This window comes from Pan troglodytes, chromosome 10 (assembly GCF_028858775.2).
Source record: "Pan troglodytes isolate AG18354 chromosome 10, NHGRI_mPanTro3-v2.0_pri, whole genome shotgun sequence".
Lineage (NCBI taxonomy): Eukaryota > Metazoa > Chordata > Mammalia > Primates > Hominidae > Pan > Pan troglodytes.
This window is the reverse complement of record NC_072408.2, coordinates 14,479,395-14,767,752: the sequence shown is the minus strand read 5'-3', so window position 1 is coordinate 14,767,752 and position 288,358 is coordinate 14,479,395. Positions and strand designations below refer to the sequence as shown.

General features: G+C 37.9%; 3 protein-coding genes, 1 long non-coding RNA gene and 3 pseudogenes across 24 annotated transcripts in view; 3 read left to right on the top strand and 4 right to left on the bottom strand.

The window, feature by feature from the left end:
* CD163 (CD163 molecule) overlaps positions 1-119,446 on the top strand; it is a 145,316-nt gene extending 25,870 nt beyond the window's left edge. For 2 of the 12 annotated variants that reach the window (XM_063786270.1, XM_063786269.1), the window contains exons 3-21: positions 9,796-9,924; positions 62,655-62,755; positions 72,449-72,557; positions 88,047-88,133; positions 89,167-89,490; positions 91,431-91,751; positions 93,496-93,816; positions 95,226-95,546; positions 102,546-102,860; positions 102,960-103,274; positions 103,647-103,739; positions 103,820-104,134; positions 105,218-105,538; positions 106,958-107,266; positions 107,622-107,660; positions 107,864-107,983; positions 109,370-109,465; positions 110,712-110,765; positions 119,220-119,446. In XM_063786270.1, the coding sequence (XP_063642340.1) occupies positions 62,672-62,755; positions 72,449-72,557; positions 88,047-88,133; positions 89,167-89,490; positions 91,431-91,751; positions 93,496-93,816; positions 95,226-95,546; positions 102,546-102,860; positions 102,960-103,274; positions 103,647-103,739; positions 103,820-104,134; positions 105,218-105,538; positions 106,958-107,266; positions 107,622-107,660; positions 107,864-107,983; positions 109,370-109,465; positions 110,712-110,734 (3,513 nt within the window). In that variant the 5' untranslated portion in view covers positions 9,796-9,924; positions 62,655-62,671 and the 3' untranslated portion in view covers positions 110,735-110,765; positions 119,220-119,446. Of the gene's footprint in view, positions 1-9,795; positions 9,925-62,654; positions 62,756-72,448; positions 72,558-86,750; positions 86,967-88,046; positions 88,134-89,166; positions 89,491-91,430; positions 91,752-93,495; positions 93,817-95,225; positions 95,547-102,545; positions 103,275-103,646; positions 103,740-103,819; positions 104,135-105,217; positions 105,539-106,957; positions 107,267-107,621; positions 107,661-107,863; positions 107,984-109,369; positions 109,709-110,628; positions 110,766-119,219 lie in introns of those variants that run through there. The other 10 variants (XM_063786266.1, XM_063786265.1, XM_063786267.1 and 7 more) reach the window with 9 other exon arrangements.
* Positions 17,131-18,111, bottom strand: LOC100610586 (glyceraldehyde-3-phosphate dehydrogenase-like; annotated as a pseudogene).
* Positions 42,008-44,131, bottom strand: LOC104001066 (tyrosine-protein phosphatase non-receptor type 11 pseudogene; annotated as a pseudogene).
* A 26,960-nt stretch (positions 119,447-146,406) lies between the features above and the next one.
* Positions 146,407-258,218, top strand: CD163L1 (CD163 molecule like 1). Of its 9 annotated transcripts, none has more exons than XR_010148254.1 (21): positions 146,407-146,554; positions 149,411-149,503; positions 157,049-157,399; positions 158,009-158,329; positions 183,497-183,817; positions 186,449-186,769; positions 191,198-191,518; positions 193,374-193,694; positions 205,058-205,378; positions 208,325-208,639; positions 208,744-209,058; positions 209,416-209,508; positions 209,583-209,897; positions 210,699-210,821; positions 210,953-211,019; positions 214,672-214,980; positions 215,370-215,402; positions 216,149-216,259; positions 217,015-217,110; positions 226,836-226,942; positions 229,192-229,362. XR_010148254.1 is itself a non-coding variant. In XM_063786262.1 (21 exons), the coding sequence occupies exons 1-20, from the start codon at positions 146,524-146,526 to the stop codon at positions 226,916-226,918; spliced, it is 4,266 nt and encodes a 1,421-aa protein (XP_063642332.1). In that variant the 5' UTR covers positions 146,411-146,523; the 3' UTR covers positions 226,919-226,942; positions 229,192-229,362. The 9 variants fall into 9 exon arrangements, 7 of the variants coding, with proteins under 7 accessions (XP_063642332.1, XP_016778374.4, XP_016778376.4 ...); XR_001707814.4 differs by lacking the exon at positions 229,192-229,362 and adding exons at positions 237,196-237,315; positions 257,383-258,218 and having other exon boundaries at positions 146,411-146,554; positions 210,699-211,019; XM_063786262.1 differs by having other exon boundaries at positions 146,411-146,554; positions 210,699-210,826.
* Positions 150,693-152,807, top strand: LOC104001444 (M-phase phosphoprotein 8-like; annotated as a pseudogene).
* Positions 224,041-245,530, bottom strand: LOC134807544 (uncharacterized). Of its 2 annotated transcripts, XR_010148256.1 has the most exons (7): positions 245,326-245,511; positions 244,855-244,944; positions 242,430-242,669; positions 241,547-241,694; positions 234,664-234,812; positions 224,609-224,721; positions 224,041-224,147 (listed from the first exon to the last, which is right to left on the bottom strand). It is a non-coding gene; the product is annotated as an uncharacterized LOC134807544 (long non-coding RNA). The 2 variants fall into 2 exon arrangements; XR_010148255.1 differs by lacking the exons at positions 224,041-224,147; positions 224,609-224,721; positions 234,664-234,812; positions 241,547-241,694 and having other exon boundaries at positions 242,401-242,669; positions 245,326-245,530.
* ACSM4 (acyl-CoA synthetase medium chain family member 4) lies at positions 255,596-284,729 on the bottom strand. The gene is made up of 14 exons (XM_508984.6): positions 284,558-284,729; positions 279,786-280,035; positions 277,575-277,785; positions 273,566-273,773; positions 267,045-267,188; positions 266,144-266,300; positions 263,538-263,617; positions 261,801-261,924; positions 261,028-261,108; positions 260,782-260,883; positions 259,939-260,066; positions 259,741-259,840; positions 257,220-257,339; positions 255,596-256,028 (listed from the first exon to the last, which is right to left on the bottom strand). Exons 2-14 carry the CDS (start codon positions 279,984-279,986, stop codon positions 255,942-255,944), a joined length of 1,743 nt encoding a protein of 580 aa, XP_508984.2. The 5' UTR covers positions 279,987-280,035; positions 284,558-284,729; the 3' UTR covers positions 255,596-255,941.
* Positions 284,730-288,358: the final 3,629 nt, after the last annotated feature.

Below are 288,358 nucleotides of genomic sequence, written 5' to 3'. Positions count from 1 at the left end.
CCCCTACTGCTTCGTTGTTCCGTTTTGGCTAGGGTTGGACTGCACAGTCTAAGCTAATTCTGAATGGCTATTTTAAAGAGAGCAGGGGTATGAGCCAGAGTGGCAAGGTGAGTAGTTTGGCAGGAAGGATGCTTACAGAACAGGTGACTCAGGATGACTCAGGTCAGAGCAGGTGACCAGGGGTGACTCAGGATGGAGCAGGTGACCAGGGGTGACTCAGGATGGAGCAGGTGACCAGGGGTGACTTAGGATGGAGCAGGTGACCAGAGGTGACTCAGGATGGAGCAGGTGATAGAGGATAGGAGGGTGTTGTTTACTGAAACTAGGGGCAAGGAGATGAAGAGAATGAGGAACTTAAACTTTAAAATGCGGATCAAAGAACAGGGGAGCTGAACATACTGATACATTGGTTCTTTGGAGAGGATCTCAGAACTAATTGTACTTAACAATTGACAGGCTAAAACATTTGAAGAGGAATTTATTATATGCTACAGTTGATAGGTCATTCTGGCCATGGGGCTCCCTTGGGGAGAGGTCTGATCAGGAAATAGGCCACACCTTTACTAGACCAGCCCTGTGGAGGGAGACACAGCTAGGTCCCATGCCAGCCCACAAACCTGTTAAACTCAGCCTTCACAGTTTTCTGAGAGTCTGGGCTTCTCCCCTGTTTAAGTGCTGACCACAGATCCCAGCTTGGCATTACTGAGCTGCAGGCTGCTGTTCTGGGATACCAGGACCTGATGGTGCTCCCTCCTCCAGATGCTGGGGGGTGGGTTCTGGCGCGTTGTGGGAGCTGAAGCGCTCCTAGGCTGAAAGAATGCACTTAGGTGGAGCAAAGCACTCAGGCTGGGCAGCAGAGGCTGTACTGTGTACACACTCCTACAGGACAGCCAGGCAAGTGGGCAAGTAGGCCTGCAGGATAGATGTGCCCCAGTTCCGCAGAGAAGCAGTCCCTGCTTTTCCTCTAGCAGTTAGGTGGGGCCAGGGCCTCTCAAAGGGAGGGAGACAGGCAGCCCTGCGGGGTGAGTGCTTATGGCCAGGCTCCCTTGGAGCTGATGCATGGTCAAAGTTCCCAGGATCTATGCCTGCTTCATCTCTCTCTGTGTAATCTCTGGGGAGATTGTCCTGCCAGCTGCCATGTCCATGGTAGAGTGAAGTCACCTGAAGGTAGGATCCTAGAGGTCCACAGCAAGAGTGAGCAGTCCTCCAGCCCCTTTATTTACTCACCCCTTTGACAGGTCCTGTTTAGAAACCAGCCACAGCATTTGGGCACTCCACATGGGATTCGCAGCTTTCCCCCTCTTCAGACTCAGCAACTGTGTCTTTTCCCCATCCACATTTGGTGTTTTCTCATCAAAGATCTGTTCAAATTATGTTGGTGTAGTCAAAATTTTGGTTTCTCTCTGTGAGGACAGCACTTCCCAGCTGCATCTAGTCAGCCATCTTTGATAAAGTCCCTCATTTTATTTCTTAATAGCCATCTAAAGATTCCCACTCTGCTGAGATGAGTCCCATCATTTTTGCTTTTCGTTTTCCTCTCAGTTTCATCTCACCAAGGTTTTTAAAATTCCCCTATTTCTTAATAACCATTTAAACATTTCCACTTTCCTGCAATGAGTCTTTAAACTCTACTCTTCACCAATCTTTTGTTAATCTATTATTTTTATTAGCATTTGTCAGACTCATGAGAAGAAGCTGAGATAGCAAATTTGATAAGGTTTCTCTGACTGTAACTTGATTTTGCAGTGGTACATTTACATTAATGCCCATGCAGAAAGGACACTCCCCCCCACCCTTTTTAAAAACATGACCTGGGTAATGGGCATGTAGAATGTGAATGTCTCAGTTCCGGTTCTCATAAAGACAGTCCCACATGGATTGCATATGAAGCTGCTTCATCTGGGCTGTTCCACTTGACATTTATAGATGGAGTTGAACAGTCTCCCTTCTCAGGGTAAGCAGACCTTATAGTGGTTTTATCTAGTCCACCAGGCTGGCTGTTCCCTTGAGAATAACCTTTTGTATGTCAAGATCACATATAGCCATCTGTGATTGTTCAATAGTGAGCTGTGTGTCCTGCATCAACCCAAACATGTTCTCCCACTGTGCATTTAAAATGAAAGACACTTCTCCTATACAAGTTACCCTTACAATGCATTTTAGTAAAAGTTCCTCAGGGAGCTGATAAGATCAATAGTTTTAATAGTTTCTTGGTTGTTTTCTTCTCCCACATTGATAAACTTCATAGTAACCACAGATCTCAAGTTGTGTTGTCCCCCAAATATTTTGCCCACATGGGGCAGCTTTGAGGCTAGTGATGAAGCTCAAACTCACTGAAATCTAAACTTGATGTAGCATCAAGGTCAAACCCAGCATATCATTTCATTTCATGTTAGCTGTTATAGATAACAATAACCAAATGATTGGATATTTTGCTTTTTTCTTATTTGTTTGCATTTCTTTATGTGTCTAGTGAACCAACTCCCTGTGAGTTGGATTTATCTCTAAATTCCACTGGTAACTTTTACCTTAAGTCATCTTCTACCCTCCCATTCTTTTCATGAGCCAGGGCCATTCTAGCAATTCCCACTTTTGACACCAATTGTGTGTAAAAAAAACAAAAAATAAAAATGAAACCTCAAACTGTGTTTTTCTTCTGCTTTCACACCACAGTGATCAACACAGAAGACTTCTGTGACCAAATGTGGGAGGGGTTTTCCCCACCAACTAGCAAGCAATCAATTGTGCAGCAGACACCCACTCAGTGTCCTCCAATTTAATTCTGATGTTATCTACCTAAAACTAGTGTCAGATTCCACATGTTGAGGCTAAGTGTCCAAGACTGCTCCTTCCAATTTCAGATGTGAGTTGCAAGTTTGGGCCTCCAGAACATCTGATCAACCAGTGATAAATCAACGTTCTCAAGACCGCCCCCCAACCCTTGAGTTCAGTTAATTTGCTAGAGCTGCTGACAGAACTCAGGGGAAACACTTACTTACATTTATCAGTTATTTACAAAGGATATTTTTAAAGAGATGAATAAACATCCAGATTAAAAGATACATTGGGTGAAGTCTGGAAGGATCCTTAGTGCAAGAGCTTCTGCCCCTGTGGAACTGGAGTGCTCTACCTCCTGACACATGGATGAGTTTTTGTTCACCTTCCTATAAGCCTCCACATGTTCAGCTTTTTGAAAGCTCTCCAAACTCTGTCTTTTGAGGTTTCCATGGAGGCTTCGTTAGGTAAACATGACTAATTAAACCTTGGCCAGTAGTGATGAACCTAACCTTCAGCCTTTCTCCTATCCCCAGAGGTTGGGGGTAGGACTAAAAGACACAACCTTCTAATCCTGCCTTGATCTTTCTGATAACCTGTCCCATCCTGCAGCTACCTAGGGGCTGCCAGCCATCAGTCAATGATTAGCACACAAAAATACATCACTTTGGAAATTGTAAGGATTTAAAAGATTGTGTGTCAGGAAATAAGGTCAAAGACCAAACATATTTTATGATATCACAGGGCCATATTTCTCTCTTCTTTGTATTATACATTTTTTTCCCTAGGATTTGGGTATTTGTAAAAACAGCTATCTCTTTCAGTCATTGTGTACTACATTTTTGCAAAGGACAATTTTCACCAATCACCCCAGCTGGAGGTTCTAGGACCTCTCTAATCTTTTCTGGTCTCTGTTCACTCTGGTGTCTGCTTATAGAACTGCAGTTCTAAAATGTTGCTGTCCTGTGTTCAGCAGCTTCTAAACTCTGCTGTTGTTCCTGTCTGTGCTCTTAGGTGAAATAGGAACTAATCCTTGGGAAACCCCTAGATAAGCCAGAAAGTTTGAGGCACAGTCCACTCTTTTTTTTTTTTTTTTTTTTGAGATGGAGTCTTGCTCTGCCACCCAGGCCGGAGTGCAGTGGCATGATCTCGGCTCACTGCAAGCTCCACCTCCTGGGTTCATGCCATTCTCCTGCCTCCACCTACTGAGTAACTGGGACTACAGGCGCCCGCCACCACGCCTGGCTAATTTTTTGTATTTTTAGTAGAGACAGGGTTTCACTGTGTTATCCAGGATGGTCTCGATCTCCTGACCTCATGATCTGCCCGCCTTGGCCTCCCAAAGTGCTGGGATTACATGTGTGAGCCACCATGCCCGGCAGTCCACTCTTGCTCCAATCCCAGAGATGAGTGATACTTCTCCTACCTGCACATCTGTCTATAGGCTTTCTGTGAGAAGAAAAATATGGCTCTATCCTGCCCAAGCCCACAGGCAGTTAGACCTTATGGTTATCTTCCCTTGTTCCCTGAAAATCGCTGTTATTCTGTTCTTTTTCAGGGTGCGCTGATTTCATATTGTTCAAACACACATGTTTTACAATTAATTTGCACAATAGTGGTCCTGAGGTGATGTACATTCTCAGCTTATGAAGATAACAGGATTAAGAGATTAAAGTAAAGATAGGAATAAGAAATTATAAGAGTATTATTAGGGAAGTGGTAAATGTCCATGAAATCTTCACAATTTATGTTCAGAAATTGAAGTAAAGACAGGCGTAAGAAATTATAAAAGTATTAATTTTGGGAACCGATAAGTGTCCATGAAATCTTCACAATTTATGTTCTTCTGCCTTGGCTCCAGCCAGTCCCTCCGTTCAGGGTCCCTGACTTCTTGCAACATTATATAATGATAAAATGATTAATTCAACAAAAATATATAACAATTATAAATATATATGAACTGAACTCTAGAGCTTTAAGATTCATAAAGCAATTACTACTAGAACTAAGAAAAGAGATAGAAAACAACAAAATAATAATGAGGGAATTCAACACTCTATTGACAGCACTAGACAGATCATCAAGGCAGAAAGTCTACAAAGAAAGACTGGATTTAAGCTGCACTCTAGAACAAATGAGCCTAAACAAATGGGCCTAACAGATATTTACAGAACATTCTACTCAACGACTGCAGAATATTCATTATTCTCATCAGCACATGGAACATTCTCCAAGATAGGCCATATAATAGACCATAAAACAAGTCTCAATACATTTTTAAAAATCAAAGTCATATTAAGTATCTTCTCAGATCATGGTGGAAAATAAACCTAGAAATCAATTCCAGAAGAAACCCCTAAAACTATACAAATATGTAGAAATTAAACAGTCTGGTATACATCTGCTATAGATGATATGGTTTGGCTATGTCCCCACCCAAATCTCATCTTGAATTGTAGCTCCCATATTTCCTATGTTTTATTGGGGGACCTGGTGGGAGATAATTGAATCATGGGGGTGGTTTCCCCATACTGTTCTCATGGTAGTGAATAAGTTTCACAAGACCTGATGATTTTATAAGGGGTTTCCCCTTTTGCATGGCTCTTGTTCTCTCTTGCTTGCCACCTTGTAAGATGTGCCTTTTGCTTTCTGCCATGATTGTGAGGCCTCCCCAGCCATGTGAAACTGTGAGTCCATTAAACCTCTTTTTCTTTATAAATTACCAGTCTTAGGTATGTCTTTATCAGCAGTGTGAAAACAAACTAATACAATGGAATACTGCTCAGCCATAAAAAAGAATAAAATAATGTATTTTGCAGCAATTTGGATGCAGCTGGAGACCATTACTCTAATTGAAGTTACTTGGGAATCAAAAACCACATACCACATTTTCTTGCTTACATGTGGGAGCTAAGCCATGGATATGCAAAGGCATACAGAGTGGCATAATAAACATTGGAGACACAGAACAGAGTAGGTTGGGAAGGGGGTGAGGGATGAAAAACTAACTATTGGGAACAATGTACACTACTCAGGTGATTGGGGCACTAAAATCCTAGAGTTCACCACTATACAATTCATTCATGTGATAAAAGACCACATGTAGTCCTAAATTTCTGACAGTTTAAAAAAAATAAAATATAAGTATATGTAGTAAATATTCTTCCAATATTTCTTTGAATGAACTTAGCTTCTGGCAGAACTGTCACATAGGTTTAATGACCTGTGGAATAAGAGCAGTTATGGAAGAAAAAGTTAAGTGAAAACGATTAATCTACATCTGTCGCTCAGCACCCCACTCTCAGAGATAGCTAATCAGATGTAATTTCACCTTTCTGGGGAGAATTTCAGATATTAGTGTGACCATTAAAGGTTTTAAAAATAAAAGGGTGGTGGTCCCTTTCATATTTTCATTTTTTATTCATTTTGTTTTTAAACAGTTTTATTGAGATGTAATTCACATAACACAAACTTTACCCATTTAACCCTGATACCAAAGCCAAAGACACTGCAAGAAAAGGGAACTACAACTCAATACTCCTGATGAACATGAATGCAAAAATTCTGAACAAAATACTAGCAAATTGAATCCAACAGCACATTAAGAAGAACATGCACCATGACCCAGTGTTACTTATTCTTTATTGGTGGATGACATCAATTATTTATTTTATGTCTGATCCTCTTTTGTCTTTTTGAGCAGTCAGATTTCTACAAGTATAATTAAAATGTATCATAAAGCATTTACATTGAAAAAGTATATAAAATAAATGTGAAAATTTCCTCTTTCATTATGGCTTATAGCATCCAGGTGTAGTACCTTAAAAATTTGATATACGAAATTCAATGTGGTGTACTAGACAAGAAATAAACAATTATTCAGAATGAGAATTAGAGAAGCCTTTTGTAGGTGGTGGGTAACAAAACTTTAAAAGCAAGAGGCGGAAGGTCACTTGGCAAATGGTGTATTAAATTTATTTACTCATTTAAAGTGTACAATTCAATATTTTTAGTATATTCCCAGTCATTCAATGATGACCTCAAAATAATTTTAGAAATCTTTTTCATCCTCTAAAAAATTCCATTTCCTTTTGCAATCATTTTGAATTACCTCCTCTACCCTAGCCCTATGAAAACTCCAGTTTACTTTTATTCTCCATAGACTTGCCAACTCTGTGCATTCATATAAATGCAGTCATATCATGTAGCAGTTGTCCATATTTCATTTATTTAGCTGAATATTGTATATACATCATTTTATTCATTCATTTACTAGTTATTGAAATATAGGTTGTTTTCACTTGTTTGATTTTCTGAATAATGCTACTATGAACATGCATACAAGTTTTTGTTGAGCAGAATATGCATTTTGCTGTTGTTGAATGGTGTGTTATATAGATACCTGTTAAGACTAGTTGATTCACTTGGCTAAGTCTTCCATTTTTCTTTACTTTTCTACTTAGTTGTTCTATTTATTATTGCATACAGGATAATGAAATTATTGAATGTTTATTTCTGTCTTTGTATTTGTCAATTTTTGCTATATTTTGAAATGTTGTTAGGTGTATACATGCTTGAATTGTTATATTTTCTTAATCAGTTGACTCTTGTGTCACTATGAGATATATATTTTTCTATGTAAAAATTGTTTTTTGTTTGAAAATCTGTTTTGTCTTAATGTAGACATGTGAGCTCTTTTATGGTTGATGTCTTCCTGGAATCTCCTTTTCTATCTTTTTATTTTCAATCTCTTTGCATCTTTGAATTTAAAGTAGGTCTCCTGTAGACACCATACACTTGGGTCTTGCTTTTTAAAATTTTAACTGACCATCTCTACATTTTGATTAAATTGATTAATTCATTCCCATTTAATGTTATTATTAACGTGGTTAGATTTCCATCTGCCTTTTTGTGTTTTGTTTTACATATATATCCTACTTTTTTTTGTTTCTTTGCTTCTTCTTTACTGCTTTTTTGTATTACTGGATATTTTCTAGTGTAAGTCCCTTAATATTTTGAAAATAATTTGAGTTATTTTTAAAATAATTGTTCTATGACTTACAATGTGTTTATTAATTTATCAAAATCCACTTCTGATTTATCCTAACTTAATTTCAGTGAAATACAGACAATTTACTCCTATAAAGATTCAGTCTTTCCACCATTTTGGGGTTTATTATTTTTGTGCATATTACATCTCTATATATTACATACTCAAAAATTCACTCTAAATAATTACTATCACATAGTATTATTTACTGTAGCTTTGTAATAGGTCTGGAAGTTGAGTAATGTCTGTCCTCCAACTTTGTCGTTCTTCTTTGATATTGTGTTGGCTACTCTGGTTTTTCTGCCTTTTCATATAAACTTTACAGTCAGTTAGTCAATATCTACAAAACAACTTACTAGGATGACATTTGGGATTGGATTAAATTTATAATTGATTTTTGTTTTATCCATTTTATTATTTTATCTCTTTGCATTTCTGTTTTCAAAGTTTCTACTGACATATCTTCAAGCTCAATGATTCTTTCCTTGGCCATGTCTAGTCTACCAATGAGTTCATCAAAGGCACTCTTCATTTCTGTTACAGTGTTTTTGAATTTTAATTGTTCTTTTAAATTTTTTCTTAAAGTCTCCATCTCTATTCTTACATTACCCATCTTTTCTTGCATATTATTTACTTTTTCATTATAGCCCTCAGCATATTATTTATCATTATTTTAAATTCTCAGTCGAATAATTCCAAAATTTGTGTCATAGCTAAGTCTGGTTTAATGCCTGTTTTGTCTCTTAGAGTGCTTTTGCCTTTCATCATGCCTTATAATTTTCTTGTTGCTGTTGAAAGCTGGACATAATGCAGCAAGTAAAAGGAACTGAAGTAAATAGGCCTTAAATGTGAAGATTCACATTTTTCTGGCTAGGAATTAGCCTGTTTAGTATGTGTTGTAATGTAGTGTCAGAGCTAAGATTTTTCTCTTTATGGCCATATTATTGACTCCTTATTTTCTTTAGATTTTCTTAGAGACTCTCCAAATAGGATGTGAGCCTTGTAGCATTTTTTAGCTGTAATTCACAATGTTTATAGAGGAGCCCTATTGATGTGATGGTAAGGTGTCAGAGAAGGGAAATAATTTTATAGATTGTCTTAGTCTTTTAATGAGCTTGAGTTGGTATTTCTCTTCCCACACATCAAGGGCTAGATAGGGCTGGAGTTGTGTGGTAAAATTGTTTCCCTTGAAGAGCAGACCTTAAGGAGAACAGAGAGCTCAGTGCCTATTTCAAAATGCTTACTGTTCTCCTCCCGCTACTGGATGCATAGCAGGGTTTTTCTCTGGTCCTGAGCATGAGAACCTAAAACTCAAGAAAGCATTCCCTCACCCCCTGCCAATCCCCACTCATCCCCCCCAACCCCCACCATCAAGACTGACTTCCTCAGACGTCTTAACTGTCAAGTGAATCTACACTGAGCTTCCAGCATTTCATCAATTACAGTTTAAAGTATTTCTACCAATATTGGCTCCAGCTGCTAGTTTTGTTCTGGACTTTTCTGCTCCTGATAAGTTGTGATTCTCAGTGTTTGCCCTCCAGCCTCTAGTTTTAGGGCAGCAATTTTTCCTGTGACCTCAATCCTCTGATGGCTCTAAGAAGAGATGTTTGTCAGATTTTTTTCTTGTTCTGAGGACCGGAGTCATGATTTCTCAACCTTTTACATATTCGACCGGAAAGTGGAAGTCTCACACAATGTATTTTTGAAAAATAAATATGAAATTCTGATGTACAATTTACATGTTATAGGTCATGAAAGAATTCATACTTATATCTTACCTGTTTGACATAGTTTTTATAACTTACATTAAACATTTTGTATGATTCATTCTATAATTGTTTGCTACCTACTATTGCTAGATACTGAGGATATAATAATGAGGAAATGGAAGCAATGTGGTCTATATTTTTGTGGATCCTCTATAGTTATGGTCTCTCTCTCTCTTTTTCTCTCTCTCTCTCTTTTTTTAGACGGAGCCTCGCCCTTCACTCTGTCGCCCAGGCTGGAGTGCAATGGTGTGATCTCAGCTCACTGCAACCTCTGCCTCCCGGGTTCAAGCGATTGTCCTACCTCAGCTTCCTGAGTAGCTGGGACTACAGGTGTGTGCCACCAAGCACGGCTAATTTTTGTATTTTTAGTAGAGATGGGGTTTCACCGTGTTAGCCAGGATGGTCTCAATCTCCTGACCTCGTGATCCTCCTGCCTCAGCCTCCCAAAGTGTTGAGATTACAGGTGTGAGCCACCGCACCCGGTCCTCTCTCTCTCAATCTTTTTTTGTTTTTAAAGTAATGAGGAGATTTAACTTTTACGTATAACAGGAGGAACTTTAGAAGTGAGAAAGTCAAGAATTATGTAGTGACTCAGTGATTTCATGGCACTTTACTTGTGTCTCTGCCAAGTCCTCATGGTTGCAAGAAGGTTGCCAGTGCTCCTAGTCAAGGAGAGATCCCAAAGAAGGAAAAGGGAAGTGGGTGAAGCAATACCTTTATATTAATTATTTTCCTTCACACTTAAACACAGATCCAAGTGGTTTAATAGCAATGAATATCCAGTTGAAGCTACAGATTTATCATTTTCGGCACAATTAATGTGTGTGTTGTCTTAACTGTAATTTTATGAGACCTATACACATTGACAGTATCATCAATTTTTTTCTGTTTGGACTCATGTAAATACAATAAAAGAAAATTGCTGAAAAATATTTAAATAAATGTAGCAACAAAGGTATATATCTGAAGCTAGTGGCATTGACTGTGGTACTTACTAGGATGTATAATCATGAAATATTTCAATTATTGATTTACATATAAAAATATATTTGATATATGAGTAAGAGAACATGATGACTTTATATAAAGTATAAGTATTGTGTGAAAAAGCTGAATAATTAAAAACTGAACTGAAAGGTATACTTGGGTCAACCAAATACTAAAGTAAAAAAGAAGCATACAAATCTAGAAAAAAATTATCCAAGGTTTGAAGGTGTACAATAAAACCAGTTAAGCATGGGCGTTAAATCTAAATTAATTAACCTAACAGACTTACAAAACAGTATGAATGTAATAACTAATCCTTAAAAAAGAAATTGAAAACCTAGAGAAAATTAGTGATTATAACAGCAATAATAATAACAGTGTGATTCAGAGATCTTTATTTTAGAAACCAAAAATGCAATAGGGTGAGGAGGTAAGAAAGGAAGTAAAATAGGTAAATTTCTTAAATTTTCAGGATGTATACTTTTTAATTATTGATGTTGCAAAAGTTAGTTTTGAATCATTTCTCTGTGAATTCAGCGTTATTCTTTTTTGTAGTTTGACCATAAATCCTGTTTTATATACAGTGTATAAAGGGTATATAAAACAAAACTAGGAGAGTATCAATGGCATATAACACTTATATTTTCCTCAATATCTCCAATATCACTCTTAAAATGTAGTTAAGATTACAGTTTAATGCTTGTCTAATATGTCTTAGAGAACGTAGTAAGCATTTTATAAATATTGCCTCATTTAATCTTAAGAGACTTTCAATAAAGCAGGAATGATACAGAGAAGCACCAGTATAGGACAAGGTCAATTTATTAATATCTCTCTCATTTAGACATAGATATGGAAAAGGAGGCAGAAAACAAGTTACCTTCACTGGTAAGTCAAATTTTTGTAGGTCTAAGAGAGTGAAGTAAGGGGTAAACAAGCCTGTATAGAATAAATCCAAGATACACAGAAAATAACAGGAGTATGACCTGTTTGAGAAGTGAAGAAGGTGAAAGGTGCAAAAGAGGGCAGAATACATCAACTGGGAAGCATAAGAGAGTGTGGGTAAAGAATAAGGAAATTCTGGAGAGAGAGGAAAGTTATGAAGCAGCCATAGATGTTGGGAGCTACACCAATAGGAAGCTACACCAGTAAGAATCAAGGAAGAGATGGACACATGGATACACACACAAACACACACACACACAGGTGTTTGACAAGATAAGACCCAGAAGCTACAACATCAGTGAAAGCTTATCTAATAGAAAGACAAAGAATGTCTAATTATGGCATTCAAAGGCAATCGGGGAAACTTTTCATATTTTAAATAACAATAAACCATTGAAGGAGTAGTTGTTGGGACATAATCTAGAATCTTTTAAAATGTTTTTATTTTTAATTTGTATGGGTACATAGTAGGTGTATATATTTATGGGTTACATGAGGTGTTTTGATACAGGCATGCAATGTGAAATAAGTACACCGTGGAAAATATGGTATCCACCCCCTCAAGCATTTATCCTTTGTGTTACAAACAAATCAATTCCATGCTTTTAGTTATTTTAAAATGTACAACTGTTATTATTGACTATAGTCACCCTGTTTTGCTATCAAATAGTATGTCTTATTCAAAGTATTTTTTTTACCCATTGACCATCCTCACCTCCACCCCAGTCCCTCACTACCCTTCCCAGCTTCTGATAACCATCCTTCTACAGTGTATGTTCATCAGTTTGATCGTTTTCATTTTTAGATCCCACAAATAAGTAAGAATGTGTGATGTTTGTCTTTCTGTGCCTGACTTATTTCACTTAACATAATGATCTCCAGTTTCATCCATGTTATTGCAAATGACAGGATCTCATTCCCTTTTTATGGCTATATAGTACTCCATTGTGTGTAGGTACCACATTTTAAATCTAGAATCTTCTTGGACTTCCTTATTCATATTGGAATGCTTAATTATTTTTAATTACTTATATGGAAGAGCACCATAAGGTGTTCAGGGCTTGAAAGACCCTGAAGGTTTTAATCTGTCTCTCATACAACTCTAGCTATCATTTCTTTTTTATCCCCCATGTCTGTGTAAGGATCACTAGCATTCAAGTAAGGTCAAACAAATATTAAACATCATGGTCACAAAGGCAAAAACTGACACAGAAAATTAATGGTCCTTTAACCCAAAGTCATAGCCTTCTGAATCATATGAACTTTCCTGAACACACTGAAATCCTCATTTTCATTGTTGTACTTCAGAATTTACTTCCTTGCCCTGTTTAGGAAAAGGTCATAGGCCTCACAGTGACTACATTTCTTCATTCCTTCTAAACTTACTTCCTCTTCATGCTTACTTTCTCCTTCCCTTGCTAGCCCTAGAGACAGTAGCCAGGGAAGGAGGGCTGGGGAAGGAAGAAGAACATGGCAAGAGGGAAAAAATGCAACCTCAGATTCTCCTAAATAATAAACTCAGCATTTCCTCTCACACTGTTTTGCTGATTCCAAAGGGACTTGCCTGGTACGTCCTGCTGACACACATTTTCTTTCACTCCTGTTGCTTTCCTCCCTGTTCTGCTTTCCCATATCTTTCTTAGTCACTTATGTTTTTGTCTTTCTGAAGTAATTTTGGACACTGTGTGCAAGTGCACATTTTCTAAAACATTACAAATCTAAAATGTCCTACCATCCTCACACATGACAGATGGGTTGGTTGATAACTATTGGGTCATAAACATTTTCTTACAATAATCCATTACTCTATATTCATTGTCACCTGTTGCGGAAAATAAGTCTCAGGCCAGTATAATTTTGTTCCTTTACATTATAGTTTACCTATTTTTAAAATTTATGATGTTTTTCCTCAGATTTTTTTCTTGTGTACTTAAAATGTTGCCAAATAATATGAATGAGTCTCTTTTCATTATTTATTTCCCAAAATACAATGATCCTTTTAAATCTACATGTTTAATTTATCTTTCTCCTTTTAGAAAACTTTTGTTATTCCAATCAAATTCTTGATTATTTGTTTTATCCCATTTACTGTGATTCATACTTAAGGAAGAGCTCTATTCCTTTGGTTGTATTATTCATATCTGCCCCCTATAGATTATTTCTGTCTTACTCCTCAATAGTCTAATGGAGTTTCTCAGTTTTATCTTCCTGTTATAAATTTATTTTTCTGGACTGTCAATTATCTTTGCTTGTTCTAATACAGATTTTAATTATAGTATTACATTTTTAATGTTCCACAAGGCTTTTTAACTTCACCAAGCCCCCATTCCAACTCTTACCCTTTATATTATCTTGCTCCCTTCCCGTGTGTGTTTGTTTATGTCTCATAAAGGTCACAACATTTGTATACCTACTGAGGATGACAAAATATCTAACGATTGTTCTGCCTCCTTCCTTTCCTCAGGTGTTGCTTGCCCTTCATGTTGACAGTCCTCATCTTACCTATTACTTTTTAGTAAATATAATGCTGACTTTGTTTTTGTTTCTTCAGTAGGTAAAGTATGCACATACAGGTTTTCCTTATGTTTACTTCCTCATAACTACAGCGGGAGGACAGTTTGATGGGCACTGCTTCCTATGCAGTTCCAATTTCTGGAGGATATTACTTTACTTTAGCCCAGCTGGACTTAAGTACATTGCCATTCAATGCTTACTGTCTGGTTTTCACATGTTCAATTTATGGAATATTTTGAAAATTAAAACTCATTCCCATTATTCATACAAGATGTGGACATATTTCAGTTCATTTTCTACCACCTATCAGTAATTTTGGTATCATAGTTTTCAAAAGGGTATCATAATGGTTTCCTTCAAAACCAGAGAAAATAGAATGGTGGCTTCCCAGTTTTTTCAGGTAAATATAGGTACAGACTTTGTATTCTTGAGGCAGAAATAGAGAGTAGGAAAAGGATGAGAGATTAGTGAGACAATTATAAACATAATCATAAAATAGAAGATTGTTGTTGTGTCAAACATGATTTCACCCACCCAATACTAGAACGTATAATTAGCTAGAGTCCACATAACAAAACTTTAGGTAATTTAATTGTCTTCATCATAGCAACTAACATTATTTGAGCTGAAGTACAGGTCTGAGCAGTGGATCTTGACCCTTTGGTGTACTATTCAAAATTTTCACAATCTCCTCCAAATTCTCAGTTAATGTTACCTCCAATTACCAGGAAAAATAACAGAAATACTATTCAGAGAAAAGGGAGGAAACTAATTATGTCACTCTTACACAACTAAGACATTTGTTCTTAGATATATTATTTTATTCTAGTAGTTTTCTGATAACTGGTGGGACAGAAAATGTAATTTCAAACACTGGATAGATCTGGACAGTCCTGATTTTTAAATTGCATATATTTAAAGTATTACAACATGAAGTATTGATATACATATACAAGTGAAATGATTAGTACAGTCAAGCAAATTAACATATCCATCATCTCATATTTCATTTTTTTGTGGCTAAAGTAGCTAAAATCTTAGTAAATTTCCAGTATTCAATACTGTATTATTAACTACAGTCTACATGCCGCACACTAGAGCTCTAGGTTTATTTATCCTACATAACCGAAACGTTGTATCCTTTGACTTCCATCTCCTCATTTTCCCCACCGTCACCTGTGGCCCCGGTAACCATCTTTCTACTCTCTGTTTCTATGTATTTGAGTTTTGTAATTAAAAAATAATCTTCCACATGTAAGTGAGTTCACATGGTATATTTTTCCTGTGTTTGGCTTTTTTTCACTTAGCATGATGTCCTCTGGGTTCACCTATATTCTTGAAAGTGGCAGGATCTTTTTCTTTTTTAAAGCTGAAGAATATTCCTCTCTGTGTATGTGTGTGTGTGTGTCCTACAATTTTTTTATCCATTCTTCCATCGACAGACAGGTTGTTTCTACCTCTTGGCTACTGTGAATAATGCTGTGGTGAACACAAGAGCACAGTGTCTTTACAAGGTGCTGATGGCATTTCCCTTGGGTATATGCCCAGAAGAGGGATTGCTGGGTTACACGGTGGCTTTTTTAAAAAATTCCATTAGAAACCTCCAAATTTTTTTTCCATAATGGCGGCACCAATCTACGTTTCCACCAACAGCGTACAAGTGTTCCGTTTTCTGCGCATCCTCACCAACACTGTTTTATCTCTTGTCTTTTTGATAGTAGCCATCCTAATAGATGTGAGGTGACAGCTCATTGTGGTTTTTATTTCCATTTCCTTCATGTTTCATGATGTTGAGCACCTTTTGCTACACTTGTTGGCCATTTTTACTTCTTCTTTGGAGAAATATCTGGTCAGGTTATTTGCCTACATTTTAATAGGATTATTTGTATCTTTTGCTATAGAATTGTTTGAGTTCCTTATGTATTTTGGATCTCAACTCTTTTTCTGATATATGCTTCATAGATATTTTCTCCCAGTCCATTGGCTGTCAGTTTTGATCATTTTCTTTGCTGTGTAGAGCGTTTTAGTTTGACATGTTTCCACCTGTTTCTTTCATTCTTATTACCTGTTCTTTTTGGCGAGATATCAAAAAAACCCTTGTCAAGGCCAATATTGAGATTTTCCTGTTTTCCTCTAGGAATTTAATGGTTTCAGGTCTTTAATATCCTTCTAGTTTATTTTTGTGTGCAGTGTAAGACAAGGGTCCAGTTTCATCCTTTTTGCATGTGGATATCGGGTTTTCCAAACACCATGTATTGAAGAGACTATCTGTTCCTCATTGTGTCTTCTTGGTGGCTTTGTCAAAAATTAATTGACTGTACATGCTTAGATTTATTTATGGGTTCTCTATTCTGTTCCATTGGTCCATATCTCTGTATCTCTGTTTTTGTTTGTTTGTTTGTTTGTTGTTTTTTTGAGACGGTGTCTCACTCTGTCACCCAGGCTGGAGTGCAGTGGCACAATCTCGGCTCACTGCAACCTCCGCCTCCCAGGTTCAAGAGATTCTCCTGACTCAGCCTCCCGAGTAGCTGGGATTACAGGTGCCTGCCACCATGCCCGGCTAATTTTTGTATTTTTAGTAGATAGAGATGGGGTTTCACCATGCTGGCCAGGCTGGTCTTGAACTCCTGACTTCAGGTGATCCACCTACCTTGGCCTCCCAAAGTGCTGGGATTACTGGATGAGCCATCATGCCTGGCCTATATGTCTGTTTTTATGTCTGTTTTCATACTGCTTCATTATGCCTCATTTGTGATATAATTTGAGATTAAGAAGTGTGATGCCTTCAACTTTGTTTTCCTCAACACTGTTTTGATTACTTGAAGTATGTTGTGGTTTCACACAAATTTTAGAATGGTTTTTTCTATTTCTATGAAAAATATCTTTTTTTTTTTGGCTGAGTACAGGGGACTTTATTGATGGTAAATGACATGGTGGGGCTCCCTAGGTCTCTCCTTCTTCAGAGGATCTGGAAACTGTGAGGAGAGAAGATTCTGTGTGGTCGGGGACTGAGTGCAGCAGGGAATCCCCAGCAGCTAAGGGTCCCTCTCTTCTTCCTGCGCTCTCCCTGGGGTTAGTGATTGGGGGATTTTACTCCTCAGAGGCCATGTGTACCATGAGTCCATCACCTTGTTACTGTAGGCAAATTCATTGCCATACCAGGAAATGAGCTTGACAAAGTGGTCATTGACGGCAATGCCAGCCCCAGCTTCAAAGGTGGAAGGGCGGGTATTGCTTTTAAATTCCAAAGGGACAAGCTGGTGCTCAGTATAGCCCAGGATGCCCTTGAGGGGTCCTTGGGTGCCTGCCTTACCACCTTTTTGATGTCTGAAGAAACCTGTCTAGCAGGTTTCTCCAGACAAGAGGTCAGTTCCACAACCGACACAGTGGTGCTGGGAACACAGAAGACCATGCCAGTGAGCTTCCCATTAAGCTTAGGAATGACCTTGCCCTCTCATTGCACATTTACTTGGCAGCACCAGTAGATGCAGGAATGGTGTTCTGGAAAGCCCCATGGCTGTCATGCCAGAGTTTCCTGGAGGGGCCATCCACAGTCTTCTGGGTGGCAATGATGCTGTGGACTGTGGTCATGAGTCCCTGCCTGATGCCAAAGTTGTCATGAATGACCTTGGCCAGGGGATCTAAGCAGTTGGTGGTACAGAAGGCATTGTTGATGACTGTGAGGTTGTTTTCATGCTTATGGTTCATGCCCATCACAAACATGGGGACATCTGCAGAGGGGATGGAGATGATGAACCTTTTGGTTCCCCTCTCCAGGTGAGCCCCAGCCTTTGCCAAGGTAGTGAAGATGCCATTGGACTCCGTGACATAATTAGCACCAGCATTATCTCATTTGGTTTTGGTGAGCTTTCACTCCTGGAAGATAGTGACGGGATTTCCATTGATGACAAGCTTCCCATTCTCAGCCTTGATGGTACCATGGAACTTGCTATGGGTGGGATCATAATGGAACATGTAGACCATGTAGTTGAGGTCAATGAAAGGGCCATTGGTGGTAACAATATCCACTTTGCCAGGATTAAAAGCAGCTCTCATGAACAGGCACCTAATATGGCCAAATCCATTTACTCCTGCCTTCACTTTCACTCTGGTGTCTCAGGAAGAGGGCTGATGCTGCATAAGAAAATTGGATATTTGTCCAATGGGAGAAGCAGGGAGGTCGCTGGAATTTTGATGGGGTTGCACTGAAAATGCTTATCATTTTAGGTGGTATAAACAGTCCTAATATCTTGAGACCAAAGATGTCAGGTATTTATAACTGTTCTTTCCAGTTCCTTCTAGATACCCTCAGCTAAGACAACTAAAAAACATGCACAAGCCTTATATATGAAATAAGGAAAGTATAAAATGCTGATGTTACAATTACAATTGTTAAAAAGCTGGTGATAATTCTTTTCAGAGATACAACATACCTACTGTTGACACACACTTAAAGTATTTAACCTGGAAACAAATTACTTGCTGGGGCTATAATGCTATCACATGAGATAGGAGCCCAACTTAATATACTACTATTATTAGCTCATATATCCCATCTCCCAATCTTTTCTAAAAATTATTTTACTTTAAGTTCCCAGATACATGTGCAGAATGTGCAGGTTGGTTACTTTGGTATATGTGTGCCTTGGTGGTTTTCTGCACTATTGACCCATCCTCTAGGTTCCCTCCCCTCACCCACAAACCCTCAACAAGCCCTGGTGTGTGTTGTTTCCCTCCCTATGTCCACGTGTTCTCATTGTTCAACTTCCACTTATGAGTGAGAACATGCAGTATTTGGTTTTCTGTTCCTGTGTTAGTTTGCTGAAGATGATGGCTTCCAGCTTCATCCATGTTCCTGCAAAGGACATGATCTCATTCCTTTTTATGGCTGCATGGTATTCCACAGTGTAGATGTACCACATTTTCTTTTCCAGTCTGCCATTGATGCATATATTCTCTTTAAATTGATTCCAACAGAAGTTGTGTTTCCTTTTTTTTAACCTAGAAGAATAAGCTTGGATAAAAGTTATGTTTTTCTTAATAAAGAGACATATTTCTTTTTTTCTTTTTTTTAAATTATACTTTAAGTTCTAGGGTGCATGTGCACAACGTGCAGGTTTGTTACATATGTATATATGTGCCATGTTGGTGTGCTGCACCCATTAACTCATCATTTACAGTAGGTATTTCTCCTAATGCTATCCTTCCCCCCTCCCCCCACCCCACAACAGGCCCCGGTGTGTGATGCTCCCCATCCTCTGTCCAAGTGTTCTTGTTGTTCAATTCCCACCTATGAGTGAGAACATGTAGTGTTTGGTTTTCTGTTCTTGCGATAGTTTGCTCAGAATGATAGCTTCCAGCTTCATCCATGTCCCTGCAAAGGACATGAATTCATCTTATTTTATGGCTGCATAGTATTCCATAGTGTATATGTGCCACATTTTCTTAATCCAGTCTATCATTGATGGACATTTGGGTTGGTTCCAAGTCTTTGCTATTGTGAATAGTGCCGCAATAAACATACGTGTGCATGTGTCTTTATAGCAGCATGATTTATAATCCTTTGGGTATATACCTAGTAATGGGATGGCTGGGTCAAATGGTATTTCTAGTTCTGGATCCTTGTGGAATTGCCACACTGTCTTCCACAATGGTTGAACTGGTTTACAGTCCCACCAACAGTGTAAAAGTGTTCCTATTTCTCCACATCCTGTACAGCACCTGTTGTTTCTTGACATTTTAATGATTGCCATTCTAACTGGTGTGAGATGATATCTCATTGTGGTTTTGATTTGCATTTCTCTGATGGCCAGTGATGATGAGCATTTTTTCATGTGTCTGTTGGCTGCATAAATGTCTTCTTTTGAGAAGTGTCTGTTCATATCCTTTGCCCACTTTTTGATGGGCTTGTTTGTTTTTTTCTTGTAAATTTGTTTAAGTTCTTTGTAGATTCTGGATATTAGCCCTTTGTCAGATGGGTAGATTGTAAAAATTTTCTCCCATTCTGTAGGTTGCCTGTTCACTCTGATGGTAGTTTCTTTTGCTGTGCAGAAGCTCTTTAGTTTAATTAGATCCCATTTGTCTATTTTGGCTTTTGTTGCCATTGCTTTTGGTGTTTTAGTCATGAAGTCCTTGCCCATGCCTATGTCCTGAATGGTATTGCCTAGGTTTTCTTCTAGGGTTTTTATGGCTTTAGGTCTAACATGTAAGTCTTTAATCCATCTTGAATTAATTTTTGTATAAGGTGTAAGGAAGGGATCCAGTTTCAGCTTTCTACATATGGCTAGCCAGTTTTCCCATCACCACTTATTAAATAGGGAATCCTTTCCCCATTTCTTGTTTTTGTCAGGTTTGTCAAAGATCAGATGGTTGTAGACGTGTGGTATTATTTCTGAGGGCTCTGTTCTGTTCCATTGGGCGATATCTCTGTTTTGGTACCAGTAGCATGCTGTTTTGGTTACCGTAGCCTTGTAGTATAGTTTGAAGTCAGGTAGCGTGATGCCTCCAGCTTTGTTCTTTTGGCTTAGGGTTGTCTTGGCAATGCGGGCTCTTTTTTGGTTCCATATGAACTTTAAAGTAGTTTTTTCCAATTCTGTGAAGAAAGTCATTGGTAGCTTGATGGGGATAGCATTGAATCTATAAATTACCTTGGGCAGTATGGCCATTTTCACGATATTGATTTTTCCTATCCATGAGCATGGAATGTTATTCCATTTGTTTGTGTCCTCTTTTATTTCATTGAGCAGTGGTTTGTAGTTCTCCTTGAAGAGGTCCTTCACATCCCTTGTAAGATGTATTCCTAGGTATTTTATTCTCTTTGAAGCAATTGTGAATGGGAGTTCACTCATGATTTGGCTGTTTGTTATTGGTGTATAGGAATGCTTGTGATTTTTGCACACTGATTTTGTATCCTGAGACTTTGCTGAAGTTGCTTATCAGCTTAAGGAGATTTTGGGCTAAGACAATAGGGTTTTCTAAATATACAATCCTGTCATCTGCAAACAGCGACAATTTGACTTCTTGTTTTCCTAATCGAACACCCTTTATTTCTTTCTTCTGCCTGATTGCCCTGGCCAGAACTTCCAACACTATGTTGAATAGGAGTGGTGAGAGACGGCATCCGTGTCTTGTGCCAGTTTTCAAAGGGAATTCTTCCAGTTTTTGCCCATTCAGTATGATATTGGCTGTGGGTTTGCCATAAATAGCTCTTATTATTTTGAGATACGTCCCATCAATACCTAGTTTATTGAGAGTTTTTAACATGAAAGGCTGTTGAATTTTGTCAAAGGCCTTTTCTGCATCTATTGAGATAATCATGTGGTTTTTGTCTCTGGTTCTGTTTATGTGATGGATGATGTTTATTGATTTGTGTATGTTGAACCAGCCTTGCATCCCAGGGATGAAGCCCACCTGATCATGGTGGATAAGCCTTTTGATGTGCTGCTGGATTCCGTTTGCCAGTATTTTATTGAGGATTTTTGCATCGATGTTCATCAGGGATATTGGTCTAAAATTCTCTTTTTTTGTTGTGTCTCTGCCAGGCTTTGGTATCAGGATGATGCTGGCTTCACAAAATGAGTTAGGGATAGTTTCAGAAGTAATGATACCAGCTCCTCTTTGTATCTCTGGTAGAATTCGGCTGTGAATCTGTCTGATCCTGGACTTTTTTTGGTTGGTAGGCTATTAATTATTGCCTCAATTTCAGAGCCTGTTATTGGTCTGTTCCAGGATTCAACTTCTTCCTAGTTTAAGTCTTGGGAGTGTGTTATGTGTTCAGGAATTTATCCATTTCTTCTAGATTTTCTAGTTCATCTGCATAGAGGTGTTTATAGTATTCTCTGATGGTAGTTTGTGTTTCTGTGGGATCAGTGGTGATAGCCCCTTTATCATTTTTTATTGTATCTATATGATTCTTCTCTCTTTTCTTCTTTATTCATCTTGCTAGTGGCCTATTTTGTTAATCTTTTAAAAAAAACCAGCTCTGGGATTCATTGATTTTTTGAAGGGTTTTTTGTGTCTCTATCTCCTTCAGTTCTGCTCTGATCTTAATTATTTCTTGCCTTCTCCTAGCTTTTGAATATGTTTTCTCTTGCTTCTCTATTCTTTTAATTGTGATGTTAGGGTGTCAATTTTAGATCTTTCCTGCTTTCTCTTGTGGGCATTTAGTACTATAAATTTCCCTCTACACACTGCTTTAAATGTGTCCCAGAGATTCTGGTATGTTGTGTCTTTGTTCTCATTGGTTTCAAAGAACATCTTTATTTCTGCCTTCATTTTGTTATGTACCCAGTATTCATTCAGGAGCAGGTTGTTCAGTTTCCATGTAGTTGAGCAGTTCTGAGTGAGTTTCTTAATCCTGAGTTCTAGTTTGATTGCACTGTGGTCTGAGAGACAGTTTGCTATGATTTCTGTTCTTTTACATTTGCTGAGGAGTGCTTTACTTCCAACTATGTGGTCAATTTTGGAATAAGTGCAATGTGGTGCTGAGAAGAATGTATATTCTGTTGATTTGGGGTGGAGAGTTCTGTAGATGTCTATTAGGTCTGCTTGGTGCAGAGTTGAGTTCAAGACCTGGATATCCTTGTTAACTTTTTGTCTCATTGATCGGTCTAATGTTGACAGTGAGGTGTTAAAGTCTCTCATCATTATTGTGTGGGAGTCTAAGTCTCTTTGTAGTTCTCTAAAGACTTTCTTTATGAATCTGGGTGCTCCTGTATTGGGTGCATATATATTTAGGATAGTTAGCTCTTCTTGTTGAATTGATCTCTTTACCATTATGTAATGGCCTTCTTTGTCTGTTTTGATCTTTGTTGGTTTAAAGTCTGTTTTATCAGAGAGTAGGATTGCAACCCCTGCTTTTTTTTGTTTTCCATTTGCTTGGTAGATCTTCCTCCATCCCTTTATTTTGAGCCTATGTGTGTCTCTGCACGTGAGATGGAGCTCCTGAAAGCAGCACACTGATGGGTCTTGACTGTTTATCTAATTTGCCAGTCTGTGTCTTTTAATTGGGGCATTTAGCCTATTTACTTTTAAGGTTAATATTGTTATGTGTGAATTTGATCCTGTCATTATGATGTTAGCTGGTTATTTTGCTCGTTAGTTGATGCAGTTTCTTCCTAGAATTGATGTTGTTTACAATTTGTCATGTTTTTGCAGTGGCTGGTACTTGTTGTTCCTGTCCATTTTTAGTGTTTTCTCCAGGAGCTCTTGTAAGGTAGGCATGATGGTGACAAAATCTCTCAGCATTTGCTTGTCTGTAAAAGATTTTATTTCTCCTTCACTTGTGAAACTTTCTTTGGCCGAATATGAAATTCTGGGTTGAAAATTCTTTCTTTAAGAATGTTGAATATTGGCCCCCACTCTCTTCTGGCTTGTAGGGTTTCTGCAGAAAGATCTGCTCTTAGTCTGATGGGCTTCCCTTTGCAGGTAACCTGACCTTTCTCTCTGGCTGCCCTTAACATTTTTCGCATTAGCCAGGTGGCTATTTGGGGAACAATATTCAAGGAAAAGGGAACAGCCAGTGCAAAAGCCCTAAATCAGGACTAAAATTGGGGTGCTTGAGAACAGCAAGATGGCCAGTGTGGGTGGATATTAATAGATAGGGAAATAGTCAAAGAAGATTCAGAGAGGTGAGGAGAGTGGTGGTAGTCGTGGGGTGAGCTGGTTACTTCCCTATAGACTGGCCATTTTAAGTAACAGCTTTTATTCTGAATGAGATAGGGACCCTTTGAAGGGTTTTGAATTAACCAGTAACATGATCTGACATAAAATTTAAAAAGTTTACCCTAGTTATCTTGATGAGAATAGATACTTAGGAAAGGCAAAAGTAGTTAGGAGGCTGGAGTGGGATTCCAGGCAGGGGATGATGGTGACCCTGATCAGGATGATGTCAATGGATGTAGATGTATTTTGGAAGTGGTGCAAATGGGATTTCCTGAAGAATTGGATATGGAACATGGAAGTAAGAGAGGGATCAAGGATGACCCCGAGAATTTTGCCCTGATCACTGAAAATTGGTGGTGTTGCCATCAACATCCTTTTCATGTATGTGACAGTGAAACCCTAGGATCTATATTGGTAATACATGGATTTTACCCATTTATATCTTGTAATGTCTAATTATACTTAGATTAACAAAGTTCTTCCCAGAGATTTTACTTTCTGTTTCAGGTTGCCTTTTTAATTTTGTTTATGGAGTGGAGAAAGGATTAAAGCTGAGCTCCAATCTGAATTAGAATCAGTCCCCAGAAATACCCCATTCAGACTTACATAGCCATCCATCTTGGCATATTTCTTGAATTGTTGCTCATACTGGCTCTCTAACAATTTTTCTCCCAGCATCTAAGTCACATTCTTGATTTGGTGGTCAAAATGATAGATGTCATTTGTCCTGTTCATAAAAACTGTCACAGAATAATAAGCCACTTTTCCTCAATAACAAATGTCTTTTTAACTTACCTGCCACATTTTTCCTTTTTATCAACTGACTTTTGTCATTATTGTTGGGCACTCGTTTTTCTGCCTACTTGTATGTCGAATTTATTGGTAAGACATGAAATGTATGAATGATTCTTCTCTTTTCTTATCCATTCTCTGAAGATTTTTACTTTCTTTTTTCAGTGCCTCCCCATAATGCCAGACACCTGAGGATTAGCTTTTTCAGAATAATCTCAAATTCATATTGAACTCTAAAACACTTGTGTACCCAAAAACTTGTGTACCAGTATTTGTAACCACATTGAAGATCCCTCTGATCTTCTCCAACCTATTTGCTTGGCAGAAAATCTGGAAGTCATCTACACCACTCCATTAGTGCCTGCATCCATTAACCAAATTTATTTACTTCTTTATTCTAATATCTTCTCTTAATGTGCCCTTGCGTTAATTCAGGCCCTTATCATTTTTCTTGAATTACTCCTGTACCACATACCACAAAAAATTACTGATTTGTAAGCTGTTCCTAGTTACTTCAACATTTAGGAATTGCAGAAGACATGTTTAGAGGCTCTTTTGTTTGGGAGAACTCCTCAATTACCCTCGATTATGCCAGGTGTTAAAACACTTAGCCAAAACTAGGAGGAAAAGCTCTGCAAAATAAAGCAAAATGATTATTTTTATTGGTGTTGAGGTTACTATATATTAAATAATGACATTATTATATTTTTACTTGTAGGGGCCGTGGTAAATATGTAATAACAGAGAGACCTCTGCTTTGAGTAGAAGCAAGTCCCAGAAACATGAGAAGGTTGGGGCTAAAAAGGGAGTTGTCGGTTCTCCACTAAAGAACCTCTATAACAGGGCAGTGTTAATGGTCACAGGGCAGGGATTATCTGATATTCACTTTTAAGTTTTCTGCTTTCTCTTGCTTTCCTAATGAATTCTTTAAATCTTCATGAAAGGTTATTAGCAGCAATATTAGGAAGAAAAATGTATAAGAGAACAGAGGTGATCCTAGAGAAGGGAGAAGGGATACTTTGAGAAGTGACCAAATCATGTAAACATCCACGGGAGAGTTTTGGAGATTCTAGGCACAAGGACTGAGTTCTCTGCAGGACCACAGGATAAGGACTCAAATTACAGATAATTTACTATTAAACTGAAGACTTTTGTTGTTGTTGTTTTGGTTTGTTGTTGTGTTATTGTTGGTGGTGGGGTTTTTTTTTTTTTTTTTTGAGACAGGCTCTTGCTCTGTCACTTAGGCTGGAGTGCAGTGGCACAATTATGATTCACTGCAGCCTTGAACTCCTGGGTTCAAGCAATCTTCCCACCTCAGCTGCCTAAATAGCTAGGACTACAGGCACACAGCACCACACATGGCTAATTTTTCTATATTTTGTAGAGATGGGGTCTCACTGTATTGGCCAGGCTGATCTCAAACTTCTGGCCTCAGCAATCCTCCTGCCTTGGCCTCCCAAAATGCTGGGATTACAGTGAGCCACTGTGCCCAGCTAAACTAAAGATTAACTTTAGATATCGGGAGATTTCATAACCACTTGGAATACACATTTTGCTTTTCATTTTATTTTTTATTCTCCTTCTGGTTATCTTTCTGTGTTTCAAACGTAACCATATTCCCCTGATAAATTACACATAGGGAGCCATATGCTATTTTAAAAAGTTATTTCTTTACTTTTAATATAAAATAAAATATATAGTACAGGTCAGTCAGAAATAAGTAAAGTATAATTGAATTTTTATCATTTCAGACCTTTTAATATATATATAGATATATGTAAAAATATAAATATGTGTAGGTACTTGTAAAATGTAATTATATATTTTAATGTTCTGCAACCTTCCTTTCTAACTTATAAAATAATACTGATTTTCTATATCAGCACCTAGAGTGACATTATCATTTTTAATAGCTGCATAATAGTCTGTTGAATTGATGTCCTAAATTTTATTGAAAATTTTATTCTCTTATTGGATACACATTTATTTCAAAATTTTCACTACTATAAATAACTCTGCATATGTATCTTGTTCACTTGCTTCCTTAGGATCGATGCCTATTAATAAATTCTTAAATATTTTTGACTTAAGGATTTAATAATAATCACATGGGGAAAATCTATGCTTTGTACATTTTGTACTCAATTTTTATTGTGGATGTAAAAGGCTGAGGTTTTCAGCAAGTAACTGTATGTACTGTTTCTGGGTTTTGCAAGCAGCTGCTTTTAAAAAAGGGAAGCACATTACGCTCTTCCTTTAAAAATCCGTTTATGAAAACACTCATCTCTATGCTCATAAGCTTTAAAGAAACTTAACGAGGATGACCATAAATCTCACATACCACTTTTGGAATTTAATAGAAAGAATAAATTTGGTTGTTATCTGACTTATTACTCCTTTTTTTTTTCTACAGAGAATAGGAGAAAAGATTCTATACTATAAATAAGTGGTAACATTCTTCCATCTGGAGCATTGACAATAAAGAAATGATACAAATATTTCTGAAGCCCACTACATTCTCTTTGCCCATTTGTACTGGCACTTTTACTATGGATTTAAGTTTTGCTTAGAGTTTACATTTTTTTTCTTCAGACTAAATGAAAGTTTCTGGTCTCTGGGATTGTGTTCTTCATGATGAAAATTCATTGTGCAATTTGCTTTTCTTTGCCGTAAAGTTTTCTGGGATCTTTTTATAAAGAGTTTTCTAATCCTATCAGAATATGTTTAAATGGAAAGGAAAATGGGCATGGAGTCAAAGTGTCACTGTTTCAATCCTTGTTCTTCTACATAATACAATGTTGAGTAAAGCATTTAACTTATTTAAGCCTCAGTTTTCTTATCTGCAAGATGCAGAAATTATTAATGATTTTATAAAGTGCCTGGCAAGATGAAAGGAGGCCATGTGCCTGAAAATGCACAGCACATGCCCTGGGTAAAGAATGGGTCCTCTGCGATTGTTAGTAGACAGGATTGGCTTGACTTCTGCAAAGGCCTTAGTTTTCTTCATTTTGTTCTTTTATATGTTAGAATTTGGTATTTGTGCTTCTTTGCTCCTGAAGCTATATTTTCCTTTTTCATGTTTAATATCTTCTTATTATTATTATTTTGACAGAGTCTCACTCTGTCGCCCAGGCTGGAGTGCAGTGGCGTGATCTCAGCTCACTGCAACCTCCGCTTCCAGGGTTCAAGCTGTTCTCCTGCCTCAGCCTCCGGAGTAGCTGGGATTTACAGGCATGCGCCATCACACTCGGCTAATTTTTGTATTTTTAGTAGAGACGGGGTTTCAACATGTTGGCCAGGCTGGTCTCAAACTCCTGACCTCAGGCGATCCACCCACCTTGGCCTCCCAAAGTGCTGAAATTATAGGCGTGAGCCACCGCGCCCAGCCCTAATATCTGATTTTTAAAGTGACTTCTTAATTTTTAAAGGTCTAATTTTTTATAACTTTGATACATACTTTCTAGACTTTATGATTTTGAAGAAGTAAAAAGACTTCTGCAATTCCCGTTTTCTCTCCTGAATATTCTTTCACTTTTGCCATTATTGAAATTACAAACTTATGGTGGCAATCCTGCTTTCTTATACAAGCATAGCACCAGCATTTTGATGAACCAAGAGATGTGACATTTTGTCCTATATTTTTGCCTGATCACTATAACTGGGCTCCACTCCTGCCTCATATCCTGTTTCTATTTTTAACACTAAAGGAAACATTCTCATGTCCTAAGCAGTCTCTGTAATCTGATCAGTCTGTGCTTTCCCCCGACTTCAGTCATTCTAATTTCGTCACTGTTTACTGGACCTACTTTTTAAATAGTCTTTATATCCTGCTTTTTTGTTCTTTTAACTTTAAATTCTTGGATTTAAAGTGCATTGAAGATTGAACTTCTTATTGTGTGCCACTTGGACCATGAAATAATTCAGTTACTAAAGCCAAAAAAAACCCCAAAGCAACAACAAAAAAAACCCACCATGGTTTAGAAGACACTTTTGGAAATGCAGTGAAACCACCATTTGAGAGGGACTCTGAGGGCAATTTATAATGTAATACTATCCCCTGCTTAAATACCTACAGGTTTTTTTTTTTCTGTATCACTTATTTACTTATATAAGTATTTAAAATAAGACTATCTGACATTATTGAACTGGAATTTGTTTTGAACCTTCAATTAGAGTACCAAGAGCAGAGTTAATAGGTTCTTTTTTATATATATTCATAATATCATTCTTTGTGTAAATCTCATAACATCATTTGTAATTGCCTAGTCTCCAAATAAGATAGTAAATTCTTTTTTTATTTTTTATTTTTCTTTTTTTAAATTTCATTATTATTATACTTTAAGTTTTAGGGTACATGTGCACAACGTGCAGGTTTGTTACATAGGTATACATGTGCCATGCTGGTGTGCTGCACCCATTAACTCGTCATTTAGCATTAGGTATATCTCCTAATGCTATCCCTCCCCCCTTCCCCCACCCCACAACAGTCCCCGGTGTGTGATGTTCCCCTTCCTGTGTCCATGTGTTCTCATTGTTCAATTCCCACCTATGAGTGAGAACATGTGGTGTTTGGTTTTTTGTCTTTGAGATAGTTTGCTGAGAATGATGGTTTCCTGTTTCATCCATGTCCCTGCAAAGGACATGAACTCATCATTTTTTATGGCTGCATAGTATTCCATGGTATATATGTGCCACATTTTCTTAATCCAGTCTATCATTGTTGGACATTTAGGTTGGTTCCAAGTCTTTGCTATTGTGAATAGTGCCACTATAAACATACGTGTGCATGTGTCTTTATAGCAGCATGATTTATAATCCTTTGGGCATATATCCAGTAATGGGATGGCTGGGTCAAATGGTATTTCTAATTCTAGATCCCTGAGGAATTGCCACACTGACTTCCACAATGGTTGAACTAGTTTACAGTCCCACCAACAGTGTAAAAGTGTTCCTATTTCTCCACATCCTCTCCAGCACCTGTTGTTTCCTGACTTTTTAATGATCACCATTCTAACTGGTGTGAGATGGTATCTCCTTGTGGTTTTGATTTGCATTTCTCTGATGGCCAGTGATGATGAGCATTTTTTCATGTGTTTTTTGGCTGCATAAATGTCTTCTTTTGAGAAGTGTCTGTTCATATCCTTTGCCCACTTTTTGATGGGGTTGTTTTTTTCTTGTAAATTTGTTTGAGTTCATTGTAGATTCCGGATATTAGCCCTTTGTCAGATGAGTAGGTTGCAAAAATTTTCTCCCATTCTGTAGGTTACCTGTTCACTCTGATGGTAGTTTCTTTTGCTGTGCAGAAGCTCTTTAGTTTAATTAGATCCCATTTGTCTATTTTGGCTTTTGTTGCCATTGCTTTTGGTGTTTTAGACATGAAGTCCTTGCCCATGCCTATGTCCTGAATGGTATTGCCTAGGTTTTCTTCTAGGGTTTTTATGGTTTTAGGTCTAACATGTAAGTCTTTAATCCATCTTGAATTAATTTTTGTATAAGATGTAAGGAAGGGATCCAGTTTCAGCTTTCTACATATGGCTAGCCAGTTTTCCCAGCACCATTTATTAAATAGGGAATCCTTTCCCCATTTCTTGTTTTTGTCAGGTTTGTTAAAGATCAGATAGTTGTAGATATGCCGCATTATTTCTGAGGGCTCTGTTCTGTTCCATTGGTCTATATCTCTGTTTTGGTACCAGTAGCATGCTGTTTTTGTTACTGTTGCCTTGTAGTATAGTTTGAAGTCAGGTAGCATGATGCCTCCAGCTTTGTTCTTTTGGCTTAGGATTGACTTGGGGATGCGGGCTCTTTTTTGGTTCCATATGAACTTTAAAGTAGTTTTTTCCAATTCTGTGAAGAAAGTCATTGGTAGCTTGATGGGGATGGCATTGAATCTATAAATTACCTTGGGCAGTATGGCCATTTTCATGATATTGATTCTTCCTACCCATGAGCATGGAATGTTCTTCCATTTGTTGGTATCCTCTTTTATTTCATTGAGCAGTGGTTTGTAGTTCTCCTTGAAGAGGTCCTTCACATCCCTTGTAAGTTGGATTCCTAGGTATTTTGTTCTCTTTGAAGCAATTGTGAATGGGAGTTCACTCATGATTTGGCTCTCTGTTTGTCTGTTATTGGTGTATAAGAATGCTTGTGATTTTTGTACGTTGATTTTGTATTCTGAGACTTTGCTGAAGTTGCTTATCAGCTTGAGGAGATTTTGGGCTGAGATGATGGGGTTTTCTAGATATACAATCATGTCATCTGCAAACAGGGACAATTTGACTTCCTCTTTTCCTAATTGAATACCCTTTATTTCCTTCTCCTGCCTGATTGCCCTGGCCAGAACTTCTAACACTATGTTGAATAGGAGTGGTGAGAGAGGGCATCCCTGTCTTGTGCCAGTTTTCAAAGGGAATGCTTCCAGTTTTTCCCATTCAGCATGATATTGGCTGTGGGTTTGTCATAGATAGCTCTTATTATTTTGAGATACGTCCCATCAATAATTTATTGAGAGTTTTTAGCATGAAGCGTTGTTGAATTTTGTCAAAGGCCTTTCCTGCATCTATTGAGATAATCATGTGGTTTTTGTCTTTGGTTCTGTTTATATGCTGGATTACATTTATTGATTTGGGTATGTTGAACTAGTCTTGCATCCCAGGGATGAAGCCCACTTGATCATGGTGGATAAGCTTTTTGATGTGCTGCTGGATTCGGTTTGCAAGTATTTTATTGAGGATTTTTGCATCAATGTTCATCAAGGATATTGGTCTAAAATTCTCTTTTTTTGTTGTGTCTCTGCCAGGCCTTGGTATGAGGATGATGCTGGCCTCATAAAATGAGTTAGGGAGGATTCCCTCTTTTTCTATTGATTGGAATAGTTTCAGAAGTAATGGTACCAGCTCCTCTTTGTACCTCTGGTAGAATTCGGCTGTGAATCCATCTGGTCCTGGACTTTTTTTGGTTGGTAAGCTATTGATTATTGCCTCAATTTCAGAGCCTGTTATTGGTCTATTCAGAGATTCAACTTCTTCCTGGTTTAGTCTTGGGTGGATGTATGTGTCGAGGAATTTATCCATTTCTTCTAGATTTTCTAGTTTATTTGCATAGAGGTGTTTATAGTATTCTCTGATGGTAGTTTGTATTTCTGTGGGATCGTTCGTGATATCCCCTTTATCATTTTTTATCGCATCTATTTGATTCTTCTCTCTTTTCTTCTTTATTAGTCTTGCTAGTGGTCTATCAATTTTGTTGATCTTTTCAAAAAACCAGCTCCTGGATTCATTAATTTTTTGAAGGGTTTTTTTTGTGTCTGTATTTCCTTCAGTTCTTCTCTGATCTTAGTTATTTCTTGCCTTCTGCTAGCTTTTGAATGTGTTTGCTCTTGCTTTTCTAGTTCTTTTAATTGTGATGTTAGGGTGTCAATTTTAGATCTTTCCTGCTTTCTCTTGTGGGCATTTAGTGCTATAAATTTCCCTCTACACACTGCTTTGAATGTGTCCTAGAGATTCTGGTATGTTGTGTCTTTGTTCTCATTGGTTTCAAAGAACATCTTTATTTCTGTCTTCATTTCATTATTTACCCAGTAGTCATTCAGGAGCAGGTTGTTCAGTTTCCATGTGGTTGAGTGGTTTTGAGTGAGTTTTTTTAATCCTGAGTTCTAGTTTGATTGCACTGTGGTCTGAGAGACAGTTTGTTATAATTTTTGTTCTTTTACATTTGCTGAGGAGTGCTTTACTTCCAACTATGTGGTCAATTTTGGAGTAGGTGTGGTGTGGTGCTGAAAAGAATGTATATTCTGTTGATCTGGGGTGGAGAGTTCTGTAGATGTCTATTAGGTCTGCTTGATGCACGGCTGAGTTCAGTTCCTGGGTATCCTTGTTAACTGTCTGTCTCATTGATCTGTCTAATGTTGACAGTGGGGTGTTAAATTCTCCCATTATTATTGTGTGGGAGTCTAAGTTTCTTTGTAGGTCACTAAGGACTTGCTTTATGAATCTGGGTGCTCCTGTATTGGGTGCATATATATTTAGGATAATTAGCTCTTCTTGTTGAATTGATCCCTTTACCATTATGTAATGGCCTTCTTTGTCTGTTTTGATCTTTGTTGGTTTAAAGTCTGTTTTATCAGAGACTAGGATTGCAACCTCTGCCTTTTTGTGTTTTCCATTTGCTTGGTAGATCTTCCTCCATCCCTTTATTTTGAGCCTATGTGTGTCTCTGCACATGAGATGGGTCTCCTGAAAGCAGCACACTGATGGGTCTTGACTCTTTATCCAATTTGCCAGTCTGTGTCTTTTAATTGGAGCATTTAGCCCATTTACATTTAAAGTTAATATTGTTATATGTGAATTTGATCTTGTCATTATGATGTTAGCTGGTTATTTTGCTCATTAGTTGATGCAGTTTCTTCCTAGAATTGATGTTCTTTACAATTTGGCACATTTTTGCAGTGGCTGGTACCACTTGTTCCTTTCCATGTTTAGTGGCTCCTTCAGGAGCTCTTTTAGGGCAGGCCTGGTGGTGACAAAATCTCTCAGCATTTGCTTGTCTGTAAAGTATTTTATTTCTCCTTCACTTATGAAGCTTAGTTTGGCTGGATATGAAATTCTGGGTTGAAAATTCTTTTCTTTCAGAATGTTCAATATTGGTCACCACTCTCTTCTGGCTTATAGAGTTTCTGCTGAGAGATCAGCTGTTAGTCTGATGGGCTTCCCTTTGTGGGTAACCCGACCTTTCTCTCTGGCTGCCTTTAACATTTTTTCCTTCATTTCAACTTTGGTGAATCTGACAATTATGTGTCTTGGAGTTGCTCTTCTCGAGGAGTATCTTCTAAACTATAAGGTTTCCTACATTCTCAGGACTAAGATTTAGTGCTTTGGGGAGTTAATGATAATATAAGCCTCAAATATAATTGGAGATTTAAAAGGTGTTTTCTTTTTTTCTTTCTTTTTAAAAGAAAAAGAGTTTATTTGGCTCACAATTCTCATGGTGGCCAGAAACCTTGAGCATCTTCATCTGATGACAGCCTCAAGCTACTTCTGCTCATGGGGGAAGGCTAAGGAGAGCAGTGTGAAGAGACCACATGGTGAGAGAGGAAGAAAACAGGCAGGCAGGTTCAGCTTCTTTTTTTTTTTAATTTTTACTTTCTGTGGGTACATAGTATGTGTATATATTTATGGGGTGCATGAGATATTTTGATACAGCCATACAATGCATGATAAACATAACAAGATATATGGAATATCCATCACCTCAAGCATTTACCATTTCTTTTTTTTTTTTTTTTTTTACTTTTTATATGGACTTTTTTACTTAGTAATATGCACTTAAAGTTTCTCTATGTTTTCCATAACTTGGTAACACATTTCTTTTAAGTGCTGATAAAATTCCAGTGATTGAATATATCCAAGTCCCTTTATTCATTCACCTACTAATACAATTCCATTGATTGAATGTACCCAAGTTCATTTATACATTCATCTAGGACCTTTTGTATGCCTCTAAATTTTGGCAATGATGACTAGAGCTGCTATAAACATCCATGTGCAGGTTTTGCATAGACTTAAATTTTCTTGTTTTCTTTCTTTTTTAATACTTTAAGTTCTAGGGTACATGTGCACAATGTGCAGGTTTGTTACATAGGTATACATGTGCCATGTTGGTTTGCTGCATCCATCAACTCATCATTTACATTAGGTATTTCTCCTAATGCTATCCCTCCCCCAGCCCCCCAACCCCTGACAGGCCCTGGTGTGTGATGTTTCCTGCCCTGTGTCCAAGTGATCTCATTGTTCAACTCCCACATATGAGTGAGAACATGTGGTGTTTGGTTTTCTGTCCTTGTGATGTTTGCTGAGAATGATGGTTTCCAGCTTCATCCATGTCCCTGCAAAGGACATGAAACCATCCTTTTTTACAGCTGCATAGTATTCCATGGTGTATATATGCCACATTTTCTTAATCCAGTCTATCATTGATGAACATTTGGGTTGGTTCCAAGTCTTTGCTATTGTGAATAGTGCTGCAATAAACATATGTGTGCATGTGTCTTTGTAGTATCATGATTTATAATCCTTTGGGTATATACACAGTAATGGGATCACTGGGTCAAACGGTATTTCTAGTTCTAGATCCTTGAGGAATCACCACACTATTTTCTACAATGGTTGAACTAATTTACACTCCCACCAAAAGTGTAAAAGTGTTCCTATTTCTCTACATCCTGTGCAGCACCTGTTGTTTCCTGACTTTTTACTGATTGTCATTCTAACTGGCATGAGAGGGTATCTCATCGTGGTTTTGATTTGCATTTCTCTGATGACGAGTGATGAGGAGTATTTTTTCATATGCCTGCTGGCTGCATAAATGTCTTCTTTTGAGAAGTGTCTGTTCATATCCTTTGCCCACTTTTTGATGGGGTTGTTTGTTTTTTTCTTGTAAATTTGTTCAAGTTTCTTGTAGATTCTGGATACCCACTTTGTCAGATGGGTACATTGAAAGATTTTCTCTCATTCTGTACATTGCCTGTTCACTCTGATGGTAGTTTCTTTTGCTGTGCAGAAGCTCTTTAATTAGATTCCATTTGTCAATTTTGGCTTTTGTTGCCATTGCTTTTGGTGTTTTAGTCATGAAGCCTTTGTCCATGCCTATGTCCTGAATGGTATTACTTAGATTTTCTTCTATGGTTTTTATGATTTTAGGTCTTACATTTAAGTCTTTAGTCCATCTTGAGTTAATTTTTTTGTATGGTATAAGGAAAGGATCCAGTTTCAGCTTTCTACATGTGGCTAGCCAGTTTTCCCAGCATCACTTATTAAATAGGGAATCCTTTCCCCATTGCTTGTTTTTGTCAGGTTTGTCAAGGATCTGATGGTTGTAGATGTGTGGTGTTATTTCTGAGGCCTCTGTTCTGTTCCATTGGTCTATATATCCGTTTTGGTACCAGTACAATGCTCTTTTCGTTACTGTAGCCTTGTAGTGTAGTTTGAAGTCAAGTAGCATGATGCCTCCAGCTTTGTTCTTTTTGCTTGGGGTTGTCTTGGCTATGCGGGCTTTTTTTTGATTCCATACGAACTTTAAAGTAGTTTTTTTTTTTTAATTTTATGAAGAAAGTCAGTGGTAGCTTGATGGGGATAGGATTGAATCTATAAATTACCTTGGGCTGTATGGCCATTTTCACGATATTGATTTTTCGTATCCATGAGCATGGAATGTTCTTCCATTTGTTTTTGTCCTCTTTTATTTCATTGAGCAGTGGTTTGCAGTTCTCCTTGAAGAGGTCCTTCACATCCCTTGTAAGTTGGATTCCTAGGTATTTTATTCTCTTTGTAGTAATTGAGAGAATGGGAGTTCACTCATGATTTGGCTCTGTTTGTCTGTTGTTGGTGTATAGGAATGCTTGTGATTTTTGCACATTGATTTTGTATTCTGAGACTTTGCTGAAGTTGCTTATCAGCTTAAGGAGATTTTGGGCTGAGACAGTGGGGTTTTCTCAATATACAATCTTGTCATCTGCAAACAGAGACAATTTGATTTCCTGTTTTCCTAATTGAAAACCCTTTATTTCTTTCTCTTGCCTGATTGTTCTCGCCAGAACTTCCAACACTATGTTGAATAGAAGTGGTGAGAGAGGGCATCCTTGTTTTGTGCTAGTTTTCAAAGGGAATGCTTCCTGTTTCTGCCCATTCAGTATGATATTGACTGTGGGTTTGTCATAAATAGCTCTTATTATTTTGAGATATGTTCCATCAATACCTAGTGTTTTGAGAGTTTTTAGCATGAAAGGTTGTTGATTTATATTGAAGAACTTTTCTGCATCTATTGAGATAATCATGTGGTTTTTGTCATTGGTTCTGTTTATGTGATGGATTACGTTTATTGATTTGCGTATGTTGAACCAACCTTGCATCCCAAGGATGAAGCCGACTTGATTGTGGTGGATAAGATTTTTGATATGCTGCTGGATTCGGTTTGCCAGTATTTTATTCAGGATTTTCGCTTTGATGTTTATCAGGGATATTGGCCTACAATTCTCTTTTTTTTGTGTGTCTCTACCAGGCTTTGGTATCAGAATGATGCTAGCCTCATAAAATGAGTTAGGAAGGATTCCCTCTTTTTCTATTGATTGAAATACTTTCAGAAGGAATGGTACCAGCTTCTCTTTGTACCTCTGGTAGAATTCGGCTGTGAATTCATCTGGAGCTGGACTGTTATTGGTTGGTGGGCTATTAATTATTGCTTCCATTTCAGAGCCTGTTATTGGTCTATTTAGAGATCCAACTTCTTCCTTGTTTAGTCTTGGGAGGGGCATGTGTCCAGGAATTTATCCATTTCTTCTAGATTTTCTAGTTTATTTAAGTAGAGGTGTTCATAGTATTTTCTGATGATAGTTTGTATTTCTGTGGGATTGGTGATGATATCCACTTTATCATTTTTTATTGCATCTATTTGATTCTTCTCTTTTCTTCTTTATTAGTCTTGCTAGTGGTATATTTTGTTGATCCTTTCAAAAAACCAGCTCCTGGAATCATTTATTTTTTTGAAGGGTTTTTCATGTCTCTATTTCCTTCAGTTCTGCTCTGATCTTAGTTATTTCTTGCCTTCTGCTAATTTTGGAATTTGTTTGCTCTTGCTTCTCTCGTTCTTTTTTTTTTTTTGTGAGATGGAGTTTTGCTCTTTCACCCAGGCTGAAGTGTGGTGGCATGATCTGGGCTTACTGCAACCTCTACCTTCTGTTTCAAGTGATTCTCCTGCCTCAGCCTCCCAAGTAGCTGGGATTACATGTGCCCACAACCATGGCCAGCTAATTTTTGTATTTTTAGGACAGACGTGGTTTCACCATGTTGGCCAGGCTGGTCTTGAACTCCTGACCTCGTGATCTGCCCACCTCGGCCTCCCAAAGTGCTGGGATTACAGACGTGAGCCACCGTGCCTGGCCTCTCTAGTTCTTTTAATTGCAATGTTAGGGTGTCGATTTTAGATCTTCCTTGCTTTCTCTTGTGTGCATTTAGTGCTATAAATTTCCCTCTACACACTGCTTTAAATGTTTTCCAGAGATTCTGGTACATTCTGTCTTTGTTCTCATTGGTTTCAAAGAACATCTTTATTTCTGCCTTCATTTTGTTATTTACCCAGTATTCATTCAGGAGCAGGTTGTTCAGTTTCCATGTAGTTGTGCAGTTTTGAGTGAGTTTCTTAATCCTGAGTTCTAATCTGATTGCACTGTGGTCTGAGAGACAGTTTGTTGTGATTTCTTTTCTTTTACATTTGCTGAGGAGTGTTTTACTGCTAATTATTCGGTCAATTTTAGAATAAGTGTGATGTGGTGCTGAGAAGAATGTATATTCTATTGATTTGTGGTGGAGAGTTCTGTAGATGTCTACTAGGTCTGCTTGGTGCAGAGCTGAGTTCAAGTCCTGGATATCTTTTTTAACCTTCTGTCTCGTTGATCTGTCTACTATTCATAGTGGGGTGGTAAAGTCTCCCATTATTATTGTGTGGGAGTCTAAGTCTCTTTGTATGTCTCTAAGGACTTGCTGTATGAATCTGGGTGCTCCTGTATTGGGTGCATATATATTTAGGATAGTTAGCTCTTCTTGTTGAATTGATCCCTTTACCATTATCTAGTCGTCTTCTTTGTCTTTTTTGATCTTTGTTGGTTTAAAGTCTGTTTTATCAGAGACGAGGATTGCAACCCTTTTTTTTTTTTTTTTTTTTTTTTTTGGTTTTCATTTTCTGGGTGGATCTTCCTCCATCCCTTTATTTTGAGTCTATGTGCATCTCTGCATGTGAGATGGGTCTCCTGAATACAGCACACAGATGGGTTTTGACTCTTTATCTAATTTGGCAGTCTGTGTTTTTTAATTGGGGCATTTAGTCCATTTACATTTAAGGTTAATAGTGTTATATTTGTATTTGATCCTGTCGTTATGATGTTAGCTGGTTATTTTGCCTGTTAATTGATGCAGTTTCTTCATAGCATCAATGGTCTTTACCATTTGGCATGTTTTTGCAGTGGCTGGTACTGGTTGTTCCTTTCCATGTTTTTTTTTTTTTTTTTTTCCTTTTCCCATTAGCTTTTATTAATAAAAGAATCACAATTAGGTCATAAATAAACAGGCAAATTATTAATTACATGATTTGAGGCTTAGGATGAAAACTTGTCAAAATTAGTTTGATATACAGCAAAGTTATACAACACACTAAAACCAACTGTTCAATAGTTTTTGCCTTGTGTGAACTGCCCATAGTGAAAAAGGAACAAATTTTTAGTGATGAAAGATACAATAAACTATATTTTGGAACTTTTCAAGAGGAAGAAGGAAAAAAGATTTCAACAAAATTAAGGGCAAATACAGATCCTAACAAAGGCATCCTGACATCAGGGAGGCCATGTGCTTGCTATGTGTGAAAGTTGATCCCCCAACAACATACAGAAAACAAAAGCTGCACTGGCTTTGTAGTTATGTCTATAGTCTAAGTTTCCCTTATGGATACTAAGCTACAACAAAACACTTGACAATTGCAAACCTTTCCACATCCCCCTGAATTAAAAATAACTCAAGATGTTATTAGTTCTTAAAATCCCCAATAAAATAACCTCTAAAAATAATCTTGACCATTTTCCTGGCTGTTTCCCCGAAGCAACTTGGCTCTTTAAAGAATGCACACACACCAAGAAAGTCCCACCCGTGTCTTCTCATCCCCATTTAGCCACATTTGAAAAGACCTTGGTTTCAGTGGGAGAGATGACCATAAGTTTCAGAAGGGCCACACACTGGACATGAAGCGCGTTTTAGTTTTTTTTAAAAAAAGTTATTAAGACTGTGAAATTTGGCTTTTTTTTAAACTCCAATACCATGTGCCAGATAACTCTTTCACCCCAAAATATAAAATCCTATGCTTATAATTTTAAAATCCTCAGTGAGCTATGGAATATTGTGCATATTTAATACCCACCAGCAACCTAGAAGTAGATGGCATCCATGTGTCTGTCACACCGACTTTCCAAACAACCTCATTCACCCATTACTGACTGCTCTGGCCCTGGGCGCTCTGACTTCCTCAGAAACCACCTCTTTGGAACTTTCCTTTCCACAACTTTTTTTTAAAACTTCACCTCGAGCTTTCTCCATCATCCCAGCCTCTCTGCCTGATTCCATCTCATGTAAAGTAAACTCGTCTGAGAACCTGCGATCACCTTTTACCAAGCACATGATAAGCCGTAGCAACCTAGGGACTATGATAACTCTGGCCTTGGCCTAAGTTTACATAAGAACATGATAGTTTGCTGACCTCGTGGAGGGAAATCTAAATGAAATCAATATCTTATAACAAAACTAGCCAAGATCAGGTATTTCCATTCTGAGTATAAAAGCAACTGATCTTAAGCAACAGGCAGAGATGTTAATGCAGAAGATATATTTGTACAATCAAACTCTTGTGTGCTGGTGAAAGACTTTACCCCCAAAGTCAAGTCAAGTCAAGACAAAACCAAAGCAAAATGGAGAATGAGTCGATGTAACAATGCGATAAAAAGAACAGGATTCAAGCTTCTTGCTGCAAATACTGAACTGGAATCTTTTTCTTTACAAGTTTGACTAGAAGACAGCAGTGACACTTCCCTAATAAGGGAATACCTTCAGGCCACACCTGTGTTCTGAAGCAATTCAAAGTTCAAGGAATATTGGGGGGTGGAGGTGGGGGCTGATATACATTTTGTCAGTGAGAATGGCAGCCAAACTACCCCAAAGTCTCAAGGGACTGAGAGACCTCAGAAAGGAACTACCACCAGGGCTGGATCTAGGCCTTCCTTTCAGAAGCCAAAGTCAGAAGAATCCAAGGAGGCCACAACTTCACGGCAAAGATGCCATAGCATTATTACCATCACAAAAGTCAACCAATGATATTGTCATTGAAATATCCGCACTGGATGATTCAACATATGAGGCAAAGAGGGATGTCTTTGGAGAAGGCACTTAAGGTAGAACGTTAGCAAATCTTACTGGTTGGCTACAACAAAAATGAGCTCATCCAACCTGGCTGGAGGCCTGTTAGGGCTGTTCCTTCTCACTGTGGCCTGACTAAAACCCAGTGGCATTAAGAAAGAGTCACGTTTCCCAAGTCTGGGGATGCCCCAGTGGGGTGGTGCTGCTCTCAAAAGCCCTGTGTCCCTAAACACATCCATGCTCACAAGATCAGTTTCCCCAAGTGCTGGTTCCAAAAATAGGCTCAGGGCTAGCAGAAATCATTCAGGAAGCTTCTTGAAGGCCCTCTCTTTATTTCTTAATCTGACTTTCAGCTTGTCCCAGCTACTGTAAGCAGCTTCGGCTTCCCAAGGTCACTAGCAACTTCTACTTTTGCTAATATCCTTGGTTTTCCATGGCACTGGTTGTGACCATCTGTTAGACTAGTGGCCCCCCACTTAACTGCACCTCTACTTCACACCCTTTTCTTGAATCTGAGCTGGGCTTGTGACTTGTTTAGTAAGTAGAGGGCATACCCCAGCTTTCTTCTGATTAGAAAAAATCATCATCATCATCATCATCATCATCATCAATAGAGGGAAGTAGAAGGGACACTGTGACAATTCTGGACTTAAGTTTTCAGAAGGCCTGGCCATTTCTGCTTTTGAGCTCTTGGGAGCTCTGAGCTGCATGTGAGAGGTCTAGCTACCCTGCCAGCCAGGCCACTGAAAGAGACTACACGAAGAAGGAGAGACTCAGGACTGCAGGCAGAGAGAGAAGCCCAGCCATCCCAGTCTCTCCGCCGACCTGCTGACCACATGAGTGGCCACCTGCAGGCTGGCAGAAGAACAGCCCAGCTGAGCCCAGCTCAGATTGACGAACAGTTGGGGGCAGGTTTTTTTAAGCCACTAAAGTTTTGGGATAAGTTTGTCAGCAACATTTGACGACCAAAAACACTGGTCATTCATAGATGCCTTTTTTCTAAGTACAAGACAATTACTCAAATGCAAAGAAAATATGGCAAACGTTTTCCCACCACAAACTTCTCAGTCAACAGCTGAACTATAATTGGTCAACGGCTGGAAAAAAGAAAAAAAAAAGCCACACCTCTTACCTTAATTCATAAATATCCATGATTCTTTTTCTATGACTCTTTAATGCCAGTGCAAAGGTCAACTTCTGACAGTCTCAGGCACTGGCTTAATTCTCATTTGGCCAAAAATAGAAGCCATCAAAATGAATTATCCACTACTGGATACATGATGGTAAATGAGATTGTTCTCACTTTTCTAGGTCGTTGTTACTTAATTTTCCCAAATCATTTCTTCTCATCATCCCCAACAATGAGGAAAAAAAAATTAAACTGGTTAAGGGTATAAAAATAAAAATAAAAAAGCCTATTACTAGAATTTGAATCCCCATAATCTGCAAAATACAGCGCACAATTTTAACTGCTTCCTCAATTTCAAACAAATTCTATAAAATATAATGTTGTCTACGTTGTAGAGATGATTTCTTCTTATCTGAGGAAATGAGTAATTGGGAAGCAGGTATTGTTGAGTTAAAATACAGTGGTCTTTAAATGGTTTCAAATTTTGCTTATCAAAAGGTAGTCAACCACAATGCAAGCCTTCCAAATCCAAATTCTGTCTTCACATAAACTTTCTTGCGTCTGTTCTTGATCTTTTTAGGGAGAGGGTGAAAGTCCACATCTATTTCTGTGCTGAAGTTTTGGCAGGTTTTCTCATCTGAAACTTTTCTGCTGTTGCATCAGGCCCACGTTTTCATAGACTCTAGCACTGTCTTCTCTCATTTCTGCACAGGGTGGCGTTGGAGTACAAGGCGGGAGGGGGCTCTGATCTCCACTCGTCTGGTCCGCTAGAGAATACTTAATATTTGTATATTCGTGCCCTTTCCTCTTGCTTTTCTGCTCTTCTTCAATCCTGTGCTGTAGTGTTTCAATATAATGCTGGACCGCCATATAGATAAATCGGTACTGTGCTTCTGTCTGGACCATCCCTGACCTCTGAGACCGCACCATCTGGATGGTTTTGGGAACGTCAATATCGCAGTCAACACCTTTCTCTCTGATGATGTCAATAAGAATATCAATCACAATGAACGTCCCTGTCCGGCCAATTCCAGCACTGCAGTGCACCACGACCGGCCCTGCATCCATGATGCTCTCCTGCTTATGGTGCACCTCCTCCAGGAAGTCCAGCACGCCCCCGGGGTCGCTGGGTACGCCGTGGTCCGGCCAGGTCCGAAAGTGGTATTGCCAGACCGTTCTCTCCGTATTCCCTTGTCCAGCCTTTGAAAGTTTAAGTTCTCTTAGCGTATAGTCATGAGCGGCGCTTTCTTTGACGTTCCTAACACGCATGACGCCATATTCTTTTAGAGCATACTCATCAGGCCAGTATTTGACACATTTACTCTTTCCTCTCTCCACTTCTTTCGTTGTCATGACAATCACTCGGGAGTTTTCTTGGAACACCATCCGCCAAAAGTCATTCACCGTGTTTTGCAGGCAGCCTTGTGTGGCAATGTAACTCTTTTTGGGCTTTGAATTGTTGCACTTGGTTTCAAATTCAGGCATGATGATATTTGCATTGATGTAATCTGAAACAGGCTCATTGGGATCACCATCGTGTAGGACAACCCTGGTATGATCAAAGGGCAGGATGTTTTTATATCTATTTTTGTTTTTGTTTTCTTGCCTTTGACCCTCTTTTCGGCTGTAGAGAAGTTTGCACTCCTGTTGTTGTAGTGTCTCAAATTCTTCCCAAAAGCCTTGTTTGACTTTATCTGTGGTCTCAGCTAATTTGCTTAGTTCTCGAACTCTGCTTTCTATTTCAGCAGCATTTATACGAGTCGTGTTAAGGGGCTGCTTGAGTTGTAGTACTGTACCCAATGTTTCCACCATAGGATTCTTCTTATAATGTTCCACAAGATCTGTCAAAGAATCAAACCGTTCTCCTCCACCAACGTCGTATTTCAGTTCCTGACAGCGAATCATAACATGGGTCACTTTAGACTTGCCGTCATTGCTCTCCCCTTTGTCATCACCAGTGCGCACAGAAAGAACAAAATCTCCAGGGTGGCTCTGGCTCTCTCGTACAAGAAAACTACCATGTTTTCCTTTTTCAGTTAATAATTTCTCTGCTTCTTTCCCAGAGAGGTGTCCATGAAACCACCTTTCAGAGGTAGGATCTGCACAGTTCAGAGGATATTTAAGCTCAATGACATCTCCATTCTTCTCTTTTAATTGCCCGTGATGTTCCATGTAATACTGGACCAACTCAGCCAAAGTGGCAAATTTCTCCCCTCCATACAGGTCATAGTAATCACCAGTGTTCTGAATCTTGATGTGGGTGACAGCTCCATTTCTTCTAACGGAAAGTGTGAAGTCTCCAGGGTTACTTTTACTAGGCCTTGCCAAAAAACTGCCATCAACTCCTCTTGTCAACAGTAGGTTTTCTGCCTCCACACCAGTGATATTTGGGTGAAACCATCTCCGCGATGTCATGTTCCTCCCGCCCTCCGGCTCCGCGACGGACCCGCTCCTTGCTCAGGCTCCGCTGGGCTCGGTCACATCGGGCTGGCCCAAGGGAGGCCCGCTCGGGACCGGACGCGGGGCAGAGCCAGCCGGCCGCGCACAGACCCCCCTCCAGGCCTGGGGATCCCGGAGAGACTGTGCAGCTGCCCCCCGGCCCGGCTCGCTCCTCCCTCCTTTCCATGTTTAGTCCTTCCTTCAGGAGCTCTTGTAAAGCAGGCCTGGTGGTGACAAAATCTCACAGCACTTGTTTGTCTGTAAAGGATTTTATTTCACCTTCACTTATGAAGCTTAGTTTGGCTGGATATGATATTCTGGGTTGAAAATTCTTTTCTTTAAGAATGTTGAATATCGGCCCCCACTCTCTTCTGGCTTGTAGGGTTTGTTTAGAGAGATCCACTGTTAGTCTGATGGGCTTCCCTTTGTGGGTAACCCGACCTTTCTCCCTGGCTGCCCTTACCATTTTTTCCTTTGTTTCAACCTTGGTGAATCTGATAATTATGTGTCTTGGGTTGCTCTTCTCAAGGAGTATCTCTGTGGTGTTCTCTTTATTTCCTGAATTTGAATTTTGGCCTGTCTTTCTAGGTTGGGGAAGTTCTCTTGGATAATATCCTGAAGAGTTGGATATTAACTAACTTGGTTCCATTCTCACCGTCACTTTCAGGTGCACCAGTCAAACGTGTATTTGGTCTTTTCACATAGTCTCATATTTCTTGGAGGCTTTTTTCATTTGTTTTTACTCTTTTTTCTCTAATCTTGTCTTCTCACTAATTTGATCTTCAATCACTGATATCCTTTCTTTCACTTCATCAAATCAGCTACTGAAGCTTATGCATGCATCATGAAGTTCTCATGCCATGGTTTTCAGCTCCATCAGGTCATTTAAGGTTTTCTCTACACTGTTTATTCTAGTTAGCCATTTGTCTAACCTTTTTTCAAGGTTTTTGGCTTTTTTGCGATGGGTTAGAATATGCTCCTTTAGCTCAGAGAAGTTCATTATTACCGGCCTTCTGAAGCCTACTTCTGTCAACTCATCAAACTCATTCTCTGTCCAGTTTTGTTCCTTTGCTGGCGAGGAGCTGCGATACTTTGGAGGAGAAGAGGCACTCTATTTTTTTGAAGTTTCAGCTCCTCTTCCCTGGTTTCTCCTCATCTTTGTGGTTTTATCTACCTTTGGTCTTTGATGTTGATGACCTACAGATGGGTCTTTGGTGTAGATGTCATTTTTGTTGATGTTGATGCTATTCCTTTCTGTTTGTTAGTTTTCCTTCTAACAGTCAGATCCCTCAGCTTCAGGACTGTTAGAGTTTGCTGGAGGTCCACTCCAGACCCTGTTTCCTGAGTATCACCAGCAGAGGCTGCAGAACAGCAAATATTGCTGCCTGATCCTTCCTCTGGAAGCTTCATCCCAGAGGGGTACCCATCTGTTTGGGGTGTCTGTTGGCCCCTATTGGGAGGTGTTTGCTAGTCAGGCTACACGGGGGTCAGGGACCCACTTAAGGAGGCAGTCTGTCCATTCTTGGAGCTAGAACGCTGTGCTGAGAGAACCACTGGTCTCTTTAGAGCTTTCAGATGGGGACGGTTAAGTCTGCAGAAGCTGCTGCCTTTTGTTCTACTATGCCCTGCCTGCAGAGGTGGAATCTATAGAGGCAGTAGGCCTTGTTGAGCTGAGGTGGGATCCACCCAGTTCGTGCTTCCTGGCCTCTTTGTTTACACTGTGACCTACTCAAGCCTCAGCGATGGCAGGCACCCCTCCCCACATCAAGCTGCTGCATCGCAGGTGAATCTCAGCCTGCTGTGCTAGCAGTGAGCAAGGGTCCATGGGTGTGGCACCCATTGAGCCAAGCACAGGAGGGTATCTCCTGGTCTGCTGGTTGCTAAGACTGTGGGAAAAGTGCAGTATTTCATCAGGAGTGTACTGTTTCTCCAGGTACAGTCTGTCACTGCTTCCCTTGGCTAGGAAAGGAAATCCCTTGACCCCTTGCAGTTCCCAGGTGAGGCGATGTCCTGCCCTGCTTCAGCTCACCCTCCATGAGCTGCACCCACTGTCCAACCAGTCCCAGTGAGATGAACCAGGTACCTCAGTTGGAAATGCAGAAATCACCCGTCTTTTGTGTCGATCTCACTGGGAGCTGCAGACCAGAGCTGTTCCTATTTGGCCATCTTGGAAGTGCTCTCCAAGATGTTTTCTTGAGATGCAAATAATTTGAATGCCCTTTCAAACACTGTGACAGAACAGCAAGGCCCACACTTTTCCTTCTTCCACTTTATCAGTTCAACTTAGCAGGGCCAGAATTCAAACTCATGTTCATAGAGATTTCATTTAATTTTCAGCAAAGAGCATTGTGTAAATCAATACATTCTTTCTTGTTTTTCACTGCCCCTTTGGAACTGTATACAGGTGTGCTATGATTATGGAGGACTGAAATTAGCACACGATGTAGGAACTCTTGTTGGTCTGCACTGCTGTTTTTCTCTGTTTGCTTTTCTGATGGTAGATTATGTTAATGTTATCTTTCTTGTCTTTAATTTCTGAGTTGACACAAAGTAAACAATCTGACATTCCTTTAAGAAACAAACTATTCCTCTTTCTGAAAACACTGACATTTGCCTTTCATTTTAGGCAAATTTTTACTGTCTCTGCTTTTGGGAACTGCAGTAAATGGTTAAGAGTACCAGAAGAACTTGTCATCTATAGCATTCCTGTTAGAACATTTCACAGGGACTAGAAATCTTTTTAGACAGTAGAGTGGAACAGAAAGAATGGGAAGTAGCTCTTTCTTGGCAGGGTTGCAGTATACTTTTTTCTGGAATTAGTAAGAATGATGAACTGTTACACAATGATGGGGAAGTTGTGAGTGGGTGACCCAGAGAGACATGATAGCTAAATTTCACTGGGATCCTGTTTCTCAATTCTGTTTTCCTCCTTTGGCTGTGATCACTGCTGGGTAAAACAACATAGCTGAGCAGATAGAAAACACTTTAAATCACTCTCCCTATCCTCACCTGGCCTTCAGTTCTGTCATTAAGCTCACTCACAATCTGTACTACATCGTTTATTCATATTTCACAAAAAATAAAAATAACTTCACTGAAACTCTTCTCACCAAGTTCATTATTGACCTGCACTCTACAAATCCAGAAGAATCTTTACAATCTTTATTTTGTCTGATGTGTTAATATGATTTGACACATGGACAATTGTCTTGTAGCAGGATGAGCCATGGACAAAACCCCTCAGACACCGAGATAGTGAAGGGAGTGGCTTTAATCAGCTGGGAGCGTCGGCAGGCTAGCGTCTTAAAATCTGAGCTCATCAGGTGCTCAATTTTTGTCCCTTTTAAGAGCTCACAACTCTAAGAGGGTCCACGTGAGAGGGTCTTGATCGATTGAGCAAGCCAGGGGGTACGTGACAGGGGCTGCAAGCACCGGTGGTTAGAGTGAAACAGAACAGAGCGGGAGGTTTCACAGTGTCCTTCCGTACAATGTCTGGAATCTATAGACAACAACAGTTGCTAGGTCAGGGGTCGAATTTTAACTACCAGGCTTAGGTCAGGCAGGCCCTGGCCTGATTTCAGGTCTGGTTCCTTGGTTTCGGGTCTGGTTCCCAGGCGCCAGGCTACCTGCCTTTAGTTTCACTTCTCTTTCCTTTTCTGAGTATAAAACAATATAAAACAATATGAGAGGGTCTCTCTCTTCCCTCAGTTTCTGTTTTGAATATTTCTTTTTTTTGGCTATGGGGTCTCACCTCCTGCTGGATTTTCTTACATAGATCTGGCCATTCCTTCTATGTTTCTTTTGAAAAGAAAGATCCTGGTAGGTGATCTCTTTGACATCTTTGATTTTCAACTGCCATTGAAGACCAGCTGTTGTGATTTTCCTCGAGTTTTTGTTCCAGAAGAGGTTGCAGTGGGTGTTTACAGTGTGTCTTTCGTGGGACACTTTTTTTTATCCTGGAAGACAACTCAGTGCCTAAGTGTCTGCCGCTTCACCAGGTGTTCCTCTCACAGGAAACTTTATTAAGCTAGCAGATGTTCTTGCACTCTTCTCTGACCTGTGTCCAGTTTATTCCTACCAAGATAGCCACTCTCTAAGAGAGCCCTGCCTGGGAGGAGTGTTCAGTTCAGGTGTATTGGTCAGGTGAGAAACAGAGGAGCCAACATAGCAAAACACATGAAATAACAGAAGCACTGTATTAATTACAGATCCCAGAGAGAAGGGAGCAGCAAGAGAAATTCTGAGGTCAAGTGTTCACTGTTTGAATTCTCTCAAAAAACAAAACAAAACAAACAAACAAACCCTACAACTATGGAGCAAACATGTAAAGCTTTCTAAGTTTTGTGTCTGTCTCTACTTTTTTTCCTGCCTACTTTGAATCTGATAACTCTTCTATTGGTGTTGAGATAAAATGGATGGCTTATGGCGCTCCAGCCAAGACTTTTTAAAAAGTCTTAAAAAGCTTTCAACTGAATGGCTTTACAAATTACAACAGCTTCATTATAACCAACAATCTAAACACCTTTTGAAAATGTACATATTTAGTTAGGCTTGTCTTACCAATGTATGCTCAGGGTGATGGAACAATTAGTTGAATAATTAATATTCTAAAAAAAAAAGAACTAGACAAACGTTTATAAAAAGTTAAGCTCTCAGATTAAACAGATCAAAATCTTGAGCTCAGAGAAATAATGTAAACTGTATCTGCCACAAAAATTGCTCTGTCTGCCACACAGGGACCAACAGACAAAGCAAAACAAACAAACAAACATAACTTCTAAAGCGCTTCACCATCTGCATTGACTAGTCAACCAAACAAAAAGTACCTCCTTGCATATGATTTGCAGGAATGCATCACTGCCTTTTGCTCTTTTTCTTTCTCCCCTTGAAAAGGTGTTTGTTTGTTTGTTTTGATTAGTTGGGGTGATAAGTCTCCCCTTCAACTTTTTTGTCAGCTCCCATAACTATTTTTCTCCAGTTCTAACTCTGCTATTATGGCCTGATGCTAAAATGTTTGTCTTTATATGAGCACTCATTTACCTAAGACAATCTGAGTAAAATTTCTTAAGAGATTTCTGGCTGACTATATCAGATTTTACCATGTAAACACAATATATGACATAATACATGTACACATGGATAAACACACCTAAACACACATACATTCACACAAATGTATTATAGCTTTTGTTTTAGAATTTTAGCCATGAGACAGTAAAACAAACTTACTGGTTTACAAAAGGCAGCTGGATTAAAAAACTGGTTATAGTGGCTCATGCATGTAGTCTCAGCTTCTGAGGAAGCTGAGATTAGCGTCTCCCTTGAGCCCAGTAGTTTGACTCCAGTCTGGCCAACATAGTGAGATCCTTTCTCAAAAAAAAAAAAAAAAAGCAGTTGGATCCAAATTATATTTTTGACAAAATGAGGCCTGTTCACATGGCTGAACATCACTTGTCCTAATTAAGTTAATGGGCCAAAATTGGGGGTAAAGCAGATTCCATAGCAGTTTGATTTTTAGCAGTCTACTTTTATGCTTTTTTTCAATTTTAAATAACTGTAGGGTTACATTTTTAATGTTTACATTTTAGCCAGAACTGGCTGAATTGTGTAAGAAAGCCAATATCTCAAAGTTTTTCCCCAATTTGATTCCATACTAGTGGTTTTTTTAATGTGTCTAAATTATTCCATGTATCCAGGATACTTCCCATACTGTCCTGAAAAACCATGTATTCCCCTGCTCAAAATAATAGTTTTCTTGTTTACATTCCTCTATAATATGTGGTACACTCATAGCTTTGGACATCATTATTCCCACATCTGATTAAAATCAAGTGCCTTCTTCATCAGACTCAACCTCAAGGATATCTAAATGGGCTTCCCATAAGGAGAAGCAATCACAGTGAAGGAGTTTTTGTTTTAGTTTAAAAATTTTTTTTTTAATTTTTTTAACTTTTTTGGTACCCAGCCTAATAAACAAAAAAGAATTTACATTTTATCAAGATAATTTTCCAATGTCATCTTTATCAGTTTTTTAAATTAGGAAAGCAGAACTTTGAGAGGTTAAAGTTTTTAAAATCCATGTAACTTTCTTTAATGCTTTTGAAGTCTTTATTTTCACTATGGTTTAATAAATGACTGCTATTTCAAAGTGACCTATTATTCTGTTTTGATCAAGTGTTTTGAACCTTTTGATATCTTTGACAGGCTTTCCAAGGACCAGAATTCTAAATGAAGTCTTTTTGAACTAAAATTAACTTTGAAATTTTCAAGCTAAGCCCCTAGAGAGACTCAAAGAACACATCTCTCATCCTGCAGATTTTAAATGATTAGGCTTATTTGGTAAATGATATAAAAAGCATAGTCAAATGATAAGTGATACTAGATCTTCTTTTAGTTGTACTTATGGATAAATTATTGAGATGAATATTTCAAAAATTATATAAATTTATAAAAATCTAATATGTTAGTCATAATTTTGGTTGTTAGGTTAAATCTTCTTTTAAGTTATATTTTTATGGATGTTATTGGTCTAAGTATTCTAAAGATTAAGTGAAATCTATGAAAGTCTGGTGGACCTGTTATGAGCTCACAATCATGATTCTGGTTGTTATCTTAAAATGTTGTAAAGAAATGACAAGAAAACTTAATTTTCTTTTCAGCTGTGAACTTTCATCATATTTTAACCATAGCTATTCTAAGTCTTTGTTATCCATAGTTATTATTTTTATTTTTCTCTATAATTATTTATAATTGGCTATAGTCCAAAATTGCTTTTCATAAAAAAGACTCTAACAAGTACTCTTAAACTCATAGTTCTAATAATTTTAAAATTAATAGACTAAATAAAAATTTCCGGAATTCTGATGAAGAAACTGATGGGCTAAGGAAATTGCTAATCAAGGTCAAGCAAACAAAATTTTAATTACATGAGATTTAATAATTGATGAAAATATTACTTTTATAACTTTTATTTAAAACATTATGAGAGGGAGAAAGCAAGGGAAGAGAACAAGAATCTCTGCCTAGTAATTTAGATAATTCTCACAGATCTTGTCCAAGACCATCAGTGTGACACATCTACAAGTTTGCAAGAACCACAGTATTACTGGGCTTGAGGTGCCCCTAAAGCAAATACAGCTTAGATCACAACACCCAAGCCCTGTGGAATATCTGGAAAGCTTTCTCAAGAAGGATGGGAACAAACAAGCCAAGACAGTGAAGACTACAGTAAATGCCTAACTCTTCCATGCCCACAAACCAAAGAATGTCTATGAGCATCAACACCATCCAGTAAAACAGGACCTCACCAAGTGAACTAAATAAGACACCAGGGACCAATCCTGGAGAAACAGAGATATATGACCTTTGAGACAGAGAATTCAAAATAGCTGTGTTGAGAAAACTCAAAGAAATTCAAGATAACACTGAGAAGGAATTCAGATTTCTGTCAGATAAATTTAACAAAGAAATTGAAATAATTAAAAAGAATCAAGCAGAAATTCTGGAGCAAAAAAATTGCAGTTGTCATACTGAAGAACACAACATAATCTTTTAATAGCATAATTGATCAAGCAAAAGAAAGAATTAGTGTTGGCCAGGTGTGGTGGCTCATGCCTGTAATCCCAGCACTTTGGGAGGCTGAGGTGAGCAGATTACCTGAGGTCGGGAGTTCGAGACCAGCCTGACTAACATGGAGAAACCCTGTCTCTACTAAAAATACAAAATTAGCTGGACATGGCGGTGCATGCCTGTAATTCCAGCTACTCAGGAGGCTGAGGCTGGAGAATTGCTTGAACCTGGGAGGCGGAGGTTGCAGTGAGCCGAGATCATGCCATTGCACTCCAGCTTGGGTAACAAGAGTGAAACTCCATCTAAAAAAACAAACAGACAGACAAAAACAGTGAAGTATGCCTACAGAATCTAGAAAATAGACTCAAAGGGATAATTCTAAGAGTTATTGGCCTTAAAGAGGAAGGAGAGAAAAATATAGGAATAGAAAGTTTATTTAAGGGCTAATAACAGAGAACTTCCTTATTGGAAGGGATAAGAACAGAGAACTTCTCTTCACAACCTAGAGGAAGATATCAATATTTGAGTTCAAGAAGGTTATACAACAAGTAGATTTAACTCAAAGAAGACTACTTCAGGCATTTAATAATCAAACTTCCAAAGTTCAAGGATAAAGAAAGGATCCTAAAAGCAGCAAGAGAAAAGAAGCAAATAACAAACAAGGGATCTCCAATACATCTGGCAGCAGACTTTTCAGTGGAAATCTTACAGGCCAGGACAGAGTGGCATTACATATTTAAAGTGCTGAAGGAAACAACAACAACAACAACAAACAACAACTTTTACTCTAGAATAGTAAATCTCGTGAAAATATCCTTCAAACATGAAGGAGGAATAAACACTTTCCCAAACGAGCAAAACTTGAGAGACTTTATCAACGGTAGACCTGTCTTATAAGAAATGCTAAAGACAGTACTTCAATCAGAAAGAAAAAAACATAATGAGAAATAAGTAATCATATGAAGGTACAAAACTCACTGGTAGTAGTAAATACACAGAAAAACACAGAATATTATAACACTGCAAGTGTATTTTGTAAACTACTCTTATCCTAATTAGAAAGACTAAACAATGAACCAATCAAAAATAATACCTATAACAACTTTTCAAGACATAGTCAAGACAAAAAAAATTAATAGAAACAAGAAAAGGTTAAAAAGTTGGGGGATGAAGTTAAGGCATAGAATTCTTTTTATTTTTGCTTCTTTGTTTATGCAAACAGTGGTAAGTTATTATCAGGTGAAAATAATGGGTTATAAGAGAGTATTTGCAAGCCTCATGGTAACTTCAAACAAGAAAACACACAGCAATACCAAAAAAAAAAAAGAAAAAAAAAAGAAAAGCAAGAGACTAAATCCTATCACCAGAGACAATTACCTTCACTAAAGGAAAGAAAGAAAAGGCCACAAATAATCAGAAAACAACAAAATGGCAGGAGTAAGTTCTTACTTGTTAATAATACCATTGAATGTAAATAGACTAAACTCTCCAATTGAAAGACATAGACTGGTTGAATAGATGAAAAAACAAGACCTATTGATCTGTTGTCTACAAGAAATGCACTTCACCTGTAAAGACACCAGAGGACTGAAAATAAAGAAATGGAGAATGATATTTCATGCCATTGGAAACCAGAAAGGAGCAGGAGTAGCTATCCTTATACCAGACAAAATAGATTTCAAGGCAAAAACTGTATGAAGAGAAAAAGAAGGTCACTATATGATGACAAAGTGGTCAATTCAGCAAGAGGATGTAACAATTTTAAATATATATGCACCCAACATGGGAGTACTCAGATATATAAAGTAAATATTATTAGCACTAAAAGGAGAGATAAGTTCCAATACAATCATAGCTGGAGACTTCAACATCCCACTTTCAGCATTGGACAGATCATCCAGACAGAAAATCAACAAAGAAACATTAGACTTAATCTGCACTATAGACCAAATGGATCTAAAATATATTTACAGAACATTTCATCCAACACAAGAATTTAAAAATTTTTAAAAATTGAAATAATACTAAGCATCTTCTCTGACCATAATGGAATAAAACCAGAAATCAATAATGAAGAATTTTGGAAACTATATAAATACATGGAAATTAAGCCATGTGTTCCTTAATGACTAGTGGGTCAATGGAAAAATTAAGAAAATGTAAAATTTTCTTGAAACATATGATAATGGAAACACAACACAGCAAAACCTATGGGATACAGCAAAATAAGTACTATGAGGGAAGTTTATAACTATAAGTGTGTACATTAAAAAAAGAGGAAACTTCAGATAGACAAGCTAATGGTGCATCATAAAGAACTAGAAAAGCAAGGGCAAACCAACCTCAAAATTAGTAGAAAAAAGGTAATAAAAGGGGATGGAGCCAAATAAAGACAGATCTGCTCTGAAGCTCCCACTGAGAAGGATGGTGTATTAGTCTGTTTTTATGCTGCCGATAAAGACATACTCGAGACTGGGAAGAAAAAGAGGTTTAATTGGACGTACAGTTCACATGGCGGGGGAGACCTCAGAATCATGGCAGGAGGGAAAACCTACTTCTTACATGGCAGTGTCAAGAGAAAAATGAGGAAAAAGCAACAGCAGAAACCCCTGATAAACCCTTCAGATCTAATGAGACTTATTGACCATCACAAGAATAGCACAGGAAACACTGGCCTCCATGATACAATTACCTCTCCCTGGGTTCCTCCCACAACACTTGGGAATTCTGGGAGATACAATTCAAGTTGAGATTTGGGTGGGGACACAGCCAAATCATATCATCCCACCTCTGGCCCTTCCAAATCTCATGTCCTCATATTTCAAAACCAATCATGCCTTCCCAACAGTCCCCCAAAGTCTTAACTCATTTCAGCATTAACCCAAAAGTCCACAGTCCAAAGTCTCACCTAAAACAAGGCAAGTCCCTTCTGCCGATAAGCCTGCAAAATCAAAAGCAAGCTAGTTCTTCCTAGATGCAATGGGGGTACAGGTATTGTCCTTAAAGAGGAAGGAGAGAAAAATATAGGAATAGCAAGTTTATTTAAGGGCTAATAACAGAACTTCCAGCAATTCCAAATGAGAGAAATTGGCCAAAACAAAGGGGTTACGGGGCCCACGCAAGTCCAAAATCCAGTGGGGCAGTCAAATTTTAAAGCTCTAAAATAATCTCTGTTGACTCTGGGTCTCATATCCAGGTCATGCTGATGCAAGAGGTGGGTTTCTTTGGTCTTGGGCAGCTCTGCTTCTTTGGCTTTGCAGGGTATAGCCTCCCTCCTGGCTGCTTTCATGAGCTGGCATTGACTGTCTGTGGATTTTTCAGGTATACAGTGCAAGCTGTCAGTGGATCTACCATTCTGGGGTCTGGAGGATGGTGGCTCTCTTCTCACCGCTTTACCAGGTGGTACCCCAGTAGGGACTCTGTGTGGGAGTTCCAACCCCACATTTCCCTTCCACACTGCCCCAGCAGAGGTTCTGCATGAGGGCCCCACCCCTGCAGCAAACTTTTACCTGGGCATCCAGGCATTTCCATAAATCTTCTGAAATCTAGGCAGAAATTCCCAAACCTCAATTCTTGACTTCTCTGCACCCACTGGCTCAACACCACATAGAAGACACTAAGGCTTGGGGCTTGCATCCTCTGAAGCCACAGCCTGAGCTCTACATTGGCCACTTTCAGCCATGGCTGGAGTGGCTGGGACACAGGGCACCAAGTCCCTAGACTGCACACAGCATGGAGACCCTGTGCCTGGCCCACAAAACTACTTTTTCCTCTTGGGCTTCCAGGCCTGTGATGGAGGGTCTGCCATAAAGGTCTCTGACATGGCCTGGAGACATTTTCCCCAAAGTCTTCAGGATTAGTATTAGGCTCCATGCTACATATGCAAATTTCTGCAGCTGGCTTGAATATCTTCTCCAAAAATTGGTTTTTCTTTTCTATCACATGGTCAGGTTGCAAATTTTTCAAACTTTTATGCTCTGCTTTCTTTATAAAACTGAATGCCTTTAACAGTACCCAGGTCACCTCTTGAATGCTCTGCTGCTTAGAATATTTTTTTTGTTGTTATTATACTTTAAGTTCTAGGGTACATGTGCACGACGTGCAGGTTTGTTACATATGTATACATGTGCCATGTTGGTATGCTGCACACATTAACTCTTCATTTACATTAGGTATTTCTCCTAATGCTATCCCTCCCCGCTCCCTCCACCCCATGACAGGCCCCAGTGTGTGATGTTCCCCACCCCATGTCCAGTGTTCTCATTGTTCAATTCCCACCTGTGAGTGAGAACATGCGGTGTTTGGTTTTTTGTCCTTGCGATAGTTTGCTGAGAATGATGGTTTCCAGCTTCATCCATGTCCCTACAAAGGACATGAACTCATCCTTTTTTATGGCTGCATAGTATTCCACATATGTGCCACATTTTCTTAATCCAGTCTATCATTCATGGACATTTGGGTTGGTTCCAAGTCTTTGCTATTGTGAATAGTGCTGCAGTAAACATACGTGTGCATGTGTCTTTATAGCAGCATGATTTATAATCCTTTGGGTATATATCCAGTAATGGGATGGCTGGGTCAAATGGTATTTCTAGTTCTGGATCCTTGAGGAATTGCCACATTGTCTTCCACAATGGTTGAACTAGTTTACAGTCCCACCAACAGTGTAAAAGTGTTCCTATTTCTCCACATCCTGTCCAGCACCTGCTGTTTCCTGACTTTTTAATGATCGCTATTCTAACTGGTGTGAGATGGTATCTCCTTGTGGTTTTGATTTGCATTTCTCTGATGGCCAGTGATGATGAGCATTTTTTCATGTGTCTGTTGGCTGCATAAATGTCTTCTTTTGAGAAGTGCCTGTTCATATCCTTTGCCCACTTTTTGATGGAGTTGTTTGATTTTTTTCTTGTAAATTTTTTTGTAGATTCTGGATATTAGCCCTTTGTCAGATGGGTAGATTGTAAAAATTTTCTCCCATTCTGTAGGTTGCCTGTTCACACTGATGGTAGTTTCTTTTGCTGTGCAGAAGCTCTTTAGTTTAATTAGATTCCATTTGTTAATTTTGGCTATGTTGCCATTGCTTTTGGTGTTTCAGTCATGAAGTACTTGCCCATGCCTGTGTCCTGAATGGTATTGCCTAGGTTTTCTTCTAGGGTTTTTATGGTTTTAGGTCTAACATGTAAGTCTTTAATCCATTTTGAATTAATTTTTATATAAGGTGTAAGGAACGGATCCAGTTTCAGCTTTCTACATGTGGCTAGCCAGTTTTCCCAGCATCATTTATTAAATAGGGAAATCCTTTTCCCATTTCTTGTTTTTGTCAGGTTTGTCAAAGATCAGATGATTGTAGATGTATGGTATTATTTCTGAGGGCTCTGTTCTATTCCATTGGTCTATATCTCTGTTTTGGTACCAGTACCATGCTGTTTTGGTCACTGTAGCCTTGTAGTATAGTTTGAAGTCAAGTAGCATGATGCCTCCAGCTTTGTTCTTTTGGCTTAGGATTGTCTTGGCAATGCAGGCTCTTCTTTGATTCCATATGAACTTCAAAGTAGTTTTTTCCAATTCTGTGAAGAAAGTCATTGGTAGCTTGATGGGGATGGCATTGAATCTAAAAATTACCTTAGGCAGTATGGCCATTTTCACGATATTGATTCTTCCTATCCATGATCATGGAATGTTCTTTCATTTGATTGTGTCCTCTTTTATTTCATTGAGCTGTGGTTTGTAGTTCTCCTTGAAGAGGTTCTTCACATCCCTTGTAAGTTGAATTCCTAGGTATTTTATTCTCTTTGAAGCAATTGTGAATGGGAGTTCACTCATGATTTGGCTCTCTGTTTGTCTGTTATTGGTGTGTAGGAATGCTTGTGATTTTTGGACATTTATTTTGTATCCTAAGACTTTGCGAAGGTGCCTATCAGCTTAAGTAGATTTTGGGCTGAGACAATGGGGTTTTTCTAAATATACAATCATGTCATCTGCAAAGAGGGATAATTTGACTTCCTGTTTTCCTCATTGAATACCCTTTATTTCTTTCTGCTGCCTGATTGCCCTGGCCAGAACTTCCAACACTATATTGAATAGGAGTGGTGAGAGAGGGCATCCTTGTCTTATGCCAGTTTTCAGAGGGAATGCTTCCAGTTTTTGCCCATTCAGTATGATATTGGCTGTGGGTTTGTCATAAAAAGCTCTGATTATTTTGAGATATTTCCCATCAATACCTAGTTTATTGAGAGTTTTTAGCATGAAGAGCTGTTGAATTTTGTCAAAGGCCTTTTCTGCATCTGCATCTATTGAGATAATCATGTGGTTTTTGTCTTTGGTTCTGTTTATATGTTTATTGATTCATGTACGTTGAACCAGGCTTGCATCCCAGGGATGAAGCCAACTTGATCGTGGTGGATAAACTTTTTGATGTGCTGCTGGATTCAGTTTGCCAGTACTTTATTGAGGGTTTTTCCATTGATATTCTTCAGGGATATTGGTCTAAAATTCTCTTTTTTGTTGTTGTGTCTCTGCCAGGCTTTGGTATCAGGATGATGCTGGCCTCATAAAATGAGTTAGGGAGGATTCCTTTTTTTTTTTATTGATTGGAATAGTTTCAGAAGGAATGGTACCAGCTCCTCTTTGTACCTCTGGTAGAATTCGGCTGTGAATCCATCTGTTCCTGGACTTTTTTTGGTTGTCAGGCTATTAATTATTGCCTGAATTTCAGAACCTGTTTTTGGTCTATTCAGGATTCAACTTCTTCCTGGTTTGGTTTTGGAAGGGTGTATGTGTCGAGGAATTTATCCCTTTCTTCTAGATTTTCTAGTTTATTTGCATAGAGGTGTTTACAGTATTCTCTGATGGTAGTTTGTATTTCTGTGGGATCTGTGGTGATATCCCCTTTATCATTTTTTATTACGTCTATATGATTCTTCTTTCTTTTCTTCTTTATTAGTCTTGCTGGCAGTCTATCAATTTGTTGATGTTTTCAAAAAATCAACTCCTGGATTCATTGATTTTTTGAAGGGTTTTTGTGTCTCTATCTCCTTCAGTTCTGCTCTGATCTTAGTTATTTCTTGCCTTCTCCTAGCTTTTGAATGTGTTTTCTCTTGCTTCTCTAGTTCTTTCAATTGTGATGTTAGGGTGTCAATTTTAGAACTTTCCTGCTTTCTCTTGTGGGCATTTAGTGCTATAAATTTCCCTCTACGCACTGCCTTAAATGTGTCCCAGAGATTCTGGTATGTTATGTCTTTGTTCTCGTTGGTTTCAAAGAACATCTTTATTTCTGCCTTCATTTCATTATGTACCCAGTAGTCATTCAGGAGCAGGTTGTTCAGTTTCCATGTAGCTGAGCAGTTTTGAGTGATTTTCTTAATTCTGAGTTCTAGTTTGATAGCTCTGTGGTCTGAGAGACAGTTTGTTATAATTTCTGTTCTTTTACATTTGCTGAGGAGTGCTTTACTTCTAACTATATGGCCAATTTTGGAATAAGTGCGATGTGGTGCTGAGAAGAATGTATATTCTGTTGATTTGGGGTGGAGAGTTCTGTAGATGTCTATTAGGCCTGCTTGGTGCAGAGCTGAGTTCAATTCCTGGATATCCTTGTTAACTTTCTGTCTCATTGATCGGTCTAATGTTGACAGTAGGGTGTTAAAGTCTCCCATTATTATTGTGTGGGAGTCTAAGTCTCTTTGTAGTTCTGTAAGGACTTCCTTTATGAGTCTGGGTGCTCTTGTATTGGGTACATATATATTTAGGATAGTTAGCTCTTCTTGTTGAACTGATCCCTTTACCATTATGTAATGGCCTTCTTTGTCTCTTTTGATCTCTGTTGGTTTAATGTCTGTTTTATCAGAGACTAGTATTGCAACCCCTGCTTTTTTTTTGTTTTCCCTTTGCTTGGTAGATCTTCCTCCATCCCTTTATTTTGAGCCCATGTGTGTCTCTGCACATGAGATGGGTCTCCCGAATACAGCACACTGATGGGTCTTGACTCTTTATCCAATTTGCCAGTCTGTGTCTTTTAATTGGAACATTTAGCCCATTTACATTTAAGGTTAATATCATTATGATGTTAGCTGGTTATTTTGCTCATTAGTTGATGCAGTTTCTTCCTAGCATCGATGGTCTTTACAATTTGTCATGTTTTTGCAGTGGCTGGTACTGGTTGTTCCTTTCCATGTTTAGTGTTTCCTTCAGTAGCTCTTGTAAGGCAGGCATGGTGGTGACAAAATCTCTCAGCATTTGTTTGTCTGTAAAGGATTTTATTTCACCTTCACTTATGAAGCTTAGTTTGGCTGGATATGAAATTCTGGGTTGAAAATTCTTTTCTTTAAGAATGTTGAATATTGGCCCCCACTCTTTTCTGGCTTGTAGAGTTTCTTTAGAGAGATCCACTGTTAGTCTGATGGGCTTCCCTTTGTGGGTAACTCAACCTTTCTCCCTGGCTGCCCTTACCATTTTTTCCTTCATTTCAACCTTGGTGAATCTGACAATTATGTGTCTTGGGTTGCTCTTCTCAGGGAGTATCTCTGTGGTGTTCTCTTTATTTCCTGAATTTGAATGTTGGCCGCCTTGCTAGGTTGGGGAAGTTCTCCTGGATAATATCCTGAAGAGTGTTTTCAAACTTGGTTCCATTCTCCTCATCACTTTCAGGTACACCAGTCAGACATAGATTTGTTCTTTTCACATAGTCCCATATTTCTTGGAGGCTTTGTTCATTTCTTTTTACTCTTTTTTCTCTAAACTTCTCTTCTCACTTCATTTCATTCATTTGATCTTCAATCACTGATACCCTTTCTTCCACTTGATCAATTGGCTACTAAACCTTGTGCATGCATCACATAGTTCTCGTGCTATGGTTTTCAGCTCCATCAGGTCATTTAAGGTCTTCTCTACACTGTTTATTCTAGGTAGTCGTTCGACTAATCTTTTTTCAAAGTTTTTAGCTTCTTTGTGATGGGTTCAAACATCCTCCTTTAGATATTTTTTATTATGGATCATCTGAAGCCTTCTTCTCTCAACTTGTCCAAAGTCATTCTCTGTCCAGCTTTGCTCCATTACTGGTGAGGAGCTGCATTCCTCTGGAGGAGAAGAGGCACTCTGATTTTTAGAATTTTCAGCTTTTCTGCTCTGGTTTCTCCCATCTTTGTGGTTTGTCTACCTTTGATCTTTGATGATGGTGACGTACAGATGGGGTTTTGGTGTGGATGTCCTTTCTGTTTGTTAGTTTTCCTTCTAACCATCAGGACCTTCAGCTGCAGGTCTGTTGAAGTTTGCTGGAGGTCCACTCCAGACCCTGTTTGCCTGGGTATCACCAGTGGAGGCTGCAGAACAGCAAATATTGCAGCACAGCAAATGTTGCTGCCTGATCGTTCCTCTGAGAGCTTCGTCTCAGAGGGGTGCCCAGATCTATGAGGTGTCAGTCGGCCCCTACTGGTAGGTGTCTCCCAGTTAGAGTACTCAGTGGTCAGGGACCCACTTGAAAAGGCAGTCTGTCCGTTCTCATATCTCAAACTCCATGCTGGGAGAACCACTACTCTCTTCAAAGCTCTCAGACAGGGACGTTTAAGTCTGCAGAAGTTTCTGCTGCCTTTTGCTCAGCTATGCCCTGCTCAAGAGGTGGAGTCTACAGAGGTAAGCAGGCCTCCTTGAGCTGCGGTGGGCTCCACCCAGTTTGAGCTTCCCGGCCACATTGTTTACCTACTCAAGCCTCAGCAATGGTGGACGCCCCTCCCCCAGCCTCGCTGCCACCTTGCAGTTCGATCTCAGACTGCTGTGCTAGCAGTGAGCAAGGCTTTGTGGGCATTGGACCCTTCGAGCCAGGTGCAGGATATAATCTCCTGATATGCCATTTGCTAAGACTGTTGGAAAAGTGCAGTATTAGGGTGGGAATGTCCCAGTTTTCCAGGTACCATCTGTCTTGGCTTCCCTTGGCTAGGAAAGGGAATTCCCTGACCCCTTGTGCTTCCTGGGTGAGGTGATGCCCCGCCCTGCTTTGGTTCACAGTCTGTGGGCTGCACCCACTGTCCGACAAGCCCCAGTGAGATGAACCCACTACCTCAGTTGGAAATGCAGAAATCACCCATCTTCTGCATCACTCAAGCTGGGAGCTGTAGACTGGAGCTGTTCCTATTCAGCCATCTTGGAACTGGAACCCCGCTGCTTAGAAATTTCTTTCACCAGGTACCCTAAATCATCTCTCAAGTTCAAAGTTCCACAAATCTCTAGGGCAGGGGCAAAATGCCTCCAGTTTCTTTGCTAAAACATAACAAGAATTACCTTTACTCCAATTCCAACAAGTTCCTCATCTCCATCCGAGACCTCAGCATGGACCTTATTGTCCATATTGCTATCAGCATTTTGGGAAAAGCCATTCAAAATGTCTCTAGGAGTTTCCAAACTTTCCCACATTTTTCTCTCTTCTTCTGAGCACTCCAAACAGTTTCAACCTCTGCTATTACCCAGTTCCAAACTCACTTCTACGTTTTTGGGTATCTTCTAAGCAATGCCCCACTCCACTGGCAGAAATTTACTATATTAGTCTGTTTTCATGCTGCTGTTAAACGTATACCTGAGACTGGGAAGAAAAAGAGGTTTAATTGGACTTACAATTCCACATGGCTAGAGAAGCCTCAGAATCATGGTGGGAGGCAAAAGGCACTTCTTACATGGCAGTGGCAAGAGAAAAATGGGAAAAAGAAAAAGCAGAACCCCCGATAAACCTATCAGATCTCGTGAAACTTATTCACTATCATGAGAATAGCATGGGAATGACTGGTCCCCATGATTCAATTACCTCCCCCTGGGTCGGTCCCATAACACGTGGGAATTCTGGAAGATACAATTCAAGTTGAGATTTGGGTGGGGACATAGCCAAACCATATAAGATGGAAACTGTGAGTGAACTCTGCATCTTGAATTGAGGTATTAAAGTTCTCTTATTGGGACTGGCTGGGTGGAGAGCAAGCAACAACAGGGTGAAGCAAGGTCCAACCCAGAAGCTGCACATGCAAAAGTAGTTCCCTCCCCCAGCCAAAGGAGACAGTGAGGGACTGTGCTTTCCCTTACTGAAAATGAAGTTTTTCCTACAGATCCTTGCAACTCGCAGATGAGGAAGTCCTCTCCTGAGCACATGCTACCAAAGCCTTGGATCCTAAGCACAAAGCTATGCAGAATCATGGCAGTTGCTCAGGTGGGTGGCCACTTTGAACAGGCACTGAGACACAGGAGTGTTAGCATACTCCAGCTCTCAGAAATCCCATGAGGAAGATATCTGTCCACTTTCATAAGGAGGGGGCTGAAGCCAGGGAGCCAAGTGGCCTTGCTTCCATAGAACTCCACAAGCCAAAACCCACTAGCTTGGAATCCTCCCCCAGCCAGCACTACCAGCTAGAAACTGCCTTAGAAGACTGAGTTCCCCAGGGAGAGTGGCAGCTGCCACCATTGTGGCTCCAGTCAGCCACTTTCCCTTGCCACTGGCACCAGTGAGATGGGGAAGGACTCAGATCCACTCCTCCTCACTGGGTGGGGCCTCCCTGTGGGAACCTCAGCATCCCCAGCCAGTGATTTATGGACGGAACACTGGCAATTCTGAGGGGAGCCCCTAGGAAGAGGAGCAGCTGCAGTATTGTGGATCAATGATCTTAGTCTTTTCTGCTTGCTGGGTCTGGAGAGTCAGGGCAGCCCAGACAAGGGTGATTTCCCCAAGTTCAATACACCCATCCTGTCAAGGGTCAGACACACTGCTTATTTAAGTGGATCTCTGACCCTGCTTTTCCTCTTTGAGTGAGACCTCCCAACAGGAGTCTCCAGAACACCTTGTACAGGAGCGTTCTGGCCTGCATCAGGCCAGTGCCCCCCTGGGAAAGAGCTCCCACAAGAAGGAGCAGGCTGACATCTTCACTGGTCTGTAGCCTTCACTGGCAATATCTCCAGGGACAGGAAGGACCCAGGTGAATAGGGGCTAGAGTAGATCGTGAGAAAACTGCAGCAGCTCTACAGAAGAGAGGCCTGACTGCTAAAGGAAAAACAAACAAAATGCAACAACATCAACAAAAAGACACCACAAAAACCCCTTCCAAAAATCAGCAACTTCAAAGATCAAAGGTAGGTAAACCCACAATGATGAAAAAGAATCATTGCAAAAATGATGAGAACTCAAAAAGCCAGAGTGCCTCTTCTCCTCCAAAAGGTAGTAACATGTCTCCAGCAAGAGTACAGAACTGGCTGAGGCTGAGATGGATGAATTGACAGAAGTAGGATACAGAAGATGGGTAATAATGAACTTTGCTGAGCTAAAGGATTATGTTCTAATGCACTGCAAAGAAGCTAAGAACTGTGATAAACATTACAGGAGCTGTTAACCAGAATAACCAGTTTGGAGAGGAACATAAATCACCCAATGGAGCTGAAAAACACAACACGAGAACTTCATAATGCAAATACAAGTATCAATAGCTGAATAGACCAAGTGAAAGAAAGATATAAGAGCTTGAATACTGTCTTCCTGAAATAAGGCAGACAGACAAGATTAGAGAAAAAAGAAGGAAAAGGAATGAGCAAAACCTCTGAGAACTATGGAACTATGTTAAAAGACTGAACGTACAAATGATAGGGGTATGTGAAAGAGATGGGGAGAATGGAACCAAGTTGGAAAACACACTTCAGGATATCATCCAGAAGAAATTCCCTAACCTAGCAACACAGGCTATCAATCAGATTCAGGAAATCCAGAGAAACTCAGTAAAATACTCCATGAGATCAACCCCGAGACACATAATCATCAGATTCTCCAAGAATGAAATGAAGGAAAAAATGTTAAGGCCAGCCAGAGAGAAGGGCCAGGTCACCTATAAAGGGAAGCTCATCAGACTAACAGCAAACCTCTCAGCAGAAACCCTACAAGCCAGAAGAGATTGGGGGCCAATTTTAACATTCTTAAAGAAAGAATTTTCCACCTAGAATTTAATACCCTGCCAAACTAAGCTTCATAAATGAAACAGATATAAAATATTTTTCAGACAAGCAAATGCTGAGGGAATTTTTCACCACCAGGCCTGCTTTGCAAGCATTCCTGAAGGAAGCATTAAATATGGAAAAGAAACACTGTTATCAGCCACTACAGAAAACACACTGAAATATACAGATCAGTGACACTATGAAGCAAACACATAAACAAATCTGCAAAATAACCAACTAGCATCATGATGTCAAAATCAAATTTACACATAACAATATTAGCCTTAAATGTAAAATAGCTAAATGCCCAAATTAAAAGACACAGAGTAGAAAGCTAAATAGAGTCAAAATCCATTGGTGTGCTGTATTCAAGAGACCCATTGCAAATGCAAGGACACATATAGACTCAAAATAAAAGGATGGAGGAAAATTTACCAAGCAAATGGAAAACAGAAAAAAGCAGGGGTTGCAATCCTACTTTCTGACAAAATAGACTTTAAACCCACAAAGATCAAAAAAGACAAAAAAGGGCATTACATATTGGTAAAGGGGTCAATTCAACAAGAAAAGCTAACTATCCTAAATGTATATGCACCCAATACAGGAGCACCCAGATTCATAAAGCAAGTTCTTAGTGACCTACAAAGAGACCTAGACTCCTACACAATAATGGTGGAAGACTTTAACACCACACTGTCAATATTAGACAGATTTTTGAGTCAGAAAATTAACAAAGATATTCAGGACTTGAATTCAGCTCTGGACCACGTTGACCTGATAGATATCTACAGATCTTCCCACACCAAAACAACAGAATACATTTTCTTCTTTGTGTCACTCACTCTAAAATTAATCACATAATTGGAAGCAAATCACTCCTCAGCAAATGCAAAATAACTGAAATCATAACAAACAGTCTCTCAGACCACAGTGCAATCAAATTAAACTCAAGAGTAAGAAGCTCACTCAAAATTATACAACTACATGGAAATTGAACAACCTTCCTGAATGACTCCTGGGTAAATCATGAAATTAAGACAGAAATTAAGAAGTTCTTTGAAACCAACGAAAACAAAGAGAAAATGTACCAGAATCTCTGGGATGTAGCTAAAGCAGTGTTAAAAGAGAAATTTATAGCACTAAATGCTCACATCAAAAAACTAGAAAGATCTCAAATTGACACCCTAGCATCACAACTAAAAGTACTAGAGAACCAAGAGCAAGCAAAACTCAAAGCTAGCAGAAGACAAGAAATAACCAAGATCAGAGAGGAGCTGAAGGAGACTGACAAAAAAAACCAATGAATCCAGAAGATGATTTTTTGGAAAAAATTAATAAAATAGACTGCTAGCTAGACTAAGAAAGAAGAAAGGAGAGAAGAATCAAATAGACACAATAAAAAATGATAAAAGGGATATCACTGCTCACCCCACAGAAATACAACAACCATCAGAGAATATTTTAAACAGCTCTATGCAAATAAACTAGAAAATCTAGAACAAATGGGTATATTCCTGTACATATACACCCTCCCAAGACTGAACCAGGAAGAATTTGAATCCCTGGATAGACCAATAACAAGTTCCAAAATTGAGGCAGTAACAAATAGCCTACCAACAACACAACAAAAAGCCCAGGACCAGAAGGATTTACAGCTGAATTCTACCAGAAATACAAAGAGGAGCTGATACCATTTCTTCTGAAACTATTCCAAGCAATTGGAAATGAGGAATTCCTCCATAACTCATTCTATGAGGCCAGAATCATCCTGATAACAAAATCAGGCAGAGGTACAACAAAAAAGGAAAACTTCAGGCCAATATTCCTGATGAACACTGATGGAAAAATTTTCAATAAAATACTGCGAATTGAATCCAGCAGCACATCAAAAAGCTTATCCACCACAATCAAGTAGGCTTCATTTCCAGAATGAAAGGCTGGTTCAACATACATAAATCAATAAACGTGATTTGTCACATAAACAGACCTAAAGACAAAAAACACATGATTATCTCAATAGTCACAGAATAAGCCTTTGATAAAATTCAACATACTTTCATGTTAAAAACTCTCAACAAACTAGGTATCGAAGGAACATACCTCAAAATAATAAGAGCCGCTTATGGCAGATCCACAGCCAATATCATACTGAATGGGCAAAAGCTGGAAGGGTTCCCCTTGAAAACCAGCACAGACAAGGATGCCCTCTCTCACCACACCTATTCAATATAGTTTTGGAAGTTCTGGCCAGGGCAATCAGGCAAGAGAAAGAAATAAAGAGTATTCAGATAGGAAGGGAGGAAGTCAAAATTTCTTTGTTTGCGGATGACATGATTGCATATCTAGAAAACCCCACTGTCTCAGCCCAAAAGCTTCCTAAGCTGATAAACAACTTCAGCAAAATCTCAGGATACAAAATCATTGTGCAGAAGTCACAAGCATTCCTATACACCAACAACAGGCAAGCAGAAAGCCAAATTATGAGTGAACTCCCATTCACAGTTGCTACAAAGATAACAAAATACCTAGGAATACAGGTAACAAGGGAAATGAAGGATCTTTTCAAGGAGAACTACAAATCTCTGCTCAAGGAAACCAGAGAGGACACAAACAAATGGAAAAATATTCCATGCTCATGGATAGGAAGAATCAGTATTGTGAAAATGGCCATACTGCCCAAAGTAATTTATCAATTCAATGCTATTCCCACTAAAGTACCATTGATATTCTTCACAGAATTAGAAAAAACTACTTTAAATTTCCTATGGAACTGAAAAAGAGCCTGTGTAGCCAAGACAATTCTAAGCAAAAAGAACAAAGCTGGAGGCATCACCATACAGGACTTCAAACTATACTATAAGGCTACAATAACCAAAACAGCATGGTACTGGTACAAAAACAGACACATAGACCAATGGAACAGAATAGAGAACTCAGAAATAAGATCGCCCATCTACAACCACTTAATCTTTGACAAACCTGACCAAAACAAGCAATGGGGAAAGGATTCCCTATTTAACAAATGGTGCTGGGAAAACTGGCTATCCATCTGCATAAAATTGAAACTGGACCCCTTCTTCACACCTTATACAAAAATTAACTTAAGATGGATTAAAGACTTAAATGTAAAACCCAAAACTGTAAAAACCCTAGAAGAAAATCTAGGCAATACAATTCAGGACATAAGCATGAGCAAAGATTTCATGATGAAATCACCAAAAGCAATTGCAACAAAAGCAAAAATTGACAAATGGGATCTAACTAAACTAAAGAACTTCTGTAGAGCAAGACAGATTATCATCAGAGTGAACAGGCAACCTACAGAGTGGGAGAAATCTGCAATTTAGCCATCTGATAAAGGTCTAATATCCAGAATCTACAAGGAACTCAAACAAATTTACAAGAAAGAAAAACCATTAAAAAGTGGGGAAAGGACATGAACAGACACTTCTCAAAAGAAGACATTCATGCAGCCAACAAACATATGAAAAAAAGCTCAACATCACTATCATTAGACAAATGCAAATCAAAACCACAATGAGATACTGTCTCATGCCAGTCAGAATGGCCATTATTAGAAAGTCAAGAAACAACAGATGCTGGTGAGGTTGTGGAGTAATAGGAACACTTTTACACTGTTGGTGGGAATGCAAATTAGTTCAACCATTGTGGAAGATGGTGTGGTGATTCCTCAAAGATCTAGAACCAGAAATACCATTTGACCCAGCAATCCCATTACTGATTATATACCTAAAGGAATATAAATTATTCTTTTACAAAGATACATGCACATGTATGTTCATTGCAACACTATTCACAATAATAACATGGAATCAACCCAAATGCCCATTAACGATAGATTGGATAAATAAAGTGTGGTACATATACACCATGGAATACTATACAGCCCTAAAAAGGAAAGAGATCATGTCCTTTGCAGGGACATGGATGAAGCTGGAAGCCATTATCTTCAGCAAACTAATGCAAGAACAGAAAACCAAACATCGCATGTTCTCATTTATAAGTGGGAGCTGAACAGTGAGATCACATGGACACAGGGATGGGAGCAACATACACTGGGGCCTGTCAGGCAGTGGGGTGGGGGCAGGGAGAGTATTAGGAAAAACAGCTAATGCATGCTGGGCTTAATACCTAGGTAATGGGTTGACAGGTGTGCAAACCACTATGGCATATGTCTACTTATGTAACAAACCTGTACATCCTGCACATATACCCCAGAACAAAAAATAAAAATTTGAGGTAAAAAAGGAAAGTGATAATGAAGATTAGAGCAAGAATAAATGAAATTGAAATAAAGAAAACAATATAAAAGATTAATGAAACAAAAAGTTGCTGTTTTGTTCTCACTCAGAGGTGGGAATTGAACAATGAGAACACTTGGACACAGGAAGGGGAACATCACACACCGGGGCCTGTTGTGGGATGGGGGGAGGGGGGAGGGATAGCATTAGGAGATATACCTAATGTAAATGACGAGTTAATGGGTGCAGCACACCAACATGGCGCATGTATACATATGTAACTAACCTGCGCGTTGTGCACATGTACCCTAGAACTCAAAGTAAAATAAAAACAAAAACCAGAAAGAAAATTTAAACACAATTCATAAACCTTTAAACAGACTAAGGAAAAAAGAAAGAACATCAAAATAAAATAAGAAATGAAAAAGCAGACATTACAACCAATACTGCAGGAATTCAAAGTATCATTAGTGGCTACTGTAAGCAACCAAATGCAAAGGGATGGAAAATCTAGAAGAAAGGGACAAATTCCTACACACATACAATCTAGCAATATTATACCAGGAAGGAATCCAAAATCTGAAAAGTCCAATAACAAGTAATGGGATTGAAGCCATAATAAACAGTCTTCCCCTAAAGAGAAGCCCAGAATCTGATGGCTTCACTGCTGAATTGTACCAAACATTTGAAGAACTAATACCAATTCTACTCAAACTATTCTGAAAAATAGAGGAGGAGAGAATACTTCCAAACTAATTATATGAGGCCAGTATTACCCTGATACAAAAACCAGACAAAGGCACATCAAAAAAAGAAAGCTACAGGCCAATATCACTAATGAATATTGATGGAACAATTCTCAGCAAAATACTAGCAAATGGAATTTAATAATATGTTAGAAAGACCATTCATCATGACCACGTGGGTTTTATCTCTTGAATGAAAGGGTGGTTAGGCATATGCAAATCAATGTGATACACCATATCAACAGAATAAAGGATAAAAACCATATGACCATTTCAATTGATGCTGAAAAAGCATTCGATAAAATTCAACATCCCTTATGACAAAAACTCTCAAAAAACTGGTTACAGAAGAACCATATCTCAACATAATGAAAGCCATATTTGACAGACCCACAGCTAGTATCATACTGAATGGTGAAAAACTGAAAGCCTTTCATCTGTAATCTGGAAGACGACAAGGATGCCCACTGTCACCACTATTATTTGACATAGTACGGGAAGTCCTAGCTAGAGCAATCAAACAAGAGAAAGATACAAAGGGTATCCAAATTGGAAAGAGGAAGTCAAATCATTCTTGTTTGCAGGTGATATAGTCTTATATTTGGAAATACCTATAGACTCCACCAAAAATATTAGAACTGATAAACAAATTCAGTAAAGTTGCAGGATATGAAATCAACATATAAAAATCAGTAACATTTCTATATGCCAACCGTAAACAATCCAAAAAAGAAATAAAAAAGTAATCTCATTTACAGTAGCCACAAATAAAATTAAATACCTAGGAACTAACTTAACCAAAGGAGTGAAAGATCTTTATAATGAAAACTATAAAACAGTGATGAAAGAAATTGAAAAGAACACCAAAAAATTGGAAGATATTTCAGGTTCATGGATGGGAAGAATCAATATTGCTAAAATTCCACACTACCCAAAGCAATCTATATATTCAATGCAATCCACATCAAGATAACAATGGCATTCTTTACAGAAATAGAAACATATTCTAAAATTTATATGGAACTACAAAAGAGCCAGAATAGCCAAAGCTATCCTAAGCAAAAAGAATAAAACTGGAGGAATCACATTACCTGACTTCAAATTATATTACAGAGCTGTAGTAACCAAAACAGCATCACACTGGCATGAAAACAAACACAAAGACCAATGGAACAGAAAAGAGAACCCAGAAGCAAATCCAAACACCTATAGTGAACTCATTTTTGACAAAGGTACCAAGAACATACACTAGGGAAAACTGTCCCTTCAATAAATGGTGCTAAGAAAGCTGGATATTCATATCCAGAAGAATGAAACTAGCCCCCCATCTCCCACCGTATACAAAAATTAAATCAAAAAGTACTAAAGACTTAAATCTAAGACCTCAAACTATAAAACTGCCATAAGAAAACATTAGGGAAAATCTTCAGGACATTGGTCTGGGCAAAACTTTATTGAGCAATACCCCACAAGCACAGTCAACCAAAGGATAAATAGACAAATGGGATCACATCAAGTTAAAAAGCTTCTGCACAGTAAAGAAAACAGTCAACAAAGTGAAGAGAAAACCCACAAAATGGGAGAATATATTTACTACTTATCTGACAGGGGATTAATTACCAGAATATATAAGGAGTTTAAACAGCTGTAGGAAAAAATCTAATAATCTGATCAAAAAATGGGCAAAAGATTTGTAGACATTTTTCAGGAAACATACACAAGGCAAATAGGCACATGAAAAGGTGTTCAACATCATTGATCATAAGAGAAAGCAAATCAAAACTACAATGAGATATCATCTCACACCAGTTAAAAAGGCTTACATAAAAAAAAACAGGCAATAAATGCTGATGAGAAAGTGGAGAAAAGGGAACACTCCTACATTGTTGGTGGGAATGTACATTAGTACAACCACTATGGAGAACAGTTTGGAGGTTTCTCACAAAATGAAAAATTGCGCTACCATATGATCCAGCAATCCCACTGCTTTTGGGCACACATCCAAAAGAAAGAAAATCAGCATATCGAAGAGGTATTTGCACTCCCATGTTTGTTGCAGTACTGTCCACAATAGCTAAGATTTGAAAGCAACTTAAGTGGCCCTCAGCAGATTAATGGATAGAGAAAATTTGGTACATATACATAATGGAGTAGTATTCTGCCATGATTCTGTACTTTGCAACAACATGGATGGAACTGAAGATCATTATGCTAAGTGAAATAACCCAGGCACAGAAAAGCAAACATGTTCTCACTTATTTGTGGGAACTAAGAGTCAAAACAATTGAAATCATGGATATAGAGGGTAGAAGGATGGTTACCAGAGGCTGAGAAGAGTAGTGGGGAGCTGGGGGTAAGGTGGGGATGGTTAATAGGTACGAAAAAAGTTAGAAAGAATGAATAAGACATACTATTTGATAGCACGAGAGGGTGCTGATAGTCAATAATAACTTAATTGTACATTTTAAAATAACTAAAAGTGTGTAATTGGATTGCTTGTAATACAAAATATAAATGTTTGAGGGGATGAATACTCCATTCTCCATGATGTGATTATTACACATTGCATGCCTGTATCAAAACATGCCATGTGCCTCACAAACATATATGCCTACTATGCACCCACAAAAATTTAAAAAAAATTTAAAAAGATCTTATATAAAATTAAAAAATAAAGCATTGATTATTTGCTTAAATATTTTGTTTTCCATATTTAAGGAAATTTTCTCTTTTAAGCTATGTATAGTTTACAATATAAACAAAGCAATTTGGTAAAGTATACTTTTATGAACAAAGATAAAAGCATTTGCTTTTTCTCCCTACCTGATCTCTCTAAAATTTGGAAACTATTCATAAGTGTTTTTATTTTTATAACAATTAGTTGAATAAGTCCAATAATAATCTGCCTTCTCTTTATAGCAGGATACAGTTGGAAACATTGATTATATTACCAAGGATTTGACTAAAATATCATATTTGAAAATGTGCATAGAATGCCTGACTTCAATGATTCTCAGCCTTACAGTGAGTGAGTAAAAATGGTCACTTCCTGGAAGGGCCAGGAACCTTAAAATTGTAGGCAAAATGTAAACTCAGCCTTGGTTTACCTTCCTAGCCTAAAGAGTTATTTAAATCTGAGATTCCTATATGGTATTAGGGAAAGTTATGTTTCTAAAGAAAAGCTATAATATACTTATTATTAGATTGTATCTCTGTGCATTGTTTTTGAGTTCTTGTTGTTTAACTATGGACTAGACTAGATTCTGAATTCTTTTAGATTCCTCCAATCCAGCCTTCTTTTTCTGTTTTCTTTTCTTTTCTTCTTTCTTTCTTTCTTTCTTTCTTTCTTTCTTTCTTTCTTTCTTTCTTTCTTTCTTTCTTCTTTCTTTCTCTTTCTTTCTTTTTTTTTTTTTTGAGACAGAGTTTTGCTCTTTTTGCCTTGGCTGGAGTGCAATGGCACCATATCAGCTCACTGCAATCTCTGCCTCCCAGGTTCAAGCCATTCTCCTGCCTCAGCCTCCAAAGTAGCTGGTATTACAGGCATGTGCCACCACCCAGCTAATTTTGTGTTTTTAGTAGAGACAGGGTTTCACCATGTTGGTCAGACTGGTCTTGAACTCCTGACCTCAAGTGATCCACCTGCCTCCGCCTCCCAAGGTGCTGGGATCACAGATATGAGCTGCCACATCCAGCCCAATCCAGCTTTCTTCCATGGAATTGCTAAAAAACAAGAACTGCTCTCTTCCTGAACTCCTATAAGCTGAAACTAGATGAATTTTAAGGAATAAGTCTCATGCTTGATGCTTTGGTCACAAGAAAGTTACCAAACCACCCAATTCCATAATTCCACCTACAAACCAGGATGAGAAGTTGATGTTTCCATGCTGTAGATAGCTTTTCTGAAGGTTTCACAATAAGACTGTATGTCATAATGAGACTCTTACCGCTCTTAATGCCCACTTTTTTACTTGCAAAGATAATGGTTAGTTGTTATACAATTCTTTGTTCTTAGCCTGGGTTCATGGCTCAAAACCATCATGCAAACTTGGATTGTCATATTAGTATGAATTTTACTTTGTATTTTCCCTTTTAAAACTTCTTATCTGTTACTTGTTAATTTTTTTTCAGAAGTACAATTCCTGGCAAAATAATACTGGCCTAACACTTCGAGATGATAACAAAAAACTATGGAATAGACAAAATTAAACTATGTAATGAACACCATCCAGGTAGACAGCCTGAGAGTCGCTTTCTTCAAAACTCCCTTCTTGCTCTAATGTTACTAAAAGGGTTTTGAAACTGTTAGCCTCCATTTACTCCCTCCAGTGTGAGATTAGACCAGCAACCTAGAACAGGTTCATCCTAGCACTGAGGGACGTCAAAACCTAACTATAAGATGATTGATCAATTATGCTTTTGGAGAAAGATCTTTTTATTTTATTTTATTTTATTATTATTATACTTTATGTTTTAGGGTACATGTGCACAATGTGCACGTTAGTTACATATGTATACATGTGCCATGCTGGTGTGCTGCACCCATTAACTTGTCATTTAGCATTAGGTATATCTCCTAAAGCTATCCCTCCCCACTCCCCCCACCCCACAACAGTCCCCAGAGTGTGATGTTCCCCTTCCTGTGTCCATGTGTTCTCATTGTTCAATTCCCACCTATGAGTGAGAATATGTGGTGTTTGGTTTTTTGTTCTTGTGATAGTTTACTGAGAATGATGATTTCCAGTTTCATCCATGTCCCTACAAAGGACATGAACTCATCATTTTTTATGGCTGCATAGTATTCCATGGTGTATATGTGCCACATTTTCTTAATCCAGACACCCTCCCAAGACTAAACCAGGAAGAAGTTGAATCTCTGAATAGACCAATAACAAGCTCTGAAATTGTGGCAATAATCAATAGCTTACCAACCAAAAAGAGTCCAGGACCAGATGGATTCACAGCCGAATTCTTCCAGAGGTACAAGGAGGAACTGGTACCATTCCTTCTGAAACTATTCCAATCAATAGAAAAAGAGGGAATCCTCCCTAACTCATTTTATGAGGCCAGCATCATCCTGATACCAAAGCCGGGCAGAGACACAACCAAAAAAGAGAATTTTAGACCAATATCCTTGATGAACATTGATGCAAAAATCCTCAATAAAATACTTGCAAACCGAATCCAGCAGCACATCAAAAAGCGTATCCACCATGATCAAGTGGGCTTCATCCCTGGGAGAAAGATCTTGATCAAAAGGGGAAAATGAGAAAGTTCTCAGAATCCAAATGGAGTCGCTAGTGTTTTGTTTGTTTGTTTGTTTCTTCAAAAAAAAAAAAAAAAAACGAAAACCAAACCAAAACAGAACAAACCCTGACAAATAGAGCTGGGAAGGCTGTGAAGAGAGGGTTCTCATGCATAAATGCCTGATAACAAAAATTATCACAAAAAACTTCAAAAAACACAAGGCCATCACATCCATACACACAAAAAAATACTTCTGCAAGGACATCTGTCCAGCCATTTCCTGTCTAACCTTGAATTGGTATCACCCCTGTTATTGATCTTTGTAGCCAAGAATAATTATATCAAAATAATCAGGTAATCCTCCTCATTTTTTCTTTAAAAACCTTCGTCTTTCTTCCCTGAACATGCACAAGTTTACGATGGCACGTGTATTCTCATTGCAATGCCCTATTCCTGAATAAATATCGTTTTCTTCTAGAAAGCCTCTGTTTGTTATTTAGGTTGACACACATATGCATTTATTTTTTGTTTCTTCTACTTTTGGATTTCAAGTGGACACAATTGAATCAATGATAAGCCTTGGGAAATGGAATATTATTATTGGTACATGTATATACTTTATTTGGCTAGTTAGGCAGTCATTTATTCCAGTAATAATTAAACACTGGTGAGTCCACCTCTACATCCCATCATTTCTACCAAATCTCAGTGTCACTAAACACTATATGACCCTTCTATAAGGCATTATTACATATACTTTTGCCCTTTTGTGAACTCTCTTTTATACCGTAGTCGGAGTCATCGTTGAAAACAGAAATTCGATTATATCACTACTCTGCTTGCCACCCTTCAGGGTCTTCCTTATTACTCTATGTTCTATTTCCATAAATATTTTTGGGAAAGCAAGACTCCCAGTCATAAATCACCCATTCATCTGTAGAGATAGTCAAGGCAGCAAGTAAAGCATAAGTAGATCAAATAAAACAAACTCCTGGAATGGAACTTGACACAAACTTTGTCACAAGGCACAAACAAAACAGAAATCCAATTACTAGAACCAGGCAAAAAAAATCCGAATATGATGAAATCAAAACTATTAGTCAATAAGCAGCCCACAATGAACGAATTATATGCAATACGCATATGCCATATTATGCCAATGTGCGCATTTTGTATGTTCCTTGTAAATGACTGAGTTTCCAAATGCATAGCTTAAGTTTGTATTCAACATACTAGAATAGTAAGGGGGAAATAATCTGAGATAAGAACAAAATTGAGTTAATTAAAGAGTAAGAGGAGTCAGGGCTGGGCGCGGTGGCTCACGCCTGTAATCCCCGAACTTTGGGAGGCCGAGGCAAGCAGATCACTTGAGGTCAGGAGTTTGAGACCCGCCTGGCCAACATGGTGAAACCTCCTCTCTACTAAAAATACAAAAGTTAGCTGGGCGTTGTGGCACACGCCTGTAATCCCACCTACTCAGAGGCTGAGGCAAGAGAATCACTTGAACCGGGAGGCAGAGGTTGCAGTGAGCCAAGATCATGCCACTGCACTCCACCCTGGGCGACAGAGAGAGACTGTGTCTCAAATAATAATAATAAAAATAAAATAAAGAAATGCAGCCTTAAAAAATGTTTTTTGTATCCTGCAAATTTACCGAGTTCATTTATTAGTTCTAACAGCTTTTTTTTTTTTTTTTTTTTTGGTAAACTCTCTAGACTTTACTGTATATAAGAAAAAAAGAAAATAATAATAATGTTATTCAGTGATTGGTTGAACCTAAGGAAAAAAGGTTGAACTTCAGTTTGCTCAGCATTCTAAAGAGGCTATATATTGGACAAATTAAGAAGAGAGCACACATTCTGTCTTGTTGGGTGGTAGAAAACTGAGTAAGAAAAAGGCATGGGCTTGTCCCAGAATTTACATAATAATACCATACACCTGCAATTTATATGTAGAGATTTTCAACACAGCAATACAGAAACTTATTTCACTATTAAAAACCTATCTGACTTTGACAAAATTAGTGACTTTATTCCGAAAAGGGACACAATGAGATTACTAACAAGCCTCAAATCTATTCCAAAATTCAGAACAAGTTTCAAAATCTGATACCATTCCCTTTATTTATTCCTCTTCTTTTTCTCATTCCCCATGAATATGCCCACATAAAAATGTCACAGATTTCTGAGTAAATCATCTGCTAACCTACAGGTCTACTCAACATTTTTGTGTCTTCAGCTTCCCCCAGGCCTGGCCCTTTTTGGAGGGTTTGACTTCACAATTGTTGTAAACCTTAAAGATCGAGCTGCTGGTGGACTTCTCTCTTTCTTTTGTCCTCCACCAATAATAGCTCACAAAGATTTTTAAAAACATCTTTATTGGAGCATAGTTAATATACAATAAGCTGCACGTATTTAAAGTGTTCAATTAGTTTAGTTTTGACGTATGTGTATACCTGTGAAATTATCAACACAATCAAGACAATGAACATATCAATTACTCCAAAAAACTTCATCATGATTACCCCTCATTGTGATTCTTTCCTTGCACTCCTTCCCATCCATCTCTAAGCAACCACTGCATCTAGTTACAGTCGATTAATTTTCACTTTCCAGAATTCTATATAAATAGAATCACGTGGTATAAGATTTGTAAGAATATACTGTCCAACACTGCTATTGAAATTAACCTATTTTCTGTTTTTACAACACCAATAACAATTAGCTTTTAAACTTTATCTTTTGCCATTATCTAGACTTGCACACTTAATCACAACATTTTACAAGAGTAAAATTTCACAGTCTCTTTCACTGTGTCATAAAATACCGTAAGAAGGAATCAATTTGGCTTCCCCAATACCAAATCTGTATTAGTCAGGGTCCTTCAGAGAGGCGGATCCAGTAAGACATATATATATATAGACATTGAGAAAGAATTTATTAGGGGAATTGGCTTGCATAATTTTCGTGGCTGAGAAGTCCCATGATAGGCTTTCTGTAAACTGAAGACCATGGGATGACTGTAGCATGACTCAGCCCAAGTCCAAAGGCCTGAGCACCAGGGGAGCCCATGGTGTAACTCTCAGTCTGAGACCAAAAGTCTTAGCATTCTGGAGCCACTCCAGATGTAAGTGCTGAAGTCGAAAGGCCAGTGAGCCTGCAGTTCTGCTGTCCAAAGTAGCACAAGAAAAGTCTGTCCCAGCTCTCAAAGAGAGACCAATTTTCCTTCTGTATTTGTTCTCTCTGGATCCTTGATGCAGGCCAGCGCTGAGGGAAGATCTTCCCCACCTAGTCCACTCAGACTCACACACTAATCTTATCCATTATTTTGGATGTGTCTGGAAGCACTCTTACAGACATACGAAAAATAATGCTTTATCAAGTGTCTAGAATCCTTAATCCAATCAAGTTGACACCTAAAATTATGTCTATAAATCCACCCCTTGTCAACTTCGCACCCATACTTAATTGCATCTCCTTAAACTATATTTAATTTCCAAATAAAGACAATACCAAGGGAATAGTTCCGCCTAACGTGTTGTAATCAACAGAATGCAACTATCCTGTATGCAACCAAAAATGTACTGATGTGTTCCCCAGAATTCAACTTTCAGAATTTCAACATTCTGAATTGTAGTTTTTGCAATTTTTGATGTTAGGAATTTTTAGATTTCAGAGATGTTGATCTTTAGGGATTTTGAACTTTGGGATTTTAACATTTAGGATTATGGCATTTGTAATTGCATGTTTTGAGATTATAATCAGCACTCTCCCCAACTCCCCAAAAAAGAAACTACACAACATAGACTCCGAGTTTTATAAACAGCAATTTATTTCTTTGTTTTGGAGGCTGGAAGTTCAAGATCAAGATGCTGTCAGATTCAGTGTCTGGTGAGAGTCCACTTCCAGGGTTATAGATTAACATTTTTTAGCTGTACTTCACACGGCAAAAGGGATCAGTTGTCTCTCAGGGATCTCTTTCATGAGGGCAATAACCCCATTCATGAAGGCAGAGCCCTCATGACCTAATTATCTCCCAAAGGCCCTACCTACTAATACCTTGGAGGTTAGGATTTCAACATATGAATTTTGAGGAGACACAAAACATTTAGACCATAGCACTAAGTAATATTTTGTTTAATTCCAGACATTGTAAACTAAACTTCGCTGAGTTTTAAATTATTTTTATTGCTTTACATATTCTAACGTTTAGTCTAGAATGCTGTTATATTCTTGGAAACAATTTGATTCTTTGGGTCTTGTCTTTAAAATTTGTTAGGTGGGATCTAATCAGCAAGTAGCTAGGGCTAATTATTTCCCACCACTGTGGTAAGACTCATCTGTGAACTGTACCCAATACCCCATGAATTGTGAGTTTTCCATGTGAACAGTCACTTTTCCTGGCCCTGTGTGTAACTCTAATCCTTTCATTATTCTTTCCCCAGGCTCAAGTGATTTGCTCACATGCATGCACTTAACAATACTCAGCTGAATACTCAAAGGGGACTCTACAGATATTCAGCTCTCTCTCCTTGCCTCCTCCCTACTCTCTCTCTTTCTCTCCCTCTCTCTTTCTTCTTGCAAGTTTCTCCTCTGTGGGACTATTTGCTGTGAATTCTAGCCACCTTAGTCTCCCAGATTCTCAGCTGCTTCTCCCCAACTCTGAGACTCCTCTGATCATTCTCTGGGTTTCCTATTCCATGGTAGCCTGGAAACTATCTCAAGGCAGTAAACTCAGCTTAGCTTCTCATCTCTCATGGATCACTATCTTTGAGATCCAGGCAACAACTCTTCTTGTTGCCTCATTTTCAGTGTCTTGAAAATCATTGTTACACATGTTTGATTTTGTTTTTAGTTGTTTCTGGTGGGACAGTAAACACACTTCCTGTTTCTTCATTTTGAATAAAAGCGAAAATGTCTTGTTCACCTAGCTTTTTAATTTTGCACCAATCTATTTCTTCCATTTTTCTACTATATCTTTTCAATCGGGTTCTTATTCTATTAGATTTTTGCTATAATATTCACTTTCACTGCATTTAATCTTGCTCTTATTTCCATTTTTACCCTGGCCACCAATCATCCTCAAAGTTGCTACCAAGATGAGATATGTAAAAGACAAAGCAATTTAATACTCATGTTTCAAACTATTTAATGTCATTACTTGCCTACAGCATAAAATTATAATTCTTTAACATGGTATATAAAACTCCTCTTCATGTAGTCCTTGTTTACCTCAGCAATAATAACAACATTGTCAACAACAACAACAAAATAGGTAATATTGAGCCTAGCATCTGGCAGGGACTGGTAGATATCTTTTTGAAAAAAACACAGTTCCTATCCTGGTATCTTAAGGCTAGCAAGTAAGATAAACAATAAATATAAAAATATAATTGGGAGGGGTGGAGCCAAGATGGCCAAATAGGAACAGCTCCGGTCTACAGCTCCCAGCATGAACAACGCAGAAGACGTGTGATTTCTGCATTTCCATCTGAGGTACCGGGTTCATCTCACTAGGGAGTGCCAGACAGTGGGTGCAGGACAGTGGGTGCAGCGCACTGTGCACGAACCAAAGCAGGGCGAGGCATTACCTCACTAGAGAAGCGCAAGAGGTCAGGTTGTTCCCTTTCCCAGTCAAAGAAAGGGGTGACAGAGGGCACCTGGAAAATCAGGTCACTCCCACCCTAATACTGCACTTTTCCAACGGGCTTAAAAAACAGCACATCAGGAGATTATATCCCGCACATGGCTCGGAGGGTCCTACACCCATGGAGTCTCGCTGATTGCTAGCACAGCAGTCTGAGATCAAACTGCAAGGTGGCAGCGAGGCTGGGGGAGGGGCGCCTGCCATTGCCCAGGCTCGATTAGGTAAACAAAGCAGCCCGGAACCTCTAACTGGGTGGAGCCCACCACAGCTCAAGGAGGCCTGCCTGCCTCTGTAGGCTCCACCTCTGGGGGCAGGGCACAGACAAACAAAAAGACAGCAGTAACCTCTGCAGACTTAAATGTCCCTGTCTGACAGCTTTGAAGAGAGTAGTGGTTCTCCCAGCATGCAGCTGGAGATCTGAGAATGTGCAGACTGCCTCCTAAAGTGGGTCTGTGACCCCTGAGCAGCCTAACTGGGAGGCATCCCCCAGTAGGGGCAGACTGACACCTCACACGGCCGGGTGCTCCTCTGAGACAAAACTTCCAGAGGAACAATCAGGCAGCAGCATTTGCAGTTCACCAAGATCCGCTGTTCTACAGCCACCGCTGTTCTGCAGCCACCGCTGCTGATACACAGGCAATCAGGGTCTGGAGTGGACCTCTAGCAAACTCCAACAGACCTGCAGCTGAGGGTCCTGTTAGAAGGAAAACTAACAAACAGAAAGGACATCCGCACCAAAAACCCTTCTGTACATCACCATCATCAAAGACCAAAAGTAGATAAAACCACAAAGATGGGGAAAAAACAGAGCAGAAAAACTGGAAACTCTAAAAAGCAGAGTGCCTCTCCTACTCCAAAGGAATGCAGCTCCTCAGCAGCAATGGAACAAAGCTGGACAGAGAATGACTTTGATGAGCTGAGAGAAGAAGTCTTCAGATGATCAAAATACTCTGAGCTACAGGAGGAAATTCAAATCAATGGCAAAGAAGTTAAAAACTGTGAAAAAAAAATAGATGAATGGATAACTAGAATAACCAATGCAGAGAAGTCCTTAAAGGAGCTGATGGAGCTGAAAGCCAAGGCTCGAGAACTACGTGAAGAATGCAGAAGCCTCAGGAGCTGATGTGATCAACTGGAAGAAAGGTTATCAGTGATAGAAGACAAAATGAATGAAATGAAGCGAGAAGGGAAGTTTAGAGAAAAAAGAATAAAAAGAAACAAACAAAGCCTCCAAGAAATATGGGACTATGTGAAAAGACCAAATCTACGTCTGGTGTACCTGAAAGTGATGGGGAGAATGGAACCAAGTTGGAAAACACTCTGCAGGGTACTATCCAGGAGAACTTCCCCAATCTAGCAAGGCAGGCCAACATTCAGATTCAGGAAATACAGAGAACACCACAAAGATACTCCTCGAGAAGAGCAACTCCAAGACACATAATTGTCAGATTCACCAAAGTTGAAATGAAGGAAAAAATGTTAAGGGCAGCCAGAGAGAAAGATCGGGTTACCCACAAAGGGAAGCCCATCAGACTAACAGCGGATCTCTCGGCAGAAACTCTACAAGCCAGAAGAGAGTGGGGGCCAATATTCAACATTCTTAAAGAAAAGAATTTTCAACCCAGAATTTCATATCCAGCCAAACTAAGCTTCGTAAGTGAAGGAGAAATAAAATCCTTTACAGACAAGCAAATGCTGAGAGATTTTGTCACCACCAGGACTGCCCTAAAAGAGCTCCTGAAGGAAGCACTAAACATTGAAAGGAACAACTGGTACCAGCCACTGCCAAAAAATGACAAAATGTAAAGACCGTCAAGGCTAGGAAGAAACTGCATCAACAGAAATCATAGCAAACTGTCTCTCAGACCACAGTGCAATCAAACTAGAACTCAGGATTAAGAAACTCACTCAAAACTGCTCAACCACGTGGAAACTGAACAACCTGCTCCTGAATGACTACTGGGTACATAATGAAATGAAGGCAGAAATAAAGATGTTCTTTGAAACCAACGAGAACAAAGACACAACATACCAGAATCTCTGGGACACATTCAAAGCAGTGTGTAGAGGGAAATTTATAGCACTAAATACCCACAAGAGAAAGCAGGAAAGATCCAAAATTGACACCATAATGTCACAATTAAAAGAACTAGAAAAGCAAGAGCAAACACATTCAAAAGCTAGCAGAAGGCAAGAAATAACTAAAATCAGAGCAGAACTGAAGGAAATAGAGACACAAAAAACCTTTCAAAAAATTAATGAATCCAGGAGCTGGTTTTTTGAAAACGTCAACAAAATCGATAGACCGCTAGCAAGACTAATAAAGAAGAAAACAGAGAAGAATCAAATAGATGCAATAAAAATTGATAAAGGGGATATCACCACCAATCCCACAGAAATACAAACTACCATCAGAGAATACTACAAACACCTCTACGCAAATAAACTAGAAAATCTAGAAGAAATGGATAAATTCCTCAACACATACACCCTCCCAAGACTAAATGAGGAAGAAGTTCAATCTCTGAATAGACCAATAACAGGCTCTGAAATTGTGGTAATAATCAATAGCTTACCAACCAAAAAAAGTCCAGGAGCAGGTGGATTCACAGCCACATTCTACCAGAGGTACAAGGAGGAGTTGGTACCATTCCTTCTGAAACTATTCCAATCAATAGAAAAAGAGGGAATCCTCCCTAACTCATTATTTTATGAGGCCAGCATCATCCTGATACCAAAGCCTGGCAGAGACACAACAAAAAAAGAGAATTTTAGACCAATATCCTTGATGAACATTGATGCAAAAATCCTCAATAGAATACTGGCAAACCAAATCCAGCAGCACATCAAAAAGCTTATCCACCATGATCAAGTGGGCTTCATCGCTGGGATGCAAGGCTGGTTCAACATACTCAAATCGATAAATGTAATCCAGCATATAAACAGAACCAAAGACAAAAACCACATGATTATCTCAATAGATGTAGAAAAGGCCTTTGACAAAATTCAACAACGCTTCATGCTAAAAACTCTCAATAAATTATTGATGGGACGTATCTCAAAATAATAAGAGCTATCTATGACAAACCCACAGCCAATATCATACTGAATGGGCAAAAACTGGAAGCATTCCCTTTGAAAACTGGCACAAGACTGGGATGCCCTCTCTCACCACTCCTATTCAAGATAGTGTTAGAAGTTCTGGCCAGGGCAATTAGGCAGGAGAAGGAAATAAAGGGTATTCAATTAGGAAAAGAGGAAGTCAAATTGTCCCTGTTTGCAGATGACATGATTGTATACCTAGGAAACCCCCTTCATCTCAGCCCAAAATCTCCTTAAGCTGATAAGCAACTTCAGCCAAGTCTCAGGATACAAAATCAATGTACAAAAATCACAGGCATTCTTATACACCAATAACAGACAAACAGAGAGCCAAATCATGAGTGAACTCCCATTCACAATTGCTTCAAAGAGAACAAAATACCTAGGAATCCAACTTACAAGGGATGTGAAGGACCTCTTCAAGGAGAACTACAAACCACTGCTCAATGTAATAAAAGAGGATACAAACAAATGGAAGAACATTCCATGCTCATGGGTAGGAAGAATCAATATCGTGAAAATGGCCATACTGCCCAAGGTAATTTATAGATTCAATGCCATCCCCATCAAGCTACCAATGACTTTCTTCACAGAATTGGAAAAAACTACTTTAAAGTTCATATGGAACCAAAAAAGAGCCCGCATCCCCAAGTCAATCCTAAGCCAAAAGAACAAAGCTGGAGGCATCACGCTACCTGACTTCAAACTATACTACAAAGCTGCAGTAACCAAAACAGCATGGTACTGGTACCAAAACAGAGATATAGATCAATGGAACAGAACAGAGCCCTCAGAAATAATGTCGCATATCTACAACCAACTGATCTTTGGCAAACCTGACAAAAACAAGCAATGGGGAAAGGATTCCCTATTTAATAAATGTTGCTGGGAAAACTGGCTAGCCATATGTAGAAAGCTGAAACTGGATCCCTTCCTTACACCTTATACAAAAATTAATTCAAGATGGATTAAAGACTTACATGTTAGACCTAAAACCATAAAAACCCTAGAAGAAAACCTAGGCAATACCATTCAGGACATAGGCATGGGCAAGGACTTCATATCTAAAACACCAAAAGCAATGGCAACAAAAGGCAAAATAGACAAATGGGATCTAATTAAACTAAAGAGCTTCTGCACAGCAAAAGAAACTACCATCAGAGTGAACAGGCAATCTACAAAATGGGAGAAAATTTTCGCAACCTACTAATCTGACAAAGGGTTAATATCCAGAATCTGCAATGACCTCAAACAAATTTACAAGAAAAAAACAAACAACCCCATCAAAAATTGGCGAAGGATATGAACAGACACTTCTCAAAAGAAGACATTTATGCAGCCAAAAAACACATGAAAAAATGCTCATCATCACTGGCCATCAGAGAAATGCAAACCAAAACCACAACGAGATACCATCTCACACCAGTTAGAATGGTGATCATTAAAAAGTCAGGAAACAATAGGTGCTGGAGAGGATGTGGAGAAATAGGCACGCTTTTACACTGTTGGTGGGACTGTAAACTAATTCAACCATTGTGGAAGTCAGAGTGGCAATTCCTCAGGGATCTAGAACTAGAAATACCATTTGACCCAGCCATCCCATTACTGGGTATATACCCAAAGGATTATAAATCATGCTGCTATAAAGACACATGCACACGTACGTTTATAGCGGCACTATTCACAGTAGCAAAGACTTGGAACCAACCCAAATGTCCATCAATGATAGACTGGATTAAGAAAATGTGGCACATATATACCATGGAATACTATGCAGCCATAAAAAATGATGAGTTCATGTCCTTTGTAGGGACATGGATGAAACTGGAAACCATCATTCTCAGCAAACCATCGCAAGGACAAAAAACCAAACACCGCATGTTCTCACTCATAGGTGGGAATTGAGCAATGAGAACACATGGACACAGGAAGGGGAACATCCCACTCCAGGGACTGTTGTGGGGTCGGGGGATGGGGGAGGGATAGCATTAGGAGTTATACCTAATGCTAAATGACGAGTTAATGGGTACAGCACACCAGCATTGCACATGTATACATACGTAACAAACCTGCATGTTGTGCACATGTATCCTAAAACTTAAAGTATAATAATAATTAAAAAAAAAGGAAAAATATATATATATAATTGACAACCCTCATAAGTACAGGCTATCATGAGTGCATATTTTCTGGGGTCTTTCAGCGTTAGAGTTATTTCTCCTAGTGAAGGGAGGTTTAACTGAGAAATAAAGTATACGTGAGTGAGAGTTATCTTAGAGAAAGGTACGGGTAGGGAGGCAGTAAACACAGAAGGAACAATATGTATGACATACCATGAGGCAGGGAGAGATTTGGCATGCCCGAGAAGTGGAAGAAAACCGGGGTGCCTTTGTTGACTGGGTTCTAGTGAATGTCTCTCTGGAAGGCTGGAGTTGCTCTTTAATTCCCCATTTCAGGCCCATCACTAACACCTGACAATATGTATGCCATGATGAACTATTAGTAGTTCTTTTGAGCTTATATGTTTTTATATACAAATATTCATTTGTATGTGCTATTTTTTATGCCTTAAACTCCTTTATCATTTGTCCCTTTGGCAATGTTTTTCTCATCTTTTAGGACACAATTTAAGCCTCTCCTCAGAGAAAATAGTTTTCTGACTGTTCATTCCTTTCTCTCAATAGATAGGACTACTTTGTCCATTATTTTTAACACTGCACTTTAGCTTTATGTTCATTGTTGTTATCATATGTGTTTCTCTTACTTGAAACTGAGTTATATAGAGCTAAAATCATGTGTTGCTAATTTTTGTTTCACCATTTGTAATATCAGTAATAGTCACGGCTAATTCTCTTGGTGTACTTCATCCCATTAGAAAAGAAATGACAAATGCTGTGTCTCAACAACTTACACAAAATTACTCATTAGACACATTTGATTATGGAAATAAAATTAAAAGTGCATATGATAAAATGTCATTTAATTATATTTTGCCTGTTTTGCTTTAGTTTTTTACATAATTTTTCTACATGACAATTAGTAATTTTTTGTGTGTCTTATATATTTGTCCAAAATGAAGTTCAAAAATGTGAAATATTTAATTCAGCAACAGCAGCATATGAGTTAGTATTTCCTCTAATTTTTCGAAATCTGTGGGAAGTGTTTCCCAATTTCCTTTGGTTGTTTCATGTGCTATATTGAAGAAAACATGAGTATGAAATGGAACCTCAGCTCTTTCAATGACTTCCCTTTTTGAGTTGACTCCGCCTCCATATGTAGCCTTTTCATTTTCATGAAAGTGAAGTGATTTTTAGAATTCTTAGTCGTTTTCTTTAGAAGAACATTTCTAGGGAATAATACAAGAAGATTTAGGAATCATTGAAGTTATAAATCTTTGGAATGAGCAAACTCAGAATGGTGCTACTTGAAGACTCTGGATCTGCTGGTAAAAGCTTCTCATTTATTCTACATTTCCCCTTTAATGGGGTATGTAATTATTATGACAGTCAATGGATGTGATTTAAAAGTGATTGGCATCAGGAGAGTAAGGAGTGGAAAAAGGACATAGGCTTATATGGCAGCACCTTTGATCTGCCATAGATTCAAAATTGAAGATGTGATATGGGAATCAGAGTTGGCATTAATTTTGTAAAACTGCTGAGGTGAAATTAAGTCAGGAACTAAAGTTAATTGAAATGTGCTGAGTATGAAAAAATAGTTGTTAGAAAAGATAGAATATGCAGAAAGGAATATTGATAGAGAGTTAATTACATAAAGAAGGTTATCTACTCTCATAAGTGAGTTATCTATTTTAAGACTTATTTGGACATGTTAAAATCATTTAGCATTTTTAGTTTTAAATTAGTGTTGGGTTAGAGTAACGAGAAGATATGAGAGTAATAACAGCATTAAAGAGTGTATTATGTGATAATGATACAGGTAGAGATGACAAGATTTAATATTTGAGTTTTTCAGATATGAATATCATCACTTAGGTATTGTTCTGCTAGCTACTATTTGGCAAGCATCAAGCCAGGTACTGGTGAAATTATGGAGAACATGATAGATATAATTCGTTTACTCATGGAACTTATCCTCTATCAGTGCGGCTAGGTAGTCTTAAAGATGGGGGCATCCATAATTGAATATCAAGGTGGTTAGGGAATAGAGAAATCTCAGGATACCTTCCCTGTGCCTGCTGGGAGAATTGTCCACTACTAAGTTTCATTGATGTTGTTTCCATTTTCCAGGTTTTAAGGGTTGCCCTTGCAATTCTCGTTTCCACCACCAACCTTCTTCTAATCCGTCACCTCTAGGTTGCCTATAAACATGAACATTTTCAAAGCTATTTCACTGAAACTATATGAGCCTGGGTATGAATGTTTCCTGCCCGCCTTGCAATTTAGAAGGAAGAGTTTTCTGTCTTGGTTTGAGCTTCTTTGCTAATTAACCTCTGAAACCATCTATCTTCTCCAAAGTCTCTTTTTGGAAAGATGCTACTTTTGCCCTCTTTTCTTTTTCACAGACTTCAGAAGACATTTTGTCAACTTGAGTCCCTTCACCATTACTGTGGTCTTACTTCTCAGTGCCTGTTTTGTCACCAGTTCTCTTGGTGAGTACTTTGTCAAATTTACTTACAGCCTTAGCCCACTCTGACAAGAACAGTTAAAAGGCAAACAATTTTTCTGAAGGCCGAGTAGCATCTAAAAACTAGGTGACATTCTCCATGTATTCAAAGGATCAGATATTATTAAAAGCACACAATAAAAATCTAACCATGCAACACCAAAATATTAGCATGGTTCCTCACCAAATGAAATAAACTCACAGGAGATAAATGAATTTTACTTAAAGATTAGAAATAATGTTGAACTGAAAAATAGGAAAGAATACAAAGGAGGAGAAACTTCAGAATCATTAGAACAAAAGTGAATTTGGGAAACACATTAGTAAATTCAAATGCCAAAATTTATCTAAAAATGTATTGAGAGATGCCAGGTTGGTGGGACCAGATTCCTAAATAAAGCTAAAATAATGCCAAGGAGGCAACTGAGATCATCTATCATCTGGGGGTGGGAAGAGAGTACAAAGAGGTTTATTTTATGGTAGAAAATAGTAGAAAATATCTCCATCTTAATTTTTATTTAAGTAGATAAGTTTCAGTCTAACGTTTTTAAGATTTATGCTATTTTACATATACATATGAAATAAGAGTTAAATTTCTTACAACTAGTCTTTTCATCTTCATAAATTCTCTATCAGCCTTCTTTCTATCGACCTTAGGATTTTGGAGAAATGTAAAAAGTTCATCCCCATAACGTTTTGTAGCATCTTATTTAACTCGAAAATGCTTCACGGAAATTATATAAATTGCCACTATTAAGGCTATCCAGCCATAAAATAAAGCTATTAAACACTATTGTGTTACTTACCTTTACTGGTTATATAGCACTGCTTAATTTGAAACCAGTGATACTGATACTTATATTTGAATGACTGTGAAATAACATTCTTCTGTTTTACCATGGATAGGACTAGGATGGTTCTCAAATCTGAGTTTGAAGGATAAATAAGTAATGTAAAAAATAATTTTCTACTTGCTCTTTGCGACCTTGGCCAATTACTGTCTTAATCCATTGTTGCAGGAGGAACAGACAAGGAGCTGAGGCTAGTGGATGGTGAAAACAAGTGTAGTGGGAGAGTGGAAGTGAAAGTCCAGGAGGAGTGGGGAACAGTGTGTAATAATGGCTGGAGCATGGAAGCGGTCTCTGTGATTTGTAACCAGCTGGGATGTCCAACTGCTATCAAAGCCACTGGATGGGCTAATTCCAGTGCAGGTTCTGGACGCATTTGGATGGATCATGTTTCTTGTCGTGGGAATGAGTCAGCTCTTTGGGATTGCAAACATGATGGATGGGGAAAGCATAGTAACTGTACTCACCAACAAGATGCTGGAGTGACCTGCTCAGGTAAGACTTGCATTAGTCAAAGCCTCAACACAAAATCCTTGGTGGGAAAAAAATATGTAGATGGGTTAAAACCTAGAATAAGCCACTTTCCTGTAAGCAATCTAGTTCATGTATAAAAGTACTCCATCCATTGCTAGACAACCACAAAACACAAGGTCATTTTTTTTAATAAAAAAAAATTCTGAACACTGTGATTAATGAGGAGGTGACTGGCTTCAATTTTATACATGATCTTAGCCAAAAAGCCAAGAAGTGGTGGTTTAAATTTGATATTCAGTAAGCTTACTGTTCCTATATCATAAAAATATCATGACATCTAAGTTATCTCCTTGTTCTTTCCCAGTGACTTGTTTTGATATGTTGACCCACAAATTATTACCATTTTGTCCATTAACTGATAATCAACTTAGTGAATCAAAAAACAACTATTTCTAGCATTAATACATCATTTCTTGTTGTAGGAAGGATTCTTTGAAAGTATAATTGCTTGACCAGTGTGCAATGCTAGTCATTTCATTTACATTGTGCTTTTAATTTACAAAACATCTCCATATGTTTTATTGCAATTGACCCCACAATAACTGAGAAAGTCATGTGTCAGGGCTTTCTGCTGACAAATCCCAAGAGCACATTTCTGATCCAACTCAGATTCCTGGGATCCCCATTTCTCTTTGTTTGTTTCATTCCTTTTTTTTTTTTTTTTTTTTTTTGCCGAATTGTCGCTCTTGTCCCCCAGGCTGGAGTGCGATGGCGCTATCTCGGCTCACTGCAACCTCCACCTCCCGGGTTCAAGCAATTCTCCTGCCTCAGCCTCCCGAGTAGCTGGGATTATAGGCACCTGCCACCACACCTGGATGATTTTTATATTTTTAGTAGAGACAGGGTTTCACCATATTGGCCAGGCTGATCTCGAACTCCTGAGCTCAGGTGATCCACCTGCCTCGGCCTCCCAAAATCCTGGGATTACAGGTGTGAGCCACCATGACTGGCCTGTTTCATTAATTTTTATACAATCCTCTCACCTCCCAGCCTTTCTCTCTCCCATTGGACTGACTATAGAAAGGACTTATCTCTGTCCAGGCATCATGATGTGATAAGAGAAACACACAGTAGCATCTAGAAAAATGCTGAAAGAAATTTTCACATAGCTAATATCCTGTGATTTTGTGCAAGTTGTCAAATCTCTCTAAACTTCAGTTTCTGAGGACTCAATGATATAATACATGTAAAACTACTGGTACACTGTTTGGTATGTAACAGGTGCTGAAGATCCTCATGGCTCAGTTCTCTTGGTGACTCAGTTCTCTTTCTTCTTTCTCTGCTTCCTCTTCCTCTTCCTTCTCCTCCTTCTCCTCCTTCTTTCCTCTTATTTTTAACCACTATGGGAGGTGTGAAATGGGGAATAACAAAAGTAACATCTACTGCAAAGTTTAAAATTATCATAAATTTTAGCAGGCTCTTATCATAATTATTGCTGTATATAGAACTGGCTGTTTAGCTAAAACAGTATAGTACTTTTAGCTCTTTTTTTCTGTTGTTTTATAACTACCAGTGGAGTTAATCAATTTGCTTTTTGAAATTTATACACTTAAAGCTTTAACCTGAGTCAAATTTAAATAACTTGATTCGAATTTATCTATTTCTGTATAAAAAGAGTATTTACATCTGTCCTAGTAATAGATGGAAACAAAACAAAACAGAAAGTTTAAAAACTTTAACCTGTAAACATTTTCCTTTGTAAGTAGATATAGATAAAAATCCTAATTGCTTCCTAGATTTTAACATATTAAAATTCTCTACTGTGTGGAGCTGGGCAACATCCAAAATCAGGCACCATTTTAAGGACAACATAAAATCCCAAGTGTCCAGAGGAAACTTCTTTTCTAAAATCACTTCTAAATGAATGTAACTTCTGAACTCTGGTCTTTTCTTTGCTCCAGATGGATCCAATTTGGAAATGAGGCTGACGAATGGAGGGAATATGTGTTCTGGAAGAATAGAGATCAAATTCCAAGGACGGTGGGGAACAGTGTGTGATGATAACTTCAACATAGATCATGCATCTGTCATTTGTAGACAACTTGAATGTGGAAGTGCTGTCAGTTTCTCTGGTTCATCTAATTTTGGAGAAGGCTCTGGACCAATCTGGTTTGATGATCTTATATGCAACGGAAATGAGTCAGCTCTCTGGAACTGCAAACATCAAGGATGGGGAAAGCATAACTGTGATCATGCTGAGGATGCTGGAGTGATTTGCTCAAGTAAGGACTGATCTTGGCTCATTCTATTCTCCAGGAGAGGAGAAAAGAAAGGGGTAATAAATCTCAAGAGCCTGAACTCTTAAGAACATAATGAAGTCTGCTTCTTTTGTCACCGCGTTTTAACCTAACTTCAGGTTCCAGTTCTGATACCTGTGGACTTTTTACCTTAACTGAAATTAGGAGAAATAGGTTAGGGAAGAAGGGTGCATAGTGAAACTGAGATCCAGGTCATAAGAAAAGATGAAAGTGTTTAGGAAAAGCCCATAAAGAAAGGGAGAGACCGAAAAGAAAAAGAGGGGAAAAAGGAAAGAAGGAAGGGCTTTACTAGGAAATTTTGCACTATGAAGTTCTACGACCAAACCACTCCAGTTATCATCTAATCCACAAAAGCCTCCTCATTAGCCTCATTAACCCACTCCTTCCCAAATCATTTTTCAAGTTCACAGAATCGAATTACTTGTTAAAAATCAATATTGGTTTCCCATTAAAACTTTATTTATACTAGATATGCATTGTATCTGTCTAGAGACTTTCACGTTGTATACTCAGACTGGGGGCAGGGAAAATGGTTTGTGTGTGCAGAGATACCACTCTTCATTTTTCTGTTGAATTCTTAGTATAAAAGGAGATTGAGTGTGTCTTGAACCCCAGAGAACACTTAGGAAAATAAGAGTAAAAAATCCCTATCTTCACCAGGTCCCTTTCTCTCTCTCTCTCTCTCTCTCTCTCTGTGTGTGTGTGTGTGTGTGTGTGTGTGTGTGTAAATAAAGGAACTTCCATTCAAACTTGTTTAAAAAGAAGAGAATACTGGCTCACAAAACTGGGAAATCCAGAGGGTATAGTTAGCCTCATGCATGGTTGGATTCAGGTTCTTGAACAATGTCATCTGGGTTCTATCTCTTTCTGCATGTCTTGAACAGGCTTTTTCTTGTTGAACAATGTGATCAGCTATAGCCTGAACCACAATGAATGGAACTCCTACAAGAAAGACAGATTTTGTTAGCTTAAGAATGTGAAGAATTTGGAGTAGAAAAAACACAGACTGTACCTTCCATTCTCTTTTACCATCAAAATTTCTCTAGGCCCCCAGTTAGCACATGCTGAGGAATCACAATCAATAACATTGTGGGAATGAAAACGGAAACTGCCAGAGGAAAAAACCAGTTTAATTTATTACAGAATATTCTTCAGAATCAACGTCTGTTCTTTGAAGAATATTGATTTGGGGAAGGTGAAAATTGTAGTACTGAAGCCTCCTTTCTCTTTGCTCTGCTTTTAAACTAAGGAAGTGGTCACAACAGGTTCAGGTGTACAACACAGGCTAGGTAGTATCAATGGAGAATGCAGTCAGACGCAAAAGGGATTGCTAAGTATGGAGGCAAACTGAAGGATGAGGGAGTCACCTAAACACATGCAAATATATTTTAAACAGAAAAAGTAAACAGTTCTAACAAGAACTCTGTGGTGGTCAAATAGCAGGTCTCTAGATGAAATTCAGTCCCTGTATCTCCTGTTAGAAACACTTCCTGTAGTATATGCTGTCTATACTGAGATGTCCCATCTTCTTGCCTGATCCACTCCTCCTTCCATCTTGAATGATTTCCAGTGGTAGTACAGTACATCACAGTTTTCTCTGTCTCCACTTATATCTCTCCCCTTTTCCTTAACTCATCTCAGGTATAGCTATTTATAGTCTCATGTTCTTGCTTCCTTATCGCAGACCTGTTGTGTGTCTCTGTTACAGAGGGAGCAGATCTGAGCCTGAGACTGGTAGATGGAGTCACTGAATGTTCAGGAAGATTAGAAGTGAGATTCCAAGGAGAATGGGGGACAATATGTGATGACGGCTGGGACAGTTATGATGCTGCTGTGGCATGCAAGCAACTGGGATGTCCAACTGCCATCACAGCCATTGGTCGAGTTAACGCCAGTGAGGGATTTGGACACATCTGGCTTGACAGCGTTTCTTGCCAGGGACATGAACCTGCTGTCTGGCAATGTAAACACCATGAATGGGGAAAGCATTATTGCAATCACAATGAAGATGCTGGCGTGACATGTTCTGGTAAGTTAAAACCAAACCAAAACCAAAACACTAAACAAAAAGAAAAGCAGAAACAGAAAGTCCTGTGCTCCTTAAGAGTAGGAACGTGCTCCTTAAGAAGTAGAAATGCCTAGTAAATTCCTTGCTGGGAATTCCTTTATACCTGTAATCTTTGACACATTCTTTATTCAACTAGTTTGGAAGGTTGTCTGACGGCATTCTCTGTAATAATTACTCAGACTGCTTTTATGGAGCACACTTCAAACTCAGAATCTACCTGGAGCTCAGAGAGACAAAATTTCCTAGGAATCTGTTTTTAAATTTTTTAAATTTACTTATTTTTTTACTTTAAGTTCTGGGATAGATGTGTTGAATGTGCAGGTTTGTTACATGGGTAAACATGTTCCATGGTGGTCTGCTTTACGTATCAACCTGTCATCTAGGTTTTAACCCCCCATGCATTAGGTATTTGTCCTAATGCTCTCCCTCCCCTTTCCCCCCACCCATTGACAGGCCCCAGTGTGTGATGTTCCCCTCCCTGTGTCCGTGTGTTCTCATTGTTCAACTCCCAGTTATGAGTGAGAACATGCAGTGTTTGGTTTTCTGTTCTTGTGTTAGTTTGCTGAGGATGATGGTTTCTAGCTTCATCTGTGTCCCTTCAAAGGACATAAACTCATTCTTTTTTATGGCTGCATAGTATTCCATGGTGTATATGTACCACATTTTCTTTATCCAGTCTATTATTGATGGGCATTTGGGTTGGTTCCAAGTCTTTGTTATTGTAAATAGTGCTGCAATAAACATACATGTGCATGTGTCTTTATAGTAGAATGATTTATAATCCTTTGGGTATATACCCAGTAATGGGATCGCTGGGTCAAATGGTATTTCTAGTTCTAGATCCTTGAGGAATCACCACACTGTCTTCCATAATGGTTGAACTAATTTACACTCCCACCAACAGTGTAAAAGCTTTCCTATTTCTCTACACCCTTGCCAACATCTGTTGTTTCCAGACTTTTTAATGATCGCCATTCTAACTGGGATGAGATGGTATCTCATTGTGGTTTTGATTTGCATTTCTCTAATGACCATTGTTGATAAGCTATTTTTCATATGTTTGTTGTCCGTATAAATGCCTTCTTTTCAGAAGTGTCTGTTCATACCCTTCACCCACTTTTTGAGGAATCTCTTTTAAAGCTGAATTGCTGATATCTTTCTGCCATTGACAATTTTTATCAACCCTTGAAACTACAGTCCCATTTCTAACAAAAATTTATGGTCTATATTATTGTTTCTTAAAAAGTCAGGAAATAAGTTAGCTATAATTTCCAATGCATCAGTATCAGAGAAGAAAAAAGACCAAAAAAAATCCTCTGGAAGCTAACCTCCATATGTATCGATGGTTTAAGTTTATGTTTCTTTTGCAGATGGATCAGATCTGGAGCTAAGACTTAGAGGTGGAGGCAGCCGCTGTGCTGGGACAGTTGAGGTGGAGATTCAGAGACTGTTAGGGAAGGTGTGTGACAGAGGCTGGGGACTGAAAGAAGCTGATGTGGTTTGCAGGCAGCTGGGATGTGGATCTGCACTCAAAACATCTTATCAAGTGTACTCCAAAATCCAGGCAACAAACACATGGCTGTTTCTAAGTAGCTGTAACGGAAATGAAACTTCTCTTTGGGACTGCAAGAACTGGCAATGGGGTGGACTTACCTGTGATCACTATGAAGAAGCCAAAATTACCTGCTCAGGTATGACTTTCAATCAACTTGTTAAGAAGAAGGGTGTAAATTTCCAGTACTACCTTTGAAATTGAAAAGAAACATTGGTCCTTATGACTAGATCACTCTCAAGAAACCAGAAAATATCTACACAAATTCCACTGGGAGAGTCAGATAAGTTTACAATTCATGTTGCACTTTAGATAGAAGTGTTTGGGTTTTGCTCACTTTGGTTTTTGAGTAATTTTTAGATCAATAGAGGTATAAGATTAAGGACGATTAAAATTTTAAAAATAGAATTCAATATTTCTTTCACAGGATGTCACCAAAAGATTTAAAAAATAACCATGTTAGATAAACTAACATAACCTTCAGCTCCCTCTATTGTACTGTGAAAGAATTTTCTTTTTTTTTGGAAAACCTGTGAATATTTCACTGCAACCTCTTTAAAAAGCTCAAAAATGAGTTGTAAACTGGTTAGGTTTGTGGATAATCTTTAGTATTTTATGCTAATTATATTTATACAAATGCTAACTTTGTTGAAAAGTGATGCTTTTTAAATAACTCTAAAGTAAATGTAACTTTTACTCATGCAACAAAAAGGCTTTAGAAAACACAGTGTACAAGAAAACCATTAAACATGTAGAGACCTCACAGAATGGAAACTTGTACGTGCTGCATGTCCTCTAACCAACAATATGGCTCCAGATACCTCCCAACCTAGGCATGCAGTGAGGGGCATTTCCCTGATGTTACAAATGGTGCTTACCTCTAGTTAAGTGGAAATTATCCTCCGATTGAAAAAAGGCAATCATTTAAGATATAAATTTGAATTTCTATATTACTTTTTAAAAAATATTCTGGACCAGGCAATATAATCACATGATTTAAACTTCAAAATAAAAAAGTGTAAACTCTTCCCCCACTACTATCCAATTCTTTTCCTCACAGACAACTTATGTGGTTGGAATATTTATATATTATTTGAGATATTTCATGTAAATACAAGAAAATACAAACAAATCTATATATAGCTATCATTTGCTTTCATTATCCAAATGGTGGCATGTTGTATAAATTGTTTTGTACCTTAAGTATTCACTTAGTAAAATTTCTTGATCGAATTTCACATCAGTATTTAAAGAGCTGTCTGAAATTTCTTCCATATCTATAACATTTCTTATAATTTATTACCATGTGTATTCATTTATTCTTTTAATTTTTTACCTGACAAGATTAGCCATTCTTTTACCTAAATTTTTTTTAAAAAACCATTATTTGGATTTTAAAAAATTAATGTTACTTTTATTTCCTTTCTAATTCATTAAAATTTACTTTTCTTTCTAATAATTCTCTTCAGATTTCCTAAAGTTTGATTTCTTTTTGGCCCCCAACTTCTTGAGTTGAATCTTAAGTATTATTTCTTCTGATTTACTAATATAAATATTTTAGATTATAGACTTTCCTTCTAAATTTATAATGGTTTGTATATTTTCTTATTAATTGTATTTTACATTGATTAGCATTAAGTTCTGCTGTATCTAAAAGAGAAACAAATAATAGTGACTGAAAAAAGGCAGTGTTCACTTTTTCTCATTTAAAATTAGTCAAATAGATAAGCAGTTTAAGGCTGTTTTGGTGTCTCTGTTGTCACCAAGAAACATCCAGAATAGATTTGCTGCAGTAAGTATCAAATCCTACCAGGCAGGAAGGATAAGCCACCCCGCAGCTCAGTGAGTTCCTTGGAAAGCCAATCTGGTAGACGAAGTGCTGGCCTCTGAGAAGGTGTCTTCTGTCCGCTGTCCTTCATGGGCCCCAGTGTTGCTCTCGGGGCAGTTCTTCCTGGCACATTATTCTTCACAGTTACATCCAAGTTTGGTTTGGAGAGTATCTCTATCTAAGGACAGCACACCTTTCACAACCCACTTTCTGCTAATATTGGTTTAGGGACCTTTGGATTAAAGATTGACTAATCAAGGGCTGATGTCAGCTGCCCTCAAATTCAACCAAAAAGTTCTTTCCAAGGTTACTAAGCTTCTAGTCTACTTGCTTTATAACCCAATGCCATCTGAAAGTAACTATAGTCCAAGAGCATATAAATATACTTTGATCTATGCTGTGACCAGCCCTTCTCTTTAATTATTGACCACTGCCTTAAGGCCGTTTGAAACTGTGGGTTTGGGAGGAAGGACAAGACCTAAATTCCGTCTTTGCCGGTAGACTCATTGCCTTTGTATCTGGAGTATCAATTTTATCTTCTGACAAGGCTACAGTTTTACCACCACCTCAATTTGGGGGGACAGGATACTTAGAGTTTTTCTTCAATTCTTCAATTCCAAATTATAGGACTCTTGATTAACAATATACAACACCTGCAGGCAGACCATACCCCCTTATAAAATTGATATTTCTCCTCCCATTTCTGCTTGCATTCTGACTGCTCATAGTCTGAATTCATCTTTCTTGTAAATGCTGAAAGTGGCAAGGAGAATCCACGTCATGCAAATATTCTGATTTTTTGTAGTTTTGTTTCTTGTACTTTTCCCAATAAATTCTGCATTTTTTAAGCATCAGTGAGCACATGGTTTTCTTTTCAAAGTGACGCTTACCCAAATATTTTACCATGTGTAAGACTCATTAGGTTTTTAGCCTCTCACACCTGAGTCATTAATGCATTCTGCCCATCAACTTCATTCAACCACACCCATATTTTAGGTTGCATTACTAGAATACCTTACTTATGGTAACATGTTCTAAATTATTCAGGATTCTATTCAGATGTGTATAATAGAAATCATGAATAACATAAATTTGCAACTTAAGATGGGCTCCGTACTTCACAGAGCTGTATTTTTGTTTGCTATTTGCCATGTGCACTTTTTGTTTCCTTTTACAAACTCTTTTGTTATATTGCTGTAGGTTTTGGAAGTTCTTCTACTTATGTTGGGGGCCTTGGTTTTTAGCTTTTTACATGTTTTATTAGTAATATAGTTTGTACTTTTGTTTCTTGATTTACTTGATACTTTCAATGATGACATACTGTCTCTGTCAATGATGATATGCTGTCTCTGTGCCTGCCAAATTCAAGCTACGAATTTGATCATCTGTTTAAATTGTTTAACTTTTATATAGCACAGGGCTATACAGCTGAAAAGAACCAGAAGAATTCAACTAAGCAGGAGAATTGGAAACAATTTAAGATAAATTGTTGACAGAAAAAGGTCTAGGAAATTTTGGCCACAAAATTACTTTGAATCTCAGACATTTTGTTTGTGATGTCTGTGTATGTACTGTAGAGGACATCTGACCTTAAGAAACAGTTCATTTGAGCTATGCTGTATTTTAACTTAGAATGGAGAAATAATTCTGAGATTATGATGATCTATACTTCTTCAGAGTCTGAAAAGCATTAAATGTTGAAAATACATTAATGCTTCTTTAAATCATAATTGTATATTTTATTTATCACTAAACAAAAGGAAGTAATTCTAGTTAATTGTGTCTCTAATTATGTTAAAGCTCTTTGTAGATCTATTCATTTTTCTAGAGAAAGAAAGAAAAACAGATTCAGTTACTTATGCCAGGGGAAAACTGTAGTTGTTGATCAATGGTGCTAAATCCAGGTGCAAAAATTTACTTAATGGTTTTTATGTAAAAACACAGTCAGAGACTTAGCAGAAAAAAATCCGTTAAAGGGATACATTTCCAATATTCTATCCATGTCTAAAGAGTAATGATATAAGCAAAGCGACCCACAGGATAGATTAACATGTTACTAGCAGATTCACGAAATAAAGGCTGAGGATGGAGTCTCCAAGTCACTTTCTGAGTGGGAGAATTTGTCCTCTGCCTTGACTCAAATATGTTAGGACAAAGAAAACAAGAGGATACTTATAGAAGGGACTTTTTCTCAATTGCTTAATGAGTTTTCACAATGGAAAAGAAAATATTTTTGTTTGTTTGTTTGTTTGTTTGTTTGTTTTTCACTGGTTTTCTTTTGGTTTATTTTGTTCAAGATGGGTCCAAATGAAAGAGTAAGAAGTTACAAGAAACCAGAATTTGGCTTGATCTAGGAGACTGCCTTTACTTAAAGATTTAGGGCTGTCCAAAAGAGGTTGGGATCATATGAATACTAGTTAATGATATCTTAGAGAAATTTCATGCTTGAATAAAGATTCCAAAAGAAGAAATGAAAGACCATCCCACTCAAGGGTCATTAATTATTTGTATTGTAGAGGTGTTATTTGCTTTAAACTCTGAGCTATGTTTAGAAAGCAACGTGTTTTTCATTTCAAATTTGGACAGGAATTTGCTTTGCGCAGATTTAATGGATAATGGGTGAAAATTTGACATGTTGAGGTATTCTATATTGCTGTAGTACAGAATATGGTCATATTCGAAACATTTTCTAAGACATTTGAGTATCAGGTGAAAGGTTTATGAGAGATGAAAGGAAATCAGAGTATGTAGATTGGCAAGGGCTGATGGTGTATCTATATCATCGTGATAGTAACATCAAGAGATTACAAAAATTGTTGATATTTGATAGCAGATATCTATAAAGGACTTAAGACCTTCAGAAGGTCTAATTTTCAACTGCATTTTCTTTATTTCTCTTAAAGAACAAGTTAAAAGAAATAGTTTGTATCTCTTAAGTACTTTATATTGCCTCTGAGTATTTTCAAAGAAACTCACTTATCTTGATGATTTGTTTCTTAACTTGACAAAGAGCATCTTCATAATATAAATTCCATTTATTATTTCTGGTGTGTCTTTTCTTTATATTTTAAATTTCAGCTACAGTAAGTTACTTATAATTCTTCAATGACACCATGCATTTCATGACCATATTCCTTAAAGATTGTTTCACACACTGTGTATTTGGCAAACTCCTCATCTTTTTTCAAGATCCAGTTTAGATCTATGGTATTCTCTCCCCCATAGTCTAAAACAGAGTGAATGACTCCTTTATTTGTTAGTTTTATGTCTAATACATATTTCTATTTTTGGGTTCATCACTATTAAAATATGTATATCTTGTAGTGAACTGTGTTCATGGAGGAGAAGGCTATTAGTGAGAAATAGAACAGCCTTGAAAAGAAGTAGCCTTTTCCTAGGTATATAAGGTAGGGAAATAAATTTTAAGTAGAGAGAAAAGTTTCTACAGAGGCACAGAAGCATGAAAATTATGGCATGCCCAAGCATCTTTAGGCTGGAGCATCAAATTAGGTTGATAAAGTAATAGATATTAAAGCTTTTAAGGTAACAGCATACTATTTTAAAGTGTACTAAAGAATTAGTGTTTATCACCTCTCCTTAATTTTAATAGCTGGACGAAATTAGGGAATCTATGAAAACTGTTTGTGCTGCAGTTTGCTCAGAAGAAAAATGGGAGTGGTAATAGGGCCTACCTCACAGGAATTACACAGTGAGCTATAAATGCATGTTAGCTAATATGATTATGATTATTATTTTTAGTATTATCTATCTTCACTGACAGACTGAATTCTGTGGCGGCCTTTTTAACCCACCCATCATCAAATGCCTAAAATAGAGTCAGAGAACATTACAGGTTGTTACATTATAGGTCATTACATTGATACTTTTGGATTAATTATTGCATACATGATTATTACAGAAATTATAAGAAATTATGTAAGGGATCATTGCATACATTTTAAGGAAACGTTAAGTTATCTAAAGGAAAAACATCACATGAAAATATTTGAAATTTATTAATATATTTATAATCATGGCATAAATTTCTTGGAAAAAAGACTTTGAAGCAAGGAAACAATTTACGAAGCTATTGTAGAGGTCTGCATGACAGATGATGACAAATCACTTTATGGCAATAGCAACAAATATGCAGAAGAAGAAATATGCTGGAGGACCAGCAGATATGGTGGTTTTCTACATGTTCAATGTATCATGAAAGTCAACATTCTAGGCTCTGGAATATACTGTCTGGCTTCAAATTCTGTTCTCTTACTAATTCTGTAGTAATTTCTTGTGTGACCTTAGCAAATTACTACACCTCACCTCTCTATGTTTCAGATTCCCTGTCTGTAAAATCAGAATGATATTAACAATTATCTCCTAAGGCAATTTTAAGGATTGAATGAAATAATGTTTGTTAAATGCTTATTGGAATGCCATATATGTAATATAATAGACGCTCACTTAATATTCACTGCTATCATTATTACCATTATTTGTGGTGAGATAAAGTGGGTCAATTTTAGGTGATTCTAATTTGGCCTGTTTATCATTAATTAAGTAAAGAATATAGTGGGCTTGTCATACAATAATTCATTCAACTTTGAATACTTTAAGCTCCACATGTCTAAGCAGATACGTTTGTGGACCTAAAATTAAAGAAAAAAGTATGGATGAAAATATATTTATTAGCAGTTGAGACATGTCCATTGAGCAGATGAGAAGGTTACGGACAGAACCTTGACTCAAGGAATACATGAAATGTTTTGATAAAGCACTGTCAGAAAGAATGGAGGAGAAAATGGGACAAAGAAGGGTCACGTATACCAAACGTAACAGACGTCAGAAGGAAGAAGTCTGATGTTCATTCTGAAAATTAGAAGTATATTGAAAAGCTTTACATAGAACAATTCAAAAAGGTTGAGCAGACCCCAGATTGCAGTACATGGAGGAATGAGTGCAAGACTAAGAGATAGCGATAGTAGATACACATTGTTTGTGGTCTCTAATGTTATTATGAATAAAGTAAGCAAAATGTTGGAAGAACAGAGTTATCATTGCCTTTGGGGATGGTTGGCTGCACAAGGTGAAGTCCCAGAATTCTCTCAGATGGATGAGTTCAGCTAGGAATGGGGAGGTCTAGATTTATCCATACCCAACTCGAGGCAGAAAAGCCAAGACAAACAAGTGTAGGAAATCACTGAGCACCCTGGTCTCCATTTCCCACTCCACACCACCTTCTTCACCCTCATCATGAATGGAAATCTGGAAATCATATTACCTCTCACTGAAATAATATTTATTTTTCAGCCCACAGGGAACCCAGACTGGTTGGAGGGGACATTCCCTGTTCTGGACGTGTTGAAGTGAAGCATGGTGACATGTGGGGCTCCGTCTGTGATTCGGACTTCTCTCTGGAAGCTGCCAGCGTTCTATGCAGGGAATTACAGTGTGGCACAGTTGTCTCTCTCCTGGGGGGAGCTCACTTTGGAGAGGGAAATGGACAGATCTGGGCTGAAGAATTCCAGTGTGAGGGACATGAGTCCCATCTTTCACTCTGCCCAGTAGCACCCCGCCCAGAAGGAACTTGTAGCCACAGCAGGGATGTTGGAGTAGTCTGCTCAAGTAAGACCCAGAAAACATCTTTAATTGGTTCTCATACTGTGAAAGGGACAGGGTTAGGGAGTCATAGCTGTCTTTTTCTAAAGCCCTGTCTCCTTCCAGGATACACGGAAATTCGCTTGGTGAATGGCAAGACCCCGTGTGAAGGCAGAGTGGAGCTCAAAACGCTTGGTGCCTGGGGATCCCTCTGTAACTCTCACTGGGACATAGAAGATGCCCATGTTCTTTGCCAGCAGCTTAAATGTGGAGTTGCCCTTTCTACCCCAGGAGGAGCACGTTTTGGAAAAGGAAATGGTCAGGTCTGGAGGCATATGTTTCACTGCACTGGGACTGAGCAGCACATGGGAGATTGTCCTGTAACTGCTCTAGGTGCTTCATTATGTCCTTCAGAGCAAGTGGCCTCTGTAATCTGCTCAGGTAAGAGGATGAGGGGCAGCCAGTGATGGGTCTTAAGAGAAGGTGTACATAGGGATGAAGAACAAAAGTGAAACGCAGTGATCCATTTTGAAGGGTCATGAGAAGAATGAATACTAATTCATGCTTCAGAATATTAACCTCATTTGTCTTTTCAGAGGGTGAGCAAACCTAATTTTGATGGACTTCTTAGTTATCCAGTGCTTACTATGTGCCAAGCCCATCTCAAAGCACCTGATTTATTTCAAACTTGTTGACCATCCACCTTCCCCTCTCTCTCTAAGCTATGTTTGTCCTCAACTCATCCATATAACATTTCATCTGACTCCCCTAACCTTTTGTGTCTTGTATGACTGAGTACCTTGGTGTTTGCAGGAAACCAGTCCCAAACACTGTCCTCGTGCAATTCATCGTCTTTGGGCCCAACAAGGCCTACCATTCCAGAAGAAAGTGCTGTGGCCTGCATAGGTAAGACTCTGCGACAAATCTATGAAAATATTAATAACAAGTGGAATGCTCATTATTAATAGTTTCATTTCTCTTTGCAGAGAGTGGTCAACTTCGCCTGGTAAATGGAGGAGGTCGCTGTGCTGGGAGAGTAGAGATCTATCATGAGGGCTCCTGGGGCACCATCTGTGATGACAGCTGGGACCTGAGTGATGCTCACGTGGTTTGCAGACAGCTGGGCTGTGGAGAGGCCATTAATGCCACTGGTTCTGCTTATTTTGGGGAAGGAACAGGGCCCATCTGGCTGGATGAGATGAAATGCAATGGAAAAGAATCCCGCATTTGGCAGTGCCATTCACACGGCTGGGGGCAGCAAAATTGCAGGCACAAGGAGGATGCGGGAGTTATCTGCTCAGGTAAATTATGCATATGACCTCTGGTCATAATTACATAGAGAAAGGACTGAGGAAGGGTAGTGAGGGGTATTAATCTTAAAGATTTTCCTGAAAAGTTGATCCAAAAGGGACTATTGTGGGAGTCAGGACAACAGAAGTCTGGGTTTGATGTGCTAGTGGTACTTCATGAGCAAGGTAGTGCAACATTGTAAAGAGAAAAGACCAGAAATGGTCTTGTATATCATGAAAATGACAACAAAGTTAATAATGAAGGTTTTTAATAAATATATTTGGGGCCGGATATTAGATAGCGATCCAATAGCAACACTTGATAATTACAGTATTAGTAAAGAAGTAGATTTAAAGGGACAAGAAGAAATATATATGTTGCATCATTCTACAGAAAAAAAGATAATTACTATGCCCAAGCAATTTTTCATGGCAGATAAATGAGACTTACTTGTCATAGAAACAAAAAGTAGCATGAGGTTACTGCCCTCATACTGCTTTGTATACATGGTGAGTTTTAGAAAACATTCTGAAATTTAAAAATGTACTATTTCATATATATTATGGGGAACAGAACTATGATTCAGTAACTTAAGGAAGTGAAAAACTCTGTATCTCAGAAGTGATTTATTCCTATTTTAATGACATAAATCTGGTAGAAGACATGCACTGCAAAACTGTGAAGTGTCAGCAAATGAACTGTCATTTTAAGAGATGTACACAAAACATTGATTTTAGTGCCTGAGTGTCTAACAATTTTAACTATCAAAGACAGTTGCAAAAAAAAAGAGAATATTTTTGGGAAAAAATCCGAACTATGTAACTGAAAAAAGCCTATTAGAATGATTGAGGGTAATCTAAAGAGGACTCTGAGTCCAAAACCAAAGACCAAAAAACTATAATGTATTTATAGAATAAATAAAATATTTTAATAATATCTATGAAATCATCCAGAAGTTACTAACGAATTATTAGTAACTGACATATTGTACTATTGTACCTATTTTTAAAGCCATTCTTACATCAAGGTAAAGGGAAGGAGTCTCTGAATCTTCAGAAAAGATGCAAAACTACTAATTCTATGTTTTGCTGCAGAGTTCATGTCTCTGAGACTGACCAGTGAAGCCAGCAGAGAGGCCTGTGCAGGGCGTCTGGAAGTTTTTTACAATGGAGCTTGGGGCACTGTTGGCAAGAGTAGCATGTCTGAAACCACTGTGGGTGTGGTGTGCAGGCAGCTGGGCTGTGCAGACAAAGGGAAAATCAACTCTGCATCTTTAGACAAGGCCATGTCCATTCCCATGTGGGTGGACAATGTTCAGTGTCCAAAAGGACCTGACACGCTGTGGCAGTGCCCATCATCTCCATGGGAGAAGAGACTGGCCAGCCCCTCAGAGGAGACCTGGATCACATGTGACAGTGAGTATCGATCGACCTATATGAAAATTCCGTTCTGCAGCCCCGCTATCATCTTCTGATAATGGACACTGGATTTTATTTTCCTATTCTCACACTGGCTTAAATTGTTAGATTGAATTAAGCAAGAATGGGTAACTTGTGGGTAATATCTATTTTACCTGGATGGTGTAATTGGTTTTATTTAATTTGGCCTGTAGATATTCAGGATCAGCTATTATTATTCTAAAGAATATCATACTCCCCATGGTCTGCTTGAAAGATTTATTCAATTGCTTTCTCTGAGGAGGAGAGAATATGTGGTTTAATATTTGACTGTTGAATGGTCTACCTTACCTTCCCATTTTTCTTTCAAATATTATCTTGTTACACTCATATAAGGAGAAAAGCAGTCAGAAATCAGAAAGATAAATTCTGAAGTATTTCCACATTCTACAGGTTTTTTTTTTTTTTTTTTTTTTTTTTTTTGAGACAGAGTTTTGCTCTTGTTCCCCAGGCTGGAGTGCAATGGCGTGATCTTGGCTCACTGCAACCTCTGCCTTCTTGATTCAAGCAATTCTCCTGCTCCAGCCTCCTGAGTAGCTGGGATTACAGGCATAAGCCACCATGCCCAGCTAATTTTGTATTTTTAGTTGAGATGGGGTTTCCCCATGTTGGTCAGGCTGGTCTTGAACTTCTGACCTCAGGTGATCCACCCGCCTTGGCCTCCCAAATTGCTGGGATTACAGGTGTGAGCCACTGTGCCTGGCCTCTACATCTTCTTAAACTGTGAGATTTGTGACAACCTGCCAGTTTCCCAAGATCTTGCCTATTTGAAAGAATTTGACATCACATATTTATAATGTTAACTTTAATCATTTAACATTTACTGGGTCACATTATGTATCTTATGTGCAGGATGGAATGTACCTAGTTGGCTGTAATGACAAGTCCTCTTATAAAAGATAAATTTTGTAAAAATATAAATTTTATGCCAGGCACGGTGGCTCACGCCTGTAATCGGACTTTGGGAGTCCGAGGCGGGCGGATCACGAGGTCAGGAGATCGAGACCATCCTGGCTAACATGGTGAAACCCTGTCTCTACTAAAAATACAAAAAATTAGCCGGGTGTGGTGGTGGGCGCCTGTAGTCCCAGCTACTTGGGAGGCTGAGGCAGGAGAATGGTGTGAACCTGGGAGGTGGAGCTTGCAGTGAGCCGAGATTGTGCCACTGCACTCCAGCCTGGGTGACAGAGCGAGACTCTGTCTCAAAAAAAAAAAAAAAAAAAAAATATATATATATATATATATATTTTAATATGCACATTCAGTAAAATTTTAAATAGTTTTTTTTTTTTAAGTTTCAAATCTCTCTTTTCACCTGTGAACTCCTGGAAATTTTTAGAAGTCTTAGAAATAGGCTACATGTCTCTGATTTTTCAGACAAGATAAGACTTCAGGAAGGACCCACTTCCTGTTCTGGACGTGTGGAGATCTGGCATGGAGGTTCCTGGGGGACAGTGTGTGATGACTCTTGGGACTTGGACGATGCTCAGGTGGTGTGTCAACAACTTGGCTGTGGTCCAGCTTTGAAAGCATTCAAAGAAGCAGAGTTTGGTCAGGGGACTGGACCGATATGGCTCAATGAAGTGAAGTGCAAAGGGAATGAGTCTTCCTTGTGGGATTGTCCTGCCAGACGCTGGGGCCATAGTGAGTGTGGGCACAAGGAAGATGCTGCAGTGAATTGCACAGGTAAGTGCCAGAAGCCTGGATTGAGCTTGGAATCTCTGGCAGCAAAGAGGGGTTGGGCAGTGATGTGTGTTGTGTAAAAACCGGATTTATCAGCACAGGGATCTGGTGGGGATTCTCAGAGAATCATAATGTCTCTACTGAAAGAATGATGAAAACAATTGTTATACAACAGCCTTCACCAAGGAGACACATACAACCTATATTCCCTGTGCAGAGAAAGAAAGACTAGAGGATTCTAGTTTTAGGTGGGAAAGAGTCATATACTTGGTTGAGAGGTAAGGGGTCAGACAAGGAAATCAGAAGGTTTGTTCTATATATCATGCAAAGAATTAACCCTCTCTCTTTTCTCCTGCAGATATTTCAGTGCAGAAAACCCCACAAAAAGCCACAACAGGTATATCATGGAGTTTATGATGATGAGACCAATTATCTGCATACATAGAATTTTTCTTGTTTAGAAATTTTAGGTCAGACGTTCTGAGGATTTGATATTTACCTCAGGGATCATGTATTTGACCTAAGAGAGAATCAGTAACTAGGGACCTTGATCTTTTCGATAAGACGTGATCGTATCTCTTGATATTTACTTTTACTTAGGTCGCTCATCCCGTCAGTCATCCTTTATTGCAGTCGGGATCCTTGGGGTTGTTCTGTTGGCCATTTTCGTCGCATTATTCTTCTTGACTAAAAAGCGAAGACAGAGACAGCGGCTTGCAGGTTTGAGCCAAATTTGGTTTATCTAATATGTCTACAGGATAAGGGGGTTCTTGTAAGAAGAAAATATTAGACTCAAGTCTAATGGCCAGAAAGATGGACTCTAAAAGAGGTTTGAGCAGTTTCTCAAAACAGAGGGAAGGGCCAGGCACAGTGGCTCACACTTGTAATCCCTACACTTTGGGAGGCTGAGGCAGGAGAATCGCTTGAGTCCAGGAGTTCAAGACCAGCCTGGGCCACACAGGGAGCTCCCATTTCTACAGATTTTTTTCATTTTTTAAATAGAGGGAATAAGATTTCAGAGGAGAAAAGGGGTTTAGGTTGCATTGATGATTCCTGTGTTCTATCTACATGCTTAACTGGAACATTACAGAATTGAAAGTTCAGAATGAATATGTTAGATATTGTTTAGGATGACTTTTTACCTAAACATTTATTTTCTCTTACTATAATCAATCTCCTCATTACAAATTTTACTGTTCTGTTGAGCAATGTATTAGGCTCTGAAGATACAGACATGGACAATAAATCTTGGTGGAACTTCAAGTCTAGTGGAAGAGATATATATGTAAACAAATACACTACAATGTAGCCATTTTACATTAATAGGAAAAAGGAACAAAAGTGGCACAGAGAAGGGAGTAATTAACTGAAAGGGGAGGGGGATTACTGGAGGCTTCAAAGAGGCTTGGGGACAAATTTCGAACATAGAGGCTCAGAGAATTGGGTGAGGAACATTCTAGAGAAGAATATGTACAAGTCTAGAGAAGCCTAAAGGATGAAGCATTTCTTGTTTTTTTCCTGAGGGGCGGGGGGAGAAAAGTTGAGTGTGAGGAGAGAGGCTGCTAAGTCTGAAGAAGAGAAAAGGCACAAATTATGAAGTTCTTATGTTTCACATAAGATTCATAGTCATTAAAGAGTATCATGTAGGGGAGTGAAATGGTCAAGATATCTTTTAGGAAGAACTTTTGGCAATAGGATCTAGGAGGATTGAAGGAGGACCACTTGACTGACAGGAATGGCATTTTGTAACAGTTGAGGTGAAAAATGAAAAGTACTATAACATATATAGTGAGAATGGAGGGGAGAGGAAAGACTTTTAGAGATACTTAAGAAAAGCTCCAGTGAGTTATGGAAGACTGCTGGCTTCCTTGGGTAAAAACAGTGGGTTGTTTATATTAATACAATGGCAGTGGGGAAGATTTAGCCTTGTGCCTATTTCATTTGAGTGTGCGGCATTGTAAGGGAAGAGCTTGGTAGTAGAATGGGATAGAAACAATAGCAGGGATAAAGACGAGGTATGTTTGCAGCGCTTGGAAAAAGCACACTTACAGCAAGGGAAATTTTATTATGATAGCTGATCCCTAACCTAGGGATCTCTGTTTTCAGTTTCCTCAAGAGGAGAGAACTTAGTCCACCAAATTCAATACCGGGAGATGAATTCTTGCCTGAATGCAGATGATCTGGACCTAATGAATTCCTCAGGTCTGTGGGTTCTTGGAGGGTCTATTGCCCAGGGGTTCAGATCAGTGGCTGCAATTGAGGCACAGACATTCTACTTTGATAAACAGTTAAAAAAGTCTAAAAATGTAATAGGAAGCTTAGATGCATATAATGGACAAGAATGACTGAAAATTATCCTTGGAGAATATCAAAATTGCAATCATAGGGAGGCCTTTAGCTTAAGAGGCCTGTGATTATTCCTGATAGAGGTATGTAAAGAACCATGCAGAGGAATATTATGACTTGGACCTCATTTTATTAAAACAGAAATTAATCTTACAAAAGATTGTCATAAGTGACAGTTTAACTTTTTTCTTTAAATTTTGTTGTGTATATTTAAGGTATACAACATGATTTTATGGGATGTATATAGATAGTAAAAAGCTTACTAAAGCAAAGCAAATGAACACACCCATCATCTGACATAGTTACCCTTTTTTGTGTTGTTCTTGTGGCAAGAGCAGCTAAAACCTACTCACTTAGCATGAATCCTACATACAGCACAATGTTATTACCTATAATCCTCATGTTGTACATTAGACCTCTAGACTGGTTCATTCTACGTATCTGCTACTTTGTATCCTCTGACCTACATACGTCTTTCACAGTTTCTTCCATTCCCATTTCCTGTCATTTTTTTCTCTAGCTTGATATTTATTATATTTTTCCCTAAAAGTCTAAAACCTTAAACTTCCAATATCTTTATTGCATGAGAAGCCATACAAATCCACAGAACTAGCCTTATTTCTCATCACATCATGCTGTTTTATCCTTGAACTTCTATTTAGCACCAGTGCACTAATTCTGCATCTGGGCAGGATGACTTTACTGGGTCGGAAGAAATATCCCAAAACCCATTGTCTTTACTCCATGAAGGGTCCCTGACCTTCTGAGAGGGGCCTGCCTCACTTCTTCCATCCAAAGAATTATGCATCTGCTACTGTGTCAGGGAACATATTTAAGGAACATGTACTGTTACTGTGTCAGGAAACATATTTAAGAAATAGGAAAGACTTTCTCTGCCCCTTAAATCACACATGCTTTTCTTCCTAGTTATGGGTGGTGTTTTTAGTTGCTCAAAGAGCCTCACAGTTACGTGAGGAGAGGTCTGGTTTATTTCCCAGTAATTATTTTCTTCCTTTCAGAAAATTCCCATGAGTCAGCTAATTTCAGTGCTGCTGAACTAATTTCTGTGTCTAAATTTCTTCCTATTTCTGGAATGGAAAAGGAGGCCATTCTGAGCCACACTGAAAAGGAAAATGGGAATTTATAACCCAGTGAGGTGAGTGATGAGAATTTATTAGTCATTGTTCAAAACAGCTGCATTCCTTTTGAGGACTGAGAGCTCTTCTGGCATTAAAAGGAAAGAATGTATATAAACATATTTTATTTGCTTATGTGCATATGTTTGTATATGTATATATCTATATTGAGAATATATAAAAGCTTATAAATATAACTGATTCATCTCTTAATTATACACGCAAATAGTAATAACACATCCATGGCGCTAAGGAGAAACTGAGTAAACAAATACAAATTAATCTTTTGAAGACATTACAGGTATCATTTCAGGAAAAAGATAAGACATATTATACATCTACATCGTATAATACATGCTATGGTAAAGACTGTACAAGACACTACAGAAAGTTTGCCTAAGAAACTTTGGGGTTGTTGTAAGGTGATGTGATATTTAAGGTAAACTTTAAAAATGACTGAAAAATAGACAGTTCCAAAGAAAGGACACAGTATGTGCAAACTAGAGGCAGAAAAAAGAACCATGCCTTTAGGGAACTATAAGAAGTTTTTTATTCAAAAACATATATTGAACGTATTTATGGTAACAAGTGGTACCGTGAGCACTGAAGATAGAGATAAAATCTACTATTGGCAAAGACATGATTGTTTAATAAAAGATATCATAGTCTATAGGTGGTAATATGAAGAGGCCATGTGGAGAGAAGAGAGGTGGTTAGAATCTAAGCTGAAAAGGCTGCATAGAGCCCTGTAATGAATGGTCTTACCTGCTATACTTTATGTTCTCTTTCATTGGGGGTCTGTTGAAGAGGTGATGATGAGCTTTGAAAGTTTCAGATGAGACAAGATGATTAGAATTGCATTTTACAACTTGCTTTCATGAGAAAAACATAAAAAATAATTCAAATGTGAACAAGACGTATAGTTAAGCTATACATCAAGAGAAAAAGATGTGAAATGAGTTACTAGATACATTTTCTGTTTTTAAAATAATAATTTGGGGAAGACTACATCTAGAAATGAAATGTAGAAAAAGTATTTTTTATAGAAATATTATATATTCCTATAATTCATCTACATATCATATATCTACATTGTATAATACATGCTATGGTAAAGACTGTACAAGACACTATAGAATATTTGTATATACGAAATATAGATTAAGACAAAGGATAAGAGTTGGAACTCTTAAAGTACATGAAATATAAATTGTGAATATCTATAAAATGCAGAGCTAATTTTACATACTATATATATATACACACATAGTTACATAGAGTTCTTATAAACTGTACAGAGCACAAAAGGGTTAATATATGTGAATGTAAATTGTATGTATGTGTATGTGTAACATCTAATAGATAATTGGGCAAAGCTATGGAAAGACAATTGACACAAAATGAATTTCAAATGACAGACATTTTTAAATGTCTGGAGGATTGAAATTATAATTAACAATGAGCTATCACTTTATACAAATCAGACTAACAAAAATTTGAAATACCATCAATATTTATTACTGGCGGGAATACAGAGAAAAAGGCCATTTCAAACACTGCTTTTGGAAGTGTGAGATATGGTAGGTAGCCTTTGGAGAAAGCAATCTGTCAGCTTCTATTAAAAATTATTTTCAAAGATTCACAGACCCTTTGACCCAATAATTCTATCCCTGAGAATTTCTTCATACCAATAAAGTCACTAGTATGTAATGACAAATATACAAAGATTCCTTTCTGCCATGTTGTTGAAAGTGGCAAAAGCTAGAAACAAAGTGAATGCCAATTGATGGAGTAATGACTGGAAAAATGACGGTTTAGGAAACTAAAAAAGAAAAAATCATTATAAAATATAATAATATTCCATTTATGTATTGGCTATAATTAAATACAATGCTTACATCTATAAAATTATGCATTCATATGTGCATAAAGAAGCTAAAAATTATAGTGTTGTAAACTGAGAACCATGAATAATATTTGATTTATAATCTGAAGCATATGAATGTTTTCTGATGTGATAAATGATAATTGAACTACTTTTCCCTGAAAGAGTAATCACTGCTGAATAACTGCTTCAGAATCACATGAGGGTGCTTTTAAAAAATGATGATTCTTTTTTTGTTTTTAATCTTTAAGTTCTGGGATACATGTGTTGAATGTGCAGGTTTGTTACATAGGTATACACGTGTCATGGTGGTTTGTTGTGCCTATCAACCCGCCATCTAGGTTTTAAGCCCTGCATGCATTAGGAGCTTAAATTTGTCTTAATGCTCTCCTTCCCCTTGCCCCCACCCCCCAGCAGGCCCCATGTGTGATGTTCCCCTCCCTGTGTCCATGTGTTCTCATTGTTCAACTCCAACTTATGAGTGAGAACATGCGGTGTTTGGTTTTCTGTTCCTGTGTTAGTTTGCTGAGAATGATGGTTTCCAGCTTCATCCATATCCCTGCAAAGGACATGAACTCATTCTTTTTTATGGCTCTATAGTATTCCATGGTGTATATGTGCCACATTTTCTTTATCCAGTCTATCATTGATGGGCATTTAAGTTGGTTCCATGTCTTTGCTATTGTGAATAGTGCTGCAATAAACATGTGTGCCTGTGTCTTTATAGTAGAATGATTTATAATCCTTTGGGTGTATACCCAGTAATGGGATTGGTGGGTCAAATGGTATTTCTGGTTCTAGATCCTTGAGGAATTGCTACATTGTCTTCCACAATGGTTGAACTAATTTACACTCCCACCAACACTGTAAAAGCATTTCTATTTCTCCACATCCTCTCCAGCATCCGTTGTTTCCTGACTTTTTAATGATCGCCATTCTAACTGGTGTGAGATGGTATCTCATTGTGGTTTTGATTTGCATTTCTCAGATGACCAATGATGATGAGTCTTTCTTCACATGTTTATTGGCCACATAAATGTCTTCTTTTGAGAAGTGTCTGTTCATATCCTTTGCCCACTTTTTGATGGGGTTGTTTGTGTTTCTCTTGTAGATTTGTTAAAGTTCCTTGTAGATTCTGGATATTAGCTCTTTGTCAGATGCCTAGATTGCAAAAATTTTCTCCCATTCTGTAGGTTGCCTGTTCACCCTGATGATAGTTTCTTTTGCTGTGTAGAAGCTATTTAGTTTAATTAGATCCCATTTGTCAATTTTTGGCTTTTGTTGCCATTGCTTTTGGTGTTTTAGTTATGAAGTCTTTGCCCATGCCTATGTACTGAATGGTACTGCCTAGGTTTTTCTAGGGTTTTTATGGTTTTAGGTCTTATGTTTAAGTCTTTAATCCATCTTGAGTTAATTTTTGTATAAGGTGTAAGGAAGTGGTCCAGTTTCTGTTTTCTGCATATGGTTAGCCAATTTTCCCAGCACCATTTATTGAATAGGGAATCCTTTCCTCATTGCTTGTTTTTGGCAGGTTTGTTGAAGATCAGATGGTTGTAGAGGTGTGGTGTTACTTCTGAGGCCTCTGTCCTGTGCCATTGGTCTATATATCTGTTTTGGTACCAGTACCATGCTGTTTTGATAACTGTAGACTTGCAGTAAGTTTGAAGTCAGATAGCGTGATGCTTCCAGCTTTGTTCTTTTTGCTTAGGATTGTCTTGGCTATACAGGCTCTATTTTTGTTCCATATCAAATTTAAAGTAGATTTTTCCAATTCTGTAAAGAAAGTCGATGGTAGCTTGATGAGAATAGCATTGAATCTATAAATAACTTTGGGCAGTATGGCCATTTTCACAATATTGATTCTTCCTATCTATGAGCATGGAATGTTTTTCCATTTGTTTGTGTCCTCTTTTCTTTCCTTGAGCACTGGTTGGTAGTTCTCCTTTAAGAGGTCCTTCACATCCCTTGTAAGTTGTATTCCTAGGTATTTTATTCTCTTTGTAGGAATTGTGAATAGGAGTTCACTAATGATTTGGCTCTCTGCTTGTCTATTATTGGTGTATAGGAATGCTTGTGATTTTTGCACATTGATTTTGTATCCTGAGACTTTGCTGAAGTTGCTTATCTGCTTAAGGAGTTTTTCGGCTGAGACAGTGGGGTTTTCTAAATATACAATTATGTCATCTGCAACAAGAGATAATTTGAGTTCCTATTCCTGTTTGAATGCCCTTTATTTCTTTCTCATGCCTGATTTCCCTGGCCAGAACTTCCAATACTTTGTTGAATAGGAGTGGTGAGAGAAGACATCCTTGTCTTGTGCTGGTTTTCAAAAGGAATGCTTCTAGGTTTTGCCCATTCAATATTATATTGGCTGTGGGTTTGTCATAAATAGCTCTTATTATTTTGAGGTATGTTTCATCAATATCTAGTTTATTGAGAGTTTTTAGCATGAAGCACTGTTGAATTTTATCGAAGGCGTTTTCTGCATCTGTTGAGATAATCATTTGGTTTTTGTGATTTGTTCTGTTTATATGATGGATTACGTTTATTGATTTACATATGTTGAACCAGCCTTACATCCAGGGATGATGCCAACTTGATTGTGGTGGATAAGCTTTTTAATGTACTGCTGGATTTGGTTTGCCAGTATTTTATTGAGGATTTTCGCATCAATGTTCATCAGGGATATTGGCCTGGAATTTTCTTTTCTTTGTTGTGTCTCTGCCAGGTTTTGGTGTCAGAATGATGCTGACCTCATAAAATGAGTTAGGGAGGAGTCTCTCTTTTTCTATTGTTTGGGATAGTTTCAGAAGGAATGGTATTTGCTCTTCTTTGTACCTCTGGTAGAATTTGGCTGTGAATTCATCTGGTCATGGTTTTTTTTTTTTTTTGGTTGGTAGGCTATTACTTACTGCCTCAATTTCATAACTTGTTATTGGTCTAGTCAGAAATTCGACTTCTTCCTCGTTTAGTCTTGGGAGGATGTATGTGTCCAGGAATTATCCATTTCTTTTAGATTTTCTAGTTTATTTGTGTAGAGGTGTTTATAGCATTCTCTGATGGTAGTTTGCATTTCTGTGGGATCAGCGGTGATATCCCCTCTATCACTTTTTATTATATCTATTTGATTCTTCTCTCTTTTCTTCTTTATTAGTCTGGCTAGTGGTCTGTCGATTCTGTTTATCTTTTCAAAAAAACCAGCTCCTGGGTTGATTGATTTTTGAAGGGTTTTTCATGTCTCCATCTCCTTTGGTTTTGCTCTGATCTTAGTTATTTCTTGTCTTCTGCTAGCTTTTGAATTTGTTTGCTCTTACTTCTCTAGTTCTTTTAATTGTGATGTTAGGGTGTTGATTCTAAATATTTCCCACTTTCTGATGTGGGCATTTAGTGCTATACATTTCCCTCTTAACACTGCTTTAGCTGTGTCCCAGAGATTTTTGTATGTTGTGTCTTTATTCTCATTGGTTTCAAAGAACTTCATTATTTCTGCCATAATTTTGTTACTTATTCAGTAGTCATTCTGGAGCAGGTTGTTCAGTTTCCACGTAGTTGTGAGGTTTCGAGTGAGTTTCTTAATCTTGAGTTCTAATTTGATTGCACTGTGGTTTGAGAGACTGTTATGATTTCTGTTCTTTTGCATTTGCTGAGGAGTGTTTTATTTCCAGTTATGAGGTCCATTTTAGAATAAATGCTATGTGGTGCTGAGAAGAATGTATATTCTGTTGATTTGGAGTGGAGAGTTCTGTAGATGTCTATTAGGTCCATTTGGTCCAGAGCTGTGTTCAGGTCCTGAATATCCTTGTTAATTTTCTGTCTCATTGATCTGTCTAATATTGACAATGGGGTTTTAAAGTCTCCCACTACTATTGTGTGGGAGTCTAAGTCTATTTGTAGGTCTCTAAGAACTTGCTTTATGAATCTGGGTGCTCCTGTATTGGGTGCATATGTATTTAGTATAGTTAGCTCTTCTTGTTGCATTGATTCCTTTACCATTATGTAATGCCCTTCTGTGTCTTTTTTTAATCTTTATTGGCTTAAGGTCTGTTTTATCATAGACTAGAATTGCAACCCCTGTTTTCTTTTTTTTGTTTTCCATTTGCTTGTTATGTTTTCCTCCATCCTTTTATTTTGAGCCTATGTGTGTCTTGAACATGAGGTGGGTCTCCTGAACACAGCACGCCGATGGATCTTGACTCTTTATCCAATTTGCCAGTCTGTGTCTTTTAATTGGGGGCATTTCACCCATTTACATTTAAGGTTAATATTGTTGTGTGTGAATTTGATCCTGTCATCATGATGCTAACTGGTTATTTTGCACATTAGTTGATGTGGTTTCTTCATAGTATCATTGGTCTTTATATTTTGGTGTGTTTTTGCAGTGGCTGGTACTAGTTTTTCGTTTCCATATTTAGTGCTTCCTTCAGGAGCTCTTGTAAGGCAGGCCTGATGGTGACAAAATCCCTCAGCATTTGCTTTTCTGTAAAGGATCTTATTTATCCTTCACTCATGAAGCTTAGCTTGGCTGAATATGAAATTCTGGGTTGAAAATTGTTTCCTTTATGAATATTAAATATTGGCCCCCACTCTCTTCTGGCTTGTATGGTGTCTGGAGAAAGTTCCGCTGTTAGTCAGATGGGCTGCCCTTTGTAGGTAACCTGACGTTTCTCTCTGGTGCCCTTAACATTTTTTCATTCATTTCAGCCTTGGAGAAACGGATGATTATGTGTCTTCGGGTTGCTCTTCTTGGGGAGGATCTTAGTGGTGTTCCCTGTATTTCCTGAATTTGAATGTTGGCTTGTCTTGCTAGGTTGCGGAAGTTCTCCTGGATAATATCCTGAAGAGTGTTTTCCAACTTGGTTCCATTCTCCCCATCACTTTCAGGTACACCAATCAATCATAGGTTTGTTCTTTTCACATAGTCCCATATTTCTTGGAGGCTTTGTTTGTTCCTTTTCATTCTTTTTTCTCCGATCTTGTCTTCTTTCCTTTTTTCAGTAAGTTGATCTTCAATTACTGTTATCCTTTCTTCCACTTGATCGATTTGGCTATTGATACTTGTGTATACTTCACGAAGTTCTCATGCTGTGTTTTTCAGCTCCATCAGGTCATTTGTGTTCTTCTCTAAACTGGTTATTCTAGTTAGCAGTTCCTGTAACCTTTAATCAGGTTCTTAGCCTCCTTGCATTGGGTTAGAACATGCTCCTTTAGCTCAGACAAGTTTGTTAGTATCCACCTTCTGAAGCCCACTTCTGTCAATTCATCAACCTCATTATCTGTCCAGTTTTGTGCCCTTGCTGGAGAGGAGTTGTGATCAATTAAAGGAGAAGAGCCATTCTGGTTTTTGGAATTTTCAGCATTTATGCACTGGTTTTTCCTCATCTTCATCGATTTATCTACCTTTAATATTTGAGGCTGATGACCTTTGTTGGGGTTTTTGTGTAGGGGTCCTTTTTGTTGATGTTAATATTATTGATTTCTGTTTGTTAGTTTTTCTTATAACAGTCAGGCCCCTCTTCTGTAATTCTGCTGCAGTTTGCTGGAGGTCCACTCCAGACCCTATTTGCCTGGGTATTACCAGCGAAGGCTGCAGAACAGCAAAGATTGCTGCCTTCTCCTTCCTCTGGAAGTTTCGTCCCAGAGGGGTACTGGCCTGATGCCAGCCAGAGCTCTCTTGCATGAGGTGTCTGTTGACCCCTGCTTGGAGGTCTCTCCTAGTCACTAGGCATGGGGGTCAGGGACCCACTTGAGGAGGCAGTCTGTCCCTTAGCAGAGCTCGAGCGCTGTGCTGGGAGATTCTCCTTGTCAGGATCTGCTGCTCTCTTCAGAGCCAGAAGACAGGAATGTTTAAGTGCGCTGAAGCTGCACCCACAGCCGCCCCATTCCCCCAGGTGCTCTGTCCCAGGGAGATGGGAGTTTTATCTATAAGCCCCTGAGGGGGGCTGCTGCCTTTCTTTCAGAGATGCCCTGCCCAGAGAGGAGGAATCTAGAGAGGCAATCTGGCCAACGGCCTCCTTGGCCTCCTTAGCGCTGTCACGGGAAAACCGCCTACTCAAGTCTCAGTGATGGCAGATGTCCCTCCCCCGACCAAGCTTGATTGTCCGAGTTCGACTTCAGACTGCAGTGCTAGCATCGAGAATTTCAAGTCAGTAGTTCATGACTTGCTGCGCTTTGTGGGAGTGGGACCCGCTGAGTGAGACCACTTGGCTCCCTTGCTTCAGCCCCCTTTCCAGGGGAGTGAAAGGTTCTGTCTCCCTGGGGTTCTAGGCGCCACTCAGTTGGAAATGCAGAAATGACTCAGTTGGAAATGCAGAGACTTCTGCGTTGGTCTCACTGGGAGCTGCAGACTGGAGCTGTTCCTATTCAGCCATCTTGCCAGCTCCTATAAATGGCATTTCTTAATCTTACTGTATTTCCATGGAATAAAAGTAATTCTTATGCACACTGAAGTTAAAAAAAATAGCATTTAAAATTTCTGCTCAGGAAAGTAGTATAATTTTTAACATAAGTGAGTTTCTCTTTGTGTTATAATGTAATGAATTCTTATACGCATATGGAGAGGAAAATGACATTTTTCTATTTATGGTTTTAGTTCAGCCTTTAAGATACCTTGATGAAGACCTGGACTATTGAATGGAGCAGAAATTCACCTCTCTCACTGACTATTACAGTTGCATTTTTATGGAGTTCTTCTTCTCCTAGGATTCCTAAGACTGTTGCTGAATTTATAAAAATTAAGTTTGTGAATGTGACTACTTAGTGGTGTATATAAGACTTTCAAGGGAATTAAATAAATAAATAAGAATGTTATTGATTTGAGTTTGCTTTAATTACTTGTCCTTAATTCTATTAATTTCTAAATGGGCTTCCTAATTTTTTGTAGAGTTTCCTAGATGTATTATAATGTGTTTTATTTGACAGTGTTTCAATTTGCATATACAGTACTGTATATTTTTTCTTATTTGGTTTGAATAATTTTCCTATTACCAAATAAAAATAAATTTATTTTTACTTTAGTTTTTCTAAGACAGGAAAAGTTAATGATATTGAAGGGTCTGTAAATAATATATGGTTAACTTTATAAGGCATGACTCACAACGATTCTTTAACTGCTTTTTGTTACTGTAATTCTGTTCACTAGAATAAAATGCAGAGCCACACCTGGTGAGGGCACAAAGACTCAGTGGTTTCGTTTCTCATTCCTCAGGACATTATAAGTAAAGCTTAAATACATACATAAACTATGTCTTTTCTATATAAATATAATGGTTATAAAGTAAGTTTATATATTACTAAAAGTTACTTATGATACATATTCACATAAAGAAAAGATAGCATTTAAAGTAGTACAACACTAAATTTAGGGTCTACTAACTTGCTAAATATCCTAGTTTTCTATGCAATTGATTATTTTTTAATTTTAGTGGGTCCACTGTAAGTGTATATATATATGGGGTATATGAGATATTTTGATAAAGGCACGCAATGTGTAATCATCACATCAGGGTAAATTAGGTATTCATCACCTCAAGCATTTATCCTTTCTTTGTGTTATTTATTTTTTAAATGACAAAATTTTACTTATTTATCATGTTCAATATGATATTTTGAAATATGTATACATTGTGGAATGGCTAGATCAAGCTAATTGACATATGCATTACCTAACATACTTACTTTTTTCTGGTGAGAACACTTAAAACCTCCTCTGAGTGATTTTCGAGAATACAATACCTTGTTATTAACTGTAGTCACCATGTTGTACAATAGATCTCTTGAACTTTCTCCTCCTACCCAATGGAAATTTTGTATCCTTTGACCAACATCCTCCAGACACCTTCCTCCAGCTACTGGTAACCACCACTCTACTCTCTGTTTCTATAAGTTCAACTTTTTCACATTCCACTTATAAATGAGGTAATATGGCATTTGTCTTTCTGTGCCTGGCTTATTTCACTTAACATAATGTCCTCTAGGATCATTTGTTTTGTTGCAAAGGACAGGATTTCCCTCTTTTTAAAGGCTAAATAGTATTCCATTGTGTATATGTACCACATTTTCTTCATTCATCCATCAGCGGACACTTAGGTTGATTCCATATGTGGGTTATTGTGACTAGTGCTGCAATAAACATGAGCATGCAGATGTCTCTTCAACATGCTGATTTCCTTTACTTTGGAAATATACACAGAAGTGGAATTGCTGAATCATATGGTAATTCTATTTTTAATTTTTAAGGCTGTCCTAATTTGCATTCTCACCACTAGTTTACAAGGGATCCCTTTTCCCCACAACCTCATCAATCCTCATCTTTCATGTTTTTGATTATAGCTATCTAATAGGTATAAGGTGAGGTGATACTGTGGTTTTAATTTGCCTTTTCCTGATGATTAGTGATGTTAAGGATTTTTTTTCATATACCTGTTTGACAGTTGTATGTTTTCCTTTGACAAATATCTGTTGTTCTGCCCATTTTTAATGAGGTTGTTTTCTCAATATTGGGTTGTTTGAGTTCTCTCTATATTTTGGATATTAACCCATTATCAGTATGATGTAAACTCATTTGTTTATGTTCATCTTTGTTGTCTGTGTTTTATTTCCAAAGAATCATTGTCATGAAATTTCCCGTGCCCCACCCTTTATTATTATTATTGTTGTGCTTTAAGTTCTGGGATACATGTGCAGAACATGCAGTTTTGTTACATAGGTATACATGTGCCATGGTAGTTTGCTGCACCTATCAACCCATCATCCAGGTTTTAAGCCCTGCAGGTTTTAAGGTATTTGTCCTAATGCTCTCCCTCTCCTTGCACCCAACTCCCCGACAGGCCCCAGTGTGTGATGTTGCTCTCCCTGTGTCCATGTGTTCTCATTGTTCAACTCCCACTTATAAGTGAGAACATGCGGTGTTTGGTTTTCTGTTCCTGTGTTAGTTTGCTAATGATGGTTTCCAGCTTCATCCATGTCCCTGCCAAGAACATAAACTCATTCTTTTTTATGGCTGCATAGTATTCCATGGTGTACATGTGCCACATTTTCTTTATCCAGTCTATCACTGATGGACATTTGGGTTGGTTCCAAGTCTTTGCTATTGTGAATAGTGCTGCAATAAATATACGTGTGCATGTGTGTTTATAGTGGAATGATTTATAATCGTTTGGGTATATACCCAGTAATGGGATTACTGGGTCAAATGGTATTTCTAGTTCTAGATCCTTGAGGAATCGCCACACTGTCTTCCACAATGGTTGAACTAATTTACACTTATACAATGAGTTTGGAAGTATTCACTCCTCCTTTATTTTTTGGAATAGTTTGAGTAAGATTGGTATTAGTTCTCTTCTTTAAATGCTTGGCAGAATCAGCATTGAACCCATTGGATCCCAGAATTTTTATTTTTTAATGGGAGATTTTTTACTATGGCTTCAATCTTATTATTGTTATTGATCTGTTCAGGTTTTGGATTTCTTTATTGTTCAATCTTCGTAGGTTGTATGTGTCTAGGAGTTTGTCCATGTCTTTAGATTTTCCAATTTATTAGCTTATAGTTAGTCATAGTTGCCACTAATGATCCTTCGAATTTCTGCAGTAACAATTTTCATGTCTTCTTTTTCATCTCTGACTTTATTTATTCGGATTCTCCCTCTTTTTCTTAGTCTAGCTTACTAAACTAAAGGTTTGTTAATTTTGTTTAATTTTCAAAAAACCAACTGTTTGATTTGTTGATCTTTTGTATTGTTTTCTTCATTTTAATTTTATTTATTTCTGCTCTGATTTTTATTATTTTGTTTCATCTTCTAATTTCGGCTTTGATTTGCTCTTGTTTTTGCTCTAGTTTTTTAAGATGCATGATTAGGTTGCTTATTTGAAGTCTTTCTACCTTTTTGATGGATGTGTTTATTGATATATATTTTCTTCTTAATATTGCTTTTGATGTATCCAATAAGTTTTGGTATGTTTTGTTTCCATTTTCATTTGTTCACAAAATTTTTAAATTTTATTTTTAATTTCTTCATTGACCAATGTTCATTCAAGAGCATATTTTTTAATATCTGTGTATTTATAGTTTCCAATGTTACTTTTGTTACTGATTTCTAGTTTTTTTCTACTGTGGTCAGAAAAAAAAATTGATATGATCCCAATTTCTTTTGAACTTCTTGAGGCTTGTTTTGTCCTCTAACATGTGGTCTATCTTGAAGAATATTCTAAGTGCTGAGAAGAATGTGTATTCTGAAGCTCCTGAATGAAATGTTCTATAAATGTCTCTTAAGTCTATTTAGTCTATAGTGCAGATTAACTCTGATGTTTCTTTGTTGATTTTCTGTTGTGATGATCTATCCAGTGCTGAAAGTGGAATATTGAAGTTCCCAACTTCAATTGTATTGGGTTTATTTCTCTTTAACTTAATAACATTTAATAACATTTGCTTTATGTATTTGGGGGCTCCAGTACTGGGTGCATATATATTTACAATTGTTATATCCTCTTGCTAAGTCGACTCCTTTATTATTATATAATGATCTTCCTTGTTTCTTTTTATAGATTTGTCCTGAAATCTATTTTGTCTGATATAAGAGTGACTATTCCCTTTTCTTTTTTGGTTTAAATTTGCATGGAATATCTTTTCTATCCTTTCATTTTTAGTCTATGTGTGTTTATATAGGCAAAGTGAATTTCTTGTAGGAAGCATGCAGTTGGGTCTTTTTGTTATTATTCATTCAGCCACTCTATGTGTTCTAATTGGAGAATTTAGTCCATTAACCGTCAATGTATTATTGACAGGAAAGGACTTACTACTGCCATTTTGTTATTTGTTTTCTAGTTGTTTCATTGGTCCTGTCTTCATTTCTTACTGTCTTCCTTTGTGTATAAGTGATTTTCTCTGGTAGTATGTTTTAGTTTTTTGCTTTCTAGTTTTTATGTATCTATTTTAGTTTTTCTTCTCATGGTTACCATGAGGCTTGTAAATAACATCTTATAACAGATTTTTTTAAGCTGATGAAAACTTAATTATACTTATAATAAAAAAGGAAACAAGCAAAGAGAAAACTAAAAAATCTACACTTTAACTTTATTCTCCCCTTATCATTTTTTGAGTTGTTATCTATATATCTTTTTATATTGCCTGTATTTAACAAATCATTGTAGTTGTTATTATTCTTGATAGGCTTGTCTTTTAGTCTTCATACTAAATATATGCATGGTTTACACACTGCAATTACAGTGTCAGAGTGTTCTATATTTGTTTGTGTACTTACTTTTACTGGTGAGTTTTATACTTTCAGGTGATTTCTTGTTGTTTGTTAGCACCTTATCTTTCAGACTGAAAAATTCCCTTCAGCAAATTTTTGCAAAGCAGGGCTGATGTTAATGAAATCCCTTAGTTTTTGTTTGTCTTGGAAAGTCTTTATTTCTCCTTCATGTTTGAAGGATAATTTTGCTGGATATAACATTCTAAGTTGAAGAGGTTTTTTTCTTCACTACTTTGAATATATTATCCCCATCCCACTTGGCCTGTAAGGTTTCCACTAAAAAGTCAACTGCCAGATGTATCAGAGTTCCTTTACATGTTATTTGCTTCTTTTCTCTTGCTGCTTTTAGGATACTTTGTCCTTGAACTTTGAGAGTTTGATTATTTTGTGTCTTGAGGTAGTCTCATTTGAATTGAATCTCCTTGGTCTTCTTTGAGCTTTATGTACCTGGGTATTCAAATCTTCCTCTAGGTTTGAAAAGTTGCTGTTTCTTTGAATAAAACTTCTTCACTGATCTCTTATTTTACATCCTTTTTAAGGCCAATAACTCTTAGATTTGTCCTTTTGAGGGTATTTTCTAGAACTTGTAGGTGTTTTCACTCCTTTTAACTCTTTTTTTCTCCTTGGACTCTGTCTTTTTAATATAGCTATTTTCAAGCTCACTAATTCTTTTTTTTCTTTACGTCTTCTAAAAAAATGGGATACATGGGCAGAATGTGCAGGTTGGTTACATAGGTATATGTGTGCCATGGTGGTTTGCTGTCCCTATTGACCCATCCTCTAAGTTCCCTCCCCTCACTCCCCACCTCCCAATAGGCTCTGATGTGTGTTGTTCCCCTCTCTGTGTCCATGTGTTCTCAATGTTCAACTGCAACTTATGAGTGAGAACATGTATTGTTTGGTTTACTGTTCCTGTGTTAGTTTGCTGAGGATGATGGCTTCCAGCTTCATCCATGTCCCTGCAAAGGACATGAACTCATTCCTTTTTATGGCTTCATAGTATTCAATGGGGTAAATGTGCCACATTTTCTTTATCCAGTGTATCATTGATGAGCATTTGGGTTGGCTCCAAGTCTTTGCTATTGCAAATAGTGCTGCAATAAACATACCTGTGCATGTGTCCTTATAGTAGAATGATTTATATTCGTTTGGGTATATATCCAGTAATGGGATTGCCGGGTCAAATGGTATTTCTGGTTCTAGATCCTTGAAGAATCACCATACTGTCTTCCACAATGGTTGAACTAATTTACATTCCCACCAACAGTGTAAAAGTGTCCCTCACCAGCATCTATTATTTCCTGACTTTTTAATAATTGCCATTCTGACTGGCATGAGATGGTATCTTATTGTGGTTTTGATTTGCATTTTTCTGATGAACAGTGATGTTGAGCTTTTTTTATGTTTGTTGGCAGTGTAAATGTCTTCTTTTGTAAGCTCATTAATTCTTTATTCTGCTTGATCAATACTGCTGAGTGACACTGTTGTATTTTCCAGTTTGTCAATTGAATTTTTCTGCTCCAGAATATCTGCTTTGTTTTTTAAATTATTGAATATCTTTGTTAAATTTCTCTGATAGAATTCTGTACTTCTTTTCTGTGTTATCTTGAAGTTTGTTGAGCTTCTGAAAGACAGCTATTTTTAATTCCATGTCTGAGAGGTTGCATGTCTCCATCATTCTAGAATTAATCACTGGTGCCTTATTTAATCTACTTAATGAAATCACATTTTCCTCAATGTTCCTGATGCTTGCAAACATTCATTAATGTCTAGACATTGCAGAGTCGATTGTTTATTTCAATCTTCACAATCTGGGCTTGTTTTTATTCATCCTTTTTGAAAGGGCTTTTAAATAATTCAAATTAGAAATTAAGACTGAGAAATTCACCCAAAGCCATACAGTTACATGGAAATTGAATAACATGATCCTGAATGGCTTTTGGGTAATGAAATTAAGGCAGAAATCAAGAAGTTCTTTGAAACTAATGAGAACAAAGATAAATATACCAGAATCTCTGGGACACGGCTAAAGCAGTGTTAAGAGGGAAACTCATAAGACTAAATTCCCATATCAAAAACTTAGACCGATCTCGTTAACAACCTAATATCACAACTAAAAGAACTAGAGAACCAAATGCAAACAAACTCCAAAAGTAGCAGAACACAAGAAATTACCAGTCAGAGCTGAACTGAAAAAACTAGAGACATGAAAGAACATCCAAAAAATCCAGAAATTCAAGGGTTGGCGTTTTGAAAAAATTAATAAAATAGACCACTAGCTAGACTAATAAAGAAGAAAAGAGAGAGGATTCAAACATACACAGTCAGAAATGATAAGGGGGATATTACCACTGACCCCACAGAAATACAAACAACCATCAGAGAATATTATGAACACCTCTATGCACATAAACTAGAAAATCTAGAAGAAATGGATAAATTCCTGAACACACAACACCATCCCAAGACTGAACCAGGAAGAAATTGATTTCCTAAGCAGACCAATAATGAGCTCTGAAATTAAGGTAGTAATAAATAGCCTACCAAACAACAACAACAAAAAAAAGCCCAGCACCAGAGGGATAGAGGGATTCACAGCTGAATTCTACCAGCTGTGCAAAGAAAAGATGGTACTATTTATATTGAAACTATTACAAAAAATTGAGGAGAAGGAACTCCTTCCTAACTCATTCTATGAAGTTAGCATCATCCTGATACCAAAAACTGGCAGAGATACAACAAAAAGAGAAAACTTCAGGCCAATATCCTTGATGAACATCGATGCAAAAATCCTCAACAAGATACTGGCAAACTGAATCCAGCAGCACATCAAAAAGCTTATCCACTACGATCAAGTAGGCCTCATCCTTGTGATGCAAGATTGCTTCAACATATGCAAATCAATAAATGTGATTCATCACATACACAGAATTAAAGACAAAAACCACATGATTATATCAATAGGTGCAGAAAGGACTTTCAATAAAATTCATCATCGATTTATGCTAAAAACTGTCAATAAACTAGTTATTGAAGGAACATACCTCAAAATAATAAGAGCCATCTATGACAAACCCACAGCCAACATCATACTGAATATGCAAAAGCTAGAAGCATTCACCTTGAAAGCCAGCACAAGACAAGGATGCCCTCTCTCACACTCCTATTCAACATAGTATTGGAAGTTCTGGCCAGGCCAATCAGGCAAGAGAAAGAAATAAAGGGCATCCAAACAGGAAGAGAGGAAGCTGAACTATCTCTGTTTGCAGGCGACATAATCCTATATCTACAAAACCCCATAGTCTCAGCCCAAAAGCTTCTTACACTCATAAATATCTTCAGCAAAGTCTCAGGATACAAAATGTGCAAACATCATTAGCATTCTTATACACCAACAACAGTCAAGCAGAGAGCAAAATCAGGAACACAATTATCATTCAGAATTGCCACAAAAAGAATATAATGCCTAGGAATTCAGCTAACCAGGGAGGCGAAAGATCTCTACAAGGAGAACTACAAACCACTGCTTAAAGAAATCAGAGATGAAAGAAACAAATTGAAAAACATTCCATGCTCATGGATAGAAAGAATCAATATTATTAAAATGGCTATAGTGCCTGACATGGTTTGACTCTCTGTCCCCACCCAAATCTCACCTTGGATTGTAATAATCCCCACGTGTCAAGGGTGGGACCAGGTGGAGATAATTGAATCATGGGGGCAGTTTCCACCATGCCGTTCTGATAATGAGTGAGTCTCTTGAGAGCTGATGGTTTTATAAGAAGCTTCCCCCTTCACTCTGCTCTCATTCTCTCCTGCCATCCTGTGAAGACGGACGTATTTGCTTCCCCTTCCACCATGATTGTAAGTTTCCTGAGGCCTCCCCAGCCATGCAGAACTGTGAGTCAATTAAACCTCTTTTCTTTATAACTTACCCAGTCTTGGGCAGTTCTTTATAGCAGTGTGAGAACGAACTAAAACAATGCCCAAAGCAATTTACAGATTCAATGCTATTTCTGTTGAACTACCATTGACATTCTTCACAGAACTAGAAAAAAACTATTTTGAAATTCATATGGAACCAAAAAGGAGTCTGAATAGCCAAAGCAATCCTAAGTAAAAAGAATGAAGCTGGAGTTATCACGCTACTTGGCTTTAAATTATACTACAGGGATACAGTAACCAAAACAGCATGATACTGGTATGAGAACAGACACATAGACTGATGAAACAGAATAGAGAACCCAGAAATAAGACCACACACCTACAACTATCTGATCTTTGACAAACCTGATAAAAACAGGCAGTGGAGAAAGGATTCCCTATTCAATAAATGGTGCTGTGGCCAGGTGTGGTGGCTCAGGCTTCTAATCCCAGCACTTTGGGAGACCAAGGTGGGTGGATCACTTGAGGTCAGGAATTTGAGGCCAGCCTGGCCAATATGGCGAAACCTTGTCTCTACAAAAGATACAAAAATTAGCCAGGTATGGTGGTGGGTGCCTGTAATCCCAGCTGCTTGGGAGGCTGAGGCAAGATAATCGCTTGAACCCAGGAGGCGGACGTTGCAGTGAGCCAAGATCGCACTACTGCACTCCAACCTGGGCAACAGAGTGAATCTCTGTCTCAAAAAAAAAAAAAAAAAAAAAAGGTGCTGGGATGACTGGCTAGTCTATGCAGAAGATTGAAACTAGACTCCTTCCTTACACTATACACGAAAATTAACACAAGGTGGATTAAAGATTTAAATGCAAAACCCAAAACTGTAAAAACCCTGAAAGACAACCTAGGCAATACAGTTCAGCACATGGGCAGGGCAAAGATTTCACGATGAAGATGCCAAAAGCAATTGCAACAAAAACAAAAACAGACAAATTGAATCTAATTAAAGAGCTTCTGCACAGCAAAATAAACTATCAAGAGAGTAAACAGACAAGCTACAGAATGGGAGAAAAATTTTGCAAACTATGCATCCAACAAAGGTCTAATATCCAGCATCTATAAGGAACTTAAATTTACAAGAAGAAAACAGTCCCATTAAAAAGTGGGCAAAGGACATGAACAGAGACTTCTTAGTAGAAGACGTACATGCAGCCAACAGGCATATGAAAAAAGCTTGATATCACTGATCATTAGAGAAATGCAAATTAAAGCCACAATGAGATACCATCTCACACCAGTCAGAATGACTGTTATTAAAAAGTCAAAAAATAACGGATGCTGGCAAGGTTGTGGAAGGAAAAGAATGCTGTTGGTGAGGGTGTAAATTAGTTTAGCCATTATGGAAGACAGTGTGGCGATTCCTCAAAGACCTTAAAGACGGAAATACCATTTGACTCAGCAATGCCATTACTTCGTATATACCCAAGGAATATAAGTCATTCTGTTATAAAGACACATTCACGTGTATGTTCACTGCAACATATTCACAATGGCAAAGACACGTAATCAACCTAAATGCTCATCAATGGAAGACTGGATAAAGAAAATGTGATACGTATACACCAAGGAATTCTATGCAGTGAGACTAAGTCCTTTGCAGGGACATTATTCTTGGCAAACTAAGTCAGGAACAGAAAACCAAATGCCACGCGTTCTCACTTATAAGTTGGAGCTAAATGATGAAAACACATGAACACATAAAGGGGAGCCACACACACTGGGTTTTTCGGAAGGTAGAAGGTGGGAAGAGGGAGAGGATCAGGAAAAATAACTAATGGGTACTAGGCTTAATACCTGGGTGTTAAGGGTAGGCTATTGGGTGATAAAATAAGCTGTACAACAAGCCCCCATGACACAGCTTTATCTATGTAACAAACCTGCACATGAACCCCTGAACTTAAAACAAAAGTTAAACAAAAAAAAGAGACAGAGAATTCAAATGGGTTTGAGTATTGTTACCTAAGCCTGTGGTCATGGCAGCCTCTCAGCACTAGGGGGCACCCTAAGCCTCAGAATGCTACAATTTTTGCAGACTCAGATACACAGCCTTGGTGGACTTGGGGAAGATTAAAGAGAGTTCCCTGGGTTCCCAGGTGGATTCTCTTGCTCTCTTCCTTCAGTGTTCCCCAAGCAGGAGCCTCTTTCTATGCTGGGCTGTCTGGAGCTGTGAAAGGCATGATTCAGGCACTCTCATGGCCACCACAGCTGGCACCACACTGAGTCACACCTGAGGCCAATGGCCTTCCAGACCGACACAGTACTTGGGCTTACCCAAAGTCTGCGGACACTACTACCTGGCTACCACTGATGTTTATTTAAGACCCACCGCTACCTTTAGTCAGCAGCTGGGGAATTCTGCTAGGGCTGGGTCTGTCCCACCAGAACAGTGGATTCCCTTTTGGCCTGGGGTGGGCCTAGAAATGCTATTCAGGAGGAAAGTCTTGGGACTGAGATCGTCAAGAATCTGCCTGGTGCTTTATTTTACTGTGGCTCAACAGGTACCTGAGTTGCCAAAGTCCTCCATATTCCTCCATCTTCTTCCCCGAAGTGGAAGGAGTCTCTCCACATACTGCACTGTCTGGAGTTGAGGGAGAGGTGATGCAGGCACTCCCATGGCCACCACAGCTGGTGTCACACTGTCATATTCCAAGCCCACTGCCTCCAAGACCAGTACAGCACCAAGGCTTGCCCAAAGACTGCCGTCACTGTGGCCTGACTGCCGTCACTGTGGCCTGACTGCCACTTGAATTTATTAGTGGTCCCAGGCCATTGTAGTCAGCCAGTGGTGAAGCTGGCTGGGACTCAGTTTTCTTCCATTGGGATGAAGGATTCCCCTCTGGCCCAGTGCTGGTCCAAATGGGCACTGGCAGAATGCTGCCTGGTGTTGAGTTCCACTGTGAGAGGGTGGCACTGAGCTGCAATGCAAAGTCTCACACTCACTTCACTCTTCTTCCCCTAAGCACACAGATTTTCCCTCCATGCTGTGTTGCCTGAGGCTGGGGTTGGGTAGTGTAGACAACGCAGGACTGTCCTTTCTACCTTCTTCAGTGTCTCTTTCCTTGTTATTATGTTAAAACCAGGTACCATGACCTCTCACCTGTTTGTTCTGTTTTGTTTGTTCTTATAAATGTGCTTTCTTGCTTGGATATTTGTTCAATTTAGTGTTCCTGCAGGGGCACAATTGCTAGAGGGTTCTGTTTGGCCATATCTCCACCTCCAACCATTAAAGTCTTTAATCCATTTTGAGTTTATTTTTGTATATGGTGTTAGGTAAGGGTCACATTTCATGATTCTTGTGGATATCCAGGTTCCCCAAAACTATTTAATACAGAGACTATTCTTTCTCCATTGTGTGTTCTTGGCACCTTTATAAAAAGTAAATTGACCATATTTCTTGGCTCTCTGTCCTGTTCCTCTGACCAACGTGTCTGTTTTTATGCCAGAGCCACTCTGCTTTAATTACTATAGCTTTGTGATCAATTTTGATGTTAGGTACTATGATGCCTTTAGCTTTTTTATTTTTGCTCATGATTGCTTTGGCTATTGGAGGTCTTTTGTGGTTCCATTCAAATTTTAGAATTGTTTCTATTTCTATGAAATTTTGATGGGATCACATTGAGTCTGAAGATTGCTCTGGGTAATATGGATACTTTAACGATATTAGTTCTTCCAACCTATGAACACTTGATAACTCTGCATTTATTTAAGTTGTCTACAATTTTTCATTAATGTTATTGTTTTCCATATATAGATTTTTCACATCCTTGATTAAAGTTACTCTTCATTATTTTGTTTATGGCATTGTGAATGGGGTTGGTTTCTTAATTTCTTTTTCTTTCTTTCTTTTTTTTTTTTTTGAGACAGAGTCTCATTCTGTTGCCCAGGCTGGAGTGCAGTGGCGTGATCTTGGCTTACTGCAACCCTCGCCTCCCAGGTTCAATCAGTTCTCTTGCCTCAGCCTCCTGAGTAGCTGGGATTACAGCTACACGCCACTACGCCCGGCTAATTTTTGTATTTTTAGTAGAGATGGGGTTTCGCCATGTTGGTCAGGCTAGTCTCAAACTCCTGACCTCGTGATCCGCCCGCCTCAGCCTCCCAAAGTGCTGGGATTACAGGCGTGAGCCACCACACCCGGCTGATTTCTTTTTCAAATAGTTTGTTGCTTGTGCTGAGAAATGTTACTGATTTTTGCATACTAATTTTGTAATCTACAAGTTGACTGAATTTATCAATTTGAATAGTTTTTGGTGGATTTTTGTTTTTTTTTGAGATAGAGTCTCACTCTGTTGCCCCGGTTGGAGTGCAGTGGTGAGATCTCAGCTCACTGCAACCTCCGCCTCACAGGCTCAAGCGATTCTCATGCCTCAGCCACTGGAGTAGCTGGGATTACAGGCATGCGCCACCACACCCAGCTAATTTTTGTAATTTTAGCTGAGACAGGGTTTCACCATGTTGCCCAGGCTAGTTTTGAACTCCTGGCCTCAAGCAATCCTCCCATCTCGGCTTCCCAAAGTGCTGAGATTACAGCGTGAGCCACTGCACCTGGCCCTTTTTAGGATGTTCTATATGTAAGATAATGTCATTGGCAAACAGAAACAGTTTTACTTTTTTTCTATTTGGATGCTATTTATTTCTCTTGTCTCATTGCTCTGGCTAGACTTCCATAACTATCTTGAATAAATGTGGTGAGAGTGAACATCCTTGTATTCCTGATCTTAGAGGAAAAACTTTCAACTTTTTACCATTGAAAACACGATGATGTTATATGTAGGGTTTTCATATGTGGCCTTTATTGTGTTGAAGTACATTTTTTAATATCTAATTTACTAATAGTTCTTCTCATGAAAAAATATTGTTTGTCAAATGATTTTACTGCATCTATTGAGGTGATCATATAGTTTTTGTCTTTCATTCTGTTATTATCATGTATCACATTTGTTGACATGATATGTTAACCATCCTTGCATCCCAGGGATAAACCCCATTTAATCATCGTGAATGATCCTATTAATGTGTTGTATTCAGTGTGCTAGTATTTTGTTGAGGATATTTGCATCTATGTTCATCAGAGATATTGGCCTGTAATTTTCTTTTCTTACAGGGTTTTGTTTTTTGTTTTTTGTTTTTTGTTTTGCTTTGCATCAGGGTAATGGCTGACATTGTAAAATGGGTTTGAAAAATTTTCCTCCACTTCCACTTTTTGGAAGAGTCTGAAGAGAAGCGGTGTTAGTTTTCTTCTTCTTTAAATGTTTGGCAGTATTTCACCATGAAGCCCTCTGGTTCTGGAATTTTCATTGATAGAAGATATTTTATTATTAATTCAATTTTCTTACTCATTATTAGTCTGTTCAGTTTTTCTATTTCTTCTTGATTCAGCCTTGATTGGGTTGTACATATCTAGGAATGCATTCATTTCTTCTAGGTTGTCCAATTTTTTGGTATGTAATTGGTTATAGTAGTCTCTTGTGGTCCTTAGTATTTATGGGACATCAGTTGTAATGTTTCCTTTTTCATACCTGATTTTATTTATTTGAGTGTTCTCTCTTTTCTTCTTAGTCTAGGTAAATGTTTGTCAAATTTGTCTATCTTTTTAAAAACCAACTTAGTTTTTTCAGTCTTTTGTTTTGCTTTTCTAGTCTGTTTGGTTTACTTCTGCTCTGTTATTTATTCTTTCCTTTTTGTACTTAGCTTTAGGGTTAGTTTGTTTTTCTTTTTCTAGTTCCTTGAGTTATAGCATTAGGTTGCTTATTGGAGATTTTTTTTTATGTAAATGTTTAATGCTGTAAACTTCCCTCGTAGAACTACATTTGTTGCATCCTATAAGCTTTGATATGTTATTTCCATTTTCATTTGTCTCTAAATACTTTTTGATTTACCTTTTAATTTCTTCTTTGACCCATTTGTTGTTCAGAAACATTCGATTTGTGAATTTTTTCAATGTTTTTGTTACTGATTTCTATTTAATAGTATTATGTTTGGAAAAGAGACTTGATGTAATTTTAGTCTTGCTAAATTTGTTTAGACTTGTTTTGTGACGTAACATGTGATCAATACTGGAGAATGTTCCATGTGTGCTTGATAAAAATATTTATTCTGCTGCTGTTAGATAGAATGCTTTGTATATGTCTATTAAGTGTAGTTTAATCTGATGTTCCCTTATTGATTTTCTGTTTGAATAATTTGACAATTGCTGAAAGTTGAATACTTAAGTCCCCTACTATTTACTGTATTATATTCTATCTCTCCCTTCAGATCTATTAATATTTACTTTATATGTTTAGGTTCTCCTATGTCAGATGCATATAGATTTACAATTGTTATATCCTCTTGATGAATTGACCCCTTTAGCATTATATAATGATCTTCTTTTTTTTTTTCCTTTTAAAGTTTCTTTTTCCTTTTCCTTTTTTTTTTTTTTTTTTTTTTTTTGAACCAGAGTCTGGCTCTGTCGCAGGCTGGAGTGCAGTGGCACAATCTCCACTCACTGCAACTTCTGCCTCCTGGGTTCAAGCGATTATCCTGCCTCAGCCTCCCTAGTAGCTGGGATTACAAGTGCCCACCACTGCGCCTGGCTAATTTTTGTATTTTTAGTAGAGACGGAATTTTGCCATGTTGACCAGGCTGGCCTCAAACTCCTGACCTGAGATGATCCACCCACCTCGGCCTCCCAAAGTGTTAGGATTATGGGCATGAGCCACCGCGCCTGCCCCTTTTACAGTTTTTAATTTAAAGTTTATTTTGTCTGATATAAGTATAGCTACCTCTGCCCTGTTTTAGTTTCCATTTGCATGGATTAACTTTTCCCAGCATTTCACTCTCATTCTATGTGTGTCCTTAATTTTAAAGTGAGTTGCTCATAGTCAGTGTATAGCTGAGTCCTGTTTTTTAATCTATTCAGCCTGTCTTTTGATTACAGAATTTAATCCATTTACATTCAAAGTAATTATTAATAAGTAAGGTCTTACTACTGCCATTTTGTTAATTATTTGCTGGTTGTTTTGTAGCTCTTTTGTTACTTTCTTGCTTGCTGTCTTCGTTTGTCATTAGATGATTGTCTCCAGCAGTATGCTTTGATTTACTCTTTTTAAAAATAGAGAGGGGGTCTCACTATGTTGCCCAGGCTGGAGTGCAGTAGCTATTTACAGGCGTGATTATAGTACACTACAGCCTCAAGCTTCTAGACTCAAGTGACCCTCCTGCCTTGGCCTCCCAGGTAATTGGAACTACAGTCATGTACCACTGCATTGGTTCTGATTTGTTACTTTTTTGGGGGGTATCTACTATGGGTTTTTGCTTTGTAATTACCATGAGGCTTATATAAAATACCTAATAGTTATAATAGGATATTTTTAAGCTGACAACAATGTAACTTTGATTGCATAAAAAACAAGATTTTCTGCTGCTCAATACATTTTATGTTTTTGATGTCATAGTTTACATCTTTTTACATTGTGTACCTCTTAACAAATTATTGGAGCTATTATTATTTTATTCATTTTGTCTTTCAACTATCACACTAAAGATATAAAAAATTTACGGCCGGGCGCAGTGGCTCACGCCTGTAATCCCAGCACTTTGGGAGGCCGAGGCGGGCGGATCACAAGGTCAGGAGATCGAGACCATCCTGGCTAACATGGTGAAACCCCGTCTCTACTAAAAATACAAAAAATTAGCCGGGCGCGGTGGTGGGCGCCTGTAGTCCCAGCTACTCAGGAGGATGAGGCAGGAGAATGGCATGAACCCGGGAGGCGGAGCTTGCAGTGAGCCGAGATAGAGCCACTGCACTCCAGCCTGGGTGAAAGACCAAGACTCCGTCTCAAAAAAAAAAAAAAAAAAAAAAAGTACTAAATATATAAAAGATATAAAAATTTCATCATTGTTGCAGTATTAGAGTATTCTGAATTTGACTATGTACTTACTTTTTATTAGTAAGTTTTACGCTTTCATGTCTTCATGTTGCTAATTAGCTTCCCTTTTTTTCAGCTTGAAGAACTTCCATTAGTATTTTTTTAAGACAAGTATAGTGGTCATGAGCTCCCTTAGCTTTTCATTTTCTGGAAAAGTCTACCTCTTTTTCATTTTCAAAAGACAGATTTTCTGGGTAAAATATTCTTGTTTGTTTCTTTCCTTTGGCACTTTGAATATATCATCTCACACACTCCTGCTTTGTACATTTTCTTCTGAGAAGTCCACTGCTCTTCTTATTGGATCTCCCTTGCATTTGGTATGCTCCTTTTCTCTTTCTGCTTTTAGGATTCTCTCTTTGTCTTTGACTTTTGACAGTGTGATTATAATAATATGTCTTCTTGGAGTCTTGTTTGCATTAAATCTGATTGGAGACCTTTGTCTTCCCTATACCTGGATATTTATTTTCTAAAATATGTTTTCTGGCCTTTTGTCTCTTTCTTCTCCTTTTTGTAATCATTTAATTTGTATATTTACTCATTCGATACTATCTCATAAATTTCATAAGTTTTTGTCATTTCTTTTTATTTCTTTTTCTCCTCTGACTGGTTTTGAGTTCACATATATTATACTTTCTTCTGCTGGATCAATTCTGTGGTAGAGGCTCTCTATTGCATTTTTATTTCTTCATTGTATTTATTAGGTCCAGAATTTTTATTAGATTTTTTCTTTTTTAGAATTTTAACCTTTCTGTTAATTTTTTTTTATTTTGGTAATTAATTGTTTTCCGAATTATATTGAATTGCTTCTCCGTATTATCTTGTTCACCAAGCTTCTTTAAAACAATTGTTTAGAATTCACTGTTAGACAGTTCATATATTCATTTCTTTACAGTTGGTGTCTTAAGTCTGTTTTGTGTTGCTATAAAGATATACCTGAGACTGAGTAATTTATAAAGATAAACATTTGTTTGGCTAACAATTCTCGTGTCTGGAGAACCCAACAGTGAGCATCTTGTAAGGGCCTCAGGTTGCTTTCACTCATGGCAGAAAGAGAAGGGGATGCCAATGTGTGCCAAGAAAACTTGACAAGATGGAAAGCAAGAGATAGGGTCGAGGTGTCAGGTTCTTTTTAACAACTAGCTCTCACAGGAACTCATAGAGTAAGAACTTACTTAACCATTACCCCAGGGAGAGCATTCATCTATTCAAGAGGGATCTGCTGCCGTAACCCAGACACTTCCTATTAGGCTGCAGCCCCAACACTGGGGATCAAATGCCAACATGAGACTTGGTGGAGACAAACAACCATATCCAAACTATATTAGTTTTTACTGGTGCTTTATGTTGTTTCTTGGCGATGCCGTGTTTGCCTGATCCTCGTGGCTGTGTTGGCGTCTGTGCATTTAAAGAGGTAGGGACTTATTGCAATCTTTGGAGATATGCTTTGTATTGGAAAGCCCTCTATCACTCAGCCCATCCAGAAATTATGGACAGCCCATTTGGCATGGTTCACAGAAAAGCATGCTACTGAAGTCTTCATGCAGGTAGGCCTGGGACCTTGGCCAGAAGGTGGGTGAGCCTGGTGTCAGGGTCCATGGGGTTGGGCCTGGAGTCTCAATCTACTTGGGTGTACCTTCTGATTGGGTCCATGGGAGTAAGCATAGATCCTGGGGCCATAGGCATTGGCTTGATGCTAGATGGGCCTCAATCCTGTAACTGCAGCTGTCAATCTGGAGACTTGGTCCATGGATGCTAGCTTGATGTCTAGGGCTGCATGAAAAGGCTGGGAGTCTGAGTCTTTGGGGAATGGCCTGGCACTGGGGTATATCTGAAGCCCAGGACTGCTGGGGTCAGCCTGGTACCAAGGCAGTCTGGAGCCTGAGGCCATTGGAGTAGGTCTGGTGGTATGGCAGGACCCAAGACTGAGTCCAACAAGCATGGTTGGAGCCTAGAGCTGTAGGATCTGGCCTGGCACCATTGTGGGCCTGGAACCCAGCCCATGGTTGCTACCCTGGAGTCTGGGGCCTTGGGCCTGCCCAGTGTTGGGTTTTGCTGGGGCAGGCTCAGTGTTGAAGTTCTAGGCAAAATCTGATGCTTACTTCCCTTTCCTTCCCTCACAGGGAGGGTATCTGTCTTCACATCATGCTTTCTGGGGTTGGGGCAGAGGATGTTGGTAATGTAAAACTGTCCTTCCTCTCCAATACATCTTTTCTTATTGCTGTGCTACACTATGTTCTATAATCTGTCACCTGGTTTTCTTAGCTTTTGTGAGTGTATTTTTGTGCATGAATAGTTATTCAAATGTTTCTATAGGGAGCCAGCGTTGGAAAGCTCTATTGTGCCGTCTTGCTGACATCCAGATGAAAGGTGACAATTGATTTTTAATCCTTTCTTAGTATCCAGGTATTACAAACACGCTTCTCTGACATTTAAGTCTACAAAGCAACTCTCTTGTGGAAACATGCCATTTGGCACACTTTCTGTATTTTTGCACTTCTTCTCAATTTCAAATATATATTTGACATAAATTGACTAAATTACTTAGTCATTTATTCAACAAAACTTTTTGAGCACCTACTATTTGTCAGGTATTATGTATTAAATACCCAATTGTATTCCATACACTATGCATCCAATCATATGCCAGGTACTATATATATGTGTGTGCAAATATGAACATATGTATACATCTTTTTAGAGTATATATACTGAGGAACTCTGCCTATATACTAATTAATATAAATCTTTATGTACATGCTTCAAAGTAATATTTAATATAGAGTCTTTACCTATATTTTAGATTTATTTTTACCAAAATTATATATCAGACATTAATTGTTAAAATAGTTCCTATTAATACATTCCTGGATGGTTAAAAAATATTGTTGTGGTGCTTTCAGAATTTCCACTATTGTCTGACAGAATATTAGTAGTAACGTTCTCTCCCCTTCTTTTGTTGCTCAATATTTCCTCTTTATGGTGAAATCTCCACTCCATATAATAAGAGTTAACATTTACACGGTGCCCACTATGTGCTAGGGACTGTTTCAATGCTTTATATGAATTAAAAACTTAATACCCACAATAACTTTATGAGGTAGGTACTTTTTTTTACCCATTTTAGATTTGGGGAAGCTAAAATACAGGGAGGTTAAATGACTTGCTTAAAAGCACGCAGCTAGTAATGACAGAGCTGAAATTTGAACCCAGGTGCTCTGGCTCAAGCAGCCACGTTCCTCACCATCATGTTATATTGCTTTTCAAAACAAAATACAGTTTATATGGAGCCAAGACATTTCAATTTTCATTGTCTTATACCCACTTAAGCATAAATTTGTGAAACTGTTAGTCTTTGTAGGTAACCTGTTTACTTTGAGGAAACAAGGGCAAGCCTAGAATAAGGGCCACCTCCATACAGATAGGAAACAAATCTATATTAGCAAAATTGTCCTCTCAAGGTTTGCCTTTGTCTCTGTCTAGTCTCAATTTTTCTTATTTTTAATGTCTATATCACTTGGCCACTTCAGTCACCTAGTTAAAAAAATCATGTTCTTTGGAAAATGATGTACTTTAGAAATAAAAATGTTTATCTTTGCCACCTTAATAATTATTAGATTACTTTTCTTAATGACTCCTTTACAGAATTCTCTCCTTCTGTTGTCAACCCAATACAATTCATTCATTATTAATAATCTCTCTCTCTCTATTGTACGTTGCAATATAAAAGTCCTAACATTTCTTGTTTAATTGGCTCCTAAGTAAGTTTGTGCATTTGTTATCATTATAAATGTATCTTTTTTCTTCCAATTTTAAACCGGATTATTACTAATGTAATGCAGATTTCTGTTTCTCTTGAAAATCAGGAGGTCTGAAAACATTGGGCCATCATTTGAACATGACAACGGTGAATTGGAGGTGAGTAACCTCTTCTTCCTTTCAACAGGACGTGCACCTGCCATTTTACCACATTCTGATCTCAACCCACTTCGTGCATTTACATTAGTTGCCTCGTCACTCTGGGCAAATGCATTTATTTAGGATTGGGTGAGTCATAGATACAGGTGTTGGCATTACTTTGATGACACAGTATCATGTCTTCTGCTTGGTGCTGCTGTTGACTCTGTGACCTCACCAGCTCAATCTGTAAATATAAGCTCTCCTTCTTGGCCCGTGGGGCTTTCTGGGTTCTTATAGCTCTGTCTGTTTTCTGTAATCTGCCACTGTCCTCTCAGACCAAAAGCAAATGCTATGTCCTCCTACCTAGTCATACCCTTCACGGTCTTGCCCTTCCTGCCTAGCATGATCTCATGGTTATCTGACAAATAGGTAGCCCTAGAGTGGTTGTAAATATTTTTTGTCATCTAAAACCTTGTTTGCATCTGTGTTCTAGTTTTCTCTAAAGGTTTTCTAGTTAGAAAGAAAAGTTTTAAAGCCAAAATTTTAAAAAATATTTCTGGCCCTAGAATTCCTCACTTTTTCCTTACCATATTATTGCTTCTCCTGAATTTCTGCTACAGTATCTATAAGGAGACCACATAATCTATAGGGAAGAAAAAAGGAATTTGTCACTCACCACTGCAATTTATTATTTTTGGGATCATAGTGGACTATAAAAACTCCTAATAAATAAATCTAAAGAAAGACTATATTATAATTTAAGAAACTTATATACATATATTTATAAATATATAGCTGTGATTTATAATAACATCATAAATTATACAGATAGATTATGTTTGCATTTGAAGATGTAGGGTAGCTTGCTCATGTTCCTTCTTTCACCATATTTCCTCAAATATTTTATAAGCATACTTTTAAAGGATACACTTCTCACTTCTCTTTTAAATAAACTTTTTATATTGGAATAATTTAGATTTACAGAAAAGTTGTGAAGATAATAAACAGAGTTTCCATTTACTGCTCATCCATTTTCAATTTCCCCTAATCTAATAATTGTCATCTACTATCATCATGGAACATTTGTCAAAACTATGAAACCAGCATTGGTACATTATTGTTGTGGATTGAATTGTGTCCCCACAGAAGATATGTTCAGGTCCTAATCCCTCGTATCTATGAATGTGGCCTCAATCCAAAATAGGGTCTCTGCAAATATAATCAGTTAAAACGAGGCTATATTGGATTAGAGTAAGCCCTAATCCAACGATGTGTCCTTACGAAAAGAGGAAAATTTGGACTTAGAAACACACAGGAAGGATGCTATGTGATGGTGGAGGCAGAGACTGGAGTGATGAATCTTCAAACCAAGGAATGCTCATGATTGCCAGCAACAAGCAAAAGCTAGGAAGAGGCAAGGAAGGATCCTCCCTTAGAATCTTTGTAGGGACGTGGCCTGCTGACATCTTGATTTCATTCTTGTCATTTCCAGAACTGTAAAAAAAAATAAATTGCTGTTGTTTTAAGCCACCCAGTTAGTGGTACTGTGCTATGGCAGCCCTGGAAAACAAATCCAATTACTGTTAAATAAACTCCAGATTTTTAAAAGTGTCACCAGGATTTTTTTAAATTAATGTCTCTTTTCTGTTTCAGGATCCAATCCAGGATATCACATTGCATTTTGTTGTCCTGTCTTTGTAGTGTCCTCTGGTCTATGCCAGTTTCTCAGTCTTTTCTTATTTCTTATGACCTTGACAGTTTTGAAGAGTACTGGTCAGGTGTTTTTTAGCACGTCCCTCACCTTGGGTTTGCCTCATGTTTTACTCATGAATAGACTGGAGTAATGGGGTTTGGGATAGAACACCACAGCAGTGCCCTACTCATCACACAATATCAGGGCATACATGATATACACGTTATCTCTGGGGATGTGACTGTTGATCATTTGTTTGAAGTGGTATTTGCTAGATTTCTCTGCTGTAAAGTTATTTACCATCTTCCATACTCCATGCTTTGGAAGTAAATCACTAAGCCTAATATAGGTCTGCTAGTAATGATGTCTCTCAAGCTTTGTTTAAGGGGTTTTTAAATTTCTCCTTCAGTTTTGAAATATATAGTCACTGTGCAGAGTATTCTTGATTGACAGGTTATTTTCTTTCTTTTAGCACTTAGTAGATATCATCTTCATTGTCTTCATGCATGCACGATTTTGACAAGAGGTCGTCTGTAATTTTTTTCTCTCTCTCTATATGTATATACGTAATGTGCTTTTTTTCCTTTGGCTGCCTCTCTCTCTCTCTGTCTCTCTGTCTCTTTCTCTCTTTCTCTCTGTATCTCTCTCTCTCTCTCTCTCATGCCTGTGCAGGTTTAAATATGTTATACCTAGGTAGAGAGTATGTGAGTGTGTGTGTTATTCTTTTCTTACTTGGTGTTCTTTAAGTACATTGTACTGTGGTTTGGTGTCTGTCATTATTCCTAACCATTATTTCTCTGAGTCTTTCTTCTGCCCCATTCTGTCATCATTTTTCTCCTAGCATTCCAATTATAAGTCTGCTGCATATTGTCCTATAGCTTTTGGTTTCTCTGGGCTATTTTTTGTTCACTTCTTGTAGATTTCTTCCAAAATTGTTCCAAATTATGGCTGCCTTCATGTATTCACGTCCAGTGTAATCTGCTCCCCTTGTGTGTGGGCTGGATCTAGTAACTTGCTTCTAATGAATAGAATATGGCAAGAGTGCTGAGATATCAATTTCAAGATTAGGTTAGAAAGGACTGTGACTCCATATTTCTCTCTCTTTCTCTCTCTCTCTCTGCAAGATTTTACACACTTTCTGTTCTATGAGTGATGTCCTCCTGGTAAGAAACTCAGGGCAGCCTCAGTCCAATTTGGCAAGAAACTGAGCCCCTCAGTACAACATTCTGCCAGCAACCATATTAGGGACTGTATTAGTCTGCTCTGGCTGTCATAACAAAATGCCACAGACTGGGTGGCTTCAGCTACAGAAATTTATTCTCTCACAGTTCTGGAGGCTAGAAGTCCATGTTCAAGGTGCCAGCAAATTTGGTTTCTGGTGAGGGCTCTCTTTCTGGCTTGCAAACAGCCACCTTCTCTCTGTGTCCTCACATGGCCTTTCCTCTTTGCATGTGTGAAGAGAGTTCTCTGTGTCTTGTTTTGTTCTTATAAGGATAGTAATCCTGGATTAGTACTTCACTCTTATAACTTTATGTAATGTTAATTACTTCCCTAAAGGCCCTATCTTCAAATATAGTCACATTAGGGCTTCAACCTGTGGATTTTGTGGGGTACAAAATTCATTCCGTAACATTCTACCCTCCACTCCCAAATTCATGTTATTCTCACATGATAAATATATTAATCCCATTCCAACAACACATAAAGTCTTAACCCTTTCCAGCATCAATTCTAAAGTCTAAAGTGCAAAGTCTCATTTAAATCAGGTATGGGTGAGACTCAAGTTATGATTCATCCTGAGGCAAAATTCCTTTCCAGTTGTGAACCTGTGAAGCCAGACAAGTTATGTGCATCCAAAAAACAGTAGTGGGACAGGCATAAGACAGACATTCTCATTCCAAAAAGGAGAAGTGGCAAATTCCATTAGATCTTAAGATTCAACAATAATTATCTTTGGCTGAATCCTCTGCCCTCCAGGCCCACTGGGGTGGCACTGTCACCACCACAGCTGTAAGTAGCAGACTGTTAAAACTTTTTGTGGCTGCTCCACTCCTCAGGCACTGGATGGAGGCAGCCTGGTCTACTGAAACTGAGGAGATGGTCCCATCCTCTGAAACTGAGGACAAAACAGCCTTTCCTCTGGGCCTATAGTGGGAGTTACAGCACTGATGACCTCTGAATCACCTTCAAGGTCATTTATCCCTTTCCTTGAAGGATAAAGCATATTCACAGCTGAATATCTCTATTATTTCATCCTACGGAATCTCAGAAGTCAGAAAGCTTTCCATGATTTATTTCAACCCATTTCTATTCTCTTTGGTCCAAACTGGGAGGGTCTCTGCTGATATAATCCCATCTCTATTCATGGCTCCTGCTAAGGTGGATGAAAAAGTCATGGTTAATTTCTCTATGGAGTGATTGAGGCGCCACACCATTGATGTTCTCTCCAGAACATATTTTATCTTTTTTTTGCTATATAAATAGGCCGAGATTTTTCCAAATCTTCAATTTCTGGGTTGCTTTTGTTTTTGTTTTTTGCTTAACAATGCTGTCAATTTATCTTTCCCCTCTAGCCTTTTACCATGAGCAATTAGGAAAACCTAGGCTGTACTTTTAACACTTTGCTTATATATCTTCCCTTTTAAAAATCCAAAGTTGTAATTCACAAGTCCTACACTTTACGACAAAACACTAAGACACAATTCAGACAAGTTCTTTGCCACTTTAAAACAAAAATCATCTTTTCTGCAGTTTCCAATAACATGTTCCTCACTTCCATGGAAGACTTCATCAGAATTGCTTTTAGCATTCATGTTTTTATTAACAGTCCCTTCAAGGCAATTTAGGCTTTCTCAGGCATGCACCTGAAAACTTTTCTAGCCTCTATTCACTACCCAGTTCCAAAGGCACTTCCACATTTTTAGGTTATCTGTTACAGAAGCATCTCACTTCTCAATACCAACATCTGCATTTGTCTGCTTGGATCAACATAACAAAGTACTGTAGACTGAGTCACTTAAAAATGACAGAAATTTATTTTTCACATTTCTGGAGGCTAGAAGTTCATTATCAAGGTACGAGGAAATTTGGTTTCTAGTGAGGGCTCTCTTGCTGGCTTTTAGACATCCACTTTTTGTCTGTGTCCTCACATGGCCTTTCTTCTGCACATTTGTGGAAACAGAACAAGCTCTGGTGTCCCTTCTTGTAAGGACATCACTCCTATTAGATTAGGGCCTCACCCTTATAATCTCAAGTAACCTTAATTACCTCCTTAAAGGCCCTGTCTTGAAACATAGTCACACTGGGGGGTTATTGCTTTAATCTACAAATTTTGAGGAGACACAATTCAGTCCATGGAATAGCAGTGGCCATGGGAGCAGATCCTTCCTCAGTCAAGCTTCCAGGTGAGACCACAGCCCCAGTTTACAATGTGATTACAGCCCTGTGTGAGATCTTGAAGCAGAATATCCAGCTATTTCCCCAAAGAGATAGTTATCACATCCCTTATGCTTTTTTATTGTAAAGGCAAGAAAGGGACTCATTTAGATTAGAACCTGCTACAAAATATTTGAGAGTGAGAGAACTTGGGGGTCTAGAAATGGGAGAAACTCAAAACAGTAGCAAAGATATTGTGGAGACATTTATTCTATCAAAGAATAGCAATAATCAGGTTTTCATTGTTTTCTATTTTCAGTTCCCACTTCTGCGAGATCATTTTATCAGCAGTTAGTTTGCTATGGATTCTGTTAGCATGAAAGCGTTTCCGGTCATACTGTATTTTAAAATTTTCAGGAAATTTTTCTCAGCATGGCTGAGAAATAATATACTAAAACAAGTTTCAGCATCCTCTTTTTGTGTCTTCCATTCTTCCATCATGTGACTTATCCTAGTTAGTGAATTACATTTCCCCAAAGACATTTCATCTCAAGCTTTCCAAGAAAAAATTCTCCCTGTTTTCCTCCTGATTTCTTCTGACTTTGGGCACCTAAGAAGTAAGAAAGAGACTATATTTTGAGAATGGCACTTTATCATTTCAGAGGCACATCTCGCTCATATCTAGCAAGCTCCAATGTTTAATTGGACTTCAAAATACATTTGGCATTAATTGCAGCAGAATTTTATTTAGCCTCTGTTATATAAAGGCTTGTCAGGTATCTAAGTTGAAAAGGGACAAGAAAAAATAAAGTTCTTGAATTTATCAATGGAGATTTATAAGGACTTATTTATCTAAAGTATTTAGATATTTTATATCTCATTTTAATTTCTGTATATATTAGCTTCTTTTTTACTAATAGGCCTACTCGACATGGAAGTATAGGACGAAAAATCCTGGCAAACACTGTGATGGGCTCACTTGGGTCATTGGCTTTTCCTTGAACTTGTCACTGTAATCGGGGAGACGTGGGCGTGTGAAAAGATGTGATCTACCATTCTTAACATATCAAGGAAGGGAAAAAGCAATTTTCCCAAAGAAGCAGGGCAGGACATACAGGCCCATCCGAACACAGAACAATCACTATGAGCTCAGAAGCCATTCATGGTTTTCTGCCTAATGGATGAAATCATTTAAATGAATGTTTTCCAAACTCATTTGATGACTAAGCTTTATTTTCTTTCACATAATCATTAACAATAAAAAACTAATTTTAAAGGACTCCATTTTGTTAAACATTTTTATAGACATGAAATTTTTTCAAATATGTTTATCTGTGCTCATGTTTCATCAGCAAAGCTTTCGTAGACTAGCCAGTTTTCAGCAATGTAACCTCTTCTGATCCTTTTAGCATAACTGGTTGAAATATGTATGCTAAAGTAAACAAACCTGATGATATATTTTATCTTTTAGATAAATATCTATAAAACTGTGCTGACAAGATCACATTTATGGAAGAAAAATTTTTTAATGTGAAACATGAGTCTTTTTGAAAATTTAGAGTGGCAATTTACAGTTCCCTTTATTCTGTGAGACTTTCCAGGCATATTATTTAACTTCCTTTGTTTTCCATATCCTAACGTGATAAGGAAGTAGCAAAGAAAAAACAACCTCAGCTTTTATAATGACTTCCCCTTTGGAGAACTATGAACTCAATTTTACAGTATTGTCATTTCCAAATAGCAGATCTGTTTTCACCTCATGAGTACAGTTCTGAGATTATATATAAGAGGACCCAGGAGTTAAATCAGGACTCAGGAAGAGATAGACCCATAATGATGCTGCCTCAAAACTCGTGGCATATTGGTAAGGGTTTGCTTTTATTTTGCTCTGCCATTTGGGAGATGGTGGGTATACTAAGAATATGTGTAACAACAGACAGATATAAATATTATGTAGTAAGGTAAAAAGAAAACAGGACATGAGAAATATAAAAAAATTGAAAGTTTTGTGGAACTTAGAGTAGCAGCAATATTGGAGGCAAAATTGAAATCCAAGAAAGGAGGAAAACATTAATAAAGTAAACAGAAAATGTATTATAAAGACTGGAGATTAGAAGTCACACAAGGATATGAAGTTGTGGAAATAGAAAGAAGGGATAAATTAGAAACTTATTGTTATCAAGTGCCAGGTACTACAGTAAATGCTTTAGGTCATCTCAATTTAATTCACACATGTAACCTATTTTATAGATATTATTGTCTCCATTGGTAGATGGAAAATGAAGACTTATAAGGACTAACTGACTTATGTAAGGTCATACAGTAGAATCTCAAGTGTAATTTAAATTCAGGACCAGCTAAGTCTGAGCCCTTGATCTTTCTGCTATAAATTTTAATAAAGCAAATAAATAAGAAGACATTATGATAAAAAACAAAGAACAAGTCTTTGATGGACCCTAAAGAGTAAGGACTAAGAAAGGAATACATGGCTAAGAAGTCTTTCACAGCACATCTGAAATTAGTAGTAACCTTTCCACTTGCACTTCATAGACATTTTGTGGAAATAAAGAATCACGAAGGGAGGTTTTTGCTGTATTTGGGACTTATAACTCCTAAATAGGATTGAGGCTTTTGAAAATGCAGTGCTACTTCTGTTGGCATTGTGTCTCTGTGCCATTCCTCAGTGCAATTACTACAAGTCAACTTAATATTTTGTAACTATTTTGCTTATGACTAAAGACCAGCACATTTCTAGAAAACCAGCAGAAGTTCTGACATTTTTCAAAGCCTCCTTTTTGAAAAAGGGTTTCTACAGTTTGAGAAGCTTGGCTGCCTTCTATCTAGCAAGGCTCATCTTAATGAATTACAGTTCTTCATAATTCATGTGTGTTACTTAAAAGGTAATATTATTTAACTTTCAACATGCTGTCTGCCATGTATCTAATTAGAAAAGGAATGGGAAAGATGAAGGTCTTGAATTGGTGAGATGGTATTAGATATATAGAGGGTCACAAGTTCTGGCAATTATACTTTAATAGTTCTCCTTCTCAAGACTTTCCTACTGCACTATTTGTTCACGTTCATCAGATCTTGATTGTGTTGGTGTCAGAGCTTACTATTCTTTTTTCTTTATAGTTCATCTTTAGCTCTAACCATTCTTACAAATGGGCACTCAGAGTTTCCTGGAAGGATTTAGGAAGATGAAATGGCCTCCTAGGATAATCCTACACATGAGGTTTGATGGAACTAAATATTCTTATTAGGAACAAAAGAAATAAGAGAAAAAAGAAGACCAACTTAAAGTGTTTTGGACAAGGTGGAAAAGAAGGAAATTGGGACACTAATTGCCCATTCCACACTTATTTCTCCCTGTTTGGTTCTATAGGGAGGGTTTTCTCTTGATTTGGGTACATTTTCCAAGAATGATGGATGTGACTGATGATAATTGTAATAATAAAGTCTCCTCTATGGTTATTACTGACTGTTGCCAAACTCACTTGGGATTACTTCTTCATAGAGAAGTGCCCGGGATCCATTTTAGTTTCAAAGCATCATTTGAAAAACTAAAGATGTCCACCAAAGCAGGTTGCGCCTTCTGTCTCTGCTTTTGCGTAGCCCAAGCAGCATGGGCCTTTCCCCGATGGGTACTGTTCCTTCTGTCCTCTTAGGGTTTTTGTTTTTTGTTGTCTGGGATTACACATGCTCAGTTTAACTCTGACTTCATCTTTTCCATAAGATACTAATGAAAATACTATTTAAGATAGTTCTCTAACAGTTACAGCTGTTACATACCCCTCAAGTAAACAGGATGATAAATATTATTTTAAAGTATTTCTTATACATTTATTTACCCCTATGAATTAATCATCCCATCTGCCTTTAAAATAATCTTTCTATAATGTAAATTTTATTTATTACACTGATTCAATTCTTTATAGTCTCCAAATAACTCTCAGAATAAATTCTCAACTCCTTCGCTTGTGTATTGCTCCTGCCTATCTCAGTTCATTCTTTCCCCACAAGTGTAGCATAAACTTTATTAGATGCAGAACTGAGCATGACTGAAAAGATAGGGAGAAGTGAGGAAGTGGCAAGATTCTGTAGGAATAATAGAATAGTGACCCTGAAGAAAAGTGGATAGCTTTGGTAAATAATCATGAGCTCAATCAGCAGTTATTATAGTGACCTCCAAATGTTGATTTGCTTGTACATTCCAGTCACAAGCCACTGAGTGGAATGCAGGCAAGAACACTTATTCATTCCTCTATTCCCATAACGAAGCACAAAATCGGGTACATATGTCATACTCAATAAAGGAGCAAATGAATGAACAAAGTAAGGGGATAACGTTAGGAGGAAAAACAGTAAAAATGAGGAGAGGGTCAAAGAGTTGAGAAGTAAAAATTACTCAATAACCCAAAATGCTAATCAATTACCCCAAACAGCCACAAAATATATTTGGACACAGAATGCAGTTTTTCAATGAATCACGTGCTAAAATATCTGCCCTGTTACAAACCATTTGGTGCCTTTCCATCACAAACAGGAGCTAGTCCTGTGGCTTTTCCTGGGAAAAGGACTTTCTTGTGCGGTATCCTTGACAGGTGGAAGAATAATTCATCTTACTCCTTCTATTTTATTTTGGATTTAAGTCATTGAGGTCATCTAACATTTCTTAGAAAGACATGAAATTCTACCCTGCTATATTTTGTTTCTCCAGATTTTGGAAGATGCTGCTGTCATCAGAACCTTTTCTCTGCTGTGGTAACTTGCATCCTGCTCCTGAATTCCTGCTTTCTCATCAGCAGTTTTAGTGAGTTCTGATGGATGATAACTTTTGGGCTTACAATCCTCTATTCTACCTTTCCCCTACTCACTACCCTAAGTGCATATTTTGAGGGAAATAGAACATGTAAAAATAATGTTGGACCTTCAATAGCTATACCCTGTAAATAAAGGTGTCCAAATTATTTTTATGCATTTCATATTAAATTTTTCGTTGACATTTTTCTCCTTCAGATAAAGAGAATTTCCAAATCCGGCCGGGCACAGTGGCTCAGGCCTGTAATCTCAGCCCTTTGGGAGGCCAAGGTGGGGAGATCACCTGAGGTCAGGAGTTCGAGACCAGCCTGGCCAACACAGTGAAACCACATCTCTATTAAAAATACAAAAATTAGCCGGGTGTGGTGGTGTGCACCTGTAACCCCAGCTACTTGGGGGGCTGAAGTGGAAGAATTGCTTGAACCCAGGAGGTGGAGGTTGTAGTGAGCCGAGATTGTGCCCCTACACTCCAGCCTGGGCGACAGAGCAAGACTCCATCTCAAAAAAAAAAGAAAAAAGATAAAGATAGTTTCCAAACGTAAAATGTCTCATTGAAAAAATATGGATATTGTATTTTTGCAAATAGAAAAATCGGTTAATAAAAACTTACAAGATACAGACATCAAAGAATTAAATACAATTAAAAATATATATGTGTTACACACCATGGAATACTATGCAGCCATAAAAAAGGTTGAGTTCAGGGGCTGGGCTGGGCGCGGGAGCTGGCGGGGCCGGGCTGGGCGCGGGAGCTGGCCGGGCTGGGCGCGCCGCGGTCCCGCGCCCACTTCCGCTTCCCGTGCGGGGGTGGGGGGATGGCGGCAGGGCCGATGGGCGGCGGCGGCTCCAGGTCCCTGCCCGGGCGCGGCACTGCGCAGTCCGCCCTCCCGGTCGCAGGGGCGCTCCTGAGCTTCGCGGGGCCGCCTCCAGGGCTGCCTGCGCGGAGGGCCGGCCGCGGCCGACGTGGGTGTTAAGTGTCCGCCCCGGTCGGCTACCCGGAGCCAAGAGCAGGCGGCGGAGCCTGAGCGGGACGTGGCCACGCTGGCGCGGCGGGTCCAAGCCCGCCATTGGTCGGCTTCCGTTACGCCGCTGTTGTGGAGTAGGGCGGACCGCGGAACCCGAGGAGCTGCTGGGGTGTGTGTCGCAGCGGGTTTTCCTCGGCGGTTTGCGGAACTGCTAGGATGCAGCAGGTTGCGGAGGGAGCGAGTGTGACCGCAGCCCCTCTGTCAGCTGCCGACAGCACTGAGGAGTTGGCCGAAGTCGAAGGAGTTGGAGTAGTGGGCGGGGATAATGACGCAGCCGCGAGAGGAGCGGAGGCCTTTGGCGACAGTGAGGAGGACGGAGAGGATGTGTTCGAGGTGGAGAAGATCCTGGACATAAAGACCGAGGGGGGTAAAATTCTTTACAAAGTTCGCTGGAAAGGCTATACATCCGATGACGCTACCTGGGAGCCCGAGACTCACCTGGAGGACTGTAAAGAAGTGCTTCTTGAATTTAGGAAGAAAATTGCAGAGAACAAAGCCAAAGCAGTCAGGAAGGATATTCAGAGACTATCCTTAAATAACGACATATTTGAGGCGAACTCTGATAGCGGTCAGCAAAGTAAGACAAAAGAAGATACTTCCCCAAAGAAGAAAAAGAAAAAATTAAGGCAGAGAGAGGAGAAAAGCCCAGATGATCTGAAAAAGAAAAAAGCAAAGGCCGGGAAGCTAAAAGGCAAGTCCAAACCAGACCTGGAGAGCTCCTTGGAAAGTTTAGTTTTTGATTTAAGGACAAAGAAAAGAATTTCTGAAGCCAAAGAAGAACTAAAGGAGCCCAAAAAGCCCAAAAAAGATGAAGTAAAAGAAACAAAAGAATTAAAGTTAAAAAGGGTGAAATAAGAGATTTAAAGACGAAAACAAGAGAAGATCCCAAAGAAAATAGAAAAACAAAAAAAATTTGTCGACTCCCAGGTGGAATCTGAATCAAGTGTACTTAATGATTCCCCCTTTCCGGAGGATGACAGTGAAGGGCTACATTCCGACAGCAGAGAAGAGAAACAAAACACTAAAAGTGCAAGAGAGAGAGCAGGGCAGGACACGGGGCTGGAGCATGGCTTTGAGAAGCCCCTAGACAGTGCCATGAGTGCTGAGGAGGATACCGATGTCAGAGGCAGGAGGAAAAAGAAGACCCCGAGAAAGGTTGAGGACACTAGAGAGAGCAGGAAGCTAGAGAACAAGAACGCTTTCTTAGAGAAGAAAACTGTGCCTAAAAAGCAGAGGAATCAAGACAGAGGCAAAAGTGCTGCAGAGTTAGAGAAGCTGATGCTTATATCTGTCCAAACGCCAAAGGGCTGGAGGTTGAGCGGGGAAGAGAGAGGCCTCTGGTCCATGGACTCAGCCGAGGAGGTAAGGGCCACGGGAGGCAGCAGAAAACCCGTCTTGAGTGGCCAAGACATTTCACAAGCAAGGAAAGGGAAACAGTCAAGCTATAAGAAAGTGTTTATGACCATGGGCGGTCATAAATGAAGATCCTCCAGCTTTTGGACACTGCAGCTTATCTCTTAGTCTCTGGTTTGTTTCTCTTAGAATGATTTTGACTAGAAAATTAGAGGCTAATTTGTGAGCAAAAATCAGGATGGTTTTTAGAGGTACTCAGATGATATATGGAGCATTGTATACTCAGGTTTATAGCTTCAGCTTATTTTATTAGCTTTTCACATCCTGCTTGGTCATTTCCCCTGTTGTCTTGAGTATACCACTATTAAATAATAGGACACAAACTACATTAACCAGTATTTTAATGCTTATAAAAATGTATTTAATAGAGAATTTGTCCCATTATAAAAATTATTTTTATATGGCTTTGCAAAATGGATATATTTTCCAAATTATGAGAGTATTTATATATGCAATATTTATCAAGGGCTATAAAAAACATCATTTTTTTCATCCGTTATTTCCAGTTTTGGGAATTTATTTTAAGGAAATCATTTTAAAGAAGGAAAAGCTGTGCATACATAGTTATTTATGGCAGTATTATCTTCGTTAGTGCTACAGCAAAATAGAACAACTTAGAAAATGCAGTGGAGAAGAAAAACCCTACATAAATGTGAACACAGTCATGTAAAAATATGTGCGTAATGTAAGCAAAAATGAATTTTAAAAAAGATTATGCATGTAAAAGTACAAGGACCAGAAGGGGGAACATGGAGAAGTAAAGTAGTCATGGTTGGTTAAGACTATGGGTGGAAAACTTTCTTAGAATTTTCTTTTTTTTTTTTTTAATAATAAAATTCCTAAAAGAGGGTTGGAAAACTGGTGTTGGGTTTTGAATTTGATATTTTGTGAATTATTATATGGTTGACTGAGGAAGCAAAATTCTTTTGTGTGAAGAGGATTTAATGATCAGTGATCATGTACCACAGTATACAAGGGTGATTCCCTGAAGCCACAAACCTGTATTTTCCGGTTTTCAAATAAATATACAGTGTCAAAAAAAAAAAAAAAAAAGGATGAGTTCATGCCCTTTGTAGGGACATGGATGAAGCTGGAAACCATCATTCTGAGCAGACTATCACAAGCCAGAAAACCAAACACCACGTGTTCTCACTCATAGGTGGGAATTGAACAATGAGATCACTTGGACACAAGGTGGGGAACATCACACATCAGGGCCTGTCATGGGGTGGGGGGAGCGGGGAGGGATAGCATTAGGAGAAATACCTAATGTAAATGATAAGTTAATGGGTGCAACACACCAACACGGCACATGTATACATATGTAACAAACTTGCACATTGTGCACATGTACCCTAGAACTTAATAAATATAAAAGTATATTAATAAAAAAATAAAAGTAATATTCATTAATAAAATAAAAGTAATACTATTAAAATAAAAATAAAAAGTAATACTTTTAAATACTATTTAAATACTATTTAATATTTATTTAAATACTATTTAGTATTTAAAAGTAAATACTTTTAAATACTATTTAGTATTTAAAAGTAAATACTTTTAAATACTATTAAAATAAAAAAGTAATACTATTAAAAATAAAAGTAATACTATTAAATACTTAATAAAAATAAAAGTATAATAAATAGTAATAAATAAAATAAATAAAAATATATATTTGTTAATATATTAACATCCAGAGAAAAACACTATTGTTTAAAATACCAATTTGTGGCATTTTTTATAATAATGTTTCTAGAAAATTATTTCATTACATTTTATATATTGGTTATTACCTATATAGTTCTTTAACATTTTTATTTTATCACATATCACTTATGATACCTTGTTTTATTGGCTGTGTAGTTTTCTGTCATTTGGATATCCCCAAATAGATTTTAATAAGACCTTATGAGTGATTATTGAAGTTATTTAATTGCTTTGTATTTCAATAATTTTTCAAATATATTACATTTCATAGATCTGACACAGAAATTGTCATTTTTAAGGTTTTTCATTATTTTCTATATTTTTCATTAGTGCCAAATTTGTAGTTTAAATAAAATTTTATTGTTATTAAAGTGGATTCTTTTTTTTAAAGAGACGGAGTTTCACTCTGTCAGCCAGGCTGGAGTGCAGCTACAGATGTGTGCCACTATACCCAGCTAATTAAAAAAATTTTTTTACAGGTAGGGTCTCACTATGTTGTCCAGGCCGATCTGGAACTCCTGGCCTCAAGCAGTCCTCCCACCTCTGCCTTTCAAAGTGCTGAAATTACAGACATGAGCCATGGCATCTGGGCTAAATTAACATTTTAAATGCTGTTGAGATTTAATCATGGTATTGAAATGATTATTTTAATTGAATGCTTACTTTATTTGTGCAACTTTCTTATTTCTGTTTAATCATAGATAATATTACTATATCTTTGTATACTCCAAAATAGTATTGGTTCTTGTCCAGTTACAAATATTTTTGATTAATGTATTTGCTTTTTAAAATGCTTTAAATTTCTGGCTGTTTAATGTTATATTTGATTAGACAAAAATGGTCATTTTATAACATATATACAAATCATTAAGCATAATGTAATGGCACACATAAATCCATCCCTCAACCAGGAAACTGGATTTTTATCAACCATTTTTTTCTACGTATGTTTTCCTTTTCTCTTCCACCTACCTTCCAACCCCACCAGAGATAATGTCTATCCTGAATTGTGCATTTCTCACTACCTTACTTTTTAATAATACAATACTTTCTAATAATATGATAGATATAGATGCAGAAATAATGTATTGTTTAGTTTTGCTTATTTTAAGCTTTATAACATATCAAACTGCATTTAGTGTTCTGGGACTTGCTTTTATCTTTCAATATTATATTTCTAAGCTTCATCTCTGCTGTTGCAATGGCTATAATTATTTAAGTTTTCGTTAAGTAAAATATATTATCTTGTATAAATAAATATTCCCAGTGAATTTGTCTATTATCCTGTCAATAGTTATTTGGATTTTTCATTACTATTGTCAAATGTTCTGCTATAAATATGTCTCTGGTGCAGATTCATGGGAGTTTACTACGGTCTATAGGTAGGAGTAGAATTAGCAGGTTCTGGGATGTGCATGTTTTCAACTTTACCAGATAGGATGAATTCTGCTAGCAATGTATATATATTTTCAAATATATGTATGAGGATATGACTCATATCCTCACTCATATTTTAAATATTTAGAGTTCTAAATTTTTGCCAATCAAGAGAGTATAAAGCTATATCTTTTTATCTTAATTTTCAGTTTCCTAAAGACTAATAAGTTTAGGCATTTCTCCATGTATTTAATGGTCATGCCTTTTGTTTTATTCTGTGAAATATCTGTTCAACTCATTTGCCCATTTTGCTTATTTTTCTAAATATATATATTTAAAAAATATAATCTAGATACTAGTCCATAGTCATAATATATGTTGCTAATATATTCTTCACATTTGTGACTTTTCACTTTTTATAGAGTGTATTTTGAAGAATAGAAGTTCTTAATTTATCAAGTTTTCTTTAATAATTTTTATCACACCTTGGTAGAAATTTGGTATGTCTAAAAATTAGTAGAAATTCTAATGTACACGTTGAAAAAAACACCTTAATCAGTATATTAGAATATATCTCTGTGTGTGTGTGTGTGTGTGTGTGTGTGTGTGTGTGTGTATCAACTACATTTTTAAGAGCTTTCATTAGACTTAAGAGTTATATGATATGAGCACAGGCATTAGAATGCCCCTCACACACATTTCAACTAAAAAGAAAAATGTTCATATAGAAAGAAATAGGAAACAGTAGCAGCACTAGGAACTGAGAAAGAGAAATATAAGGAAACCAAAATTTCTAGTTATGAGTATAGTATGGGCAAGACCACACTGAATGAAGACTTGTGGTTAACTCACAATCCACTTTCAGAAAGAATATTGTTATCTTTTGTGAAAAGTGTATTCTCACTGAGCCATTGTGTACTGAAACTCAGAACTGGGAAGCCTTTTCTATTGTACTCTCTCTCCCTGTTTCTCTCTCTGTCTCTGTCTCTCTCTCTCTCTTTCTGTCTCTTCCTCTCTCCTTCTTTTTCTTTCTCTTTTTTCATCTTTTTCTTCCTCCTTATTGCTTCTCTTTGTCCCTTTGGCTCACTTGCTCTTCTTACTAACACACCCTCTCATCATCATCATATGCACAGAATTCACCATAAAGTTTCACGTTGAAAAGTCATGGTTGCTTTAAAATTTTCTCCCTTCACATTGGTTTCCCATTTAAATTTTTATTGTCTGTTCCTCAAAATTTTGGCTTACAAGTAGATTTGGGTTAATATTAACTTCACTTGTTTTAAGTTGATTTTTTCACCTAGGATTTTTTAAAATCCATTTTACTTATTTCAAATTTTTAAGATGGGAATATGAGTAGTCAATGGTCATCTGAAGGACTGACCTTTTCTGAAGTGGTTGTCTACCTGTGATCCACATAGCTGTTGATTAGAGAAGGTGGAATAGCATATTACAATCATGGACGACTAGGTCTTCTCCTCCTGCAAGGCCTATTGTAGAATGTATTTAAAACATCTGAGGATATAAATACTCAAAAGTATTTAATGCTGTAGATTTTATTGAGTAGAAAATTATTATGTCAACCTTACAAGATGTTTTCGATTATTAAGTATATAAAACATCTCCTTCAAAAATGTGAGGTGGACTCCTCAGATACAGATTATTTTGAAACTGACTGGCCAAGGGACTTTCTTTCATTCTGCCTGCACAACAGCAAACCTTACCTTTTCTGTGGTTTATATTGGTGGGAATTGCATAGAAAGGAAAAATTCTTTCCCTTCTTTTAATTTTCACATTACAATGCAAAGCAGAACTATGCTGCAATGTGGTCTCTAGTTCCCTATCATGAAAAATTAAAGCTTCTCACTTCAAATTTTCTCATTTTTATTTTCTCTCTACTATAAGTTCTAATAACAACATTTAAGCTAAATGATCATCATCCATCTCACCTACTTATATTATTTCTGCCTTCTAATCTTTGCCATCTCTAATGTATGTTTCTGTCTTTCTTGCAGATGGAACAGATTTGGAGTTGAGGCTGGTCAATGGAGACGGTCCCTGCTCTGGGACAGTGGAGGTGAAATTCCAGGGACAGTGGGGAACTGTGTGTGATGATGGGTGGAACACTACTGCCTCAACTGTCGTGTGCAAACAGCTTGGATGTCCATTTTCTTTCGTCATGTTTCGTTTTGGACAAGCCGTGACTAGACATGGAAAAATTTGGCTTGATGATGTTTCCTGTTATGGAAATGAGTCAGCTCTCTGGGAATGTCAACACCGGGAATGGGGAAGCCATAACTGTTATCATGGAGAAGATGTTGGTGTGAACTGTTATGGTAAGAGTCTAACTAGAGTAGGAAGGCAAGGTAAGACCTACCCTCAGGAATCATCTGCTGGAAGGTAGGGGTTTCTATTATGACTTTAATAGTGTCCCTCTGGGAGGTGTAGGAAATATGTTATATATTCTACCCTTCCCTTATTTCCAAAGTAATGTCTAATTGCTTTTCTTTTTATAACTATAACTGAGTTTAGAAAGAAATGGAGAGAGAAAGAGAGAGACAGAGAGAGAATGCATTACAGTTACCAATGTAATATCTTTATCATAACTATAATTGAGTTTAGAAAGAAATGAAGAAGTTTGAGAGCAGGGATAGCTTTGATTTAAGTGCCTTTTTTCATGTACCAGGTACACTAACAGAACAAATATTTTCTGAAAAATGAGGTATAAAATTAAAGCAAAATGATAAAGAATATCATGCTAATGATTGATTTTTTCACCTAGGATTTTTTTTTTGTTTGTGTATTTGTGTTTAGAAAAAAGCCTCACATACTCCTCCTATAAGTATTTTCAGTTATTTTTTTTTTATTTTTGGTAACTTCATTCATAACAGGGCTATCTTCTATGTATCCTTTTGATTTTATTTCAGGCTCAAAGTTGAATCAGTTTTTCATATGTCTGCTTGTCTTTCTCGTAGGTGAAGCCAATCTGGGTTTGAGGCTAGTGGATGGAAACAACTCCTGTTCAGGGAGAGTGGAGGTGAAATTCCAAGAAAGGTGGGGGACTATATGTGATGATGGGTGGAACTTGAATACTGCTGCCGTGGTGTGCAGGCAACTAGGATGTCCATCTTCTTTTATTTCTTCTGGAGTTGTTAATAGCCCTGCTGTATTGCGCCCCATTTGGCTGGATGACATTTTATGCCAGGGGAATGAGTTGGCACTCTGGAATTGCAGACATCGTGGATGGGGAAATCATGACTGCAGTCACAATGAGGATGTCACATTAACTTGTTATGGTGAGAACCCAAGACATCATGTAGAAGAAAGGAACAATTTGTTTAGAAACAGTATGTATGGAAAGAAAAAGGTCAATCATTCTCTGGAGAAGAATTTTCTCTGGTTATAACACATTTTTGTTACCCTGAAATTGCTCCATTCTGGAGTTTTCCTAAACACTCTTCCTAAAACTGCTCTTCCTAACAAATCTAAAGCACATTTTGAGTTTTAATATTTCTGATCACTCAGCAGTATTCCATAGGCCGATCAAATCTTTTTTCTAAAAACCTTTTTCAAATAACTTCTTGACACAATATCAAATTTTTCCCTTCTTTCTCTGAGGTCACTCATTCTTAGTCTAGTTTTCCCACTTTACTAATTCTTTCCAGCTACCAAAACTTAGATTTCATCAGGACTAAGTCCCTAATCTCATGCTGCCCTCTTTCCTTTGGCAATTTACTTTCCTAGCTTCAACTAAAATTCCACACCAGACACCTCCTAAGAGCTCTAGATACATATATCCGTGTGCTACGAAGGGTCCAAAATGTACCTGAACCTTAATGTTTCCAAAAGTAAGCTTATTATCCCTGTTTACTCATCATCTAATCTTCCTAAGCTCGGTAAATAGCATTATTACCCACTTCATTATTCAAGTCAGAAATAAGGGATCACTTTTTTTTTTATACTTTAAGTTCTAGGGTACAAGTGCACAACATGCAGGTTTGTTACATAGCTATACATGTGCCATGTTGGTTTGCTGCACCCATCAACTCGTCATATGCATAGGTATTTCTCCTAATGTTTTCCCTCCCCCAGCCCCCCACCCCCCAACGGGCCCTGGTGTGTGATGTTCCCTGCCCTGTGTCTATGCGTTCTCGTTGTTCAACTAGGGGATCACTTTTAAGTCCTTCATTTCTCTGTTAGCACACTATATTCATTACATCACCAGATGGAAATGATTATACTATTTAAATATTTTAAAATGTGCCTTCTTCATCTTTTTTTTTTGGATGGAGTCTCATTCTGTCACCCAGGCTGTTGCCCAGGCTGGAGTGTAGTGGCATGATCTCAGCTCACTGCAACCTCCACCTCCTGGGTTCGAGCTATTCTTCTGCCTCAGCCTCCTGAGTATCTGGAACTGCAGGCACCCGCGACCACGCCCAGCTCAAGTATTTTTAATAGAGGTGGTGTTTCACCATATTGGCCAGGCTGGTCTTGATCTCCTGATCTTGTGATCTGCCCACCTCAGCCTCCCAAAGTGCAGGGATTACAGCCATGAGCCACCGCACCCGGCTGAAGAATGTGGCTTCTTTTCACCATTTTCATTACTATCAATATAAACCAAGCAACAATCACTTACCACCTCTAAGAAGTCACTACGGAAAGCAACGACCTCTCCCCAGTGGCCTCTCTGCAGTCATTTCAAACACCTTCAAATCCATTTTCCACACTGCAGCTGAAGTGATGTTTTTTGCAGCACGTTTAGTTGACTTTAAAGTAATATAGGAAATTTCTTATTATCTACGAGATGTTGCTACTCTCTCCTCTTTTCTGCTTGATCTCTGCTGCGTTCTTTCATGTACGTGATATTTTCCAACCCACCTCAGAACATTGAGACATTGTGTTCCTCTAGGTAGAAAAAAACTCTTCCTCCTTCGTTTCTCTTAGCTAAATTTGGTTATCCATTAACATCATCTTAAAGAGCATTTCCTCAGGGAAGCCTTCCCCAAATATAAACATATCCTATTCATATGCTACGATGGCACTCTGTCCTCATTCTTCATGTGTTAATAACATTTTAGTTATTTAATTTCCCGCCTTCTCTCAAATATGCTAATACCAGAGGGATGGGAATTATTTTAAACTTATGTATTCCTAACAATTAGCACAGTTTTCAGCAATTTTAGGTGATCTGTACATGTTTATGTTTTAACTGGTTAATTTATTAGAAACTCAGAGAGGTGGAAGAGGCATAGAAAATATGATAAATCTTTGTTCTTATTCTTAAAATCCAATTCCTATAATTTTTTTATGTTTGGAATTTGAGGAAGATACAAAGTTCTTTAATTTCTAAGTGATCTGTCTCTTACTGGCTGACAGAGTTCTTACAACAAGTGAATAATAATCTGAAAGAACTTAAAGTCTTGGAGTAGTTCAAAGTCATGAAGAGTACTTAGAACCTTCTGTAAAGTCTTCTAATTTCTTCTATTTTTTCTTCTACAAACATCTACAGGTTTGTAAACTCCAATAAATGTTTTGAAATAAAGGATACAAATTAGTATCAGATTATTTAATAGGATAACTCACTTAATGTAAGTCTTTAGAATTGGCTTTACTGAAATCTGAGGTGTTAAAAGCAGTTTTTCAATAAACAGTATTTCAAAAGGAGAAACCCAATTCTCCTGAAGTAAGAAAGGACTTGGTGGCCTCCAAGGGTAGAGAAAACACTGGAGTAGCTATAACTTAATGAGGAAGGTTGAGTGATAGTTGATGAAGCTGAGGGCTGGTACTCAGGGGAGCTATGGCAAGAGTTTTAGACTTTATTTTAATCGGCAAGGGTATTCTTTGAAGGGTTTTATGCAGATAATTACCATGATAAAATTTGATTATTAAAATATCATGTGGACTAACTGAATGAAGAATAGCTTTTGAGAGCGAAGCTTGGATGCAGAGACAGAAGTTAAGAAGACCCTGAAGGAGGTCAGGTAAGACATGATAGTGGTTTGACTAGGGCTAAAATAGTTAAGATAGAGATAAGTGGATGGATTGGAGTTATATTTACACAGCAGCTTTGATAGTACCAAGAGAAGTGAAAAAAGAGGTGAGAAAGAAAGGGTAAGAATTTTTCCCAAATTTCTTATGGGTACAGCCTTGTAGCTAGCAGTACCATTTAAAAGAAAGATGCTAAGAGTGTTAGAACATTTTTGAGGGACTTGGAAGATATGTAGGTGGATATTCCCACTGGAAATTCTCAGAAGAAATGTATGAATTAGAGATATAAATTTAGTATCAGCATATCAGTAGTGCTTGAGGCCTTTGCAATTGATAAAATCTTGGGAGATTTTAGAGGAATCTGGACAGATATGTTTTTGTGGTTTACAAATTTTCTATAAAGACAAATCCAAGGAAATTCTTAAAACATTTTTGATTATTTCCAGTAATGCCTACTGAGGTGGACATTTTATTTTTATTTTTAAATGTCATAATAGCCCCTAAGAATTCTATTATTTAACCTAAAATATGTTTTAATTGTTACATGGTTTGATAAACTTTATGATGAAATGGGGAAGATAAAAGTATTCAGTTACAATTTCAAATTTGAGATAATACCCTTTATTTTACATAATTTTTTCTTGTTTATTAAACTTTGCTACACATATCTTCTGATTATGTTCAACAATTTTGGCACATAACACAATATTGTATATATAATTACATTTTTAAAAGTCAGTTTTTGTAGAAGAAACTCGGATTAAATAATTTGTTATTTATATTTTTACTTTGGTATTGATGCCTATAGACTAGTTTGATTGGATTACTTAAATCTGCAAACGTAATTTATTTATTTCTTCCAGCTACCTGGGATCTGTGAAAGGAACATCAGCAGCAGAATTAGCAAAAGTTAGTTTTATATTTTCACTATGTTTAAGTAACCACAAATGTCCCCAAAAGTGCAAAATAGAGTATCAAATTCTTGCCAAAATTACAGCCAGTTGAAAGCAAGTAGTAATGATGAGCATGGTTTATAGGTATAGAAACAAAAGAGAACAAAGGGAAGTCAAGTCTAGGTTTGATACAGTACAGCTGAATGGGAGAATGAAGAAGTGAGGAACGGGGCTTTAGTCCAGAAGCTGGTAAATCGTATCAAAATACTGGCTTACAGTGGGAATACGAGTGGAGAAAGGAACTAAAGAAATAAGTGATAAGTGACAAAGAGATGATTTTTCTAGGGCTTTTTCTTGTTGTGTACTAGACACAATGACTGATTCTGTGAAAAATAAGAAAAAGGTATGTGTTACATATTTTATCCTCAAGGAACTAATAATCTACTGGGCAAACGATATGAATACATGCCATCTAAAGAACACTGAAAGTGAATGTATATTTCATACTAAATAGATTCCATTGACTTTAAAAAATTTTTTTTATCAGTACAATTGACTATGTTATGTAGCTAAATAAAATATATTCTCTAATTTTACTCCGTATTTTAGTTTCTGGACGATAGTTAAAACCATAAAGGGGATATCTTGGCAATCAAAACAGCTAGGATTTTATAGTTTTATTTAAAGTTGTTTGGCTTCAGTTACAGATTTTTCAGTTATAGAAACCCAGTTTTGCCAAGGGCAACCAGAAATTATCTGATTCAGCAGGATTTATCTGTTACTAAATTTATAATAGAATGACATATAAACAAAGCTTCAAATTATTGTTTTGCAATTAGCAATATAACTACCAAGTAGGCCAGAATGTTTTTGAAAATTGGTCAGAATATACACTCTTCATAGGAAATTTATTATATAATTGTATAATGTGTTTGATGAGACTTAACTAAGAGCAAAAGAAGCAAGGGAAGTACGTTATAATTAATCATTGACCAGTACCATTAAATACAGACAATCTGAAACCTCTATAACTTGGAAGGATACCTACATGAGGGGAATGGATTGTTAGGTTCACTGAACAAGAATCACATTTGCAAGTATGACATTGTCAAATTCTTGCTATCTGACCTGACTTTATCATTTTATTAAAGCCCTTAAATGAGTTTGTTGGACATGTAAAAAGCTGTACATATTTAATATACACAACCTGATGAGTTTAAGAAAAACTGTAAACCCATGAGCCCATCGCCACCATCAAGGCCATAAGAATATGCATCACCTCCCAAAGTTTCTTCCCACTCATTTTATTATTAATTTTTTGATGGTAAGAACATTTAACATAGTATCTACCTTCGTAGCTGCTTTTAAGCATGCAATACAGTATCTGTAGGTCTTTTGAGGTAGAATGAACATTTTAACAATATTAATTATTTTAATCCGTAAACATGGGATATCTTTCCATGATTTTTATCAATGACTTCTGGTTTTCAGAATCTACTGGGCAAACGATATGAAGACATGCCATCTAAAGAACATTGAAAGTGAATATATATTTGATGCCCTTTAAAAGAAGCTATATTCTACTACTTTAGATGGAATGTTACATATATGTCTGTTAGGTTCCTTTAGTCTATAGTGTTGTTCAAGTCCGCTATTTCCTTATTGATTTTCTGTTTGAATTATCTGTCCATTTTTGAAAGTGGAGTATTAAAATCCCTACTATTATGTATTACTATTTCTCCCTTTCAATCTCTTAATATTTGCTTTATATGTTTAGGTGCTTTGACAGGGGCTCATATATATTTTTTCTTGTTATATCCTCTTGATGAATTAACCCCTTTATCATTATATAATGGACTTCTTTGTCTCTTTTTACAATTTTGGACTTAAATCTGTTTTTTCAGATATAAGCATAGGTGCTCTGGCTCACTTTTGGTAGCCATTTACATGAAATATATTTTTCCATCTCTATTTTCAGCCTATGTGTGTCCTAAAACTAAAGAAGTGAGTCCCTTGTAAGCAGCATATATTTGGACCATGTTTTTTCTTAATCCATTCAACCACTCTATTTATTTATTTATTTATTTATTTATTTTTTACTTTAAGTTCTGGTATACATGTACAGAACGTGCAAGTTTGTTACATGGGTATACATGTGCCAGGGCGGTTTGCTGCACCTATCAACCTGGTTTTGGGGGAACAGGTGGTATTTGGTTACATGAATAAGTTCTTTAGTAGTGATTTCTCAGATTTTGGTGCACCCATCACCTGAGCAGTGTACACTGTATCCAATGTGTAGGTTTTATCCCTTACCCACCTCCCACCCTTTCTCCCAAGTCCCCAAAATCCTTTTTATTATTTATTTATTTATTTATTTTTACTTTAAGTTCTGGGATATATGTGCTGAACATGCAGATTTGTTACATAGATATACATGTGCCATGGTGATTGGCTGACCTATCAACCTGTCATCTAGGTTTTAAGCCCCACATGCATTAGGTATTTGTCCTAATGCTCTCCCTCCCCTTGCCCCCCATTCCCAGACACGCCCAAGTGTCTGATGTTCCCCTCTGCGCGTTCATCTGTTCTCATTGTTCAACTCCCACTTATGAGTGAGAACATGTGGTTTGATTTTCTGTTCTTGTGTTAATTTGCTGAGAATGATGGTTTCCAGCTTCATCCATGTCCCTGCAAAGAACATGAACTCATTCTTTTTTATGGCTGCATAGTATTCCATGGTGTGTATGTGCCACATTTCCTTTATCCAGTCTATCATTGATGGGCATTTGGGTTGGTTCCAAGTCTTTGCTTTTGTAAATAGTACTGCAATAAACATATGTGTGCATATGTTTTTATAATAGAATGATTTATAATCTTTGGGTATTTACCCAGTAATGGGATTGATGGGTCAAATGGTATTTCTAGTTCTAAACCCTTGAGGAATCACCACAGTCTTCCACAATGGTTGAACTAATTTACATCTCCACATCCTCGCCAGCATCTGTTGTTTCCAGAGTTTTTAATGATCGCCATTCTAACTGGTGTGAGATGTATCTCATTGTGGTTTTGGTTTGCATTTCTCTAATGACCAGTGATGATTAGCTTTTTTTCAAATGTTTGTTGAAGACATTTATGTGGCCAACATAATGTCTGTTCACATCCTTTGCCCACTTTTTGATGGGGTTGTTTTTTTTCTTGTAAACTTGTTTAAGTTCCTTATAGATTCTGGATATTAGCCCTTTGTCAGATGGACAGATTGCAAAAATTTTCTCCCATTCTGTAGGTTGCCTGTTCACTCTGTTCACTTCTTTTGCAGAGCAGAACCTCTGTAGTTTAATTAAATCCTATTTGTCAATTTTGGCTTTTGTTGCATTGCTTTTGGTGTTTTAGTCATAAAGTCTTTGCCCGTGCCTATATCCTGAATGGTATTGCCTAGGTTTTCGTCTAGGGTTTGTATGATTTTAGGTCTTACATTTAAGTCTTTAATCCATCTTGAGTTAATTTTTGTATAAAGTGTAAGGAAGGGTTCCAGTTTCAGTTTTCTGCATATAGCTAGCCAGTTTTCCCAGCATCATTTGTTAAACAGGAAATCCTTTCCCCATTGCTTGTTTTTGTCATGTTTATCAAGGATCAGATGGTTGTAGGTGTGTGGTGTTCTTTCTGAGCCCTCTGTTCTGTTCCATTGGTCTATATTTCTGTTTTGGCACCAGTACCATGCTGGTTTGTTTACTACCTTGTAGTGTAGTTTTGAAGTTAGGTAGCATGATGCCTTCAGCTTTGTTCTTTTTGCTTAGAATTGTCTTGGCTATATGGGCTCTTTTTTGGTTCCATATGAATTTTAAAGTAGTTTTTTCTAGTTCTGTAAAGAAAGTCAATGGTAGCTTGATAGGAATGGCATTGAATCTATAAATTACTTTGGGCAGTATGGCCATTTTCACAGTATTGAATCTTTTTATCCATGAGCATTGAATGTTTTTCCATTTGTTTGTGTCCTGTCTGATTTCTTTGAGCAGCAGTTTGTAGTTCTCCTTGAAGAGGTCCTTCATGTCCCTTGTAAGTTGTATTCCTAGGTATTTTATTATTTTTGTAGCAATTGTGAATGGGAGTTCACTCATGATTTGGCTCTCTGTTTGTCTATTATTGGTGTATAGGAATGCTTGTGATTTTTGCACATTGATTTTGTATCCTGAGACTGCTAAAGTTGCTTATCAGCTTCAGGAGTTTTTGGACTGATACGATGGGGTTTTCTAAATATACAATCATGTCATCTGCAAACAAAGACCATTTGACTTCCTCTCTTCCTATTTGAATACCCTTTATTTCTTTCTCTTGCCTGATTGCCCTGGCCAGAACTTCCAACACTATGTTGAACAGGAGTGGTGAGAGAGGGCATCTTTGTCTTGTGCTGGTTTTCAAAGGGGATGCTTCCAGCTTTTGCCCATTCAGTACGATATTGGCTATGGGTTTGTCATAAATAGCTCTTATTATTTTGAGATGTCTTCCATCAATACCTAGTTTATTGAGAGTTTTTTTTTTTTTACCATGAAGGGATGTTGAATTTTATTGAAGACCTTTTCTGCATCTATTGAGATACTAATGTGGTTTCTGTCACTGGTTCTGTTTATGTGATGGATTACGTTTATTGATTTGTGTATGTTGAACCAGCCTGGCATCCCAGGGATGAAGCCGATTTGATCGTGGTGGATAAGCTTTGATGTGCTGCTGGATTCAGTTTGCCAGTATTTTATTGAGGATTTTTGCATTGATGTTCATCAGGGATATTGACCTGAAATTTCCTTTTTTGTCATGTCTCTCCCAGGTTTTGGAATCAGGATAAGGCTGGCCTCATAAAATTGAGTTAGGGAGGAGTCCCTTTTTTTCTATTGTTTGTAATAGTTTCAGAAGGAATGGTACCAAATCCTCTTTGTACCTCTGGCAGAGTTCGGCTGTGAATCCATCGGGTCCTGGGCTTTTTTGGGTTGGTAAGCTATTAATTAGGGCCTCATTTTCAGAACTTGTTATTGGTCTATTCAGGAATTCAACTTCTTCCTGGTTTAGTCTTGGGAGGGGGTATGTGTCCAGGAATTTACCCAAATATTTTAGGTTTTCTAGCTTATTTGTGTAGAGGTGGATATACTGTTCTCTGATGGTAGTTTGTATTTCTGTGGGATCAGTGGTGATATCCCCTTTATCATTTTTTATTGTGTCTATTTGATTCTTCTCTCTTTTCTTTCTTATTAGTCTGGCTAGTGGTTTATCTATTTTGTTAATCTTTTCAAAAAACCAGCTCCTGGGTTGATTGTTTTTTTGAAGGTTTTTTTCTGTCTCTATCTCTTTCAGTTTTGCTCTTATCTTAGTTATTTCTTGACTTTTGCTAGCTTCTAAATTTGTATGCTCTCCTTCTCTAGTTCTTTTAATTGTGATGTTAGGGTGTCAATTTTAGGTCTTCCCTGCTTTCTGATGTGGGCATTTAATGCTATAAATTTCCCTCTTACCACTGTGTTAGCTGTGTCCCAGAGATTGTGGTACATTGTCTCTTTGTTCTCATTGGTTTCAATGAACTTCATTATTTCTGCCTTAGTTTTGTTATTTACTTAGTAGTCATTCAGAAGCAAGTTGTTCAGCTTCCATGTAGTTGTGTGGTTTTGAGTGTGCTTCTTAATTCTGGGGTTCTAATTTGATTGCACAGTGGCCTGAGAGACTGTTTGTTATGATTTCTGTTCTTTTGCATTTGCTGAGGAGTGTTTATTTCCAATTATGAGGTCGAGCTTAGAATAAGTGCTATGTGGTGCTAAGAAAAATGTATATTCTGTTGATTTGCTGTGGAGAGTTTTGTAGATATCTATTAGGTTTGCTTGGTCCAGAGCTGAGTTGAACTCTTGAATATCCTTGTTAAATTTCTGTCTCGTTGATCTTTCTAATATTGGAAGTGGGGTGTTAAAGTCTCCCACTATTATTGTGTCAAAGTCCAAGTCTGTTTGTAGGTCTTAAAGAACTGGTTTTATGAATCTGGTGCTCCTGTATTGGGTGCACCTGTGTGTGTATATATATATATATATATACACACACATACACACACACACACACACGTATATATATTTATATATTCATATACATATATACATATATACATGTATATATATGAATATGAGATAGTTATATGATATGAGATATATATGAATATATATGAGATATATATATGAAATAACCTTTTTTCATATATATATGAAAAGCATATTATGTTCTTCTCTAAACTGATTATTCTACTTAGTAGTTCTTTAACCTTTTTTCAAGGTTCTTAGCTTCCTTGCATTGGGTTAGAACATGTTCCTTTAGCTCAGAGGAGTTTCTTATTACCCACCTTCTGAAGCCTCCTTCTGTCAGTTCATCAAACTCATTCTCTCTAGTTTTGTGCCCTTGCTGGAGAGGAGTTGCGATCATTTGGAAGAAAAGAGATATTCTGGTTTTGGGAATTTTCAGCATTTATGCGCTGGTTTTTCCTCATCTTCGTGGGTTTATCTACCTTAGATCTTTGTGGCTGAAGACCTTTGCATGGGGTTTCTGTGTGGACATTCTTTTGTTGATGTTGATGCTATTGCTTTTTGTTTGTTAGTTTTTCTTCTATCAGTCATGCCCCTCTTCTCCAGGTCTGCTGCAGTTTGCTTGGGCTCCACTCCAGACCCTATTTGCCTGGTTATCACCAGCGGAGTGTGTGCAACAGCAAATATTGCTGCCTGCTCTTTCCTCTAGAAGCTTTGTCCCAGAGGGCACCGGCCTGATGCCAGCCAGAGCTCTCCTGCATGAGGTGTCTGTCAATCCCTGTTAGGAGTTCTCTCCCAGTCAGGAGTCATGGAGTTCAGGGACCCACTTGAGGAGGCAGTTTTTCCCTTAGCAGAGCTCGAGCACTGTGGTAGTAGAACCCTCCTTGTCAGGATCTGCTGCTCTGGTCTCCATTATATCATTCTTATGCCTTTGCATCTTCATAGCTTAGCTCCCACTTATGAGTGAGAACATATGGTGTTTGGTTTTCCATTCCTGAGTTACTTAGAAAATATATATATACACACACACACACATATATACATATATACGTATATACGTGTGTATATACATATATATGTATATATACATATATGTATATGTGTATATATGTATATATATATTTGGAAGATATATATGTATATATATATATATCTTCCAAATATATATATACATATACACACATATATATCTTCCAAATATATATATACATATATACACATATATATACCCATATATATACATATATACACATATATATACATATATATACACATATATGTATATATACACATATATACTTATATATACACGTATATATACGTATATACGTGTATATATATATGTATATATATACCACAATTTCTTTACCCAGTCATTGATTGATGGGCATTTGGGCTGTTGCCGTGTTTGTGCAATTGCAAATTGTGCTGCTATAAACATGCATGTGCAAATACCTTTTTCAGATAATGACTTCTTTTCCTCTCGGTAGAGACCCAGTAGTGGGATTGTTGGGTCTAATGATAGTTTTACTTTTAGTTCTTTAAGGAATTTCCACACTGTTTTTCATAGAGGTTGTACTAGTTTATATTCTCACCAGCAGTGTAAAAGTTTTCCCTTTTCACCACATTGAAACCATCTATTATTTTTTGATTATGGCCATTCTTGCAGGAGTAAGATGGTATTGCATTGTGGCTTTTACTTGCATTTCTCTGATCATGAGTGATGTTGAGAGTTTTTTCATCTTTGTTGGTCATTTGTATTTTTTCTTTTGAGAATTGTCTATTTGTGTCCTTAGCCCACTTTTTGATAGTATTGTTTGTTTTATTTCTTGCTAATTTGTTTGAGTTCCTTGTAGATCCTGTATATTAGTCTTTTGTCGATGTGTAGATTGTGAAGATTTTCTTCAACTCTGTGGGTTTTCTGTTTGCTCTACTGATTGTTTCTTTTGCTGTGCAGAAGCTTTTTTATTTAATTAAGTCTCATCTATTTATCTTTTTTTATGTTGCATCTGCTTTTGTGTTCTTGGTCATGAAGTCTTTGCCTAAGCCAACATCTAGAAGGGTTTTTCCGATGTTATCTTTTAGAATTTTTACGGTTTTGGGTCTTAGATTTAAGTCTTTGATCCATCTTGAATTGATTTTTGTATAGAGTGAGAGATGAGGATCCGTTTTCATTCTTTTACATGTGGCTTGCCAATTATCCCAGTACCATTTGTTGAATACGGTGTCCTTTCCCCACTTTATGTTTTTGTTTACTTTGTTAAAGATCAGTTGGCTGTAAATATTTGGCTTTATTTCTGGGTACTCTTTTCCATTCCACTGATCTATGTGCCTATTTTTATACTAGTACCATGCTGTCTTGGTGACTATTGCCTTATAGTTTGAAGTGAGGTTATGTGATACCTCCAGATTTGTTCTTTTTGCTTAGTCTTGCTTTGGCTATACATGCTCTTTTTTGGTTCCATATGATTTCTAGGATTGTTTTTTCTAGTTCTGTGAAGAATGATGAAGATATTTTGGTGGGAATTTCATTGAATTTTTAGATTGCCTTTGGCAGTATAATAAATTTTTTTTTTGCAGCTATTGTAAAAACAGTTGAGTTCTTGATTTGATTCTCAACTTGGTCACTGCTGTTGTATGCAGAGCTACTGATTTGTATACATTAATTTTGTATCCTGTAACTTTGCTGAATTCTTTTATCAGTTCTAGGAGCTTTTTGGTGGAGGTCTTTAGGGTTTTCTAGGTATATGATCATATCAGCAAGCAACAACAGCTTGACTTTCTCTTTACTAATTTGGATGCTCTGTATTTCTTTCTCTTGTCTAATTTCTCTGGCTAAGGCTTTCAGTACTATGTTCAATAGAAGTGGTGAAAGTGGGCATCCTTTTCTTGTTCCAGTTCTCAGGGGGGAATGCTTTCAATGTTTCCCCAATTCAGTAGAATGTTGGCTGTGGGTTTGCCATAGATGGCTTTTATTACCTTAAGTTATATCCCTTCTATGCTGATTTTGCTGATGGTTTTAATCACAAAGTGATGCTGGATTTTGTCAAATGCTTTTTCTACATCTGTTGATCATGTGATTTTCGCTTTTAATTCTGTTTATGTGGTGTACCACATTTATTGACTTGTGTTTGTTTAACCATCCCTCATCCCTGGTATGAAACCCACTTGATCATGGTGGATTATCTTTCTGATATGTTGTTGGATTCAATTAGCTAGTGTTTTGTTAAGGATTTTTGCATCTAGATTTATCAGGCAATTTTCTTTTATTGTTATGTCCTTTCCTGGTTTTGGTGTTAGGGTGATACTGGCTTCACAGGATGATTTATGGAGGATTCTCTCTCAATCTTGTGGAATAGTGTCAATAGGATTGGTATCAATTCTTCTTTGAATATCTGATAGATTTCAGCTGTGAATCCATCTGGTTCTGGACTTTTTTTGTTCTCATTTTTAAAAATTACCATTTCAATAACACTGCTTGCTATTGGTCTGTTCAGAGTTTCTATTTCTTCCTGGTTTAATCTAGAAGAATTGTATATTTCCAGAAATTTACCTATCTCCTATTGGTTTTCTAGTTTATGCATTTAAGGATGTTCATGGTAGCCTTGAATGATTGTTTGTATTTCTGTGATATTGGTTGTAATATTTCTTATTTTGTTTCTATTTGAGCTTATTTGGATCTTCTCTTTTATCTTGGTTAATCTCACTAATTGTTTATCAATTTTATTTATCTTTTCAAAGACCCAGCTTTTTGTTTCATTCATCTTTTTTGTTGTTGTTTTTCAATTTCATTTAGTTTTGCTCTGATCTTTGGTATAATTTTCTTCTGCGGGATTTGGGTTTGGTTTGTTATTGTTTCTCTAGTTCTTTTAGGTGTGCCCTTAGATTGTCTATTTATACTCTTTCAGACCTTCTGATGCAGGCATTTAAGGCTATGAACTTTGCTCTTAGCACCACCTTTGTTGTATTCCAGAGGTTTTTATAGGTTGTGTGACTATTATCATTCAGTTCAAAGAATTTTTAAATTTCCATCATGATTTCATTGTTGACCCAATGCTCATTCAGGAGCAGATTATGTAATTTCCATGTATTTGCATTGTTTTGAGGGTTTCTTTTGGGGTTGATTTCCAATTTTCTTCCATTGTGGTGTGAGAGTGTACTTGATATAATTTTGGTTTTCTTAAATGTGTGGAGACTTGTTTTGTGGCATAACATATAGTCTATTTTAGAGAATATTCCATGTGCTGATGAATAGAATGCATATTCTGCAGTTGTTGGGTAAAATTTTCTGTAAAAGTGTGTTAAGTCCACTTGTTCTGCCTCTTATTTGCCATTTTTTACCTCTACACTCTGTTTTTTCATTAGAGAATTTAATCAATTTACATTTAAAGCAGTTATTGATAGGTAAGGACCTATTGATGCTATTTTGTTAATTATCTTACACTGTTTTGAGACACAATAACAACAAAAAACTGCAGGCCAATATCCCTGATGAACATCGATGCGAAAATCCTCAATAAAATACCGGCAAACTAAATCCAGCAGCACATCAAAAAGCTTATCCACCATGATCAAGTCGTCTTCATCCCTAGGATGCAAGGCTGATTCAACATATGCAAATCAATAAATGTAATCCATCACATAAACAGAACCAGTGACAAAAACCACATGATTATCTCAATAGATGCAGAAAAGACCTTCAACAAAATTCAACATCCCTTCATGGTAAAAACTCTCAATAAACTAGGTATTGATGGAATGTATCTCAAAATAATAAGAGCTATTTATGACAAACCCATAGCCAAAATCTTACTGAATGGGCAAAAGCTGGAAGCATCCCCTTTGAAAACCAGCACAAGACAAGGATGCCCTGTCTCACCACTCCTATTCAACATAATGTTGGAAGTTCTGGCCAGGGCAATCAGGCAAGAGAAAGAAATAAAGGTATTCAAATAGAAGGAGAGGAAGTCAAATAGTCTCTGTTTGCACATGACATGATTGTATAGTTAGAAAACCCCATCGTCTCAGCCCAAAATCTCCTTAAGCTGATAAGCAACTTCAGCAAAGTCTCAGGATAGGAAATCAATGTGCAAAAATCACAAGCATTCCTATACACCAATAATAGACAAACAGAGAGCCAAATCATGAGTGAACTCCCATTCACAATTGCTACTAAGAGAATAAAATACCTAGGAATACAACTTACAAGGGACGCGAAGGACCTCTTCAAGGAGAACTACAAACCACTGCTCAAGGAAATAAGAGAGGACACAAACATGGAAAAACATTCCATGCTCATAAATAGGGAGGATCAATATCATGAAAATGGCCACACTGCCCAAAGTAATTTATAGATTCAATGCTATCCCCATCAAGCTACCATTGCCTTTCTTCACAGTACTAGAAAAAAACTACTTCAAATTGCATATGGAACCAAAAAAGAGCCTGTTTGGCCAAGACAGTCCTAAGCAAAAAGAACAAAGCTGGAGGCATCATGCTATCTGACTTTAAACTATACTTCAAGGCTACAGTAACCGAAACAGCATGGTACTCATACCAAAACAGATATATAGACCAATGGAACAGAACAGAGGCCTCAGAAATAATCCCACACACCTACAACCATCTGATCCTTGACAAACCTGACAAAAACAAGCAATGGGGAAAGGATTCCTCATTTAATAAATGGCATTGGGAAACTGGATAGCCATATGCAGAAAACTGAAACTGGAACCCTTCCTTACACCTTATACAAAAATTAACTCAAGATGGATTAAAGACTTAAACATAAGACCTAAAACCATAAAAACCCTAGAAGAAAACCTAGGCAATACCATTCAGGACAAAGGCATGGGCAAAGACTTCATGACTAAAACGCCAAAAGCAATGGCAACAAAAGCCAAAATTGACAAATGGGATCTAATTAAACTAGGGAGCTTCTGCACAGCAAAAGAAAACTATCATCAGAGTGAATAGTCAACCTACAAAATGAAAGTTTTTGCAACCTATCCTTCTGACAAAGGGCTAATATCCAGAATCTACAAGGAAGTCAAGCAAATCAAAAGCAAACCAGCCCATCAAAAAGTGGGTGAAGGATATGAACAGACACTTCTCAAAAGAAGACATTTATGTGGCCAACAAACATATGAAAAAAAGCTCATCATCACTGGTCGTCTGAGAAATGCAAACCAAAATCACAATGAGATACATTTCACGCTAGTTAGAATGTTGATCATTAAAAAGTCAGGAAACAACAGATCCTGGAGGCAATGTGGAGAAATAGGAATGCTTTTACACTGTTGATGGGAGTGTAAATTAGTTCAACCATTGTGGAAGACAGTGTAGCATTTCCTCAAGGATCTAGAACCATAAATACCATTTTACCCAACAATCCCATTACTGGGTATATACCCAAAGGATTATAAATCATTCTACTATAAAGATACATGCACTTGCATGTTTATTGTGGCACTGTTCACAATAGCAAAGACTTGGAACCAACTTAAATGCCCATCAATGATAGACTGGATAAAGAAAACATGGCACGTATACACCATGGAATACTATGTAGCCAAAAAAAGGGTGAGTTTATGTCCTTTGCAGGGACATGGATGAAGCTGGAAACCATCATTCTCAGCAAGCTAACACAAGAACAGAAAACCAAACACCGCATGTTCTCACTTATAAGTTGGAGTCAAACAGCGAGAACACATGGACACTGGGAGGGAAACATCACACACCAGGGCCTGTTGGGGGTTGGAGGGGTAGGGGAGTGATAGCGTTAGAAGAAATACTTTATGTAGATGACTGGTTGATGGGTGCCCCAAACCACCATGGCACATGTATTTCTGTGTAACAAACCTGCATGTTCTGCACATGTATCCCAGAACTTAAAGTATAATAAAAAATATTATTTTACACTGTTTTATAGTCTTTCTATTTTTCCCCCTCTTAAAGTCTTCTTTTGTGATGTGATTATTCTTTTGTAGTAGTATTCTTTGATTCCTTTCTCTTTATCTTTGGTGTGTCTACTAGTTTTTTTCTTTTATGTTTACCACAAAGCTTACATGACGCATATTAGAGTTATAACTATTTTTAAGTTGATAACAACTTAACTCCCATGAAATGCAGATCTCTTATATTTTATTTTATTGATTAGGTTGTTCATGTCAGAATATACATATCTTTATATTTTTTGTCCAGTAACAAATTACTGTAACTGTAGTTGCTTAATGCTTTTAAGTTTTACAATTATGTTAAAAGTTGTTTACACATCATCATTACAGTGTTACAGTATTCTGAATTTGGCTATTTTTTACTAGCTTTATACTTACATATTTTTCATATTGCTAATTAGCGATCTTTTATTTCAATTGAAATTACGTTATTTAGCACTTCTTTTAAGGAAGATGTGGTGATAAACTTTCTCAGTTTTTGTTTGTTTAGGAAGATCTTTATCTCTCCATTTCTGAAATTTAGCTTTACCAAGTATAATATTCTTGATTGGCAGGGTTCTTTTTTTGTGCCAGTACATTCACTATTTCATCCCACTCTCTCTTAGGTTGCAAGGTTCTGTTGAGAAAATTCATTGATAGCACTATGGGAATTTCTTTGCATGTGGCTAGTTTTCTCTTGCTGCTTTCAACATTTTCTCTTTGTCATTGACTTTTGACAATTTGCTTATTATGTATAACAGTGAAGCTCTCTTTATGTTCCATCTATTTGGAGTTCCTTGGGATTATTGGTTTGGGATGCTCATTGTCCTACTAAGATTTGAGAAATTTTTAGTTATTATTTTTTAAATTTCTGTTGTTTTTCTTTTTCTCTTCTCTGTAATTTCTATAATGCATATATTGGTTCATTTGATAGTGTCATATAGGTCTTGTAGGCTTACTTCACTATTTCTCCTTCTTTTTGTTCTTCTGACTGATTAATTTCAAGTTATCTGTCTTTCAGTTCATTGGTTCTTCTGCTTGATCAGGTAATTTGCTGAAGCTCTGTATTGAATTTTTCAGGTGTCATTGTATTTTTTTTACTCCAAAATTTCTGTTTCATTGTTTTCAATTGTTTCTATCTCTTCACTGAACTTCTCATTTTGTTCATACATTATTTTCCTGATTTTATTTAGTTGCCTATCTATGTTCTCTTGTAGTCCATTGAGTTTCTTTAAGAAGATCATTCTTAATTCTTTCTCAGGCTGTTTTTAGATCTTACTTTCTTTGGGGTCAGCCACTGGAACTTTATTTTGTTCCTTTGGTAGTGCCATATTTCCTTCATTCATTGTGTTTTTTGAAGACTTGGTGTTTCTGTTTTTCCATTTGAATAAGTCATTTTCTCTAGTCTTTACTGATGCTTTGGAAAAAATGAACCTTCACCACTCAGCCTGGCTAGAGATTCTAGGGGGTCTCTCAGACCTTTTTTATGGGTGTACTTAATCCACTCCTTTTGTTCCCTGCTAGTGTGGAAATCTGGGGACTGTGTATCTTCTCTCAATCCTGCAAAGCCAGGCTGAGTACTGAGAGATTTCCATTTATTTTTCTTAGGCAAGTGCCCAGAAGTGTTCAAGGTTGTACACCTCCTCCCTATTCAGCAGAATCAAGTCAGCTGCTGACATCTGTGTGCTGTCTGCAAAAGATACACACACCGTCTGAGGATCTTGCATGTGCTGCTTGCAGAGGCTCACATGCACCATCTGGGGAAGACCACACAAGTCATCTCTGGAACCTCACACACATTCTGTGGGGAAATGTGGGGCACTGCCCAGGGGCGAGATGCATAGATTGATGGGGGTAAATATTAGCTAGCGGAGGGATCCACAGGTGAGGCATCCTACATGGCATGTGAGCAGGTTTCTTGGTAGAGATAATGAGCTGGTTGGTAGGATGTGTGTCTAATTACTAGCATCCACTGGTTGCTGTAAGCCTTCACTCATTTTCTTTTCTCCTGATGGTCCCCAGATTATTCCGCTGTGCTAATCTTTTCAGTGTTCTAGGTGAGATGAGACAGAAATGGGCCTCTTGGGAAATGTTCCATAAGGCTAGGAAAGCCAGGCACTCACTTCATTTCCACCTTCTCCCATGGGAGAAATCATGTACTAAGGGAGTCTCTCTTGGCCATAGCTGTGCCACTTAGAAGAGTGATACAGGGAAAGTGAAACTGTCCTTCTTACCCTCTTTAATGTGTCTATTTTCATTTATATTTTGCTCCACCAAGGTGCTTGAACCTCTTTTTTTTTTTTTTTTTTTTTGAGATGGAGTCTCACTCTGTCGCTCAGGAGTGCAGTGGCATGATCTCGGCTCACTGCAACCTCCACCCTCCAAGTTCAAGCGATTCTCCTGCCTCAGCCTCCTGAGTGGCTGGGATTATAGGCACCTGCCACCATGCCTGGCTAATTTTTTGTATTTTTAGTAGAGATGCGGTTTCACCATCTTGGCCAGGCTGGTCTTGAACTCCTGACCTCATGATCTACCCGCCTCGGCCTCCCAAAGTGCTTGGATTACAGGTGTGAGCCACTGCGCCCGGCCAGGTGCTTGGACTTCTTATGTGTGCTTCCAGGATCCCATAAAAATATTTTCACTCATAAATGGTTGTTAAAATTCTTTCTGTGGGAGATATGAGGTCTTTCTGCCATCTGGCTTATGTTCTTTTGGCTTGCCTCTGTGTTGACATCTTACTGGTAATACACATTTTTTTTTTCCTGTGATCTTCCTCTTTTTATACTCTCCAGATAGTGTGCAATATTTTTTAACTATGATTTATCCTCTCCTTTAAGATTACAACCATATCGTTGTGATTAGAATTTGCATGTTTCTAAAATGTTTTTGTTATGCATATACAAATTGTCAACTTTTATTCCATGGAAATTTTATGTTCCATTTCAAATGGTTCTTTATGGGAAGATTATTTCAATTCTATTTTTCTCTTTTGACCAAGGATTGTATTATGGAAGATTCTTTAATTGCTTATGTAATTTTGGTGTCCTGCATAATACAGCATATGAGAGTGTCCCACAGATACATCTTCAAACCCATTTCCTGGGGGTCTGTTTTCCTCTAATATACAACAAATCTTTAAAGTTTCAGCCAAAAGATTTATGTGGCCTTAAGTGAGGGAATACATCATATATTGAATTCCTTTTGTTCTAGAAATGAACAATTGTTCCTAGTAAAATGAATTGTGAGGACAATATTTTAGCATTAAAGCCATGAGTCTGTTGATTCAAAAAGGAATGTCCTATAGAAATAAGTAGATAAATGATGTTTTCAAATCCAGGAAGACTTTTTCTCCTTGGTCTCACTTATGACCCAGACTTTTGTCTATTTTGAAGATAGAAAGGAATTGTTAAAGATAGTGAATGGAAGTAACCAATGTGAAGAAGTGGGAAATGTCAATGTCCAGGATCAGTGGGGAACTGTGTGTCATCAGAACTGGGATGCTAATAGTTGTTTGTAATTAACTGGGTTAACACTTTATAGTCAAAACAAATTTTCATCCTAATGTTAGTGCTTAATCCAAGAATATATAGATGTTTCATACATCCTGCTTTGGAGATAAATCAGCTCTATGGGTATGCAAACACTATGGTTGGGGGATGTGTTAGTCCATTTGCATTGCTATGAAGGAATACCGGAGACTGGATAATTTATAAAGAAAAGTGGTTTGTTTGGTTCATGGTTCTGCAGGCTGTACATGAATCATGGAACCAGCAACTGCTTCTGGTGAGGGGCTCAGAAACCTTACAATCATGGCAGAAGGCCAAGGGGAAGTCAGCATATCACATGGAAAGAGGAAGCAAGAGAGAAGGGAGCAAGGTGGTGGGGGAGGTGCCAGGTGCCAGGTTCTCTAAACAACCAGCTCCCCTATGAACTCATTACTGCAGGGAGGGCACAAAGCCATTCATGAGAGATCCTCCTCCATGACCAAAACACCTCCCACAGGCCCCACCTTGAATACTGGGGAATCACATTTCAACCTCAGATTCGGAGGGGACAAAACATCCAAACCATATCAGGGGAATAATAATGGTAATCATAATTTGGGTACTGGAGTTATTTTTTTTAGTAAGACTTTGAACAAATGGAAATTTTAAAAAGAAAATCTATGTTCAAATTTGTCATAATTATTTATTCTTTAAAAAGGAAACTAGCAATATCATCTTTAAGCATTATCAGAATTTTAGGCTATTCTGTTTTCCTTTTAATGTCTGGAAAGTGTTGTTCCATGTTTTATGACTTTCCCTTTTCTCTTGAAAAGGGAGAATTGTTGTTTTTATTTAATTTTCTCTGAAGGACATCCACCTTAGTCTCTGTGTGCTTTTAAAGTTTTGTTTTCTTTTTTCTCTCTTTAGTTTCCAGCTATTTTACCATTATGTGCTTAGATGTCATTTTCTTTGTGTTCCTGCACTTGTAGTTTATGGCGATGCTCGAATTTTGGCTATATTTGAAGAGTCTCAATTTTTGGCAAATTCTTAACTATTTTTTATTATATATTTTTTTTTATTTTTATTTTTATTTTTTATTTTTTTGAGACGGAGTCTCGCTCTGTCGCCTAGGCTGGAGTGCAGTGGTGTGATCTCGGCTCACTGCAACCTCTGCCTCCTGGGTTCAAGCGATTCTCCTGCCTCAGCCTCCCGAGTAGCTGGGACTACAGGCACGTGCCATCATGCCCAGCTAATTTTTGTATTTTTAGTGGAGACGGGGTTTCACCGTATTAGCCAGGATGGTCTCGTCGCTCTCCTGACCTCGTGATCCTCCCGCCTCAGCCTCCCAAAGTGCTGGGATGACAGACGTGAGCCACCACGCCTGGCCTTTTTTTTTTTTTTTTTTTTTGGATATGGACTCTTGCTCTGTCACCCAGGCTGGAGTGCGGTGGTGTGATCTCGGCTCACTGCAACCTCTGGCTCCTGGATTCAAGCAATCCTCCTGCCTCAGCCTCCTGAGTAGCTGGGTTTAGGTGCACACCACCATGCCCAGCTAATTTTTGTATTTTTAATAGAGATAGGGTTTCACCATGTTGGCCAGGCTGGTCTCGAACTCCTGACCTCAACTGATCTGCCCGCCTTGGTCTCCCAAAGTGCTGAGATTACAGGCGTGAGCCACTGCGCCTGGCCTTTAACTATTATATTTTCAAATATTTCTTCTGCTGAATTCTCTATCTTTTTACTCTCTGGAACTCCAATTACACAAATATTTGTCTTCTTATTCCCTACTTTGTTCCTCTTGAAACCTTTTTTTCCTGCATTTCCTGTGATTTTGTCTTTTTCTGCTTGTATTTTACAGTATGCTAATACTTTTTTCTTTGATGAATTTTGTTAATCTATTGTGTTATTAATTTAATTACTGTATTTTTCAGTTCTAGAACCTTCATTTGGTTTATTTTTATAGTTTTTATATTTATTTTTCTGCCAAAATTTTCAGTCTTGCCTTTTATTTTGTCGTACATATATTAAGGATGGTAATTTACAGTCTATTTCTGGTAATTCACACCTCCTGTTGATTGTGTCTTTTTTTCCTCTTGGCTTTTAATCATGTTATCTTCTCCATACTTTTTTTATTTCTGAGAGAGTAAGATGCACAATTCATGAAAAATTATAAAGCCAATTGGAGGTGTAGGACAATCTTATGTTTTTGGCAGAAGGCAATCTCAGATAACCTTAATTCAGTCACAGTTAGAGATTAAATCTTGGCTTCAGTTTCTACAAAGGCTAGTCTTTTCTAGTCCTTATTTCTCGAAATGTACCCTTTACGACAGGGGTCTCCAACCCCCGGGCTGTAAACTGGTACCGGTCACGGTATGTTAGGAATTGGGCCACGCAGTGGGCGGTGAGAGGCGGGCAAGAGAGCATTACTGATAGAGCTCCACCTCCTCTCAGATCAGGGCTGGCATTAGATTCTCACAGGAGCGCAAACCCTATTGTGAACTGTGCATTTGGGGGATCTAGGTTGCTCACTCCCTATGAGAATCTAATGCCTGATTATCTGAGGCAGAACAGTTTCATCCTGAAACCATCGCTGTCCCCTCCATTCCCCCCGACCCCTGTGGAAAAATTTTCTTCCACAAAAGCAGTCTTCGGTGCCAAAAAGGTTGGGAACTGCTGTTATTGAGGGTCTCCTTTGGTGGGTTCTGAACTTTGTGTGCTACATTTAGGCAGATTTTACATAAATTAGTATACAAAAATAAAACTTACTTTATGAGGAGATTTTGAATACACTTAAATATATTTACAAATGACACATGGCTTCCTTTCTTATGCTTACTTAAAAAAACACATTTTGAATTAATATTCAAAATTAATATTCCTATTGACTGTCTCTTTTAAAATACATAACACTGTGATAATCTCTTCTTGGAAAAATGCTAATTCCATCTGTAGGTTTATAAACTTACTGTATGGCCTCAATGATCTCACCTTCCATAGAAGTCATATACACATGCAATAGCAATGAGAAGTATGATTCTTCTTTATTTCTTCTTTTTTTCCCTTGGATGACTGGTTGGATGTTGGGCACCAAGGAGAGAAAAAGGAAAACAAACCATTTTGGGCGTCGGCTATCTCCCTTTTTATCCTATGCTCTTTCCTAGACATAGTAGTCAAAAAAGTACAAGTACAAAACTGAAGCAGGGAAAGGCTTTTGCAAAGAACAGAATCTCAGCTCAAAATAACAAAAGCAGAGGCAGTGTTTTGACTCAAAGAGCTGGCGTGCCCAATTGTGAATCACTTGGAGTATGCCTAGATCCAAGGTTCCACATTATTTCTGGGAATCTATTTCCTGAATCAATTATTAGATTAAGAAAAGAACATCTAAATAGTTAGAAGAGAAAATTTGGAGTGTTCTTGCCACAAATAAAATACAAATTTTTGAGGTGATGGATATCCAAATTACTCTAATTTGAATATTTCACACTGTATATAGGTATCAGAATATCACATGTATCCCCAAAATACATACAACTGATATGTATCAATAAAAATACAAAAGTGGAAATAGTTTAAAAATATTGCTAATGTACCATTCTATTTCTTGAATCTAGCAATATATTAAAATAATAATACACTGTGACTAACTGTCTTTCAGTGAGTGAATGGGGTAACAAAGTTCTATATTCTCACTGTGGTAATAGTTACACAAATTAATACCTGTATTACAACTCAACGAACTGTACACACACAAATGCATACAAAACCAGTAATTTTACTTTGTTAATTTATTAAATAAAGGTAAATAATCTGTAAAAAAAAATCTCATTCATTTAACTGAGAGATACGGGGACAAAACAAGCAATTGGAGAGAGAGAGACAGACAATGTATTCTTGGATTCTTGGAAGACCTAGGCATATATATGAGAGAGATATATATATGTAGTGGTCAGTTTTGCTAAGTGTAAAAATATATATGTACACACACAGTTGGCTTTTAGAATCTGTGGGTTTCATATCCATGGAGTCAACCAACCGCTGATTGAAACTTTGCATTTAGTTGAATCTGTGGGTGTGAAACCAGCAGATATAGAAGGCCAACTAAGGGACTTGAGCATCTGCAGATTTTAATATCCATGGGAGTCTGGGAACCACACCCCTGTGGATATGGTGAGGTGATTTTGTGTGTGTGTGTGTGTGTATGGATGTGCGTGTGTATATATACACATATCTTCAAATTCTCAGGCTTTCCTTATTTCCATATTTCTTTATATCACTTAGCAAAATTGATCACTATATATATGTGTGTATATATATATGTGTGTGTATATATATATATATATATATCCAAATTCTCAGCTTTTCCTTATTTCCTTATTTCTTTATATCACTTAGTAAAATTGACCACTACATATGATACATATACGTAGTGGTCAATTTTGCTAAGTGATGTAAAGAAATAAGGAAATAAGGAAAGGCTGAGACTTTGAATTAAATCAACAGAGCATTTTAATAATATAACAAGCCCATAATTTATGGCTGGTCACACTTGCTTTCACCTTTAGAAGTTTTATTTTTCATTTGTTCCATTTCATTCAAGAGTAAATTCCTGTAAGATGAATAATTGGAAGTTATATTGCAAGAAGTTGGAGTTAAATGTTCATTTAAAGGAAGAAAAATTTTTGAAATAGGAAAAAGAGGATGATCACAGTGATGACAATGATATCTTATTGCCACTGCTTATACACAGTTATAAGTTCTAAAATGTTTGCTGGCTAGACTCAGAGCCAGCAACGGCTCATGTTTTGACAATAAATTTACATGCATTCTTGACCTTTGATTGATTTATTGTGATTCACAATCAGAAAGGGCATTTCTACTCTCTGTTGTGCTTTATTCCCCAAATGCCAGAGATTCTGGTGGATTGTCAACATCATAGTATGATCCTTTCCTGGGATAGATTCTATTACATTAAACTTGTACAAGAATTTTAAAAAGCAAGAGTTAGACATTCATTGAATCTCAATTTATTATATATTTGTGTTCATTTGGATAGCAGGATCTGGAATCTGAAGTTTCTGATCAAAACTTCACCTGGGCTTTGTGTTTATATCTCTGTTTCAGATAGTAGTGATCTTGAACTAAGGCTTGTAGGTGGAACTAACCGCTGTATGGGGAGAGTAGAGCTGAAAATCCAAGGAAGGTGGGGGACCGTATGCCACCATAAGTGGAACAATGCTGCAGCCGATGTCGTATGCAAGCAGTTGGGATGTGGAACCGCACTTCACTTCGCTGGCTTGCCTCATTTGCAGTCAGGGTCTGATGTTGTATGGCTTGATGGTGTCTCCTGCTCCGGTAATGAATCTTTTCTTTGGGACTGCAGACATTCCGGAACCGTCAATTTTGACTGTCTTCATCAAAACGATGTGTCTGTGATCTGCTCAGGTAAGACTTACATCCACATGATTACATCAGATAAAATTTCTTTTTTGGAGAACTAGGACCAAACCCTGAAAAAGTTACAACCAATTGTGATGTGTAAGAATTGTGAAGAAGTTACAACCAATTGTGATGTGTAAGAATTGACACTTTCAATGTTTCCTTAGGGAACATGTCTGCATTTTATGCAGCATATTACATTGTAAGCCTCATGGGAATAAGGTTTTTACCCGCCCCCAACACACCATTTTACTTAATTCTAATTGGTGCAACAAAATGTCCAATCTAGTCAAAATTGCTATTAATCTATACAAGTGTATGGCTTATATTAATATTCAGTATAATTTTAAAATGTGTAATCACTTTGCATATTCATAGACACAACTATATTTTTCTAGGTTATAACTGAGTTTGTTTTAGCACTTCCTTTCATTAAAATAAACTATTTCCAAAGAGTACCTCTAAAAATTTATGACTTTGCTAATTACTTTGTACCTTATACTAGTAAAATTTTTGTCTGCAGCCATTTGTTTTCTAGTTTGCAACTTTCAACTACAAGCAAGTTACCCCTCGCTGTTTATTTATAGTTTTGTATATCAGGGATTAAAATATCCTTCATATTTCTCTCACAGTGGTATTTTATGTTCAAAGATGTAATGAAACCTGTTCACTCTCTTAATGAGATTAAACCCACACCTTCTAATATTCTTACGAAAGGAGAATCCCTAGATGTAGAGCCAATTGTTTTCCTCTGAGAGTCAGTTTGTCTTGATGGAAGAGGCTTCTTTCGTAAATTATTACTGACCTTACGTTACCAGCCTTACACAGGATGCCTTAATCTTATTTCCTATAGAATTTGAGATCAGGTCACATCTTTTAAGAAGAGTTTTTCTTAAGTCTAGAGTATGCCGCAGGGAACGATATACATAGAAAACATATGTAGACAAAGAGGTTTATGGGTTTAGCTGTACCTTAGCCACGGGATTTATGCCATCCTCATAGGACTTTTGGGAAAGATAATATATTCAGAACATCTTTTAATCCTTTTCTTTCTGTTTATACTAGTTTGCTTGCAAGTTTTATCTGGGGACCAACCAGTTTCACCATTCAAAAGAGTTTCCCATGGTATATTTAATCAATCCATCATTTTATAAGAAAAATTTTTCTCCACATAACAGAAAAGAGAGGTAGAGGAAAGTTAGGAGAGAAAAGAGAGAGACATGAGAAGATGAGAGAGATGAGAGAAGGGGGCAGGAAACAGAGAGAATCTTAATCATTTTGATAAATTTTCTTACAATGAAGTGAATTCATAACTGTGTACTTCTGACTTGATATAACATCCTTAACTGTCAGACCAGTTGCTATTCAAACTCTGGAACTTCTGGAACTATTTGCCTCTGGAAGAGTAAGGAAGGGCCATGAAGAATGATGCAGATGTGAAAATAAGGTTGGAAAACCGTCCCAACAGTGAAAACAGATGTGTATGGCCAACCCACAGGAAAATGGGTAGTTAGATACATTGGCCTTCTCTTCAGCCCTGTAGTCAGAGGATTTTTTTTCCCCCAAACAAAAACAGTTCACAGTTTCACAGTTTAAAATCTGTCACTTGATAATTATGTGACCCTGTACAAATCAATCTCCAAGTTGCAGATTTCTTATATCATGACTAGGATAACAGCATTAAATAAAATAGTGCAGGGAAAATACCTAAAATGTGCCTGGCAACCAGGAAGTTCTCAATAGGTATAGGTATGATTATTATCATCATGACCTACATTATTTATAGGAAAATAAACCTCCAAATCTCCGAAGACTAACCTATTCAATGTGAACCAGATTTCTCACTAGATAGCAAATTATATTTTTGTAATGATGTCTGAAAAGCTTGAATAATGGGAGGAGATGAGACATAGAAATTATATCTCCTTTCCTCAATTATTTCAAGAAAAGTTCTCCACATTTTTACTTTCTTGGTGTTATTTAATATATTTATTTGTATGCATGAAAAAGCAGAGTCACAGGAACACAAAGAAGTAACGTGATGTATATGCTGATGGAGCAAAAACACACAGTTTCTTCAAAAATTACCACTGAACAAATTTCATTTCCTATGACAAATATGTTTAATAAGCAAAGGCTTGCTTCTTCGTAGAAAACAGTATGAGAAAGAACATATTTCTATTTAAATCCAAGAGAGACTTTTTCCTAATTGCGCATTCTTTTTGTCCCTTTTCTTTCTGAAGTTACTGAAATGCAAGTATTTCCCAACACTTTATTTTATTTTATGGTGTTAAAAATAACCACTCTAATATTTTGAAAATTAATGTAATTAATGATATATAGGATTATACGACTTTTTATTGCAATGTTTAGTTTCTTAAATTTTAGTAAGGCTAAAGCAAGGTTCTTAGGATTATAATTTCAATTTTCATATTTAAAAGAAGATTGTTTTCATAAAGACTGACAAGTCTTTATGAAACAATCTTTAAAATTTTAAAACAAAATGATTTCCAGTCTTTACTTTTCTCAGTATGTGAAGGATACATCTAATCTTCACATTGGGGGGGTTGGAGGAGAGGGACGCTGATGATATTGTCCCAAACCCAATTAGGACGTTTCTCTGTGACTTCATCCTAGATGGAGCAGATTTGGAACTGCGACTAGCAGATGGAAGTAACAATTGTTCAGGGAGAGTAGAGGTGAGAATCCATGAACAGTGGTGGACAATATGTGACCAGAACTGGAAGAATGAACAAGCCCTTGTGGTTTGTAAGCAGCTAGGATGTCCGTTCAGCGTCTTTGGCAGTCGTCGTGCTAAACCTAGTAATGAAGCTAGAGACATTTGGATAAACAGCATATCTTGCACTGGGAATGAGTCAGCTCTCTGGGACTGCACATATGATGGAAAAGCAAAGCGAACATGCTTCCGAAGATCAGATGCTGGAGTAATTTGTTCTGGTAAGGTTCAAAGATCATGAGAGTGTACACATTTGAATTTTTAGAAATAATTTGTTGGGAGGTTAGAAACAATAGCTTGAAGAAAAGGTTTTCTGGACCTTAAAAAAAAACCCAAAATACTCTTAAGCTGCACAAAGAACTTTTCAAATGCACATTGTAAAAAGAGAGTTTCTTCTCACTAGCAGTCTCCCCTGAAATCAGATGCAGCTGCTACCACTGCATGAGTATAGTCTGTATCTCTAAAATAACTGGGCAACCTCTCTTCATAGAAAACTAATGAGTTGTACTAATTTACAGTTTTCTTAACAGCTTTTCTGCTGCTTTTTAACTTTTTTATTTAATAATATACATTGTTTATTTCTGATTATAAATTAAGGCTTATTATAGAGAATTAGGAATATATACAAATCCAAATAGCTGATATAGATATATTTATATGCATATGTTGATACGATGTATAATTCTGTAAGCATCTAGAATGTCATTAGTAGAATTGAAAACAAAGAAAATCTATGTGTATAATACTTATGAAATATTTTAAGTATAAAACATTTCCAAGACCTTTTAAACAGAAAAAACAGGTTAGATATTTAAAAAACAAAGCTAGGTACAGTGGCTCACACCTGTAACCCCAACACTTTGGGAGACTACCACAGGAAGATCACTTGAGGCCAAGATTCACAATCAACTTGGGTAATATAGCAAGACTCCCTCTGCAAAAAATTTAAAAATTAGCTGGGTGTGGTGGTGCATACTTGTGGTCCTAGCTACTCAGTAGACTAAGGCGGGAGGATTGCTTGATCCCAGAAATTCGAGGCTGCAGTGAGCCGTGATTGGGTCACTGCACTCCAGCCTGGGCAACAGAGTGAGACCTCATCTTGTTAAAAAAAAAAAATGAAATAAATAAATAAAATTGAGACAGCATTATTCTCTGTGGCACTTTATGAAGGGTAAAAAAGGAATATCTAGAGAGTCCTAAGTGGGAGGGCGCACAGGTGTCCGGGGAGTATTGTGAGCCTACATAACCATTTCCAACGATGCTATTTACATGAGGGTATACCTGATAGTCTTGTTATTTATTGATATTCTAAAAGCCTGATAGATGATAGGTATAGGATAAATGAAGAATGATGTTCTTGTAAATGAAACACACACACACACACAAATACCTTATATGTGGATGGAAAGATAGAAATATAAATAATGCAACTCCTTATTTTGTATCTTGTTTCTCACTTGCTATAACATTTGCATTTTCCCACACCCTTAAACTAATTACTTAAAAATTAAAATTAAAAAACCTTATGTTATTCTATCATATGTGTACAGTAAATTTAGCCTGATCTCTATTCTTGGTGTTTAGGCTGTTGGATAATTTTTCACTATTAATATTATACTAACCTGACATTCTTGAATGTACACCTTACATATATCTTATATTCAAGAATGTCAGGTTAGTATAATATATAATGGTATCCAGAAATTGCAGAGTGGAATTTGTTTTATGAATCTATTTATCTATCTATTCTGTTCACATTTAGTGTGATCAATTTGGTAGACAAAGTTAACTATCAATTCTTTTGTACACTTTAATTTTATTTTACTTTTCTCTTTCTTATAGATCGATATAAAACATTATGAAAATTACTTTTTGCTTTTTGGAAACTACTTTTTCAAATTATAAACCCAGTGAAAAGGTCAAAATACAAAAAAAAATAATTTTTAAAATCCACATGCAACGCTACCTTTCATTCAAATCTTTTGTGATTTTTTTGTTGTTTATGTTTCTGGATTGTGTGTGTGTATGTGTGTACCCTTTGTGCTGAACAATATACCACAGACATATTCCACATGGCCATTACTAATCTATCTTAATGTTAAAGGCTACTTACTATATTGCATAAATGTACTATAATTTATTTAACTATCTCATAATGTTAAGTTTTAAAAGGTTTTCAAATTTTTACTGTTAAAAATATGATTTTATTTGATATACTGAGAAATACGTTTTTCACACTTGATTATATAGTTTGCCAAATACTTAAAAATGAAATTGTCATGTAAAACCATATGCATCTTTTTTTAAAGTCTTGGATACATATTAACAAATTACCATCTATAAATTGTGTTTTTTTTCTTCTATTCAATTTCAGTTCCCTATTATTCCACTATATCATATTAACACTGAATATTTTCATATTTTAGAATAACTGTTAATCTGATTTTTAAAACATAATAATATTAATTAACATTTATTGAATATTTATGGTGTGCCAGGCAGTGTTCTATTAGTTTACATATATGGGTTCATGGGATCTTCATGGAATCCCAAGAAGGGGGTTACTATTCTATCTCTATTTTACAGTGAGGAAATAGAGGTACTGAGGGAAAGTAGCTCACCCAGGTCACTCAGCTATCAGAGCAGTAGTGAAGCTGGAGTTCAGATATGAACTGATTTAACTCCAAAGTCAATGTTCGAAAATCTTACTTCCTTGATAACAAATGAGAGCTTTTTCCTAATTCTTTATTAGCAACTTATTTGTATTTGTTTATGTGTTAGCATTTCTGCTTCTTTGGCCATTTTTCTGCTGTGTGATGTCTTTGTCTTCATAATGTGTAAGAACTCTGTGTATTTTATAGAGTCCCTTTATAAAATACATAATCCCCCTCTTCTATTTCTAGAACCATCACATTTTAACTACTGTAGCTTTCTATAGGCTAATACCTACTGAGATATATATTCCCTAAGTATTCTTATTTTTCATAAAATTCCTTGCTACTTTTTCCTTTTTGTTCTTCTAAATATGGATTGAAATTTGAATTGTTTTTAAGGTAATATTAAACCTATGAATTGGTTGGGCATGGTGGCACATGCCTGTTGTCCCAGCAACTCAGGAGGCTGAGGCAGGAATATCACTTGAGCCCAGGAGATAGAGACTGTAAGGTGCTATGATTGCACCTGTAAATAGCCACTCCACTCCAGCCTGGGCAACATAGCAAAACCCAGTCTATTAAAATACAATATAAATATAAATTGGTTTGATTTGTGCAGAAATTATATCATTATACTATCCAGTTATCCTATACTAGAACAGGATACACTACTTCATTTATATATTTGTTTGCATCAGGAATTAAAAGTTTTTCTTTGCTTTGTTTCTATGAATTTTTATTTAGTATATCTGGAAATGATACATATTATATATACATACATCATATATCTTTTCATACCCCCACACATTTAACCTACATTGAATACCTTGGTTTCCATTATATTGTGGAAGCACTTGGTGACATACTCAAAACTTTATGTGTAAGGATGTCCGTAGCAGTGTAATTTGTGAAAATGAAAAATTAACCATAACATAGGTAACCAAGAATTGTGTCTTGATTAAATAACTTACAGAATCTCTATATCTCTATATGATGGTATCCTATGCAATCATTAAATGTTATGTTTTAAAATACACACACACACATACTAGGTTGAATAGAATGTAAGATTATTATATACACATGGAAGAGTTGTCATACTGGATAGCAAGTAAAGAAATTGGAAGGCTTTTAGAATTTTTAAAGTGACCCATTATAAAATATTATACCTTTCCTATATCATAATAGTACCTGCATAGTAAAATATTTCTTGACTGGGCAGGGTGGCTGACGCCTGTAACCCTGGCACTTTGGGAGGCTGAAAGGAGGTCAGGGGTTCTAGACCAGCCTGGGCAACATGGTGAAACCCTGTCTATACTAAAAATACAAAAAAATAGCTGGCTGTGGTGGTGTGAGCCTGTAATCCCAGCTACTCGGGAGGCTGAGGTGGGAGGATCACTTAAACCCTGAAGGCAGAGGTTGTAGTGAACCAAGATTGTGCCACAGCACTCCAGCCTGGGTGACAGAGCAAGACGCTGGACAGAAAAGAAAGAAAGGAAAGAAAAGGAAAGAAAAAGAAAGAAAGAGAGAGAGAGAAAGAAAGAAAGGAAAGAAAGAAAGAAAGAGAGGGAGGGAGGGAGGGAAAGGGAGGAAGAGGAAGAAGAAGGAAGGAAGGAAAGAAGGGAAAGGGAGGAAGAGGAAGAGGAAGAAGAAGAATGGGGGAGGGGAAGGAAGGAAGGAAAAGAAAGAAAGAAAAAGAAAGAAGTCAGAGAAAGAAAGAGAAAGAAGAGAGAATGAAAGAAGAGAGAGAAGAAAGAAAAAGAAAGAGAAAGAGAGAAAGAAAAGAAGGAAAGAAGAAAAAGGAAGAAAGAGAGGAAAGAAGAGAGAGAAAGAAGAATGAAAGAAGACAGAGAAAGGAAGAAAAAAGAAGAAAGAGAAAGAAGAAAAGGAAAAGAAAAGAGGGAGGGCCTTATAGTCATGAATTTAGAGTCTTTTCAGTCTTCTGAAAAGACTATCTCATTTGATCTCAAATATGTGGTTTTGTCTTGCTTGCAGATAAGGCAGATCTGGACCTAAGGCTTGTCGGGGCTCATAGCCCCTGTTATGGGAGATTGGAAGTGAAATACCAAGGAGAGTGGGGGACTGTGTGTCATGACAGATGGAGCACAAGGAATGCAGCTGTTGTGTGTAAACAATTGGGATGTGGAAAGCCTATGCATGTGTTTGGTATGACCTATTTTAAAGAAGCATCAGGACCTATTTGGCTGGATGACGTTTCTTGCATTGGAAATGAGTCAAATATCTGGGACTGTGAACACAGTGGATGGGGAAAGCATAATTGTGTACACAGAGAGGATGTGATTGTAACCTGCTCAGGTAAGACTTGTTCTTGTTTATTATTTCCTGATAAGAGAAATAGTATTCTTCATAGGAAGGGCTTCTGGGTCTATAAACTGGCTTACATGTGGGAATTGATTGAGGGGCCATGACTCTTGTCTTTAAATTAGACTTCAGTTCACTTCACCTGGAACTCTTCCACTTATACAGGTAAAGTAAGAAATTAGTAGACAACCCTGACTATGACCCTTTGGATCCCTTCCCCTACCATATACAGAAGCGGTTTGGCCTTTCAACTTCATTAAGTGTAGGCCACCTTTGGATACATGTTTCACCCAACCAGTCCAACAAACTATTAGAGCCTTTCTAACCCTTAGCTGCATCATTAAATCTAGAATCTCTGCTTAGGGCTCATATCAGTAAATTCACCCCGACCCACCTTTATGTTCCTTCCAGCATTATCTCACATCCTTAATATTCATTCCCACATATATTCTGATTTCTGTCTGTGTAAATTAGAAAAATCATGGTTGTTTGTGTGCACTTCCACATAAGACACTTTGTACCTCACATTTTGGAGCCTGCTGGGACTTGAGTCGAGATGTAAAGAGGGCTGATGGGATGGGTGCTGAGGAGAATCAGGAGTGCCTTTCAAGGCAGTTATCTCAGGAGAGATTCAATTTCTTCAAGCAAAGTAGGATTAATATTCTCATACACAGGTGGATGGTTGTCTCTACTGTTAAAGGAGAAACAATAGAATTTAGGGTTTCAATGTTTGCAACCTCATCAGGTCTTCCCCTATGGCCCCATCCTAATTTTCAGAATTCTATTCCATCCCAATTAAATCCCTCACTTAGACAGCAGACATCTTGTGAGGTTGAGAATTCAGTACCTTACCAGGTGAAGGTCTTCAGTAATCTCAGTTCTGTGGCTATAAGAGACACGAGTTTCTTTCCGGGAAGACATCAAAACTTGCAGGTCATATTGCAGTTCAGCTGGGAATTTGAATCTCTAAGCTCATCCTTTTCTTTTCCCACTTTGTCCAGTGCAATGGGGAGCAGCCAGCCAATCTAATTTGCTTGTAAGTTTGACAAAAATGTCCTAGGTTATCAAATATATGTTCACTCAGAACTTTGCCTACTGTAAGTATTTGATTAGGAATATGTAATGATGAGATTTTGTATATATCTATTGCCACATCATGCCATGGATTATCAGTGCCCTCTTTACTACTGGATATAGAATCATTAGTGTCATTAAATTTTTATCAGATTAGAGAACCAATTCATGAATTACAGCATCAATTCATAAAACTCATCCTTAAGATTTTGTTCCTCTAGAACCACTATCAGTACCAAAATCTGCGTTATTCAGGGTTCTCCAGGAAAACAAAACCAATAGAACGTGAGCCTCTCTTCTCTCTCTCTCTCTGTGTGTGTGTGTGTGTGTGTGTGTGTGTGTGCATATGTATGTATGTAGAGAGAGAGAGACAGAGATTTATTTTAAGGAATTGGTTCATCAATTTTATAAGTAATTATGGGGGCTTGCAAGTCCAAAATCTGAAGAGGAGGCCAGCAGACTGCAGAGAAGAGCTGATGTTGCAGTCATGAATCTCAAGAAAGTGCGGAGGTAGAATTCCTTCTTTCTTGGGGGACTTCAGTCTTTTCTTTTAAGGTCTTCAACTGATTGGATGAGGCCCACCCACGTTATGGAGGATAATTGGCTATACTCAAAGTCTGCTAATTTAAAGGTTAATCACATCTGAAAAAATACCTTCACAGCACCATCTAGACTGGTGTTTGACCAAATAACTGGGTATCATAGCCCAGCCAAGTTGACATATAAAATAAACCATCACACCCATTAACTACTTGCTTCATTGTTCTTGGTGCAGGTAATGCAACATGGGGCCTGAGGCTGGTGGGCGGCAGCAATCGCTGCTCGGGAAGACTGGAGGTGTACTTTCAAGGACGGTGGGGCACAGTGTGTGATGACGGCTGGAACAGTAAAGCTGCAGCTGTGGTGTGTAGCCAGCTGGACTGCCCATCTTCTATCATTGGCATGGGTCTGGGAAACGCTTCTACAGGATATGGAAAAATTTGGCTCGATGATGTTTCCTGTGATGGAGATGAGTCAGATCTCTGGTCATGCAGGAACAGTGGGTGGGGAAATAATGACTGCAGTCACAGTGAAGATGTTGGAGTGATCTGTTCTGGTAAGATACCCAAACCAGGGCTTCCTTAAAAGAAACTGCCTGGGTTCTCTAACATACCTTCTTTTTTCTTAATCAGTACATTTATGACCGAGTGCTCACTTCTCACTTTTTTAGAGCTAACCATACCTCATATTCTCATTCATTTTTAATATCTTTCTATGGGATCAAAACTGTTTTCTCAAGAAATGAAACTTCATTTTCTGATATCTACCCAAATTTTCCCAAAGTTAGTTTCATCAAACCACTAGTCAATACAATTCTACAAAAAGACATTATCCATAGTCAAATAGTTTAGGAAAAAATAATGAGAATTCAGTTATTTATTTAAATAAATAAACCCTTGTGTTGAATCACCCATTCTCTCAAAAATTGGTACCCAAGATGACTCAAATACTCATTGTTACCTGAAAGACTTATTTATGTAAGATAAATCCAATAGCATTAGAACAAATAAACTTCATCCAGAGGTCTGGGTTTATGGTTTATATAATTTTTTTTATTATTATACTTTAAGTTCTAGGGTACATGTGCACAACATGCAGGTTTGTTACATAGGTATACATGTGCCATGTTGGTTTGCTGCACCCATCAACTTGTCATTTACATTAGGTACTTCTCCTAATGCTATCCCTCCCCTAGTCCCCCACCAACCGACAGGCCCCAGTGGGTGATGTTCCCCGCCCTGTGTCCAAGTGTTCTCATTGTTCAGTTCCCACCTATGAGTGAGAACATGGGGTGTTTGGTTTTCTGTCCTTGTGACAGTTTGCTCAGAATGATGGTTTCCAGCTTCATGCATGTCCCTGCAAAGGGCATGAACTCATCCTTTTTTATGGCTGCATAGTAATCCATGGTGTATATGTGCCACATTTTCTTAATCCAGTCTATCATTGATGGACATCTGGGTTGGTTCCAAGTCTTTGCTATTGTGAATAGTGCCACAATAAACATATGTGTACATGTATCTTTATAGCAGCATGATTTATAATCTTTTGGGTATATACCCAGTAATGGGATTGCTGGGTCAAATGGTATTTCTAGTTCTAGATCCTTGAGGATTTGCCACACTGTCTTCCACAATGGTTGAACTAATTTACACTCCAACCAACAGTGTAAAAACGTTCCTATTTCTCCACATCCTCTCCAGCATCCGCTGTTTCCTGACTTTTTAATGATTGACATTCTAACTGGCGTGAGATGGTATCTCATTGTGGTTTTGATTTGCATTTCTCGGATGGCCAGTGATGATGAGCATTTTCTCATGTGTCTGTTGGATGCATAGATGGCTTCTTTTGAGAAGTGTCTGTTCATATCCTTTGCCTACTTTTTGATGGGGTTGTTTGTTTTTTTCTTGTAAATTTGTTTAAGTTCTTTGTAGATTCTGGATATTAGCCCTTTGTCAGATGGGTAGATTGTAAAAATTTTCTCCCATTCTGTAGGTTGCCTGTTGACTCTGATGATAGTTTCTTTTGCTGTGCAGAAGCTCTTTAGTTTAATTAGATCCCATTTGTCAATTTTGGCTTTTGTTGCCATTGCTTTTGGTGTTTTAGTCATGAAGTCCTTGCCCATGCTTATGTCCTGAATGGTATTGCCTAGGTTTTCTTCTAGGGTTTTTATGCTTTTAGGTCTAACATTGACGTCTTTAATTCATCTTGAATTAATTTTTGTGTAAGGTGTAAGGAAGGGATCCAGTTTCAGCTTTCTACATATGGCTAGCCAGTTTCCCCAGCACCATTTATTAAATAGGGAATCCTTTCCCCATTTCTTGTTTTTGTCAGGTTTGTCAAAGATCAGATAGTTGTAGCTATGTGGCATTATTTCTGAGGGCTCTGTTCTGTTCCATTTGTCTATATCTCTGTTTTGGTACTGGTACCATGCTGTTTTGGTTACTATAGCCTTGTAGTATAGTTTGAAGTCAGGTAGCATGATGCCTCTAGCTTTGTTCTTTTTACTTAGGATTGTCTTGGCTATGTGATTTTTTTTTTGTTTTTTTGTTTTTTGTTTTTTGTTTTTGGTTCCATACGAACTTTAAAGTAGTTTTTTCCAATTCTGTGAAGAAAGTCATTGGTAGCTTGATGGGGAAGGCACTGAATCTATAAATTACCTTGGGCAGTATGGCCATTTTCACGATATTGATTCTTCCTATCCATGAGCATGGAATGTTCTTCCATTTGTTTGTGTCCTCTTTTATTTTGTTGAGCAGTGGTTTGTAGTTCTCCTTGAAGAAGTCCTTCACATCCCTTGTAAGTTGGATTCCTATGTATTTTATTCTCTTTGTAGCAAATGTGAATGGGAGTTCACTCATGATTTGGCTCTGTTTGTCTGTTATTTGTGTATAGGAATGCTTGTGGTTTTTGAACATTGATTTTGTATCCTGAGACTTTGCTGAAGTTGCTTATCAGCTTAAGGAGATTTTGGGCTGAGACGATGGGGTTTTCTAAATATACAATCATGTCATCTGCAAACAGGGACAATTTGACTTCTCTTTTCCTAACTGAATACCCTTTATTTCTTTCTCTTGCCTGATTGCCCTGGCCAGAACTTCCAACACTATGTTGAATAGGAGTGGTAAGAGAGGGCATTCTTGTCTTGTGCCAGTTTTCAAAGGGAATTCTTCCAGCTTTTGCCCATTCAGTATGATATTGGCTGTGGGTTTGTCATAAATAGCTCTTATTATTTTGAGATATGTTCCATCAATACCTAGTTTATTGAGAGTTTTTAGCATGAAGTAGTGTTAAATTTTGTCTAAGGCCTTTTCTGCATCTATTGAGATAATCATGTGGTTTTTGTCATTGGTTCTGTTTATGTAATGGATTATGTTTGTTGATTTGCATATGTTGAACCAGCCTGGCATCCCAGGGATGAAGCCAACTTGACCGTGGTGGATAGGCTTTTTGATGTGCTGCTGGATTCGGTTTGCCAGTATTTTATTGAGGATTTTTGCATCGATGTTCATTAGGGTTATTGGTTTAAAATTCCCTTTTTTTGTTTTGTCTCTGCCAAGCTTTGGTATCAGGATGATGTTGGCCTCATAAAATGAGTTAGGGAGGATTCCTTTTTTTTCTGTTGATTAGATTAGTTTCGGAAAGAATGGTACCAGCCCCTCTTTTTACCTCTGGTAGAATTCGGCTCTGAATCCATCTGGTCCTGGACTTTTTTTGGTTGTTAGGCTATTAATTATTGGCTCAATTTCAGAGCCAGTTATTGGTCTATTCAGAGATTCAACTTCTTCCTGGTTTATGTCTTGGGAGTGTGTATGTGTCCAGGAATTTATCCACTTCTTCTAGATTTTCTAGCTTATTTGCGTAGAGGTGTTTATAGTGTTCTCTGATGGTAGTTTGTATTTCTGTGGGATTGGTGGTGATATCCCCTTTGTCGTTTTCTATTGCATCTGTTTGATTCTTCTCTCCTTCTTTATTAGTTTTGCTAGTGGTCTATCAATTTTGTTGATGGTTTTGAAAAACCAGCTTCTGGATTCATTGATTTTTTGAAGGTTTTTTTGTGTCTCTGTCTCCTTCAGTTCTGCTCTGATCTTGGTTATTTCTTGCCTTCTGCTAGCTTTTGAATTTGTTTGCTCTTGCTTCTCTAGTTCTTTTAACTGTGATATTAGGGTGTTGATTTTAGATCTTTCCTGCTTTCTCTTGTGGGCATTTAGTGCTATAAATTTCCCTCTACACACTGCTTTAAATGTGTCCCAGAGATTCTGGCATGTTGTGTCTTTGTTCTCGTTGGTTTCAAAGAACATCTTTATTTCTGCCTTCATTTCGTTATTTATCCAGTAATCATTCAGAAGCAGGTTGTTCAGTTTCCATGTAGTTGTGTGGTTTTGTGTGAGTTTCTTAATTTTGAGTTCTAATTTGATTGCGCTGTGGTCTGAGAGACTGTTTGTTGTGATTTCTGTTCTTTTACATTTGCTGAGGAGTGCTTTACTTCCAATTATGTGGTCAATTTTAGAATAAGTGTGATCTAATGCTGAGAAGAATATATATTCTGTTGATTTGCTGTGGAGAGTTCTGCAGATGTCTATTAGGTCCTCTTGGTGCAGAGTTGAGTTCAAGTCCTGGATATCCTTGTTAACTTTCTGTCTCATTGATCTGTCTAATATTCACAGTGGGGTGTTAAAGTCTCCCATTAATATTGTGTGGGAGTGTAAGTCTCTTTGTAGGTCTCTAAGGACTTGCTTTTTGAATCTGAGTGCTCCTGTATTGGGTGCATATACATTTAGGATAGTTAGCTCTTCTTGTTGAATTGATCCCTTTACCATTATGTAATGGCCTTCTTTGTCTCTTTTGATCTTCATTGGTTTAAAGTCTGTTTTATCAGAGACTAGGATTACAATCCCTCCTCTTTTTTGTATTCCAATTGTTTGATAGATCTTCCTCCATCCCTTTATTTTGAGCCTATGTGTGTCCCTGAAGGTGATGGGTCTCCTGAATACAGCACACTGACGGGTCTTGAGTCTTTATCCAAGTCTTCAATCACTGATATCCTTTCTTCCACTTAATTGAATTGGCTACTGAAGCTTGTGCATGTATCACAATGTTCTCGTGCCATGGTTTTCAGCTCCATCAGGTTATTTAAGGTCTTCTCTGCCCTGTTTATTCTAGTTAGCCATTCGTCTAACCTTTTTTCAAGGTTTTTAAGCTTTCTTGCCATGGGTTAGAACATGCCCCTTTAGCTCGGAGAAGTTTGTTATTACAGACCTTCTGAAGCCTACTTCTGTCAGCTCATCAAAGTCATTCTCTGTCCAGCTTTGTTCCGTTGCTGGTGGGGAGGTGCAATCCTTTGGAGGAGAAGAGGCACTCTGGTTTTTAGAATTTTCTACTTTGCTGCTCCGGTTTCTCCCCACCTTTGCAGTTTTATCTGCCTTTGGTCTTCGATGTTGGTGACCTACAGATGAGGTTTTGGTGTGGTTATCCTTTTTGTTGATGTTGATACTATTCCTTTCTGTTTGTTAGTTTTCCTTCTAACAGTCAGGTCCCTCAGCTACAGGAACATATTTAATTTCCATGTATTTTTACAGTTTCCAAAATTTATCTTGTCATTGATTTCCAATTTTATTCCACTGTGGTCTGATAAGATACTTTATATAATTTTAATTTTTAAAAATTTGTTGAGACTCGTTTTGTGGCCTTGAATATGGTCTATTCTGGAAAACGTTTTATGTGCTGATTTAAAGAATGTATATTCTACAGCTGTTGAGTGAAATAGTCTGTAAATGTCCATTAGGTATATTTGGTCTAAAGTCTAGTTTCTATCTGATGTTTCTTTATTGGTTTTCTGTCTAGATGATATGTTCAATATTGAGATGAATAGTTGAAGTGCCAACTATTATTGTAATTGAGTCACTCTCTCCCTTCAGGTCTAATAATATTTGCTTTATATGTCTGAGTGCTTCATTGTTGGGTGTATATGTATTTAGAATTGTTATAGCCTCTTAATAAATTGATCAATTTATCTTTATATGATGATTGTCTTTTTTTTTTACAGTTTTTAACTGAAAGTTCACTTTATCTGATATAAATATAGCTATTTCTACTTTTCTACTTGCTGTTGGTTTTCATTTACATGGAATATCTTTTTCCATCCCTTCACTTTCAGTCTATGTCTATTTTCACAGTTGAAGTCAGTTTCTTCTAGGAAGCATATATTTGGGTCATTGTTTTTTTTAATCCATTCAGCCAATCTATATCTTTTAAGTGGACAATTTAATTCATTTACATTCAAGGTTATTGTTGATAGGTAAGGACTTATTTCTGTCATTATATTCACTGTTTTTTGTTGTTTTATATATCCTTTATTTTCTTCTCTCATTATTTATTATTGCTGTTTAGTGGTTTTCTATGGTGGTAACATTTGGGTCCTTTTTTTCTCATTTGTCTGCTTAGTGAGATTTATACTTTCATGTGCTTTCATGATGATATACACTTCCAGATATAGGTTTCCTTAAGTGTTTCTTGTATGACCAATCTAGTGGTGATGAATTTCCTCATTTTTTGCTTATCTGGGAAAGACCTTATATCTCCTTCATTTTTGAAGGGTAACTTTGCTGGGTATTATATTTTAGGCTGGCATTTTTTTCTTTTAGCACTTTGAATACACCATACCTTTCTTTCCTGGCCTGTAAGATTTCTGCTGGGAAATCCCCATTCATCTGATCTGGGTTTCCTTGCACACATGAGTGGCCATCTTTTTCTTGTATTTAAAATTATTTTTTTATCTTGGGCTTTTCACAGTTTGAGTATAATGTGCCTTGGAGAATACATTTTGTGGGAGGAGGTGTATCAATTTGGAGATCTTTCAGCTTCTTGTATCTGGATATCTAAGTATCTTTTAAAACCTGGAAAGTTTCAGCTATTATTTTATTAAATAAGTTTTCTATGCCATTATCCATCTCTTCTCCTTCTGGAACACCCAGAATCCAAGTATTTGGTCACCTTATGGTGTCCCATGTGTTGCAAAGGTTTTTTAATTGAAAAAAATTTCTTTCTTTTTTTTTTACTAGGTTATTTCAAAGATTTATCTTCAAGTTCTGCAATTCTTTCTTCTGCTTTATTTGATTGTATTTTTTTATGTTTTTCATTGAATTATTTAGTTCCATGATTTGTTTGTTTCTTTTTTATGATTTCTCTTTGTTGAATTTCTCATTAATATCCTAAATTGTTTTTCTAATTTATTTGTATTATTTATCTGTGTTTTTTTGTGTGTTTCACTGAAATTCTTTAATAACATTATTTAAAATTATTTTCAGGCAGTTCATCCATTTTCTTTTTGCTGAAATGTGTTGCTGGAGAAATTATTGTGTTCCTTTGAAGGTGTCATGTTTCCTTGCCTTTTTATGTTTCTTGTGTCCTTACATTGATATCTGTGCATCTGGTATAAAATCGTTGCTTTCATGTTTTGGGGTTGGCTTTCATAGAGGAAAACTTTTTGTTGTAGATATAGCTATAGTGTTGGTTGGGTAGGGCAGTTTATCTTTGATCCTGGGTGCATGCTATAGTGTAATCTCCATGACTTCTTCAGTGATAATCAGTGTGAAGAGTGTCTGGGATTTCCTCTTTGGCTTAGACTGTGGCTATTAGTTAAGGCTGTTGTGAAGCTTTGCTAGGAATAAGGACACCAGACAAGCCAGTCCTTGAGCCTCAGTGGTGGTGGTAGCAGCAGGCTGACCATGCCTGTCCATGGGACCCTAGGTGGCATATGCAAGCACCAATGTGAGTTGATCTAGGTGGGTCAATTCTTGGGCTTCCAGGTGGCTTGCTTATCTACCAGCAGTGGCAGCATTGGGTTAGGCAGGTGGGAAAGTTCTCAGGCCCCTAGGTAACATGCATGGTGTCACCAATGGCAGTAGTGGTGTCAGGCCAACTGTCAGGTTCCCAGCTGGTATACACTGGTGCTAGCAGTGCTGGGCAGGCAATTCTCCAGGCCCCCAGGTGGCACGTGTAGGTGGGTGCTGGAGGTAGTGGTGGCACCCAGCAGTGCAGGTCTGTCCTCAAGGCTACTGATGTTGCACACAGGGACAGACTATGGTGAGTGGAATAGGGCAATTTCCAGGCCCTTGTGTGGCATGCTTAGGTGGTAGCAGGTGGGGCAAACCTCCATGTAGGTCCTTGTATGGCATCCTGGCAAGCCATTTTCAGGTTCACTGAAGGCTCATGAAAGTGCACAGTGTCCCTGCTGCTGCGAGGAAGTGGGGTTGCTATCAGTGATAGTGACCCCAGACAGGTGGCTCTCAGGCTCTGGGGAGATGCTTCAGCTCTCTTTATCATGGGGGAACACTCCTCTGTGAACTGTCCATTTCCCAGTACATCAGACACTGTGTGGAATAGATGGCTGGGGACCTAGACACACTGCCAGTCCAGCCAGCATGGCACCACTGCAGCCCTCCAGATGGATAAGGGAGGTTATCAGTGGGGCTCTAGACATGTAGAGATGTAGGGCTTACTGGGGCCCAGGACAGGATGCAATCTTGTGGGAGCTGGACTCTCAAAATGGTGCCATGCTGGAGTTACTTGGGTCTTGGGGTTGGGGATTGGGATGTAGGACCCAGCACAAACTCCCCCTCTGGAACAACGCTATTGTGCAAACTCTAGGCAGCTCCCTGTACTAGTCTCAGAGCCCTCAGAAGCTGAGGGGCTCTCCCATGGCTAGGATTGCAAGGGCCCACAGTGGGAATGTGGACTGCTAGGAATCTCTCATTTATTCTTTTTCTACAGTGGGGATCCATACCAGGCTTCCAGTCAATCCTAGCCAGACAATTGCTTCACTTCTTTCTCTCTCTGTGCCTCAGAAGGATCTGTTCCCTATCACTTCCCTGCTGGATTCCAGTGTTCTATCTTAGACACTATTCGTTGTGAAATTATCTACTTGCTGTTTTGATCGTTTTTGGTGGTGAGTGTTGGGTGCCTCTAGTAGCCATCTTGAAGCCTCCCCCTTGAGCTATTCTCTTTTAAGGGAAAGTTCTTCTCTCCATAATCATGAATATCAGTGTGTCTTTCAATAAGAGAGTTGAGGGTTCCTGAACACGGGACCCAACTCCAATCCATAGAAACTACCCACACCTTTCTTCTCTGTGCTTGTATCTGTATTGTAAACTACAGACTTTCTTATTGGTAATAATTGTTTTACATATTGAGAATTATATATATATGTGTGTGTGTGTGTGTATATATATATTTAAAATAATTATATATAAAACAATTATATATAAACAATTCTATATAAAACCATTATATATAAATATATAATTATGTATATAAAACAATTACATATAAATATATATTTTTTAATTCAGAAAAGCCTAAAAGTCAATATGATGTCACCTTTTTATGCTGAATCACCTACAGCAACTGTTTTTCCACCTAAGACTCTCTCTCAGAGTGGAATATGTTGCTACAAAGCAGTGAAATATGTTTTTCCCTTATATTTAGAGTAGTTCATTTAATGAAGAAAGTTCATCTGTTTCTAGACACCTTTTCAGGGAATCTCAATTTTGATAGAGATTCCTACAAGATATATGTGTTTATTCTCCCCACCCTCCCCACCACCACACACAAAATTATAGCTCTCTAAACGTCAGTATCTAAAATAAGCCCCATTTAAAAAAATTTCTTTTTACTTTTATGGTAAAGTTGCTAAGACTGATCTACCACCCTCACATGATTATTGTTTTGAAACTCCTGCCAATTACAAACAGATCTTGATTCATGTTTCACAAACCCTGTCACTGAGCTCCAAAGACACAGAGTAACAAATAGGCTTAAAATGGAAATACATTGCAACTCTATTTTTCTGCTGAATGGGAGTTTTATTTAGAGAATCATCTCATATCTACACAAGATTATATCAAAATAACCAATGTAGTAAAATTTCATTCAGCTGTTTTATAAGTGGCAGGAAGTGGGACTGAAGTGATAGGAAAGGACAGACATTCCAGGTCCTCTAGACCACGTTAATTATATTTTTCTTCTTCTCAAGGCCAATAGGAAGTAACTTGGTCAGGTTTGATCTGGTCAGACAAAGTCAGAGTTGATTTTCTGACATGTCAGATCTGTCAACATTAGGCAGTTAATAAACCTATTAATATAATTTAGTATATAAAGTAGAAAAATAGTATGATATCACATAGACATTTAATAATGTGGATTTTTATTTTTAACTAAAACAATAGAAAAGAAGCTGATACCATTTATAGTTTTTAATTAGATAAAGAAGTATTACATTGTTATATAATTAGATATATTCTCAAATTAGTAGGCAATATTATTTGTGTTTCACAGAGTATGCCACAGCACACTCAAAGCTACCAAACTGCCCTAAAAAGATAAAGTAACCTTTCTAGAATGAGATTCATTTCATTTTACGTCAATACTGCTAAAAATTTCCTTCAAAAGCTGGCTCTCAATTAGGCTCAGAATTAATTTCTGATTTAATTCTTCATTTCCTCTTTTTTAAAAAGTTTTTTATTTCCATAGGTTTTTAGGGAACAGATGGTAATAGTTACATGAGTAAGTTCTTTAGTTTTGATTTGTGAGATTTTGATGCACTCATCACCCAAGCAGTATACACTGAACCCAATTTGTAGTCTTTTCTTCCTCAGACCCCTCGTACCCTTTCCCCTGAGTCCTCAAAGTCCATTGTATTATTCTTATGTCTTTGCATCGTCATAGCTTAGCCCCCCACTTATGCGTGAGAACATACAATATTTGGTTTTCCATTCCTGAGTTACTTCACTTAGAATAATAGTCTTCAATTCCATCCATGTTGCTGTGAACGCCATTAATTCATTCCTCTTTATGGCTGAGTAGTATTCATTCATGTGTATATATATACACACATATATGTATGTATATGTGTATATACACACACACACACACACACACACACACACCACAGTTTCTTTATCCACTTGTTGATTGATGGGCATTTGGGCTGGTTCCATATTTTTGCAATTGCGATTTATGCTGCTATAAACATGCGTGTGCAAGTATCTTTTTCAGATAATGACTTATTTTCCTCTGGGTAGATACCTAGTAGTGGGATTGCTGGATCAAATGGTAGCTCTGCTTTTAGTTCTTTAAAGAATCTCCACTGTTTTTCATAGCGGTTGTACTAGTTACATTCCCACCAGCAGTGTAGAAGTGTTCCCTTTCCACTGCATCCATGAAAACATCTATTCTTTTTTGATTTTTTGGTTATGGCCATTCTTGCAGGAGTAAGGTGGTATTGCATTGTGGTTTTGATTTGCATTTTCCTGATCATTAGTGATGATGAGCATTTTTCATTAAAAAAAAAAAACTTACCTACTCCTCTTCTCACATACAGTGAATTTTGTGTTTTCTTTTCCCGAGCTCCAATTTCTTTTTAGAATTACTTCATTTGGCATCACTAATAGGCAAGTTTCTCCATTTTTCTGGATTTGGTAATATCACAGCCCTATGCAGTTTTTCCTTGACTTTTCATTAAATTATATCACCTCTTCCTAACATTCTCTTTAGTATCTAACATGTAATATGTAATTCTTCAAATATTCAGGCAAGAATTAGGGCCATTAAGTAACACTATTTTTTATCCTAAGTCTCTGATAAGATTTTGTAAGTAAAACTATATCCTTGCTTTATAAGCCAGAAATGTTCATGGATTGAAACATACCTTGGTGTACTTTTGTTATTTTATTTTTTATCCAATAAAAAGGAAAATTAAGTTTGAAGGAAAGTAAAAAATAAAATTAAACACTGGTGAAGCCGGGACCTAAACAATCTCTCAACTTTTGGCCACTGGTCTATGTTAGTGTACATGAATGGATAAGAATCTTTAATGTCTAACATAGAGTGCTTCTCTAAAATCATTGTGGTATTTGGTTTCAGATGCATCGGATATGGAGCTGAGGCTTGTGGGTGGAAGCAGCAGGTGTGCTGGAAAAGTTGAGGTGAAAGTCCAGGGTGCCGTGGGAATTCTGTGTGCTAATGGCTGGGGAATGAACATTGCTGAAGTTGTTTGCAGGCAACTTGAATGTGGGTCTGCAATCAGGGTCTCCAGAGAGCCTCATTTCACAGAAAGAACATTACACATCTTAATGTCGAATTCTGGCTGCACTGGAGGGGAAGCCTCTCTCTGGGATTGTATACGATGGGAGTGGAAACAGACTGCGTGTCATTTAAATATGGAAGCAAGTTTGATCTGCTCAGGTAATTTCTGGACAAAGATAAACACATTTATTTAATTATTTATTTTTGCACTTATTTACTATGTGTTTATGAAGTGGCTATTTAACAGTATTAGGTCAAAAGTAAATGAACTAGATAAAAGTAATCCTACCCTCTATCTAGAAGACAGGTATATAATAAAAATATATAATTAAATAACTGTTTATTTAAAATTGTGTGAAGTAGAAGCACAAGATGAAATGCGAAGGCATAATTAGAAGATATTACCTATTTGCAGAGTCGGAGAATATTTCTGTGAAGTGATAGTTAAGGAAAGATGTGAAGGACAGGTAAGATTTAATCATATGAAGAAGTGTTGGGAAGATTAACTTAAACAGTAGTATTTTATTCGAGTAACACACCTGGGAATAAGCTTGTGTTATTCCAGGAACTAAAAGATGGTTGAAAGAAGAGGTATTAGATCCAAGTGAACAAGGGGGAAAACTTATAATAAAGTCTTGATATGTAGGCAAGGGAAAGGTTATTTATGGAATAGGAATTCTGAACTTTATTCTAAAGTGAATGATAAATCATTGAAGGTTGTAAGCATGATACAACTTGCATTTCAAAGACAGCACTGTGGCTGCAGTGTGGGGGGTGTGTGTGTGTGTGTTTGTGTGTGTGTCTGTGTGTGCATTGGAGAGAGGAGGCTATTGGATGCCGGGAGTCATGTTGTTGAATAATTCTAGGGAAGATATGGAATTTTGATTAGGATGCTCACTGTGGAGCTGGTGAAAAGCTTCCAAATTTCAGAAATATTTAGTAGCTGAAACCAGCAGAACTGAATACACTGAATGTGGAAATAAAGATAAAGGTTTCTAGACTAAGCAGATGGGTGCACTGCAGTGTCATCATCTGGAAAGATAATCTTGGAAGAGGAGCAGTTTAGAGAGGGTGGGATGATGAGTCCAATTTTGTATGTGTGAAATATGAGGTAATAGTAAAGCAGTCATCAAATGAAGAGGGTTGGAGGAAATTGGATATGAGATTTAGATGATCAGAAGACTTGTATTGAATGGAGATATAACTATTAGAGTCCTACATATGTAGATGGAAACTAAATCTAGGAATAAAATGTAAATTGAGAATTTTTAAAGCCTAGATTCAAGAAAGAGGAGCTCTTAGCCCTGAGGAACAATAATATTTAATAGTTTATTGACATAAAAGAAGTTGGAAAAGCATACTGAGGAACAGTGGTTGCAGAATGTCACATCGCTAAAGCCAAGGGAAGATGTTTCAAAAAGATGGGGACATCGATTCCAAAAAAGCCCTAAGAGGCCAATATAGATGAAACTGAACAATTTCCACTAAGCTTAGCAACAGAGAAGTCATGAATAAATTTAATAAAAGTAGTTATGTCACATTAGAAAAAGGAGATCATTTCAAGTTGAGAAGGAAATGGGAGGTAAAGATGTTGGGATAATAGGCATAGACTATTTCTAAAAAGCTGTATTTTAAGGGGAAGAAATAAATAAGGTGATGATTAAAAAGGAATATAATCTTCAGGGAGTTACTCAATTTTTTTTATTGATAGGAGATTCTAGAGTAGTGCTGTTCAAAAGTAAAATATATGCTATTAGCTGATGTTAGAGGCTATAGGAAAAAATAGAACTAGAAAATAGAATCCAGAGTGTTTATGTGACAGAATGAAATTCCAAATAAAATGATTGGGGTAGGCCTTACTGAAAAGGTGAAATGTAGACAAAGACTCGAAGGTCACGGGAGAGTCAGTTATATGCATATACGCAGAAGGAAAATACAAATAGAGATACAGCCAGTTCAAAAGCCTTGGGGCAAGATTATGCCTGATATGTTTGAAGAAGAGAAAGGAATCCAATGCAGCTGAAGAGCAATAAGTAAAACATCAGGACCTGGCACCAAAAGGGGTAAATGAGCAGGGGAAGGTCACTCAGGGACAAGCAGGTCTTTGTAGGAGTTTAGGTTTTTACTCTGAGTGAAATATGGAGTCATGGGAGGATTCGGGGCAGAATACTGATTTAACCTGATACATCATTTTAAATAACCTCTCTGGATTTTTATTTTTTTAAAAGATGAACTATAGAGGAATAATTATAGAAACAGGGAATCTGTAGGAATCTATTATAGTAACTCAGGCAAGTAATGATGGTGGCTCAATCAAGGCGCTAGGGTTGAAGGGGTGAGAAGTTTTGGGATTATGGGCATACTTTGAAAATACAGAAAACAAAACTTTCTGAAAGGCGAGATATAGTATGTAATGGAAGTCAAGAATTATTTCAAAATATTTGAATGTCTGGAATGGTGGAGTTCCATCAATAGAAATATGGAAGTCTGCAGCCTTAGATAGATGTTTGAAAGGACTCCAAAGAATTCACATTGAGATATCTATAAGAAATCCAAATGGAAATGCTAAGTAGAAATTGGATAAATGAGTCAGGAGTTTGGAAAAATGCCTGGGTTGGAGACAGATAACGTACATTACTAATATAAGTAGTTTTGCTGCAAAGAATAGAGTCAGAATAATGGGCAGTATTTTTTTGTTGTTTATAAATTACTCATTTAGATGGATTGCTGGGATCTAACCAGTAAGTAGAAGTCTTTCTATTCTTATATTACACTATCTTCTTAAGATGACTGCAAATCTTCACATGTGTTGTTTAATGCTGAGGTTACTTAGTATTTTTTTAATGTAAACAAATTGTGCAATTCATTTCCTTCTGATGAGTTCTAAATCTAGGATTGGTGGGTCACCAAGACATAGAAAATAGGTATGTAATCCAGATCTATGAATTTAAGTCTGTACTGCTAATCTCATCCTCTGAGCCCCTACGAATGGGATGTTCTAATGATGAATGGAGAAAAATTGCTCTGGGGTTAGATATGGAGACTGGAGACAGAGATAGATATTGGAAAACCCTAAAAACTAACCTTTGAAATATTATTTTATAGCCCACAGGCAGCCCAGGCTGGTTGGAGCTGATATGCCCTGCTCTGGACGTGTTGAAGTGAAACATGCAGACACATGGCGCTCTGTCTGTGATTCTGATTTCTCTCTTCATGCTGCCAATGTGCTGTGCAGAGAATTAAATTGTGGAGGTGCCATATCTCTTTCTGTGGGAGATCACTTTGGACAAGGGAATGGTCTAACTTGGGCCGAAAAGTTCCAGTGTGAAGGGAGTGAAACTCACCTTGCATTATGCCCCATTGTTCAACATCCGGAAGACACTTGTATCCACAGCAGAGAAGTTGGAGTTGTCTGTTCCCGTGAGATTTTTAAATAATCTTAATTGGCTGGGGCTAGAGATGGGGAGTATGGGGCTGGAGCTGATAAGTCATGATGTCTCTTCTATGGCCTTGTCTCCTCCTAGGATATACAGATGTCCGACTTGTGAATGGCAAATCCCAGTGTGACGGGCAAGTGGAGATCAACGTGCTTGGACACTGGGGCTCACTGTGTGACACCCACTGGGACCCAGAAGATGCCCGTGTTCTATGCAGACAGCTCAGCTGTGGGACTGCTCTCTCAACCACAGGAGGAAAATATATTGGAGAAAGAAGTGTTCGTGTGTGGGGACACAGGTTTCATTGCTTAGGGAATGAGTCACTTCTGGATAACTGTCAAATGACAGTTCTTGGAGCACCTCCCTGTATCCATGGAAATACTGTCTCTGTGATCTGCACAGGTAAGAGAATAGTGCTTATGGTTAACTACTGTCAATATAGCCCAGACATGGTAGAGGGAGTTGGGATTAAAGGAAAGATGAGTAAGAAAATGGGGCTGCAGGTGGAGGGAGGATAGGCATGACAGTCAAAGAGTAACATGTAAGAAATAATGATAACTAGGACCATTCCTAAGGGGAAGTTAACACCTCTGTGTTTGGGATTTACGAGTAGACATCATTAATAAAAATGATTTCAATAGACGACAGGGTTTGAAAAGTCCTTACCACAATTGCAGATTCCATGTTGTTACAGAACTCTTCAACCTTTTCCATGTATTTTGGTCTTACTTTTGCCCCATTTCCTGCACCCTCCACCAGGAAGCCTGACCCAGCCACTGTTTCCATGCCTCGCAAATGTATCTGACCCATATTTGTCTGCAGTTCCAGAGGGCAGTGCTTTGATCTGCTTAGGTAAGCAGAATCAGTTTTAGGAAACACTGCAACTCTAAAGAATGTGACCTATTAACTGGACTTTCTCCTCTAAGAGGACAAACGGCTCCGCCTAGTGGATGGGGACAGCCGCTGTGCCGGGAGAGTAGAGATCTATCACGACGGCTTCTGGGGCACCATCTGTGATGACGGCTGGGACCTGAGCGATGCCCACGTGGTGTGTCGAAAGCTGGGCTGTGGAGTGGCCCTCAATGCCACGGTCTCTGCTCACTTTGGGGAGGGGTCAGGGCCCATCTGGCTGGATGACCTGAACTGCACAGGAACGGAGTCCCACTTGTGGCAGTGCCCTTCCCACGGCTGGGGGCAGCACGACTGCAGGCACAAGGAGGACGCAGGGGTCATCTGCTCAGGTCTGTGCTGCTACCTTTTCACCCTCCTCTACACACACATGCACACACTTGCACACATACAACACAATTGTAAAGTGTAGTGAAAAGTGTATGGCCTAGGAATACAAACAAAAAATCCACTTGGTTTTAATCCTATTCTCTTATACTGATTTCTTAATACCCTTGTCATATTACATTTGTCTGGGTATCATTCATAACTGAGAAGAATAAAAGATTGGTCTTACTGTCAGAGAAGGTTAGACCCCAAGAAAGGGACCTTACATGACATCCACTCTGGCTCTGAGAACACACTGTCAATCATGTCCAATCTGCCTTATTTTGTTGTTCTGTTTTGTTTTATTTTAGGCTTTTAGTAGCCTGAAGCCATGGTTATTAGTTTCTGTCTCTAGTGGTAAGAGGAAAGAGGGATGAGGAAGGGGCTTTACTAGCCTGCCCAGAAGCAGAAACTAAGAACCCATAACTGTATCCTCTCCCTTGGACACCCCTGCAAATGGGGTTAACCTCCTGATTATTTTCTGAATTGAATTTATGTTCGAGAGTAGAATGTAGAAGGTTGCATTTTAACTTAAGTTGATACAAATTTAAAGCTCAAATACTATTCTTGGGAAACCCACACTCATCCTGAAATCTTACAAGACCCTTAGTTTCCATCAGATTTATGCTGTTAATATGTTAGAGTGATTTATGAAATTGTATTGTGAGCCCTAATGTATTATTTCCATGGGAAAAATGGATTCCTTGGGGAGGGATTTTCCAACTCCAAAGGAAATATTTAATACTAAGTTTTGTATTTCTCTGTAGAATTCACAGCCTTGAGGCTCTACAGTGAAACTGAAACAGAGAGCTGTGCTGGGAGATTGGAAGTCTTCTATAATGGGACCTGGGGCAGCGTCGGCAGGAGGAACATCACCACAGCCATAGCAGGCATTGTGTGCAGGCAGTTGGGCTGTGGGGAGAATGGAGTTGTCAGCCTCGCCCCTTTATCTAAGACAGGCTCTGGTTTCATGTGGGTGGATGACATTCAGTGTCCTAAAACACATATCTCCATATGGCAGTGCCTGTCTGCCCCATGGGAGCGAAGAATCTCCAGCCCAGCAGAAGAGACCTGGATCACATGTGAAGGTGGGTATCTTTCTAAACACCAGCTGTCACTGAAGCCCTGTGAAATATAACTTACCATAAATAGCAAATCTTTCCATTCAGGAGCACAAGGCAGACTCACTGAAAAGTGCATGACAATAAATGCTGATTTATCGCATCTGTTCTATATTGAAATTTTATTATTTTGGTTTAGTATTTTACAGGGTATTTAAAAATGTATATTGTCTCTTTTGATTCCTTTAAGCTCCTTGTGAGAAGCTGGATGAAAGCACATAAAAGGATAACAACACATAAAAAATTACAGTGTTTTAAAAAATGAAAAATATAATATGTATACTGTCTTAGAAATTCTAGAAAGCTCAGAACTTTTGAGGAAATGTGAATTAATTATGGAGATTAAACAGCTCTATTTTTTCCTGCAGAACATTTTACTATGGGAAGTTAGTTGATTATTTATAAGACACTTGTAAATTGTCTTATTTGATTAAAATTTAATATGTTTATTGTAGAGATTTTAGAAATTGTACAATTATAAATAATAAAATGCATTCCACATTTAATCTGATTATGAAAAATAACCATTACTAATATTCAGAAACATTAACTATTAGTCTTCCTTTTGTACAAAAACTTAAAGTTATGATTGTGTATATGAAATGTGTATATGAAGTATAGATACTATATATGTATATGTATATATAGTATGATATATATGCATGTAATGTAGTGTTACACTATATTTAGGATATCTGTATCCTACTTTTATATGTAAAAGTATACTGTAAATATATTCTAATTTCAATGAATAGCCTTCAAATGGCATGCAATATTTTATCATGTGAACATAAATAACCATGTGATTATTGGTATTAAGGCTATTTCTCAATGTCAAACTAGTATAAATAATGCCATTATAAGCATCCTTATTCATTTTCGGTGAATCTCTGATTATATCTGAAGGTTATATTTCTAGTCCCAAAATGAGTGGGTAAAATGAGTGAACATTTTTATGATTCTTTATATGTACTAGTTAATTGCTCCAGCAGAAAGCCTATGTATTAGTTTTCATTCTTATCCCCAGTATATGAGAGCATTGATTTTATTTCACCCTTCCCACCAATGTTACACACAGAGAGAAACATATACACAGACATAACACATACCTTCCCAAATTAAAATTTCACCTAAATCAACATAATTTGCATGGGTTTGGTTAGTAGTGGATATGGACATTATTTATGAATATTGTCTATTTGTGGTTCATATTTTTAAGCATTTTGCTTCTTTTTACTATTGTAATTTTATCACAAAATAATATCATTCCCCAAACAAAAATTCGAAAAAAACCCAGAAATCTTGGAAAAAAACACAGATATCACCTATAATACCATGATCAGTTGATGATGTATTGGCTGATATTACACTCTTGAGTATCATATGTGTGTATATATTTTATATATATTCATATATTTTATTGCAAAATATTATACTTGCATATTTGTGCTGCCTGCTCCTTTGATTTAGCAATATTTTCTCAAGCTAAAGCATATATATTTTTTACCATATGATATACTATAATCTGATGCACCAAATCCCTGTCATTGGACATGTAGAAAATTCAAGTTATTTTTCCATTTTAAGTAACATCACATTAAATATCCTTAAATATATAGAAAATTATTTTAAGCATATTTCTCAATATTTTCTTCCCAAAATCTATTTTCCTATTTGATCAATTATATTACCTGAAATTTTGGATTTCAACTATCTTAAGTTTTAATTTATCAATATTTTATATTAAAAATTTGCATCTATATGTATATGAATGATACTATGCAGTAGATCTTATTTAGTGCTCTTTTTATATTTGTTGATATTAGCATTGGAGATTTGTTGAAATATAAACTAGGATGAATTCTGCCAGCTTTTATGATCTTTAATAGTATATGGAATAAAATCATTGTGTTTCAATATTTGAAAGAGAATAACTATAGCTATTTTGGGTAGTAATTTGTTAATACTTAAAAAGAATGTCCAGGACTATTGGCTTATTCTCATTTTCTTGAGTCAATTTTGTGAAAGGATGAAAGAATGTATTAGTCAGTTCTCATGCTGCTAATAAAGAAATACCAGAGACTGGGTAATTTATAAAGGAAAGAGGCTTAATGGACTCACAGTTCCATATGGCTAATGAGGCCTCACAATCATGGCTGAAGGCAAAGGAGGAGCAAAGTCACGTCTTACATGGTGGCAGGCAAAAGAGCATGTGCAGGGGAACTCCCATGTATAAAACCATCAGATCTTGTGAGACTTATTCACTATCACAAGAACAGCACAGGAAAGACCCACCCCTATGATTCGATTACCTCCCACCAGGTCCCCCCCACAACACGTGGGAATTATGGGAGCTACAGTTTGAGATTTGGGTGGAGATACAGCCAAACCATAGCAAAGAAGTAGGATTAAAAACCATACTCTGAATTTATTATTATATAGGCCATTCAATGATGCACTCTGTATTGGTAGGAGGTAGAAGCTAGTCTAAAAGTATTTATTAATGAGAAGAAATTACAAAAATGACGAGAAAAAACGAACTCAAGATGTTTGGCTATGAGAGAGAGAAAAGAGTTAACATGGTAACTGGAGAGGGGCTCTTATGACAAGGAGAAAGGAAATTTTTTAAAGGGTGCATGTGAAAATTATCAGGTTTGAGGACTTGGGGATGACTTATCAGACCGGGGGATGAGACGTTTAGATCAAAAAAACCCTTTTGAATAGAAGCCAAATTACCTAAAAGTTAATTATCTACTGAAACTGTAACTTTTCCTATACTATTACGGGAACTAAAATCCAATAGAGAAATCCCGAGATTCTCTTTTGGTCTTCATGTGGTTGGTGGGCAGAGGTAAGGCAGAGGCTTAGAATATGAAAAAACATTTAACAAAATAATAAAGAATGAAACATAAAAATGATAAGATCATTCTAAAATATTGAGGATCCTGCAGACTTTTTTGGCAGCAAGTTTAAAATGACCCCAGTTATAATTATCTGCAGTGAAACTCAGTATTTCAGGAACCGGCTTAAAGGAGGTAGAGAGTTGGGCTTATCCTGCATTTGTACACAGGCATGTGACGAGAGGTCACTAGTGCCAAAGCATTGTTCATTTGGGAAAGAGAGTGTTTGTAGTTATGATCTTAGTATACATACTTACAGGGAGTAAAGTGAAGGCAAGAAAGGACTGATAATTGGAGGGCACAGAAGCAGCAATGGTCTTATATAGATCAAACTTGAGCCAAATGAACATTAGTTATATTTGGAGAAATTGTGAAAATGAGAGGGGCAAGATAGGATGTTTGGGTCAGATAGGACACTGAAATTTGGAAAATGAAATCAATATGTTTTGTTTTCAAACATCTAGAGTAGAAAATGAATATCTGGTTTGGCCTCGCTGGAGATGTTTCACCCCTTGAGTGTGACTAGGACAAACCACAGTCATATATAGGGGCTTATTCATTTCACAGGTTCTTGTCTAATCTATGTAACATTGCAATTCTGCCTTCCTTACCACACCCATATTCATCAAGCACATTTGCTACTTTCAAGTTTTTCTACCTCAGCATTCTCCCACAACCTCCTTCAGGAGTAAAGACAGCCATGTTTTGTGCCTTTGTAGATAGAATAAGAGTGCGTGGAGGAGACACCGAGTGCTCTGGGAGAGTGGAGATCTGGCACGCAGGCTCCTGGGGCACAGTGTGTGATGACTCCTGGGACCTGGCCGAGGCGGAAGTGGTGTGTCAGCAGCTGGGCTGTGGCTCTGCTCTGGCTGCCCTGAGGGACGCTTCGTTTGGCCAGGGAACTGGAACCATCTGGTTGGATGACATGCGGTGCAAAGGAAATGAGTCATTTCTATGGGACTGTCATGCCAAACCCTGGGGACAGAGTGACTGTGGACACAAGGAAGATGCTGGCGTGAGGTGCTCTGGTAAGTGTGAAAAGGCTGCACTTAAACTGAGCCTCCCACTGATGGTAGAGAACATTGGGAAACAGGCTCACTCAGAGAGATGAGCTGAAGATACTAGGATTTCTTGTTGAAGAATGAAAGGCTATGTTAAACTAACGTTTTTCCACAACTAAATAAGATAATGTTCCACTGTTATCTAAAATAGCCCCCATAATTTTGAGGGAAGAAAGCTGGATTTGGCCTTAGACTTTGAAGCAAGAGGATTCTGACTGATATTTTAAATGACATCCAATATTCACAGGAGATATTAAAAGGATATTTAAATGACATCCGATAATCGCAGGAGATGTAAAAAGAAATACCCAGTTCCTTTTCATTCATTTACGTCTCTCTCTCTCTCTCTCTCTCAGGACAGTCGCTGAAATCACTGAATGCCTCCTCAGGTATAGTCTTCTGCCTATCAGTGCTGACACAAATACCTAAGGCTACATGGAAGGTCAAGGGAGGGCAGAAACTGCTATGATAATCGAAGAAGACTGGGGACTGCAGAAATATGAGTCTGTGGGTCGCAGCCAGTGGTATCAATAGCTCTATGACTGCTTTGCTATGCAGTCCTTCTCTCTAGAAAAATCCTTTTTACATGCAGAGAAGAATAAGACTCTCATGGTACCCTCATAGATAGAGTTATCTTTCTAGATTCTCAAATATTCTTTATGAGACTGGCAGAAACAGCTCAAGCTTCAGGAGAATCACTTAAACCCAGGAGGCGGAGATTGCAGTGAGCCGAGATCGTGCCAGTACACTCAGCCTGGGTGACAGAATGAGACTCCATCTCAAAAAAAAAAAAAAAAAAGAAAGAAAGAAACAGCTCAGCTCAAGCCCTAGTATTTTCTGATTCTGGAGTTTTAGTAGTGAATGCAATGCAAGAGGAAAGGTTTAGTTATCAAATCTTTTGCATAAAATTGGAAGTAATTTAGGGCAATAGAATTATGGAAAGATTTGGATTCAGTTGTTCCAAGATAGTTTTCATCTAAAATAGCTCTCAAAGATTACGTACTGTTCATGAATATGTTGAAATGTATAGCCATTATGCTTCTCAGCAACTAGGGAACCAGTTTTTTTTACAACGTATAAACCCACAATTGATATCTACTAGTTTAATACTTATCAATGCTTAATTTCTATACAGGTCATTTAGCACTTATTTTATCTAGTATCTTTGGGCTCCTTCTCCTGGTTCTGTTTATTCTATTTCTCACGTGGTGCCGAGTTCAGAAACAAAAACATCTGCCCCTCAGAGGTGAGATCCCCACTAGGATTGTATAAAATGTGAGTTACCTGCCACCAAGGGCACACAGGATGGGGGATTCTTGCAGAATGGAAGAAATGCACTTGCCACTTTGAGTGAGATGGATTGGAAAGTGCCAGGCCAAATGCAGAAACATGTGGAATGATCAAGAATCAGCCAATCCACAATTTCCATTTACACAAATGTAATCTTTTAGAAGCTGTAGCTTGCCATACAGACGATGAGTCAGATAGGCAAATATCTTAGCTGATAGAAGGAAGGTAATTGTATGTTTTGGTTCAGAATCTAGACTGCAGAAATAGCCAACAGAAAATGTAGAAGCATGGTGGAGGATTAAGAACAAGAGTTTCCTGGGTTTGAACACCACTTATATAATTTACTAGCTGTGTGGCCTTTGGCTAGAAACTACCTTTCCAAACTCCAATTTCCTAATTTGTAAAGATAATAATAGTCTTACCTCGTCAGGTTAAGATAGTTAAATAAATTAATCATCTGTATGAAAAATGGCCAGCACATAGTAAATACTATGTAAAGAACTTGGTAATAAAAGTGGAAGAATATCAAGGGAGAAAAAGGAGGATAAATTTTAAAAATGTAAAAAATTCACTAGCAGGGGTAGGTGCTGAAAGAGCCATTGGATTTTAGCTCAGAGGGATTAATATGTGTCAAACCTTAGCATTAAGTGTCCTAATATAAGGGATAGGCCATTTGAATTTGAATCCTAACCATGAAGCATCCATTCTCAGTTTCAACCAGAAGGAGGGGTTCTCTCGAGGAGAATTTATTCCATGAGATGGAGACCTGCCTCAAGAGAGAGGACCCACATGGGACAAGAACCTCAGGTCTGTGCAACTCCAGGGGCCACACTCCATGGAGAGGGTGGGAATATGAGGAAATACCGCTGATATTTAGGAACTCCCACTCGATGGAGATGTGTCTCAGCCTCTTATACAAAATACGCGAAAGGGAAACAAACGGGGAATAGATAAAATAAAATATGACTCAAAATTAAGAAAACTGGAATATACATTCTCACTTATTTCATCCTCAGTGTCATATTTAGTTCATGGCAGAGGCACCAAGCAGAGAAGACTAAAATAAAAAGTATTGTTTCTTCTAATAATCAGTCAAATACCTTGTCCACAGTTTCATTACAAACCCAATAAACAATAATTGTTTTCCAATTTCATTACATTCTATTTTAATATGGTGGCTAAGTTCCTTGAATCTTATCTATATTTGTACATTTATAATTATTTTTAAAATAATTTTATTATGATATACAGTGTGGACAGAACAGTGCATAAAACTAAATCTGTTTTGGAAATAACTTATAATGGAATTACTGTGACAATACAATGAACACCATCTGGCAAAGTGACTTTCCAATAGCTATAAGAAATTTTACTCCTCTGAGTTATAAATGAGAATGTATTTTACTGAATAATCACTGATACTAAATAGTTTCATCTTTTATAATGTTGCTAATTTAGTATTTGATAAGTGGCATCTCATTGTTATTTTAATTAACATTGTTTTTAAACTTTATTTTTGTATTGATGTACGTAGTTTCTAGGTACATGTGATAATTTAGTACATTCATATAATTTGTAAAGATCAAATTAGTAAAATTGGGAAATCTGTCACTTCAAATATTTGTCTTTTTATTATACCAGAAACATCTGAATTATTCTCTTCTAGCTATTTTGAAATATGTATAGATTATTGTAAATTATAGTCACCTTATTGATTTATCAAACACTAGGTTTTATTTCTTATAATTGTATATTTGTACTCAATCAACTTCTCTTTATCCTCCCTTTCCCCTACCCTTTCTGGCCTCTGATAACCACCAATCTAGACTCTATCTTAATGGGATCAACATTTTTAGCTCCCACATATGAATGAGAACATGGATATTTGTCTTTCTGTGCTTGGCTTATTTCACTTAACATAATGACCTCTAGTTCCACCATGTTACCACATATAACATGATTTCATTTTTTATGGCTAAAAATGTGTGCGTATATATACCACATATTCTTACCCATTCATTCACCGAGGGACACTTAGGCTGCTTCCATATTTTGGCTATTATAAATAGTGCTGCAATAAACATGGTGCAGCTATCACTTTGATATATAATTTTCTTTCTTTTGGATATATACCCAGAAGTGGAATTGCTGAATCGTATAGTAATACTATCTTTAGTTTTTTGAGGAAAATCCATACAGTTTTCCATAATGACTATACTAATTTATATTCCTGTCAATGGTGTATGAGGGTTCTCCTTTCTTCATATCCTTGCCAGCATCCATTATTTCCTGTCTTTTTGATAAAAGCCATTCTGCCTGAGGTATGATGATATTTCATTTTCTGTTTGAGTTATGTTTCTCTGATTATTAGTGTTGTTGAGCATTTATTTACATATTGGCCATTTGTATGTCTTCTTTTGAGAAATGTCTATTCAGTTCTTTCACCCATTTTTAAAAATCAGATTAGTTGGTTTTTTTCTATTGAGTTGTCTGAGCTCTATATATTTAGATTATTAACCCGTTATTAGTTGGATAGTTTAAAAATATTTCTGCCACTCTGTGGGTTGTCTCTTCACTTTGTTGATTGTTTCCTTTGCTGTGCAGAAGATTTTTGATTGATATAATCCCATTTGTCTATATTTTTGCTTTGGTGGCCTGTGCTTTTGAGGTCTTACCCAAAAATCTTTGCCCAGACCAATATCCTGGAGTGTTTCCCAGTGTTTTCTTCTAGTTGTTTCATAGTTTCAGGTCTTACATTTAGTTATTCAATCTGTTTTTATTTGGTGTTTTATATGGTATGAGATAGAGTCTAGTTTCATTCTTGTGCATGTGGTTATCCAGTTTTCCCAGTGCCATTTATTGAAGAGACTGTCTTTTCCCAATGTATGTCCTTGGTGTATTTGCAGAGAGTGGCTTGGCTATAAATGCATGGATTTATATCTGGGTTCTCTATTCTGTTCCACTGGTTTATGTGTCTGTTTTAGTACCATGCTGATTTGGTTACTATAATTTTGTAGTATATTTTGAAGTCAGGTAATGCGATGCCTCCAACTATGTTCTTTTGCTCAGAATAGCTTTGGCTATTGGGGGCCTTCTGTTGTTCCATCTAAAATTTATGATTGTTATCTCTATTTCTGTGAACAATGTCATTAGTGTTTTCAAAGAGATTGCATTGAATCTGTAAATTGCTTTGGGTATTTAACAATATTAATTATTTCCATCTATGAGCGTGAAATATACTTCTATTTTTTTGTCCTCTTCTATTTCTTTCATCAGTGTTTTATAGTTTTCTTTGTATACATCTTTCACTTCTTGGTTAAATTGATTCCTAAGTATTTTATATTCTTTATAGCTATTGCAAATTGGATTGCTTTTTGATTTCTTTTTCAGGTTATTTGCTATTGGGATATATAAATGCTACTGATTTTTATATGTTGATTTTGTATTCTGTAACTTTACTGAATGTATTTATTAGTTCTCACAGTTTTCTGGTGGAGTCTTTAGATTTTTCTAACTATAAAACCATATTGTCTGCAAAGAAGGCTAACTTGACCTCTTTCTTTCCAACTAGGATGCCCCATATGTCTTTCTCTTGCCTAATTGCTCTGGCTGGGACTTCCAGTATTATGTTGAATAAATGTGAAGAAAATGGACATCTTTGCCTTGTTGCACATTTTGGAGGAAATGTTTTCTATTTTTCCCCATTTAGTATCATATTAGCTGTGGATTTGTCATACATAGCCTTTATTATGTTGAAGTATGATCCTTCTATACCCAGTATGTTGAGGCTTTTCATTATAAAACGATGTTGAATTTTATGAATGATTTTTTAGCATCTATTGGCATGATCATATGGGTTTTGTTCTTGATTCTGTTAATGTGATATATCACTTTTTTATTGATTTGCTCATGTTGAACAATCTTTGCATCCCTGGAATGAATTTCACTTGACTGTGGTGAAAAATCTTTTAATCTGTTGTTGAATTTAGTCTGCTAGTATTTTGGTGAGGATTTTTACGTTTTTGTTCATCGGTGACATTGGCCTGGAGTCTTCTTTCTTTGTTGTTTCATTGTCTGGTTTTGGTATCAGGGTAATGCTGGCCCTATAAAATGAGTTTAGAAGTGTTCTCTCCTCTTCAATTTCATTAAGAGTTTGAATAAAATTAGCATTAGTTCTTCTTTAAATGGTTGGTAGAATTCAGCAGTGAAGCATCAGGTCCTGGGGTTTTCTTTAGTGAGAGGTTTTTTTTTTTCTTCTTATTATTATGGCTTTGATCTCATGACTTGTTATTGATTTGTTGAACTTTTCTATTTTTTCATGGCACGGTGTTGGTAGGTTTGTATATGACTAGAAATATATCAGTTTCTTCTAAGTTTTCCAAATTGTTGGTCTATAGTTGTTCATAATATTTTTAAATGATTCTTTGTATTTCTGTGGTCTCAATTGTTATGTCTACCTTTTCATTTCTGATTTTATTTATTTGAGTTTTCTCTCTTTTTACTTAGTCCAGCTAAAGGTTTATCAATTTGGTTTATCTTTCCAAAAAATCAGCTTTTTAATCTTGTTGCTCCTTTGTTGATTTTAAGTCTCAATTTAATTTATTTCTCTGATTATTATTATTATTTCTTTTTATCTACTAATTTGGGGTTTGGTTTGTTCTTTCTTTTTTTGTTCCTTGAGGTGCACCATTAGCCTCTTTATTTGTAGTCTTTCTACTTGTTTTTTTTCCTTTTTAAGATGGAGTCTCACTCTGTCACCCATGCTAGAGTGCAGGGGTACAATCTCGGCTAACTGAGACCTCTGCCTCCTGGGTTCAAGCAAATCTCCTGCCTCAAACTCCAGAGCAGCTAGGATTACAGGCACATGACACCATGCCTGGCTAATTTTTTTTTGTATTTTTAGTAGACATGGGGTTTCACTATGTTGGTCGGGCTGGTCTCTATCTACTTTTTGATATGGGTGTTTACTGCTATAAACGTCCCTCTTAGTACTGTTATTTCGTGTATATTTTTGTTTTTTGCTGTATCCCATATATTTCAGTATGTTGTGTTTTCATTTCCATTTTTTAAAAAAATCTCTTAATTTTCTTAATTTCTTTATTTATTTCCTTTCCATGGCTGAGTAGTATTCCATGGCATATATATACCACATTTTCTTTATCCACTTGTTGATTGGGCTGGTTTTGCAATTGCAAATTGTGCTGATATAAAAATGCATGTGCAAGTGTCTTTTTCATAAAATGACTTCTTTTCCTCTGGGTAGACACCCAGTAGGAGGATTGCTGGATCAAATGGTAGATCTACTTTTACCATTATGTTATATATTATTATATATTAATATTATATGTTATAGTATAATTATATTAATATAAATCATATATTAGAATTATATAATTATTATATATTTATACTATATTATAATAAGATATAAATTTATATTATATTAATATGATATGATATAAATTACATTATATTAATATAATATATTATATATTAATACATAGTTATGTAATAACTATTAATTTAATATATTAATTAATATACACTATCTTACAGAATAAATTATTAGAATAATGTAATAACACATAATTATATATGCTACAAATAACATACTATATAATTATCTATAATTGTAATTATATGTTATATAATATATATTTAATATATTTATATTATATTATATTTTATATTTTATTTTATATAATTTAATATAATTATATAGTATAATTACTATATAATCTATAATATATAAGTAATATATTAAATATATAATCTATAACATATAAGTAATATATAATATAAAAATAATACATATGATATATTATATATGTTATATACGTATAATTTATATAAGTAATATATAATATATAAAAATAATATATAGTATATATAATATACAAATGTACCTTATATATATAAATATTCCATTTTACATGTATGTGTATATATACAATGGAATGTAGATGAACTTTAGGGATATTATGCTAAGTGAAATAAGTCAGCCGGAAAAAGATAAATACTACATGATTCGCTTTATAAGAGGTACATAGAGCAATCAAATTCATATAAACAGAAAGTAGAATGGTAGTTTCCAGGGGCTGGAGGAGGGAGAATGGGGAGTTATTCTTTAATTAGTATAGAGTTTCATTTTGCAAGATAAAAAGAATTTTGGAGATAGATGGTGGTAACGGTTGCACAAAAAACTGAATGTATTTCATTTCACCAAATCGTACACTTAAAAAAAATCTTGGGACTCTGAAAAGTAAATAACACATTGAAAAGAAATGTCAAACTGAGGAAAGACTATTGTGATTGTGATGGTAAATTTTCTGTTTGTTTGTGTTTTTTTCTTCCTGGACTCCTAAAAAAGCCCATCTTTCTGGCCAGAGGACAGGGGAAGGGAAATCCAGGGAATACGGGGAATCTTCCTATTTTTTAGTTTGCTCTCTTCACCCTAGCCCTAGTCCAGTTTCAAAAGCATATCTGCCCTGCTACAGCCAATGTGGCACAGGCAACTAAGTTTGAGAGAAGACTTATTTCTCTGAATAGCGAAGCATGAAAGAATGACCCCTGTTATGCAAATAGTTTGGGGAAAATCCTCATTCTCTTTTCTCTTATTACTTCCTAGTCATGTGAACCTTTACTGCAGTATGAGAAAATAAAACTGTGAGATAACCCATTTATTTTCTTGCCAGAGAAAATAGAAAAAGAAGCCACTGGAAGCTAGAGAACATAGAGGAAATCGCATAGAGGGAGAAGAGGTCTTGAAGCAATACAAGTACCAGGTTTACCTTTTAGTTGCAATTATGCCGAACATACACAATGAAGCATAGCAAAGTCTTTGAGAAATGAATGAAAATATATATATACTACTCAAATCCCAGAACAACTCATATTGGTACATACAAAAAGCATACCCAAACAGAATAGCAAAGTCTTTGAGAACTGAATTGACACTAAATAAACCACCAGAGATGGTAAGACAGAACTTGCAATCTGAACCTAACTGGGTTGATCACTTGCTAAATCAAGACAAAACAAAGCAAAACCAAAACCAAAAACCCACTTTCTCCAAAGTGTTTTAACAAAACTTTTGTAAGACTCAGAAGTCTTACAGCAAAATATTCAAAATATCCAACATACGAACCAAAATTATCCAACATACAAACAACCAGGAGTATCTAATCAATTCTCATGGAATAGACAACCAGCAGTTGCCAATCTACATTAAACAGAGGTTGGATTATCATACAAAGACTGTAACAGCATGAAAGCTATTATAGCCATATTCTATGAGGCAAAGACAAACTTTCCAGAAACTAATGGAGAAATCTTTTCAGGAAAGAAACAATCCCATGGAAATTCAAAAATTAAAAATATCAGTATCTGAAAATTTTTCAAAAAATCACTGGATTGCCTCAACAACAGAAAGGAGATAACAGAAAAAAATCAGTGAACTTCAAGACAGACCAATGGAAATTATTCAATAAAATAGAGAGGAAAAAGATACCTTAAAAATGGGAAGAGAGGAATCCATGGGAATATATCAAAAGATATACATACTGGTGGTGTGTGGTGGCTCATGCCTGTAATCCCAGCACTTTGGGAAGCCGAGGTGGGTGGATCACCTGAGGTCAGGTGTTTGAGACCAGCCTGGCTAACATGGTGAAACCTCGTCTCTACTAAAAATACAAAAATTAGATGGGTGTGTTAGTGGGCGCCTGTAATCCCACTTACTTGGGAGGCTGAGGCAGGAGAATTGCATGAACTTGGAAGGCAGAGTTTGCAGTGAGCTGAAATCACACCATTGCGCTCCAGCCTGGGTGACAAGAGCGAAACTCCATCTGAAAAAAAAAAAAAGATGTACATATCATTGGAGTGTTAGAAAAGAAGAGAAGTTAGACATGGTGCAGGAATTTTTTTTAAAGAAATATTGGCTGAAAACTTCACAAATTTGTTGAAAGACATGAATTCATAGATTTAAGAAGCTTAGCAAACACCAAACTAAATATATACATTCCCAGACACATCATGCTCAAATTACTGAAAATCAAACACAAAGGAAAAATATCAAAAGCAAGGAGACAAAAATGACACATTGTGTTTAGAGGAACAACAATTAAAATGAATACAGATTTCTAAAGGGGTCAGGAAACAATTAAACAAAGTCTTTAAAGTGCTAAATGAAAAGAACTGTCAATCCAGAATTCTATATCCAGAAAAAATAACTTTCAGGAATGAAGATGAGCAAATTTATCTGTTAGATCAAATAAGAGTAAAAATTTTTTAAAGAGTTTTATTTTACCTGTATTTATTTCTTCTCTAATGCTTCCCTTTTCTTTTCGTAGATCAGAGCTTCTGAACTATATCATTTTCTTTCTTTCTGAAGAATTTCTTGTATAATTTTTTGCAAGGTGACTGTAATGGCAACAAATAACCTCAATTTTTATTTGTCTGAGAAAATCTTTTATTTCTCATTCACTTTTGAAGGATACTTTCCCCTGAATACAGAATTCTAAGTTGATGGTTCTTTTTTTCACGCTAAATATTATACTCACTCTTTTTGCTAGCATAGTTTTTGAAGAGAAGTTCAATGTAATTCTTATCTTGCTCCTCTATAGACAATTTTTTTCCTCTGGCTTCTTTTAATATTTTTTATTTGTCTTTGATTTTCTGCAGTTGGAATATGAATGCCTAAATTCCGGGGTTTTTTGTTTGTTTGTTTTGTTTTTTTGGCATTTATTCTGCTTGGTGTTCTTTGTGCTGCCTGGATAAGTGCTTTGGTTTCTGTCATTAGTTGTGAGAAATCCTGTCATTATTGCTTCAAATATTTTTCTGCTTGTTTCTCACCTTTTTCTCCTTCTAGCATTCCTATTGTATGTCTGTTACACCTTTTGTAGTTCTTTCACAATTTTTGGATATTCTGTTCTGTCTTTTTTATTCTTTTCTCTTTGCATTTAAGTTTTTGAAGTTTCCATTAATGTTTCTTCAAGCTCACTGATTTTTTTTCCTCAGCTGTGTCCAGTTCATTGATGAGCCCTTAAAAGACATGCTTCATTTCTATTACAGTGTTGTTGATGTCTCGCATTTTTAATTCTTTCTTTGAATTTCCATCTCTGTGCCTACATTGCTCATATGTTCTTGCAGGTTGTCCTCTTTTTCCTTTAGATCCCATAACATATTAATCCTAGTTGTTTTAAAGTTCTGGTGTGATCATTTCAACATCTCTCTCACATCTGAGTCTGGTCTGATGCTTGCTGTCTCTTCAGACTCTGTTTTTTTGTCTTTCAGTGTGCCTTGTAATTATTTTGTAGAAAGTCAGACATGATATATAGTGGACACAAAGAATTGAGGTAAAGAGAGTGTTGGTGTAAGGTTTTATATTTACCTGGCAAGGGATTAAGCTGTATTTATTGTTTGCTGTAGCTGTAGGTGTCAGAGGCTAATATTTCTTCTGGTGCCCTTGTTTTAGTCTCCCCTGTTGTCTTAGGGGCTCCCTAGTGAGTTCTTAAATAAGATCTTTGATGTGCAATTTTAACCATTGTATTCCCTGGTATTTTATAGGAACCCTATTGAAGTGTTCTTCATTAAGAAGAACACAATATTTTATATGTACTTCAAAATGACTACTTTCCCCTCCTCCTGATAGAAAGCACAGAATGATTTTGCTCCAGTCTTCACTGTGATAACTTGGTAGGGCTTCTAAAGGTAAAACAAAAATGTAGGTCCACTGGAGTTTTTAACACTGAAACTTTTCCACTCTGAGCCTACAGCAATTTGTCAATTACAGTTTAGATTTCCCTACCCCATTACTGATTTCCACAGGGGTTTCTGCTCATGGGGTTCTGCTCTATAAGTTGCAATTCTCTGTCTCTGCCTGTCTGTCTCTCCAATTTTGGTGATAGTGGTTTGCCCTATGACATCAGTTCTTTGATGGACCTAAGAAGAGTTGTTGATTTTCAGTTTATTCACCTTTTTTCTTGTTATGCGATTGGGAGTAATGACTCCCAAGCTTCTTACAGGCTTCATGGGAAACTAGAAGTTCAAATAATTACTCTTAAAAGATGCAGTCATATTCAACCTTCTTGAAATTTAGTTATCTACATTTCTCTATCCACAGACAACAATCCTTTATTTCTCTCAATCCTGCCAAAAATGGAACAATTCCCTAAATATAATTTTTAGTACTCTCCTATCTTTAGACAATGATGCTTACCATTGAGTTTTACTTGTCCCATTTTTAAAATCAAAATATAAATATCACAATTCTAGGCTTTTAAGATACTGGGAGCAAATCTGATAATCTGATAAAAAGCTGTATTATTTGTTTTGGTAACACTTAATGGTTTATCCTTTTAAATATGATAATTGTTTTACTTCCAAACGGTAACTAAGCGTGCTCTTAATTTATGTAATAGTCACCTCTTGCTCTATTATACTTTCCCAGCTGATCAAACACTGCACTTAACAGCTCTTCCCTCTGCAGAGAGGTTTTCTACTATTCAATAATACAGATTTTGCCTTTCTTTCAGATGACACCCCCAACCATGGTTGTGAAGATGCTAGCGACACATCGCTGTTGGGAGTTCTTCCTGCCTCTGAAGCCACAAAATGACTTTAGACTTCCAGGGCTCACCAGGTAAGTTGAGAAGTATTGTTCCTACTAAAACTAGTAATTTAATCTCCCACTGTCGCAGAATTAAACACATTTTTTCCAATATTTATATTACCATATATTATGTCACTGGTTCATATCCCCAGTATATCAAATATTCTATGTTAACCTCTGGAAAAGAGAGAGGTTGATGAGAAAGTTGTTCCTATAGAAAATTTACAGAGTTTATCAGAATTGGTTTTGAGCATTGGCTGATGCTGCAGATAGTCTGTCACTAAGGAAGAGGTTGATTAGATCTCAGCTTCACATACTGCTCATTGATAACCTCCATTCCTAGGATTTCTGTTCATTTTTGTTACACAGAGTAGGATGTTCACATTTATTCTCTTAAGTACAGAGTAGATTCCGTGCATTAATATCACTCCTCATTGCTTTAATCGCCAGTGCCTGACAGATGATACATGCTTTATATTTATTAAATGTAAGTGGCTTTGTCTGATGAGAAAACATTAACATAATAGCAGTGAAATCATTCTCTAAAGGTTTAGAAAAACAAGCACTCGTTATATAATAATGTTGCATTGAGGCAGTTCTAAAACACTTACTGGTGCCAGGACAAATAACTAAAATCAAAGTCAACTAGAAAATCCAGCACAAAAAGAACAGTGCTTTCTCTCAGTTAGAGTGGATGGTCCAAATATGATGGAGAGAAAAATTGAACTCAATGAAGTCAAAGGACTAGAAAGCACTGTGCTTTCTAAATAATGTTGAAAACACTTTTTAATTCCTAGCATGAATGAGCTAGCAATTCTGAAAACAGCATTTCTGTGTAGCCCAAAGATAATTCTAAATTTTTTATGGGAATAAATGCCAGGGAGCAAAGATAAGTCATATCTCCTGATTTTTATTACAGAATATCTAGACATCACCAACACAAAACTATTTCAAATTTGACCCAGTGATCCAAGTGAATGGGCTTGAGTTTCTCTGTTTTTTCTCAAAAATATATTATTACCATAATAACAAAAAAAGTTAGAAAAACCAGAGGTAAAGTACACAAAAACCATTTAGATAATAACTAGCTCCAACATAATTTAATGGTAACTCTTCTAATACCAAGACTTATATTTATGATTGAAGCCTTTTTCCTCTTTATATGCTATTGATAATTTCTCTATTTGGAAAAGTTCATTGAAAAACTTAAATTAAAATGTATCCTAAAGTGTATCTTATGTGTTTTCATCTGCATGATATAAGGAACAAATGATTGAGTCTGTATTATTCTAAACCAATTTTAATAAACACTAATTTATATTAGCACAATTTTTGTTTGCCAATGAATACTATGTGTTGTTTTTAAAGTACTTGAAATTAGGGTTCTATATTAGAAAAGATTTTCCCTCAGCAGTTATTATTGTGCTTAGTGTATTAGTTTTCTAGGGCTGCCAAAAGAAAATACCACAGACTGGGCAGCTTAAACAATGGAAATTTGTTTTCTCACAATTCTGGATGCCAGAAGTCCATGATCAAGATATTGGGAGGTTTGGTTTCTTCTGAGGCCTCCTTCCTTCCCTTGCAGACAGTCATCTTCTTGTTATGCCCTCAGATGGTCATCCCTTGGTCTGTGTTGTCTGTGATCTAATTTCTTCTTGTAAGGACACCAGTCATACTGGATTAGGGCTCACCCATGTGACCTCATTTTACCTTAATTACCTCTTTGAAGGTCCGATCTTCAAATACAATCACATCCTGAGGAACTAGGGGTTAAGACTTGAACATATGAATTTGGGGGGACCCAATTCAGCTCATAACACTGAGCAAGTCTATTATTCTATGATACAAAAAAACCTACTTTTGTTCTGTCTAAACCTCATTAATCATCAATTCTGACTTAGCAGAATCCATACTAAAAATTTTTGAAAGATTAATTTCCAGAGGTGTTCCAAAAACCAAAACCATATGTAATCATACCTTCCTTTTTAATTTTGGTGTTATTTAACACTCTTTTTCTTTGATAAGTAAATTATTACATTCTGAGACTCAGAATTCTAGACTATGGGAGCAGAAAGAAAATTGCATAATATCTGCATATGCACAAAAAAGAAATATTAATACATAGCACCTACTAAATCTGTCCTAATCGATCAATTCTTTGTGGGTTGTGTGTGTGTTTGTGTGTGCACACACACACGTGTCTTAACTTTAACCTCATGTAGGCTAGCATTCTTATTTAGAAGAATAGTAACTTGTTGCCTCTTGTTTTATAATTTCAGATCAACCTCTAAATATCTTTGAAGGAGACAACAACTTTTAAATGAATAAAGAGGAAGTCAAGTTGCCCTATGGAAAACTTGTCCAAATAACATTTCTTGAACAATAGGAGAACAGCTAAATTGATAAAGACTGGTGATAATAAAAATTGAATTATGTATATCACTGTTAAATGGACTGAATGTTTGTGTTTTCCTTTGCCCCCCACAAAAAAAAATTTGTATGTTGAAATCCTAACTGCCAATGTAATGGTATTAGGAAGTGGAGCTTTGGGGAGGTAATCATGTCGTGAGGGTGAAGCCCTCATGAATGGGATTAGTGCCCTTAATAATGGAACCTCAGAGGCTCTGTCACTGTCCTTCCCTTATGTGAGTGTACAGTGGGAAGTCAGCAGTCTACAACTTGGCAGGCAGCCCTCATCAGATCTGAATCATGCTGGCACCCTGATCTCAGGCTTGTAACTTCCCAAACTGTGAGGGAAAAAAATTCTGTTGTTTATATGCCACCCAGTTTATAGTATTCTCTTACAGCAGCCCAAACTCAGACAATCACTAACTGAAAAACCACTCCATACGTATCCTACTCCTACTTCTGCTGAACAATGAAAAACATTATTTGAGGCTGACTTATGGCTGTTCTTGTAGTTCAAATTAGTGTAATTCCATAGATATTTGAATGTAGAAAGCATTTTCAAAATTGAATGTCAGAATAGTTGTCTTTATTTTTATCCCTGATAGATTTATTCATGACAGCTTTGCTCAATTGCCCTTGCTTCTAACTTGGCTTCCTCAGATTTTGAACATATTGTTGTTCCTATAGGAATTATAACACATATATTATAGTAACAAGTATCTACCACAATAGTAAAATAATTTTTTAAAAATCAGTAGGCTTCATGGAGCTGTTACAAGAGATGTAAAACAAACAAACAAAAGAAGCCTAGGTTATTAGAAAAGACATTTTTAAATCTTTAAGACCCTAAATAAGCTTTATTCATTTAGGGTCTCTGCTCTCAAAGAGTTGGAAATCCTAAAAATCAGGAGACTTTAGTTCACAAATCTGGTAAGAAAGGATAATTAGTCCCATGCCAAGAAAAGCTTGTTTTGAAGGCTTCTTCTCAAGAGTTAGCAAGATTTTAGATTGTACTTCAAATACTGGGGCCTCTCTTTGCAATATGTTTGCAGTATATATTATGAGGAAATGTAGTAGAGAGTTTAACGATTAAAATTTAATCCTAGCCAATTAATATATGTTTCATTAATATTGCTGTACTGCAGTAAAATTATTACAGATTCCTACACTAAAATAAAGAGCTATCCCTATTTCTATGTTTAGAAAGTTTAAGTTTTTATTATAACATAAATACATGTTAAAAATATTGAAAGAACAATAATAAATATGAAAAAGTCTATCATTCTGAAATAAGCACTGTTAACATTTTGGAATGTTTCTGTCACTCTTTTGTCTGTCCTCTCTCTTGTGTATACATGCATGAAATTATTCACCTACATAAAATAAAGATTATTCATTCTTATTACATTATTTTTTAAACTTCCATTAAATGCAACATTAATCATATTGTTGTTTTCTTGTACGTGATGAATCATTTTTCTCTTACTGCTTCCAAGATTTTCTCCTTGTCCCTGTCTTTCAACAGCTTGATGGTATCTAGGTAAGGATTTCTTTGTGTTTGTCTTCCTTAAGTTTCATTGGATTATTTGGATTTTCAAATTAATATGCAAATCTGAGACATTTTCAACTGTTTTTTTTTTTCAAATATTTTTCTACCTCTTTCTCTCTTCTTCTATTCCTCGTGCTGATATACAAGCTCTGTTAATTTTTCTGCAGTATTTTTTTCCAAGTTCTTAAGATGGATCATTTATATTAAACTACAAATTTACCGATTTTTTTCTCTTCTGGAATTTTAAAGTTACTATTTAGCCTTTTTATAAACTTATCATTTCATTTATTTCATGTTACGACTCAAGAATTCCTATTGATTTCTTTTTACAGATTTTATTTCTTCTTCTTTGTTAAGCCATTGTCGTTAGATTTTTCTTTAATTCTTTAAATATGATTTTCTTTAGTTTTTCAAACTTATTTAAATAGCTGCTTTGAAGTCTTTCTCTATTCAGTCCAGTACCTGGACCTCCTCAGAGCTAGTTTTCATTGATTGCTTTTGGGTTTTTTTGGTATGTATAGATCACTTCCCTGTTTCTTTCTTATCTCTTTTTTGTTTGTTTAGAGCTGTACATTTTAGATAATATACTGCAGTAATTCTGGTTTCTAATCTCTCTTCCCCAGGGCAGTTGTTGTTGCTGTTTGTTTTTTGATCTACTTGTCTGTTAACTTGCCTGGACTACATCTGTGGACTCTTAAGTCCTCCATACTATGCAGCCTCTGATGTCTCTGCTGAGTTTTTTATTCTTGTTTTTATTTTCAAACCTGGTTTTAAAACAGGTCATCCCTCTATCTGTCTAGCTTAGTGATCAGCCAATAATTGGTTAAATATTGCACCCGAACACACAGAACCAGTAAAGCTTCATCCTCTGCCAATAGATCTCTGTGTGTCAGGGAACATATTCTAAGTTCAAGTACTTTTGAAGTCTGCCCTTGTTTCAAATTTCTCTATAGAGTCTCTTTTGTCTCTTCTTCTGCATGTGTGTGTGGTCTTCAGTCAGTCAGGGCTGTGTGGAATCCTATCTGGCTCATCTATTGCTGTCTCATTTACCAGATCTCCCTGTTAATATCTTCCTAATCCACTGGTTGTTTCTATTTTTGGAGATGTGGGGAGATGAGAGCAACCCCAGCACTAAAGCCAAAGATTTCCACTGTTCTTACTCTAAGTTGGGTCATTTTTCATGAATAAATAGTTCTCAAACTATTTTTTGCCTTTGGTCAGTTTCCAGAGTTCTAAAATGGTCAGTTTTGACTGTTTTGTTTAGTTTTATAGTTCCTTTTGGGAGACAGGATTTGTCAATCTGTTCATTCTGTCATCTCCCACTTACCAGAGTTAACATTCATATACCATCAATTGTTAATATGATGATTGCCAAGAGTTATTTTTAAATCCATTCATGATTTTTACTTTATTTGTTGAAATTCTACTGTCAGTAAGAGCTTTTTCTTCTTCCCCATTTACTTTATTTCCTTTATTCAATATAAATTAACAAATTCTTATTTCATTGAATGATTATAGCCTATTGCTAACATTATTTATGTTGATGCATAAGCCATCTCATATTTGGCCAGCATATTAGTTCCTCACATTAGTTCCTATGTCCTTTAGACCCATTTACATCATTCTTGACTTCCTTAACTTATGGGACAATTACAGTTTTCAGGCTTACCTTGTACTTTCTCTTCCCCAGCCCTAGAATCAGGCACCTTTCCAAGGAGCCCTGGTTTATTTTGGAGAGAAATAAAATTTAGAAAGCAATATCTGAATTCTAAGTGATCTAATTGTTTCTGAAGTGTTGTTTGTAGTCTGATATATATTAAATTTGTCCCTCCAAAATTCATATGTTGAATCCCTAACCTCTGCTGTGGCTATATTTGGAGATAGGGCCTTAAGGAGGTAATGTAGGTTAAATGGGATCATAGGGTGGGAGTCCCTAATCTGACAGGGCTGCTGCCTAATAAGAAGAGGAAGAGACATCAGAGTGCTCTCTCTTCACCATGTGAGACCACAGTGAAAAGATGGCTGTCTGCAAGCCAGAAAGAAAGCCCTTACCAGAAACCAAATCAGCTGGCACCTTGATCTTGGACTTTCCAACCTCTAGAACTGTGAGAAATAAATTCCTGTGGTTTAAGCTACCAGTCTGTGGTATTTTGTTATGGATGCTCAAGCTAAGACATACTCATCTCAGCAGAAAGATGGAAAAATATACATACACATGTGTGCACACACACATATTACACACTTATTTATATGTATTATCTATATATATCTATATGTATTGATGTATATCTATCCATCTATATATCCATTTATCTATAATATTCTATATTCATTAGATCAAAGAAGACTTTATAAAGAGACATGACAATTAAGTTCAATGCATGATCCTTGACTGAATCCTGGATAAGAAGAAAAAGTCATTACAAATAATATTATTGAAACAATTGGCAATATTTGAATGTGAACTTTGCATAATATAATATTATATTTTTGTTTGATAATTGTACTAGGTTACATAAAATGATCTTTTTGTTCTTATAAAATACATATTGATGAATTTCAGGTAAAGGGTATGATAATCTGCAGCTCAGGAGAAAGGGGTAAAGGGAATGGAGTAAATCCTAAATGGATAAAGAGGAAGAGTAGTTCTTTTGATATTTTGGCAATTTTTGGTACCTTTAAAATTATGTCAAAATTAAAATGAACAAACATCATTTCTAACATCTGTTTGGGTAATTATCAAAACATCTAGAATTGACTGGAAATAAAAACAGCTGAAAAGCTTATAATAGTAACTTCACAACATCTGATTGTTATCTCCCAGGAAGTAGTTTTCACACCTAAGTATGTATTACTAATAGAGTAACTGTACTATGATATAAATATAAATTGACATTTATAAGTTGAGGAAAGAGGACAGAAAGAGACAGGAACAGAAAAGCAGAGACACGAAGATGTGGTAAATGGATGGATAGATGAATATCACAAGTAAGTTAAAGGAAATAACCAACCACATAACTGTAAGAACTGGCAACCCCAGAATTCCTTAGCTATTTGCACATTGCGTTTGGGACTAGAAAAGTCACACACTAAAGATGCTCTCTAAAGTTATATTGTTTCCTGGAATTCACAGAGCTCCAGTTCATGAAAAGTAGCTTTAGATGTGAGGGGTGATTTAAGATTCACATCTTAGGTCTAGGAAATCTCTGTGACTCCAACTTGGCACCTGGAGCTGCTAATATTCTCTGACTACAACCCAGCTTCTGTAACTGCTTCTGCAACAAAGGAGCATGTTTTAGCAAATGAAGATAGCTCAATTTAGGACCATACATTTATTTGCTCAAGAAATGAGTCTGCACACCTCTCTAGTGACTTTCTCTGTAGCTCCTCATATTTTGGCATAAACTCTGCTTCTGGGAGCTCAGAGAAGAGAAGGGAAATATTTAGTTTATTCCCGGGTCCTGCATTTTTTGCATCAAGAGAGAATGTTAGCAATAAAGGCAAAGGGACGAGGGGGTATGGGTAATTGTTCCCAAGCTATGTCAGTTTCATGTATAAGATATTTTGAAGAGTATGAGATATACTATCACTCCTCAATGAGATCAATGAGATACTTTCTGTGAGAAAGTCTAGGACATCCTAACTACTTTGAAAACATCCTGTCTTCCCCCAGCTTAGTATATTGTTCCCATTACTCCAGAAAAACATTTCTGAAAAATAATTTATTCAGTCAACATTTGTAGAGTAATTAAAATGCCCAAAGCGTAGTACAAGTGGCTGAGGATACACTTACAAATAAATGTATCTGCCCGCTCGCTCCACATGAGTCAGATCATTTGGTGTGGCCACGACACTTGTAGGATATGACCCTTATACATCTTTTCATTCTCCCACCTTTCCCTGTGGTTTGTTATTCCAGTCATGTTTTATTACTTGCAGTTCCTGAAAGAAATAATTTTTTGCTTAACCATTGACCGTTACTAGAATAACTTAACTTCATCTTTCAAAAACAATCTTTTTATTGAGAAATTACTAACTACTATGCATTAAGTTATCCAAATCTCCCAGCAAGCATCCAAGAAGGTTTCCGTTAGTTATTTATATTTCCTAGTTGAGGAAAGTATAACTCAATTTGAGAATTTGAAATGTGAGTAATTTCAAAAGAGTCAGTGTCAATCACATCTGAACTACTTCTGCAATATTTAACAGACAACCTAGGATATAATTTAAAAATCAATATATAATTAAGGGTTTAGTAAATGTTATTTGATTAAAGGTAAGAAAGTAATTTCTGATGTGCTCTACCTGCCATTTCTGGATTTCCACAAGCTTATCAGTCTCTAAACATATTTCTGTAGAGACATTCATGCTTGAATTCTCCACAATTTCTCAACTCAGAATCAAGTCCATCCCAGTTTAGCTAACCAGTGTGGTTTGGACAGAAATCCAGATTCACCGTCTACCTCATTGTAATTTTTCCCCTTAAGTCTCAGAGGAGGGAGCTCACAACCTTGAGCTTGACCTCCCAAAGTGCTGAGATTATAGAGGTAAGCCATCGCACCTGGCCATACTATTTTTCAACTCTTTTGTAAATCTAAAAGGATTCCAAAGTACTCAGTTTTTAAAAAACATTTATTTTGAAAAAAAAAAACATAACAAGGACTTATTACTGCTTTGTGAGGGCCTTCCAGCTTTCCTCTAACCTAAGTAATGAATATTTATTAACTATGTACTATATGTAAAGCCTTGTTTTAAGTGCTTAATGTATTTTACTTCACATGAAAGCCCAATAACTCTGTGAAGTAAGTACTATTAAGATTCTCATTTTTTTTCAGTTAATAAAGTAAAAACTGAGGCTCAGAAAGGTAACTTGCTGAAGGTAACAAAGCTTATAAATGAAGAGCCTGGATTCAAACCCAGGCAGTTTGACTCAATAGCTATATACTAAATGGCATGCTATGTTCTAACCATAGGATCATCCACTAATGGATGGGCTGGAATAGACACATGGACTAAGAAATCTACTGTCACCTATTCTCCTCTTCCTTATTAATAGGGTCATAAGTGGTAAACCATATTCTATTCTCATCTTACAATCAATAAGATTTTTAGCTAGGTCTGTGCATTAGCTATATTTCTCAACATTCATTACAACTAGTTATGATCATGTGACTGGGTCTCACCAATGAACAGTTGTGATGTATGCCACTTCCCTGAACAATCCATGCTCTTTCCCCTTGCACAGAGTGGTTGCAGATGATTGACACTCCCTAATGAATGGTAGAGCCTGCTTATGTGGAACTCTGCTCAATATTTTTATTAATTTTAGTATAGCCTATTTACACCTCCTGGTATTATAGACAAATATAAGAAAAAAACACATTTCTAATAGTCATGAGTGAAGGGGATACTTTAAAAACTACAAATATTTGCCTTTTCTTTAACAATGAGGTTTGAAAATGTGTTAATTTAATGATGCAAAGTAGTAAATATTTAAAGAAGAAAAATGTGGGTTTGTGGACATTTGAATGACATGTGAAGCTCATGTGGAAACTCAAGAACAGTTCAATGCAACCAGTTTTTAATTTTATATTTGTTATTATTTTATCAAGGGAATGGCAATTGAGAAGTTTCTGGTTGTTTTATCCCATGGCATCCTTAGCATAAGAGACCATTTCTTTTTTTTTTTTTTTTTTTTTTTTGAGACAGAGTCTCGCTGTGTCACCCAGGCTGGAGTGCAGTGGCGCGTGAACTTGGTTCACTGCAAGCTCCGCCTCCCAGGTTCACGCCATTCTCCTGCCTCAGCCTCTCCGAGTAGCTGGGACTACAGGCGCCCGCCACCACACCAGGCTAATTTTTTTGTATTTTTAGTAGAGACGGGGTTTCACCGTGGTCTCGATCTCCTGACCTCGTGATCCGCCTGCCTCAGCCTCCCAAAGTGCTGGGATTACAAGCGTGAGCCACCACGCCCGGCCGAGACCATTCCTTTTTACCTTAGAAATTAACCAAGATAAACTGGTTATAAAGATATAAGGAAAGTAATCACCCATTGTCAATGAAGAAAACTATTAGGCTAACTTTTAACATCCCAGAGATTGGGTTACAAAGAATATTTTAAAATAAATACATCAGGTATTCATTAGCCCAAGAGGATCTTTGAAGAGCAATGATTTCCTGGTAAGGAAATTAAAATGTTGGTGCCCCACAAACAAAGATATGTAAACTTAAGTAAACACAATTTTAGAGAAATGAACTGAAAGCTATTGCAATTGTAGACAACAGAGAGAAAAATTTCTGCACTTACAATTAATTTCTTTAAAAATAGAATCTTGATATGTGGGTGATGTTAAGCCCTCCTGACCCAGCAAGTTGAAAACTCACCAAGAAGAGCAGCAGTTAAAGGAACTAGGGAAATCCTACAGTGTGATCAGTTTTTCTGCTGCAGGTAAGCAGAGAGCATCCCTTTGCACTGAATAGGCCACTGAGCCGCATTACTGCTTATTAATTCCTCATCATTCCTGCCTCCTTTTATGTTCTCCCTAAATGACTAGGTTTGCGGGGCCAAGAACTTTATTTCCCACAATCCCTAGCAGGAAGAATCTGGGCTCGCTTCCACCACAGAGACTTGTTCATGGAAGATACGGTTTCGCAAGGATCTTTGCATTTGTCCTGAAAACTGCTAGCCTAGATATTACAGCATGATGCCCTTTAGCAGTGGTTTCCTGGGGGTTTTAAAACTTCCTGATGAGGGTTTTGTAAGCATAATTATTTCCTGTAGTAAACCACTTCCTGCTTAAAATACCTAGGTGTCTCTTTGTTTGTTGTCTGATTTTAGAGCTCTTGGTCTCCTTGAATTTGTTTAACACTGGAAAGAATTACATTTTGGTGAATGGAACAATAGAGCCTTAAGAGTTGCAGTCTCTTATTCCACATAGTGAAACATGAAGAATGAAACAACATTGGCAGGAAATGTATTGGGCAGACAGAGAAAAAAAGAGTAAAAGAAATTATACTCAGTAAGAAGTAACCCAAGACTTAAGAAACAAACAGTAATAGGAAAGACACACACAAGCCAAAAGATAAAGAAAGTAGGAAAAATGATTTTAAAATGTTTTAGAGAATCAGAGTAATAAAAAGAATCAATACAAATTAATAAAAAACATAGAAAAGGGGAGAAATAAAAAATAAAATGGAATAAAAAAGAATAATTGTGGCCCCCGGGAATTTTGGGGGCATCTACAAAAATAAAAGATGATGATGATCTAAAATCACACAAAGTAATACATACCCCAAGGAAACCCATGCAGACACAAGAGACTAACATCCCATGGCTATATTGAATATCTTCTTAATATACATACAGTTTTACAAATATCAGAGTAAATTGGTCATATGGTTTGGATATTTGTTCCACCCAAATCTTATGTTAAAATGTAGGCCCCGAAGTTGGAGATTGGGCCTAGTGGGAGGTATTTGGGTCATAGGCACAGATCCTTCATGTCTTGGTGCTGTCCTTGTAATAGTGAATGAGTTCTCCCAATATATGGTTCTTTAAAAGTGTGGCATGTCCCTGCTCTCTCTTTCACTCCTGCCTTGCCATGTGATAAGCCACTCTACCCCCTTTGCCTTCCACCATGGTTGTAAGCTTCCTGAGGCGTCATCAGAAGGCATCCAAACAGATGCCAGCACCATGCTGCCTGTACAGTCTGCAAAACTGTGAGTCAATTAAACCTCTTTTCTTTATAAATTACCCAGCCTCTGTATTTCATTGTAGCAACACAAGAACAGCCTAACACAGAAAATTGGTGCTGTGGAGTAGGGCATTGCTATAAAGGTGCTTGAAATTATGGAAACAACTTTAGAACTTGGTAATAGGCAGAGGCTGGAAGAGTTTGGAGGACTCAGAAGCAGATAGGAAGATGTGGGAAAGTTTGCAACTTCTTAGAGACTGGTTAAATGGTTGTGACCAAAATGCTGATAGTGATATGAACAGAGAAGTCCAGGCTGGGGAAGTCTCAAATGACATTGAGGAACTTAATGGAAACTGGAGTAAAGGTTACTCACATTATGCCTTAGCAAAGAGCTTGGCTGCTTTCTGTTCATGCCCTAGGGATCTATGGAAGTTTCAACTTAAGTGATGACTTAAGGCATCTGGTGGAAGAAATTTCTAAGCAGTGAAGCATTCAAGATGTGGCCTGGCTGCTTCTACCAGCCTATATTCAGCTACAGGAGCAAAGAAATGACTTAATGTTGTAATTTATATTTAAAAGAGAAGCAAAGCATAAAAGTTCAGATAATTTGTAGCCTAGCCATGTGGTAGAGCAAAAAAAAAAAGCATTATCAGTAGAGAAATTCAAATGGGCTGTGGAGCAACCACTTTCTAGAGATACTTGCATAACAAGAAGGGAGTCAAGTGCTAATAGCCAAGACAATGAAAAAGAGGCCCTGAAGGCATTTCAGAGATCTAAGAAGCAGCCCCTCCCATCACAAGCCCAGAAACCTAAGAGGAAAGAATGGTTTCAGGGGCCAGGCCCAGGGCCTACTGCCCTGTGCAGCCTGGGGACACTGCTCCTCACATCTTCTCCAGCTGCAGCCTCAGTTCAAAGGGACCCAGATACAGTTGTAGCAGCAACTTCAGAGAGCACAAGCCATTTGCCTTGGTGCCTTCCATGTGGTTTTAAGCCTGTGAGTACACAGAATCCAAGAGTGAAGAAGGATTGGCAGCCTCAGCCTAGATTTCAGAGTATTTATGAGAAAGCCTGGGTGCCCAGGCAGAAACCTGCTGCAAGGGTGGAACACTCACAGAGAACTCTAGGGCAATACCAAGGGGAAATGTGGGATTGGATGTCCCACACAGACTCCCCATTGGGGCACTGCTGAGTGCAGTTGTGGGAAGGGGGCTATCACCTTCCAGACCCAAGAATGGTAGATCCACCAGCAGTTTTCAATCTCAGCATGAAAAAGCCAAAGGGGCAGAGCTGCCCAAGGCCTTGGAAGCCTACCCCTTGTACCCAGGTGCCCAGGATGTGGTACATGAAGTTAAAGCAGATTATTTTGGACATTTAAGGTTTAATGACTGAGCTAGGTATGGTGGCTCATGCCTGTAATTCCTGCACTTTGGGAGGCTGAAGCAGGCAGATTGCATGTAGTTGAGAGAGGTGAACAAAGAGGAGGAGTTAGAGACCAGCCTGGGCAACATCTGTGCAAAAAAATAAAAAATTAGCCAAGTGAGGTGACACATGTCTGTAGTCCCAGCTCCTAGGGAGGCTGAGGTAAGAGGATCACTTGACTCCAGGAGGTCAAGGCTGCAGTGAGCCACGATAACCCACTGCACTACAGCCCAAGTGACAGAACAAGACCCTGTCTCAAAAAAAAAAACAAAAAAAAAGGCTTAATGATTGCCCTGCTGGGATTTCAGACTTGCTAGGGGCCTGTTGCTCCTTTCTTTTGGACCATTTCTCCCTTTAGAATGGGAATGTTTACCCAATGTGTACCCCATTGCATCTTAGAAGTAAATAAAGTGGGTTTGATTTCATAGGTTCATATGTAGAAGTAGCTTATCTCCAGATGAGACTTTGAAGTTGGACTTGGGACTTTTGAGTTAATATTGGAATGAGTTAAGACTCTAGAGGACTATTGGGAGGGCATGAGCAAATTTGGCAATGTGAGGACATAAGATTTGGGGGGCAAGAGGTGAAATGATATGGTTTGGATATTTGTCCCACCCAAGTATCATGTTGGAATGTAATCCCCAATATTGAAGTTGGGGCCTGGTGGGAGGTGTTTGGGTCATGGGGATATATCCCTCATGGCTTGCTGCTATCCTCAGGATAGTGAGTTCTCACAAGATCTGGTTGTTTAAAAGTTTGTGGCACCTCCCTGCTCTCTCTTTTGCTTTTGCTTTCTCTGTATGATATCTCCCTTTGCCTTCCACCATGATTATAAGCTTACTGAGGCCTCATCAGAAGCCAATAAGATGCCCAGCACTATGCTTCCTGTACGTCCTGCAGAACCATGAGGTAATTAAATCTCTTTTCTTTATAAATTACCCAACCTCAGGTATTTCTTTGTAGCAATGTAAGAATGGCATTGAGATTGAGATTTCAACCATTCTTTGTCACAAATTGTTATAATTATGAGACAGCGAAGAGACTTTCGCAAATCATTTCAACTTCCCATTCCATCCTGAAATTCTTCACATAACTGTTCTGACAGGTAGCACCAGACTTTAACATTTCTACTGACAAGAGTTCCTTTCATCTCAAAACAACCTATTCCATAACTCCAGTTCAGATATCTCTCTCCTCCTCTTTCTTTCTGTCTCCTTCTCTCTCTCTCTCTTCCTCCACCTCTCTCTTTCCCCATCCCTAATATCCTCTAATGTATCTAACTAGAGGTTTCCACTTGGCTGTCTTATTGACCCATAATGACAAAAGATATTGCATGTAGCTGAGAGAGGTGAACAAAGAGGAAGAGCAGGTAAACAGGTATAAGTTGGTGAAGATAAGAGAGATTATGAGATGAGATTTACGTGAAAAGAAAACCTGATATGGAAGAGGAAAGAGAAGAAGTACTTTCATTTGACACTAAATAAATAATATTTTGGAGTCCATGAAGCTTTGGGTAGAAAATAAAAACTGTAGCAATTTCTTCCCCATGCATCTTTCTCCACTTGCCTGTAGTCCCAGCTACTTGAAAGGCAGAGACAGGGGGATTGCTTGAGCTGGGGAGGTCCAGGCTGCAGTGAGCCGTGATCGTGCCACTGCACCACTGTTTCCTTGGGTAAGTGTCATGCTCCTCTCCAAGGCTGGAGGAAAATTCAACCTGTATAGAACATTTTTGCTGAGACCAGCTCGGTTGGGGAGACCCTAACCCAGTGGTGCTAGAGGAATTAAAGACACACACGAGAAATATAGAGGTGTGGAGTGGGAAATCGGGGGTCTCACAGCCTTCAGAGCTGAGAGCCTCGAACAGAGATTTGCCCACGTATTTATTAACAGCAAGCCAGTGATAAGCATTGTTTCTATAGATTATAGATTAACTAAAAGTATTCCTTATGGGAAACAAAGGGATGGGCCAAAATAAAGGGATGGGTTTGGCTAGTTATCTGCAGCAGGAGCATGTCCTTAAGGCACAGATGTTCATGCTATTGTTTGTGGTTTAAGAATGCCTTTAAGTGGTTTTCCACCCTGGGTGGGTCAGGTGTTCCCTGCCCTCATTCCAGTAAACCCACAACCTTCCAGTGTGGGTGTCATGGCCATCATGAACGTGTCACAGTGCTGCAGAGATTTTGTTTATGGCCAGTTGTGGGGCCAGTTTATGGCCAGATTTTGGGGGGCCTGTTCCCAACACATTTTAGAATGTCTGGGTGATATTTCTGTGTGACCCTCTTGAGTGGGGAGAGAGGAAGGACTCAGCTGTGGCCTGGGATTCAGAGTTTGCTGAGTCATATAGTGTGAGATTTGAACTGACTAAAATCAGTTGTGTGGAAGAAGTTAGAAGTTCAACAAATTTCTTGGTAACACTGAACTTTTCTGAGAGTCTCAAAATATTTATTACCATTTTTTCAATATAAACATCGATAATAAGGGTCTCAGAATTTCTCGTCTCTCTGGAATGTAATGTCACAGGTAATTCCATATAGGCTAAATGACTCTCAAACTGAAGGCCCAGGGGTATAGATTTCAGCCTCAGAATCCCTGGGTTCTTTTGTCACTTTCACAAATAGTAATGGGTCGTTTCCCATCCCATTTTTCTTCCCTCCCAGAACTCCTCTCCTTGGTGACTCCAGAGGACAGCCTGAAACAACAAGAAAATTGCTTGGTTATATCTGTGACCTAGCAGAATGGCTGCACACATTTTAGACAGCAGAAACAATGCAAGAGATACAGATTGTAAAAATTTCTGTACATCATAAAACACTTAGAGCTATCATGTTAGGACAGGACTATGTAACTCTTGACCCATAGTCTGGAAAATATTTGTTACAAGAGATTATTATTTCTCAAGCTGAATACACAAAAAAATGGAAAAGAGGAAACCACAGTTCCAGAACATTTGTTCCTCAATGACAGGTCAACTCTTTCTTTGCAATTATGTCCTGATTCCCATATCTATGCAGATAATCCCAACCTGTATAGATTGTCCATAAATGGATGTTACCTGAACTCTGAAAGTCGTCAAATGTCCCACAGCTTTTATCTTACATAACAAACAGAAAATAAATGGATATTTTCTACATCAGCTCTACTGCTTCTAGAGCTAATGTTCTGTGACTTTATTTTTAAAATCTGGACTAATGTTCTTCTCATCCAACCCAAGAAACTTAAGTAAAGAAAATTAATCTATTATACTAGGAGCAATGGTCACCATAAGGTAGGAAAATGTCAAAAATATGTCCATATTTTAGCAACTTCCCACACTTTGGACACATACAGAATTAGCACAAAAGTCATTTGATGGTCCAAAGAACTAACATTTGAATTTGGAAAATGTGGTCATAATAGCATAACTTGTATGCATCAGTGAATGGGAATGGGGTTGTGGGAGGCGTATTCAGATTCTGAGTAGGCTTCTGTCTCATACACCAACTTGCAGAAAAGTGGAAGTTGACATATAAGAGAGATATGAGCCGATTCAGATTCTGAACTCTCTGAAATGCTCTTGGTCATTTACAAGAAGCCCTTGATAATAAGCCTGGGTCTCTCTGCCCTTCCATGGGGGAGATACTCCTGTCACTCATTGCTGGAATGGAAAGCTTCAGACAAAGCCACCCATTTGACCCCTTTGAAATCTTGGAGTATTGTTCTTTGACCTCTTGGAGTATTGTTCTTCTGCCTATGGGTTCTAAGGGCAAACAACAGTCTCAAGAACAATAGCAGGTGAGGAAGTGGTACATGAATTGAAGTGAGGAATTAAAGACATTTGTACAAACAACTGGGAGTTACAGTGACTTCATGTGAACTTTGCGGTAATACACTTTTCCAACTATAAGTATTAAATTATATATTCTCACTATAAATTATATATTCTAATTTATGTAATTACAGTGTTTGGAGAGACATTCTGATGGTCTACAATTGAAATCATCATATACTTTTATTATGGTGGGGAGGCGACAACCCAAAAATGTGGTACCATTCTTCCCTTGAGTTAATAAGCAAAAATGTTCCCAAATCCAAATATGTACTCAGACAGAAATGTATTTTCACCCTGTTTTACTTATCTCAAAGCAACACAAGAACCTTTTACAGACTAGGCATTTTCATTTTGTATGAGGGAAACCTGTTCAGGGTATCTATAGGACATATCCATAAAAAGTTGTGCAGCAGTGGGCACAAAGAACCCTGGAATTTAGCGTGTTCCCTCTCTGTGATCTTATGAGGGATCCAAAAAGACAGCAAAAACGGAAATTAGAGCTGACCTTGACTGGAGAGGCAGGTTCCATAATATACACAACCTGCAGGAATTATGATTAACACATGGTCGTAATGTCACCCAAAAAAGTGGACTTTCAGTCTCCTCAGGCTGTTTGTATGATGATCTCATACCTACAAAGTCCCTCTGCCCTTATCCTATCACAAAAGCAAATTTATAACCACTTCCTGGAGACAAGCCACCTTTCTTTTCATTGTCTAGCATGAAAAAATGATATCTAAGTCACTGAGTCACATAAGAGGCAACCTCCCTAGTAGGAAGAGAAATATCACAAGTATAAATGGCAAAAGAAACTTTTCAACCAGCAAGAGTTAATGGGGCTCAGAATCAAACCTCTGCCTGAAAAATATTCTCCCTAGAGAGAAGTCTCAGTGGTCTTAGGCTAAGCTTAGAGGAAGAGAGGTCATGCACACACTTTGAAGAGACTGTTTCACTGAGACCAGAATTGAGCATGGGGTTAGCTATCTGGCACATAGACTATGGAACTGACTAGAGTTGCCAGCTTATGGCCAAGATAACCCAGAGGTGAAGGGCAAAGAATACTTACCTGGCCTTTCTAGATGGTCCATCTTTATCTCACTGTTTTTTTTGTCCTTATGCACAGTGTTATGCAGAGAATACCTGCATCTGATCAAGACTAAGACAAAGCATACTGCATCAGAGACTATCATCTGAAAACTCTCTCAAATATCCCCAGATTCCAAACAGTGTCCCATATCTTTATAGTGGGTATTACTATTGGTTCAGTCAGGGCCCAAGATACTTTCTTATGCTCCACAAGGATACTAGGAATGGACTTCTTAGTCTAGTTTTGTTCTGTGTCCTCCAAGTATTTAAATTGTATATAAGATTATAATTTCTAAGAACTCTAAGTCCTGGGTCATTGAGCCTTGGAGACCAGAGAAGAGCAAGCATTATTTTCTTGTTTCTCACATTATAATAGGTATCTTGCCCTCTCTTCATACATTTATTATCTCACTATATTTCCCTGTGCCCTCAGGCCCACCATGACACTTACATTTCTTTATGTGCTGGTCTATCTCAAGTAAAAAGGGAGATAACATGGCAAAAAGAAAAAATACAAAAAGCATAGCAAACACAGCATAGAGCCAAGGAACACCATTTGGGAATAAACTGGCTCCTCGTTCAACCACCGCCATTGGGATGTGAGAGAGGACATGGAATTCTCTGCCTAGCTCTGCCATCTCCTAGGTGATTAAAGTGATGAAATCACAACTTCAGACACAATGGGAGTGCTGAAGATCTGGGTGGCAATTGGCTAAGCCTCATCCCATATGTGCCATATAGGAATGATAAATCTCAGGCAGTTTCCCTTCCACCACAGGTCTATTGAGCCTAAAACACTAGATCAGCAGGGTAGACCAGGAGGAAGGTAGGTTACTAGACAGATATTCAGAGTAAGCATCTCACTGCAAAAGAACCACATCTGTGTACAAAGGGAAGGGCCTGTTTCCCTAGACTTCTCAGCCCTAGAGCCAATCTTACTCAGCAAAGTGTTACCTAAGTTGAAGCACCAAGGAAAGCATATTTTCCTGAATAAAGACATCAAGTTTTTTTCCCTAAAATTCCTGGCATTCCCTGTCTTAACATGCTTATTCATGTCAGGAATATCTCCTGTGTATCATGAAACTATCTCCCCAAAACATGTGTCAACATGAAGGGAACAGTTTATTTTTCTTTTTATTTATTTATTTTTAAAAATTATACTTTAAGTTCTGGGATACATGTGCAGAATGTGCAGGTTTGTTACATAGGTATACATGTGCCATGGTGGTTTGCTACACCCATCATCCATCATCTACATTCAGTGTTTCTTCTAATGCTGTTCCTCCCCTTGCCCTTCTTCCTCCGACAAGCCCCAGTGTGTGACATTCCCCTCCCTGTGTCCATGTGTTCTCATTGTTCAACTCCCAGTTGTGAGTGAGAACATGTGGTGTTCAGTTTTCTGTTCCTGTGTTAGTTCACTGAGAATGAGGGTTTCCAGCTTCGTCCATGTCCCTGCAAAGCACATGAACTCATTCTTTTTTATGGCTGCATACTATTCCATGGTGTATATGTGCCACGTTTTCTTTATCCAGTCTATCATTGATGGACATTTGGGTTGGCTCCAAGTTTTTGCTATTGTGAATAGTGCTGCAATAAACATATGTGTGTATGTGACTTTATAGTAGAATGATTTATAATCCTTTGGGTATACACCCAATAATGGGATTGCTGGGTCAAATGGTATTTCTGGTTCTAGATCCCTGAGGAATCGCCACACTGTCTTCTACAGTGGTTGAACTAATTTATACTCCTAATAACAGTGTAAAAGCATTCCTATTTCTCCACATCCATTCCAGCATCTCTTGTTTCTTGTCTTTTTAATGATCACCATTCTAACTGGCGTGGGATGGTATCTCATTGTGGTTTTGATTTGCATTTCTCTAATGACCAGTGATGATCTTTTTTTGGTATGTTTGTTGGCTGCATAAATGTCTTGTTTTGAGAAGTGTCTGCTAATATCCTTTGCCCACTTTTTGATGGGATTGTTTGTGTTTCTCTCATAAACTTGTTTAAGTTCCTTGTAGATTCTGGATATTGGCCCTTTGTCAGATGGATAGATTGCAAAAATTTTCTCCCATTCTGTAGGTTGCCTGTTCACTCTGATGGTAGTTTCTTTTGCTGTGCAAAAGCTCTTTAGTTTAATTAGATCCCATTTGTCAATTTTGGCTTTTGTTGCCATTGCTTTTGGTGTTTTAGTCATGAAGTCTTTACCCGTGCTTATGTCCTGAATGGTATTGCCTAGGTTTCCTTCTAGGGTTTTTATGGTTTTAGGTCTTACATTTAAGTCTTTAATCCATCTTGAGATAATTTTTGTTTAAGGTGTAAGGAAGGGGTCCAGTTTTTGTTTCTGCATATGGCTAGCCAGTTTTCCCAACATCATTATTAAATAGTGAATCCTTTCCCCATTACTTGTTTTTGTCAGGTTTGTGGAAGATCAGATGGTTCTAGATGTGTGGTGTTATTTCTGAGGCCTCTCTCCTGTTCCATTGGTCTATATATCTGTTTTGGTACCAGTACCGTGCTATTTTGGTTACTGTATCCCTGTAGCATAGTTTGAAGTCAGGTAGCATGATGCCTCCAGCTTTGCTCTTTTTGCTTAGGGTTGTCTTGGCTATACGGGCCCTCTTTTGGTTCCATATGAACTTTAAAGTAGTTTTTTTCTAATTCTGTGAAGAAAGTCAATAGTAGCTTGATGGGAATAGCATTACTTTAGAAGGTATGGCCATTTTCACGATATTGATTCTTCCTATGCATGAGCATGGAATGTTTTTCCATTTGTTTGTGTCCTCTTCTTCTTTTTTAATTATTATTATTATACTTTAAGTTTTAGGGTACATGTGCACAACGTGCAGGTTAGTTACATATGTATACATGTGCCACATTGGTGTGCTGCACCCATTAACTAGTCATTTAGCATTAGGTATATCTCCTAATGCTATCCCTCCCCACTCCCCCCACCCCACAACAGTCCCCAGTGTGTGATGTTCCCCTTCCTGTGTCCATGTGTTCTCATTGTTCAATTCCCACCTATGAGTGAGAACATGTGGTGTTTGGTTTTTTGTCCTTGCAATAGTTTGCTGAGAATTTCCAATTTCATCCATGTCCCTACAAAGGACATGAACTCATCATTTTTTATGGCTGCATACTATTCCATGGTGTATATGTGCCACATTTTCTTAATCCAGTCTATCATTGTTGGACATTTGGGTTGGTTCCAAGTCTTTGCTATTGTGAATAATGCCGCAATAAACATACGTGTGCATGTGTCTTTATAGCAGCATGATTTATAGTCCTTTGGGTATATACCCAGTAATTGGATGGCTGGGTCAAATGGTATTTCTAGTTCTAGATCCCTGAGGAATCGCCACACCGACTTCTACAATGGTTGAACTAGTTTACAGTCCCACCAACAGTGTAAAAGTGTTCCTATTTCTCCACATCCTGTACAGCACCTGTTGCTTCCTGACTTTTTAATGATTGCCATTCTAACTGGTGTGAGATGGTATCTCATTGTGGTTTTGATTTGCATTTCTCTGATGGCCAGTGATGATGAGCATTTTTTCATGTGTTTTTTGGCTGCATAAATGTCTTCTTTTGAGAAGTGTCTGTTCATATCCTTTGCCCACTTTTTGATGGGGTTGTTTGTTTTTTTCTTGTAAATTTGTTTGAGTTCGTTGTTGACTCTGGATATTAGCCCTTTGTCAGATGAGTAGGTTGCGAAAATTTTCTCCCATTCTGTAGGTTGCCTGTTCACTCTGATGGTGGTTTCTTTTGCTGTGCAAAAGCTCTTTAGTTTAATTAGATCCCATTTGTCAATTTTGCCTTTTGTTGCCATTGCTTTTGGTGTTTTAAACATGAAGTCCTTGCCCATGCCTATGTCCTGAATGGTATTGCCTAGGTTTTCTTCTAGGGTTTAGGTTTTTATGGTTTTTATGGTTTAGGTCTAACATGTAAGTATTTAATCCATCTTGAATTAATTTTTGTATAACCTGTAAGGAAGGGATCCAGTTTCAGCTTTCTACATATGGCTAGCCAGTTTTCCCAGCACCATTTATTAAATAGGGAATCCTTTCCCCATTGCTTGTTTTTCTCAGGTTTGTCAAAGATCAGATAGTTGTAGATATGTGGCATTATTTCTGAGGGCTCTGTTCTGTTCCATTGCTCTATATATCTGTTTTGGTACCAGTACCATGCTGTTTTGGTTACTGCAGCTTTCTAGTATAGTTTGAAGTCAGGTAGCGTGATGCCTCCAGCTTTGTTCTTTTGGCTTAGGATTGACTTGGTGATGCAGGCTCTTTTTTGGTTCCATATGAACTTTAAAGTAGTTTTTTCCAATTCTGTGAAGAAAGTCATTGGTAGCTTGATGGGGATGGCATTGAATCTATAAATTACCTTGGGCAGTATGGCCATTTTCATGATATTGATTCTTCCTACCCATGAGCATGGAGTGTTCTTCCATTTGTTTGTATCCTCTTTTATTTCCTTGAGCAGTGGTTTGTAGTTCTCCTTGAAGAGGTCCTTCACATCCCTTGTAAGCTGGATTCCTAGGTATTTTATTCTCTTTGAAGCAATTGTGAATGGGAGTTCACTCATGATTTGGATCTCTGTCTGTTATTGGTGTATAAGAATGCTTGTGATTTTTGCATATTGATTTTTTATCCTGAGACTTTGCTGTAGTTGCTTATCAGCTTAAGGAGATTTTGGGCTGAGACAATGGGGTTTTCTAGATACACAATCATGTCATCTGCAAACAGGGACGATTTGACTTCCTCTTTTCCTAATTGAATACCCTTTATTTCCTTCTCCTGCCTGATTGCCCTGGCTGGAACTTCCAACACTATGTTGAATAGGAGTGGTGAGAGAGGGCATCCCTGTCTTGTGCCAGTTTTCAAAGGGAATGCTTCCGGTTTTTGCCCATTCAGTATGATATTGACTGTGGGTTTGTCATAGATAGCTCTTATTATTTTGAGATACATCCCATCAGTACCTAATTTACTGAGAGTTTTTAGCATGAAGTGTTGTTGAATTTTGTCAAGGGCCTTTTCTGCATCTATTGAGATAATCATGTGGTTTTTGTCTTTGGTTCTGTTTGTATGCTGGATTATGTTTATTGATTTTCGTATGTTGAACCAGCCTTGCATCCCAGGGATGAAGTCGACTTGATCATGGTGGTTAAGCTTTTTGATGTGTTACTGGATTCAGTTTGCCAGTATTTTATTGAGGATTTTTGCATCAATGTTCATCAAGGATACTGGTCTAAAATTCTCTTTTTTGGTTGTGTCTCTGCCAGGCTTTGGTATCAGGATGATGCTGGCCTCATAAAATGAGTTAGGGAGGATTCCCTCTTTTTCTATTGATTGGAATACTTTCAGAAGGAGTGGTACCAGCTCCTCCTTGTACCTCTGGTAGAATTCGGCTGTGAATCCATCTGGTCCTGGACTTTTTTTGGTTGGTAAGCTATTAATTATTGCCTCAATTTCAGAGCCTGTTATTGGTCTATTCAGAGATTCAACTTCTTCCTGGTTTAGTCTTGGGAGGGTGTATGTGTCCAGGAATTTATCCATTTCTTCTAGATTTTCTAGTTTATTTGTGTAGAGGTGTTTATAGTATTCTCTGATGGTAGTTTGTATTTCTGTGGGATTGGTGGTGATATCCCCTTTGTCATTTTTTATGGCGTCTATTTGATTCTTCTCTGTTTTCTTCTTTATTAGTCTTGCTAGTGGTCTATCAATTTTGTTGATCTTTTCAAAAAACCAGCTCCTGGATTCACTGATTTTTTAAGGGTTTTTTGAGTCTCTATCTCCTTCAGTTCTGCTCTGATCTTAGTTATTTCTTGCGTTCAGCTAGCTTTTGAATGTGTTTGCTCTTGCTTTTCTAGTTCTTTTAATTGTGATGTTAGGGTGTCAATTTTAGATCTTTCCTGCTTTCTCTTGTGGGCATTTAGTGCTATAAATTTCCCTCTACACACTGCTTTAAATGTGTCCCAGAGATTCTGGTATGTTGTGTCTTTGTTCTCATTGGTTTCAAAGAACATGTTTATTTCTGCCTTCATTTCATTATGTACCCAGTAGTCATTCAGGAGCAGGTTGTTCAGTTTCCATGTAGTTGAGTGGTTTTGAGTGAGTTTCTTAATCCTGAGTTCTAGTTTGATTGCACTAGTTATAACAAACTCAGACAGTTTGTTATAATTTCTGTTCTTTTACATTTGCTGAGGAGTGCTTTACTTCCAACTATGTGGTCAATTTTGGAACAGGTGTGGTGTGGTGCTGAAAAGAATGTATATTCTGTTGATTTGGGGTGGAGAGTTCTGTAGATGTCTATTAGGTCTGCTTGGTGCAGAGCTGAGTTCAATTCCTGGGTATCTTTGTTAACTTTCTGTTAACAGGTGAGATGTGTTTCCTGGTGAGATGGGTTTCAGGTGAGATGGGTTTCCTGAATACAGCACACTGATGGGTCCTGACTCTTTATCCAGTTTGCCAGTCTGTGTCTTTTAATTGGAGCATTTAGCCCATTTACATTTAAGGTTAGTATTGCTATGTGTGAATTTGATCCTGTCATTATGATGTTAGCTGGTTATTTTGCTCATTAGTTGTTGCAGTTTCTTCCTAGCATCAGTGGTCTTTACAATTTGGCATGTTTTTGCAGTGGCTGATACTGGTTGTTCCTTTCCATGTTTAGTGCTTCCTTCAGGAGCTCTTTTAGGGCAGGCCTGGTGGTGACAAAATCTCTCAGCATTTGCTTGTCTGTAAAGTATTTTATTTCTCCTTCACTTATGAAGCTTAGTTTGGCTGGATATGAAATTCTGGGTTGAAAATTCTTTTCTTTAAGAATGTTGAATATTGGCCCCCACTCTCTTCTGGGTTGTAGAGTTTCTGCTGAGAGATCAGCTGTTAGTCTGATGGGCTTCCCTTTGTGGGTAACCCGACCTTTCTCTCTGGCTGCCCTTAACATTTTTTTCCTCATTTCAACTTTGGTGAATCTGACAATTATGTGTCTTGGAGTTGCTCTTCTCAAGGAGTATCTTTGTGGCGTTCTCTGTATTTTCGGAATTTGAATGTTGGCCTGCCTTGCTAGATTGGGGAAATTCTCCTGGATAATATCCTGCAGAGTGTTTTCCAACTTGGTTCCATTCTCCCCGTCACTTTCAGGTACACCAATCAGATGTAGATTTGGTCTTTTCACATAGTCCCATATTTCTTGGAGGCTTTGTTCATTTCTTTTTATTCTTTTTTCTCTAAACTTCTCTTCTCACTTCATTTCATTCATTTCGTCTTCCATTGCTGATACCCTTTCTTCCAGTTGATTGTATTGGCTACTGAGGCTTGTGCATTCGTCACATAGTTCTCATGCCGTGGTTTTCAGCTCCATCAGGTCCTTTAAGGACTTCTCTGCATTGATTATTCTAGTTATCCATTCATCTAATTTTTTTTCAAGGTTTTTAACTTCTTTGCCATTGGTTCGAACTTCTTCCTTTAGCTCAGAGTAGTTTGATCTTCTGAAGCGTTCTTCTCTCAACTCGTCAAAGTCATTCTCCGTCCAGCTTTGTTCCGTTGCTGGTGAGGAGCTGTGTTCCTTTGGAGGAGGAGAGGCGCTCTGATTTTTAGATTTTCCGGTTTTTCTGCTCTGTCCCCACCTTTGTGGTTTTATGTACCTTTGGTCTTTAACGATGGTGACGTACAGATGGGTTTTTGGTGTGGATGTCCTTTCTGTTCATTAGTTTTCCTTCTAACAGTCAGGACCCTCAGCTGCAGGTCTGTTGGAATTTGCTGGAGGTCCATTCCAGACCCTGTTTGCCTAGGTATCAGCAGCGGTGGCTGCATAACAGTGGATATTGGTGAACCGCAAATGCTGCTGCCTGATCGTTCCTCTGGAAGTTTGGTCTCAGGGGAGTACCCGGACGTGTGAGGTGTCAGTCCGCCGCTACTGGGGGATGCCTCCCAGTTAGGCTACTCAGGGGTCAGGGACCCACTTGAGGAGGCAGTCTGCCTGTTCTCAGATCTCAAGCTGCATGCTGGGAGAACCACTGCTCTCTTCAAAGCTGTAAGACAGGGATTTAAGTCTGCAGAGGTTATTGCTGCCTTTTGTTTGTCTGTGCCCTGCCCCCAGAGGTGGAGCCTACAGAGGCAGGCAGGCTTCCTGGAGCTGTGGTGGGCTCCACCCAGTTTGAGCTTCCTGGCCGCTCTGTTTACCTACTCAAGCCTGGACAATGGCAGGCGCCCCTCCTCCAGCCTCGCTGCCACCTTGCGGTTTGATCTCAGACTGCTGTGCTAGCGATGAGCGAGGCTCCATGGGCGTAGGACCCTCTGAGCCATGTGCAGGATATAATCTCCTGGTGTGCCGTTTGTTAAGCCCATTGGAAAAGCGCAGTATTATGGTGGGAGTGACCCGATTTTCTAGGTGCCATCTGTCACCCCTTTCTTTCACTAGGAAAGAGACTTCCCTGACCCCTTTTGCTTCCTGGGTGAGGCGATGCCTCGCCCTGCTTCCGCTCGTGCATGGTGCACTGTACCCACTGTCCTGCACCCACTGTCCAGCACTCCCCAGTGAGATGAACCCAGTACCTCAGTTGGAAATGCAGAAATCATCCGTCTTCTGCGTCACTCACACTGGGAGCTGTAGACTCGAGTCTTAGTTCTAAAAGGAAACTGACCTGCCACCTTGCCGGAGGAACTCTTGAAATGTTTTTGCAGCCACTTGGACTTCAGCATGAAGGGTACAACTCTCAAATCTTGCTATATAACCCACCTGGAGGAACCACAAAACCAAATTAAATAGCATTTTCTCTCCTTTTGCCAGTGCTAGTGTATGACTGGATGAGGAACCCTTTCTCTAAATTTGCTAAGCCTGAAATTTCATCTCTGAAGGAAGAGAGTGAACTCAGCCCTAGTTAGACAGTTCTAGGTTTCTGTGAAATAGGAGTATTCTTCAACTTAATCCTAACACTCACTTACCATGAGGGTTCCCTGCAGGGGTTCCCTGAATTTGAAAGCTTTTTCAAGGACTGTTCCTGGGTAAAACAATTGAAAAAGGCTAGAAGAGACAGACACCAACAAAGTCTGTGAAGTAAACTGTCTAGATTAAGAATATTGAGGGGCTGTAAAGTTAGCTTACAGAAATGGACTTATTATTAAGTTTTAAAAAGTAGTAAAAATGTTAGGCTTCCCACACAGGTGGCTATGTTTATTTAATGGCTGGTAAACATAGGAATATATTTTTAGCCTCCTAGCTAGTGTTTTTGCTTGGTAAACCAGACTAGAAGGATTTGAGAGGGGCAAAGAGAATAGGCAGGACCTTCCTTCCATAGCTTTAGATATTTAGAATGTTAACTCTTACTGATGTTGAAGTTACCTTGAAAGGACTGATAAGAGGATTATTAAAATCATTTAGGTGAATAGGGAGGATAGGATTTTGGTGCCTTCTTCAGTAGACTTGCTCCAAGACAAAGATTCTTTTGATAGTATAAGACCAAAGGACTCGGAATAAAATTAGCTATATGCCTACAGAACATACAGCTCCGTGGAACTGAGTTGTTTTCACTTTGTGAAAGCTGCTGCAGAAAGATTTTGATTTGATAGTTTGTTTTTCTTAGGCTTTTATATTTATTTGTATTTGGTAAGCCTCGGTTGTTATACAAACTCTTCTTTCCCAGCTATAAAATCCTGTGTTGGGTTATAACCTGAACTCATTAAAAAATTTGTTTTCAGGTTTATCAACTATTTATTTTTACTGACATTTGAGCATGTTACTTGATAAGTGATGAGATTCCAGGGTAAGAATCGAGTGCTTTTTTTTCCCCCTTTAGTTTTTTCTTTTAAAAAATTATGTCAGTTAAAAAAAACACAAACAAACAAAAAAAACAACTGCAGTCTTGTGGTTTAGAAAATTTGCTTAGCTTTATAGAGGAAAGAATGTTAAGCTTTGTATTTTAATATATGTTTCTCTAAGGTTAAAAATGGTTTTCAAATGTTATTTTTACTTGTATTTTGCTTTTGGTATGGCCAAATATCAAGCTTCTTTTTCATAGTTCCTGATATTTTTAGAAAAATAAAACTAACCTGCACAATGTGCACATGTACCCTAAAACTTAAAGTATAATAATAAAAGAAAAAAAATTAAATATGGTACTGAAGCAAATAAACCACTAATAGCTGAAAAAAAAAAAAGAAAAAGAAAATAAAAAATAAAAGTAAATTTGTTCCCTAAAGATTGGTATTCTGTGCTTTTTCTTTCTTTTGGCCTCTTAGTAAATCTCTTGCTTTATGTATATATATATACATATACACATTCAGATGTATATATATGTATATGTATATAGATGTATATATGTGTATATATAGATACATATGTGTATATATACATTCAGATATATATACAGATATATACATATGTATATATACAGATACCTCAGTATTGCAGAGTTACTACAGATATATCTATATATACATATGTGTATATACACATATGTATATATGTATCTAGATATACAGTATATATACATATATACACATATGTGTATATATACAGATATATATACATATATACAGATATATACATTCAGATATTTTACAGTTAATTTGCTTCAAAATGAGGCACAATAATACAGTACTTAATTTCATTAAACTCGCTAATTTTTGAATTATTTATACTCCTTACTTTAATGTCTTGAAGTTTGGTCTCATAAAGATGTTAAGCAGAAGAAATTGTCTTGAACATTTCTCTTAGGATATACGTTTATTTTGAATCAATCAGGCACAAGGTAAATGAAATACAGATTCAATGTGCACTTTCTTGTTCTAAGCAATCATTTGATTCCTGCTATTTTAAGCACTACAAATCATCATCATTACCTTTGTCAGTTTGGTCATTATAACAATTTTCATCCATACATTTTTGAGGCTTTTATTTACTTTTAAACTTTTTAGCTAAGTAAAAACCAAAAAATCAACAGTTGAGTTTTCAAGCAGGAAAGATCTTAAACATTTTAAGAGAGTAGTCGCTGAATTATCGGAACAAATACTAAAAGAAAGCAACGATATTACTGCTTAACCCTTCAGCTTTGTTATCAAACTATCTTCCTCTCCATTCTTGGTCTCTTAAAACGTTGCGTTTGATTTTCCCAGTGATTGTCTTTGGGAGTTCTTGAACAAATTCCACCTAATTGACAGAAAAAAACGTGATGAGACACTTGATTCCATCCTTCCAATTGTCCGTGTGATAGGAAGGAGCTTGCATGGAACTCAGACTGAATTTTAAAGTCGAGATTATCTTAGCCTAAGCTCATTGAATTTCATGGACACCAGAAACGTCTGTTTATGTAGGAAGGGTGACAGTGTAGCTCCATCTTATGGGTTTTTAGTGCAAATTCACTGAAATGCTTTGCCAGAAGAAAGTAATAATCCCTTTACCCCATTGCTTTCCCCTAGTTCAAACTAGTCCTAGGCTTCTACTGTTCCCGAGAAATGGAGATTACAGCTAAATACAAAAAGAACAGTTCTTGTCTTTTCAGAGCTGGATGCTGGAGGTTTTGAGGAAGATTTTTAGGGATAATTTGGAGTATATACACTTTTCCCTTCTGCCCTGACTTGACCACAAAAATCCTCTTTTTGTTCTCTTCTCTCAAAATAAGACTACTGTATTTTAAAATGCCCGCAGATAGCCTTTCTGAAAGTCAACAGTCACTGATTTAGTGACTTTAGTCAATGATTTAGTGAATTTAATGGAGAAAATGTGAGTAGTTTTTAGGTTTAACTACTTTTTGACTGAAACAGTGCTAAATAGAAATCTCATGCAGAGGATCAGTAATTATCACCCAGTTCCATGGTTAGAAGGAAACTACAGGGCCATCTTCATGTATTTACGTAGTATTGTTCTTAAATCCTTCTTTGAAGAAGGTTTCAGGAAAGATTTCATAGTTTCTTTGGATATCATCTTCTTCTGAACATTAAATGAGGTCACTTGATACTTCAAGGCATGTACTTTGAATTTATAGGGGTATTAGGGATAAGAGTACTGAAATAGGTGAATCAAGCACTGTCCCTAAAAACAAGGCACTTGGCAATTCTTTGCCACTGTGTTTTTCTCATACAGAATGGGACTAGTTAGTCCTAGAAAGACTCTTAGTAGTGATTCAGTATTGCAGAGTTGATTAAAGGTTCTGGTTTATAATTCACTTATACTGTTCTAATATAAAACATTTTAAAGCAAAATTCTTAGGGTTAAACAAATTGAAAAGTGTCTTCTACCTATATAATGGGCTACTATAAAATCAAAATCCAGTAAAATCTAATTCTAGCTTAGACCCTAGTTTGGTAACATCCAAACTTAACTTTTGGGCAAAGTACTTGCCTTTCTTGGATATTTGTAAGGTGCAGTTGATTTTTTCACATGATCCTGAAGTTCAAGAGTTAATTTCTCTGGGTTGTAGGACTTAAAGGGTGCAGCTAAGACAACAAAAGCTTTCACCACCTGCAACAGAAAAGTTAATTTATCTTGCTCATTTGTTTTTCAGACACATCAAGGATTTGCAACAAATGCTGAACACAGGTGCTTACTATTTATTAATAACAGTTTGTGTGATGACTGCAAATGCCAGAGGTTACCTCTGAACAAAGCTTGGATACAATTACAAAGTGAGGTTTTTCAGAATATTTTCAGGTAAGTGGTTTATGAATGTGAAGAGTGCAGCAGTTCAAGAAAGCTAAGTTCTATTTATAGATACATATATATTTAACATTTCAATCAGACTGATCCTATTTATTACACAGACAGTCCTTGGTTTATGGATGACCACTTACTCCATTAAACCTATACCATTAGAAGCATGTAGCAGGGGAACAAATGGAGTTCCTAGAGAATATGTGGTTTCAAAGCAGTTTGGAGGGTCTCAACGGAGGAAGGACTGTGTATCCTGGGAGATCAAATCTCAGGAAGGGGCTGAGCATGGTGGCTTACACCTATAACCCCAAGACTTTGGGAGGCCAAGGTAGAAGGATAACTTCAGCCCCGGAGTTTGAAACCAGCCTGGTCAACATGGTGAGACCCCATCTCTACAAAGACTTAAAAAGAAACTTAACCAGGGTGCAGTTGTGCACACCTGTAGTACTAGCAACTTGAGAGCCTGAGGCAGGAGGATCGACTGAGCCCAGCAGTTTGAGAGGTTACAGTGAGCTATAACTGCACCACGGCACTCCAGCCTGGGTGACAGAGCAAGTCTCCATCTCAAAAAAACAAAACAAAGCCAAAAGCCAAAAACCTCTCAGGAAGGATTGATCTATGTGAGGTCTTTTTTGCCTCATATTGTTTGCTTCTCTTTGAAATGCTGTTTAAAACCCACCAATTAGACAATTACTGAGGTTAGTAAGCATAATTTATATTATTTATTGTTCATACATTGATTCTAATTGTTGGTTACTTCTGTTCAGCTGAAATCATTTATATTGAGAGAATAAGAACATGGTGGCAGGAAGAAACTATTTTTGAGAATGGAATAGATGGAGAGTAGAGTGAGTACAGGAGGTAAGAGTATGGGATCCATAGTGTCACTACAGAGGCTCACTGGTGTGTGAGAGGGAGGTACAGATGTGGAACGATGCTGACAAATTGTTTTGAAATTTTGTCACTTGTTGTGTCTGTAGAAACTTCCATAAGGAAAAGCAATTATGAAAATAGAGCTTCCTCCTAGAATTAAGGCTATTATTGTCATTGCCAGAGTTCCCTTTCCTTAGATCCTAAATAGGCTCATGAGACTTGTTTGGGAACCTGGCCACAGTTTTGTTTCTTTCTTGCTTTTTCTTTGAGACAGAGTCTGTCTCTGTTGTCCAGGCTGGAGTACAGTGGTGCAATCTTGGTTCACTCCAACCATTGCCTCCCAGGTTCAAGCAGTTCTCCTGCCTCAGCCTCCTAAGTAGCTGAGATTACAGGTGCCCGCCACCATGCCAGGCTAATTTTTGTATTTTTAGTAGAGACAGGGTTTCACCATGTTGGGCAGGCTGGTCTCGAACTCCTGACCTCAAGTGATCCACCCACCTCGGCCTCCCAAAGTGCCGGGATTACAGGCGTGAGCCACCGTGCCCAGCCCACCATTTTCTATTTGTCTTGTTTCTGTGAGAAAAGATATTCTGAATTCCATGACAGTTTTCCATTCAGTGAAATCTGTGGCTTTTGCCTATGCAGTGTCTGTTCCTCCTTTTTAGTAACTAATTTTCCTATGGAGTATTACCCTAACTTCTCTCTGGTGGACTGACACCAACACCTACTTCCAAGGATAGACGTATGATCCAAGTCTGACCGATCAGCATGTACCAGTCTCTGAACCACATTGGTTAGAGATGTGATCTAAGGTAGGCAAATGAAGTCTTGAGAGTTACTTGAAACAACTGAAAACAGAGCTGTATCCTTCCCTGAAGGGGTGGAGGGTTGCTAAGGTGTATACACCTGGAGTTGGTTGCTATCAAGTAGGAAGAATCTGATCAAATGGAGCCATAACAAAGAATAGCGGAGCCATAACAAAGAATAGCAGAGCCAAAAGTGAAGAGAGGCTAAATCTTGCCAACCTCACATGAACCTTTGGATGTGGCTGTACTTAAGTACTTGCCACTTATATGAGCCAAATGCTTTTTTTTTTTTTTTTTTTAACTTAAGGCAGTTTGAATTGTGTTTCTGTCACTTGCCATCAAAAGAATTCTAATACCACCCCTTTGGGACACAACTTATTGTAAAGTTGGTTGCCTGATTTATATTTTGGCCAAATGCATGCTTCATAATGAGAATTAATAGATTGACCCCTCTTGGTTCAGCCGTTACAGTGGTCAAATGGACAGAACTTGAAAATATGATGTTGCTTCTTTAATAAATGACATTCATCTACCTCTCCGCGGATTTGATCTGGACTACTGACAACAGCCGATTCAACAACTGCCGGATGCTCAATGAGTGCACTCTCCACTTCAAATGGCCCAATACGGTACCTGAAGAGGAAAAGAAGTTTTTGACCACCACATCCTCCAAGTTAGAGATCTCCCTCCCTGTCGAATTGTTACCTCTTCAGAGTGGCAAATGTACAAACCCAGAGGATATAATGACATCATCAGCTCTGCCGACAAACCAGAAATACCCATCACTGTCCATCACTCCTCTGTCTCCAGTGACATAAAAATCTCCTCTTATCGTGGCAGCAGTTTTCTGTGGATTGTCCTGGGAACCAAGGATGACATTTGGGGATTAGTCTGGTCAGAACAGAGATGGGTATGGCACTCATTAAGTGACTAGTACATTACACATCCTACTTATATAGGGAATTTTTTTTTTTTTTTTAAGACAGAGTCTCTCTCTGTTGCCTAGACTGGAGCCTGCAGCCTCGACCTCCTGGGCTCTAGTGATCCTCTCACCTCAGCCTCCTGAGTAGCTGGGACCACAGACATGTGCCACAACACCTGACTAACCGTATTATGTTTTTGTAGAGATGGGGTCTCACTATGTTGCCCAGGCTGGTCTTGAACTCTTGGGCTCAAGCCACCCTCCCACCTCGGCCTCCTAAAGTGCTGAAATTATAGCCATGAGCCACTGTGCCTGGCTGGAAATTAAATTTTTTTAAAAGATAGTTCGTAATATAAAATACAAAAGGTCATAAAGAGTATAATAAAAAGGCCCTCTTCTACCTCTAGCACCCCCCAACTGCACCCTCATTCCAGCCTGTCCAGTTTTCCTTTCTGAGGATAACCACTGCAACTGGTTTCTTACATTTGGAATTTCATCTTTACAGTACTCTTGGGTGACAGATGATAGTCTCCCCATTTTACAGTTGTGAAAGATTTTGTTGCTTGCCCAAGATTACATAGCAAGACACGGTGGAAATGAAATTTGAACCCAAGTCTGTATTAAGCATGACCAGCACTTTCTATCCTCATACCACATATTTAGAGAAGAAACAGAAGGGCCGTGTAGGTTTGAGTCTGAGGGCAATTTCCCCTTCTTTGCCAGGTGGTAGAACATTGCCATTTTCATCTATAATCTGGAATGAAAGAAACAATTGATGCTTTTAAAATTTTCTTTTCACAAAAATGAAAGCAGCTTATGAATAGTTGTACAATGAATAGCAGAAAAGGAAAACGTTCTCTCTCCTTTACTGAACCAGTCAGATATTTTCTCAACCTACCTGGACATCATAGGGCAGCATTCCTTTCCCCATTGAACCTGGTTTAATTTCTTGGCCTTTCTGATTGGCACAAATCATTCCCTATTGAGAGGACAAGCTTTGTATAAGTATACAAAAGTTTATATTCTGAAACTATATCATGGCAATGAAAATTAAGATTTGATTTTGACTGATTTTCCTGGTATGCAGGCGCACCTTCTGAAATATATTATTTGAAACTAGTAGTTCTCAAACTTCGGTGTGCAGTAGAATCAAATTTGAGATTCTGGAGCATTGTTGAAACACAGATTGATGGGCCTTATCCCAGAGTTTCTGATTCATTAGGTGTGGAATGGGGTCTAAGAATTTGGTATTTCTACCAAATCTACCTAGATGATGTTGATGTTGCTTGGTTTGAGGGCCACACTTTGAAAACCACTCCTTGGACTCCGTTAAATGCACCTTGGACTCAATTTCCCATGGACGCTCTCAGAGGATTATTCCCAGCACAGTGGAAAGATGAGCTGCTCAGTTCTGAACCTCACCCACCCGCTAACGCCTCTGAGATTTATCCTGCATAAGGGGGATGCAGGAATGATGGAATAATCATCATTCTCCTTCATCAAAACCTAACTGAGCAATCTGCAAGTTTTGGTAACTACTGGCAAGGTGAGGTATCCCGGGAAACTCTATAAAAATTTACAGTGGGATGGGGGCACTTCAGGGGCTCAGTTGAAAAACCTGGGGCAGAAAGGCCCCCACATATACTAAACATAAATGCCCTTTAGATATACCACTTCCGTCTGTCCATAGCCCTCATATAGGTCCAGCCCAGTTTGCGCCCTCCACTGCTCCAGCACTTCTGGGTTGAGTGGCTCCCCTCCGGTCAAGCAGTGCCGCAGACTCTTGAATTTATATCTGGAGAGACACAGTTGCATGGGTCTTTTCAAGAGGAACCTGAGTGCTTTCACTGCAAGACAATTAGGACATTCAAGCAGCAAGCATAGCAGCTAGGAGAGGCAAGTCTTAGCAAAGTTCATTCAACAAATACTTGTTGAACACCTGCTATATTGCCAGACATTGTTCTAGGCATATGGGGGCACATTAGTGATTATAACGAAAATTCCTGACAGCTTTCATTTTAGCAGGTGGAGGAGAACTTAGCTATTAAAGATGTAAAAAGGCAGGAGAAGATGCTATTAATGATACTAAGTGCTTTTGATGAGCCACATGATATAACAGCTAATATTGATTGATCAGTCGCTATGTTGTAAGGGCTTTAGAAGCATTCTTAGAATCTTCTCAACCCCTATTTACACATGAGGACATTGAGGTTCAGAGAGGTTAAAGAACTTGCCCAAAGCCTTCCGTGTAATACAAGGACTGAGCTGATACTCATGAATCTCTGTACCAGGCACCTCCCACTTGTCAGGGTGATCTCACCAAGCATGTCACTTACATTAAATTCTCACCACAACCTTATGAGGGGGCTCTTAATCCTCTCTTCTAGATGGAGTTGATGCTTAGCAAGGTTATCTTGAGTGTCCAAGGCCACATGATTAGTAAGTAGCAGGGCCCTGCCTGTTTGACTTTGGAGCTTAGCTTTTAACCACTAGCCTTACTGGACACAGGTGAGAAAGCCTGGAACAGCCTGCTTCTCATACACTGAGGCCCCAAATGGGCCAGAGGGTGTGGGTAGAATACAAATCATGTGTATTCAAAATAATCATTGAATAGTCCCTGAATTACTCTTGAAATGTGAACAAGATGCTCATGTTTCAAAGGCCGTGACATAGGAGCAAAGGAGTTGACACTGACTAGGAAAAAAGAAGATCCATGTTTGCTTTATTCTGTCTCGCATAGCACTTTCCCTCTTGGGCAACCACACTTTGGTGGCAAAAGAGGATGGACAAGCCTATGCTACTTAATTTGCTCCTCTCTTCCTTTCTCTCCTCATGTGTTGAGTTTGAATTAAACAAATATACATTGCAACTCTACTGGATGTTCATATGGTTTGGCTAAATTGAATATGACCTTCAAGTCATAAATTTTGTTAGCTTTTCTTCAAAGCAGTATAAATGTGCTTTTCTTTCTTTCTTTTTTGAGTTCTAAATGACAGTGTTTCTAAAAGAGTAGAACTAGAGGACAATTTTCTTTGAGTGGGAGTTCTGGGACTACAGAGGTCTGGTTGTCCCTGGAAAAATGTCCAGTTGTCCTAGAGGATATTCCAGTGGTTCTTAGACTAGGGGACAGTTTTGCCCCCCCGAAGACATTCGGCAGTGTCTAGGGACATTTTTGATTTTCACAAATGGGGAGGAGGAGGTGCTACTGGCATCGAATAGAGTCTTGAGATGCTGCTCAACATTCTGTAATGCACACGACCGTCCTCCGACGATAGAATTATTCGGTTCAAAATGTCAGTGGTGGTAAGACTGAGAAAGCCTGAGCTATCCTGTGCTGAAAAAGAGAGATCTGTGATCCTGGATGGTAGCTATTGTTTGTGGTTCAAATGGAGATTTCTGCCCAAGTACCTCTTAAGGTCTTTTTGCACGAGCATCCGGTACACGGTGGGAGGACTGCACAGGGTCGTGATGGGATAAGTAGTAAGTGTCTGGATGATGAAGAAAGACACAGATGTCAGAAGTGGTCATTCAAAGGCCATGACTAGAGCTGAGATCTACACCCTGTTATTTTCTTCCATTAATATGTGCCCATCCCGTGGTCACTACTAGGAATAAGAAAACAATATTTATTACTTGTCACTAGTGACTGTATATCTGTTGGGAATTTCCAATTACTGAAAAGAATGTATATATATTAATATTACAGTAACAGACATACACAATCTAATTCAACAAGTGAATTGCTTAATTTGAGAACAACCCAAAGTATGAACTGGTTTATTCTTCCTCAGGGCTACAACTTACCTTTCATAGTGTAATCTTGTAACCTCCTGCCAATATATTGACTATGGATGTATAAGCTAACCTACTGGGACCTTTCCAGCTCCATTCCTATAAAATACATTAGTCTTTTTCAGTAAGTTGAATAAATGTAGAAATAAGCATTTTTTTGGCCTTTTCTTAATTTTAAAAAATTTGCTGAGTTCATTATGTCTCTGGTTTCTTAAATAAGATATGGCCTAGGCATCTTAAATCCAGAGAAATACTAATGTTTTAGAGCTCCTCCTTCTGGAGAAGTTCCACTATGTCCCTTAATGTATTGACAATTTGTATTAAACTTAAGTATTTGGGAGAAGGCTCTCAAAATGTATGTCTGGGCTGCCTGGATTGTCACAGATAAAGTATGATGTTTGATCGGTAAGTAAGCATTTCTACCATGTGTATCTGCTCCGTAGAGTCTAATTATTTTTAGAAAGTGTAATGTATACACCTAAAAATAGCATAAATCTATAAAGGTTTTTATAGCACTTAAAGTACACACATGATTTTTGTAAAATAAAAGTATTCTTATTTTACAAATGTAGGTTTTGAAACTGCAAAGTTAACTTACCAACTTTAGGGCACTTTGTAAACCTGATGTAGAGATCTCAGTTCTTAGGTTAGTGTACATTTATGTTAAGTAAGACCTTTTAACCAGGGACAACCCAACCCAAAAGACAGACTGGTTTCTGTTTGTGGCCTATTAGGAACTGGGCCACACAGCAGGAGGTGAGTGGCGGGGCAAGTGAGGGAAGCTTCATCTGTATTTTTTTCTTTTTTTTTTTTTTGAGATGGAGTCTTGCTCTGTCACCCAGGCTGGAGTGCAGTAGTGTGATCTCGGCTCACTGTAACCTCTGCCTCCCAGATTCAAGCAATTCTCTGCCTCAGCCTCCCAAGTAGCTGGGATTACAGGCACCCACGACCATGCCTGGCTAATTATTTGTATTTTTAGTAGAGACGAGGTTTCACCATCTTGGCCAGGCTGGTCTTGAACTCCTGACCTCGTGATCCACCTGCTTCAGCCTCCCAAAGTGCTGGGATTATGCCTGCTTTATCTGTATTTATAGCCACTCCCCATTGCCCGCATTACCACCTGAGCTCTGCCTCCTGTCAGGTCAATGGTGGCATTAGATTCTCATAGGAGCCTGAACCCTATTGTGAACTGTGCATGTGAGGGATCTAGGTTGTGTGCTCCTTAAGAGAATCTAATGCCTAATGATCTGTCACTATCTCCCATCACCCCTAGATGGGACTGTCTAGTTGCAGGAAAACAATCTCAGGGCTTCCACTGATTCTACATTATGGTGACTTGTATAATTATTTCGTTATACATTATAATTTAATAATAATAGAAATAAAGTACACAATAAATGTAATGTACTTGAATCATCCTGAAATTATCTCCCCGCTCCCCCTAGTCCATGGGAAAATTGTCTTCCACGAATCCAGTCCCCGGTACCAAAAAGGTTGCAGACTGCTGCCTTAAACCATCTTGTCAGACCATTTAGCAAAATAACAGGTAAAGAGCTTTTGTTCACACACAGGTATGGTTTGTATGTAATAATATGTATTTTGTTAAACTTAATAAATTTGCCATGGTTGAAAAATAATTGGCCTGAATCACATTTTTCTAAAGTCTAAAGAAATTGGAGTTATCTGATATCTCAATCTAGCTGTCCCTGGTTGAGAAGGCAGGGCATGCATGCCCGATTTCCAGAAGAGTATCGGGTTCTGAGAATTAACAAAGTGAGAAGTATAGGCTGGGGGAGAATAAGAGGAGCTGCTCTGGGAGAAAGGCACCCCCACCTTTAATGTCCACTCCACACAAGACTTCTGGTTTATCAGCTATTATCTTTATTTCATTGAATCAGAAATGAAGTATTTGTTTAGACTTCAGACTCCTAATCTGTTATTTAGAACCAGTTTCTTAAGTAGCTACAGATTTAGCAACACTAGCAAATCCTGAGCTATTTGAAGCAGAAGTCTGGATTTCCTGCCTCAGAGTGTTGCAGTTGTTCCCCCTCCATTCTGTCAAATACGTTTCAAAAGCTGAGGCCCTTGAGACTTTGCTTTGTATAAAGAAATGATTTCCAAAAGCCCAAGAAGCCTTGTATTCTAAGGAATAATTTCTTTGTGATTTTATGGGAAACAAGGAAGAACTCTAAAGATCTATCTAGCTGGAGGACATGACTTACGTCTAGGAAGGTGTCAGTGTCAAACTGTGCCATTCGATGCACAAAAACACAGGCTCCACACAGCCAGGAAGAAAACACACTGCCAATGGCGGCCTTGACCCAGCCCGTGTCAGACATATTCCATATGATATCTGAGGACTTCAAGTCCAGCCAATACCTAAATGATATGAAAAAGCAACAAAACAGACCAAAAATAAACAAACAAAAATTACAAACTCGTATCTTTCAGGGGTGACTTTGCCCCAATATCTTAAGGGCTACAGAGAAGGGTCAAAAGAAGCCCCAGGCAAGGTGATAGATTCAACTTCTACTCTTCTTAAGGGCATTTTCAGAATCCCAGGTGGTCTGAGAGTACAGTGGGAGGCTGGGTGTGGCATGGTTTTTTGAGTTTGTCCATTGATGCAACAAATACTTGTTAAGCCGAAATGTGCTAGGCGTTGTTCTACAGCAGTGAGCAAGGTAGACCAAATCTCTGCTCTTATTTTAGGGTGACAGATAGTGAATAAATATACAATAAAGTGAGTTAAGTACATTAATAAATGTAATTATTTCAAGTAGTATAAATGCCATGAGAAAATAAAATAGGATAATGTGACAATGGTAGGATAGCCTCTCTTTTAGGAAGGCCTTTCTGGGTAGGCCTTCCTGGCAATGAGAAAAGGGAGCCAGACATGCTGTTAAGAGATTAATTAAGGTTGATTCTTAAGCTTTTGCTTAATCAGCTGGTTAGATGCTGCCATTTACTGAGCTAGGTTGGGCAGGGCCAGCAAGAGTTCTGTTTTGTAGCTATTATAATTGCCAATATCTTATAGCAATTCAAGGAGAAGTATCAGTTAGTTGGATACGCATATTCGCAGCTTTGGGGGAGTTCACCAAAAACAAACTGAATTTTCTTTCCTACCTTCCGCAGAGGGTGAACCCAATGCCGAGGCTGCTCTGAGAGTGCTGGGCCATTTTAGGAAAGCCTGTGGTCCCGCTGGTGAAATAAATGGTCATTGGTTCTTGACTTCCTGTTTCCACACAGCTGTGCTCTTCAGAGGCGAATCTGCAAAATATGGACCCCAAGATGGTGGTGGAAGATGGCAGACCAGTTTGACTCTGATATTTCCTCTGCTCAACTACTTATGCCCTCTTGCTACCAGAAGATAGTTAACAGAACTGAACCTAATCCAAAGCTTTCCTGAGAGGAATTCCTCAAGAAATCTTAGCGGGACTTTGAAGGTCAGTGCTAAGATTTAACAGCCCAGTTCTTCTTTTTGAAGCTTCATCTCCCTATAGGGTAAAGAAATAGCCAAGATAACTTTCAATATTAATAACAAAAGACATGCATTTTATGTATTGTAACATTTTTTTCCAAGCGTGTTTTAAGAAAAAGTCTGTGAGTTTTTAAAAATCAGCATTGAATCTTCATACATTGCTATTAATGTTTCAGGAGTTTTTATTATTTAAAGGAAGATCTTTTGGCATTTGATTCAAACTTTTAAATAATTTTTGTGCAGTATCTTCAATATCTGCAGCAGACACAGCTAGTTGCTTACCAAATAGCTGTCTCCTTCTTCCTTGCACTCATAGAACTGATTTTGTTCAAGTATCAGGCAATCAAGTGCTTCAGACTGTCCCTGTATAGCTGCTAGGGCAAATCTTGATTAATCTAAGCCAGTCACAATCATTCCTTTGGTTTAAGATTGGGCACATGACGCAGTTATGGACAACGAGATGTAAGGCTTTAATGGAATATATTTTCTTGTTCTAAAAAGAGTCATGAGGAAGAGATGCAGCCTTCTTCCCCTGCCCATCCTGTTTTATGGACTTTAAGTATTGTTGTGCAAGTACAGGATGTCTGGGGCTACCCTGGCCATCTTGGATGTATACTGAGGGTGGCGTGATAGGAAGATGAATGAATCTGGGTCCATGTTAATTTCATTGACCCACTGAATTCACTGAACTGATGACAATCTCTGTGTAAGATTGTCTGCAAAGATAGCTCCATGATTCCTTCCATCCCTGTACAAAAATTCTTAGATATTGTATTAGTTGTCCATCACTGAGTAACAAATCATCCTTGTATGCCATTCCCTTATTATAGGGCAGAGCTTATGTCCTCTCTCTTTGAATCTGGGGTGATCTCATGACTTGTTTTCATTAATACACTGTGGCACAAGTTCTGGGACTTCTCAGCCTAGGCCTCAAGAAGCTTCATAGTTTTCATTTTCCCTGCGGGGTAACTTAGCCACCATATAAAGATGTTTAGACTGTCCTACTGGAGGGAGAGGCTATGTGCAGGAAAACTGAGGTGCTTCAGCTGGCAGCCAGCCTGACTTAAAGGTGAACCCACCTTGGATACTTGAGCCCCAGTCAGGCTGATGTGGAGCAGAGACTGCTGCCTCTGCTGAGCCCTGTGCGAATTTCTGACCCATGGACTCATGAGCAAATAAAATAACTACTGTTTACACCACTAAGTGCTGGGATGGTTTGTTACTCAATGATGAATAACCGGTACAGTATCTGAGAATTTTTGAGACTGGTGTATCATATTTTTATTTTTATTTATTTATTTATTTATTTTTTGCAATGGAGTCTCACTCTGTCACCCAGGCTGGAGTGCAGTGTCATGATCACGCCTCCCTACAACCTCTACCTCCCAGATTCAAGCCATTCTCCTGCCTCAGCCTCCCAAGTAGCTGAGACTACAGACAATGCACCACCACACCCGGCTAATTTTTATATTTTTAGTACAGATGGGGCGCTACCATGTTGGCGAGGCTGGTCTCGACCTCCTGATCTCAGGTGATCCACCCGCCTCAGCCTCTCAAAGTGCTGGGATTACAGGCATAAGCCACCACACCTGGCTGGTGTATCATATTTTTAATTTCTCTGGTTGAAGGGAACAGGGTTAAGGATGCTGTTTTAATTAATCTTGATGGTGAATGAGTGACATTGTCAGTGAAATGGTAAAAACAGTGAGGATTTTTTTTTTTTTTGAGACGGAGTTTTACTCTGCCATGCAAGCTGGAGTGCAGTGGCATAATCTCGGCTCACTGCAACCTCCACCTCCCAGGTTCAAGCAATCCTCCCACCTCAGCCTCCCTAGTAGCTGAGACTACAGGCGTGTGCCCCCATGCCCAGCTAATTTTTGTATTTTTAGTAGAGATGAGGTTTCACCATGTCAGCCAGACTGGTCTTGAACTCCTGATCTTATGTGATCTGCCTGCCTTGGGATCCCAAAATACTGGGATTACAGGCATGAGCCACCATCTCCAGCCAACAGTGAGGATTATTTAAAAATAGTTTCATAAAATATTAACATGGTTTTCTTGGTAACTTGCTTCCTCCCCTTAAAATAGAAAAAGATCATTCATTCAACTATATTGATTTTCTTTTCAATGTATGTATACAGTGAAGTTGATATGTGTTGGGCTACAGAGGGGTATTTCTTCACAGAATCTAATACCTGTGGGGAGACCTCTTATGTTTAAACATTTCTCAATCCAGTATGGAAACCTTTTGATAGAAGGCATCTATCTATCTGTCTATCTATCTATCTATCATCTATCTACCTACCTATCTTTCATCTATCTATTCATCCATCCACCTATCTACCTATCTACCTACCTACCTACTTATCAATCTTTCATCTGTCCATCTATCTGTCTATCTAAAAGAAAAAGCATCACAATCTGTGAGTGACAGGGAGATTTTCAAGCAGTGATTCCATTATCTGACTTCCTTTCCTTGAATACCTGAGTTCCGAGTTATGCCTTTCCAGATTTCAGAGCTAATTATATACTAATAACTTCTTGCTTTGTATCTTTGCCTCTTGTCCCTGAGACTCATGTACCTACTACCTGCTAGACATTTGAATGTTCACAGACCCTTCAATCTTGTATGTCCAACTCTAAACTTATTATATTAACCTCATCTACTGGCTCTTTCTCCAACTGATGGTACCCACCTACCAATCACCTAAGTAAAAAGCAGCTCAGCCTTGACTCCTTCTTCCTTCATCTTCCACATCCAATACTCTCCGAGTCCTGCTAGTTGTTTAGTTTGTTTTCTTTCCTCCGTCCTATTCATCAGAGCTCAGATTTAGTTTTTTATTATCTCTGCCCTAGATGAGGCTCAGAAATGGCCTCTCTGATTCCAGTTTTTTCTTCTCAAACTAATCCTCTACATATTTGCCAGATAAATCTATTTAAAATCCAAATCTGACCTTGGCACTTCCCTTCTTAAAACCCATCAATGGCTTCCCTTGCTTACAGGGTCAATTTTAAGATTTAGCATGGCATGTGAGATCTCCCATACCCTGGCCTCTGTTTGCTCTTCCAGGCTTCACTCTGACTCCATAATTTTATTCTCTAGCTAAACCAAACTGCCTGTAGTCCATTCCCTGCACACCTTAGGGTATTTTTTTTCCTTCCTTATCTTTGGTCATACTGTTCCCGTGCTTGGAACACCATCTTGAACCCCTCATGATCAGAATCCAGAGTCCTGGACCCCACAGGACAGGGTCCTTTGTACTAGGACAGAAAAAGAGAAATATCAGTCTGGCTTATAATTTTGACCTTTTCCATTATCCTATTATGAATATTCTGGAAAGTGTTAATGGACTTCTATACCTGGGAGGCAGAAGGAGGGCAAGAAGCCTTAAAATGAACTTATTGAATAAAAGATCAACTCTAACAATGTAAAATTAGCCCACATTATTGCTGTGTGTAGTCTTCCGAAAAACTAGCCAACTGTTGGCAATGAGACAGCTATCCCTTCCCTAGTTTTTAGAGAAACAGTCCATGGCCTTTTTGGAGTTATGACACTCCAAAGTCATTTGTTTAAATAAGGATTTTTTCCATCTTGAAAACCACTCCCAAAGTGTGCAAATTTCAATTTGAAATCCATATGAATTTAAAGTCCTTTATCTGTTGTAAATTTTGTGGCATCTTTACTGTTTCTTGGGGACTCAATAGATTATTGCAAAGTTGTTTAGGACAGGAGTCTCTGAAGTGGAAGTGCTTGCTGCTCAGTGAGTGTGCAAGGCAACTGGGGTAGAGAAGAAAAAAGAAGAATTGCAAATTACATGTTTTTTGTTTTTTAGACAGGGTCTCTGTCACTCAGGCTAGAGTGCAGTGGCACAATTGTATCGTTTTACTTATCCTCTAAAATTTTTATTTTTGGTATTTGTATAATGCACAAAAGTACATGTATATAATTTACAAATAAATGCATGTATTGGGGGTATGTTAAAAAGTATGTTACTAGTGGAGATGCATATTCAAATAATATAAATACCATTAACTTAGGAATCACTACACTATTGAATGACTTTGTTAACTTGAAAATAATAATGATAGCAGTTATAATTACTATGATATTTATGGAGTAATTACTCTGTGCCAGGCATTAAGCTAAGAATTGTACATGTTTTATCACATTTGATACTTCTGCAACCCCATGAGGTAGATACTATCATCATCTCCATCTTATGGATAAGATAAAGAGTTTCAGCAATGTTACTTCACTTATCCAAGGTTACACAGCTTATAAAAGACACAAGCAGTATTCACTGGTGTGGCCCTTGGGATTGGCCAGTAGTATTTGGTTTATATTAATTAGTAGGATAAAATTTCATTCTCACAAGTAAAACTACCCTATTATTCAGCAGGGTTTACATGTCTTCTCTTTCTATAAACTTCTCTGGAAGAATTTTTTTTTTTAAACATAAGCTATTCAACACCTCTTTGAAAGATAATGCCATTAATTAACATTTCACTCATTTTTTCACAGCTTGAAAAACACTTTCTCACATATTCATTTAATTTACCCTCAAAACAACACTTGAGATAAGTACAGTATAATTATTCCCATTTTACATATGAGGAAAACTGCAGTTGTGATCTCTTTTGTTCATTCATTTATAAATATTAAGCACCATTTATGTGTTAGGAACTGGAGACAGGAAGATCAACCAAACAAAGTCTCTGCTTTCTTAGAACTTATGGTTTAGGGCAGGGGTTGCCAAACTTTTTCTGTAAAGGGGCAGATAGCAAGTAGCTTAGGCTTTGTGGGCCATACAGTTTCTGTTGTAACTACTCCACTCTGCTGTTGTTACATAGACAACATGTAAAAAATGAGCATGGATGCATTCCAATAAAACTTTATTTACAAAAACAGAGCTGAGCATAGTGGCTCATGCCTGTAATCCCAGCACTTTGGGAGGCTGAGGCTGGCGGATCACTTTGAGGTCAGGAGTTCGAGACCAGTCTAACCAACATGGTGTAACTCCCTTTCTACTAAAAATACAAAAATGAGCCAGGGGTGGTGGCAGGTGCCTGTAATCCCAGCTACTCAGGAGGCTCAGGTGGGAGGATCACTTTAACCCGGAGGTGGAGGTTGCAGTGAGCTGAGATCACACCACTGTACTCTAGCCTGGGTGACAAAGTGAGACCCTGTCTCAGAAAACAAAACAAAACAAAACAAAACAAAAAATAACAACAAAAAAGGTGGCAGGCCAGATTTGGCCTGTGGGCCTGAATTTGCCAAACCGTACTCTAGAGGAGAAAAAAGACTCTACATAAGGGAATGGATGAATGGGCATGATAATTCAGGTGGTGACGAGTGATATGAAGAAAACAGGAGGACGTTGTAATAGAGTGGCTTGTAGTTCTATTCCAGGTAGTGTGGTCAAGGAAAACTTCTTCGGATAAAATACTGAGTCAAAATATGACAAGAAGGAGCCACTCATGAAAAGGAATAAGAAGAGCACTCCAGGCAGAAGAAATAACAGGAGCAGAGGTAGGGCATGTTTGAGGAAGAAAAGGGAGAGTGGTGGGAGATGTGGTCCAGGTTTAAGCAAGGGCCAAACCACACAGGATACTCATCATAGACCACAGTAGAGAGCAGGAGGGGGGAGGCAGAGCTACATGCCTTTCTTCTGCCCTTAAATTCATTTATTAGGTAATACTTTTCTTTTTCTTTTCTTTTATTTATTTTATTTATTTATTTTTTTTTTGAGACAAAGTTTCACTCTGCCACCTAGACTGGAGTGCAGTGGTATAAACTCGGCTCACTGCAACTTCTACCTCCCAAGTTCAAGCAATTCTTCTGCCTCAGCCTCCTGAGTAGTTAGAATTACAGGCAGGCATCACCACGCCCAGCTAATTTTTGTATTTTTAGTAGAGACGGGGTTTCACTGTGTTGGCCAGGCTGGTCTCAAACTCCTGACCTCAAGTGATCCACCCACCTCAGCCTCCCAAACTGCTGGGATTACAGGTGTGAGCCACCACACCCAGCTATTAGGTAATTCTTTTCTGAGTAAGAGCCCAGATCAACTGACAGTGTTCCTGAGTCCTTGGAGGCAAAGAGATTCCAAGATGTAGCTATAATTTGTGTTGTTGCCAGCAGTGTAGATTGGCTGGGAAAAATACTCACTGAAATAACTCCTGGAAGCTGAGCCACCCATTCCGGCTTTGTGGAGACACCAGGAGTTTTGTCTTAAGGTCAGGACACTCCAATACAATGGACTCCACCGCTGGGGCCACCTCCTCACTGGCCACAATGCACTTGGCCTTGGATGCTCGCAGCCGGTAGAGGATGTCTTTTGCTGTCAGCTGGATTGTTCCCGGCATGAAGATGATCCCTGGGAAGGACAGAGGGCCCTGCACTGAACAGAACTGCTGTCCATTGTGGAAGAGTTGGGCTTTGTGCCTCGGTGAGGAGAAGCATCACAATCCATTCTTCAGCTACCTCAGCTACCTCTGCCTTGATGCCCAAGGATATTGCACAGGACCCTGATCCCTGAGAGATCCCTTGGAGCACTAGCTTCAGAGTTTGACAGACCATGGGTCTAATCCTGCCCTTGCAATTTACAAGCTTTGTGACCTTGATCTCTCTGTGCCTTTCTTTCCTTATCTGTAAAATGGGAATAACAACAGTAAGTGTCTGGAATATAGAAGACATTATAATGGTGGGCCATTACTATGTAACATTTTAACGTCACGTTTGAATCATTATTGTGTACCACTTAAATAGCACTTTACAGCTTATAACACATTTCATGAGCACTGTCTCATTCAATTCTCTAAACCAATGGTCTCCTGCCAGGCGCGGTGGCTCGGGCCTGTCATCCCAGCACTTTGGGAGGCGAGGCCGGTAGATTACTTAATCAAGCCCAGGAGTTCGAGACCACCCCGAGCAACATGGCGAAACCCCGTCTGTACTAAAAATACAAAAATTAGCCAGGTGTGGTGGCGCACGCCTATAGTCCCAGCTACTCAGGAGGCCTAGGCAGGAGAATCACTTGAACCCTGGAGATGGAAGCTGCAGTGAGCCAAGATCATACCACTGTATTCTAGCCTTGGTGACAGAGTGAGACTCTGTCTCAAACAAACAAACAAAAGAAAAAAACCAGTGGCCTCCAAAGTGAGTTTTTCAACAATCCATTGGGACTAAGAAACAAAAATAGAAATTTGAAAAATTACTGGCTGGGCATGGTGGCTCACACCTGTAATCCCAGTGCATTCGGTGGCCAAGGCAGGAGGGTCACTTGAGCCCAGGAGTTTGAGACCAGCCTGGGCAACATAGTGAGATTCCATCCCTGTTTAATTTTTTAAATAATATTAAAAATTTTAAAGAATTAGAAATTATTGAGAAACTACAATTCTTTTAATGCTTTTATCTCATTTTTGTATGCTTCATAATATGCATACTGTATTAGTGCAGTAGAAGCACATAAGTAGCTATACCCAGATGGGAAGATGTGTATCCTAAATATTTTTATTGATAGATTACACAGTCAAAAATGCCTAGAGACTACTGTTTTAAGCAACCCTGGTAGGTCCATGTGGTTGTGCCCATTGATGGAATGTGAGATTTGGTCAGAGCTGGTGAGTGGCAGAGCCAGCCCTCTTCTCTATGGATTCCAGTGGTCTGGCATCATCAAGGTTTGCCTAGACTACTTTGGCAATGCTTAGTTTATCTCACCTCCTCATTTCATCCTAAACACTGGCTGGAGATGTCTGATTTTAAAGTACCAGTGCATTCTGGGAAGAACATACATGGCCGAATTAGATGAAAGAGAGAAGTTTGTACTTTCTAAAGTGAATTATTGGGAACAAGAAGTGAAGTGTATATAAAGTGATACAGATAATCACTACTGTTTATTGAGCACTTATTACGTGCCTGGTATCTCACTTAAAATTAATCCCAGTATATAAATAATAACTTGCCCAAGGGTCACAAAGTCAATCAGTGGCAAAGGATAGAAAAAATTCAAAGATACATTTCCCACACTTCCAAGACCTGTGCTATAAGCCAAACTACTCATTTCTTGGTGAGTTCCCTGAAGTTTGCTAAATACAAAAATGTGGAGTTGAATTGCTAGGAAGGAGATTTTATTTTATGAATATATTTTAAAAGCTTTTAAATATCATCCCTTCTTGAGAAAGTGAATAAATGCATAAGGATAAGGAAGTTGATTAAGAAAACACCTTAGAGTATTCGCTCAATATAAAAATTTAAGATTATTTATTTTACAAACCACTTGTTCTTAATGACTTACAAATAATTAGCTCCCTTGGTAGATTGGTGATCTGAATGTACTCAATGGGTAGACCTCTAAATTCAGGGTTGGGAGAAGTTTTCTTCTAGTAGATTTCAGATAGCATGTATTTCAGGCTTTACTGCATACACTTTACAGCAAAAAACCAAAATATTTTGCTATGTGGTATAGTACAAACAATTTCAATATTCTCATTGAAGATTTAATAATTCTGAGTTAGAAAATATAATCTCACCTCCTTGCTTTACATTTAATTTAGTGTTTTATGTTAGCCATTCAGCTTGTCTGTTTAGTTTTCACTATTATTTTATACATTTCATAACATGTTAAGCAATATTACATATTTTTTATAACAAATCACCTTTAATCTACTCTCAATCCACAACTGGTTTAACATTTGCAAGTTGTTTTTAGTGAATGCAAAAAGAATTTTATATAAACGAATTTTATATAATGCTGTTTTTATTCAATATTGGCAGAAAGACCATCTTCAACAGCATTATGAAATCCTTGTAATTATCGTTTTAGTGGTATTTCAAGTTGAATTACTATAATTTTAATCACTTATACACACACACCTCAACTAAGCTTAGTCTCACCTATTATAATTCAGTCATTTCTATTTAGTTGTTTCCAAATTTCTATTACTATTAATAACATTGCAACAAACATCTTTGTGATTTTTACCATATTCTATCCTTTGATATTATTTATTCTTAATTGACTTATAAACATTTATGCCATGTTTTAGAGCAGGAATTGGAAAACTTTTCAATAAAGGCCCAGATAGCAAATATTTTAGGCTTTGCAGGCCATAGTATCTCCATCTCAATGAGGATTTCTGCTGTTGTGAAACAAAGGGAGCCATAGACAGTATATAAATAAATGAGCATGGCTGTGTTCCATTAAAATTACTTATGTAAATAGATGCCCAACCAACAGGCCATGGCTTGCTAACTCCTGTCCTAGAGTGGAAAAAAATCCTGTTGGAATTTTTATTTGGGGTAAATTATAAATTACTACTTGGGGAGAAAGTGTGTCATTGAATATACTAGTTAGTCTGAAAAAAAGGTAGAGATTTTTCAACTGGGACGTGTCAATCATATTCTTACAAGTCCTGATGTATAAATACTTTTTCTTCTTGTTGTATTTTTTTTTGTTAGGGAGAATCCAAATATATTCAGAGAAGTTATCTGGATCATCTGGATGAACATGTCCTAGATAATCTAGCACTGCAAAGAGATGTTGGTACCCAAATTTGCTTTTATAGAGCTTTGTTTTTAAATCCCAATTGCATAGCTTTCTAGCTGTGACTGAATAGAATAGCTTTCTAATTGTGATTTTTGGCAAGCTTTTGTTTGTTTGTTTGTTTTTGAGACAGAGTCCTGCACTGTTGCCCAGGCTGGAGTGCAATGGCAAGATCTCAGCTCACTGAAACCTCCACCTCCTGGATTCACGCGATTCTCCTGCCTCAGCCTCCCGAGTAGCTGGGATTACAGGCACACACCACCACAACTGGGTAATTTTTTGTGTTTTTAGTAGAGACGGGGTTTCAGTATGTTGGCCAGACTGGTCTGGAACTCCTGACTTCGTGATCCACCTGCTTCATCCTCCCAAAGTACTGGGCTTACAGGCATGAGCCACCACGCCCGGCAAGCTTCTTAACCTGAGCCTTGGTTTCCTCTTCTGCAAAATGGTATCACACTAATACCTCCCTCTTAGTGTTATTGTTATTATTATATCATGATTGCCTTAACTCTTCTTTTTTTTTTTTTTTGTCTTCTGTATGCATACTTTTAATCAGAGCTAACAATTCAGAAAACCATTGAGTTTCAGTCTCTCTGTGTTTGTGTGATTTAGAATGCTAATATTGGCACTGACCTGTTCGTATGCAAGCTACGTTGACCAGCCACCACTCAGGGATTGGGGGCAGAATCACGGCCACACGGTCTCCTCTCTGCAGGCCACAGGGCTTGGTGAGCATGTTGGCAGCTTTTCGGGACAAGGAGCCCAGTTCTCTGAAGCTCCATTTTACCTCATCCCCTTTGCCATTCACCCACCACAGGGCTGGGTTAGCTGGTCTCTCCCCTGTCTGACCAGGGACACATGGAAAAGAGAGGGGTAGGTTTACGTGACTGATTACTCTTACATGCGGCATCTGCTGTTTTCTCCCTTTGGCACTGGTTCTGGTGCATTCTGCTAACAGCGCCCTGAGTTCGTCTTTGAGGGAACTGCCCCTCTCCTATTGAACACAGCCTTGAAAAGAGAATCCCTCAGGTTGCTTTTACCCTTCCCCGAGCAGTAGGTGGGCATTTGACCAGCGTTGGGCCAATCAGACCTTCTCTCTCTGGATTTTTTGGTTTTCTGAGAGAAATCAAAAGATAGAAAATGGTTGGTACAAAACTTGTCTATGGGTTATTCGTGCTTACGCATCCTCAGAGAGCTGTCCTGATTCCTGTCCTCATTGAGATGGACTCTCCAGTTTCCAGCCCAATTTTGTGAGCTCTCCCATATTCCTTGAATAAATTTCTTTCTTGCTTAAATTAGATTCTTTCCCATCCAAATAACCTGAATGGATCTGCTAAGTTTGACTGGGAAGCAGACATCTCTTTGTACCCTAAGGCTGAGGTGTGGTTTTCACAAGTCACAAGGAGCAGGGTCGAGGGAGGCATCAATTTATTGACTTCTAGAGGTAACTTCTTCCCCATCATTCTATAAAGTGAGTCATCTGTACTGCAAAACCTCTTTGCCTTATGTATTACCTGGAAAAAAATTACTCTCCCTTCTTTCCCCTATCTGGAATGCTCCTTTTATCTTCTCTGGCTGGCAAATACTTAAAAGCCCTGTTGACATGTCAGTTCGTCTGTGAGCTTTTCTTAGACTTCTCTTTGTTTCTCCACTAACTTCTCTGTGTTCCTTCATCGTTGTGCTCATACTCCAGATGACTCCAATTTATTATATGACAGATGTGTCTCTTCCCTATGGATGTAACCTCTGTAAAGATCAGGGACTGGGTTTATGTTCTATTGGACCTGTGTGGCCTTGGATAAGTAGTTTAGCTTCTATGAGGTCAAGTTCCTCATCTGCAAACCTCCCAGGTTGTTATGGGGATTTGGCGAAATAATATAGGTCAGTATTTCTCAATCTTTAGTCATTTAAGTATCATCGTTTCTGTCAGCTCTGCCTGCACCTGCACTATTCTTCTTTATTTTGTATACTTCGCTACATTGACTCACTTTTTACTTTTTATGTGTATACATTTACTTAAGAAGGAATATACATCTAATCAGCACCATTATTGGACAATTATTACCACTTGCCAAAAAATAGGTTATTGAAAAATAAATATGCTGAAAACAAAACTATGCCATTAAATTTTATCTAGAGATGATTAGCTTCTACCTGTGGTCTTTATTCAAGAGAGTGTTTAGCAAATGATAGGTGCTAAAGACACAATGGCTTTCAAGGAAGGCTTTCCCCCTGTATTTAACAGGAAGAATTGATTCAATGTTATTTAATACCTTGTCTGTCTAGTACCTAACATCGTGTTCCCATCCATGGTCCTGCAGTGCATTTTGATAAGCACTGCTTGGTTAAGTGTTTAGCTCAGTGCCTGGCATGAGGTGAGGATCAGTACACAGAGACCTCATCCTGAGGCTGCACTGTAAACATTGCATAAGGGCTGCTTGCTTTATTCTTGTCAACCTCCAATTCTCTCCTCATTACTCCAATGATAACTGTATTCATAAAATCAAAACTCAATTTGCTACTTTTTCGATAAGCCTGTGACCAACTTGAAAACAAAGCACTGTTGCGTGGGGCTTGGAGAAAAGAGAAGGAAAAGAGGCAGAACTCTGTGAGGAATGACCATGGGGATGGGAGATAGAGAAGGCTCCAGAGCCGCCCAGCCATTTGTGGCTGAGGATCTAAGATCTTCCCTGGGGAGAGGGGAGGGCAATTGGAAAACAAACAAAGGAAACCAAGAGGGTGAGAGAGTGCATTGGAATTAAGTGGTAGACCACAGAACAAGGAAATGGAAGACTGAGAGATAAGGGGACACCAAGCATCTACTGGAAGCCCATCGTCATATACCTTCTCCTTTTGGGACCACTGGTCCAGCACATCTGCAGCAAAGTTAAAGTTTTTAGGCAATGGCCTGTTACAGCGATTTATGGCTTCAAAGTCAGCAAGAGTCAGAGGCGTCCAAAGCTGGTGATCTTTGTGTAAGCGCCGGCCAGGTGGCTTGGTGAGCCAGATGAATCTAAATGTCTGGTAGCGGAAAAAAATCTTCATGGTTCCCAAAGGACTTTGTCTACTGCTATGGACACAGAAGTACTACAGCCTGTAGGGAGAGATGGATGGAGAGTATCAGTTTCTTGATGCTCTGTGGTGAGACTGGGAGGTGGATTTGTGGCTGTGTGTCCCTGGCAAGTTGGGGAACACCTGAAAAACACCTCATCCTTCCTCAGAGCTGCTGCCTTAGCCACTGACTGGTCTCCCTGCCACTGGACCCTTCCTCTTCATTCTGTCTGTGACCAGATAAGTCTAAAAAAACCCCTTAACTACAGAATTGTCAGACTCCTGTCTTCTGTTCCTGTCTTCTCCCCAACCAAACAACAGACAAATAGAAACTTCGCTGTCTGGACTGGCATTCAGAGCCTCCTTTCGCCTGCTTTATACACTGTTCTGTGTCTGCTAACTCCTCTACTTGAATTTCCTCTTCCAGTAAAGGAGGCCCGTTAACTTGCCATGAATGCCCCACTAAGAGTTGGCCTGTCATTTCCCTGGCTCCTGCTTACCCTGTTCTCCTCTCCCCTTCAACTTCCCATTGTGATTGCTTGGAAACCTGGGTTTAAGTCCTGGCTCAGCCACTTTCCGGCTGTAGGACTTTGGGCAAGTTACTTATCTTCCTGCACCTCAATTTTCTCGTCTGTAAAATAGGGGAAAATATAGTACCTCCCTCCTACAGTTATTGTGAGGATTTAATAAGATAATGTGTATAAAATGCCTAGCTCGTAAAAGGTGACTTAAAAGTGTTAATTACTACTGTTGTTTTTTTGTTTTTCTGTTTGTTTTTTTGTTTTTCTGTTTGTTTGTTGTTTCTTATTAAGAAACAAGGTCTTGCTCTTTCACCCAGGTTGGCGCAATCACAGCTTACTGAAGCCTCAAACTCCTGGGCTTAAGCAATCCCCCTGACTAAGCATCCTGAGCATCCAGGACTACAGGGGCCACACCACCATGCCTAGCTAATTTTTTTTTTTTTTTTTTTTTTTTTGTAGAGATATGGCCTCACTATGTCACCCAGGCTGGCTTGCCTCCAACTCCTAGCCTCAAGTAATCTTCCTGCCTTGGCCTCCCAAAGTGCTGGGATTGTAGGTATGAGCCACTGCACCCAGGCAACCACTGCTGTTGTTAAGATTATTTTCCTTAATATTATTGTGGCATAGTTTTATTTTAAAACATCCTACCATATGAACCAGAAGACTTGGATTTTATTTCTTTTTCAAAAACTGCTTTTAATATTGGTAAAATTGCCTGCTCTTTCTGGACTACCATCTGTAATCTAATTAATTTTTTAAATAATTTTGTGTTTATTTCTTCCCTGGGTTTTCCGTAACATGCATTTATGCTATTCATGTGACAGTTGTCTACCTTGTATTATCAATGATAGTTTTTCATATATGTGCCCTGTCTCCCTACCCAGCTGGTATGGGTTGAGGCTATGTAATGTGTTCTTAGCACTAAGCATGACTCACAGAAGATCTGCAATAATAAAAGGCAGTTTTTAGGTTCTTGATGTAGGCAGGCACTTTGCATTTCTGATGTCATTCAATATTCATGACAAGCTTGTGAGGTTGGTGCTATTATTATCTCTATCTTACAGATGAAGACACTGAGGCTTAAGTACACTTAAGGAACTTATCCAAGGTCATTCAGCTCGAGACAAACCATGTCTTGCCTCTGCCACCATGAGCTCAATGACGCAACCAGAGGCAAGGTTTGAACCTCTCTGGTCTGACTTCAGAACTTAACCTACTCAGCTTCTCTGCTATTTATTCTCCCTTGTGCTGCCTTCTTCAATAAAGGTTTCTTGTTGATGGTGAATGCCTTCACCCTTTTTTGCCCTTCAGGCTTGTGTAGTTGTTTTGAATGGAGTGGAAGAATCTGCAAATGTAAAGAGTACCTGAGTCTGCAGCATGGTGATAACAAATAAACAATAGAAAGGAGGGTGCAGGGTGTGCCATCCTTCATTGTTGTTGCCAAGTCCTCTGTGCTGCTCAGAGTGACTTCTGGATAAGTGGCAGGTCCATTTGGTGCAAACACAATTTGCTGTATTTCAAAAATAGCTATTTCTGGCAATACCGTTGGTGTTAAACTCTCTGTTATGCCAAGGTAAAAAAAGAAGAGGGATAGCGCCTTAACTGGGCAATTATCAAGAGTAAAGAAAAGGGAGAAAAGAGAAGCAGAGTGGACCACATTCATGGTTTAGCATTCTGCCAAAAGTGAGACTCTCATCCCTCTCCTAAAACACAGACGTGCACACACACATGCACACACACACACATACCACTTGCACCACACTTGCATCCAAACTTGCTTCTCTGGATGACCTTTGTCAAGTTGCTTAACATCTCCAAGTGTCATTTGCATCTGTGCAATGAGAGTAATAATACCTTCTTCACTAGGTAGTTGCAAGGTTTTAGTGAGTACGTTAGCACAGTGCATGGTTCGTGGCTAGGAATGAATAAATGCTGCATATTAAAAATAAAACCTCAGAAGCATTTGTGACAGAAGACTTCAGCTCTTGATATATAAAGAAACCTAGAAAAGCTGTTGGTTTGGAAGGCCAGATGTAGTGGCTCACACCTATAATCCCAGCATTTTGGGAGGCCGAGGTGGCCAGATCACTTGAGGTCAGGAGTTCGAGACCAGCCTGGCCAACATGGTGAAACCCCATTTCTACTAAAAGTACAAAAATTAGCTGGGCGTGGTGCTGCGTTCCTGTAATCCCAGCTACTCAGAAAGCTGAGGCAGGAGACTCGCTTGAACGTGGGAGGCAGAGGTTGCAGTGAACCAAGATTGCACCAGTGCACCCCAGCCAGGGTGACAGAGTGAGACTCCGTCTCAAACAACAACAACAGCAAAGAAAAGCTACTGGATTGGAGCTGCTAAGTTATCTTGTTTCTGCCTCTTATAATGTCCTGTCACTGTGCTCCAAGCTCTTGGGGCTGACCTGAGCCTCCATCAGTCTGAAGCAGTTTAGCTTTCACTTCCATTATCTTGTCCTTTCTTGGTCTCAGTTTAATGATGAAGTGGAAAAACTTCCAAGATGGGGGAACCTGGAACATTCTTGCTTCCTAAGGAAAATAGTGCAGAGAATATAGTGGATAGTTTTTAATGCAAATCTCCTCTCCATCCCCTCTGAATTGAAAAATGATTTTTTATGAATTGCTCTTTTATTCCTTGCTTCCATGGACAAATTTTCTAAATCATAATAAAACACCCAATTAACATACCAACAAATCTAAAACTAAATGTAAACAGATCAGATCTGAATATACATTTCAGCATTTCCTGTGTTGTATATATAAACAGAGTGAAAGATATTGCATATGCAAACCTAATGATTAGTTAGTAATAAAATATAAATTCAGATATTATAAAGTAGAATTTTTCAATTAAACTTTAAAATCTTTTTGCCAACAAAATATAAATTAAGATATTATAAAGTAGAATTTTTCAATTAAACTTTAAAATCTTTTTGCAAACATTACTTCTTTTTTATCTCTTTGATCTGCTTCTGATTTCCAGATTGGATTTGGTATGAATAGATCTTTAAGGAGATCACAAAACTCTGAAAAGCTGCCATTTTGCATTGAACAGAACCATTTCCTGATGTAGGGTTTTGTGGAAAGCTCATGATTCCAGGGTCAAATCTGACAATCATTGACTATTGTAAATCAAAACATTATCTTTGTTGAAATTTGTATATAAATTAATGTAACAAAATGTCTCCAGAAAATATCTGTAAAATTAAGGGTCAAACCAGATGATTTAAAAAATTTTAGTGATTTCTAGAGTGTTAAGGGAAACCTTAACAGTGAAAAACAATGATTGACCAATTGGTGTGTGGTCATGTTAAATACTTCCATATAATATATGTCAACAGTGCTAGGAAGCAGGCATTTTATTTTCTGTATATACAATTTATTGTTTCATGCATAAGGTCACTGAGGTACAGAGAGGTAAGCAACTTATCAAAAAGCCATCCATCTAGCAAGCAGCAGAAATTCCAGCCCACCTTCGTTGTCTCCAAAGCTATACAAGGAAATGCTACCAGGTTTTTGCTACATTTCTATCAACCTTAATAAAGTAAGAGAATATTTTATTTTCCTATCAGAGGACAGTTTGCTAGGGTTGGGTCTGCAGTTATCCAATTACAGCAAGATAATGCGCCTCTTTCTCTCTCTCTCTCTCTTTTTTTTTTTTTTTTTTTTTGGTGGGGGAACAGCATCTCACTCTGTCACCCAGGCTGGAGTGCAGTGATGATCGTAGCTCACTGGAGCCTGGACCTCCCAGGTTCAAGTGGTCCTCTCGCCTCCACCTCCTGAATAGCTGCGACCACAGGCATGTGCCATCATGCCTGGCTAATTTGTTAATTTTTTGTCTCACTATGTTGCCCAAGCTGGTCTCAAGCTCCTGAGCTCAAGCAGTCCTCCCACCTCAGCCTCCCAAAGTGCTGGGATTACAGGCGTGAGCCAGTGCCCCCGGCCAACGTGCCTTTTCTCTTACTACTGTGGTACTTTCCCAACTTCTCATTTACTAGAGTCACCTCCATGTTACCAGATGCAGTGTTTCCTTACCAGAGAATGGTATTATTGATCCAGAAAGGCCGTTAACTCCTTCACAGAGACTCAGTTCTGGATCTGCCAGAAAGTCAGTTCCTTTCTTCTTTTCTTTTGGAGGCATCTATGCCATGGTAGCCCTAAGTCTCTGGTGTGCAGGTGGAAGGATCATAATCCTCTGGGAGGAGAGTTTTTGTTTCTCTGGACAACCTGTGGTTAAGGTGACAGCAGCTTATAAGACACAGCTGGGAGGAGAGAAAGGCAGTGCAGGGGCAACCTCCTCTCATAGGTCAGTGCCAAACAATGGCTAAGCCCCAGTGCATTAGCAGATTATTTTCATTCATAGAGCTGAAGATAAAGAGATCTACCCTGGTGCAGTGGTCTTTATCAGAGCCTCTCAACATTGTTGTCGAGCAGCCCAAGACATTGGCATGCTTGATTATTGTGACATAACTGGATCTGGCCTGGCAAACCTACCAAAGCAGTATAGCCAAAAAGCATATCAGAACCCTCAACTCACTGATTAATGAAGATTATGAGAAAACCTCCAAACTCCTGGCTTCTATTGAGCATCTACTGTGAGCCTGGCTGCTCCTGGATATCTGTTCTGATGCTATCTCATTTGGAAATTATCTTAAGACAATGTTGCTGAAGGGTTTGAACATAAACATTGCCTGTCTGTGCCCTTGTGGATGTTAGTTGCTGGTAACAGGAATTGGGTTTCACAAAGTTTATGCCCAAATGTTGCTTGTTGGTGACAGTGATGGTGGCAGTGGTCAGACAGTGGCATTTTTCACTTTAAGAGTTCATTGGTAGCCCGTATGACACCCAAAGGACAGTATCTCTTATGGGCTTATATATGAAGAGAGCTTCCTGCTCTTTTAACAAATGAAGGCTAAGCCCAGGGTGCCAGACTGAACAGACGCTCTCCCTGCTAGAGATATCTACATACTAAACTTCAGAACCTGTGACTACGTTTCTTTAAGTAGGAAAAAGGACATTACAGATTTGATTACCTTAAGGACCTTGAAATAGGGTGATTATCCTAGAACATCTGAGTGGGTCTAATAGAATCACAAGGGTCTTTATAAGAGAAAGGCAGGAAGGTTAGTCAGTGAAGGTGACATGATGACTCTGCTGCTGGTTTGAAGGTGCAAGGAAAGGCCACCAGCCAAGGTATGCAGATGACTTCTAGACGTTTGAAAAGGCAAGGAAATACCTTCTCTTCTTGGGGCTTCAGAATAAATACAAGCTTGCTGGCACCTTGATTTTAGCTTAGTGAAACCGATGGCAGGATCCTGACCTTCAGAACTGTAAGATGATAAACTCATGTGGTTTTAAGCGATTAAGTTTGTGGTAATTTATTACAGCAGCAATAGAAAACTAATACCCTCAGAGACTGTACAAATCCTGACCACTGTTGGATGTCTGCCATGCACACAGTAGAAGCTCAACAGCTTTGAAAGTAATGGCCTGTTTAAAAGTAGGTATTCCCTCTTCCCAGGTATGAAACCTGCAGACTGTTAGATTATTGATGCTGGATGAGTCTTTGAAAGTACACAGACCAATCTTTTCATTTTACTAATAAGAAGGCCCCAAGAGGAGAGGTGATTTGATGGGATACACAGCAGGTTGCTGGCAGAACTGGAACCCAGGTCTTTTGACTCCAGATATGTGGAAGGAAAACAAAAACTTGGGACCTCAATTCATTATGCCAAAAGGAAAAAAATTAAGCTGAAGGCTGACTCATACAAGAAGCTGACTTTCTTTTTGCTCCTACTGATAAAATGTTACCTATCTGCATAGGTAGCTACTTAGGTAAAGTGCCGATTTACTGAGCATGAGATGAATATATAATTGACTATTCACCTACCTGCTCCTTTTCTCTTGCAATGTGTGGATTCTGTAATGTGACCATACCCTCTCCTTTCCCCCTCCAGCCTGCTTTTCCCCTTTAAATATTGAAGCCCTCAAAATTATCTTTGGAGAAAGGCACAGACCACAGACTGTTTCTGTGATTCTGTGCTTTTTTTCTCCTAGGCATTGCCCTTAACCTTGGCAAAATAAACTTCTAAATTGATTGAGACCTGTCTCAGATATTTTTTGGTTTACAAATTGGCGACCAGTGGAAGGGAATCTAAGTGGAGGTGATCCTGACCGACAAATGTCCTATTGGTGCTTGGTACCAGCTTGAACGATCTTTATTGCTCAAACTAATAGGACAATCTGCTCAGGTCTAGGGAGCTCCCCACTACAGAAAATCGCTGATCTCCCAAAATTTGGTTGATATCTAAGGTTTCTTTTGCTGTACAACTCCTTTTCTGGGGTTTTACTCACTTCCAACAAGGCAGGTGAGTTTTCCTGCTTCCGTAATGATGGAAAGCAGGTGATTCTTTTCAGGAGTTTCAGCTCACTTCCAACAGGGAAGGCAAGTTTAAGGTTTTTTCCTGCGTCTAAGATGGCGGAGGGCAATCTTCAGCCTGGGCCCCATTCCTAGGTAAGTAGCCGAATTGGGATTTTGTCTTGGAAATTCTCCTGAAATACTAAAAGTTAAGATTAACACCCACCCGGTCTGAATTTCTCCTTACCATTAGAGCGCTCAGTAATTGTATAAATTGGCCAGTTGTTTGTTTGTTTGCTTAAGTGTTTTTTTGTTTGTTTCTGGGTTTGTTGTTTTTGGTGGTGGTGGTTTTTGTTGTTTTGGTCTTTTTCCCATTGGGTTTGACCAACTGGTAGATTTCCTTTGGTCGAATTTGAAGGAAAGTTCCAAATTATGGGGAACAATGCCTCTGAACTGGCTAAATTCCCACAGCTGAACAACAACAAAAAGAGACGAAACAAGAAAACACAGCCAGCAAAAGGGAAAAAAAAAAAAAAAAAAGAAAAGAAAATTTTTGACTACCTGAGGGTCTTTATTTACAAAACAAGGCCACCTTTTGCTAGCCCCGCCAAACTGAGAGAGCAATAGTGGTCACCCCATGCTGTGGTTCAGTAGCTAAGATTCTGCCCTTTTTTCACCACGGCAGCCTGGTTTTGGTTCCTAAATCAAATCCTTTCTGGTTTGATATTTGTGTTACTTTTGAAATACTGGCAGTTCGTCCCAGCTAAAATATGGTAATCAGATTTAAAGGGATTTTTTAAGAGCTCTATGGTTAAAAGTCAGCTTAATTAAAAGCAAATATCCAACGGGGGGGGGGGGGGGGAGGGGTGTGTGTGTGTGTGTGTGTGTGTGTGTGTGTATGTGTGGTGTGTATCTTTTATGCTTTTTCTCCTAGAATTTGTTTTTTGAGCAAAAGTTTCTTTTTCTTCTCAGTCAGCTGAATTTTATTTTCTCCATTTGCTTCTGCCTTTCTCTCCTTTCTCTCGCAACCCTCTGCTGCCTGACGGACCTAAAATAATGTCTAACAGCTCAGTATTTCTTAAACAAAACAGAGAAGGCACCAGACCGTTTTTTTGGAGAGAAACCTCTGTTTTTTCTTACAGAACTCCAAGAACGTGAAGTTCTTCTGACATCTTGTACTGCTTGCTTTTGTATTGTGTTTATTTATTTATTTTTGACTAAAATGTTATTACAACAGAGACTATTCTTGGGGGTTTAAGACAAGAAAGGGTATGGTTTAGACACAGAAAAATATCTTTGTACTGCTGATTAAAAGAATCAAACTCTGTAAAATATTTGAAGAGATTTATTCTGTGCCAAATATGAATGACCAATGGCCCATGACACAGCCCTCAGGAGGTCCTGAGAACATATGCCCAAGGTAGTAGGGCCATGGTGTGGTTTTATACATTTTAGGGAGACATAAGACATCAGTCAAT

What these genes read in the sequence shown, in the direction of transcription:
- CD163L1 (XM_016922885.4), top strand. Translation starts at nt 146,524, where the DNA reads ATGATGCTGCCTCAAAACTCGTGGCATATTG. An exon ending in TGCTGGAGTAATTTGTTCTG is followed by an intron (nt 186,770 to 191,197) that starts GTAAGGTTCAAA and finishes TCTTGCTTGCAG; the next exon opens with ATAAGGCAGATCTGGACCTA. An exon ending in ATCACTGAATGCCTCCTCAG is followed by an intron (nt 215,403 to 216,148) that starts GTATAGTCTTCT and finishes ATTTCTATACAG; the next exon opens with GTCATTTAGCACTTATTTTA.
- ACSM4 (XM_508984.6), bottom strand. Translation starts at nt 279,986, where the DNA reads ATGAAGATTTTTTTCCGCTACCAGACATTTAGATTCATCTGGCTCACC. An exon ending in GGGTTCACCCTCTGCGGAAG is followed by an intron (nt 266,301 to 267,044) that starts GTAGGAAAGAAA and finishes CATATCATTTAG; the next exon opens with GTATTGGCTGGACTTGAAGT. An exon ending in GTGCAAAAAGACCTTAAGAG is followed by an intron (nt 261,925 to 263,537) that starts GTACTTGGGCAG and finishes GTGTCTCTCCAG; the next exon opens with ATATAAATTCAAGAGTCTGC.